Here is a 221,138-nt window from a genome sequence, read left to right on the forward strand (position 1 = left end):
TAAATTCTGTAGAAACTAAATCGTTTTCATTCATTTGGGTACCTTATTTTATGAATTGTTCCATTTGGAGCATATGTATGTTCAAAATAGAAAAGGAAATAAACGCTTATTTACTTTTTAGTCTTCTCCATGATTTGGGCGTCTCGGGTTCGAGTCCTGGTTCGGGCATGGTTGTTCTTTACCCTGTGTTCTATCTGAGAGGTGTGTGAAAGAGCCCCCTGTAGAAAAGGGTTGTGCAAGTGATTGTGTGAGTCTAAAAGATAATCTAATCTTAAAGATAATCGGAGCAGGTTAAATCTAGAAGTCATTGAGCAGTGACATTTCCTATCCATCCGTTACCCTAAATAGAAGGAACTCCTACCTAGAAACCGTAAATGACATACTATGAGCATTCCATCAAGTTCATTGCCTGAAATATGTTGAGCGTATTTTGTTACAATCATCCCTGCATTTAAATCGTCTTTCTCGTGATTTGGCTTCTCGAGTTTGAGTCCTGGTTCGGCCATGGTTGTTCTTTACCCTGTGTTCTATCTGTGAGGTGTGTGAAAGAGCCTCCCTGTAAAAAGGGGTTGTGAAAGCGAGTGTGTATGTCATACTTCATATAAGCTAGAAGTCAGACTTCTGCCCTTGGGTGCCCAAGAGTCCTTACCCTCAGAAGATACTGCATCTCTCTTTCCTCGATCTCTTAGATTTGGAATTCAATCCAAGGAGGATAAGCAACAACAATGCAACTTTCCATTTGGATGTATATGTACATTCATAATAGGTGAGGAAATAAACGCTTATTCTACTTTTTCAGGACACTATATATGTGTTTATGGAAGAAAATGCAGGAAAAAACGCGGAGACAGCGACTGATAATATATAAATAAATTAGATAGGTATTTTTGTTAACTTTGTCAATGCCACCGACAGAACTAAGGAACTCTCTCCCGGTACCATGGACAGCGCACATTGTCAGGCTTGAAACGTATGTTTGGATCAAATCATACCTTTCCAACTACATCATAGTCATTCTTGCAAGCCATGACGTCCTCTTGGAACAGTCCAACCTTGAACTCGTTGCCAGATGGAAATCGACAAAATCTACTGTCATCACGCTCTGTGAAGCCCCTACTTGTTAAAAAGAGTGGAATCTTCTACTCCGACGCCAGGAAGAAGGAGTTAGGTTTTCCAAAACTGCCTCTAAGAGAGTGACCAATAGTTTTTAAACTACCAGAGTCAAAAATTCAGCTACTACAGTTCAGCTTGATATCTCCAATAAAAATCAGTATCTCCTTCGAGGGAGCAAAGTTGTCAATATTCCATTTCTGTTGAGTAGATTATAATGTTCCATTTCGGTAAAAGAATTTTGAATTTTCAAATATCTCTTATTTCTTCCTGGGTGTGTGCGGCTCCAAGAGCAGAGAGTTGCCACAGATTAACTCGGAATTGATGAAACACTTCTACATCTCTGAAGGGGATTGTCGCCACTACAAGTGGAAGACTTCTTCCTGGTAACGAATATCATCGACATGTTGTACTCTGTCTTACAGGTTACCTTCGGTAATTTTTCATTTTCCCAACTTTTGTTAAGGAAATCATAAAGCGAGAAGTCTAAGACACTCGATAATGAATAACGGCGCTTTATTTCATTAGAAAGCTCTAAAGTAACAAAAGCAACATGTAATAAAACACAATCGAAAAATACACAAAGACAGTACTTGCTGGTAGAAAATCGCTATTTCTAAATATTAATAACGTTCAAAGTGTACAGCTAGAGAGCTCGCTCGACGCTCAATACTCCAAAGACAGATTTTATTTGACTGACCCGTTGTAGGTGTTTGACATTTATGATAAGTCTCCTTGATAAGGTATCACATATTCTCTTTGAATCACCGAATGTTGGAGAAATATTGTTAACATTCTTGGATTTTGCGGAGTCATCATCATTGTCATCAAAGTTGCCAAATTCATCACCAGGTCGTCAAAATCTTAAATAACTGACAGTATTCATTCATAATCCACGGAAGGATGTGTAAAATGTTCCTCTTTATTAGGAAACTGATTTCTTTTGCAATTTAAAAGTCTAGAAATGCAGTTCTTTTCGTATAATTTTTTTTTAAGAATAAAAAAATAATAACCATTACTAAAAAAAAAAAAATAAGTGAAATTTGCAATTTATGTATTTTTTTGTTTTTCAGTTGTATTTGTAGAAAATGTATTTAATAAAATAAATAATAGCCGAGCCATTTTTTTTTCAACTTTCTCGTATACGTAGTATAGAGAAAGTATAGTAATTGTCACAAAATTCGAACTCAAGATTTTGACGAATCGCAACGCTTTACACCTCCCTAAGTTCGAAAAACACATGTTTGGAAAATGTCCGTCCGCTTTGAGCTAGATGGATGAAAATTGGTATACGCTCTTTACATCAAATTTGCATATTTCTATCAAAATTTAAATAAAATCCATTCAAAGGAAGTCTGTCTATCCAGCTTTTCAAATATAAGTTAACACGATAAGCACAAAACAAAGAGAGCTACATGGGTGAAATTCGGTATACATATTTAGCATTTATAGCGTAGACACCTATAAAATTCTGAGTTCAATCTAACAATGGGTTGACTGTTAGTCGGTCTGTACTTTCAGAAACATGTTAATGCGATAACTCCAAAACGTAATGACTTAATTATATCAAATTTGTTTTGAGATTTTAAGAGTTTAACTCCAGTTTTGTGTCAAACCTTTGTTTCAATCGGGTGGGAAAAATATATCTAATGCTCAAAATCGAGTTTTGGATGCTATTAATGGCATGTACGGGATTAATCATCAAGAAACTAACCAAAGATGACACGATAGATTTGTGGCGGATTGATATGAGCGGGGGATAGAACCTGGGACCTTGTGGTTTGCAGCCCAGTAACATGACCACGATACAAAAGCAATTGCTCGGGTAGCGTAGCTGTTAACTGGATTATAAGCTTTCACCACAGATTCAGTAAAATTGTTAACTTCAAGCCAAAAGTTAATATATAAAGTTAAAAGTTAATAACCTATTATTCGCCACTGCCATATAAGCGTTCTCCGGCATGATAATTTTATAAGAAAATATGCAAGAAAGTTTGGGGGAGACCATTTCTGCTGTTTCTTGTTTTGAAAAAGAAAATAATCAGGGGGGACTCAGCGCTTCAATAATAAATATGTGTAAAAAAATATGAATCTAAACCATTCTAATGGCTATAATTGTTTTCGTTTCAGAAGATTTTTTAAAGATATTTAGATAGTTTTATGAAATTATTCGAAAATGGAGTAAATAATTCATTGATCGTATCTGTTATTAATTCTTCTGTCGAATTGTCATTTCGAATTAAGCTTTATATCAATTATCTGGCTCATTTTTTATAACAACAGATAAATTTGATAAAAATAATTGCTAAAAACGAAGACTCATAGATGTATTTAATAAAGAAAATGATAACAAAGACATTTATTTTTTATTGTAAAAAACATAATCATGACCAGCATGGTACTTCAGTAATAATTATGTGTGAAAAAAATATGAAACTGAACCATTCAACAAAACTTAAAAATGAGCCGAAATAAGAATATAAACTATTAAATTAATCGTAGCATTTATTGCTCCTTATATGGGCACTTAAGCACTTGAAATCCTGCGATTCGACCATCAAATGTCTTCAGCACCGAAATGCAGGACTTAATCCAAAAGTTCAGAGCAGGACCTTAAAAATCGATCATTTTTCAAACATCGGTGACCTTGAACGTTAAACCGGATCGAATTCCCGCTGTTCTCTCAGAATAGTCAACATACTTTCCGCATTTCATCGCTGGCTTATATATTTGGAAATTCAAAGGTATAAAAATGTAATATTAAAAAACCATTTATAGAAATGCCCATCTATATATAGTAAATTGATTGTTTGCTTGTGTGTTCGTTTATACATATTTACAATTTTTATCCAATTTTGATGTAATTTAGTACACGTGATCTTTGAGGGAAGTAGAAGGTCATTGTCAACATTTCAAAGTCCAGAAGTTAATTAAAGTACAAGTTAATAAAAAATTAAATAAGTTTTGAGTCTATTTCAATGACAACTTTCGAAAATATTATTCTGTAAAAATAATTTTTATACTGTTTTAAAATTAAAAAAAAAAAGAATAATTTCAAATTTTATTTTGTTCTCTAATTTTAATAATTTTTTTAAAAAATTATTAAAATTAGAGAATTTGAGAAAATATTTCTCTATATATATTTGTTATGACAAAATTCAAACTTTAACTGCATGAAAAGAATAACTTTAATCTATTCTAACAATAAAAGTGCGGAGGTGTGGAGGCATGCGGTGAGTTGGTGCTCTAGTGTCTAGAAGTATTATGATGATATGATATGATGTGCTATATATATATATATATAAGTAACCAATCTAAACTAAGAAATAGTTTGAAAACGAAACGAAAATGAAAACGAAAAAAACAGTTTCGAAATCGCAACTAAAAATTATTACCTATTCAAACTAAAACCAAAAAAGAACTTCATAGTATTTAGAGAGCGCAACTGCAGCTACTTCTAAAACACAGATGAATTGATACAAAAGTATTAGACACGATAAATATAAAATGAAAAAGGCTGGAGAGATAAATTTCGACAAACAGAATCAACATCTATAATGTAGATACCTTTCTCATTTTGAACAAATCCCACAAGGGAATGATTGTCTTTTGATCTGTACTTGCAGAAACAAGTCAATGCGATAGCTTATAAACGCGATGACTTAAATATAAAAATATATCAAATTTGTTATTTGATTTTATGACTACAATTGTAGTATTGTGTCAAATTTCATTCAGTTGAGAGGAACACGTCTAAAACACACATTCGATTTTTGGATACGATTAACCACATGCCAAGAATTAATCGCCAAATAACTCGCCAAGTATATATTCAGTAAAAATACAATATTCCCAGCAAAATTTAACAATTGTACGCCAATGCCATGCAAGGCGTTTTTTGGGATAACATCTTTATTAGAGAGTGTGCGAGAGAGTTTTGAGGAGACTACTCTTACTGGTTTCTAGTAAGACCCGGTTTTGCTCGAACTGGCCGTGGTCAGAAGGTAAATAAAAACTTAAGCCTAATTAAGAATTTATCTAATCTTAAGTATCATGATATTTTCTCCTTCTTTATTAACATTTCACAACATTCCCTGATATAGCCTCAATATTATGATTTCTTATCTGTTCTTTATAAATCTTTCCGTTTACAGAAACTGTTTAAAAAAATGCTGAAAATCTATTTACCCTTAAAAGAGACATGATGTTACCAATAGCCTTTATTATCTCTTTTCAATAGATATATTATTTTTCCGATATTTTGGGCTTACATTAGAAAGACTTCCTTGAAATATTAAAGATATCGCTGAAATTTATCATGTCTTCATGATAGTTTTTTTTGTCTTATTTCGCCATAAATACAAATAAAAAAGAACAACCAAGAAAAGTCAAAATCGATACTGAGTCTACAAGTAACAAATATTGCTGCAAATGTTTAAAAAATTCTAAGTGAAATGCGATGTTATCATTCTTGCTCCAACATTTCAGTTTAGTTACACAGTATCCATCCATTTCGAATTCGGTTGGATGGAACATCTGGTATTGGAGTAGTTCTTATTTTTTTTAACTAGGAATTTATTGAACTGTTCTTAGGGAAAAGCTAAGAATTTTGTACATTTAAAACCATAAGGTTAAAATTTCTGTCGTACATACGACTTCCCTGCATTCTTCTTTATGAAAAAAAAAATAATAATAATTTTTCCAACTTCATGCACTGGACGAGAGCGGATTGTGTGATAAAAGATCAAGTAGATGCGTATACTTAATCCGTCTATACTAATAATAAAAATGTGTGTGTGCGTGCTTGCGTGCGTGCGTGTTTATATTAATTCAACTTTAATCACTTCCACTTTAATTAAAAATTCAAATTACAGAGATACACAGTAAAATGAACAAGAAGTTTTAAGGCTTCTACATAATAGAATGATTCACACAATTACCAAAACTTGAAGCTTAAAAATATTTTGTTGAAGAAGCAAGTTATTTAGAGACAAGTTACATAAAATATTTAATTGAAAATTTTAGCGAAAATTAATCTGGGCGTACCAACTGGTCACCAAAGGTATCTAGTTGTAAATAAAAAAAAAGTAAGAAACTATGTAGATCAGATAATTTGTTTGTATATTGGGTATTTCCGTTATTTACAAAAACAAGAAGTACATTGTATGTTGAAAATAAACAGCTGAAAAATTCATGATAAATAAAGAATTATACTATCAAAAATAAATCATAAACTATAAAAACATATATAATATCTTTTCTTTTAGATAAGTGTTAATAAGAGTCCGCCCAACCGGCCGTGCAAATTTTATCCTGGCAGGCCGGTTTCTGTTTCCAACGAGGATGTGGAATGTAAAACGAATTATCACCAAGAATGACTTCTTTTTATATTTTGCACCCCTCATTCAAAATAGAAACCTCCCCTCGTGAATAGAATTGCCCTGGTTTGTCGTGTCGGATCATTAGGGAGTCCTAGCGTATTTATACAAAGTTTTGTCTTGCATGTGAAAAAAATGGTACTATGCTGTTGAATGTACACAATTTTTTACTAAAGTTTATTCATTGACTTTGTAAAAGCAAATGATACTAAGTAAGTTTATTAAGATATGAACTTTATATAAAATAATGAACAGAAATAAAAATTTTAAATATAGTTACAAAAGAACATCAGTAGAAGTGGTCTTTCCAGAGCTTTCTAACATACTCTCTTATAAAGGAATTATTAAGCAGAAAGCCTTCAATGGAATCTATCATGTGATCCTTGGCGAGTATTTTGGCGACTAACCCTTGAGCTGCGATAAATAATATCAAAAAATTAAATTTGCATGTTAGAAGCCTTTTTCTCGACAATTGAAATAACAATTTGACACAGAAAAACACTCATAAGCACAAAATCAAATAACAAATTTGATATACATAAATCAATGAAATTTTGAGTTGTCCCGTATAAATGCTTCTGAATGAACAGACCTACAGAAGTTCAACAACTTGATGGGTTTGACTCAAAATTTGGAAGGCGTTTCCAATATAGATGTTAAATCTGTATATCGCTTAGTTTTAGTTTAGTTATATTAACGTCCCGTTGCGAAGCAACACTAGGGCTATTTTGAACCACGGCCAGATGACGAGGACGACACCTGAGCTAGTACCCCTCTCTCCACACCACAGGGAGGGCGTGTGGCATGATGGATTTAATGTGCAACAGACCCCCTTACACAACGATTCTTCTCGAACCGAGCCGTACGGTCTCGGGTCTCGAACCTGAGACCGTACGGCTCATAAGTCGAGACCTTACCACCAGGCCACCGCGGCCTAATCTGTATATCGCATTTTATCAATCTAGCTCTCTTCGTTTTGTAGTTATCGTATTAGCTTATATTCGAACAGTTGGACAGACAGACTTTCTCAGAATAGATTTTGCTCAACATTTGATAGAAATCTAGAACTTTGATGTAAAGATCAGATTAAATTTCTCCCGTCTAGCTCAAAGGGGATTTGAGTATATTTGTAACAGACAGACAGATGGAAAGTCTGACGGGTAGAACAGACATTTTCGAAAATGATGATTTTCGAACACAGGGTGGCCTAAAATAGGGAGATTTATTAAAATCTCCAATACGAATTTTTTTACGATTACTATACTTTCTCTATACTACGTATACTAGAAAGTGATGATGGTGTGTCCGCGTTACCACGGAAAGGGGGTGCAGTAGCTTCTGAGGGTAAAGACCCTTGAGCTCCCGAGGGCAGAAGTCTGACTTCTAGCTCATATGAAGATAACACTCACACATTCGCTTGCACAACCCCTTTTTACAGGGGGGAGGCACATTCACACACCTCACAGATAGAACACACATGAAGAACAACCATGGCCCGCACCAGGATTTGAACCCGGGACGCTCAGATCACGGAGAAGATGCACTACCCCTAAGCCAGGACGCCGGCATGCGAGAAAATAAAAATAGATTTTGCCAAACTAAACGTCATTCACTTTTGTGTATATTAATATTTGAGTAGACATTTAAATAATAATGTGCAGATATGCTGTAATAAATAATTGATTATGAAATAATTGTGCTTCGAAACTTTACAGTAAATAATTGAATGTAATAAAATAAATAAGAATTATAGCAAATTGACAAATTATAAAATCTAATATTTTATCATTCATAGAATTTATGGCTTCTACAGCTTGTTTTATATGGCAATTTGTCTAGTATTATTCTTTTAATTGGCTTGTCTGCTATTTCTCTTATCCCAGAGGCCAAATCTGCCCAACTAGAAATCTCCACATTGCTACAGATATATTATTTTGGGTGTTAACATATGGAAAAACTTGTTTACCGCCGAATTTATGACTCCTGGCAAAATATCAAGGAGATATTTTACATTTTGAACTAAAATAGCTGATATAAACAGCCATTTAATGTAATCCATCGTGCGCTCGCTGAAATTGTGTCTCTTATAATAGGAGATAAAAAATATCCGTTATAAATGGTCATTGCAAAGAGGAAATAAAGGAGCGTCTAACAAAATAGAGTTATGGAAGCATTCCCAAATTCATGGAAGCAGCAGAACAGTCATTTTTTAAAAAATCAGCGGGTAAGCGATGAGTTAGTATCGGCATTATTTTCTTGTATATTATATTCCAGTCAAATAATTTGTAATAATTCTTATTATTTATTAAAATTTTTTCATTATTTAGTTTTATAAGGTATCCATTTAATTGGGAAATACAATTAAAGAATCCGTAATATCCTGGTTCCCAATGAACTAAAAGAACAAAATAAGGTGGTAATAATTAAAGCAATCCTTCTCAAATCTATATAAAGTCCATTCACGCTGATGACATTGAAACATAGCTTATGTGATATATGGGCCAAGGGAAAAAGAAAACTACAAAAACAAATAAATAAATAATAGTTTAAAGTTTGACTACAAGATGGCGCTTTTTATGAAATGTAGAAAGGTCGTTATGCAAATTAGGAACTGTAAAAATGCTAGTAGTCGGTACTGAAAAACCATTCTTTACCATGCATTTAGAGAAAGTCAAGCTTTACTGATCAAGTTGTTTTATCAGATTTGCAGTAATGATTTAACTTGCTTATTCAATTTAATCAATGCTTTTCTTATCAAAAAACAAGGTAAAATTAAAACATATATATATATATATAGAGAGAGAGTTAATTGAACATGTTATTAGAAATAGTTTGCTATTTTACAGTTTATCAATCATTAATTATAGTTTTGAACTTACACTCAGTTTTACCATGGTTAAATAGGGTCCAAGATGGCGTTAATGATATTGTCAGCATGAGCATAAGCCTCTAATAGTTAGTTATAAATTTTGTTTTGTATGTATGTAAAATCGCGTTTTTTCAGGCACTACACAGATAAACTTAAAAAGCACAAATAGTAAATAAAAATGCATAAGTAAAAAAAAGTAAAGCAAAATGTGCGACTAGAACCGAAGACCCGCAAAACACGCATCGTTCGTGAGGTTCTGCCCACTATAAACCACTGGCTACACTTCGAAGCCCAAGTTGAATATACTTATTCTAATAGTTATAATTTTTGTGTGTGTATGTGTGTAAAATCGCGTTTTTTCAGGAAAGACACCTATATACTTAAAAAGCAAAATTTTTATCTAGGTATAAAATTTTATCCAAATCGTTAGAGCCCTTTCCGAGATACACAAAATAAATTTATATATATTTTTACGGATTTTCTCTTCCGTCGGGGTTCTTTTAAGATTTGATGACCGATGCTGAAATAAACAGTCCTTTAGTAGAAAACAAAGACGACGTTTATTAACACAAAGGACACGAGTACACACAGGTGATGAATACACAAAGACGACAAATATATACAGCCGATGCGAAGACAGGCAACAGACAGCAGCACTACAGCAAACAGTAGCTCACAAGTCGTAAACGGTAGTAATAACAGCCACAGCACACAAAGCGGGCAGACAAAATTCAGCACGAGAGGTAATCTTCGTAGGTTCACTCTACGCTCACGTGGATCGCTCCAAGTGGCTGAAATTCTCCACTGTCTCCTCGCTTTAGCTGTATCCAGCTGCCGATACTCTACTACACGAATGGCTACTCCTCACTGGACTCGATTCCGCTTCCACAATAGACACCAGGACTCGGCACAGTTCAGTTCAGCAATCGCTTGGGTTCCACACAATGTTGGCACTTCGCCGGACCGTTCCTTCGCTATCCTCTCGACGACTCGTTACTTATTTACGAATCCAACTCCGATTCCGGTTTCAATTCAGGATTCTTCAGGATTCCAATTCCGTGCAGCTTGAGATTGCCTGCCTTTTATAGTTCACAGGTGGGGGGGAGGGGGACCGAGATGGTTTTCAGATCAATCAGGCGTATCTCAGTTCCTATCGGATAGATTGATAAAATTCTCGAAGTTTCCAGTAATTTCTATTTTGTCGCCAAGCTCTGCGATCACTGATGCGGCACCCGATTAGCACCCAACAGGGCTCACCGTTTAAAACGGTCTTTCTTACCATGGCAATATTTATGCTAGGTAACAAAATTTTAGGTTTGTAACAATATAATTACATGGATAGGTGATATTACAGATAAGTAACAATATAGTATATTTTAATTAATTTCATTTATAGCAATCTTTCTTTAATTTTCCTTTTTCCGACGCCTGATTTAACTTCGGATAGATATTAAGAAATTTTTTCGCTTTCCACATTTTACGACAGCTTTATTAGATTGCTTCCGTTTCCCCCAAAAAACGTTCAGGTGGCTTAGAAGAGGTGTTGAAAAAGAAGCCAATGAAAAGTCAGAAATTTCTTGTATCTAAAAAGAAAGATTTTTTTCACGCTTTAAAGAAAATGTCGGCTTAAAAAAATATATCAGAGGAAAAAATCAAGAATACTTTCTTAGGGGAGAAGTATTGATATTCTTCCTGGAAAGAAGCAGCAACAATTTCAGGATTCTATTTCGGGAAGTCGTCAGACGGAATAAGGCGAAAATACTTTTACACTCATGGCTTTTTCTGGGAAGCATCTTTATTATCATTTTTTTTTACATATTTCCTGATATCGACGGATTTCTGTAAGCGATATATGCTACTATATCTTGGCGAATTTCATTTTCTCACGAAACTGTTTGGAGTTAGAAAAGATCAACTATGTCATATCGCCAAATAAAAAAAAATTATGTTAGAAAATAAAAGAAAGTGTGAATAAAATAATAATGAAAAATTGAAAAATATTGTAACTACGATCAACTAATAATTCTCAAATAAATGTAAAATATCTTTAAAATATGTTTTATCAAAGTAATCACTATCAATGCCGGCGTCCTTGCATAGGTGTAACGCATCTTCCCCGTGATCTGGGCGTCTCGGGTTCGAATCCCGGTTCGGGCATGGTTGTTCTTCATCTGTGTTTTATCTGTGAGATGTGTGAATGTGCCCCCCTCTAAAAAGGCGTTGTGCAAGCGAGTGTGTGAGTTTCATCTTCATATGAGCTAGAAGTCAGACTTCTGCCCTCGGGTGCTCAGGGGTCTTTACCTCAGAAGCTACTGCACCCCCTTTCCGTGGTAACGCGGACACATCATCATCTCTATCAATTATAAAAGGCATGACTGCGCCTATGTGTGGGAATTGGTTTTCTATGGGCCCTCGTTTTGACTTACAATTTTCAAAAATGACACATATATACTTTGAAAGATGAGAATATATACCTCAGGAGTTTTTGAGCTTTTAATTAATTAAAAATTAAGCGAAATTAAGAAGTATCTCCACTAAAATATCAAAAATATTGGTTTTGCACAACATTAATATTTATACCATTTTAAAGTTTTTTAAAATGTATTTTTAATGATATCTTAATTTTACGGGTATTAAATGCTACCTGAATTTTGATAGCTTATTTAATTTTTTTGTATACATAATATAGAGGTAGTAATCCTCAAAAATTTCTGTTTTTAGATTTTGATTAATTCATTTAATCGTTTTAGACTTCCGTGAATTCGAAAAACACATTTTTGGAAAATATCCATCCGTTTGTCTGTTTTTCTGTGACAAAAATGATTCAAAAGTTCTCTTTGAGCTAGACGGTTGAAATTTGATATAGGGTCTTTACACCAAATTTGCACATTTCTCTCAAATTTTGAGTAAAATCTGTTCTAAGGAAGTCCATTTTTCCGGCTGTTCGAATATAACTTAATACGATGCCTACAAAATGAAGAGAGCTAGATAGATAAGATTCGGTACACATGTTCAGAATCTATAGTGTAGATACTTGTCAAATTTTGAGCCAAATCGCGTTGAGTGTAAGTCGGTCTTTCAGAAACATGTAAAAGAGATCCTTAAAATGCGCAATAATTTAAATATATGGAAGTTGGTACGGGATTTTATGACTTCAAGTGCAGTTTTGTGTCAAATCTTTGTTTCAATTGGTTGAGAATAATGCGTGAAATTAGATTTTCGGATGCATTAATCGCCAAAAAACTCGCCAAAGATGACATGATGGATTCAATAAAAATGCTAAATGCAATCCAGAAGTTAATATATCGTAACTATTGTAAACGAATGCAACGCAAGAAATTCTCTAGCGTGACAGGCTTATGTGCGAAAAAATTTTGGGGAGACCAATACTACTGGGTTTTATCAAATATTTATAATTAAAAATATTATTTATATCAATTAAAGATATTGAACTGAATTTTGAATCCAAATATCAAAATTTGCAATAATATTGTTAGATATTTCCTCGAGAATAATTTTTCAAAGGCGAGGTAGAAACGTCATTCTGTATTTCACACTTTTATATTATGATATCAAATTAATTAATTTAAGACTGATCAACGCTAAGTTTCATTATTTACGTTTGACAGCACTTAATATGAAAATAGTGTAAAGTTAGGTTCACATTCGGTCAGTTATAAGGCGGCCAGAAAGGCAACGCATGCGCAGAAAGGGACTGATTTATTTTTGCTACAATTTCGTAAAGCCGCGGTCCCACGACCAGAGGATCTTCACAGATGTGGTCATAAAACTGTCACCCTTCCTTCGTGGTGCCACCATCGCCTGTGGCAGCGGACCCACGACCGGAGAAATCTTCAGACGGCACGCGTTCCCCTTTCGATCGCTCAAAACCCTCAGTTTCTTTGACCCCCTCTCCCCCATAGCCTAAACAAATTTTCCGGCTCTTTGATGTTTATCCATCTACCGACATTTTGCGGGAAGCTACAGGTGTACCACGGGCGACGGGAGAGTGTGGTCCCCCAGTGGGTCGGATGTCATATTTATGACCAAATCCGTGAGGTGGCAGGTCGTTGGACCGCCACTTAAGACAGATTCAGAATTCCATGTTTGTTTATAAATTGCCGTTTCGATGTACCAGAATTTTTCTTTTTCACTGCGTATCGCATTAAAATGATGGATATTTACAAAAAGAAACTTGGTAAAATTAAAAAAAAAAAAGTAAATATATCTAAATTTGGAAAACTAGATAAAAAAGTGGCAAATAAAAGGTTAAAAAAAAGCACAACTTCGGCTCAGAAAGAACAATTAGTAAAAAATGTCGGAATTAATCCATGATAAGTTATCAATTTTTTCACACCAAAAAAATTGCCAAATTCTACAAACGAATGCGCAGTAAATAAATTATACAATACAGAGGCTGTTGTTGCCCTCTCGGGTCAAGTACTTGCCATTGACCGACAGCATTTTTCAGCCTTTCTACGCATGCGCTGCTTACTGACTGTCTTATAACTGGCCGAGGTAAACCCACCTTTATTTAAAGCTAACCGAAGTAGCAGCTTATATTAGATCGGGGTATGATTTCAGATGCTGCGCTAACTGTCTAATCTTTCATAGTACTGAGTATTCTAAGAATAATTATAGTTTTAATTAATGCTTATTACTGATAATAAATGTTTCCGGAATTAAATCCTTTAATCGTGCGTCCTATGCTCAAGTTTCATTGTGTAGAAATGAATTATCGAGAAACGGACCGATCAAAATTTCATTATAAAAACGAATTCAATGAAAATAATCTGGGAACTGAACTCTGATGTAAAAGTAAAACCACTATCATTTATAACAAACACATTATGTAGTATGTTAAAATTTACCGAAGCTTTTGAAAATTGTAAGACAACAGATAATCTAAACGAAATGGAGCCCCCCCCCCACCCCACCCCGAGTTCATTCAAATACAAATAATTATCTGTGAACATCAAAACAATAGTTAATTTTCAGAATTCACATGGAGAATAAATGTAGAAATTCCTATTTACTAAAATATTTACAAAAATGTAATTTTCATCACCACCTTTTGATGGCTATCGGATAAAACGAATCCCATCTGTGGGTAATTCTATATATGCCTAAGGTTATTTTTCATAAAGAAAGATGGAAAGACCCATTAATTGATTAGTAGTTCCCAGGTTAAGACAGGGAACCTCTTTTGTTGAATTCTAAAATGTTACATGGATTCCCTTTAGCGCAGAATAAATTTCCATTCAATTGTAAAATATTCTAATTTGGTCTTTTATTTTCTTCTTTTCGATGACATCAAAACAATGGGTGAATTTATTTATTGCCTTTCAGTTTCAAAAGCACTCGATAAATACACATTTTGTTTTATTTTCATTTACTGTGAATCGTTTGGTAATCGTTGAAGAAGATAACGCACGATCTATCTATTCTATTAATTGCATGAGATACTTTGTTGTTGAATTGTTGAAAAGTGTTTGTAAGTGCAGCACTCAATATTTTCTGTTTGATTTGTTGCATTAATTTTAGTTTAAAATATTATTATGCTGTTAATTACTGCAATATCTCAAAAAGAATTTTTTTTAATGAAAAAAGAGTATGCCAGAATATATAAAATAAACAGTTCTATATATTCTAGTTCTATATAAAAATTTATATAAAATATAAATTTTTATAATGCATGCAAAAGAAATTTATTTTAGAATGTAGAAAGTAGGAATGTAAAAGAAATTTAATTACAAGACAGATCCTCATTACATAAATTTTTATAAAACATTCAACACATTTTCTGAAGAAGATGATATTTTTAATATGTCGTTTGGAATTCTTAACATCAAATGTTTATACTTTTTAAATTATTAATAAATTTTTGATGTTTTTTTCAGTGATTTTATTTGACCTTTTTAGTTTTAATGTTTTTAAGATTGATAATTCCTTCTAAATTCATAAGACGTTTTTAATGTTTTTGAAATTGAATTTATTTAGCTTTTGCATCTCTATTACATTTTTAATGATTTTAGGGATGAAGTTTCACAACTTTTTAGTTCTATGTTAATGTTTTAATAGTTTTAGACTGAATTTAAAACAAAAATAAAATGTCTAATATGGTTTAAATGTTCTTCTGCTTCATTTATAGTTCTTATATTTTGTGATTGTTCATCAGTTTGCAATTCATTCTATAATCAGATGATTTTCAAATGGATTTTTCTGTCTACTAATAAATGACGACGAATGTGTATGTATTGGCACGCTATAGGCGAGATTATTTAACCCACAGTTAACAAATTTGGCACAAACATGGCTTGGAAGATGAGAATGTGTACCTTAGAGAGAGTGTAATGAAATTAAAATTAAGATTTTTATTAATTAAAAATTAAGCTCGATTTTGCGTTTTCCGCAATGATTTCAGGAAATATTATAGCACAAAAATGAAATTTATAATGTTTGAAAATATAAAAAAAAATTGTCTTTTTAATTGTGGAAATGTATCACAGTTGTGCGCATTTTTGTTGAATTTTGACAATTATTCAAAAATATTTTTTTTTGCCTACTTTCCAAGATAGATTATTTTGTTGATCAAAAAATCAAGTTGTTTTCACTATTTTTTCAAACATTTTACTTTGTGACTTTCTTCCATTGTTGAATGCTAAAGAAGAAAGATTCTGTTTAATACCTTGTAATTATCATAACAAATCAAAATGCGCAGTTACAATATAGCAAAATTTTTTTCTACCTTTTGTTAGAACAATATTTAACACCATTTCAACTGTAAATATTGTAAGTAATTTAAAATCAACCGAAATTTTTGATAGAGAAACAAAGCAATGAAAAAAAAAAAAAAAAAAACAGCATCACTTCGATCGTCACAGTACAACACGTGAGATTGCAGAGAAGCTTCATGTATCACGTACATGCATTGAAAATCACTTAAAACAACTTGGCTATGTTCAAAAACTCGATACATGGGTTCACGAACTGAAAGAAACGCATTTAACGCAACGCATTAACAGCTGCGATTTGCTAAAGAAATGTAATGAAAATGATCCATTTTTAAAACGACTGATAACTGGCGATGACAAATGGGTTGTTTACAACAATATCAAGCGGAAAAGATCGTGGAGCAGGCCAGGTGAACCAACTCAAACAACATCAAAAGCTGATATTCATCAAAAGAAGGTTTTGTTATCAATTTGGCGGGATTACAAAGGAATTGTCTACTTTGAAATCTTACCACCCAACCGAACGATCAATTCTGATGTCTACATTGAACAACTAAAGAAATTAAACAATGCAGTTGAAGAAAAGCGGCCCGAATTGACAAATCGAAAAAATGTTGTATTCCTTCATGACAATGCAAGGCCACACACATCTTTGGTCACTCGGCAAAAATTATTGGAGCTTGGTTGGGATATTTTGCCACATCCACCATATAGTCCTGACCTTGCACCATCTGATTACTTTTTGTTTCTATCTTTACAAAACTCCTTGAATGGTAAAAATTTCAATAATGATGATGATGTCAAATCGTACCTGATTCAGTTTTTTGCTAATAAAAACCAGAAGTTTTATGAACGTGGGATTATGATGCTGCCTGAAAGATGGCAAAAGGTCATTGATCAAAATGAGCAATACATTACAGAATAAAGTTATTTAGTTCCATGAAAAAATTGTCTTTGATTTTCTAAAAAAAATCCGCAATTACTTAGTTGCCAACCCAATATCTATTCTATATATAGAAGTCCCTTCTATATATTTTTCTATTATTGTATCTCTTTTAGATTAACCTTTTCCGGTAGGAGATGGGGAATTAATACCAATTAGATAATTAAAGATTAATTTATACACTTAAACAAGAATTTGGTTTCATATGTTTAAAATTTATATGTTAATGCGTGTTATATTCGAAAAGCTAGATAGGCGAAGATTTCATCTGATTAAATTTTACACAAAATTTGACAGAAATCTGGCGTTTTGATGTAAAGACAGTATACCAAATTTCAACCAACTATTTTAAAGTTAGTTGAGTTATCTTTGTTACAGACAGACACACAACCATTTTCCAGAAATGTGTTTTTCGAAATCTAGGAGTTTCGTGAACATAGAGTTCTGAACATAGAGTTTCGTGAACATCTTGAGTTCGAATTTCTTGACGATTACAATATTGTTACGAACCTGTGATGCGGCTTCCCAGCATAGCTGGTTCCATAGAAGGTCCCAGAGCTTGGCGACGAATTTGGCGACTTTGGCGCCAAAATAGATTATACCCGAAACATCGAGAATTATCCCGATCCGTCGAGTAGAAACGGAGATACGCCTCGAACGTTCCTGATTGGTTGAGAGGCGTCTAGCCCCGCCTCCTGAGACCTATAAGAGGAAGCAGCCGCAGCTGCCGGGCAGTCGTGACCGATCGCTCCTGACCCACCCAAACAAAGAAACCCAACAACCCCTGAAAACATGCCTTTTCAAGATCTCTTGGATTCACTAAGAGAAATCAAGTCTATGCTGGCGGAATTTAATGGCCTTCTCAATGCAACGAAAAAGATCAAAGTGGCTAAGACAAAAGAAGAAAAGAAACTCATCTTAATTAATGCTCTGTTAGAATAATCACCCAGCTCTTTTCTCTTGCACCTCCTTAACATTACGCCTCCCTTAACATCGCCGTCTCCTGATTGGTCCTGACAAGTTTCTCCCAGTATCCTGCACCTCATTGGCTCCTGGCTACTAATCTGAACCCCGAAAACCAGTGCTCCCTTCTCCTGGCCTCACTCCTGTGGTGTCATCTTAATAATTTCTCATCATCTACTAGTACCTTGAACTAATAAGAACATTTTTATTCACCCCAAAGTTTTATTTCTTGTTAGATTTACGGATAGTGGGGTCTGCGGCCCCAATGAGCCGTAATCCCTCTCAACAAGGGCAGTCGTGACCCAGGAGTGGTGAGTCGAGTCGTGAAGCGGAGCGGTGAATTGAGAAGAAGTCGGAAGCGGCAGAGCAGAGCAGAGTGGTGAACCAGTGGTGAATTGGTGGTGTGGGCCGACGGGGAATTGAGTCGTGGACCAGTGGAGTCGAAGAGTAGACGGAAGCGACGAAGAGCTGCTGTGTATACTGTTGTATGCTGCTGTGTATTCTGCACTTCTCGGCTGAAGATAATCGTCTTCTGTGCTGTATATAATTGTCGTCTTTGTGCTGTCCTGTGTGTCTTCGTGTAAATCAACGTCGTTGTTTTATTTTCTACTGTCGCCTGCTGATAGAGCGTTCTCCACACCATATAACTCCCACTATCCAAACGAACCCCGGAAATTCCGTAACAATATTTTCTTTATACTACGTATATGAGAAAATAAAAATATTGAGCTGAAATTTCGCACCATTTTATTGTTGTGTTAAAATAACACAAAAAAGGGAAAATAAGAATTAGAGAAAAAAACATTTAAATTCAGAAGAGATTTTTTGGTGTTTGAAATTGATGTATTTATTCCGCCTTATCTTGGTACTTTAAAGATATGTCATAAACAGCGATAAAATTCTTTTAAAAGTTGTTAAAGTTTTTTTTTTTTTATCTTTCACAACTTTTGATTTGAAAGTTTACTTATCTTCTAGATCAACTTGTGGAAGTATGGAAATTTCTACAATTGTTTAAGTTACACTTTATGTGAAGATATCATAAATTAGATTGAACCCTAAAACTGCTTCTTAATTTTTTATTAAGACCTTCTGCCACATAAAATGCTTTTATGCTAACAATTTTGAAATTAAAAGTAGACTGATTGTGAATTTTCTTCAATTTGTATATGAATTTTGTTCGAATAACCATCTAATCTTTCATAAGATTAAAGCAATAATTATAACATTGTCCAAATTAATTTATTAGTGAGTTATTTGGCATTGCACTGACTTCATGAAATCCTTTTACAGAAGTATGTCAATGTGATTTATCCTTTTCTGTCAGAATCCTCTATTACTAAAATAATTTTCTCAGAAATTTTCTAAGACCTCGCATCCATTTCACAAGATATTAATTAAGGCTAATGACATTAAGTGTCAATATAGCTAATGGCTCAAGAAAATTCCATGAAAATCTTGTTATGAACTTAGAGGGTCACTGAGATCATAAATAATTCAACTTTTCAGAATGTTTATTCTGAGTTATTTCAAAATATGTAATGTCTATCTTTAACTCCATCAAAGTGAGGATAACAGAACATTTCCTTTAGGTTGAAAGCAGGGAACTGATTATAAGCGCAATTAGCAACCACGCAGCTAAATTTCACTTTAATAGCGCTTCGTAAAAGGGTTTAAGTATTTACCAAGAATTCCCTCTTTGCCCAAAGTGAGTTTGGAATTCTTTGAACCTTTTGGCTACTAATTAGACATATAATCACCACTCACATTTTAAAATTAGTACCGGGATAAAAATAAATTTCAAACTTACGATAATGTGTCGCAATGATAGACCAGCTCACACTCCTAATTTATCATATAGAGGCACTTCCATTTAACATCAAAGGCCATTGTTGACAAAAGGGTTTTGTTCTGTGACTTAATTTTTATTCATTGCTAAGTATTACTTATTCTTTTTTGAAATAATAAAAAAATGAGGCACTTATCAATAGATGATATGTTTAATATACTTGCAATGTCTGAATTTTTATATATGTTGAAACAATGATATATGTATAACGATATCTCTAAATTGAGTTTAAATCCCGATTAATTTCTTATTTCTTATACCTTAAATTTGTTCATGTTACTTTACTCTAAAAGTTTCTTTTAATTTTTAATGCAAATTCCACTTTTTTTATTTCTAACACGCATTCTAAAAAATAGATGGTCATTGCAGTTCTTCTGCTATTAGCGAAGGGATAAAAATACTTAACACCCACATATTCCTTTCAAAGGTATTTGGAAATAATTAATACTTTTAATTTCTGCTAAATAAATCCCTAAAAGAATATCTTGATGAAAACACAAAGGGGAAATTTATCTCATTTTTCTCTTGTGTCGCGATGTAAACAGGTGCCTTCCATTGTTTTTCCTCGAGTATAAACCGTGCTTTGCCGTGGAAAAAAATTGAAGTTAATTCCAAAAATATCTGCTTTTCGGTTATTCGGCAAAATTATGTTTTATATATTATCTATATATAATATTCTTTTACATAAAAATAATAGTGTATGGTACTATAACAGGATAAAAATATTCGAAATGGTAAATTTGCCTTATTTGGAATGTATGGATTTAAATGGATGTAAAAATATTTTTGAAAGAATTTATTGAGTGAGAACTTAAATATTCTCTCATAAATGAGTAGATGTATATAAGGAATTATTAATTTCAAATATTGAAAAACTGAAATAAAAATTTTATGACTTTAAAAAGAGGAGCTTTTCTTTTCTGTCGTTTATTATCTTTCTGATTCCTGTTGCAGTTTGTATTTAAATTGTAAGTGGCCATGATAGCTTCAAGCCAGTAAGAATTTCCAATACATTTTGTATATAAAACAAGGATTGCTACAGTTTATTAAAGAATAGTAAAAACTATTTGATAGAAATTTCATTTTTATTCTCTTAAAATTTCAAAGAAGCACAAAAGAGAGAAAAAAGATGTTAGGCGCATCTAAAAAATAGGGAACTGATAAAAAAGAATAAAAAATGATCCTTTCCAAATATGTATTCTTATTCACCTGCAATTATTTTCAGAATTATGTTTGACCTTCAATGACATTCAACAGAATTAAGGATTTAATTTTTTACCATCACTTAATTAAGTTTTTAATGATTCAAAATATTGCTTTGGGTTTATCAGTAATTCCTGTATATCGTTAAAAAAAGAGTATACTGATACATTTTTTATGTAATGAAATTTCAGCCAATGAGAACGCTTAAAATTCCCCAAAATATCTTTAAAAATAGAATTGAGGGGGGGGGGATTCTTTTTAAGAGCTATAAATTGTTTAATTTAGAATGAACGAATATATAGACGTTCTTTTATTTTCTGCAATAACTCATTAACTTTCCTGTTATATTAAATACAAACTCCTTGCTAATATTGACTTTTAGCTGCTATTTTTGTGAAGCTACCTCTAAAATAAACCTACGATGTCTTTTATTTCAATTGCAGTTTAGTTTTTTTTTTAGTCTATTTTTGAACTTAAAAAGAAAGCTGAGATAATTTAATAATGTGTATTTTAGTACAGATTATCACAGATTTTCCTAATTTTTATGACATTTGCGTCAGAGTATTAGGTATTTACGTCAGAATTATTTCTATCTAAAACATTCTTTTTAAAGCAATTTAAAATAAACTTTAACGTAAATCGAAAACCGCTCTGACGTAAATGGTAGGAAATTGTTTTAAAAAATGCTTTTCATCATAACGATGGATTGAAAAATTCATTTTATTAATATTTAACAAAATAATTCACATTTAAATACTTGGAATGCAGGAAGTAAAAAAAAAAAAGACATGTAATGAAATAATTTAACTTCGCTTAAGTTGGCGTGTTTTACTGAAACCTTTGAAACAAACAAAGTCCAATTCAGGTCTGTTATTCAATGTTTGCCATCGAAGATTATATATTTTAAATGTTAACGAAAAATAAATTTTATCAAATTTAACTGTTATTTTAAGAAAAACTATAAAAATGTAGCTACATTTAGATCATTTGAATTTAGTGAACAAAGAAAATGTATGTTTTAAAAATATTAAAATAATTGCTTCTTTATCATCAAAGTTTGAATCAAGTATTACCATTGTTACAAAAAAAAAAAAAAAAAAAAAAAAAAAAAAAAATGAAATGCATTATAAGTTTAGGAAAAATCCATTCAGGGCTCAAAAATGATTTGCAAATAAAATATATTTATAATTACATTAAGTTAATTATTAAATTTCATGTAAATATTTGATTCAATAAATTTAATAATCAAAGAAAAAAAACCTATGCACTGAAATGATCCATTGTTGAAATTTTAATTTCAAGGCGAAATATTTTCATCTTGCTAAGCAAAATAGGCTCTAATGTAAATCCAAACCTATAGTGATGTACGTTATTATGTATTGCTTCGAAACATTCAGTAAAAAGAAATAGCATTTGCAAAAAAAAAAAAAAATTAAACATTTAAAATTTATTAAAGAAAGAAAAATACATCTACTGAAATAAGATTATTTCAGTCATTATTTGGCATGTCTATAAATCAATAATTTTTATTCTATTATCGTCATAATCATAATATAAATATCTTAAGTTGCTTTATATAGAATTGCATATTATCTCATGCTATGCTGTGGCATTAAAAAAAAAAAATTCATTTTGCGAAGTCGTAAAGTGGATTTCAATATCAAAATGCCACAGCGTGGATATAAACATTCACCATTTATTGTAAACATTTATGTAAATATAACAAAATATGATATATGATTCTTTACAAACAAATTCCATAAAAAAAAATTAAATAACAGATCCAGAGAGCAATGAAAAGCTTATGCTTTCATCATTGAAAGATTATTGAAATATTTTAAAATACGATGAACTTGTTTTCAAGTATCTTAAGTTGCTTTATATAGAATTGCATATTATCTCATACTATGCTGTGATATTAAAAAAATAAAAAATTCAATTTGCGAAGTCGTAAAGTGTATTTCAATATCAAAATGCCACAGCGTGGATATAAACATTCACCATTTATTATAAACATTTATGTAAATATAACAAAATATGATACATGATTCTTTACAAACAAATTCTATAAAAAAATTAAATAACAGATCCAGAGAGCAATGAAAAGCTTATGCTTTCATCATTGAAAGATTATTGATTATTTTCAAATTATCGTGAAATTCTTAATTCATGAAATTTTAAATGAACACTTATTTAATACGTAAATTTGTAAATATTTCATTTACAATTGATTTAGAATCATTTTCATTAAATATTTATACAAAACAAATTTTTGTAAAGAAAATAGAATAAGCATTGGATATCTTTCTTTAGGATCCATTAAATCAAAAATTCAATTAAAATACCTAATTTTTGTATAATGCTACTTAACTGAATTTAACCAACGCGATTATTATAGAATTCTAAATATCATTTATGAGGCTTGATTCTTTTTTTAAGATGTAGCAGCCACATATACTAGAATAGACATGCCGATCCATAAATAGTTTTTGTCGAAAATGTGATAGAGATATTCAATCCTGATGATAATATATTCAAAAAGTTTTCATATTCTTACCACTTAACTCTTTGAATTTTTCAATTATGTTCTTCACAAACCATGAATAGGACCAGACAGACAGACAAATTTTTTCCAAAGAGAGACTTCATCCAAAAAGTGTTTTAAAAAGTCGCAATAAATATGCAATTCGTGTAATCTATTCCGTTCTTACAGTATAAAATGCTGAAATTTATTCAAATAAGGAAGCCGATACTTTAAAAATGATTTTTATATTTTCCCTTCTCGAGTGAAAGTGGAAATTATAATATCGATGCTATAATAACTTAGATTTGTGCAGAAAAACAAAATTCTAAATCCTGAAATTCGTATTAATATTACATATTACGATACAGTTAAAGATACATTTTAAAAGAAAAAAAAAAATCAGAACCCAGCAAAATTCTGTAGTGGCTCGAATTGAATTCGAACATTAAATGCAGTATTACTTATAATATAATATCCAGAGAATTTTGGAAAGAAAAGTCGATTTAGTTTTGATAAAACTGAAAATGCAAAAAAGCAATGATAAAATATATTACAAAAGTAATAGTATATTGAAAAGTTCTCGGATAAATTCATAGCTAAAATTATCGTTTGTCCTTTTTTTTTTTTTTTTTTTTTTTTTTTACTTTTACATTTTGGTGACATTTTAAAAATCGTTTAGATTTTATCTGTGCTTGCTTACTTCTTTATGTTTATTTATTACTTTTAAATCAGTAGCTGTAAGGAAACAACAGACAACATTCGAAAAGTAGTAACTTTTCATATTAGAGGTAAATCAATTCAGTATATCGAGAAGTTGTAAATTTATTTTGTTTTCTATTGTGTAATATGTGATAACTAGCTTTAAAGAAGAAAATAAAAAAAAAAAAAAAAATAAGGAAAAGCGTTCTACTGGAACTGGAGTATATTGGAAATACTGAAGGATATTTTACTAAAACTAACTGATTGAAATATCACAATATTTAAATTAATATATATCGATTTCTTTAAAGTCTGAGATGATTCATGTGAAATAACTGCTCTGTTTCTTTTTAACAACTCATTTTTCATAACTTTCTTAAAGATTTTTGTTAATATTTAAGTAAGTTTTATTAAAAAATATTTATAGAAACATTCTCGTTTAGTTAATGACAGAACAGTATTTCATCAAAATTTATATGTCCTTGATCAATTTTTGGGAGTCACTACATGTCATTAACAAACATCAACATTCTCATGTCTTACATTCAATGAATAACCTAAAATAAATGCACGTGCGTTCAATCTATTTGAGCATTGAAATAATCCAGCAAAAAAAAAAAAAAAAAAAAAAAAAAAATTCAATACCATCTCGACGAATTCCTTCAATACAATTTAAACAAAAATCTTATGTAAATAGAAAGCCGTTATGACATAAGACTTTTTTAAAGATTTAAAAAAAATATTTAAGGTAGTTTTGTTAAGAAATATTTCTAGAAGCATTCGCATTTAGTAACGATAGAACAACATTTCATCAAAATTCATAAATGTGTGAACCTTTTTGGGAGTCATTACATGCCTTTAACAGACAGCAACATTCTCATGTTTTAAACTCAAAGAACCTAAAAATAAATGCATGTGCGTTCAATCTATTTTAGTATTGAAGTAATCCAGCAAAAAACATTTCAATACCATCTCGAAAAATTCCTTCAATGCAATTTAAAGCAAATATCTTATGTAAATAGAAAGCCGTTATAACATAAGACTTTTTTAAAGATTTAAAAAAAAATATTTAAGGTAGTTTTGTTAAGAAATATTTCTAGAAGCATTCGCATTTAGTAACGATAGAACAACATTTCATCAAAATTCATAAATGTGTGAACCTTTTTGGGAGTCATTACATGCCTTTAACAGACAGCAACATTCTCATGTTTTAAACTCAAAGAACCTAAAAATAAATGCATGTGCGTTCAATCTATTTGAGCATTGAAATAATCCAAGAAAAAAGTATTTTAATACCATCTCGAAGAATTCCTTCAATGCAATTTAAAATAAACATCTTATGTAAATAGAAAGCCGTTATGACATAATGCTTTCGGGAATTGTTCTCGCAGGTGCACGCGCTTCAGTGAATTCCCAAACTACTCGTGGTATTTTGGGAAACGACGTAGCTATAAAATAAATTCCAACCTTTGAATTTGTAAACAAACACTGTAAAATCACGGGACTGCCCAGTTGTAAAACGTTTCCTTTCTACCGACTAGATAAAACGATGACTCGTTACATCATAAAATAAAATAAAAGAACTTTTTCTTGTCAGGTGTTTTGTTTTCGGTACGCACTCAATAGCGTAAATAAAGAAAAGTAAATAAGACTGAAAGTGAATATCGCAGCGTTCAATGTTTTATATGTTATCTTTTTTTCAGAGAATAAACGTGGTCGTGTTTGTATTGCTTGTAACACGTTTTTGCAATTCCTGTACAGATTTTTGAAGAAAATATTATAACGGAAGTTTTGAATATACCGTCTGAAATCAAGATGAAAAAAGGTATGTAGGCATTTAAAATAATTTTGTTTACTATCACATTTTTATCAATAAGTTTTTAGGTGTGTCTGAAATAATATTTGGAGGTTCTAGATTATTTACTTATCCTTTTTTTCATAGCTATTTGATTGAATAACTCAAATAGTAGTATTACAAATGATGATTATAGACCTAATATCTTTTGAAGTTGAAACTTTAACGCATTTCTAAACGATTGAGTTATTTTACAATGTTTGTTTACTAGATAATTTTGTTTTATAAATTTGTGTTTTTCTCTCTTAAAATCTCCAGGAATGCTGCTCTATTTTTATATTCATTTAATTAATAACGATTAATAGAAAATTCTTTGATATTATTTATATGATTCTGACGAAAATAAAACTCGGTTCCTTATTTGAAGGAAAAATAAGTAGTTTTTGTTAGAATAGAAGAATTTCCCAGTTTCAAAATGTATTTATTTCAGCTTTACATGCATATATTTTAAATATTTAGAATGACGCAATTATAATGACATTTCTTTTCAAGTTTGCTTCTTTTTTTTTCAACTAATTACAATTGTTAATGCTGTTATTATCATTTTATTAAATGAGCAATAGATTAATAGGTTATATTTTGAAGTAATTGCCACTCTTAAAATATATTCTTGAAAAATGCACATTTATTAATTATCTTATAAATAAGAAGAATTAGTTAAAAATTTATTTTTTAAAATATATAGATAGGTACAGATTTGAGAAATTTTGAAAAGTATTTTTTTTTATTGTTCTGCTACTAAATTGTTTGCGCTTTGGATATTTTGCTCTTGTAAATATTGTAATATTTCTCGATATTTAAACGTTTTCTATTTTTTAAGACCCAAATAAAAAGATTTTTGCAGCTGTTATTGTTTTTTAAAATGGATATGAGCTATTTGAACGTGAATACTGAATAAAAAATATTTTCAGAATATTCTTAGGAAAAAATATTTAGATGTTACTTTGTTCTCTGAATATAAAGGAATATTCTGTAATATTTACAATAAACTAAGAGGCTCTTTTTATGAACAACGCTTCGGAAAATAATCATTTCAAAATTTTTGGAAAAATTATTTCTTAAAAGCAAAGCACAATCTTATTTGTTTGAAAGTACAATGAATATAAAAACTGTGCTTTAATTTTGTAGTCTCCAAAATGCTTATTAAGATACTTTATCAAACTGATTATATATTTAACAGAAATTAGATGTAGATTATTTATTCATCGTCATTTGTTCGTATTGCTTTAGTGGATTTTTAAAGTTGAAATTAAAGCAATAATTATAATTTTTATTTTCTTCCTTGTGATATCTTTTGAATCTAACTAGGAATTTTCTATGAATATTTTATTAACTAGACAGAAGGTAAATTGAATCTTCAATATTAGTTAACAGGTAAAAAATAACCGAAATAGTCAAAAGGATAACAAAGTGTTGAATTATTAGGAATGTGATTTGAATTTCTACTATACTAAAGATAAATTTTTATGCTGAGGCTTTACAATCCAAAATATTGAACATGGCAAATATATACTTCAGAAAGTGAATATGTGTACATAAATGTAAATGTTTTTAAAATTTAATTAAAATTTTAGTTAATTAAGCTGAATTTCTGTTTTTCCACTATAATTTCCGAAAATTTTATATCACAAAAATAGATTTTGTGCATTTTCAAAATGTAATTTTAAATTATTCAATTTATAAATCTCGCATTAATTATTCAATGCATTACATTTTTTGAACGCAAATTCAAGCCGTTTTCATTGCTCCATCAAATATTTAACTGCGCCAATTTTTTTTTATTATTATTGAAATCTAAAGAAGAATCATTTGTTTGATATCTGCATAATTTGCAAAATGAATAAAAAAAAGTAAAGATAAAATATCTCGAAATTTACGAGATAGATAGATCGGATATTTTCATTTTTAATAGCGCTTTAAATGAAATGATAAAATAAAATGATTTTAATGTCTGACAATTTGACAAAATTATGAATATGAAGTTTTATTGAAAAGAATTATCTGAAATTATAAACAACAACATTCTCGGCCAACAGAAGCGACTAGTAAATTAATAATGTTTAAGTGTTATGAAAATTCTCCTCAATAATGGCGACTCTCAATTGTTTCTTACATAAAATTTCAACATATACCTTATAATAAGTGCATTTAAAGTGCATTTTTATTAAGTAATAGTAATAAAAATGCACTTTGTATTGTGATTATATCAGCTGATAATCAAGGAAAAGCAAACATTGAAATAAAGTACCTAATATTAGCTATGTTTAGCATTTTATATTCCTAAATGTGTTACGAACCGAATATTTAATTGATAAATAAAAATATGAAGGTTTTGAAAATAAAGTAAATAAGGTTATTTTTAATATAAAAATTGAAAGGTTACTAAAGCTGGATGACACTAAAGCAACCTGATATTTTGTGTCTGGTACACAAAGTATCAGGACTTATACAGATCTGTAGCTGTTGCAATATCATCATACATCATTCTTCTTCTGTTTAAAAATAACTTTTCAAAAAAATGGTTTATTTGTAAACATCATTCTTTTAAGAACACACTTTTTATAATGTTGCCATACGTCGCATGCATAAAGTTGTCAAAACTAAGATTATATCATTAATAAAGTTTACACTACTTCTCTTCTAAACAACTTAATTGTGTCAGAGGAAAAGAAACAAATTGTTTATGTCACAAAAATACTTACCTTGCTATAAAATATATAAATGCCATTTACAAAAAAAATACAAAAAAGAAAATTGTATGTTTAAATCACGTCCGAATTATCAAAAGAATGTAGATATTACAATGTCATTAAAACTCAGTTTTCTTCTTTTTACAAATACAGTTATTTTTTCAAACAATATTCTTGTAAGAACACATTTATTATAATGTTGCCATTCACCGGCTACTATAAGTTGTCGGTGCAAAGATAATATCACTTGTAGAGGTTAGAAACTAAAAATTTCAGAAACTCGTTATCAGTTTTCGGATTAGCTATCGATATCAGTTGATATCGATAGTTGTTAGTAACATTGATAACAGATGATGAGCAACATTGTATCGGTCTGATACAAAGTATCAGATCGATGCTGTATCATCCGATCTTAGTTTGCCATTCTGCTTTCGCTCGCTATTAGTATGCGTTATGGTTTTTCAATTCTTTTATGTATATTAGATATTTTTTACCTTTATCTGGGATAAAAGTATTTATAATAAATTTTTTTGTCCTTGCAATATTTGTCCTTTTATTATGTGCATAAGATGGATGGGATTTTCTAGGAATAAATAAAAGTATTTTGTTTTTAAAAATAACTTTTATTCAAAACAAATCAAAAATAAAATTATTATCAGCAAAATAAAATGAATAAAAGTAAAAATGAGACATTTAACAAGAACACAAATTTCAAAATAATCATTAAACAATATAATGAAAGAGAGAAAATAGTGCTAATTTTATATTTAATTATATCTGTATGACGAAACATTAAAAACCGAAATGAAAAGTAAACTTTTGTAATCAGTCATTATCTTTTTAAATAAAATTCTTTCTTTTTGTGTCTAAAAAGCAACTATTATAGGTGTTAGCTAACTGCTATAGGTTGCAAGATCCTGATGCATAAGATATTGTATGACATACTCTGGAAGTTGTTTCAACATTTTGAATGCTGGAATTTATTGTAAAGATGTTGCATCAATAGTTATTTGGATAGAGCAGTTTTTAAAGTTAATACCCAGTAACAGATATTTTTTAAATACTAAACAATTGGAAAGAGGCGAGCTGACGTTTGCATGTCTTGAGATATAATAATTTATAGCAAGAATGTTGGTCAATATTTTGAATGTCAGACTTTATTTTGAAGATATTATAACAATAGTGTTGTGCATTTTATGCTAATTGTGGTTATTTAGAAAGAGAAAATTGTTTCTAAACATCAAATCCAGAATTTTTTAAGGCGAAATGACAGGAAAGAATTAAGCTGCTGGTTGTATCACATATAATAATTTGTGACATTTATATAATGTTGATCAATATTTTGAATGCCGGATTTTATTCTGAAGATATTGTAACAATAGTGTTGTGCATTTTATGCTAATTGTGGTTATTTAGAAAGAGATAATAGTTTCAAAACATCAAATCCAGAATTTTTTAAGGCGAAATAACCGGAAAGAATTAAGCTGTTGGTTGTATCACAAATAATAATTTGTGACATCTATAGAATGTTGATCCATATTTTGAATGCCGGATTTTATTGTGACATTGTAACAATAATGTTTTCCATTTTATGCTAATTATGGATTTTTGAATAGCGATCTATGTTTCTGAAGTTAATATTCAGTAACATACATCATTTAATACGAAATGACAGGAAATGGAGGAGCTATCTGTTGTATTACAATTTAAAAAAATAAATAATTTATGACATCTCCATAATTTATGAAAGTTGTTCAATAATTTGAATGCCGGATTTTATTGCGAAAATATTGTAATAATATTTTTGTTCCTTTTATGCTAATTGAGATTATTTGGGTAAAGTTAAGTGTTTTCATAGTTAATATCCACTAATTGATATTTTTTTAATACGAAATAACCGGAAAGGGACGAGGTACCGGTTGTATCAAATATAACAGAATAATAGTATAATATCAGTACCTGATACAGCAGGGCTGGATACGAGTATCAACTCGATCCTAAAGGTTAAATTTAATCCTTTCGCTATTGATCCCGCCAGTCAGGCCGTGAAAAGTAGAATGTAAGCCTTCTAATTCTTGACTTAGACAGATTTAATCTAAATTCAGATACAAATATATTATTTGATATAAGGATAACATGTCAATTTTTATTCATTTAGTTTGTTATTTTCCAAATTATTACGTACACATAGACATATGAACGTAATTTAATTTGCTGAACGGAAATTTTAATATGCTGAGATTCGCTTAATCTCGAGACTGAATATTTTAGCGATTGAATTATTTTCCTCGCATGCAAGAGAGTTAAAACTTTGAATAAATAGGAAAAATACTAAAAATCTTTTTGAAATTAATTAGAATTTATAATTCGTGATTGAATAGAATGAATGAATTATTCAACAACAATTATCATAAGTAAGGTATGGTTATACGAGATACAGAAAATTTGACGAAAAGTATGAAAATATTGATAACCACTGTTCAGTATCAATTACATCATAAGCAAATATTATCGGTTATTGAAACATTCTCGGATCAAAGAATCTCTGATACATTAGAAGCCAGAAGTTTCTTCTGGATTGTTTTCATACTACGAGATCGATTTTGATTGATTTTCTCTGTCAGTCACCCTCGTGTAAGCAGAAAATATCGTTTCCTGTGTCCATCAAATATGTATTTTTATCATGTATTTTCTGTTATTCGAAAATGTTTTTTGAGAGAATTGATAATTTTATATAAATATGGAAGATTCATATACACTCCCACTTATAAATGCAAAATATAAATATACTCTCAATGATAATTTATAAGTATTGTTTTATTTATTCAAAATTGATTAGTAATTTCTAATACAGTCAAACATTGTTTAACGAGCACCTTTCATAATGAATGATTCTCATAGTAAGCAAAACAAAATATAAAAAAGGACTCGTTTAAGGAGCGATGTTTTGTAGAACAAGTGGTGAAGTGACACTGTGATAACACATGATGGATTTTCTTGTATCAGTGTATATTGACAGCTTAACTGAAGATAACCCAATTATCTACATGCAAGTACTTTGGCTGGTTAGCGTTGTCGAGTGTGATTTCAAGGGATTTGAGCAAGTGCCTATGGACCTTAATCGATGGGACAATGTCTATGACCAAGATTATGGGGTTAGAGGTGGATAGCGAAAGTATCGATAAGCTGGTAGAAGAACATAACCATAACAATCAAAGAACTTATAGCGTCACATTTTGCGCCACAGCAACAATTACAAAGGAGATTTGGTTTGAAAAGAAAATAATAGACACAGCAGAACTCTAATCTTCCATAGAAATAAGAGAGATTCTAAGCATGGGAAATTTTTTACAGTTACGATTTTTCCAATTGATCGCCAACTCACAGTACCTATTAAGATCTCCCTACCGGCTATATTTCGCAGCAGACATAGAATAGCTTTACTCCGTATGATGCCATTCACTTTGTTTTTCCTAAGCGATGAAAGCAAGATATTGCCCAGAGTTATTGTTTTCTAAGCATTGCCGAAATCTTAAGTCAGATATTTTACTAAAATTAATGATGTTACGAATTTGTAATATTGCTTCCCTCGTGCATTTAGTTTCATGATAAAAAGTTTGAGGTAATTCTAAGATATTGAATGAATGCTGTATGAGTAACTCCTCGCCTTGGCGAGAAAAATGAAGAAACTAGAATATTCAAGAATCTCGATTATTCCGTTAAAACTTGTTTTCTGGTGATTATTCTAGAAGCTTCTTTGTCTTGCCACTGAAAATATAAAATATCGAAAGACAGAGTTGAAGGCATGCAGCCAATGAGTAATTGGCAGTTGAATTGAGTTCAATTGAGTAGTTGAGTGAATTCGTTCTGTCTGCTTTGTGCTTTATGATTGATTATTAACAATTTGCCACTTTTGTTCTGCGTTTTACCACAATGTTATTTTTTTGTGCGTTTTCTGTGTTTTGCTACTGTGAATTCACGGTTCCCATTGGTTTTATCCATTATTGATTCTTTTCACTATACACTCACCGAAAGGATTAGAGATATTTTTCTTAACAATAAGTATAGCTTTTGATAAATCGATATTTACTAAGTATAGCACATTGATACATTTTTATTACACTTACCAGTGTTTAGATATGTCTTTTTTAAGATAATAATGATGACTTAATTTATTCATGAACTTTTCTCAAAACCACACGTTTTTAAGATTTTACTTCAGCTTTAATTTTTTTATAAAAAATATTTCCTGTCTCGTAGCATAATAATTAAAATATATTTTTGACTTTTATTTTTATTATTTTTCACGTTTTAATTTTCAATATATTGCCTAATTTATTGTTATAAGTATTGTACATTAATGAAAATACTGATTATAAATATTAATTTCATAATTTATTATTAAAAATATTTTAAAAAGATATTTTCTCAGATTTTAAAAATTATTACCAGATGATGCCATTCATATTAAATTTAATTTACTAACTAATAACTTTCTGAAACTATTAATACATTGTTACCATCAGAGTCATAAAAATAGTACAAAAATTCCGAAAACCAACATGTCCAGAAATCAGGGAAAATTGATTAAAAAATTCCCTTTTTACCAGTATAAAGCAATTCAAATTTTTAAAAATAACGTAAAAAGAACCTACATTTAAGACAATTTGCAAAATGTCGAATGGAATGAAAATATGAGAACCAATTAATTTAAAATTACGTTTTAGCGCAAACGACTTTTATGAGTAAAAAAAAGAAAAAAAAAACTAATCATGACGAAAAATAATGCGTGTATTTTTATTCATCTACTTTCTGGCAGTTATTAAAATTTGTTTATTACTTTCCATGGTTTAAAAGTTAAAAAGTCTTTAAGATTATCAAAAGTTTTAAGCCTTTTTATTAAAATAACTATCATTATAAAAACAGCTCAGCATATTTGAGCGTTTCGACAAACTTAAGCTTTCGCTTTTAAAAGGTATTTTATTCTTAGAAGCTTTCTAAAAATATCTTATATCTTAACTATTTTTATAGCAATGCTAATATAGTTGAGCAATTATCATATTGCAAAAAAAGTTTTTAAAAATTAAAATTTCACTGATAATTTAAATAAATTATCAGTGAAAACTTGAAAATAAATCAGTGAAGACAAAACAACAGTGAAGTGAAAATAAATAAAGATCAATGAAAACAAAAGAAACGAGGCATAATATTTCATTTTTTTTAATTGTTCGAATACGTAGGATCGAGAAAGTATAATAATCATCAAAAAGTTCGAACTTTAGATTTTGACGAATCTCCACATCTTAGATCTCAATTGCAAAATCGAGTCAAAAAACTAATTTGGTTTTTGGATAATATTAACAGGGAGCTTGGGATTAATCGCCAAATAAATCGCCAAGGATGACATGATAGATTCAGTAAAAACGCTAAATTCACGCCAGGGGTGAACATTTCGTAACTATTGTACGCCTTTTAAGGGATAACACCTTTATTAGAGTGTATGCGAGAAAGTTTTGGTAAGACAACCCTTTGGTAAGTCATATAGTTTTATTATTATTGTATAATAATTCAATTTAAATAACATAAAGCGAATTTATCTCAAATTAATTTTATGAAATTTGGTTGTTTTTGATAGCAATTTGTTTAGCGGACATGATTGACGATTTATTTTTATATTGTAGCAATATTTTTAAGCCTAAAATGATTGCTAATCTTTAAGTAAGCTTTATACAAGACATCTAAAAGCAGGCATTCTGTGATATTTTTTTATTTTGATTTTGCCCTTCATCTGACTTTAGTGTCTTAACAGTAAAGAAATTCATCAGTCACCTTTCTAGGAAACTCCTCATTGTTAATAAAAATCATTAAGTTTAATAGTTTTAACTTAGTAGCCTGCCAAATCCTATTTATACAGGAAAACATCGTTACGTTTATTAAAACTACTAAATGGATTTTCCGTCTCAAACCACCATACCTTCAATTACATTATGCTTTCATCCATTCTTTAAAGTTAATTTCAGTTTCTGTGTTCACTTGATACAAAACTTTTGATTTTATTTTGAAATGTTTGCATAGAAGTATGCTGTATATCTTCAAGTCCATCATTTCCCAGATGAATTTTTGCTTCCCTTTTTCTGATTTTTCATTCAATTTGATTTAACTATAAAGGTTTTTTTTAAAGTAACGGCTTAATACTGGGTAGAAGTGCTACGCACGACTTTTGATAGGGTATAATCGTTGTTTTAAGGATATTAAATTAAATGCTTTTGTATGTTTATACCAAATCAAAGCAAAAAATATATTTTTAATTAAAAATTTAGAATGCATATAAAAGTAAAATTAACGGGGAAACAGAAAATAAATTCTAGCAATTCCTATTCCTATTCAAGATAAGCAAAATAGCAAGCAATTTATTATATAACAAGGATATATAAACACCTAAATATAATAAACAATTTAACATACAATAAATAATAATATATAATCAACAAAATAATATAATATATAAAAATACGATAATATTAGTGCAATAATAATAATATATAATATATAATAATAACTAGTAGTTTAACGAATATAATTAAAAAATAAAGTGAATTTAATAGGAAATAATTTTTAGAAAAAACTTTTATTAATGCTCTAAAAATGGACTTTTTTGAGTTTTCATTTTTTTTTTCTATTTTTTAACCTTTAATTTATAATTCATTACTTTTGGCGACCAGTTTGTTTGTAGGTATTAATAGCTCATAAAAATTTCGAATCAATATTTTGTTTAATTTAGTCTTAGGGACTTCTTCAGCAAAATGTTTTTTTAAATTTCCCTCGTTTTCTACTTACAAAGCTCTACATTTTAATATATCACAAGAAAAAGTAATAGTATTTAAAAATGGACGCATTTCGAAACTTTTTCCATTATTGCTTGATTCTAAGGTTCAAAATTAATTGTGATAACAATAAAATTTCAAAATTTTTATTAAAAACGGATCCTTTACTGAAACCAACCCAACATGGAAAAGAAAACTGATTACTCTTATTTTAATTACCATCCTACGGGTGGGCAAATGAGATTTGGAGATGAGAAGTTTCCGGAATTGTGGTTGACACTTGTCACCCAGTATGGGTACATATATAAATGATGTGGGTTTGACTATCCTCTACTGATGACAGGGCGTGTTTCCCAAGGAAGGGGTTATACCGTGGTCATCAAAGAACGTTAAGACCGTTCCCACCAACCAATGCCGTAGCGGCGATTAAGCATTCAGACCTTTCCGTTGTAGCGGATTGGAATTAAGCGAGGGTAGAACCTGGGACCTTGTGGGATTATAAGCTTTCACTGCGACTGGCTTATAAGCTTTCACTACATTGTGTGCCTTAGTAACGTTTCAGAGTAGATAATGAATGATTATCTTAATCCCAACAATGGATAAAAAGGGGAGAATAAGTAGCAACAATGAAAACTATTTCAATTTCACTTCAATAATAATATATATCGTTATAAAATATGCTTGAATTGTTTTTAAAACTATTAAAAATATTATACGGTAAAAAAAATGTCTTTTAAAAGATCATATTTTGAATTTTGAGATGATGTTAAATGTATTTTAGTGCTGTAAAGGAAATTAGTACGAAAAAGGAGAGATTTGTTTTCCCTTTTAACTAGACCCCCGAGGGGCATGAAATGCTTCCGGCATGGTGGTTGGATTTCGCCACCCTGGAGAGTACACAAATAGGGGGGGGGTATCTGACTTCTCTCATCGATGATGGGACGTACTTCCTTCGTGGAGTGTTGTACCGTGGCCGGTGATGGCCATTAGGACTCAACCACAGTTCTCGCCAGTGTTGCTGTTGCGACGGTCCGGTCATTCAGTTTTTATGGTTTAAATCCGTATGCCTTCGTGGCGGGTCGGAGAATCAGATGGCTGACTTCCCATTTAACTAATTAAAAATTTTGAAAATCAAATCCAAGAGCCCATTTTTACTTTCTAAAGAATATATATACCAAATTTGGTACCCCTAGATCATTCTGTTTGTACAGGTACACTGTATGTGTATGTGTGTTAGAGTATACGCATGCACAGGACTTAAGAAACTGTAGGTTCTGAATGTGTATGCGTTAGACTATAGAGCGTCAACACACACACATACAATGACAGAGACAAAGAGAGTGATATAGCGAAACATGAAAATTATACATTTACAAGTATTTAGTAAATGTGGAAACAAAATTGAAAAAAAAAAAGTATAAATCACTTGTTCTGAAATTCAAAACCAGATGGCATTATTGGAATGAAGTCAAAATTTAATGAAAGTAATCGTATAACTAATAATTAGATTCCGAATATGTGAAAACAATATTGTCATCAAGAATATCCAAATATACGAAATTTGAAAATTTTATATCTTCAGAAAGTGTATTTAGAAAGGTATACAAAAGAGGAAAATAGATTAAAAATGTTTAAACGTATGGTAAATTATCAGCCATACTACCAGATGCAAGTTTGCTTTTAAAATATGAGGAGTAGTATAAAGGATTATTTGAAAATAGAAACAATTTAAATAATCACAAAATTAACAAATGAATTAATAAATCTAAATTAATAATTAATGTTGTAAAATTTGCATGAAAAATTTTAACGAATCAAAATAAACATTTTTTATAAATAATATGTTCTCCGGAATGCAGCATTTAAAAGCTTAAAGAATAGCAAGTAAAATTAAATTTTAAGGCTGATGTCTAAGAGTCACATTACTAAAAACCTCAGGTTTTTCCTACATTTCAAACGTTCTTCCTTAATAAACATTCAAAAATAAAATCTAAAGCTTTAAATCACATAAAAATTATGCTCTCTAGAAATTATAAAATTTAAATTATTTTAAAGAGGGTATTTTTTAACACTCTCTTTTGAAAGCAAACAATATTATCTTTTCTTAATTGTCGAAGAAAGATGGAAAGTGGCAAAGCGCGCTTCCAAATTTTTCCAAAAATATAATCTACATATTAAAAATTCTAGAAATTTAAATCTCTTGAAAGAATTTGTTTTGAAAATCGGTGAATTCACCAAAAAATACAAATAGTCTACATATATTTTAACGAAAAGAATATCACAAAAAGGATAGGAAATATAATTTTTGCTTTTCAACACGTGTTCAAAATTCATTTTTAATATACATAATATATAAAAGAAAAAATTGCAAGAGAAGCTTCAGCTTCAAAATTAAATTTGGTTTGAATTTAATTGTTACTTTGAATTCTATTAGATGGATTTAATTACCTTAAAACTAATTCTCTGAAAACGTAAGAGAATATTGTCAGAACGAAAATCATTTTTATCTTGTTTGCAAGTAAATTTGCTTAAAAATTGATACATTTATTTAAAAAGGAAAAATACAAAACGGAGGAAAACGCCCACATTCAAGCCCCATAATAATAATAAAAGAGCAAAAGAGTAAACACACGCGTGCACACTTAATTTATACGTCATGTTAAAGCTTCTCGAATTCCTTAAACAGATAATTTTACAGAAATTTCGAAGGAAATTTTATTAATTAAAAAATTGATTAGATAACGAAATTAAATTTTCTGGTACAAGTGTATTTAATTTCGCAATTTTAATTAGGTTAAAACGAAAGTGGAGATATATTTTTCAGTAAATACTTTAATATAGTAAACAAATATTCTGATGATATCGATCATTATGGCGATAACCTTCGCAATAGGGCTGGTTCTCTTACTACCAATCACATTTCCTTCTCAATTGACGTGATAATGACGTCAGCTGTAGTTTTATGCTCCCTATGGATTTGAAATATTGTTGGAAAGTTGAATGAGCATGCTTTAAGAATAAAAAAAAAATATATTTTTTTTTGTGAAAAAATCTTTTTAAAAAAACTCTTATTCATTATAAAGGCTTTTAAAAAAATCAAATTTCTGGAAATACTTTTGCTAAGAAAGAGCAAAAATAAATATACTAGATTATTGTAAATATTTTGCTTATAATGTTCCTAGGGCATAACATTCGTTTCTGAATAGTGATCTAATGCACATATGTGTTTTGTTTATTCTTTAACGTTTACACGTCAATATTTCTATATCGGATATCGAATTAAAAAGGCAAGTGAAAATAAAATTTCATTGATAAAATTTTCAAAACGCTAATGGTTAGTTATTATTAAAAAACACTTTTTTTTGTTACAGAAATTATATTCCCAGTAGAAATTGGGCAATGTGCAGAAATTAATCAAGATTGTCTTTTTTTTTTTCATTTCAAATATGGCGCAACATAAAAATTAATTAAAATTGAAAAGTGAGAGGCATAGTTAAGAAGTCCATGTCCAAAATATATATCTATTTTATATTTTTTTTATATAAACATTGCGTTTATTTAGATAGCGAGTTATTTGATCCATGACACTTGAAGTTTGTTTTGCCAGTTTTGTTTGAAATATTTAGTGGAAGTTATTATTATAAGCATTTATATGGTGACGGTGAAATGGCATCAAAAAAGGAAAAGTAAAGCATTAATTAACACCAATTGATAGCAAATGAGTTTAAAACAATAATATTTGTTAATTCTACTTTTAGGAACACTGTGACAACACTAATGAACAGCCTTCCGATTTGTTTATCTTTTTCCAGTATCGGAAATTCCAATACTCGAAGGTTGGAAAGCGAAAGCAAGCAGGGTTCAAAGCCCCCTAGTGCATAAGATATCTCTACTACTAATAAAAAAGAATGTGTGTGTGTTGGCACTGAACAAGACAGGTTGTTTGACCTTGAGCTATCAAATTTGGTACAGATATGTTTTGGAAGAATAGAATGAGCATCTCAGATCTAATTAATTAACAATAAAGCGAAATTTTGGCGTTTTTCTGTGACTTAACTGTCAAAAATATTATTATATATATAAAATTGATTTTTGCATCATCTTAAAATTCAAATTACTTTTGGGAGTTTCAATCATTTAGTTTTTCAATTTCAGTGATTTTGCCATTAATTTTTTAACATTGTAAAATTGTTTTTTAAAAAGATTTTAAGCATATTTTGCAGCAATGCCATTCATTGGCAATTCATTGTTGAAATACAACTCAAATCCTTTTCATTGTATGCTACTGATATTTCAACGTCGCTTTTTTTCTTATTATTGATTAAAAAAATGTGTATATTCAATTTATTCTTTCCAAAGTGAGTAGTCTTTCATAAAAGATAATCTTTTTATAAAGTTTTTCAATTTTTTTGTGTTTACAGTTAGCTTCAAAAAATGATGAACATTTTCCCATGAAATGAAACATTTTTAAAGTGCGTCCGTTTTTAAACACTATTGCTGTTTCTTGTGATAAATTTAGATAGAACATAAAGGTATTATATCATAGAATGAACAGAACGGCATTTGTAATGAATTATCTTTTCAATGATACCAATTTCATTGCTGTAAAATTCTTTAGTCAGATCTAATTAACTTTTAAACATGAACCATTTAACATTTAAACATAAACCATTTTTGTGAACCAAAATTGTCTATATTTTTTCATGAAATATTTTATCGCATTATTTTCATCCATCGTTGAGAGTTAAGAAAGGATTCAGTTTAATATCTATGTAGTTTACAGATCAAATAAAACAGTAAAGTTACTATACTGCTAAATTCAATAGAATCGGACATAATAGTGCCCGTGATATCATGGAACCGATCTCCATTAGAAAAGTTCATATATATGTGGTGAATCGCAAATAAGCCAGTAACAGCGCTTCTGCCCGAACAGCTGTTTTGGCAAAATCGGTTAGTTACTGGACTGCTAACCTAAAGGTCTGAGGTTCTATCCTCACTCATCCCTTACCTCTAAATATATATATATATATATATATATATAATGAACAAGCATATGTTAAACTATTACCGTAATGTCTGACGGTTTGAAGGGATCATGGACATGAAATTTTATTTAAATGATTTAATAGAAATTAATTATAATTAATTTATTTTGTCATTTGTATGTTTCTTTCCAATTGATGTTAATGATTTTATTTTGTTTTTAATGACGTTCACCTACATCTATCTATATCAAACCTAAAAGGTACCAATTGAGTTCTAGAAGCGAAGGTGTGGTGTTAAGTGTTAAATATGTTATCGATTAATGATTAATTATTCCTTAATTTACTTAATGGTTTTAACACTTCAATATTAAAACCCGTTATTTTCCTAATCTTAATATATATAAATTACGTGTCACGTTGTTTGTCCGCGATGAACTCCTAAACTACTTAACCGATTTTAATCCAATTTGAACACCGTGTGCAGTTTAATCTAACTTAAAAGATAGGATAGCAACTTTTTTAAATTTTTAATTAGAATTTTAATTATTAATTAAAAACTAACTTTCCCGCCAAAAAATCTTTTCATTTTCCCCACCGCCAAATGAGTACGGCTTCAGTTTTTTTCCCCAACAGTCATGAAGCTAGGCTTAAGATTTTTCGGTTGATTATTTGAAACGATTCTATTCATTTTCTTAATGTTTGATGCATTTAAAATTAAACATTGTTAATGAATCTATCTTTCAGATTCATTCTTAAGTACTTTTGAATTAAAATAAAGCAAAATAAAGAAAATTAAAAATTTCTAATCTGCATAGCGTTACCCCAACTGGCGTAGAAAAACTCACGCATTTGCGTTACCGTAACTGGCGTTGAAAATTCACGCATGCGCATTGTGTTCTGATTGTTGACATGACAACCATTATTAACGGATGATTTAAATTATTTTTAGGTTAGTTGCATGTTTTTGTAATTAAATTGTATTTTTGTTAGTTATATATTTTTTGTATACGCTTATAGTTTTAAGTACACCTTTTTTTAGTTTTTTTTAACCTGTTTTCAACCGATTATTTTAAACAATTCGCTTTATTTTCTTAGTGTTTGATGTATTTAAAATTAAACATTGTTAATTAATCGTTCTGGTCATAATGAATCTGAGAATATTTTGTTGACAAATTCTTGAAATATTACATAAATTAGGAAAGATATTCTTTAGTGCCCATAAAGTTTAAACGGTCAGTGACTGTTTTCAGTAATCATATTACAAAAAATTACTTTGTTTCAGTAAAAAATATTATTATATTAATTGCAGATTAATCCTTTCCACTTTAATTTATAGTATAAATTCTACGAAACTAACAGAAAATTACAGAGATACATATTACGCTATGACTGAAGGCGTTTATGATATTATGAGAGAATTATATGACTATCAAAATTTGAAGTTTTAAAATATTTTGATGAAGAAGCTATTAAAATAGGAATTACATAAAATATTTAATTATTAAAATTTAAACGAACATTAAGATTGGCGAACCGTCTGGTCGCCAAAGGCGGCTAGTATCTTATAATTAATAGAGCTCATAATTTTTTTACAAATTAGTTTATTTGGTAATTATGCTAATAATATTTTTTAGTCGATTTGCAAGTAATCCTCCCCCCCCTCCCTCCCTCTCCCAACTTATAAGACTTAGGAACTGCTTGGTCTGCCTAGCCAGAAATCCACTTTTGCGCGCTCACAGACACGCACATATATAAAATATTCGATCGATGCGTGGTTTGTGGTTTTAAGGACCAGGGAAGTCATTTCAGTAAGTAGTATCTATACAAAATATAAAATTAAGTCTCCTGAAAGCGTCTGTATGTTTGAAAGAGAAAACTGGAGAAATACTTAACTGATATTGGAGATATTTATACTGTTTTGTAGGGCAATTATTGGGGAAGGTTTTAGTATATTGAAGTCATGTCAAAACCGAAAACGGAATTTTATAATTGCGATTTTGATTATTTTCGTACTACGTTTCGCGCATGCTTAAAACAGCAGTATCTGTGCTTTGCACTTATTATCCGTGCAAGTGCGAAAACCTCAAACTGCGCATGCGCAATTAGCAAGAGATGTGGAATGCATATGCGATACATTTCTTTGTTTACATCGGATTTTAAACAGCGATTCAAAACTCATTATGCCTCCAAAAAATGAAATCCAGCCTTGGCCAGAGAACATTAAATGCCAAAACGCTTCGTTTGTTGCGCGATAATGGAAATGTAGAGAAAAGAAACGTTCGGGTAGCGAATATCAGAGAAAGAATGTCCACACTTAGGGAAGGAGAATCTTCTGTTGAGCGAAGTAAGCGTCTCTCTTTAACCCTTTAAAGGGCCATTTTTTTCTAGTCATATTATGTTAAAATATTTTTAGGCTTGAAATTAGAATAAGAAAAGGGATTCATTTAGCTTATTAGATAAATTTAATTTGATTAATTAATTTGGTTAATTAATAATTAAGTGACAAACCCAGACACATCATTTTGTGTGAGATAAAGAAACGAAGCATCTCTGTCTTTTTATAAAAGTATGTCAGAACTTATGCCAACCTACATAATTTCTTGCAAAGATTGATAAATTTGGTGGGAAGCATACTTCCCACGGCCTTAGAAAGGGTTAAATCCCACTGCAATTGAATTACAGAGACAGAGTGAATCTCATGAGGAGCGAAGTGATCGCCCAGCCAATATAGATTACAAAGAAACATTGTGAAGCAAGCTGAATTTTATTTTCATATCAGATTTTACAGAGTTGATAAACAAGTGTGGAACAGTGGGTGCAGTGACTTATTTGTATATTTTTAAATTTTAAAACAAGCTTTTCTATAATAAATTTTGAATGCATTTTTTTTTTTTGACTAAGAACATGTCATATTTTTACTTTTTTAACAGTCTAAACATTTCTGAATGCGTGCTATAAAAATTGTTTTGTAGTTATTTATGATTATTTCTAAATATATTTTTATGTTTGATTGATGTTGCGTGACACGCCCATGTCATATCGAGTGGAGACTAGACTTAAGTTTAAAGCTAATTTTTCCTCTTGGATGTTTTGCCACGTGCAACGTTGTGCGAGTACTGCCAGCATATCTATAAAAGTAGAAAATTAAAGTAACAAAAATAAAATTTAAGGTAAAAATTGTAAGATCTTTTGGGCAAAGATTAAAAATATCATGAGAAACGTGATCGGTGCTGTTTTTAAGTAAATTTTAATAAAGCAGAAATAAGTTTCAAAAATTGAGCAATTTGAAGAAAAATCAACAGGTATTAAATAAAAAAAACCTCCAAATTATTAATCTCGCTAATGTTTCTTTTACGTATAGGAGCTTTAAAATAAACATGAATTATAGTTTTTAAAACAAAGTAGTTCAGGAAAACTGTACTCAATTTTAATTCGATGTAAGTCTCATTTTGAAACATAACGGTATTATGTTAGAATGGACATCGTAATTTAGAAGCACATTAGGTAATGAAAATGAAACTTGAGACGACAATCTCTCTCCAAATTAGCAAGTCATACGAGTGGACATATAATGCCCACGAATTTAGAAGCAATGAAGTGACATACTCGACGGATGTTTGGCGAAATTAGATCTCAAACCTACGATGATGATTACGGACTATGATACCTCCAAGTCTGATCTTAAATCTCGAATAGCATGTCATAAACATTTTGTTAATAATAAGTTGCATATTTATATATCAAAATATACTATAGGTTAATAATGATTATACAGTTTATGAGCAATTACGGTTTTAGTTCAGAACAATTCAACTGGTTGTTAATTTTTTTAAAATTATAAATGCTCTTTCTATGAAATGAAAATTTTAAATTCTTGTTTTGAGTTACCATTAATATATAATTGTTGGTGTATGTACACACATGAAACTTCTAAAATCGTTCAAAAGATCGAATATTTTTTTTATTGCTTAATAATGTTCTCTGATCCTTTAGCTTTCAAGCGATACCAAAATGTTGTGAACATTCGAAAAATTTCTCGAGTTATAATAATTTTTCTTGAGGTGCTTTCATTAAAAACTCTAGTTACGGTTTTTTTAAAACTCATTTTATGAAGAATGGTATTTTTCCACTATGTTGCTTCATTCAAACAATCATAACTCAACAAGACATGAACCAAATACAATTATTTGTATATCAAAATAATATGTATGATACAGTGGATGTTTTGTGCCTCAATCAAAGTTATATTTATAGAAATAAATTTTTAATAGCTATTTAAAAGTTAAAATTACAGAAAAAATCGTTGATGAAAAAATTGTTAAAAAAATATATAGATTTTCATACTTGATTGAGGCACACAACATGAAGACTAATATTAGGCATTATTTCCAACTAGAATTGTGTGTCTGTACAAATTAGAATTTAAGATATCAAGTTTCAAAAAATATGCTAGTTAGCTCATTAAATATTATTTAATTAATTAATAATTAGTGTAATATGATTTTTTCTCACTGAAATGAATTTAAACGTATATTAATGACCTACTGTAAAAAAACTCGATTTTTAAAGTTAAAATTAAAAAAAAAATCTTCTAGTGTGTAAATCTTCTAGTGTAAAAAAATCTTCTAGTACACCTTAAGAGCAATTTTTTGTACGCTTTTATTTAAATTGACTTGTTTCGTGTGCGTAAAGATGCCATTTTTAACCTCCAAATACATAGTGGTTTAGATCTGCATCGTATGTTGAAAATCTCATATCTCTTTAAGTAATACTCTTTGCATAGTGTTTTTTAAATTTTAATTTTACCAAAACTATTTTATCGTTTCCGAACGCAAGTAGAATCTTTAACAGTTTATTTCTTTATCTGTGAAAATTTTCATTGTTGGCGCGCTATCTGGGTGTAATTTCATTTCGGCGGGTGCTACAAATTAAGATTATTTACATAAAAAGTTATAAGAACATATAGGAGAGATTATTTTCTGATAGAAACAAGCTAAGAATAACGAATAATATATTTTTGAATACACTGATAAATTTATACAAAAAAATGCAGCTAAAAAGGCATTAGTATTCAAAATCAGTTCTATATAAGTTCACTAAATCTAGAGGATCATCTAATCCTTTGCGGCCTATGGTGTACGAAAAGAGTCACAGACCTACATTTTCATACAGACTGAGGAGTAAAATTCTATTCTGCAAGAGTACCACATAGTGGTCATGCAGCAAATGCAATGATGCTTTATTTTTAAATGCTAAAAATAAGTGTTTCATGAATTTTTATGTTTTGCAATGTAATGAGAAATAATATGTATGTTTAAAATATTATATTATTATATGCAGTACATTTGTAGAATTTAAGGAGTGATTTTTCATTATGACGTAGAAATACATCAATAGGGTTTTTTTAAATAAAAAAAATCTTATATTTTTTTATTAATTACATCTATTTCCCGACTGATTTCAAATTCTATTCATTAAAAATAAAAATTCATGCATTTAATGATTAAATCGATTTCTCACTCACTTTCTGTTATTTTGGACCCTAATTCTATAATTAATTTTTATGATCATAATAATATAATTAGCTAAACATAGCGTCATTTTTAATCAATCGCCTAATTGTGTATAATTTTGATTAATTTTTAAAAACACTATCTGGTTCAAAATTTCCAAAAACTTAAGCATAAAAATAATAAATACAATAATATAATGACAAATTTTAAGAAATTAAAAAGTAGAAAATAATAAAAAGCAAAGAAAAGCATAAACAGAAAAGAAAATTACTTAATCAAAGATTTTGAAATCAAGCGGAAAAGTATTGAAAAGCATTTGAAATCACTGAAAACATTGCAGTAAAACAATTAAGCTACAAAAAGTAACACAAAAAAATGAACATTTTTAAACATAAGCTAAAAATTAAAATACTTCATGAATATGATTAAATCTCCAATTGAATAAAAGCATTTATGAAAGTGCCTCACCTTTTTATATTTTCTTTGACCTTTAGAATTTTAATGAAAAAAAAACAATTATCCATTCATACGTTAATAATAACGACCTTTTCAAATACTTATTCTTATATTATTATTATCCTATTCTATATTATTATCCTATATTACAATCATAATAATTATAACTCCAATTTATTAAAAACATTTATGATAGTGCCTCACATTTTTATATTTTTTCAATTCCTACTATTAGCTCACACTCTCTCTATATATATATCTTGTTCAAATTTTCAATCGTCAATAAAATACTTTTTATTCATCCACTCAAGTTCAAATACATTTTTTAAAACTTGTAGTGGATGACACTTGATGTTAATACAGTTTTTTTCAAATATTAATTAAATGCGTCGCCATGTCGCCAATTGGTTGCCCAAGTTTGTCGCCAACTTCTCTTTTGCCACTCAATGTTGTAATTCTGTATGTATATACATATGTATATACATATTTATATTAATTGTAATTATTTAATAAAAAGTAACTAAAATAAAAAAAATATTGTTGACCTAAGTAAGAATTGACTTAATTTTTATATATATATATAACTTGTTTTTTTTTTTAACTTTTATAGTCTTAATGAAAAAAAAAGCAATTCTACATTCATATATTAATAAAAAACCTCTTCTTAAAATATTTGTTTTTGTTATTTATGTTATTTATATTCCAATGGTGACCATTCTTCTTATTTATGTATGAAATAAAACAAAACCAACGATCCTCAAGCTAAAGATAAAAGATACACACCAAACAGCAGACTGGAAACTACTCCCCATTCACTAACACGAAATCAATAAAAGCAACAAGTTAAATTCTGATGACTTATCGGAGTGGAAAAGACTCGGATACAAAATATGACTCCGAGTCAAAAATAATTCACCAAAAAACCTTTATTCCCGAATGTGAAGAATGGGAGAAAAAAGTTGACCAATAATATGCCATTTGTCCCCTAAAACGTCAATGCGCAAGAATCGGCGCATAGTCTTCAGATCCGGGCCAATTCGGTTGCAGTTAAGTTTTAGCTCAGGGGGTATTAACTACCATTTCGTCTCTAACTGCCGTTCGGTGCACAACCAGTTGAGAAAGGGTGAACCGATCTCAAAGTTTTCCAACTTTTTTCTCGTGGTACAGGGCGGCTTATCGGAAACGGTAAGGGATTTAAATTTTCTTTTCATTTTGTGTGGTGTTTTTTGGATTATATTATTGATTCTGGTTCATAGTTTCTGTTGTGAAAGGAGTTATTCTTTCTCACATAAATATTGTTTAAGTTTTTAGACTGTTTTTAACATTTGTTGAAAGTACGAATAAGGTCAATTTGAGGAGAATTATGATGTAAGGTTAAATATAAATCAAGAATTTGATAGACAAAATGTTGTTGTAAATGTAAAATGTCGTTTATTAAAATTTTTCTCCTGTAAAAATTACAGTTTTTGCTGGATTAGGAAATTTTGTAGATATTTAATTTTGTGATATTTCGAATGTTATTTTGAATTATATATATATATATATATATATATATATATATATATATATATATATATATATATATATATATATATATATATATATATATATATATATATATATATAATTTAAAAATCTACTTTTATTCACTTTTAAATATTTCTGCGATAATATATTAATAAAAACGGAAAGATATTTAATTAAACATTTGGATGACTTTGAAATTGATAAAATTTAATTATGTAGTTTTCCTTCTTCTAATTAGTCAATCAATTATTTCAAGTATTTGTTAAAACATTTAAATTTACTGAAAATGAATGGTAACAAGATATATTTTACAAAAATTGTATATAAAGAGAATTAGATTGTTTTTAATATTTGCCAAAAACATATAAAGGACAGTTTGAGGAGAATTGTAAGGCAAGATCAAATACAAATCAAACAGTTGAAAATATAAATCAAAATGTTATCATAAATGTAAACTGTTATTTATTCATATTTATCTCCTGTAAAAGTTACAGTTTTTGTCGGATTATGTAATTTTATGAATATTTAATTTTTGAATATTTTGAATTTTATTTTGAAGAAAATAAAATAAATATATTATTCCAAAAAAACTAATTTTATTCTCTTTTAAGTTTTACCGGAATAACATTTTAAGTACAACGATAAGAAATTTAATTATACATTTACGTGACTTTGAAATTGATAAAATTCAATTATCTAGTTTTCATTTACTTAGTTAATCAAGTAATTATTTCAAGTATTTATTTAAACATTTACATTGGATTGAAGATGAAAGGTAATAGGATATGTTCTACGAAAATTGTATATATATAAAACGAATCAATTAAAAAAATTCGCTTCGATTGGCGAAAAGATAATGAATGTTTATTTTAGCTTTTAAAATGTTAAATCGATAAAATGCTTTGAAAATAGTTTGGGTAATTTAGACTGAAGATTGAAAAGTGTGTTTATGTTTAACAATCAATATATATTAATATCATTTTTATCTATTTGTAAAAAGACTGTTTCAGGAATTTGTTATGCTTTTGTTTCAATTCATAATCTGCAGAAAACATAAGATGTTAATGGATTTTCTTGAAATGGACTGATTTTATTGATTTTATAACATCCATGAATGACTTAATTTTAATTCATGAATTTAAATGTGTGATGACATTTTTGTGATTAATTTGAAAATTTTATAACAAAGTTTGTTCATTTTCGGGTTCTTAAACTGTTATATATATATATATATATATATATATATATATATATATATATATATATATATATATATATATATATATATATATATATATATATATATATATATATATATATATATATATATATATATATATGTATGTATGTATTAGCAATAAGAATTGATGGCAAAAATGTATATAAAAGGAATTATTAATTATATTTCTTTATTTCTTAGAAGTCGTTACAACTTCTTTTATATTAACCAAGATTTGTATAATGAGATAATAACTATTTGATTCGTTTCTCTTTGATTTGGCTATTTTAATGTTTTTGTTTTTTTTTGCCTTACATAAACTTTTAAAATATCGAAGGAATTCTGGAAAATATGAGTTCTATTTTGCTTCATTCATAAATAAAAATGCGAGCAGGTTAAAATAGAATGGTTAATAATTATTCAGTTAACCTGCATAACTGAATTATAATTACAAAACTGAATTAATCGATTCAATTTTTTTTGCAATCATTATCATTTGTATTTTTAGCATAAAAGTAAATTGAACTTTATGAAATATTAAGCCTGTAGAAATTGACAAAACGACAAATTTTGTTTATATTGTTTACTGGTAACAACAATTCTTTTATCTAAAATTCTTTTAGTGAAAGTCATTTGATTTTCTTCATTTTTTGATCAATACGAGAAAGTATAAGAATAGAAGAATAAGTATATCATTATATCAGAAATAGACTTTTTGACATCTTTTTGGATTTTTAATGGATAAATTATTAAAATGCATATAATATGTTATTATTATTATTGTTTTAATTTGATCATTATTTTTTATATCATTAATAGCTTTTATTTGAAAGATGTATCACTTTTTACAATTTTTAAACACTTGATCAGGAAAATTCTAATGTATTTCGAGACAGTGATGGACAATCTTTTTATTTAAAACAATCTGTAAGAAAAATTATTTGTCTAATATTTTATAATATAATAAATAAATCTTAATTTTTTTAAATCAAATAACATATTAGAAATCCAGACGTTAGCAGAAAAAGATTATAATGGAATTCCTCTGTTTACAGGCGGGTTGGTTCGATATTGTTCTCTTAAGTGCTCTCTTCGGAATTCAAATCAGCTTCGGAATTAATTTCTGTTTCCTCTAATCAACCTGTAGATCGTTTTACTTTCCTATCCTTCCATATTAGATAGCTTAATATAATAAGGAACAAACAATCCGACACAGTGGTCGGAAGGGATCAATAAATTTTATTTCTCGATGGCATGTATCTTTCAGCTATATGTGTGGGTTTTGCGTGTATTGGAAGAGGGGGAAGGCTGGGGGAGGCTTCCTGCAGTTCTGTTTTGGAGCTGTAGATTAGCGCGTTGGAAGACCTATATACTCTGAAGGTCCGCTGTGTTTTTTGATATGGTATATATTGAGTTCAATGAAAATTTCGCGTCTGTTTACTGTAGGATGCTGGCTCAGGTGCCACTCTCTTCATCATGACAATGCTAGAAAACTGCGAAATCGATCTCAAAACTCATGCAGCTTAATAAAACTGAGCACCTTGAAAAAGCATGAGCTTAGTTGCCTGGTTGGTTGTCCAAATATATCGATTTCAAGCAATTCTATTTTCACGTAATTTTAGTATTTGGCTGAAAAAATTCAGTAGTTTCTCGTAATAAATCCAATCAGATAATTTTGATAATTTAGCATCGGTTTGAGGTTTAATCGCTTTTTCAGAAATTCGGATAAACTTCTATTTTCCATAAAAATGATCATCGATCAAAAATTTGATCATGAGATTTGTATGAATCTCCATGATCTTGATTTCTGTGAGGAAAGTATTCGTCTTGCTAGGTATTATCACCAATTTTTTATCTTGTCAAAGTAGTTTTCGGATGCTTTGTGTATGAGAGATAAAGATTTAATGTGGGAATTTGGAAATATGCAGGACACTTCTGGTACTATTCTTATCTTTTAACTACAGTTTAAAATTACGCCAAAAATGCCAAAATTGCGCCAAAAACAGCCGTTATGTTTTTTTTAAACAAAAAGTTAATAATTAAACTAAACTAAATTAAACAACGGAGAATTTCTTTGAAAGAAAATCCAGTACTTATATTAAATTTTAACTGTCTTTTCTTTAAAAATATTAATTTACTTTAAAATAAAAAGGAAAATTTAACTAAGGCAGCATTCATGACATCTTTGTGAACCATAACCAGGATCTGACAGATTTATGAATTTTGGAAACAAAGATATATATATATATTTTTTATTTTTGGATTTTAAATCCATTTCTAAACAGGAAAAAAGATTTAAAATTTAATGCTTTCATTGGCATAAAATATTAAAATAATCATATTACTAAGACATTTCCAATTGATAGTTAAAATTTTGTCGGGCAATTTCGAAAATACACAATACTGAAGAGTTGGTTTAAAAAAGAAAGCGAGACAATTAAGCAATATTTATCTGCGGTTTCAACTTAATAATTGTTTTATTAATTGATTCAAAGATTTATATAGTTAATCTTGTATATTTATATATAATGTTACCATTAAGCTCCAATGATTTATTTTATTTCAAATAAGATTGTATTAAGATGGTTTTCATGTGCCTAATGTTAGAATACTGTGGAAGTTTAGAAAGTGGAGTACCAGTTAAAAAAATTCAGGAATCAAATAATGATCGTTCAAAATTTCGAAAATATATTAAATAGACTTTCTTTTCGCTTTAAACATGGAACAAATATCACTTCAACGAATTTTTAAAAACATTAACATCAGTAAATTTAAAAAAAAATTAATCAGAAATATTGACGCAAAAAGAAATCGTGAATCTGTGATAGAATACTTTAATTTATTGGAATATTAATTACATTTAAAATGTATTTGGAATTTTAATAATTGCTTAGTAAATTTTAATTAATTAAATATATATATTAATTTTATATATACTTTAATATTTAATTTTATCTGTTAATAATTATAATTTTATATATAAGGAATATATTTAATTTTTTATGACGCTTAGTGAGAGTGTAATATTATTGTCAGTGTCTCATGCTTATATGGTTTCGCTATGGCATTTATATTTTTGATAATATTTTCTGCATTTATGATGTTAATAAAAGCTTTCTTTAAAAATTACTTTTATTTTTATACTTTTAAGTATTTTATATATTTTATAATTCATTATTATGAATTTTTAAGGAAACTTAAAATACGGTCTATCTCAAATTTACTACTTGATGTTTCATTCATATTGACTAAATATTTAAGTACAGTTAATCGATTCAAAAATAATTTAATAGTGTTTAAATTCAAAAACATTTATAGTATAGCACTCTCATAAAATTTCTGAACTAGCTATAACTATAACGGATTATAAATGTTCTAGAATACAGTTTAAAAATTTATCTATATAATTTGTAAATAAATAAATGAAATATTGTTTATAAATTTACATCGTTACAAATATAAAAAAAAGTCATATAGATGCTTGTAAAAATCATCGAACTTGGTTGCTAAGTCAACTCATTTAACCATGAAGATGGAACTGCAATTTAGTTATGAAAGAGATGATTACCCGAAATCATTATACCAATCGCAGTACTTCCACTAAATCGACCAAAACATTATCCTTATATGCCTCCTTAATAATGCGACTAGTACTTACATTTAAGTGACGTGTCATCGATTTTTCAGGCATCGTTGATCCAATAGGACAAAAATCGAAGCACTGATACTATTTTCGGGGCAGCATTATCACCATGTGATCAGCAGTGTGTATCGCTCGCGTTTGATAAATACCTGCTTGTAATACAAATAAATAATAAATACACAATCATTGAGAAAGAAGGGGCAGATTTGAAATATTTATTTCTTGTGAATGATAGTAAATAAAGATACAATACATTAATGGGCAGAGAAATACAGTTTTTTTTTTTTCTACTTTTTTGTATATGAAGTATCCAAGAGAAAGTATTGTAATTGTCAAAAAATTAAAAATCGAGATTTCGATGAATCTTCATGCTACTTTCTAAATAAAGATGTAATATATTTAAATGTCTATAAACATGGTAACTAAGAAATTCTAAAACACTTTGAACTATATAGATGAAATTTGGTATATGGTCTTTCCATTAGATATGTAGATTTCTATCAAATTTTGAACGAAATCCATTGAGAGGAAGTTTATTAGTCCGGCTTTCGAATATAAGTTATATAGAATCTAGCTAGATACTAGATATATAGAATTTGGTACATAGATTTAACACCTATTAGACCAGACAGCTTTCAGATTTTGAGAGAAATCCAGCAATTTGTTGACTGTCTGTTGGTCTGCATTTTCAGATATCAGTGAACGCAATATTCCAAAAATTCCAATAACTTAAATAAATCGAATTTGGTATGGAATTTTGTGATTACAGTGCAGCTTTGAGTCAAATTTTTGTTACAGTAAGTTGTGAAAAACGGTCTATAACACAAATTCAGTTTTTGGATAACATGAATTAATCGCCAAAACGCTCGCCAAGGATGACACGATAGATTCAGCAAAAAGGCTATAATCCTGCCAAAAGTTAATATTTTTAACTATTGTACTTCAGTGCCATGTGAGGTGCTCTCTGGCATACCAAATTATTAGAGAGTATGCAATAAAGTTTGGGGAGACCCTTCCTGCTGGTTATTGAAACGTTTTATACATCATTTCATAACGATATCCTTTTTCTAAAATATCAAATATTTTTTAAAAATAAAATATAATTTGTATATAATTAGACTTCTACAGAGCTTTTTGTGTATATATATAACTCTGCAATTTTTAACAAATCTAGCTATTTGGAAATTTAATCTTTATAAGCCTTTTTTTGTTTTCATTTCAAAATTTAAAAATAATATTCAATAAATGTTTGTTATTTCAATTTATATAACTACTACGAGGTGTGATCCAAAAAAAGATTACTAGGCAAAGGAAAAATGCTTTATCAATAATAGACACAGGACACAAATGGTAATTAAGAAACATATGTGGCGGTCACTTCACTACATAATTACCAAACCTGTTGAGACATTTATTACTCCGCTGGACCAATTTGTTTAACACGTCTTGGTAATAGCAGATCTCAGGCTATTGAGCCAGTTCTCGGCCCTTTTTGAACATCACCTCTGATATGAACCATGTTTCGGATAAGTGTTTCTTCAATGCCGGGAAAAGGAAATAATCACTGGGAGCCAAATCGGGGCCGTATGGGGGTGGCTCCAGACCTCCCACCTAAACATTTCCAGCAATCTCTCTGCCCGCTTCAAAAGAATGACACCATTTCGCCACCTGTTGGCTACTCATTGCTTCGCCCCCGAACACTTCAACGATTTGTCTGTGAATATCCAATGGGGACACATTCTTGGTCCATAGAAATCGTATCAAGGCCTCTGTGCGAGTCGACTTCTCTAGACGTCTTGCCATTACTGTCGCTGTTTCAGATCTCAGTACTAACATTATCTGCTCGAACGACCGGTTTAAGACAACTAACGCCATCTGTCTCCACTCTGGCTAACAATATTCCCATCCACAATTTCTATTTTCCAAATGCTGCTGCTTGTAAACTTTTTTGGATGGGGGATCACCCCTCGTAAAAACTTATATTATGCAAATTCTGGAATAACATTACTTCAAACACAAAGCGCTTAAATTTCTCATTATAAAGTGTTTTCATAATTATATAAATTTTATACCCATATGCGACTATAAAATGGTTCTTTCCCCTTCAGGCCAAAGCAATCTCAAAACTAAACAAATCCTTGAAACTTAGAATTAAGAAAACTCTTGAACAACTCACATTTAAGTATAATTTCAAACAGCTTCTATAATAAAAGTGGGTTTATACTCGGACAGTTAAAAAACATTTTTCTGTGAACATGGAAGTGTTTAAATACTTTGAACTAGAAGGATGAAATTTGGTATATAATATTTACGTCAAATTTATAGATTTCTATCCATTGAGAGGAAATTTATTAGTACGGCTTTTGACTATACACTCAAGAGCCAAAACATTATGACCACCCCTATATTTTGCAATGAATTCGCCTGGATGACGTGGAAGTCACGTGATCAGGTGGAAGTGGTATTTAACTGCTGCTGGAGAGTCTGAAGAATCATTCTTTCACTTACTTCTGTGTGTGATGGAAAAGACTGCGGATCTAAGCGACTTTGATAGAGGGCAGATTGTAATGACTCGAAGGCTCGGAACAAATATTTCCGAAACTGCACGACTCGTGGGTTGTGCGCGATATACAGTTGTTAGTACTTATGCAAAGTGGATGAATGACGGTGAAAGCAGCAGTAGGCGACATGGTGTTGTACGTCCACACGCTATCAAAGAAAAAGGTCGTTGGAGACTGTCTCGCATGGTGAAGCAAAACCGGAGCCAGACAGTGGCTCAGCTGACAGCCCAATACAATGCAGGGCCAAGTAGAATAGTATCGGAGCACACTGTTCAGCTTACACTGGATATGGGGCTACGCAGCAAGCGCCCCACTCCTGTGCCTTTGCTGACCGAGCGTCATCGCCAACTGCGCCTGCGCTGGGCCCTGGAATATCGTGACTGGTCCATGAATCAGTGGGAGAGAGTTGCTTGGTCAGATGAATCACGGTTTGTCATGCCTCACGCCGATGGCCGTGTCAAGATACGCCGTCTTCCAGGCGAACAGTTGCTCCCTCAATGTACAGTAGGTCATACACAGACCAGTGGTGGCGGTATTATGCTTTGGGGGACGTTCTCTTGGGCGTCTCTGGGACCCGTAGTTGTGGTAGAGCATACCATGAATGCTACAGGGTATCTGAACATCATTGCGAACCAGTTGCACTCTTACATGGCCTCTGTTTTTCCAGCTGGAAATGGAATGTTCCAACAGGACAACGCCCTGTTGGAACGCCCGTCACAAGGCTAAAATTGTGTTGGAGTGGTTCCAGGAACATGATGCTGAATTCCAGTTAATGTCCTGGCCGCCTAACTGACCGGATCTCAATACGATAGAACACTTTTGGGATGACATGGGACGGCAGCTCAGAGTTCAAAGACCACCAATTCGCAATATCTCGGATTTGCGTGATCGTTGCTTAAACATTTGGTACAATCTGTCTCCGGCCATTTACCAAGGACTTGTGGCATCCATGCCAAGGCGGGTTGAAGCTGTGTTGCGCGCCAAAGGTGGGCCAACTCGTTATTGACAGGTGGTCATAATGTTTTGGCTCTTGAGTGTAAGTTAATCAGATAACCACAAAAGGAAGGGGGCTAGATGGGTAAAGTTTTTATACAGATTGAAGGAAATGGTAAACTCTATGAGGCACTTATGCGAATTATTCACTGAGAGTTATGAAATTTTTATGCATATGTATTAAAATGTAAATACTTTAAATTTCTTTAAAAAAATTTAAACCGAAATATTATTTAAAAAATATTAAAAGATATATAATTTTTAAAAACTTTAAAATATTCCAGATGACTTAATTATTTATTTTTTGCATAATTGTTTTCTTATGCCCAATATAAATTAATTTGAAACAAAACTTATATGGTTTTGCAGTACCAATAAAATACTAATTTTTTAAAAATATTTTAATGCATGCTTAAGAATTTTGTTTTCTGGAACTAAAACTTGAGTTTTAACAACCGAAAAAAAATCGGAAACATAAAGTGAACCCAATTTTCTTTTAATGTTTAACCGAATTCCTTATTATCAATTCTATTTAATATTTACTAAAATTAAGATACCTGGAACGTTTCAAACATATTTAAATCCAATTATAGCATCATTTTGAGAAAATAAATTAAAATGTGCCTTTTTTTTTCTCTAAGACCTTCAAATATCCATTTTAATAATATCTATTGAAAAATAATTTATTTTATAATACTATTTTAGTTGAAAATAAACTTATATTTTATTAATAAAAAGCGATAAAAAATAAAATTTGGGTTTTCGTCATTTTTGCTTATTTGAAAGTCCACTGTCCCCTTAACATCTGAAATGTAGTTAAATAGATTTAACAACAAAAATAAAAATGCTTAACAAATTTGGAACCGTACTACCAAAGGGATGACTGTGTGTCGGTCTGTACTTTCACAAGCACTAAACATAATAATTCAAAAGTGCTAAGATTATAAATTTTTTTCATGGGACATTCTGACAGTATTTGGAGTTGTGTCAAATTTTGGTTTCAATTAATCGAAAAAAAAGTGACCAAAAAGTTTTCTGGTACTTGTATATTAGCCGCACCTTAGCGAATAATTGCCAAAGATCGAATGTTTATGGTACCTTTTTTCTAATTATTGTTTGTCAACGGTACAAATTCGTTTATTAGAGAATTTATGAAAAAATTGTGAGAAGATCACTTCTGCTGATTTGAAATATCTGTAAAAGCAGTGCTGATATTTGTTTGAAGAAAAGTCATTTCGCATGATCCAATCTGTAAAAAGTGAAACCATTGTTGCATGGCAGCTCGCATTTTTACTTTTTCATATTTCTAAATATAGTGAAAATATAGTAATCTTCAAAAAATTCAAACTCGAGATTTTGACGAATCTCCACTTTTAGACCTTCCTGAGTTGTGAGAAACACATTTTTGGAAAATGTCCGTCTGTCTATCTTAGACAAAGATAACTCAAATGATAACCCAGATGAAATTTGGTATGCAGGCTTAAGTCAACAATATAACTCTCCGACCCGCCCGAAGGCACACGGATTTAAACCATAAAACTGAATGACCGGACCGCCGCAACAGCAACATTGGCGGGAACTGGGGTTGTAAGGGCCGTCACCGGCCACGGTACAACCCTCCCCGAAGGAAATACGTCCCGTCATCGATGGGAGGAGCCAGATCCCCCACCTATTAGTGTACCCTCCAGGATGGCGAGATCCAACCACCATGCCGGAAGCATCTCATCCTCATTTCGAGGTGCCCCCCCCCGGGGGTATGGTATGTAGGCTTAAGTTAAATTTGTAGAATTTTAGGAAATTTTGAGCAAAATCAGTTCAGAGGAAGTCTATCTATCCGGCATTTCGAATGTAAGTTAACACAATCATAGCTAGATAAAAACAAGCTTCAATAAACAGAATTAATATCTACAGTATAGTTGCCAAATTTTGTGCCAAATTTAACACGTGGATGACCATCTAGAGGTCTGTACTTTCAGAAAAATATAAACGCGATAACTCAAAATGCAATGGGTTAGATATATTAAATTTGGTATGAGATTTTGTGTCTGCAAGTGTAGCTTTTTAAGAAATTTTTCTAAGCATCTAAACACAGATTCGATTTTTGGATACTATTAACCGCATGCAGAGATTAATCGCCAAAAAACTCGCCAAGGATGAAACGATAAATTTAGTAAAAATGCTGAATTTCGCAAATATTGTACGCCAATTCCATGCAAGGTGTTCTCTGGCATAACACTTTTGTTAGAGAGTATGCGAGAGACTTTTTTTCTAGAGTCAATAAAGAACTATTTCATCGTATATAGATTTACAATTGGTACAAGAAATGCGTAGAAAGTGGTTGCATTTGTAAAGCGAAATGCGTCGGCCATGTCAGATAAAAATAGGAAATCCACAAGTACAGGAAACATGGATATTGAAATTTTGTAATCAATATTATGGTTTCTGCCCAAAACCTATGCCTGTTGTTTTCAAGATCTGCAAACCCAAGCTGTTATAGTAGTGATTTCATTAGTCATTATGCAGTTAAGTCAAGAAATCGATATTTGTTATGTCTGGTGAAGGCAAGAGATAGAGACACATGCGATACATCACTGGATAGATGAAAGTTGAAAGTTTTATTATATGCATTCAATGTGAATTTGATTTGTTGAGCAACAAATATCGACACAACTCCAAATACAGTCGGAATGTCCCATGAAAAAACTTTATAATCCCTGCCCTTTTGAATTATCATGTTTAGTGCTTGTGAAAGTACAGACCTCTGGACAGTCATCCCTTTGATAGTACAGTTCCAAATTTGTTAAGCATTTTTATTTTTGTTGTTAAATCTGTTTAACTATATTTCAGATGTTAAAGGACAGTGGACTTTCAAATAAGCAAAAATGACGAAAACATGACATTTTAATTTTTTTATCGCTTTTTATTAATAAAATATACGTTCATTTTAAGCTAAAATAGTATAATAAAAGGAATTATGCAGTTAAGTCAAGAAATCGATATTTGTTGCTCAACAAATCGAATTCACACTGAATGCATATAATAAAACTTTGAACTTTCATCTATCCAGTGATGTATCGCATGTGTCTCTATTTCTTGCCTTCACTGGGCATATCTATTTAAAATCTGCTTCTTTTTGAATAGCCATGGTAGAGTTACAGATAGATCTATACTCTTGGTTATAATGCCGAATTAATCAGTGCGCTTAAACTGGGAGGCTAGTTTGTTAAGTGAACTTCAACCGCATTAGTCAAATTAATTAACTCGACTAACAATTTACTACTTCATATTGGCGTAAAGCGGAAGGAGCTGAAACAATGCCGGTAATGATATAACTGAATGTCAGAGATGTTAAATGATTTCCGTCGAATCTGATAGGAACACAATTCAGATGCTAAATATTACTTGAAAACTTGTAGCCCATTAAATTTGTTTAAACCGGTTTATTTTTGAAACAAATGTATGGATTGATAATATAAATAATAGTCGTGAGTTAAGTAAATTTATGATTCTATTTAATCTTTCACATTAAGCATGGCATAGACAATCATGAATACGAATTTTTTTAAGCTTTGTAATTAAATGGTAAATCCTATTGGGAACATTGATGGCTGCTTTAAGTTCTAGATTCGATATCCGAGGAATAGTCATGAAGGTGGACCAAATGAACTTTAATCCATCGGGACAAATATACTCCTGTTAATACGGTGGGAACATTTGTAGAAGACGGTGTCAGCTGAGGTATAATTCTATATAATTAGGATTAAAATAAAATTAAACCAAATTGGAACTGAACTATAGTTATTTTGTTTCAAATAAAAACATAAAGGATGCCAAATATATTTAAACAAGTTCAAATAAGTGGTGACCTGGTGGTAAGGTTTCGGCTTTGGACCCGGAGGGTTTTCGGTTCGAGACATGATTCTGTCGAAGAACAGTTGTCTCTGATTAAATCCATCTGGGCCAAAATACATCCTCCTTGCGGAAGCTTGGAGAGTGAGAGGCCAGCCCAGGTGTCGTCCTCTGACCACGATTCAAAATTACGAGGTCCGTTTCAGAATAGCCCCAGCGTTGCTTTAAAAAACGGAACTTAATACAATTAAACTAAAATAATACGATTTCTGATTTAAATTAATTTCTAATTTGCCATAATAAGATATCTAAACATCTAAAAATGTCGTGTTTTAATGAAAGAATCAGATACTTCACTAAATATCCAGAAGTTAATGATATTAGGTACAAAACTTTGTAGATTTATAATCTCAAATATAAGAAAGAAAAAAAAAAAGATAATATCAAGAATAATTTGAAATTTTGAATTTGTTTTTATTAACTGACAATCTTTACTCTAAAGCTTAAATAATTAATAATTTATTTGTCTTTTATAATTATAATTTATTTAAAGTTTTTTTTATATTTATGATATACAGTGAGTTATGAGCAGTTACTTTTACAATGCCGGCGTCCTGGCATAGGGGTAGCGCATCTTCCCCTATGATCTAGGCGTCCGGGGTTCGAGTCCCGGTTTGGGCACGGTTGTTCTTCCTGTTCTATCTGTGAGATGTGTGAATGTGCTCTCCTGTAAAAAAGGGGTTGTGCAAGCAAATGAGTGATGCGTGAGTAGTCAAGTCGTACTCTTGGCCCAAGTTGGCTCTACGATAAAAACAAGCGGCGCTCCCACTTAGTCTTAAATCGGCTGTCTTTGATCAGCGGGCTCGTTCGTGGCAAGTGCCATAAGAAACAACAACAACAGCTTATACGATATATTTCATGTTTGTAAAAAAGGGATTTTGCTATCAATTTTCCATTTATTTTTTTACAATCTAGAATTATACATTTGTATATTCCCGATGATAATGCACTATTCTAATATTTTCAGAAGTTGGTTATTAATTAATCGACAAATTTAATAAATTTTTATTCCATTCGAGGGACGATATCTTGCAGATGATTTTTAAAAAGTGACTTGTGGATTCCTTTATATTTACAATAATGATTTTAAGAATTAAAAATTTAAAAATAACTAAATTTTTAAATATTCTGCTTTTCGAGACATACAAAAAATGTTTTTGAATACTGATTTTGTATATCTTATTTATGATATTTATGGTATATTTTTAATAAACACACAAAAAAAAGCCTTTTTAAAAACCTTATATTAAAACGAAGTATGATACATACAAAAACAATGCAAATGCAACTTTGAAAAAGTCAAAAACTTTTTTCAAAAATTCTGTTAACTTCACTTTTGTTGTTTAATATTTTAAAAGTAGAATTATCTGAAAGTAGCTAAACTCTAAGTAAAATAATTATATTTAAAACCAAGGATTGGTACAATATAAGATAGTTTGTAAGAACTAATTCGCTTAAAAAATAGGAGGAATGGGGCATCATTATCATTATTGTACAAGATAATATCCAGAGATTTATAATCAAGTAATTTTCAGCAACAAACTATAATAAAGCGCCACAAATAACAAACTAAACCAAAGTTAACGTAACATTTAGATCAGAAAAAAAATGTTAAAATAAATTATTTATCCTTTCACCCATACATTAATTAGTGTACAAAATGAAAAAGCGTTAAAACAGATAGAGTTTGCTGTGATTTTTCACACAAATGACTCGAATAAAGGATGCGTTTTATTTTCTGTTCCGCTCTAAAACAGATAAAGGTGAAATGAAAGCTATTAAGTTAAATACTTCTCAGATTCTTGAGATGACATTTCAAAAGTATTCCGATTCATTTAATGCTTCGAAATGGAAAGCGTTTCTGAAGAAATGAATCGTAGATACTCTACATTTCATGATTACATTTAACGACAGTTTATTTACTCGAAGTAAATCTGTTTTCTTTTAACAGTTTTTACTCTTTCGTTAAAAGGAATCATTTACTCTTCTGGAAAAACTGACAGTAACAAATATAAAAGAAAACGCCTTAAAAAAATGTTTTTATTAATGCATTAGAAAGAAAATAAAAGTGATTTTCTAACTGAAAATTTAGAGGTTAAAACAAAAATCGTAAAAGCGTGAGACATAGACGAAAAACATTTAAGTAAATTTAAATCATGATCATATTTAAACTACATTTTAGTTTTAAAATAATGAATGTTTGGAAACGTTTCGTTTCTTCAATGCATTCATTTGAATTTATTGTGTTTTATAGACGGGGAATTTATTGTGTTTTTCAAATATATTAAAATATTTTAAAGATATTTTTAGATATTTATTATTAATATATTTTTTGTTAATAGTAGGTGATTCATTTCAATAATAGAATGGATTTTCGGTAAAAGATATATTTATTGTTTTTTGTTGATAGTTTTTATTTCCCTTGTTGCTCAATGTGGCTATAAAGAAAGGCATAGAACCCATAAGCTATATAAGGAAATAGGGTTGTATTATATATGTATATATAAATGAATAAAATTTCACTTCAAAAATTAAATAAATATTCCAAATTCCTTAAGTATTTGGCAAATTGAGAATATTTGCATCAGTTTGAAATGTCTCTCCTTTTCCCATTTTTGGATTTTATAATCTGATTTAGTCAGTTTTATTTTTTTTATACCCCGCTTTCAGTTTAATATTGATTATATTATCATTCCAAAATCATTTACAAGCTTTTCAGCTTTCGATTTTTACCTCCTCCTGTATGCAGTATAAAGAAAGTATGGTAATCGTCTGTCAACGACAAAGAGAAATCAAAACCGGTTTGAGCTAGATGGATGAAATTTGGTATACAGCTTTTATAAGAAATTTGCAGATTTCTATCAAATTTGGAGTAAAATATGCTCTGAGGAAGTCCGTCTGTCCGGGTTTTCAAATGTAAGTTAACACGATAATTGCAAAACGAACAGAGAGATAGAGACATAAAATTCAGTATTTAGATTTAACATCTATAGCGTAGCAATATCATAATTTAAAAGTACAACAATAAGATAAAACAGAGATTCATTTTTCGACCACTATTAGCCATATGCCAGGTATTAATCGCCAAAGATCTCACCATGAATGTTCAGGATAGATTGAGTAAAATTCGCCAAAGAACTCACCATGAATGTTCACGATAGATTGAGTAAAAATCGCCAAATAACTCCCCATGAATGTTCACAATAGATTGAGTAAAAATCGCCAAAGAACTCACCATGAATGTTCATGATAGATTGAGTAAAAATCGCCAAAGAACTTACCATGAAGGTTCACGATAGATTGAGTAAATATCTCTAAAGAACTCACCATGAATGTTCAGGATAGACTGAGTAAAAATCGCCAAAGAACTCACCAGGAATGTTCACGATAAATTGAGTAAAAATGCTAAATTCGCGCCAAAGGTTAATATTTCATATCTATTGCACATCAATGCATGCAATGCGTTCTCTGGGGTAACACTTTTATTAGAGAATATGCGAGAAAGTTTTGAGAGACCACTCCTGCTGAGATATTTTAATACCGTGTTCTTAGTTTTACAATCCTTCCCACATAATTTACAAACCTTTTTAACTATGGATATTTTTTAATTGATAAGGATTTGGATATATTATTTAGAAAGAAATATGGCATTTAGGCGCAATATGGCCAATGAATGGTTGTGGTGCCAATACACCCAAACAAACCTAGCCAAACCTATTACACAGTGTAATTTTTTTCTTCTGTGTATCTATAGACTTTAAAAAGAGCATTTTTCTTGAATACTGCATATTTCATTTTGTTAATCTTCATTACTTTCACGTAATTTATATCTTACAACTAGACATAATTTTAAATTATGTTGCAATTTGCACCTTGAAACTTTCACCGGAATTTTTTTTAAGAAGTAGTTTGAGGAGAACTAAATACAAAATGTTTCTAAAGCTGTTTTCTTCATCCTTTTGAAACAGTTGACCAATATTTTTTTTCTCAAAAAAGTCTTAGAAAAGTTTTCAAGGTTATAAACTTTACCGATTCAGTAAAGGAGAGAAAGTGTTGCACAATACACCTCTTTTAGCTTCAGAGGTGCTAGTGGAAAACCCCTTCCATTTCAAAAGGTGACGATGTTTCTGCTGTTTTAAAAGTTCTGTAGTTTCTTTCAAAGTTTTCAAAATGGCTATTCTCTCAACATTATCACCTCCGACATTAAATGAAATAAAAATTGCACTGAAAAATTTGAAAGCGAAAAGGAAACATGTACCTGCAATAACAAGTGATGCTCTAATTGCAACCCGTCGTCGTGATAAGTATTCAGAGCATAAAATGCCACACATGCTTTTCGCCAAAAACTACGATAATAATAAAATCTAGTACTACAACTCAAGAGGAAGGCAAAGAAAAGTTGAAAAATACTATAACACCTTTTCTGACAAAATATTTTCTAATTGTTGAATACAGCTACAGTAGTATATCAAAAGGTTAATGAAAACGCTTGTTGGTAAAATTTTGGAAGCATAAAATGGCCTTTATTACACATACCTTATTGTATCTCCACTTATAGAGAAATATGTTTTCCCAGAAATTGAAGATGTAGATGAAATAGAAAGTGAACAGATATCCAAATGCTGCATGAATCGATGTTTGATAATATAGGACATTAAATTTAAAATTTTTGCTGTTTAAATGCAAAATTAAAATTTCTATGTGAATAAATATATTTTACATAGAGCGTATTATTTATTTGCCAGTTCATCTTAATAAGATAAAAGGATTTCCACGACTTCTTTCATTTTTTCCCCACCAATGATCATTTTACCCCACAATTCAATTCAGTTATATTAACGTCCCATTTATAAAGCAACACGAGGACTGTTGCCGGCGTCCTGGCATAGGGGTTGCGTATCTTCCTCGTGATCTGGGCGTCCCGGGTTCGAATCCCGATTCGGGCATGGTTGTTCTTCATTTGTGTTCTATCTGTGAGGTGTGTGAATGTGCTCGCCTGTAAAAAGGGGTGGCGCAAGCAAATGTGTATGATTTTCATGAGCTTGCAGTCTGACTTCTGCCCTCGGGTGCTCAGGGGTCTTTACCTTCAGAAGCTACTGCACTCCCTTTCCGTGGTAACGGGGACACGACATCATCATCATCACTAGGACAATTTTGAAACGGACCTTGCAATTTTGAACCGTAGTCAGATGTCGACACCTGAGCTGGTAGCCCCTCCCTCTCCAAACTTTCACACCACACCAGCGGGAGGACGTTTGACCCCGACGAATTTAACATGCATCAAACCCGCTTACATGACGGTTCTCCGATAGAATCGAATCTCAAGCCTGGAATCATCCAGTTCCGAAGCCTCGATTCTACAACCAGGCCACCACAGCTCGCTTTACCCTACAGATATTTCATTTTATCCTATGGCATAAGATAAAATGATTATAGAAACTAGCCTAAAGAAAGTAGGTGTTACTCAGTTGGATTGTTTAAAAAAAGCGAATGAAAAATTGTAGCAATTCTCAGTAGTAAAATAGAATATCTTTCCAAAAAATAAATAAATAGTGAACATAATGTAAGGAATATCATGGCCAATTTTATGGTAATCTTAAGCCACTTTACACTATCTTTTTAATGTACATATGATATTAAAGAAAAGGATTTTTGAGAAGATGCTTTTATCATTTAAGTATTTTTTTCTAATTCTAGTAACTTGTCTTTAAATATTTTTCATGATTTCAACAACTTCGTGATGATGAAAATTGAAATTCAATATATAATAATAACTAAAAAAAAACTGAAAAAATATTTAATAAAAAATAATTTTTCAAAGCGTACTTTTATTTGTTTATTAAAAAATTAGAATTTATTACAATTATTTCTTGCAGCTTATTTTTACTGATTAGTCTTTGGTCTTACGTCTATTATTCATTTCATAAATATTTTAAAACTGGACTTTAAAATATTTTCTCCTAAATATATTAACTGAACGATGCTATTTATATAGTATGAAAAGATTATTATATTCATTAATTAACTATTTAGTTCTAACAATTCTAAAACAGTGTTAATTTCTTTATTTAAAAAAGAAATTTGAACAAAAAGTAAAGAGTTTTAGAAATCTAATACATCTGAAAGAACGAAAAATCGATTTCAAAATTTCATCTTTTCAAAAACGAAACAAATCGAATTAAATAAACACTTGCAGTAAGTATTGATAATTGATGATTGATTGCTCACTTGATAAAGTGTTTACTCATTTTTTGATGATTACATATGTAGGCAGTAAAGTCACCTTCATAAATAACATCATATTTTTATAGCTTTTAAATAGCATCTTATAGAGGAAAGTAACTGCTCTATTTAATTAAATTTCAACCTTTCTACAAAAGCAATTCTACGGAATTCATCGGAAAACAAATCAAAGAGAGAGGAAAACACAGGAAAACAAATCAAGATATATTGAAGAAAGATCAAATTTCCTCTTTTGTCGGATGGAACAAAAATAGACCATTAATTCGAAAAAATTGCGACGGTAAAATTCTTTTATAAACTGTAACATATCTCAATCGATATAATCAAAGAAGTGGATTCGCAATCGAAATTCTAAAAGAAATATCACTCGAGTTTGAAAGAAATTGCAAGGAAATAGAATAGTGTTCAACTGATATTAGATAATATTTTATTTGCAATTAAAATACAACTCACATTTTTTTTTAATTTTTTTATTAATTGCATGTTCTGCTTCCGTGGGAAATTGCAGAACCAGAGTAAAGCCGAAAGTAATAGAAAACGCTTATCTGAAAAGCTCGTCATAGAATATCTAAATTTAATTTTCAATTTGTGATTTGAGTAATTAAAAAAAGTGAAATTAGATTACAAATATTTCCAGATTTGTCAAACTAAATGAATACTTAAAATATATATTTTAAAAGTTTAATTATTTGAATTACGTTTTGGCAACCAAGTAAATATTCTTACAAGAATGTGAATGATAATAACATTTGAAAATACTAATGATACTAATAATTAACTATTCTAATTCTTAATGATACTAATACGTAATGATATTGTTTAAAAAGATTACTTAAAATGCCGCGTTTCTAACCGCGTGTCATATATTTAAATATGTACTCTCTGAAAACAAAACTGCAATTTCAAACAACTTAACTGAATTACACTAGAAACTTAACTAATGTTCTGATTCTTAATGATGCTAATACTTAAAAAGATACTTAAAATCCTATGCTTTCTATCGCGTAACATATATGAAAATATGTATTTTCTGAAAGAAAAATTGAAACTTAAAACAATCGATCGATATTATGGCTGTTAGGAATATTGCTTTCATAAATCGTTGTACGTGAAGAGGTAATAAAAATAATTACAAATAACTTACTACATAAGATTGAAAAGCAATTCAGATTTTGGTGCAATAACAGAATATAATGGAATTTATATAAAAAGGATGAAGCATATATGTATTCATTTAGACAAACCGAAATTTATTATCATTTTCCTTTCCAAAATGGAATCAAATGATATGCAGCTTAAAAGTTTAGCATTCATCTTTAGAATATGACATGAACATTGCCGGACAGAACTGCACGAAACCATTAATGATTTTAAGTAAATTTAACAGACAAAAATTCCCTGAGCCCCACTTGTTTGATGCCTTCTTCATGGCAGTATATGCTTTCATGTTTTCTTTATTACTGCATAACATTTGGAAGTCAAAACAGTAATTGTTCATCCCACACACTCCAGATCAAGCACCATGCAACTTCTTTTTTTATTTCATCAAACGTAATCCAAGAAAGGCAACATCAGTTTTAAATAAAATATCAAAAGATGATATCTGATATGTGTTCTAGAATCTAGATGATATCTATATGTGTTCTATATCATATTATATGTATGACAGAAACATTATATACAACTCGAAAGGGACTTCTTTGAAACATCTCAAATTCATTTGAATGCTGACAATGTATTTTAGGAGTAACGAATGTAGTCTCGTTATTTTTTAGTTTGAATTCGATTGTTCCAATTCTTTTTACTTTCTCGTACACGTAGTAGTATAGAGAAAGTATAGTAATTGTCAAAAAATTCGAATCCAAGATTCTGACAAATTTCCACATTTTAGACATCTCTAAGTTTGAAAAACACATTTTTAGAAAATATCCGTCTGTCTGTCTGTGACAAAGATAACTCAGAAATTCTTTGAGCCAGACGTATTAATATGGTCTTTGCACTGGATTTGAAGATTTCCATCAAATTTTGAGTAAAATCTGTTCAGTGGAAGTGCGCCTGTCCGACTGTTCGGATTCGTTAACACAATAACTACAAAACAAAGAGAGCTAGATAGATCTGATTCGGTAAAGAGATTTAACATCTATAGTGTATTCACTTGTGAAATTTTGAGACAAAACACCAACAAAAGGTTGACTGTCTGTACTTTCAGAAACATGTAAACGCGACAATTCAAAAACGCAATGATTTATATATAGTAAATTTGATATATGATTTTGTGAGTACAAGTGCAGAATTTGCAGACAGATTGTTTCAATTGATTGAAAAAAACGTGTCTTAAGCACAGAATAGATTTTTCGGGTATTATTAATCGCATGCCAGGGATTAATCACCAAATAATTCGTGAAGAATGCTTCCATAGAAGTGCTAAATTCACCCACATGCAAATATTTCGTAACTATTGTACAGCAGTGCCATGCGTGACGTTTTCTAGCATGAAGAGTTTATTATAAAATTTATGAGAAATTTTTGGAGAAATTTCTCTTCTTGGGTTTTAATAAAAAAGATTTTCCGAGGATCTTTTGGCATTTTTAATATGTAACCGCAGTAACCACACAACGTTTCCCATGTGTCAACTTATTCACTTCATTTTATCTCCTGTATTCAGTTTTCAATATATTTTTATTCTTTGTTAATATTTGTCGATTTTATGCTGATAAACTGCACGTACATTCGTTGCCTGTCTATCAAATCAGGTCTCAGATTAGTGAAGGGAACTTCCTCGGGGTTCTTTTATTAGGATTGATGTGGACAAAATGAGAATTTCGGAAAGTGACACAAGGCAAATGCTCATCTTATCCAATGTTAACCCCTTAATATTTCCTAATCTGGGTCTTTCATCTTGGGAACTCGCTCCGTCTCTGTCTGTCTGTCTCTTTTTCATTTATCGCAGGACAGTTTCAATGAGGGAAGTGTAGAAATTTCCTTCTCTTCTAAGAGTTTTTCTAGATAAAATTCATTTACAGAATGCTGTTATGAATTTAGATTTCCAAAAACAGCAGTATTTGTAACTGTTATGTTTTCTAGGTGGAAATAGCAAATTGTCTCATAGAAAAATGATTGGCCTTTATTACTTGTCAGACGGGGAAAAAAAAAGAAAAGAAAATCAAGAAATAGCTTGGTCAGGCAGGTTTTTTTTTTTTGTCAGACGTGGAAAAAAACAACAACTAGAAATAGTTTGGTTAAGCAGTTTTTTTTTTTTTTTTTTTTTTTTTTTTTTGTGTGTGTGTGTGTGTGTGTGTTCTTGTAAAATCGTGTTTTTGTGGAGGAAATGTTTTAGATATGAATCATATACTGATTACATATGAAATTTTTTTTTATCTTACCTACATATGAACTTGCTCTTTAAATAAAAATTGATGAATGCGTTAAATTTAACACGTTATTCGAATTGGCAAGTGCATTAATTGCATTGTTGATATAGCATGTGAGCTGAAAGATTCGTATTCGGATAATGTCATACAGCGCCATCTCACAAAATTTTTGTGGTACCAGTAGGTTATCACCCTATGACAACAATACAAGTACCATAAAAATTTACGATATAGCACTATATGACATTGTCAGCACGAGAGCAGATAGAAAAAAAAGGCTCTAATTGTTAATTATTAAAAAAAATGTTTTTTGCGTGTGCATAAAATTGCACATTTTCAGAAAAGATATCTATATATATAAAATTTAAAAGCAAAACCTTATCTAAATATACAATTTTATCCAAATCATTAGAGCCGTTTCCGAGATACACGAAATAAATAAATTTATAAATATACTAGAATTGCTCGTTTGAAGTTATAGGATAATGAATTTGTTCTGAAAATACAAGATTAGACTTGTTTTGCACTACTTGATCTAGCATATCCTGTTACATTTATGACTCATTGTTTTATGATAAATTGGAAATGTGATATCCTTCGTTGAACAAACGATAAAACAACGCACAAAGCAAATATGACTTATTTTTGAGAAACAAATATGACTTATCTCAATTTCCATCTCTATAAATAACAAAGATGAAAGTGTGTGTTGCCGTTCTGAAGGCCAAACTGTTTGCTCCTCAGCTTCAAATGTAATACATATATACCTAAGTGGGTGGTACACTTCTGAGCGATTTTTTTTTCAAATTGTAATTAGAATTTTAATTAATTTAAAAAAATAATCTAGATTTTAATGTTTTTTTCGTGATAACATTCGACGGTATGATTCTGTGAAAATAAATTTTATACTGTTTCAAAATTTAAAAATAAATGATGAATAAATGATATTTTTAATGATACCATTTTAAGAGTCGAGCATGTTTTTGCTCTGAATTTTGATTACTTTGCCTTGAATTGAACTTTCAAAAATGGATTACATTGTTGCCTTGCAATTCAAACAGTCTTTGCCGTTTCATTAAATATTTAATCTTGTGATTTTCATCGTGGTTAAAAGCTAAAGAAAAAGAATTCTGTTAAATACCAGTGTATTTTACAAAATAAAACCACCCAAAACTTTCTCTCATACTCTGTAATATAGGTGTTATCCCAGAAGACGTCTTGCATGAATTGGCGTACAATAATTATGAAATACTAACTTTTGGCGTGAATCTAGCATTTTTAATATATATATTCTGTATCTTTGGCGATTAATTCCTGGTATCGGTTAATAGTATTCGAAAATGGAATAGATATTTTAGTCAAGTTTCCCCTAATTGACTGAAACAAAAATGTGACATAAAGCTGCACTTGTGTCACAAATGATTTACCAAATTTCACATATTTATGTTAATGCATTTTTAGGTCATCGTGTTTATATTCTTCTGAAAGTATAGACGTGACCGCAAATGAAATCATTGGTCACATTTTTGTTTTGTTGTTGTTTCAATAAGTTGGAGGAAACGTGTAAACGTGTCTGAAACACAAATTCGATTTTCATATACTATTTACCGCATGCAGGGATTAATCGCCAAAAAACTCGCCAAGGATGAACGATAGATTGAATAAAAATGCTAAATTCACACCTTAACTAGTGTACACCAGTGGCGTTAAAGACATTCTCTGGTATGACAAGTTTATTAGAGAGTATGCTAGAAAGTTTGGGGGCGAATACTCACCCTAGTTCAAAAAATAAATGGAATGACATTATTGATAATTATTCAATTACTCATTGATTATGATTAGGTAATATCTATATATTATTCCGATTTCTCATGTAATGAATTCTTAAAGTTTCAAGACCGAGCCTAAATTTTATCTGTGCTTACCATCTTTTCCTTTTAGATTTTGCTCCTTCTTCAAAAATACTACTTAAACCGAATTAAGAGTAGCTAGTAAAGCATGAGGTAAGCAGTTTCCATTATCCGTAAGCACGTATCGGATTGCTTACGTTTTCACCTTCTTTCGATTTTGCCTGATTAAAGTCACCCTGGTATTCACCAAAGTTTGGCTCCTTTAAAAGCGCATGCTAATTTGTGATGAATTTTATGTACGGAATGATGTACTGTCTTCGATGTTGTGGATGTTTTTTTTGTGCATTATTTCTTGGCTGATTCGAAAACATAAGGGGGCTTCCATTAAAAAAATATATTTATTTAAAAGTTGGAATTAAAAAACTAGATTAAAATATTTATAAAGAAAGAGAAAGCAATAAATTTGATATTAAAAATGGTATAAAAATTTATTTTGAATATTTTACAGCCTTGCAAAGAATACGTAAATTATATATAAAAATTAAATAAGGATTTAATAATGAATTAAACTGCTTAATAAAAATTAAATAAGGATTTAATAAGAAATTAAATAGCATAATAAGAATAAAATAATGATTCAAAAAGGAATTAAATAATTTCACAGCTTTCGAAAAATATGAAATTAATAAATACAAATTAAATAATGATTTATTAATGAATTAAATAATTTCATAGTTTAGAAAAAAAAACGTAATTAATAAATAAAAATTAAATATTGACTAAAAAACAATAACTGTTTTTTTTTAAATTTTGAAACCTAAATTTTTTATATAGGTAATTTAACAGTATTTGAATGCAATAATTGTTTAATAAACCCTAAAATTAACAAAGAACTCTAAGATTTTTATAAAGGTTATTTTTTAATGAATATATTTTACAGCATTTCACCTGTTAGTAAGTGGCAGGAATTAAGGGCTCTAAAAATAATTATAAGTCTATAATTATTTTTATAATAATTATAATTATATAAATAAAATCTCAATTTCTTTTTAACTAGAAAAAGCAATTTATATTTTAAATCTATCATTTACAAACTACTGTTCTATTCCCAAATGGACCAAAAAATTTCAGTTATGAAAAATATTTTAACATTATTTTAATTGTTTGATATTTTTGCATTATGTTATGGTAGGGCCATCGAGAAATTTCCAACCGACAACTACTACGAATAACAACGTTCGAATTGGTCAAGTTTTATTATATTTTATTGTGGTGTCTTTATAATTTGCATTTCTCTTTCCCCTTTTGTGAATGATTCCCCTCTTTGCACGATTTCTGTGATTTATCTTCATTATTATTTGAAAAAAAAATGCAAATGCTGTATTGTTTTCTCTTCTGAATGTGAACGTGTTATTTTATAAATAATAATGTTTAAACTCTATGTTGATGATGTTCATGTGGTTGTGCCTGTAATTGTTGTTATTCCAATTGTTGGAAACTCTAAATGTGTTTGCTGTATACGCGAAATGAAATGAAAGGAAAAAAATGATAATTATTTCAGTTTGCAACTGAAATTCTGTCACTTGTACATCCTAAAATGATCAATGTTGTCTGGTCAGCAGCTAAAAAGTATGACTTAGCACAATTTTATTAAGGAGATTTAATGTTCTTCTATTTTAAAGAAAGATAGAATTTTCTTCTGGTAAGTAATTTTTTCTCATGAACTTTTAATAAATAATGCTGATGCATATTCAAATTGGTTAATTAGCAATCAAATGGCCTATATTATTTTAGATAACAGATAACTTTATATACCAGAAATTGTTATAACTCACTTTTGTGCTATTGCGATAGTTATTAATGTAATATAATACAAAATAATAGAAATAGTAATACAAAGCCTGTCTCTGATTACAAAAAATTATTGTAAAGTAATTATTATAATTTGGTTTTTTCGTTATATTTTAAAGACATTAGTACATTTTTAAAATAAAGCCACTTACTTCAAACAAATTTTATTTGAATATTCCTGGCATCTCGAAGAATGTCAAAGCAGTATTTCAAGTCAAGACAAGTGTTGCCAACATTTCAATTATCAGTCTAAAACACTACATCCATGATCCTAATTTAGAGTGTATCAATAGGGCTGAAAATTTCAATAAATTTCTATTTAAATATCCTTGGTATCTCGATGTATGTCAAAGCAGTAACAATTTTGTAAAATATTGTCCAACATTTCAACTATCACGATAAACACCCCATTTTTTTTTTGTCCAGATTTAGAGTGTTTCAATATGGTTGCAAATTTCAATAAATTACTATGTGAATATCCTTGGTATCTCAATGAATGTCAATTCTTGTACAGCATTGTCCAACATTTTATCTATCACTATATATACACCATTTCTTTAATCCTAATTTAAAGTGTCTCAATATTTTCAACTGGCGTTGCAAACATTCTGTTCTTTAGTTACTTTTATGTCCCTTACGTATGTTCAAAATTGATATTGAACTAGAATGGTCGATTCGAATTCAAGTAATCAAAAGCACATTAAGCTATTTCCTTCGTTGAAGCTATTTTGATGACAATAGAAAATAAAATTGCTGAACTAAAAAAATTAAGTACACAGTACAAATGCTATAGTTTATTTCCAGCGATTGTTTCGTAATACATTTTGTAACCAAGTAAGAATTTTAAAACACCCTGTATTTGTACTCCCAATAACATCTTTAACATGTTAATAACTATATATTAACCCTAATTCAATTACAGATTTATGTTCTGTTTTTTTACTATCAATATTATTCTATCTAATTCTCTGAAAAGAGTGTATGAATTACTTCTTTTAATTATAGAAATATATCTCTCAACCAATGAAAAAATTATATTTTTACCTTCTTGTCACCCTAAGCTCGTCTCATTCTCAAAATTAGAATTTTGAATTACGTCTTTGATATTTTTTGGAAAGTCATGAATATATCACAAGCATTCTCAATAAATACTGCCAAATTTTCAAACTAACTCTTTTCAACTGTAATCTTCGTTAAAACAACTTGCATAAACAACCAAAAAATGACTTATCACAGATTTTATCCGTCGGTGATTTATCTCCCTCCATTTACTATTTTCTAAATATGTTTCCCATTCTGAAAAACGGTTTATCTAAATAATGATATCTTTTCTGAAATCTAATAAAATAAGAAAAAGAAAAGAAACAAGAATGTGTCGTTACTTTATTTGAAAATTCCTTCCTTTTCGTCTGCAACCATATTTTGCAAAATATTATAAATTATTTGTTTGATCATCTTTCTTCTAAATCATTTTATTTCTTTGTTTATACGGTATGTTTTTACAAAAAGCGAATGCTTCTATGCATATAAGAATTTGTATCTTGACTCTGGGACATCAATTCTTTAAAAGAATGTCAAGTGTATAGTTTGGGTCTTTAAGGTTAAGGATTTATAATAGGTTGCATCAACGATAAACGATTCTGGAACATGAAAAAGATCAGCAATAACTTAGAAACTGTAGAATAATTCATTCAGTTAATGGTATTCCTTCCAATAAAGGTAAACCATAAAATGACTTGCTTCACTTGGGTTAAAATTCTATAGAATTATTATCCATAGTTTGTTGCTCGAAAAATGTATTTCTTTTATAAAAAATGAACAAATATTCTTTTACAGATCTGAGGGACTATCTCCAAACACAGCAGTGATAGAAGTTGAGCCCACTGCTCAACCCTCTTCTCTTTCGCCTGATCTAGACCCCCCGCCAACCAATCAAGAGCTTGAAGAAGATAATTTCTGCACCTGTGAAGAGGTGCTGAGGGCATTTTGCTGCTTCTGTTGGTGCTCTTCAAGTGAGCAAAACAATTCTGAAGCTCCCAGGAGCACACGGATGGGCAGCTCAAGAGAAAACAAGCTAGTGGTCCTAGGACCAGGAGGCGTCGGCAAAACGTCTCTTGTCGTCCAGTACTTAGAAGGGTTCTTCACTTCCACTTACAAGCCAACCGTGGAGGACTACTACCGACATACGATCAAAATGCCAGGTAAAGTTTGTTCTTGATTTTACTTCCTGCTTTTTCATATGGAATATTTTCATTTAACTTCGCTTATTTCATGTTTACGATCATCATATTCCATGAATGGAATTTTGTACTTGATTTTCCATTCACTGCCTGTTGAATTAAGAGTTAAAAAAATTGTACAAATGTAATACGACAACGATAACACGGGATTTAATTATAATTAATTCTTAAATATCACCAGGATGATTGAGTTTAACTACATAATGTTAAGGAAATATACAATGACAAATCCATCAAACTTAATAGCAGACTAAGACTTTTCATGCTACCTGTGATTCATGTGCAAAACACAGGTAGCAAAACTGTAGATGTAGATGTATAAATGAAACAGCAATTGCAACAATAAACAACATATAATCAAACAGCCAATCATTACTAAGCAATACCCTCAGGGTGCAGCTAGAAAGCTCGCTCCAGAATCAACACTTTAGAGAGAACATTCACTGAATCGCTGAGAGTTCGGTTTAAGTAATTTCCAAGACTGGGCCAAGAATCTTCTCGAAGGATTGCAAGATATCGAGACATGATAAAAATATCGCCTTTATTATTGTATTTTCAATATATATATATATATATATATATATATATATATATCCTCTCTTTTAGTATGAGGCCCACTTCACAGGGAGAAATATAAATTCGCAATTATATTCATTATGTGGTGTAAAAAGTGGCAATGAATAGAAAAATCAGAAAAAGAATTATTTACAAAGAGTGGTATTATCAACACTTGCATTGTTCAATTAAATTAAATTCTTAGATAAAATGGTTTTTTTCAATGGTTTTAAAAAACATATTGGTGCAGTCATTAAGTTTTCATGAAGTTTAATGAAGCGAAGTTCCAATTTAACTAAACATAAAGTCACAGATAATATAAAAATTTTATGCGTTACTAAATTTTTATTTTCTTGTGTAAAAAGTATAGAGAAGGTATTGTAATCGTCGAAAATTTCGAGCACGAGATTTTAAAGAATCCTCACATTTTAGACCTCCTTGAGTTCGAAAAGCACATTTTTGGGAAATATCTGTCTGTCCCTCTGTTCTGTGTGGGATAATGTTAACTCAAAAACGCTTTGAGCTTCCATCAGTTTTTTTTAATTTCTATGAAATTTTAAGGAAAATTCATTCTGAGAAGATCCGTCTGTCCTAATGATGGAGTATATGTTAAGACAACAACTACAAACCGAAGAGAGCTATATGGATGAAATTTGACACTCACATTTCACATCTATGATGTAGACATCTATCGAATTTTGAGCTAAATGAAACCAGCAGTTAAATGTCTGTCTATACCTTCAGAAGCTTGTAAACGCGATAGTTCGAAAACGCCTTGACTTTTATATCAAATTTGTTATGTCCTTTTATGACTACGGTAATATTTCAGTGCCGGTTGGAAAAAAGAAACCCAATTCGATTTCGGATACTATTAACTGCATGCCAGAGATTAATCGCCAAAAAGTCTCACCAAAGATCATATAACAGATTCAGTGAAAATGCTAAATTCGCAACAAAGGTTAAAATTTCGTAACTCTTTTACGCCAAGGCGTTTTCTGGAATAACACCTTTATCCGAAAATAGAAACCTTTATTATAAGCCTTTATAAGAAAGTATAGATTTGTATCAAATTTTTGTTTCAGCCCATTGGGAAAAACGCATCTAAAAGACAAATTCTATTTTCGGATACTATTAACCACATTTCAGAGATTAATCGCTAAAAAATTCGTCAAGGATCACACAATAAATTCAGTGAAAATGCTAAATTTATATCAAAATGAATATTTCGTAAATATTGTATTCCAATACCAAGTAAAGCATTCGCTGCCTTATCCAAGAAACGCAATTTTTTGAGAGAGATAAGGGGATAGTAACTTTATAAGAAAGTATGCTAGAAGGTTTTTAGGAGACCACTCCCCTAGGTTATCAATGCATTTTCTTTTTTTTTTTTGCCTTAAAAGAACAACCCTCGGGGGGTGGGGCACCTCGAAATGAGGATGAGATGCTTCCGGCGTGGTTGTTGGATATCGCCACCCTGGAGAGTGCACAAATAGGTGGAGGATCTGACTCCTCCCATCGATGACGGGACGTACTTCCTTCGGGGAGGGTTGTACCGTGGCCGGTGATGGCCTTTAGGACTAAACCACAGTTCCCACCAGTGTTGCTGTTGCGGCGGTCCGCTATTCAGTCTTATGGTTTAAATCCGTGTGCCTTCGTGGTGGGTTGAAGAGTCAGATGGTTGACTTGACTTACCTTAAAAGAGCTCCCATTGAGGGCACCTTAAAATGAAGATTAGAAGCTTCCGTTATGATGGTCAGATCTTGCTACCAGGGTGAGTACAGAGAGAGGGGTGTGTGGCTACCTCCCATCAATGACGTGACATACTTCCCAAGGGAAGGGTTATACCGTGGCAGGTAATGACCTTTTAGGACTAAACCACTGTTCCAGCCAGTGTGTGTGGCTGTCTCGCTGGTCCGGCCATTCAGTTTGTCCATCGGGTAATAATATTATATATATATATATATATATATATATATATATATATATATATATATATATATATATATATATATATATATATATATATATTCTGGCATGACGTTTACAACTTGTTGTCTTCAACAGCCTGATTTCACATATAGTAATTTTAATCTTTGTAGCCTGGTAATATTTCGAATATTTCTTGCATTTACGGAAGTTAAATAAGTCTTTAGTCAAATATCTTAACTTTTTTTTATCAAGTTGCTATTTATTTTTTGATGATAAAGCACACTTTTTGTGACATTTTGATCATAAACAATGCTGGTTATATCATTTGATATATTACAAATGACAATCACGTATAGAAGTTGCAGGAATGAAAAGTTAGTCCAATATGGTTAATTCCCCAGAAGCTAGTGAACGAAGCGGAACGATCTCTCTTATGTACCATTAATTAAAATCCGACATCTAAGAGAACTCATATTAAAGAATTTTCAGCAAAGCATTGAAGTATAACAAATGGAAGGCGAAATTTAATCTCAACTTAGAGGCAAATATAACCTCCAAGTTGAAATCTGCATAATAATTAGCATATCGGAAACAGAATACGGAGTAAATTTTCTCTGCACATTTAATATGGATCTTTCAGATTCGAGATAAGTAAAATTTTGTGTTTGTTAGAATAAAGAGAAAGGTTACACGGAATTTATACGATATGTGATTCACTCATATATATATATTTGTCTATATGTATATTGTTTTTTGTTCTCATTGAATATAGAATAAGTGATTTACTCACTCAGGTATACTTTTTACGACTGCATTTTTTTGTATTCCATTCAATTGAGAAAAAGGTTGCATGGAATTTATATGATATATGAATCACTCACTCAGATATTTTTCTTGCGGCTAAACGCTTTGTGTTTCTAGAGAACGGTTGCATCGAATTTATAGGATACGTGGTTTACTCACTCAGATATTTCTTGCAGCTAAATTTTTTTGTGTTTCATTGAATATTGAGATAAAGAATGATTAAATAGAATTTAATGATTAATAGAATGATTTACTCACTCAGATACTTTTTGCAGCTAATTTTTTTTTGTCTTTCATTGAATATTGAGATTAAGAATGATTAATTAGAATTTATAGGATGTCTGAGTTACTCAATGAGATATCCTTTTTGCAGTTAAATTGCTTGTGTTTCATTGAATTTAAAGAAAGGTTACATGGAATTTATAAGATACCTGATTTACTTACTCAGATATTTTCTTTTGTGGATAAATTTTTTATGTCTCATTGAATATAGAGAACGGTTACATGGAAATTATAGGATACCCTATTTACTCACTAAAATATATTTTTTGCAGTTAAATTTTTTGTTTCATTGAATAGATAGAAAGGTTACATAGGATTTATACGATATATGAATCACACACTCAGATATTTTTCTTGCGGCTAAACGCTTTGTGTTTCTAGAGAACGGTTGCATCGAATTTACGTGATTTACTCACTCAGATATTTTTTGCAGCTAAATTTTTTTTGTGTTTCATTGAATATTGAGATAAGGAATGATTAAATAGAATTTAATGATTAATAGAATGATTTACTCACTCAGATACTTTTTGCAGCTAAATTGTTTGTGTTTCATTGAATATTGAGATGAAGAATGATTAAATAGAATTTAATGATTAATATAATAATTTACTCACTCAGATATTTTTGCAGCTAAATTTTTTTGTGTCTCATTGAATATTGAGATAAAGAATGATCAAATAGAATTTATAGGATGCCTTATTTACACAATGAGATATATTTTTTGCAATTAAATTGTTTGTGTTTCATTGAATATAAAGAACGGTTACATGGAATTTATAAGATACCTGATTTACTTACTCGGATATTTTCTTTTCCGGATAAATTTTTTATGTCTCATTGAATATAGAGAACGGTTACATAGAAATTATAGGATTCGCGATTTACTCACTGAAATATATTTTTTGCAGTGAAATATTTTGTTTCATTGAATAGGTAGAAAGGTTACATAGAATTTATACGATATATGACTCACTCACTCAGCTATGTTACTTGAGGCTAAACGGTTTGTGTTTCTAGAGAGCGGTTACATGGACTTTATAGCAAACGGGATTTACTCACTCAGATATGTTTTTTGCAGCTAAATTATTTTGGGTTTCACTGAATATATAAAACGGCTAAATGGAATTTATAGGATACGTAATTTACTCACTCAGATATGTTTTTTGTGGCTAAATGTTCTGTATTCCCAGAGAATGGTTACATGGAATTTATGGACATGTGATTTTTGCAGCTAAATGTTTGTGTTTCATTAAATATTCAGAACGTTTAAATGGAATTTATAATATGCGGGATTTACTCCCTGCAACAGGTTTTTTTGCATCTTAATTTTTTGTGTTTCATTAAATTTAGAGAGTGGTTACATGAGTTATCATATACATGATTTACTCACTCAGAAATTTTTTTACGGCTCATTGTTCGCTAATCTATTCTATTATAACAAGGATTTCCCTTTCGCGAAGTAAAGCTTCCTTTCGATCACAAACTAAGATTTATTTTTCGTGAAGGAAAAATAATCTTCAATATGTCCAATTTCTTTAAATTCTTTGCGTAGATCACGTGTAGTCAAAAATTCCTATACCAAATTTGACATATTTAAGTTAATGCGTTTTTTAGTTGTTGCGAATTGTGATGCTCGAGAATAGAACCTGGGACCTTGTAGTTCGCAGCCCAGTAACATGACCACGATACAAATGAAATTGCTCCGGTAGCGTAGCTGTTAACTGGCTTATAAGCTATTCATTACAGACTCTCCCTTCAGTGAGTCGGAGGTGAGACGAACGATATGGCTGTTCAGTGGTGATATATTATCTGTTGATTCCAATGCGCCTGTACCCATTTGAGTAGCGCCAAATGTTATGGCGAGTGTGTGTGGGTGAGTGGTTGCTGTTGATGCGTCAAGTGAGTCTGACGACTTTGGTTTGCTGTGGGTAGATGGCGCCACAACAGCTGTACGAAGGTTGAAGGTTCATCGTCTGAGGTCACTAATGTGACGGTTGGAATGAGCGAGGATAGAACCTGGAACCTTGTGATTCGCAGCCCAGTAACATGCCCACGATACAAAAGCGATTGTTCGTGTAGCGTAGCTTTTAACTGGCTTATAAGCTTTCACCACAAACATGAAGATTCTTCAGTATCTCGAGCTCGAATTTTTTTGACAATTACAATGCTTCCTCTATAATCGTATACAAGTAAGTAATACTATTTTACAAAATCATTTAAGACCTTAGCACATTAAGATAAAATAATATATATATATATAATAAAAAAGTAGTTTGTTTTTAGGAAATGAATTGCAAAGTGGAAACGTTTATTTTTAAGGTGGAAATAAGTGTTATCAATATCCTTTATTCAATCAAAGCTCCTCTTTATTCCAGTACCATAACTTAAATGAAAGAAAAAATGAGATATGCCATCTCAAATTCCAAGTTATCATACGAGAACATGATATTTTAGTCACGTGGTATCAATCCAGCAGGAAAACATTATTTTCTCACATGATTTATACTTTGCAATCACCAACGTAAAGAAATGGTTTTAGACCACCTCAAAATCAATCGAGTTCTAAATTTTTTTTTCTCTCGGCTAGACACTTTTTTTAGGAAAAAAATATTTAAAACTGGTATTAAACAATCATGTGACTATCAGATTGCGCATATTTCAATTTTTAGAAAGATTTTTTTTTTCTTTGGAAATCAGGTTTAAACTGATTTCGAATAATCACATGACTAATGAATTGCTCAAACGTCAACTTCTAGAAAGGATATGTTTTTTTTAATCTCAAAATTGTTCCAGCAGCAGTATTTTTTTGAAAATTTATACACACACACACACACACACACACACACACACACACACACACACACACACATATATATATGTGTGTGTGTTTGCAACACATTTCCATTTTCTTCTTTGTGCTCTGCGCTTCTTTGGGCAATAACTTCTTATGACCCTGCCCTTTACTGGCCGGAAAGGAGAATCGATTACATGCCGGACATTTGTTATCACACAAGTTGTAATTTTTTGTTAAGGATAAGTCTCCATATGTGACAACCTTCTTAATCCCCTTTCTAATAGCCTTAAAAGCGAGAAATTGATGCCTCAAAAGCAATAAATCGCCAATGTTCTGTCATATTTTTGGCTTCAGGAACCTCAAAAAATATCTTGTTCCCACATGATAAAAATGCGTAATTTTCCTTCAAATCTCGACAGCAATTCTTTCGAACATTATCCACTACAGATTCATATCAGATATTCAAACCACAAGCGCAAACACAATATCAGTGGAAGAAGAAAGAGTTTTTCATTTTGAGACTGTCGATGGTTTTTCAAAAAATGACAAAATAATAAAGTCATTCACTCTGAAGAAGAAATGTGAAAAGAAATTTGAACTTCTTTTGTGATAGCAGGTGTTGAAAAGTTTTTCTGTTGAATAGAAAAGTAAAAAAAAAAATTCTCGAACTCTCTGTTAAGTCAAGGGAATGCTTTGAAATTGTGTATAAACAAATGACACACGTTCTTAACATATTGTTGCTTAAAATGGCAAGCATGTTTTTCCCCCAGTAAAGTGTGCAAGTTTCTTTTCTGTTTCATTTATTGTATCTTTTATTGGAATGGAGGAAAGGGAAATATTTCAGTTTCAATATCTAGTTTGCTATTTTTCTGATGCAAACATTCAAGCATTCAAACAGTATGTTAAGAATAAAATATCCAATAAAGTTCAGAACATAGTATATGTTTTTTGAAAAGGTCAAAAATAAGAACTTGACGGAAGTTGTTTCCATTTCAGTCGAGTCATTCCCTGCTTTGCTTTAGTGTGTGACTGTCGAAATACTAGAAATTTACTGAAAATTTACTGACAAAAGTAATTATCATAAATTATATTTTATGAATTATATTTTGTCCTTGAAAAGTAATAAATGTGCTTTATATAGCTAGTTTTGTATATTTTAGGCATTCTGTTCTTGGTATTAAAATGTTTACAGGGTATATTTTGGTATTAAATCGATAATTGTTCGCAATTTTGCAATAGACATTCCCTTTCTACATCGTACCATTTTCTATATAAGAATTTAAACTAGATTGTTTTACGGCAGTTGATGCTATCACCCATATCAACATGTAGTAGTACATTGTATCTTTAAATACTTAAACACCAAATTTGCGGCAATATCTTTGGCCGTTCTCAAGTTAATATGAAGAAAGTTTATTGGACACCCAATATATGTATATATATATATATATATATATATATATATATATATATATATATATATATATGTGTGTGTGTGTGTGTGTGTGTGTGTGTGTGTGTGTGTGTGTGTGTGTGTGTGTGTGAGGAAGAGAGAGAGAGAAAGAGAAAGAGAGAGAGAGAAAATGTGTACATATTCCCGTGACACTTGAGACTTATATTCAATGCTAATTCATTACGATAAACGTTTCTTTTTTCCAAAATGGTGCTAGAAATTTACTAAAAATGAACTAACACAAGCAATTAAAGTGTAAACAAAGTATTTTTTTTTTGTATCAAATCCATAATTGATGATAATTTTCAATAGACATTCCCTCTCTATTTTGTACCGTTTCCAAGGTAGGAATGCTAACACCGTTGCAATGCCAATTCGAGAAAGCTTACTAACTCCATTGTGTAACCCATTTCACAGTGAAGCACATGCTGATTTTAAACACCTATAAACTAGATTTGTAGCAATATTTATTGTCGTTCCCAAGTCAATGTAAGATAAAAAGACTTTAGTCTGTTTTTTATGTGTTTGTGGGTGTGGATTGACATTGTTACATTTCACCATATTTGATTCAGGCATTTATCATATAGGGGATCAGATTTATTCCAACGGTGCCCTCTCATCATTATGTCTGGGGCTTATAGAACCATTTCTACAGAAGCCCTTCAAGTGATAACGGGAATTTTGCCAATGGACCTCAGAGCAACGGAAATTTTCACTAAATTTCAAATAAGAACTTCTAGTAATAAAGTTAAAATAGGAAACAAATGCTTCAGCAAAAAAGATTATGAGATGTATTTTGACAAATTCGAACAACATCCTGCAGAATGGTTTATTCACAGTTTTCAAATTAAAATCCCAGATATGGATGGAATAGAAATTTTTACAGATGGTTCAAAAGATGAAAATAAAGTAGGAGCTGCAATAGTAGTATACTACTATGAGAAAGAGATCGATAAAAGTCTTGTGAAATTATCGAACCATGCCACAAGTTTCCAGGCAGAAGTGCAAGCTTTAAAGATGGCCATTGAATATTGTGAAAGGGTGGAGGACGGACAGATGTGCTCAATTTTTTCAGATTCTCTCTCCGTCCTACAAGCCATACAATCTTCTCACAATTGTAATAAGGAAATATGGACGATAAAAGAAAAGATAAAAAGTGTAAAAACTAACAAGTGGATAGAGTTGAATTGGGTTAAGGCCCATATTGGGATATATGGTAATGAAAAGGCGGATCAATATGCAAAGTTGGCGGCACAGAAAGAGGGTGTTGATATGGTTGTCCCCAAATCAAATGGTGTCTTAAAATGGGAATTAAGAGAAGAAATAAAGCTGCAATGGTTTGACAGATGGTATATGTCCAAAAACGGAAGAGTAACTTTCGATTTTATTCCTAATCCAGAAATAAAAATAAGAAGATACCATCCACTGATAATTCAAATTATATCAGGACATGGGAGATTTCCGGCATATTTCCAAAGATTTGGAAGAATGCAGGACAATAAATGCATTTGTGGAGGAATCGGTACTGTTTACCACTATTTAAAGGAATGTATTGAAATCTCGGAGTTAAGAAAAAATCTGAAAATTATAAATAATGACTTAAGTACAGTACTGATGGTACCAGGTAATCTTAAAACTCTGAAGGACATGATGTCAAAAATTGTCAGTTTTTTACCAACTATTTCAGAGTTTGTAGATTAGGAAGAAAGACAATAATTGACCACTTTGTGGTCAATTACCTCGAGGAGAATGTCCGTTTGACAAATCGGTCAATGCAAGGATGGACAATACTCAAGATAGCAGTCGGTCACAACAAATCCTGTCGATACTGCTACGTTCAGTGGTGGCGGAGTGGTCGGCTGTACGCAAGAAGAAGAAGGGGATCAGATTTATAATCTCTTTTAAAAATAACGTTATCTCCAGTAATTTGAAATGGACCTTAACATTCATTTGGAGCTTCTCATTAGATTGGATGCTTTGGCCTCGAAATCGGTTCTTCAGTTCAGGGAAGACTTTAAATTCACTCGGCTCTAAGGCACGTTCTCGGTGGAGATGAACAAGGACGTAATTTTACACCAAAAAGAAAATCTTGTTTAATAATCTGGAAGATGAGCATACCAAAATTGAGACTCTGATATCTGAATATTTATATATTCCTGCTTCATTCAATTAAATGAAAACACAAAGAATTTCCAGATTATTGAGGTGCTTCAAAGAAATGTTAAAGCTCATGTCAGATCTTCAAAGACAATGTTCTTTGAAAAGAGGATCGAAAATCTGCTCTGCCGATGTGACAAATGCCTGAATCTTCGCATCGACTATTTCGTAAAGTAACCCAAGTTTTTTCCATGACATTTGGTAATAAATTCCTATTTTTTTCTATTGGCCTATTTTTTAAATCCATCGGAGCTTGAAAAAAAATGGCCCTCATAAATTCTGAAATCCATTAAACTTTTCACTTGTATGGCAAAAGAAAGAAAGAAAGAAATAACTGTACGGCAGGCGAAGACTTAAAAATATGGTGACAAGTGCGGTTACGTTAGTCATGTGATTATGTCATTCTGTGAACTGGATACTGAGCGATCTATGTTTTCTACGAATTGAAACTTTTTTCTGTTCTTTTTCACGTTCAATATTTTTGGAAAGAATTTTAAAGAATTACAATAAAACTAGCTTTCGAAAACCGTTTAGTAAAATATGTTGCAACCTAAACACCGTTTAGTATTTTTTAGCATAACAGTGATTGACTTTTATTTTCTCATATACCTAGTATAGTAATTTTCAAAAATTTCGAACTAGAGATTTTGATGAGTCTCCAAGTTTTAGACCTCTTTGAGTTTGAAAAACACATTTCTTAAAATTTTCCTTCTGTTTTTCTATGACAAAGATAAGTCAAAAACGCTTTGAGCTAGAAATTTGGTATATTGTCTTTACCCCAAATTTTCAGATTTCTGTCAAATTTTGAGTAAAATTTATTCAGTGGAAGTAAATCAATCCAGCTATTCGAATAGACGTTAGCAAGATAACAGCAAACACGATGAGAGCTAGATAGAGAAGATTCTATCTGTAGATTTTATCTATAGAAGATTCTATCTGTAGATTCTATCTATAGAAGATTCTATCTATAGAAGATTCTATCTGTAGAAGATTCTAACTGTAGAAGATTCTATCTGTAGATTCTATCTATAGAAGATTCTATCTGTAGATTCTATCTATAGAAGATTCTATCTATAGAAGATTCTATCTGTAGAAGATTCATTCTATCTGTAGATTCTATCTATAGAAAATTCTATCTGTAGAAGATTCTATCTGTAGATTCTATCTATAGAAGATTCTATATGTAGAAGATTCTATCTGTAGATTCTATCTGTAGAAGATTCTATCTGTAGATCTGATTGTCTGCCTGTCTGTACTTTCAGGAACAAGTAAACTCGATAATTCAAAACTAATGACTTAGTAGCTATAATAAAGAGAAAAAAAATCACTTCACAAATACAATTTTTTAATAAGCTTTGAAATACCATATTGCTCTTAATTCTGTCCCACAATTTATTTTCACGCAATTTTTACAAAAATGTCAAATATATTTTTTATTAATATAATTTTATTAATATAATATATTTTTTATTAATTAATATAATATTTAATAAATATATTAAATTAGGCATGGAATTTGTGACTGCGAGTGCAGTTTTGTGTCAAAACTTTGTTCCATTCGATAGAAGAAAAATGTGTCTGTAACATAAATTCGATTTTCGGAAACTATTAATCACATACCAGGGATTCATCGCCAAATAACTCCCCAATTAATTCAGTAAAATTGCTAAATTCGTGCCAAAATTTAATAAAAAGTTTTTACAAAAATGTCAAATATATTTTTTATTAATATAATTATTATTAATATAATTTTATTAATATAATTATTATTAATATAATTTTATTAATATAATTATTATTAATATAACTTTATTAATATAATATATTTTTTATTAATTAATATAATATTTAATAAATATATTAAATTAGGCATGGAATTTGTAACTGCGAGTGCAGTTTTGTGTCAAAACTTTGTTCCATTCGATAGAAGAAAAATGTGTCTGTAACATAAATTCGATTTTCGGAAACTATTAATCAAATACCAGGGATTCATCGCCAAATAACTCCCCATTTTATTCAGTAAAATTGCTAAATTCGTGTCAAAATTTAATATTTCGTGACTATAGTGCACCAATGTCATATATGGCATTCTCTGGCACGACAAGTTTTTAAGAGAGTACGCGAGAAAATTTTGATGAGACCACTCTACCTGGTTTTCAGTGAACAATAAAGTTGCTCATCCAGCATTTTTTTTTCTTTTTTTGCGTAGTCAGCTTCAATTAAATTCATTGAAATGATGACGAAGATGAGACGCATTAAAATTGATAGAGTATTTGAAATTAAAAGTTATTCAACTCTGCAGTAGCTGTAATAAAGAAAAAAAAAAATCCCTTCTCAAATACAATTTTTTCATAAGCTTTGAAATACCATATTGCTCTTAATTCTGTCCCACAATTTATTTTCACGCAATTTTTACAAAAATGTCAAATATATTTTTTATTCAAAATTCTTGATTTCTGAATAATTTTCGCCATAAAATCGTTTGTATTTTTTTACAGCTTATTCATTGAAAAGTTGCATTAATTTTCATATTTGTATAATGCTATTGTATATTCTTAAAGGAAATTTTTCTCAAATTTTAAATTTTAATGAAATTTTTTTATGAAAAACATCACAAATTAAAATCTAAGGCAAAAAAGGCTTATTTTTGTTCAAATTAGTTGAAATATTTTTGCAATATATTCTTTAGTTCCCGAAGTAGAGAAAAAGCAATCTGTTCAATGAGAAATATTCTATAGTTTATTTAAAGCTTTATAATGAGAAAAAGAAATTCAAAATTTCATGTAATCTATCAATCGAAGTAGATTATTTAATGATCGGATGAAAAGAAAGCTGATTTTTTAGTTCAGTAATTAGGGAATATACCAATTAAGCTATCTGTAAGATTTTAAACAAATGATTTGATAAATATTTAAACTAAAATATTATTGTTTTATTTATCATTTCGACAAACACACACACACACACACACACACACACACACACACACACACACACACACACACACACACATTTCCCCCAATTTTTAAAATTATTTTGACATTTAACTGGTATATTTTGTTTCATTTAAGTTTTTTAAATATAGTTTAATCAAAAATTTCAAAATATTACAGCGATTTTTAAGAAATTCGTCCCCGAATCATAGTAGCAAACTTTAAATCATTCATATTATTTAAAGTATGTGTAACAAAAAAGAAACAAAGAAAACAATTTGAATATGAATTGTTCTTCTTATTTTCTAACGTACGAAGTACAGGGAAAGAATTGCAATCTTCCAAAATTCCGAAATCGAGATTTAGATGGATCTTCATATTTCAGATCTCCCTGATTTCGAAAAACACATTTTTAGAATTATGCCTAACAATTCGAACTATACAGATAAGAATTAATATACAGTTTTTATTCTAAGTTCATTAAGTTTCATTTCATTTTTAAAAAAATCCATTTACATGAAAACTTTTTACTTGGCTGTAAGAAAGCACGATAAAAACCATTAGGACTGCTTTCCCAAAACATTCTCGCATTATCTCTAGAAAAAGGTGTTAGTCCAGAGAATACCTTACATGATACTGGTGTACGATAGTTACGAATTGTGAATTTTTGGCGTGAATTTAACATTTTTACTGGATATATCACGTAATGTTTGGCGAATGTTTTGGTGAATAATGTTTAGCATACAATGAATAGTATCCGAAAATCGAATATATATTTTAGAATCTTATCTCCCAAAGGATTATAACAAAAAATGGACACTGAATTGGTCTTGTAATCACAAAATCACACGCCAAATTTATTATATTTCAGTCATTGCGGGTTTGAATTATCGCGTTTGCATGCTTCTGAATGTACAGATGAATAGAAATTCAACCACTCGTTGTATTTGACTCAAACTTTGATACCTGTCTCATCTATAGATGTTAAATCTGTGTACTGAATGTTTTCCATACAGCCCCCTTTGTTTTATTCTTATATTTGAACAGCCGGACAAACATACTTCTTTTGAACATATTTTGGTCAAAATTTGATGGAAATTACAAATTAGACGTAAGAACCATGTGCCAAATTTCATCTCTCTAGCTCAAAGTGTTTTTGAGTTATCTTTATCATAGACATTTTCCAACAATGTGCTTTTCGAATTTAAAGAGGTCTAAAACATGGAAATTCGAGAAAATCTCGAATTCGATTTTTTTTTTACGGTTACTTTTTTTTTCTGTAATTCGTGCGCGAGAAAGTATAAAACGAAACGATTGCAACTTTTTATGTATATAATTGCTTGGTTTTTATTTTTTTCTGTAATTATCTTATTATTTTGTTCATTTTTTTTTAACAAAATTGCATTTACAAATATATTGATAGATTCAAATAATTTTTAAATGGATGTGCCCCACAGTGTCCCTTATTTTTATTTTATTTCTATGTTCTTCTCATTTAAAAAATAATGTACTTCTGAAGCTGTTATGTAACTGACTACATAATACATGAAATTACTGAATACATAAAACATAAGATAAAAATTTGAACTTTTTCAATAGCTGTACATAAGCAACTGCCTTCGTCTCAAAGCTTTTTATTTTCGAATATATATATTCCAAAGCGATTTTAATTAAAATCTATTTTTAGAGATTACTTCATTTTCATTAAAATTTCATTATCCAGCAGCATTTCCTGAATGTTCAGTTAAATACATATTACTTAAATCTCATTAAATCAGGAACTAATTAAATGACACTTGTGTGAAGCCTTCAAACATTTCGCTGACGTTAGATCTCACCCGAGAATACTTTTAGATGAAAATTTTAATTAGTCATTTTTAAGCGTTTTTGCACCACGAATAATTGAAATTTCCGGGTTTTTTTATTTACATTTCCCTTTACCCTGTTAAGTCACTTTTTTTCTTTGTTTAAATTAATACGTATGTATTTTTTATTCGGCGAATCTTAAGAAAAAGTTTTATTGAGAAAAGACTTTTGAATGGACTAAAATATTTAATTAATTGAACATTCATTGTTTATGCTATGGTTTAAGAAATTGTTGTTAAACGTTTTGCTTCCTTGCATACGAATTATAGAAAAGGTTTCTATGGATAAAATATCCAACCTCGAGATTTTATTAACTTTTTTATGGTCTTTTATTTTAAAATGCAGTTTTATTATTAGGTCTGTCTGTCTGTGATATGATAACTTTATAAAAATGTGTATATTCTGATGAAATAGTCGTACAGTACAACAATATTTGAAATCAAATCTCGTTAAACCCGGGAAAACCAGAAACATTTTTTTTTTTTTTTGCAATCAATATTTCTAAGATAGAATCGTTTTCTGGTGTGGCAGCTTTTTTTTTACAGTTTTTGCAACTGGGTATAAAATTTTCTAGGATATCGAATCTTATCTCTTAATATCGCCATAATTCTTGCATTTTCCAACGTTTTTTTTTGTTGCCAAATCCGCGAATTATTTATCAGACATCAATGAAAAGTATTTGTAAAATCTTTTTCCTTATTAAGAGACAGGCAACGTTGTAAAGCAATATTAGTGTTTCTTAGCAGAAAGAAAAAAAGTGTATTATAAACATAATTTAAAGTGTATTATAATATAACATAAATTAATTAAGTGTGTTATTATATAAACATAAATTAAGTGTATTATAAACAAAAAAGTTTTGGAAGAATACAAAAACTACATTTGATTTCATATTTTTCATATTTTCCAGAACATTCATTTTTCTCTGCTATTCGCCAAATCCGCGAACTATTTGGCATCAATGAAAACTATCTGCAAAACTCTTTTCTTTTCTATGAGACTAACTGCGCAGGAAAACAATATTAGAGTCTGTAATAGAAAGAAAGAAAATTCTTAAGCGTATTATAAACATAAAAGTTTTGGAAGAACACAAAAATTACAATTTGATTTCATATCTTTCATATTTTCCAGAACATTCATTTTTCTCACCAAGTCACCAAATCCGTGAGTCAATGATTTCGCTTCAATGAAAACCATAACTCTCTTCCCAACTATGAGACTAACTGCGCAGGAAAATAATTTTATGCTGATTATTATGAATACTTAATGAAGTCTATTTAATGAAAGCATATTGTAAAGACGTGCGAGACTAATGTTGGCGGTTCGTGTAACTTTGAAACAAAATATTTAATTAAAAGTATATTTGAATAATTTTCCAATTAGTTTTCCTAAATAAGATTAATTTGATCACAGTTAACTAAAATTAGAACTTTTAATTTAGTTTTTTTATATTTTACTTTATTAGCTCTTTCATTTATAATCTAGGGCAAATAAAAATTCTTTGAAAATCGAATTTAGCTTCTCATTTCTGCTTCGGATATTTTACTTTAACGTTTTCTAGCCACAAATCACAGCTGTTGACTTAAACATCGATCACTTTTCTTAATATTACATCTTATTTGCAATGCAGATTTCAGTCTGCGGTCTTAAGAACTTTTTTTTTTACTTACTCACGTTTAGTTTGCTTGAATTCTTACTCTCCATTCAAAATGGTTATTAGTTATTGCTTTTTCGTTATAGATTCGAAGTAAACTATAACAAACTCGAGTAAAAATTCTCGAAGCAATTAATTTTATATATTTCCTGGTCCTATACTATTTAGTTTTCCCTTTTCTATATTTATATTTTGGATACAAGAAATTGCGGAAGAGTTTTGGCTGTTACAATATCAATATTAAATAATTTCATTTTCTGTTATACTTCCTAGATGAGGTGTTAAGATAATGATTGAACACCGGATTGTTTAATCAAAAAAGACAATTTTAAAAATGTGCATACATCTGAAGTTATGCCTCTCCTTTCCGTATGAAAGAAATAGTAGCAAAAGTTATAATTCTCAAACAAAAACAAACTTATATATTTTGCATCTTCCTAAATTGCAATTACAACTCAAAATACAGGGTTATATCAGATTATGATACTCCAAGTGATTATAACACCAGCAGATGATATCATGACACTGGATGTCTTTGACACCCAGAATAGAAGATTAATGGCATTCAGTATAAGGATTATGGAATTTCAATAATTCGTAAAGAAAATGTTGAACACATTGAAAATCTTTCAAACGTAGCCTAAAGAAATCAGGAGGTTCAAGAGGGGTTGTATATTTTTGTCACAGTTATCATTTGGTCTATCAGATTTTATAACCAAGGCTGAAGTAGTTGTAGTATTAATAATTTCAAATATACAGTTGTATGTGTGAGAACATTACTATCAGTTGATGTATGTCGTGTAACAAATAACGTTTAACGTGATAAATATTATTTTCTTTGTTGAAGAAAAAGTTTTCAAAAAACACTTTCCCCTTTAAAACATTATTATTCTAAGAACACCTTTTTTAAAAAACATTATTGCTCTAGGAACAATTTTATTCTAAGAATGTTCTTTTTAACAATGTTGCCATTCGCTGTCTGCATAAATTTATCAAAACAAATATTATATGATTTATAGAAGTTACACGGTGAGACAAATAATTTTCCTACTTAAATCTTATGGAAAAAGTTGTTTTAAATATTTTTTTTAATTTCATATGCATTTAAAAATGTTAGTCAACAATATTAAATAATTTAATATAACCCTTTAATAAGTAAACCCCTATTTTTTAAACCCCACCTCTCTGAATCCAAAACACTCCGCCATTACTTTATCATATATGAATTATAGAGAAAATATTGTAATCGTCAAAAAATTTGAACTCGAGATTTTAATATTTATGGGTGCTTAAACAATTTGTCCAAACGTAGAGCACCAAAGATATGGTGATGAGGAGTTTCCGATGTAGTGGTTGGTTCTCGCCGCCCTGTTAATATAATAGAGGTGTTTTGTTGGTTACATCTTGCTGACGATGGAGCGTGTCTTCCAGCGTACTGAGATGCATATATTGTTGTATTTATGGGTACCTGAACAACATCTCCTACTGGGAAGGGCACCTTAGATATAATAATGCGAAACTTCCAGTATGGTGATTGTTTCTCGCTACTTTCTTGGAGATTATAGAAGTGTTGAATTATCATGCCTTCTAGCGTACCCAGATGCAAAGGAAAGGCAATACATTTAAGGGTACATGAACAACTTCCTGGCTCGGGCATGGTTGCGCTTTACTCTGTGTGGGTGTTGGGTTGGCTGTTTCATGCTACGACGAAATATGCCTCTTAAGAAGGAATTGTACCGAAGGGACCTTAGGATACAACCATAGGTCCCACTAATGGTGTAGCGGCGTTCAAGATAATTCAATTATTCTGTATGTCGGAAATTTGGGCTTGAGTAGCTAATTTATGTTTGCCTGAACAACTTAATATCAGGTTGAATCATTAGATTTTAGCTTGAACTTTATGTCTGAAATGCTATCGGACTGATACAGCATGTATACTGCATGTTTCTTTGCCTTCCCGCTATGTGTTTGAAAATGATATTTAAAATTATGGATTTATATAATTTCAACCCCCGCCAGCCAAGGGATATATTTCCTATTTATAATTCGTTCCCTTTACTTTAAAATGAATCTAAACTCATATACCACCATATTATATTTTTATACTAGAGGGTTGAGGGGAGAACCTTTCCATATTAATAAATATTTACTTCAATCTAAATACTCCGATCTAAATAATTTATGAGAGAGTTAAAAAAGGATTTAAGCTCTTTAAAGCTTATAAAATGATTTTATAAGATTTTATAATTTCATAAATAATAAATATTAAGGCCCTGTGCGAAGTATAACATTCAGTCACTCTAAAATGGACACATTGATAACATTTTCTTTTTTAAAAAATATATATCAACACTGAATATACACCTGCAAACATTTTTCAAATTTTGATTGATATTTACTATAAAATTTACCGTTTTTGAAATTTATCCAAACGATTTTTCTTACTCACTTTCCGATACAAGTCAAAGACATCTGAAGCTTTTTCCTGAAAAGTAACGGAAGAAACCCGTAAGCCATCGACGCAAAAGAAGTCAAAAAAAAAAAAAAAACCTCTTTTTTTATAAAACATTTTGAGATTTCTAGATACTACAACGACCTCAAAGTCATTGACTATCAAATGAAAATCGAAAACTTTTGAGCAGTTGATGGATGAAGTCTAACCGAAAAGTTACAAAAAAAGTATTGAGACGGCAAAATATTTCTTGAAGCGTCTCAAACAGAAGGGTAAAAAAAATTCCGGAATCGGCATGAGAGAACAGTTACGGAAAGAGACGTGAATCCCACAGACAAAAATCAGTTCGCATAAATATCCATTCATTTTTTAACATCCGTCCATCCGTCTACACGAATACCAGAAGTCTTTTTTCCACTTTTTGATCGCAAAAAAGGAAATGGAATCGGAGGCAATTCTAAGAATGGTTCTGAGCGGCCAAGACTATTAGCTAGAAAATAGCATTTTGTGCTTAAATAGATTCTAGATAAATGGATATAAATGTTCTTTCCTAAATGTATGAAAAATCTAAAAATTTATTCTTTATAATTTTTTCAGGCTTATAATAATTTTGAAATGTTTTTAAATTCATTTCAAGGCCTGAAAAATAAAGATATCTTGTACGGAAAGGGATACAAAATTAGTTTTAAAGAATTAAGTTAAAGAAATATTCTTCGAATTTTCGAAACCTATTGGATTGTGAAGAGGAAAATGATAAAAAAAATCCGAGGGCAGTTGAATTTCTCTTTCATGTTATTACCGTTAAAATTCAAAAAGAGAATGTGTATTTTATGCTCAAAAAGATTTTTAAAAATGTTAGCAAAGATAATGATTTAAAGGGCAAACTTGTCAGATGCATTTAATAAAGACATATATTTGTCAGTTGATACTCACATCGAATGAATTAATTCAATTTAACTTTATGAATTAATTATTTTAACTTATGTCATTCAATATTAATAGATAAATAATTTCAAAAATAGGAATAACAAACTATGATTCACAACAAACTAGGAATAACTTTATTGATTTGCAACTAAAATATTTCAAAAATACAAACTCTTTTAATATGCGAAGATTGAAAAAATAAATAAAGAAAAATAATTCATTAAATTTCCAGTACATGTCAGATTGTATTCCAAAAAAAAAAAAAAATTGTCGAGCAAGTCATGAAGATTTAGAAGAATATAGCATTCTGCAGACGATTTAAAAAAGATAATCAAATATCCGAATATTATTTAGAATATTTTTCAGGCTATTGAACGCTGATTTCTGAGAAAAGACCAATTAGAATTCATAATCACCAATTACTTTTACTTCCATGAACACATCATCAAACAAAGTTTTCTGTTTCCATGCTGTGTGAAATGTGAAACGAAAGCTCCCGTTGTTGATGCTGTCGTGTTTGCGTTACCGCGGAAAGGGAGTGCAGTAGCTTCTGAGGGTAAAGACCCCTGAGCACCCGAGGGCAGAAGTCTGACTTCTAGCTCATATGAAGATGAAACTCACACATTCGCTTGCACAACCCCTTTTTACAGAGGGACACATTCACACACCTCACAGACAGAACACAGATGAAGAACAACCATGCCCGAACTGGGATTCGAACCCGGTACACCCGGATCACGGAGAAGACGCGCTACCCCTATGCAAGGATGCCGGAAAAGCTCTTGTTGTCCTTAATAAATACTATACTTTCCAATAGTTGATTTAAAGAAAGTATCATTGTTACTTTTGATATTGTCTTTATTTTATTGTTTCAAACGATAAGAGGAAAAAGTATAACATATATATATACTTATAACCAATCTAAAGTAAGAAAAAGTTTGAAAACGAAACTAAAATGAAAACGAAACAAAACAGTTTCGAAATGGCAACTAAAATTTATTATCTATTTAAACTAAAACCAAAAAGGAACTTCATAGTATTTAGAGAGCGCAATTGCAGCTACTTCTAAAACACAGATGAATTTATACAAAAGTATTAGAATCAAGTTAATAGGAAAAACAAAATCAAATAAAAATTAAACCAAAAAAATTATTAAAAAATATTAAAATATTAAAAATATTTTTATTTGATTTTGTTTTTCCTATTAACTTGATTCTAATACTTTTGTATAAATTCATCTGTGTTTTAGAAGTAGCTGCAATTGCGCTCTCTAAATACTATGAAGTTCCTTTTTGGTTTTAGTTTAAATAGATAATAAATTTTAGTTGCGATTTCGAAACTGTTTTGTTTCGTTTTCATTTTAGTTTCGTTTTCAAACTTTTTCTTACTTTAGATTGGTTACTCGTTCTTGCATTTGGTTGGAATTTAGCTGCAGGTGCGCTGTTCCACGAACTGCAAAATTTTTAAATAAAATATTTTTAATAGTTTTTTTTGGTGGTGGTGGGGGGTTCAATAGGTTTTTTGGTGTATTGCCTAAAAAATTTAAGAATTTTCAGATCATTTTTCCTGATTTTACTTTTTCGAGAATTCCTTGTTTTTGGCGTTTAGGAGATATATTTTCATTTTAATAAATAAATTAAACTATGCAAAAAGTTAATAACGAATTTATCATAGCGCATGGCCCGTCGCGCGCTCTACCAAGGGGCACTGTGGATAGCTTTGTGTCAGGAGCATTCACGGAGAAAAAATTACTGACACAATTGTTTTGTTTAAAAAATCTTAAAAATACAAAAAAATATAAAATTTGTGGAAACGGAAAGTGTAGGACATGTCCTTTGGCAGATAAGGAACAGATCAAAAATGAAAACTCAAAATTACAAACATTCTGTAAAAACAAAAATTTGATTTATCTCCTTAATTGTTCAGAATGTAATTTAAAATATATTGGACAAACTAGCACCGAGCTTAATTTAAGAATTAACAATCACAGATCCGATATAAAAAACTTCATAAAAAATAGGACCACTGACTTCGAACTGGAGCATTTTCAAAACCATAACTTTAACAATATTAATATCTACATTCTAGAAGACAATATTAACGAATTAAACAAAAGATTAGATCTGGAAAACATTTATATTTGCAACCTGAAAACTTTATTTCCTTATGGTCTCAATAGTAAATTAAATGGGGAAGGTTATGCAGATTTAAACAATAATTGCATTTATAACAAATTTAACATTTTAAAAATTTTCTAAATAAAGATAACTTTTCTAAAAGATTTAAAAGAGGTAAAGGGAAAGGAGGCAATTTTCAAATTATATTTGAGGAATTTCAAAATTACTGTAATCTGGAACACAATAGTGAAAACATTCACAGAATTAGGAAATACATTTTTGGTCTTAGAAATAATAAAATGAAATGGTTTTTAAATAATAAATTCGGGGAATTAGAGTTTAAAAATTCGTACACTAAATGTATTATTCTAGATCTTATTAAATGTAAACTTAACATTGGAAAAAACGATTTACTTTTTAATAATAAAAATAATGTTTACAAAGAATACTGTGTGATTAAATTCTTGGATATTTACTTCGAATATCTAAAATTACCCAAAATTATACATAATAATAATATATTTTTTCCTCTTGCAGATAAAACTAATGTATCAATAGCGTTTAGTTACACTTCAACTTTAAAGAAAAAAATTTGTAATTATAATTACTATAGCAAAAATTTAGATAAAATAAATAAAACAGATTGTTACTGTAACAAGGAAAAATATAAAGATTTTATAGATATTGATAAAGGTCATATTATTACAGGTAATTTAAGAATTATTGAATCCAACTCTTTAAGAGATTTGATGGGAAGAGGAACAAAATTTAGATTAAGAGAAAAAATAAACCATAACAAAATTTTGATTTCTATTGGTAATGATTTGGATGTTTTTATTGCCAAATTAGCTAGAAAATACCACTGGCCTGCGGAAGGTTTCGGGGAATGGAAAGTGAGAATTTTAAAGGAAATTAAAATAAAATTGAATACTGATTTTGACAGATCTAAAGAACGTGGAATTTATTTTAGTAAAACATTAAAAAATGAAATAAAAAATTTAAAAGAAAAATTTGTTATTACAGTAATAGATAAATCAGCAAATAATTTCTGTTTAATTTGTAAATATTATTATAAAGAACTTTTAATTAATGAATATAACTCTAATGCAACTTATATGTTAAAGAACACCGGAAAAAAGGAATTAGATAAAAGAATGCTAGCTTTTGCAAAAAAAACCAAAACTAAGACTTGCTCTCTTAACTATCCTTATTTATTCCCAACAGTTAAATTTCATAAAAATCCATTAAAATTCAGATTCGTAACCTGTAGCACTGGTAGTTATAATTACTATACGGGTAAACATTTCTTTAAATACTTAAAAATTATCCTGGACAAAATAAAAAATGAAGACAACTTTATTATTTCTAGTAACAAAGAAGTATTGGATTTTCTTAAAGATAACAACATTAATAAACTTAATACTTTTGATTTCGAAAATTTATACACTAATCTACCTCATGAAAAATTAATAAAGGTCTGCACTTTTATATATGACGAATATTTAAATGAAAATATCATTCCTAAAAATAACTGGCTTGAGTTATGTAATTTTAATATTACTGAAAATTACGTGTTTAATGGTATTAATTTTTATAAACAAGTCAAGGGCATTCCAATGGGGACAGCTTTCTCAAGTGCTTTAGCTAATATTTTCCTGCATTACTATGAGAAAAAAATAATTAAATATAATTTAATAAACGGGTGGAGATATATTGATGACCTACTTTTGATTAACTTCGACAATACTAATATTATTACTAATTGCTATCCAAAAGATTTAATTCTAAAAGATACAAATATAAATCAACTTGAGGCTACCTTTCTGGATTTAAAAATCGAAATTGCTAATGATAAAACAATAGTTGGTATATACGATAAAAGGGATGATTTCAACTTTAAAATAACAAAACTATGTAACTACCATTCCAATCTAAACTCTAAAATTTTCAAAAATCTAATTTTCTCACAAGTTAACAGGATCAAAAGGGTTTGCAATAATAAAAATTCTTATATTGAAGCATCAAATATCCTCCTTAAAAATTTAATTAAAAATGATTTTCCTAGAAATTACTGTAATGTCAATTTTTTAATTAAACAAGGTATGGTTTGGGATTAATCTTTTGGCTTAAATAAAAATAGAAATTTACTTGCATATTGGATCACTCAATAGATGGCGCTGGGTGCCTACCTCTGTTTACATAATTTAACCGTTAACTTTCAAAAACAGGAAATCACAATCGATTGTTTAAAGTTTCATTCACTGTTGGAAGGTATGTTCTGGCCTTTTTGTTTTTAATTTTAATTTTAATGCTGTTTTTGTTTTTATTGTTATTGTTTTCATTGTATTTTTACTTTGTGGTTTTTTTCTAATTTGTTATTTTGTATTTCCTTTCTGTTAAAATGGTATATCTCTTGAGCATAATTTCGGGGGATTTTCGGGTCACGAGGAATCATTATTAGACTTAATGTCTGTATGTCCTCACAGAAAAAATCCCTTTATTTGAATCCCTGCCTGAGGGTGACCCTTGAAAAAGTCTTCAGGCCGGATTCTTTTTTAATATTTTTTAATAATTTTTTTGGTTTAATTTTTATTTGATTTTGTTTTTCCTATTAACTTGATTCTAATACTTTTGTATATATACTTATATATATATATAACATATATAAAAGTATAACATATATATATATATTAATATACTTGCTTTTTTATATTAATATATAATTTTTATAATAATCTAATTTCAGAAAAAAAATTAATTAAATTAAAAAGAAAAACTTATCCTTTGCATTTTCGTAATAGTTACCAGAAAATCTGTGTTTTTTGTGCAATTAAAAATAATTGTTGCTGAAAAAGCGCCGAATAAGGCGAAGTATTTTATTTATTACAAATAGAATTATCTAAAAGAAGAAATTGCTACACTAAAAAAATATTCTGGTATCTATGATCGAATCTGTAACATCAAAAGTAAATCCTTATTTCTCTTTTAAATCAAACAATTTATTCCTTTTCATTTCTTTGCAGACGATATTTAAACTTGAATCCAGTATTTCCTTTAGAAATAATATTCCACAGGGAGTTCCATCTGAAAAAAATTAGAAACCGAGACTGCGTGCGTGCATTAGCCGAGCATCTATCCATTCGCTTTATTTTCTTTTTAAATACATAAATAGATTTATTTACTCCATCCCTTAATCACGCAATACGCCAGAAAATAAATTCTGACGGTGTCGTCTTGCTTTAAGAGAAATACAGTGCAACTTACCTAGGGGATTCACTTTGTTTGGATATCGTAACATGATTTGATTTTGGATAAACGACTATTTTTATAAAAAAAAAATGCTTGGGAAATACTAAAGAACTTTGATGTCTTCAAGAAAGTGATTTCACTAGAAAACGGAGAAATGCTTTCACAAATGATTCGTATAATTTGGCATTTTAATTTAACATATCTCTAATAACAATAAAAGCGAGTGTTTATATTTGTTGGCTCATTCTACAAGCATCATTTGACCTAGATTCAGTGGCGAATTTATGTGTTTTGTAGCCTGAAGTAACGCATGTTATGAGGTCCCTCCTTTTATAACTGGTCAGTTTAGCTTCAAATTTAATCGAGTTTAACTCAGTGGTAATGTGAATCATTTATTCTAATATTTATTTTAATTTAGAAATTTTATGAAAATATATATTTATTTATTGATTTTAAAATTATTAGCTTACAATTAACTAAAAATAATTGTTTGAAAATTAAATATAATTATTAGTTAGTCTTTTCCTTACTTGTAATCATAAATATTTAATTAGTACAAAAGTTTATAATAAAAAAATAAATTTGAAACAAATATAACATTAAACATTCATTATTTTACATGACCATGTAAGAATTAGAAGGAATTAAGTAAACAGTTAATAGACAATTAAAATTCTCAAATATTAATAAAAGTAATTACTTATTCTATAATTTATGATTTTATAATTTAATGCATCCCCAAATTGTAGTCTTAATTGTTATAATTTTAAAAAATTGCATTTTCTTACAAACCTATGTATTTGTAAACTAGGGAATAAAATTTTGTATTCGATCTACCTATGGCCCTTTTCAAACCAGCGGCCCTAGGTAACTGCTTAGTTACTTAGGATGATTACTTAAAGTTAACAAATTTGGCAAAATAGATCATGGCTGCAATCGGACTTTATAGAACGATTATATAGGCCTTGATTTTTTTTTGCTAAGTTTTAATTAATTAGAAATCAAACAAAACTTTCGCATTGTTCGGCGGATAACATTTGAAAATAAATTTGAGGGAAATTTTTATATCTTCTTAAAATTAAAAAAAAAATCATTATTTTAATGATACCAATTTCCCCTCTTAATTTTTTAAAATCTTAAAAACAGTTTTACAGAGCAATTTTTTAAAACAAAAACCCAAATAAATTAAAGTCACTTTTGTTGTTTATGCAAATATTTAAATTTGTGTTGAGGGTAGAAATCGAACTTTTATAAAACATCTGTTATTAGGGAATTAAACCCAGTCACACTGTCTATTGTCCGAGATTCATCTTATTAAATTTGGCATTTTTCTTCGACTCTGCTAAATAATATAAATTTAATAATAATAAAATATAAATTTATGTGTAAATATAAATTTATTTCGTGTGTCTCGGAAAGGGCTCTTACTGTTTGTATCAAATTTTATATTTAGATAAAATTGTTCATTTGAAGTTTATCTTTACAAGTGCTCTTCCTGAAAAATAACACGATTTTACACACACACACACACACAAAAACAACATTTTTTATAACTAACTATTAGAGTCTTTTTCTATCTACTCTCATGCTGACAATGTCATATTGCGTCGTCTCGGCCCCAATTTCACCATGGTAAAACTGAGTGTACGTTCAAAACTATAAATAATTGCAGATAAACTGTAAAATGAATACTGTAATATAGCAAATTGTTTCGAATAACACATTAAACTAAGCGCATTCAAGATATCTTTTTTATTTTTTATTTAAAGGATCATTTCATATATAGGTAAGATGGAAAAAGATTCATATGTAATCTGTATGTGATTCGCATCTAAATATATTAACTTGATGAAAAAACATTATTTTATTTTTAAAAAAAACTGCCTTGATCTTCCACTTATTAATTAATAATCATTCATCTTTTCGAAAAAGAGTTTAGTATTAAATTCTTCACATGCTAGAACGCTTAGTTAAATCGTTCTTTTTAATTAAGTGTTTTATCAAACAGTGCTAACATTAAAAAGTTATTTAAAATTGTAAATTTTTATTAAAATAGCTAATGAACCGACTTTTGTACTTGTATGAAAGTAAGCATTTTCCCATTATTCCAGCCTAATAAATGGTATGAAAGGATATTTTGACATTTTGTCTATCTATAATTTAAAGTTTATTGAAATTATAAAAATGGAATTAGTTTTATAGAATCTGTCTTAATTAGCAGGATGTTTGTTTTACGTAATATTTATAACAAGATCACTCATCCTCCGTGAAAATGATATAATGGTCGGAAGGCGACTCCGGAATGGATGCCTTCATCCATTTCCTTTTGTATCAGAGAGAACGATGGCGAACAGATAGCCCGGTAACTTTTTTATTGATTCTTGAATGAAAGATTTCCAACGATAAATCAGATGACATAAAAGGGATGAAATATTTTTCTTTCGGACGAAATAGATACTCCTTGAATGAATGGAAGGGTAAACAATTTATGGGTTGTGCCTCGAAAACTTTTAGGCATTCTTTTACTTTTTACTTACTACGGAATGGCAACATTTAATTGTAAAAAAATCGCCATCAAACATTTCCGACTGTTTCACTGAACCTTGTTGCTACTGATTTAAATCAATATTTTGCTTATATAATTAATCGTGTTACCAAATATTACTAGAAATGCTCGGTAAAGAACTCGCCGAAAGCTTCAATTTCAACATTTTAGATCTCCATAAGTTTAAATATTTAACGTTATATTAAATTTACATATATCGTACTTAGCATATAAATTATTCTTATTACTTACTGATGAATGGCAACAATTAAATTTAAACGAACTGTCATCAAGTAGAACAGTCAGTTTATTCGAACGTTTTCGCAGCATATATAAATTAACATTTTACTTATATAATTAGCTTATATCACTAGAAATGCTAATAATGTTGGCAAATATTATTAGAAATGCTCGGAAGAGAGCTCGCCGAAACCTTCAATTTCAGCAATTTAGACCTCCATAAGTTCAGAAGCATCTATGTATAAGTACGATAAAGTGCGTGGTATAGAAATTATTATCATTACTTATTGTCGAATGATAACTATCAAATATAAACAAACCACCATCAAACGTTTCAGACTGTTTCATTGAACGTTTATGCTACTGGTTTAATTCAACATTTTACTGATATAATAATTGGAGTTACCAATTATTACTAAAAGTGCTCAGACGAGAGCTTGCTGGAACCTTCAATTTCAGCATTTTAAATCTCCAAAAATATCGATCCATAGTGCACATTAATGTGCGTGGCATAGAAATAATTCTTTTTACTTACTGTCGAATGGCAACAGTCAAATGTAAACAAATCAGCTTACAAACATTTCAAACGGTTTCATTGAACGTTTTTGATGCTGATTTAATTCAATATTTTACTGATAAAATGAATGGCCCTGCTAAATATTACTAGATATGCTCGGAAGAGAGCTCGCTGGAATCTCCATTTAGTCAGAGGAAGAAAGATGATAAAGAGAGAAATTTAGATGATGGAAATAGACTTAAAATAATCGATTTAATAGATAGTGAAAATAAGCTAACCGTCACCAGAGAGATATCGCTATGACTTGCCAATGATTATTGATGATCAGGAGCCCAATTGTTATAATATGTCTGAAGTATGCTATTTCTCAAAACACTTTACTGGAAGCAAGAAATTCAAAGCAGCAAAAATTGAAAGATATTGCTCTTTTGATAAATATTAACTAAATTAGTATGACAGGCGACCAGTTGGTTGCCAAAGACAGCGTTTTTGAACTCCGTCAAATCTGCCTGTTTGTCAATACGAATAACCCATAGAAGCAACGAACAAGATTGATGAAATTTAATATGCTCTTCTTTACATCGAGATTGTGAATTGTATACGAAATCCGTTTACGAGCAAACTGCCTGTGTACTTTACCATCAGTACAAAATTGTGAATTTCTTTCAAATTTTGTACAAAATCTACTTGCGAACAGATTGCCTGTGTGCATGCGATTATGTTAATTCAAAAACAAAATAAGCTGGATCGATCAACTTGTCATAATGTTAATGTTTATAGAATTCTAAATAAACATTAAATCCTGCATCAAATTCCACATCAAATGCATTGTCTCCCCTTCAGTTTTTTTGTGAGTTTCTGAACGTGACAACTCAAAAACATAATATACGTCCTTCTGGTGAAACCTTGGTATGACCTTCTGGTAAGTTCTAAACGTGACCTTCTACTAAATAACCGAATTTTAATATATCACCTTCAGGTACAAACCATTGATGTGTGTCAAATTTTTGAACTAATAGTAGACTATTTTTTCATTTGTTAGTTCATGTGCTTAAAAATGTAATAATTAAAAAAAATAACTGGCCAGATAAATAAACCGCATGATAGATTTTGCTATCAACATCTAGTATGATTTATAATACAGTGCGATTCCAACTTCATGGTGCAAATGTAGAGAGAAAGTTGACAACAAGAATACAATTATATTCCATTAGAAAACCCAGGTCGCAATCTATTTCTTTAGGCATAAATATAGGATGTTTGAATTGAACTTAAACAAGATACTTTGTTTCTAGCTGAATACTAATGAAGATATTTGGATGAAATTTTCAGCAATGGTGAGTTTATTTAAAACAATCATTGATTGTGCAGGAATGCATAACGATGGGAAGAAAGACAGTGTTTAATGACGCCATTGTTGACAAGTGCAATGTTTACAAGAACTGTCCAAAACTGCTTCCACCAACAATGACTTGGGTTTTCTATCTGAATATTATTCATATCTTGGTTCTCTGCTTTCCCTCCAAAATTGTACCATGAATTTGGAATGACCCTACATAGAAAACTTCTCTTTTACTTACTTCTATAACACAAAAAGATCAATGAATGTGAAGTTTAGAATAGCCAACGCATTAGCAAATATTGTCTTTTATCAGGTACGAAACAATATCCTTTCTGGCACATGATCCAGAAGGTAGTGATTTCATCAAAAGCGTGGTCAGATGAAAGATGGCGGAAGAGAGGTTTACATTTTATTTCGCCTTTCAATATCCACTATTCGTATTCCGAATATCAATGGAATTAGGTGACGTAGAAGCCGCAAATAATACGAAAAATTGAACATGTCCTGTAAATAATAAATACACATCTCAAATTTAAATTGTACTCTTTAAAATGACAAGGAGGGAAGGTACTGAAAAGAAAAATATTTTACGGAATGATAGCCAAGGCTGAACAAAGAATTCCGAAAATGCACGTGTTAGCCCTCTATGGGGTAAAATCATCCAAAATTGATAATTAGTCTCTGATTTCTGAAACGGGCAGTACCTGTGACACTGTTAAGACATTTTTAACATTGAAACGAATAGTAACGGCCGTTGTTCCAAAGTGTTTTGATCGTGGATGCTTTCTTGAGATAAATTATTTAAATTCAAACGCAGAAGCTGTCGGAAAATAAAGGCATATTTATTATCATTTATTTAGAAGAACATATTTTCTTAAAAATAAACAATCAATTAAAATATATTTCGGAAATCCGGCAGATAGGCGTATGATATAATCACTATACGACTATTTTAACCCACCTTGAGACGAACGGAAAAATCTGAATCACCGGACTGTCCCTACACTATAGGAGGAAACGAGGGTAAGTCCTATAGGCCATCACCGGCGACTGTACAACCCTTCACGTAGGAAGTACGTTACGTCATTGGTAAGGTATAGTCATCCCACACCATTTTTTAACCCACCAGAGCGGCGAGAACCAACCTCAAATCTGGGAACTTCCCATCCCCCTATCTAAGGAACCTCCCCCCGTGGAAAGGCGTACTGTGTATGTTGTCAAGATGGAAAATAAATAGCTGTTCTTTATTTTGCTAGAAAATAGGAAACACATTCAGCAAAACATAACAGAAGCGAATACAAAAGCAGTACTTGTCGAATCAACAATAACTCATTACAAACCTACAACTTAATAGTTTACACAGACGTGCTTCTAATAGATACAATCGGCATGATTCTTGTATTTTCTAGAACCTTCTTTTTTATCTCTAAACCGTAGCGAAATGTGTCGTAGTTCTTGATCAGGAGGCCATTTAGCTTGCATTAAATGTATCTGCAAATTTCACTTCCTTGCTATAAAAATAATGTACTTAGTAGCAATATTGGAAATTTTTATCAATTATTATAGATAAAAGTATGCTTTCGCCTTCCTAAAATGAAGCTATGTTTAAATCATTCTTGCAAACTTTTTGGCAGTCTGAAAAAAAAAAGAATTACTTTTAACTTGTACTAGTTAATGTGACGCGTCAGCTGTTAGGTTATGCTTTAAAGATTGAATATTACCATAATGAGTTATACCGAATAAAAAAAACTTAAAGCAATAGTTTATCTCTAAAGCTTTTAAAGTTTATTGTCATATGAGATTGATGCATTTGATCGATTGAAACAAAGTATCTGGAATCTGTCCAAACCAGGAGAAAATATATCAACAAAGTAACCTAACAGTTTAAGTGTTAGGTTACTTTGTTGATATATTTTCTGAAGAAAATTGAGGCCAATAGATTGTTAGATTCCTTATCTAACAAGTACTTCATTCATTACGTACTTTCTTCCCAGGATAAAATTAGATTTATATTAAGTACATTGTTCAACCAATTATTTCTTAGCGTTCCTGCCCCTTTTTTTTTTTTTTTTTTTTTTTTGTCTTAACTTTTCTGCTTTGCCTGCTTTTAATTGTTTTCTCTAAAAAAAGTTTTCCATTCCAAAGAAAATAATTGTCTTTCATTTTTAATATTATTATTGGTGCAGTAATGGAAGGTCATGATTTGCATAAGAATGTCGGCCGCTTCTAATACACTAGAGCATAAGTAATTGGAATCTGACGGGACTTCAATAAAATCTAAATATAAAAATATGTACAGCAAGCGGAAAATGTTTACTGTTAACCTAAAAACTGTTGTAAAAATTTACTATTAAGAAAAAGTGCTTATTAATAAATTGTAAATAATTTGAATGAATAAAATAATAATAATTAGAATTTAGTATTAATTCAATGCTTTTGAAAGAATATATATATATATATATATATATACTGTTACGAATCTGTAATGCGGTTTTCCAGCATAGTTGGTGTGGAGAGGGGGGTGACAGCTCAGGTGTCGTCCTCGTCACCTGAAGGCGGTTCAAAATTACGAGGCCCGTCCCAAAATAGCCCTAGTGTTGCTTTAAACGGTACGTTAATATAACTAAACCCAACATAGTTGGCTCCATAGGAGGTCCCAGAGCTAGGCGACAAACTTGGCGATTTTGGCGCCAAAATAGATTATACCCGAAACATCGAGAATTTTCCCGATCCGTCCAGTAGGAACCGAGTTACGCCTCGAACGTTCCTGATTGGTTTAGAGGCTTCTAGCCCCGCCCCCTGAGACCTATAAAAGGAGGCGTGGCTGGCAGGGTCGTCGTAGTCGTTATCGACGGTAAAGAACTGGCCTTCCAGAAATAAGTGGAGCAGAGACGGAGTGAAGCTAGTGCTGAACTAAGCTGTGCGCTACTGTCTACTGTAGAGACTTGTTGTATGCTGCTGTGTATGCTGTTGTATGCTGCACGTCTCGGCTGAAGATAATCGTCTTCTGTGCTGTATATAGTTGTCGTCTTTGTGCTGTCCTGTGTGTCTTCGTGTAAATAAGCGTCGTTGTTTTATTTTCTACTGCCGCCTTGTGATTGAGCGTTCTTCACACCATATAACTTCCACTATCCAAACATCCAAACGAACCCCGGAAATTTCATAACAATATATATATATATATATATATATATATATATATATATATATATAATTCATGATTAAATCAGTGTACAACTTTTTAAATACAAAATTTTCCTTAAAAAATTAATAGCAAAATTTGAGATAAAACTCTTTTCTGAAATTACTGATAAACAAAAGTTACGAAAGTATTAACCTAACGAAACTAGAAAAAAATTAAAGGCAAATATTGAAAAGTTTTTAAGTTTATCTTCTTTTTAACTAAGTATTACAATTTTCAAAGAATTAGGTCTTAAAATTTAAATAAGGTCTCGCAATATTGATTTCCGCAAAAGCCTGTATCCTGAAAGTTATCGAATATATGTTTTATACATGATTATTAACTCTGTAAATAAATTAAATACAAATTAAAATTCGCATTCATGTCCGAATTTTTTATGTCAATTTTAATATAATTCCATCTAATAAAACCACTATTACTCGAGGTAAATATGTTTTCATGTATGATATTTGTATTGTTAAAAAATACTTCTAATCTATATAACTATATAGATTATTTTCTAAACTATATAATTCCTCTTATCGTATGATACTTCCCTTAAAATTAAAAAGAGGAAATCAGTTGATTTAGTTTATTTAAATTATATTAACATTCTATTTTTAAGCAACATCGGGAGGGACTTCTTAATTTTGAACGGAGGTCAGATGACAAGGATTTTCTGAGTTGGCACCTTTATCTCAAATCTTCACTTCGCTCCAGCGGGAGGACATTTTACTTGGCGTCCCAGAAATAGTTAAAGGGTTTTGAAAATCAATAAAAAAATAAAATAAACGAAATGAAATAGAAATGTTTTTTTTTTGCGTCCTTACTCTTCCAAAATCAGAGAATTTTATCCAACCAATTTGCATATTTAATTAACATTTGCACCGACAGATGGTGCTGCAGAATAGAAAAATTAAAGACCTGTATGAAAAGGTTGCAAGGACTGTTACAAAAAATTAAACAACGATGTTTTCAATATATCCATCATTTGTAGCAATAACGTGGCCAGTCTTAAGAAAAAAATGAGATACAGAATGGCAATCTCAAGTATTTACTTTTAATTACATCTGCTGCAGATCGTCTGCAACGCCATCTGTCGGTGGCAATCTGAACTTAGCTTGCAATTTGATGGGAAAAAATTCTCTGATTTATCAAGCGTAAGGCCGCAAATATAGTCTATCATATTCAGTCTTTATAATCTATTATATTATATAATATTATAATCTATTATAATATCTATTATAATCTATTATAATATCTATTATAATCTATTATATTATATAATATTATAATCTATTATATTATATAATATTATAATCTATTATATTATATAATTTCAGTCTCTTTTTTTAAAAATTGATTTTCAAAATTCCTCAGTTAGTTTTGGAACAACTTGCAAATTTGCTTATACCTGATTAAATGGTGGTTCTTCAGTGGAATCAAATTCTGAATCTGAGAAAATTATGATGATAGCCGAAAGCTAATTACTTTAAGCTTCATAAGTTATTGAATATTTTTAAAGAATGGCATAAAATTTAATTAAAAAAAACTAAAAGTGGCAATATAAATCAAGTAAATAGAATAAAGATTTTTTTACATTTTCGAATATTTTTTTCAAGTATTGTTTCAAGTATTTTTTCGTTAAGAATGCTAAATATTATTACATGTAAGCCATACATATGATATTGTCTATGCAAGTTAAAAACTTCTTTTTAAAATTATAGCTAAGTTCACAAAATTCCTGAATGACTTTTCAGTAGTTCTGCCGATGCCAATACTAATATGATACTATACATCGCATGCCTATGAAAATATAATTCCTTTGTTACTAAACAATTAACTATTTAATTATTTGAAAAGGAGACCTTTACTAAAATTTTAAGTGTTTCAAATTTTTAATTTTAATAAAAATTTTAATTAATATTTGTGAGGAAAATTTGAAGAAAATCTTTTCAGCAGTTCAGATTTTTATACAGTACATTTAAAAAATGTCATTTCGGTTTTATTTATATAGGTGTATTTTCAGCGTCTCAATAGTTTTCAAATTAGAGTTTATTTTACTTAGATAGAAATTAAATTCGACGTTTGGAAGACATTCATTTTCTGCCCTAAATTTCAGGAAAGGCAAGATTTTTTTCCTAAATTTTAGAAAAAACAAGCTTTTTTTTTCTTAAATTTCAGGAAAGGCAAGCTCTTTTTTTCCTAAATTTCAGGAAAAGCAAGCTCTTTATTTTCTGTATATTTCAGGAAAAAAAGATTTTTTTTTTGTCAAGCATTACTTTTTATAAAGATTTGTTTTTCAACTCTTCATAATCGAAAGATTCTAATACCATTATAAAAAATGCACCCGGATATTTAAAATTTTAATAGTGAAGGAAGAAGAATTAAGATGAATAGATTTTTTAACCATGCTTTCATATTATTAAAAGAATTGATTATGATTCCACTCAAATGTCTGTTACAATTTAAAATAGCTCGGAAAATTGGAAAATAAAGTCCAAAACAAGAGCTGAATTCCAATATTTTTCTCGTTCTATCTCAAAAGCTTAAAATAAAAAACGATACAAAAGAAAATTTTCGAATGAAAAGTCGATTCTAAAATGTCTTGGAAATGAGTGTGGGTAGATGAATTTATTTTTCTTATCGAATTTTGGAATCTCAAATAATGTTTTTTATTCCTCCGTTTGTTTTATCTTTTTACGATACAGCCAGCTCTGAAATTTGGATTGTTTAATATCAAGCAAAAAAAAAAAAAAAGGAAATGTTTTCCAACTATGGTCAATATAGATAATTTTTTCTGGAAATGTTATTTTTCTTGCTTCTCCTGTATTGAAATAGTTACTTTTGCTTTTCTAGTGCAAATTGATTTTTCCTGTAATGAATGTAAAAATTCCTTTCATGGTATCCAAAAATAAAGAAGAAAAAACACTTAACGTAAATGAATATAAATTTTTTTCTCCTGGTTTCTTTTTAAACATGTTTGCCGCCTTTGTAAAAACGAATAAAATTCTTTGATAACGTTTATTAATTTCTCAATTACAAAAATAATATTTTCTATCGAATAATAATTTCATTCGATAAGGGTTCACATTCTTTAGATATGTGTTGCTAAGCCAAAAATTGATTTTGTTTTGACATTTCCTTTTAGTTTTTTGCATTATAAAACTAAATTGTCAATACAAAAGATTCTATTTCGTGATTTTGAATAATCTAAATAATTAAGATCACCCTCTATCAAACAAAAGCTTCTGAAGTTTTATTTGTCTTTTGTACTTCCAATAATTGATATCTCAAAAATAAAAAGAGTTAAGCGGATGATGAGGATTGTTGTAAATTTGTATCGAATTTCATATGAAATCCTTCACAGGATAATGTGCATCTGTCCTTCCGTGTACATATGAACAAGTAAATACAAACCGCCAACGAATCAGTTGCATGAAATTTGATTTTTTTATTTTGACATCAGAACTCAAGATTGGTTCAAGTCAAATCTATCATCCGATTGATTATCTATTGGACTATCAATTATATGTTTGTAAATACAATAACATTCAAAAGCCCGCAAATGAAATAGTTTTTGGAATCTTCATATTTTATTTTCATTACTTTTGTCCCAAAGTTTAGACACAATTGATGAAACAGCTCATTATCGGATTTAAAAACAACTCCGCGCTTTTGCGCATGAGTCAAGAAGCATTTAATTTGACAAAAAAGGGGTGAGAGGAAAGATGAAAGGAGGGAACATTTGCATTTGAAAATAGGTTGAATTAAAAATCGCCCATCTTTCTGCATACCACCCCTCAGCGAAGTAAAATCGTCTGAAAGTGTTAGTCTTGGAATCCTGAAAAGAACAATACAGGTTTTATTTTCACTATACTTCTATGGTGATTAAAAACGTATTTTAATATGTAAGTAATCAAGAAAAATCAAAAGTTGACACCCCACCTGGTTGCTTTGTCTTCCACTTTTATCTCACTGGCGCCTAGGGTTGCATTGTAAAAATTGACGAATAATTGCGTAAAAGTATGACTTACAATCACCATTAGGTTGAATGGAAGATCGATTTAGGGAATGAATTATAGCAATGAATTCAGGTCATCTGAATTTTTTCTTATCATGCGTTTCTAAACAATCATGAGCTCAACTGCTTTTATCTAAGTTGCACCACAAACATTCAAATAAAATACACAGATATTATAATAAAAGTACATGCAATTTCAGTTTTCGACAGTATTAAGATTAACATTAATAAATGAAAATTGATGCCGAGTGTAAAAAAAAGGCATGAGAGATTTAAAAATAAAAATAAAATGCTGATTAAGATAGAAAAGTATCGTTTGCGGGTTTACATTTACATTTACATTTTATACGTCCAAATTGCAAATTTAGTTAACATTCAAAAGACAGGGAGCGCTGCAGACATTCTACAACAGCTAGTTAAAACGAAGTACTTGATATCTGGAAATTTTTATCTCAGATTGCGACACGCTGTTGCCGCAAATGAGGGTTACATTTTAAACATAGTTATTTAATTTTTAAACAATAATGAGACCAAAAGACCAAATTATTTTCCTGCAAATTTTCTTATCCAGTGCCATATAGGTTGTACTATAAATCATCAAATAAAATAAATAATAGGTATCAAATAAAATAGGCAGATATTACAATAAAAGCATACACAGTTTTAGTTTTCGGCAGCATTAGGATTAACATCAATAACTGATGCCAGGTATCCAAAAAATGACTGAAGGATTTTGAAGAATCAATAAAGAAATAGAATTTTGATAGAAATTTATCGTTTGCGGCTTTACGCTTCAGAAATCAGGGAATTTACTCCACTAAACTGCAAATTTAGTTAACACTATCAGCGATGGCGCTACAAGCGATCTGCAACAAGTTTAGTTAAAACGAAGTATTTTAAAATTGGACAGTTTTGCTTCAGCTTGGTCCACATTGTTGCTGCAAATGAGGATTAGATTAAAAACGTAGTTGTTTATTTATTTATTTGTAACAATTCTTGCAATTCTTTCACACCAGTTTTAATTTTTTTCTATTTTGCAGCGTCACTTGTCGGTGACAATATTAATTAAATTTTCAGTTTGATGGGATAAAATTGCCTGATTTCCCTAGCGTGGGGCCGCAAACGATATATATCCATCGCATTTCTTTTTATTTTTTAATTGATTTTTCAAAATTCGTTAGTCATTCTTTGAACATCCGGTAAGATACTGATTAGAAAAAGTAGTACATATGATGGTTGAACGTCCCATTTAATTTTTCAATTCTGTTCAAATCCATCAGGTAAAGGAGAAATGTAGCACTTTCCATTAGTCAAAGGGGGCTTAGAGCACATAAATAGTCAGATTTAGTTCCAATTTTTTTTGTTTGTAATTTCTCTTCCTGGAGGATTTTCATTGAACATAGTTCCCATTCAGGCTTCTTGGGGAAGAAAAACAGGAAATTTTTAAACAGCGGTCTCCTCACAGCGAACATTTTACTGTTAAAGCATTCAATCGGTCAACCAGTTTTTGAATGTTTTTGCTTAAAATACAGCTACGACGGAAGCAATAACCTTCCTGGAATTGATGTTTCTCAACCATGGCATTCCAATTCATTCAATAAATTGTCCCTTTTCTTTATTAGCCAACGGTAAAAACCAAGAGAAGTTGATAAACATAGCAAAAATTAAATTAGGCCAATATAATTTTTTAGAAAAAAAGTGTTGCTTCACAGATAAATTTGATAAAAATTTACTTCGATTATTTATCTATTTATATATAAAAAAATTCTTCCTGGAAAAGAAATGATTTAATACATTAATTGCTATAACGGCAAAAAATAAATACAATTCTAAGTAGAATGTTTCCTCAAATAAACACAAATATTCCACATTTTAAAAGGAAGAAAGAATTCTAAATCTGATGTAAAACTCAGAAACTCTTATTTGCTATAACAATTTTTATTTGCTTTAATAAGATTAAAATGTTTAATTTTGTATGTGAATGCATAAATTTTTAAAAAAAAAATTAATAATTTAAAATATGTAGGTTTTTATAATATATTTATTAGCTTCAAAAGTTTTTTAAATAGTAAAAAGTTTCCCAGAAGAAACTTTGATCATTTTTTATAATGAAAGTTTACGGAGATATAAACAGAATGTTTTCATTTCAAATTATTTTTCTGGAATATATTGTCGTGTTGCTTAGGTTTAGGCCTGTATGGGCTTAGTACTTAGATTACAAATATGCCAGAATGACCTCCGCAACTCTCTATCATCTAAGCTACTGGTCTTCAAACTTTTTATATTTAAGAAACCCTAAATTGGAATAATATGATCTTCCTGCGTAGCCTTTCCAAAGGGGCCTTTTCCAAAAGTATATGTAGTTCAGACAATTGTAGTTGAATTATGGGCGGTAGTATTATTATATATATGGAGAGAGATATAAATATATAGCTCTTAATTTGAATTATTTCTGTAATATGCATTACATGAAGAATAATTTTATAAAAATCATATTTTGCTTAAAAAACGTGTTTTTTTATTTAAATGCATTTTTAAAAATTCTTTATTTTCGAGTTTTTGTTAATTTGGTGGTCTTTTATTTGATGTATGCAGCATTACTAAGAGTATATTGTATTAAAAAAAGACAAGTATAATAGCTTTTGCTTAAGTATAAATCAAACAAAGACTATCAAAGATAATATGCTTGTCTATTGACTATGTTCGCCTATGGCATGAAATTAAGCCTAAAGATCTCCAGTTGCATTCAGTAAATACATAAGGACCGAAGTATATTTTTTTAAAAACTGATAATATATACCCTTTTAATCTAATTAATAATTATAAATAAAGTATTGGAAAGCACAAAAAATTAAATCTTAATTCAAACATTAATTAAGAAAAGCAAACGATGTCCACTTTCAATTTAATCGTCGTCAAATTCTCGAAATCGAATTTTTTGAACGCTTACTATACTTTTTTATAATTCGTGTAAAAAGTAAAAATAAGTAATAATCGATAATATTTGCCAGAAATCATGTTTTGTAAGGAAATATTATAAGTAAATATTTGTATTTATTTATAAATTAAAACTTAACTTCAGAAATATCAAAATAAGCAGTATAAAACGTTCAGTAGGTAATTAAAATAATGTAATCAAAAAACATCGAACAAAACTAAATTTATTGGAAAAATTTCGAAATGGTAATTTAAGTGATTTCCTTTCAGTTTAGTTTATAAAATGTCAATAACAGATTTTCTATGAAAGGCTAGCAATTCTTTAGAAATCCCATGAATTTTTAGCATTTTCTTTCTTGGAAATCTTCTTGGAATTTCTACACAAATACGCCCTTCCCAGATTTTCCAATTCTATATTTCTAAGAAAGTTCTTATAATATATTTTTGGCTCATAGAAAAACACTTGTTTCTACTAGCAACAAGAAAAGCAAAAAAAAAAAAAAAGTCTATAAAAACTTGTTTCCATTCAAAAACAAGGATTGAATATCAAAAACAGTTCGATTTTAGCTCTTCCCTCCTGCTTCCAGAAACCCTGGATCCACCCCTGTTTGGGTATTATTGGAAACGCTGCGAGAATACGAGAGATTAAATCACTAAATCTGATCTCCTCAAAAGACGGGGGAGATCGAGTGTTAAATCGTCAGAAGAGACGTGTAAGGCCTCAGAATGGGAAGGGATCATATCACTGACATTTGCTGTGGGTTGTTATTCTTGTAAAAGAAATTTTCTGTGTTTTTCTACACGTCCCATAAGAACGTGGTCAAGGAATACTAGAGGAAACTGGATTCGGTTGTTACTGATATGAGGAAAGTTCTAGCGAGAAAACTGGTATAGTACTTAGGCAAAATTGCAATTGTAATTTAGCAGCAAAGAAGAGTTATAGCTATATTTTCCTAATTATAATTAATAACTGAAAATGTATATTCTGGAACAGTGTTTCCCAAACTTTTGACCTATGTTACCCCTTCTATAATTTTCGTAACGTTGAGTACCCCTTGTCAAAAAAAATGGACGTATTTTAATAACAATCAAAAATATATTTATTTTTTATTTTTTTTGTCACATGCACAAAATAATAAGAAAAGAGAAATAAAATTATTCGTAATAAAATACAAATTAAAGTTATATTGTAAGTAATATTTATTTGGATCTATGAGAAGGATGAAATTATTTGTGCTGAGATGACATATCGTCATAATTTGGTTCCTTGTTTGTTAATTTTAATCTCAGATGCGGTTTCACTTCCAATAGTACGTTCCTTTTTCTCGACTTAATCTCTACAAATGCTGAAAAAGCAACTTCACATATATATGAAGGTGGAAAAGGCAAGATGTATTTCAGAACTTTTTCTGTTAAGACTGGTTACACATGTTTCATTTGTAACCAGAATGATGTTAAGGTACTCTCCCTATGTTTAATTTTCAAAAATCCGTCTGAAGCCAATTCCAACAATTGCTTTTCTTCTGCATGTATCAAATCTTCGGGTATGGATGCTATGTCAATGTTAAACGCATCTCTTATCCATTCAATATTTTTGTTTAAATCAGGGAAATAGTGTTTCAAGCCCACTTGCAAACGCTCCAAATGCTGTGTTATGCATTTCAGAGTATCAGCATCAATTTGATTCTGATACTCTTGGGGCTTGGGTTGACTTTCGCCTCAGTTGTACCCCCATCAAACTATTATTGTGCCCCTGGGGGTACGCGTATCACACTTTGTGAAACACTGTTCTAGAACATAGTATTTCATTTCTATGAAACATTTACTTTAAGTTGTGACTTTACATCCATTTTGCTTTCGTTTACGTTAAGAGAGAGAGAAAAAAAAGCGTCACAAAATTTATTTTCTGTATTTTAATGGATCTTCCATTTTTACTTTCTCGTATGAATAGCACAGAGGAAATAAAATGATCATCAAAAAATTCGAACTCGAGATTTTGGCTAATCTCCACATTTTAGACCTCTTGAATTCGAAAAACATTTTTGAAAAATTTCCGTCTGTCTGTGACAAAGATAACTCAAAAACACTTTGATCTAGATAAATGGAATGTGGTATACAGTCTTTATATCAACTTTGTAGAACAAAATTCTCTCAGAGGAAGTCTGTCTGCACAGCTGTTCAAATGTAATTTGACACGATACCTACTAAACGAAGAGAGCTAGACAGATAAAATTTGGCTCACATAATTAACATCTATACCATAGACATTTATCAAATTTTCAACCAAATCGAACAAGTGGTTGAATGTCTGTCGGTCTGTACCTTCAGAAGCTAGTAAACGGGATAACTCAAAAACGCCATGATTTAAATATGTCAATTTTGTGATTTGATTTTGTGATTTCAATAATAATTCTGTGTCGGGTGAAGAAATGTGTTTAACGTGCAATTGGATTTTGGTTACTATTATCGCAGCTATTAGACGCATCTCAAATTTTGAGGCAAATTCAAAGAGGTAATCATCGTCTGTCGTCTGTATTTTCAAAAACACGTAAACACGATAATTCAAAGATGCAATGACTTAAATAAGTCAAATTTGGTATGGTATTATATATGTTATGTGACTACAATTGTAATTTTGTACCAAGTTTTTGTTTCAATCAGTTGAGAAAATCGCATCTAAAGCACAAATTCGATTTTTGTATAGTATTAACCACTTGGTAGGAATTAATCGACAAAAAATTCGCCAAAATCCCTCGATAGATTCAACAAAAGCATTAAATTTGCGCCCAATATTGATATTTCATAACTATTGTACACCTATACCATGCTCTAGGATAACACATTTATTAGAGAATATGCGGAGAAGTTTTAGGGAAATCACTACTTCTGATTTCGATTTCCAAATCGAAAAATCCAAATAATGTCGAATAAATGTCTTGATGATAAAAATCGATTTCCAAATCGAAAAAGTCATTTTTGAATTATATATATTTTCTACTTAGGAATTATTTATATTGATTTGTGAGTCACAGTATCGGACAACTGAAATCTAATACAAGTTCGTCATACCAAAATTATACTCTGGATTGAATTTTGTTCGAAGTCAAATCTTTCCAAATGCCTATTTGTGTTTACACAGTTAGTGTGATGTGGAAGTAAGGAGAGAGGGATGCTGGCTCAGATGAGGTCTTCGTCATCTGATCGCGGTTCAAAATTACGAGGTCCGTCCCAAAATGACCCTAGTGTTGCTTTAAAACGGAACGTTAATAAAACTAAATCAAAACTAATCCGTGTTTCCGTAAAAAGGATATATCTATTTGCCTCTTTCTATGGATTTTAACAAATTACTGAAAAACTTAATACGACTGAAAAAAGAAACTTTGGTAAGAAGGCACTAAAATGTTTGCATCCAAGTCGAATTTTGGACGCAATTGCTCAAAGGTAAAAATTATAAATACTTAATTCTGTATATTATGACGATGCCAACCACTATATATATGTCATTTGATGAAAAAATACAAGAAACTTGACGAGAGAACATTTCTGATTGGTTCTCTTATAAAATGGGCAGTTAATTCCGAAATGAAACTTTGTGAGGGCATTGGATGTAATCATTAAGCAAAGCATTTTAAATTTGAGGATGTTTTTTTTTTCTTTATTAACATGAGCTTAGTTAAGAATTATATTATATCCCTAAGATAAGTACTATTACAAATTTTTCATTGTATGCAAGAGATATTTTCTAATGAATGTTGAGTAGATGCCAAGTCAATGCCCTTAGTCCTGGTGACAGGCTTGGCTACCATTTGGTAGTTAAACAAACAATTTGGCGACAAAAACAACATTTCTGAAACTACTCGAATTATGGCGATAGTTTCATTAGGACTAAGATCCGATGTTTGTTCTAGAATATTCGATGCCCTGCCACCGAAGCTATAAAATTCTACAAGTCAGCATGTTCTTTGCGAATGATACTCTTGTGAATCCTGTGACTGTGTTTGTCTACTGTATATTTGTGTGTTACCTTTACAATAAAGCATCGCCTATACAATAAAGCATTTTTCACCTTACATGTATTGGAAAGATAGATTTTTCTAAATCTAGGATTTGAGAAAATGTGCAACAAAATTGATTACGAAATTCCTTCTTTGTAAAGATGGAAGTAGTCAAGTTGGCTGAAAATGTAAAGACGTATCGTAGGATAAATATAAATTATTAAACGCGTATTATCTATAGGGAATAATCAATATCATATAGAAAAAAAATTGACACTTTTCGGTTATTGTGCACAAGAAAACGATCACCAAAAAATGTACACTTGCTACAAAAAAAAAACGGTCACCCAAAAAGAGTTTTCTCTAGTTGACGCAGGTTTGGGCGGTTTTTTCCTCCATCTTGGTGTAGGTCTAAATTATTTGGTGATTTTTCGCTTGCGCCCGGTTAACCAAAAAGTATCAAAAAATGTGTACCGTATGAAATGAAAATCTTACTGAGAGATTCCAGATTTGAAGAAAACTTTAAAAATGTAGAACAATTCATAATCAAATTGCACTTGATAGCAAAAAAAGAATTGACTGAAATTTTTAAACAAAAACAGAACTCCCAAATTGTTAAATTATGCTCAGTTTAATTTTTAAAAAATATAAATTATGTTATTTATCGAATCAAGGCAATATAACGAATGAATCATCGTAACATATTCTTCAATGTTTTTATAATACAATAATGCTGCTTTTATTAACCTACCATTTTAATAAAATTGTACTATTTTTGAGATTTTAAGGGATCCGCTATTGTTTTTGGACTTTTTAGAGATCTTTGGTTTCATGGAGGTGGTATAGCGCAGCTATACCACCTGGGAATAAAAAGAACAACAACAAACATTTTAATAAAACATGAAATTTAATATAATAAGCTATAGAGCTAGAAAAACTTCTATATTTATAAACATCAAGATACTTTTGATAAATGTTGCAATAATATGTTTGAAAGAGAAAATTTTTATTTAAAATTGAGAGAAAATAACTAACAATGAACATCTGAAGGTAAGTAACCTTTGGATGTAAATAATGAAAGTAAAATAATATATCCCTCCTTTCTAATAGTATAATCTGAAGTATTTTAAAATAAAGAAATCAATCGGATGTTATGTTTCATATGAAATATTAATTTTTACTTTAATTATTAAATGAAAAGAGAGTAGTCTTAAAATACTTTTCGAAATGAAAATGCTTGTTATTTGCTAATTTTTGATAGTAAAATCATGCATCTGATATATCGATTTCCTTAAAGGCGAAACAGTATTCAAATATTAAAGAAAACAAATTCTTTTCCTAGGGTCTATTTTGATTTAAATTTAGATATTTCAATATATTCACCATCTTTATATCATTTATTTCATGAAAATATTTTGAAATATTAAAGGAATATTTATTTTCCTTTAAAATGTAAATCATTAAAAAATTTCTCATTTTTAAAAAAATTATGTATAAAAATTGGTTTTTAATATTACTTCTAACAAAGCATAGTTTCACAGAATATAACTATTAATAGAAATATATAGCTCATTATCAAATAAACGAGGCGTAAAAATATTCCATCGTTCGAGAATGTTTCGTTAAAGTATTTGAAATATTCTTTAAAATGTTTTTATTTTAAATGTCATTTTTCTAGGAAAGTCGTATTTTTGTGTGACTAACGAAAAAAGATTTGAAATTCCAAATAAAATTTGCTACTCATCCATAAAAGATTAATTAGCATGAAAGTTAAAATTTTTCCTTAAATAGTATTTTTTTTTTATCCAAAAAACTTTCTTTATTCAGATTCCACAAATGCGGTGAATTTTAGAGAGTGAAAGTATTTTATTATCCATGTGTTAATTTTTTAACTATTAAATGTCTTGAGGGGGGTGAAGAAAAGATCACTGAACTATTAAATGTTTTTTTTTTTTTTTTTTTTTTTGAAGAACGGCATTAACAACTTTGTAATTTTCGTTTTTTTTATCATGTGAGAAAAAAGATGTTGCTTTGATTAAGGGTTTTGAAGCTCGAAATCGCGTAGGCAATGAATAAAGCATAAATAGCATAAATGAATAAAGCATAAATTTATCATCATTTTGCAAACGCATATATTTGTTTTACCTGCTTTTTCCTTGTATGTATCCAGTATTATTATTTATGCTTCTTTGAAAGCAGATGCGTTTTTAAAAGGTTGACTTGCTTTTACCAGCATTGCTTTATTATTACGTATGCTTCTTTGACAGCAAATGCGTTAAAAGTTTGACGTAGAGCTATGACATCATAGCTGTTATTTCATCTTACAATCGGTCGAGCTCCTAAACTTTGTTTGCCAGCTAGAAAAATTGAAAATGAAATTTTTTAAAAATTATATATATATATATATATATATATACAGAGAGAGAGAGAGAGAGACCGATAGAGAAGTCTCGTGAATATTTCAAACCGGTTTAAACTGGTTAATGATTTAAATTAATTAAGACAAATAATGATTTAAAAAATAATAATGTTCTCACATGATAACTTGAAATTTGCGATCATGGATTTCATTTTCATTTATTATTATTATTACTTTCGCTTATACAACCTTTCGCTTATATAGTATAGAGAAACCAAAGTAAACGTCAAAAAAAAATTCGTGCTCTTGATTTTTACGAATCTCCAAGTTTTAGACTTGCCTGAATTCGAAAAACACAGTTTTGGAAAATACCTGTCTGTCTGTGACAAAGATAAGTCAAAAAAATGTATTGAGCTAGACGGATGAAATTTGGTATATGGTCTTTACTCCAAATTTGTAGATTTTCGTCACATTTTGAGCAAAAGCTATTTAGAGGAAGTCTATCTGGCTGGTTGTTCGAACATAAACTAACCCAATAACAACAAAATTAAGTGAGCTGGAGAGACACAATTCGGTACACATATTTAACATCTCTAGTGCAGACGCCAGTCAAAGTTGGAGGCAAACCTAAGAAAGAGCTGAAAGTTTGTTGGCTTGTATCCTCAGAAATATGTAAACGCTATAATTAAAAAACGCAGTGCCTTACATATATAAAATTTGGTATGGAATGTAATTTTTGTGTCAAATTTTTGTTTCAATTAGTTGAGTAAAACTCATCTAAAGCACAAATTCGATTTTTGAAAATTATTTACCTATGCCAGGAATTAATCGCCAAATAATTCGCCAAGGATAACACGATAGAATTAGAAAGTTCTACTTTCACGCCAACAATATTGTATAATTATGGTAAGCCAATCCTCCGTAAGGCGTTCTCTGGCATGACAGTTTATTAGAATATGTGCTAGAACGTTTAGAGGGACCACTCCCGATGGTTTAATAAATGTCACCTTCAGAAGTTAAGATTCGATATTCCTTTTTATAGTCTGTTATTCATTAATAACTCGTTGAAAACATCATTCTCTTTCACACATTCTTGAATCAGTAACTTCCACTTCTATTAGATTAGGGGTGGAAATAAGATTAGGAAAAATGTTTAGGGATAAATTTTATTCTCTCTTTAATCTCCTTTATTGCTGAAAAGAGTCAGATGATTCAAGCTAGGCGAAGTATTTAATCAATATAACGAACACATTTATAGATGCCGTCCCTTAGATAATAAAAGTTCGGTGCTTTCTCCCCATATAAACATTTCGATAAACTCTTAATTTTTTATTGGTCACATTTTGTTCAAGATACTTTCCTTTCTTTCTTTAATCATAATTCAGAACCTCTAAAATTTCTTGTCAGTTAATCCTTTAAAGGGCCATCTTTTCTAGTCATATTATGTTAAAATATTTTTAGGCTTGAAATTAGAATAAGAAAAGGGATTCATTTAGCTTATTACATAAATTTAATTTGATTAATTAATTAAATTGGTTAATTAATAATTAAGTGACAAACCAAAACACATCATTTTGTGTGAGATAAAGAAATGAAGCATCTAAGTTTCTGTCTTTCTAAAAAAAAAAATTGTCAGAACTTATGCCAACATATATAATTTCATACAAAGATTGATAAATTTGATGGGAAGCATACTTCCCACGGCCTTAGAAAGGGTTAAAAGGGTACACGGAGAAATAGTTATTGATAAAAGTTTTTGTATTTACATTCATTACACAATATATCAATTGCAACAAATATTCATCACAATATACTCCGAATTCTGAATTTCTAAAATTTTCTGTCAATTAAATGGGTATGCGGGAAAAGAGTTATTGATAAAAAAAAATTTGTATTTACATTCATTACACAATAAATCAATGCAACAAATATTCATCACAATATACTCCAAATTCTGAATTTCTAAAATTTTCTGTCAATTGAATGGGTACACCAGGAAAGAGATATCGATAAAAATAATTGTATTTACATTCATTACACAATAAATCAATGCAACAAATATTCATCACAATATACTCCGAATTCTGAATTTCTAAAATTTTCTGTCAATTGAATGGGTATACGGGAAAAGAGTTATTGATAAAAAAAAATTTTATTTGCATTCATTACACAATTAATCAATCCAACAAATATTCATCACAATATACTCCAAATTCTGAATTTCTAAAATTTTCTGTCAATTAAATGGGTATGCGGGAAAAGAGTTATTGATAAAAAAAAATTTGTATTTACATTCATTACACAATAAATCAATGCAACAAATATTCATCACAATATACTCCGAATTCTGAATTTCTAAAATTTTCTGTCAATTAAATGGGTATGCGGGAAAAGAGTTATTGATAAAAAAAAATTTGTATTTACATTCATTACACAATAAATCAATGCAACAAATATTCATCACAATATACTCCAAATTCTGAATTTCTAAAATTTTCTGTCAATTGAATGGGTACACCAGGAAAGAGATATCGATAAAAATAATTGTATTTACATTCATTACACAATAAATCAATGCAACAAATATTCATCACAATATACTCCGAATTCTGAATTTCTAAAATTTTCTGTCAATTGAATGGGTATACGGGAAAAGAGTTATTGATAAAAAAAAATTTTTATTTGCATTCATTACACAATTAATCAATCCAACAAATATTCATCACAATATACTCCAAATTCTGAATTTCTAAAATTTTCTGTCAATTGAATGGGTATACGGGAAAAGAGTTATTGATAAAAAAAAATTGTATTTGCATTCATTACACAATTAATCAATCCAACAAATATTCATCACAATATACTCCAAATTCATAATTTCTAAAATTTTCTGTCAATTGAATGGGTATGCGGGAAAACAGTTATTGGAAGAAAAAAAATTAATTGCATTACACAATATATCAATACAACACATATTCAATACAAAATACAGCACCTAAGATACTATAATGTTTAATTGCTCTTGTATAAAGATTGTTGCCGGCGTCTTGGCCTAGGGGTAACGCGTCTTCCCCGTGGCGTTTAGGGTTCGAGTCCTGGTTCGTGCATGGTTGTTTTCCCTGTGAAGTGTGTGAATGAGCCCCCCTGTAAAAAGGGGTTCTGCAGGCGAGTGTGTGTGTGTGCTATCTTCATTTGAGCTAGAAGTCAGACTTCTGCCCTCAGGTGCTCAGGTGTCTTTACTCTCAGAAGCTACTGTGTAAAACTTTGGCTTAAAATAGTCACACGACAAAATAAAAAACATAAAGATTGTTCGCACATTTTAATTTTACATCTTCAGAAAAAAATCTATCTTCCTTTTCCTTCATACCCAGAATTTTTTTTAAAATTTACCTTTTTTTTTAAACCGAAAATCCGTGAGCCATCGATAAACGTTTTCCGCCACATGTTTGCTCCCTAGTCATTTTACCTGAAACATAACAGCTTGAAAAGCCGTGTCTCACAATGCAACAGAATGTGAGCCTCACCATGCGGTCCGCTACATAATGAAAGTAAAACACGTGAAACACTTTTCAAATCAATATCCGCCTCCAACTGCTGTTGATCCCCCCCCCACCCCACCATAATGGCAAACTCTCCGATCATAAAAGTTCACGCGAAGAGCGTCTTCTGGAGGGCTGTCAGGAGAATTGCTCAATCCCTGCAACTCATTTTGGTACCTGTTTGGAGTGTGATTCGTATTAAAGGAAATGTGGCGCGTTTATTTGGATTGCTGATCGCATTGATGGGATGCTTAAGATCGGGACCTCTTTGAAGTAAATGGTACATTTCGTGTTCTGTTCGTCGTGGGATGTCTAATTGGATGTCGTTAATAAAGCGAATTAGTAGAATGGTGTGTTGGAGCGATTACCAGAAAATAATTTGATTGTTAATTGATTTTTAATAATGAAGTTAACATGGTACTTATTGAGTCGATAATTATTTAATTGAATGTAGTATTATTAAAATATAATAATTGTAAACTAATGATAATTTTTGAAGTTTCAATTTGTTTTAATTATCAAGTTAAAATCGTACTTATCAAGTCTATAATTATTTAATTGACGTATTATTAAACGACATTGATTGTAATCTAGTGATAATTTCAAAGCTTAAACTTTTTTTAATTATCAAGTTAACATGTCACTTTTTGATTCGATAATTATTTAATTGACTGAAGTATTATTAAACGGTAATGATCGTAATCTAGTGATAATTTTCGAAGCTTCAAATATTTTTTTAATTATCATGTTAACATGGTAAGTCGATAATTTTTTAATTGAATGAAGTATGATTAAATGGTAATGATCGTATCTAGTGATAGTTTTGGAAGTTGCAAAAAAAAATTTTAATTATCAAGTTAACATGGTACTTATTGAGTCGATAATTATTTAATTGAAGGAAATATTATTAAACGGTGATGATTGTTATCTCGTGAGGATTTTTGAAGCTCCATTTTTTTTAATTATTAAGTTAACATGATAGTTATTGTAATAGTTTAATTGAATGAAGCATTATTAAACGGCAATGATCGTTATTTAGTGATAATTTTTGAAGTTTGAAATTATTTTTTAATTATCAAGTTAACATGGTACTTTCTAAGTCGATAATTATTTAGTTAAATGAAGTATTATTAAACATTAATTATCGTAATTAAGTAATAATTTTCGAAGTTTCAAAATCTTTTTAATTATTAAGTAACATGGTACTTATTGTGTCAATAATTATTTAATTGAATGAAGTATTATTAAACGGTAATAATTGTAATCTAGTGATAATTTTTAAAGTTTCAATTTTTTTAATTATCAAGTTAACATCGATTTATCGAGTCGATAATTATTTAATTGACGTATTATTAAACGACATTGACTGTAATCTAGTGATAATTTCGAAACATTTTTTTTTTAATTATCAAGTTAACATGTCACTTTTTGAGTCTATAATTATTTAATTGAATGAAATATTATTAAACGGTGGTGATTGTTATCTATTGAAGATTTTCGAAGCTTCATTTTTTTAATTATCAAGTTAACATGGCAGTTATTGTAATTATTTAATTTAATGAAGTATTATTAAACAGTAATGATCGTAATTTAGTGATAATTTTCGAAGGTTCAATTTTTTTTTAATTATTAAGTTTTAACATGGTACTTATAAAGTCGATAATTAATTAATTTCTCTTAATTAAATACAACTCATAGAGGAATTCTAATTTAACTAAACTGTCAATTTATTAAACATAATTCAAAATCTTGGAGGATATTTTCTCCATAGATCACCATAAATATATAGAAATAAAATATTTCGAAAAGTTGTTAGAAATAAGCAAATACACGAAAAAAATAAAATAACATTTGCAACTGGTATTCTAATGGAAGTATCCAAAGCAGTTCAGTATTGGGCATCATGAAAAGACGTTGCAGAAACTAGACATTCTATGAGGGGAAATCACATAAGGCAGGCGAAATCATTAAGTAGCATCGATATTTTGAACAGCATTTTTCCTTTTAATTGTTTTAAAGAAAATTTTAATATTCCCAATATTAACATTAAATGAGTTCGTATTTATACTTTTAAATATATTTTGAAATGATCATTCAGTTGAAATTAAAAGTTAAATGTTTTATTTCGATTTTTTTCTATTAAAAATAAAAGTAAATTTAATTGATTCGTATTTCATTAGTTTTTGCTATAAAAATTGATAGTAAAAAATTGCCTTTTTAAAGCTGTATATAACATCCTGGATTGGGAAAAAAATAAATATATATAATTAAAATTTTTTTAATCTTTTATTTATAATTATTTAATATACCTTGCTTTCCTAGGAACTTAACTACTTTTATGTACAGTATTTTTAAACTAATAATTAACTTTGTGTAAATTGTCAGAATACACTCAATCCTTTTATTATACCAGACAACTTGTTTGATTGCACTTGGGATCTAATCACTTGAAAATGAAGGGTATATCAATTCTTTCGGCATTTTTAAATACGTACTTTTAATCGATAAATTATTTTAAAAGATATGAAATAAAAATTTCAAGAAATAGTGATACTGTTACTGTTATTGTATTTCAAAATCGTTTGCGTTAAAATTTAAAAGAATTAATATAAATTGATCCATACATTATAAGAAAGGACTTTAATGGCAGCAAAAAAGGTAAAATGTTTAAATTTTTACAGTATTAAAATAACTTTCTGTAAATAACTTGTTCCAAAAATTAATACAGAGATACACAAAATTTCAGCTAATTACTAATTAATTGAATATTTAATTAAATTTTGCACTCGTTTTCTTTCTCTTGTTCTAAAGAATATTTAATTAAATTTCGCGCTCTGAACTGTTAATAGTTTTCTTTCTCTTTTTCTAAAGAAAAAGGGTATGAAATTATATTAAAATTACTCAAAGCGTTTAGAAGGAAATATGCAAAAAGCATGTATACATATATAATCATACTGAGTTTTAATTATAGTAAGACGACAAAGAAAATATTGCGCCTTATATATCTTAAAATTTATCTCTAATTATTCTTCGAAATGTTGACTCTTAACAATTAAATATCGACAAGTTTAAAGTTTTATTTTCATACTGTTATAACCCCCTGGGGGGCACCTCGAAATGAGGATGAGAAGCTTCCGGCATGATGGTTGGTTATCGCCACTGTGGTGGGCACAGGAAAAGGTGGAGGTCGGCTAACTCCTTCCGATGATGGAACGTGCTCCCCAAGGGAAGGGTTGTACCGTGGCCGGTGATAGCCCTTAGGACTCAACAACAGTTCCCACTAGTGTTGCTTTTGCAGCGGTCTGGTCATTAACATTTTTCTTAGTGCCTTCCGGCTGATCGGAGTTAAAGGTTTTCATATTATTAACATTAGGATCTATCTGTAAAAGTAGAAACATAGAATCAAATTGATTCCAGCTCTAAAATGAGTCCCCATTGAAGCATTTGGAAATTTTAGAAATATAAAAACTGAGCAAGAACAATTTTAATTTATTGAATAATTTCATATCTATTTGATATATTTATTTATTTCATAAAATTTCCTATGAAATATCATTTGCAAGCCCCAGTACAAAAAAATATATATTCATAAATTTGTTGTCACGTAGAAAATTCCTTTTTTTTTATTTCTTTAATATTTCAACCAACTTGCCAACAGAAAATTTCTGCTGATGATAGTTGCGATTCTTAATCTTTTCCTATAATTATATTTAATACACAGAGTTTGAAAAATTACCAACTGAATAAAAGATGGTAGACACACTCAGACAGTGATTAGACTACTCCTAGCTCACGGTCTGCCTAAAATAGAAATAGCTTTTCTTTGTCCTTGCTGATGCGGGGTCTAAATTGGAATGCAAACTGGAGGGTTCCATACATAATAATAATGACATTCGGAAATGATTAATCTCCTAGAGAAGGAGCTAAAGAGATAAACTAGTTGTTTCTTATTACTTATTTTTACTTTCTCGTGTACTAAGTATAGAGAAAGTATTATAATCGTTAAAAAATTCCAAACTCGAGATTTTGACGAATCTCCACATTTCAGATCTCCTTCAATTCTAAAAATATATTTTTTGAAGATGTCTGCCCATCTGTGATAAAGATAACTAAAAATTGCCTTGGGTTAGACAAATGAAATTTGGTATGTGTTCGTTACATCAAATTCATAAATTTCTATCAAATTTTGAGAAAAATCTATTTAGAGGAAGTCTGTCGGCCGAATGTTCGAATATAAGGTAACATTATAGCTACAAAATGAAGTGAGCCAGATGAATAAAATTCGGTACACAGATTTAACATCTATATTGCGGAAACTTTTTTTTTTTGCCAGATTAAATAAGTGGTTCAAAGGCTATATATTCAGAAGCATTTAAAAGAACAAGCATCAAACACTCAATAATTTAAATATATCAAATTTGGTTTGGGATTTTGTAAATTCAATTGTAAATCTGTGTCAAATTTTGGTTTCTATCGGTTGGTAAATATGCGCCTAAAGTACACACACATAACTGAAGAAGTTTCTCCGAAGTCTTGTCTTGGGAACCATTTCAATACGTAGTCTTCCTATAGGAATGTACCTAAAACAAATCATCTATAGCGACACACTTCATTGAAATGAAATTTTAAAGACGTGTAATATGCGTTCTTTCCAAAAGAGATTTTATGGACAAAAAAAATTCTCCGAAGAAAGCATTTTTATAAGTAAATGTAATAAATATTGATGCAAATGTTAACAAACCACTTTAAAATTTATATGTACATGATCTGAACTAAACGTTCATAGATAAAAAAAGTTAGTTTTTGAATAAGTGAGCTGAGGTATGAAGTACTTCTTGAAAACGTAACTTAGAGCAAAGCCGTAGATTGAAACAAGTGACACAAGGATATATCGAACACAACAAACTGGTTCTATAATAACCCCACAAAAATTGAAAGACCAGAAACGCCAGTTCAACGAAACTACGGACTCGCCCAAGTCGTCCAGATATCACTGGAAAATTTCTGTCCTTTTCGTAAATGTGTTTGACTGAATACTTATAGTGCTTGCTTTGTTCATTAGAGACGCTCTTCTTGATGGGTACCGGGAGTGAATTTTTATAAGAACCCTCAAAGAATTTTCTCAACCCCTCATCTTCCAGCTTACACCTCTTTTGCATAACAGTCCCTTTAGAACACGGTCTGTCATTTTGGTTTCTAGGTGGGGGTGAGAGGGATTTTTCTTATCTCTGAAAGAGAAACTAGAGCGTTCCAGTGTTTTGAGGTACTTGAACTGAAATGTTCTTAGGAGCGAGAGGATTAAAGTCATCCGTACATTGTACAACTGTTTTGTTTCTTCATTTCTTGGCGTTCCACGAGGATCCCTGCGTTTTTGTAATATGTGACTGATGAAGATTTTAAACTTACATTACATATCTGCAAATTATGGAAATATACATATATATTCAAAACCTTGGTGCACCAAGAATTGATACTGGTTAGTTGTTTAGTTTAGTTTAGTTATATTAACTTCCCGTTGTAAAGCAACACTAGGATTATTTTGGGACGGACCTCGTAATTTTGTACCGCGGTCAGATGACGAGAACGACACCTGAGCTGGCACCCCCCTCTCCACACCACACCAAGAATTGATACTGGATTGCAGTTCGGAATTCTTACCGTAATGCATTTGATTTTGATTTCTTTGCAATTGGATTTCTTCACTCAGTATAATGATGATCATATCAGAAATTAATTATCATATCATTATTGAAAATTATTCCATTTAAAAAGATAAGCAAAAGATTTTTTTGAATATTTCATTATTTTTATCAAAAAGAAAGGGCTCCTTAATTGATCATATGAGAAGAACAATTTATAGAACAATTATAATCAGTAAATAATGCATAAAATTTCAGAAATTTCAAAGAACGTTTAAAGCCATTTTTTTTATTGAAAATATTTAAATGAAAAATATACCTGTTTCTTTACCCCAAAAATGTCGCATTACAATTACATTTCTTTAATGACAAACTCACAAACAAATGGTAATTATAATTTCAGTTCTAATTAGGAATCACAGAATAAAATATTTCGCATCACTCAAACAGAGTACTTGAATTCACTGCTTTTTATTGTTTACCCACATTTTTATTTTAAAATAAGCAAATGACTTAACATTTTACGCTTAACATTTCATGTGATTAACGACTAAAATATTTGAATAAAGTTTTGGAAATCGGAATAGCACTGAAGTCTTAATTAAAAATGATAAATGACCGTAATGGGTTATTTAAGGAGAAGGTAAATTACCTCAATAAATACAAGATAATTAATGAAATAATTTACTAGCAAAGTAAGATTAGGACAGAAGTAATAAAGAATGGTTGTAAATTTAATTGTATTTTAAGTTTTGTGGTATTTCTTTGAAAAAGTGAAATCTACTTTGTATTTTTATCGTTTGGTTGAAATACAACATTACTTAATTGTTATTAGCTGAAAACATTGATGAATTTTGCTGAAGTATCATTCATAGCGCTTTGGTTTTTCTTTGGCCATTATTATAAGCATTTATTGTAATTAAGTTTTTTTTAATTATTCTTTCAATTTGGTTTATTTTTTTATATTTCGGTTTTTATAAATTTATTTTTATATTTTATTTGACTTCAGTAGCTAAAAATGTTTTAAAGTGAAGCTGACTTTTTTAGTTTCTAGTATACGTAGCATCGAAAAAGTCTAATAGTCGTTAAAAAATTCGAACACGAGATTTTGACGAATCTCTACGTTTTAGATCTCTCAGAGTTCGGAAAAAACATTTTTGGGAAATATTTTTCTGTCTGTGATAAAGATAGACGGTCACTGTCTGTGACTTTGAAATAGACGGTCAAAATTTGGTATATGGTTTTTCACTACATTTGCAGAGTCCTGTCAAATTTTGTGAAAAGTCTGTTCAGAGGAGGTTCGTCTGTCCTCCTATTCGAATATAAGTTAATACGATAATTATGTGTTGATGTATTTAGCTGTTGATTCTAATGTGCCTGCACCCATTTGAGTAGCACCAAGCGTTATGGCGAGCGTATGTGGGTGAGTGATTGCTGCTGCTGCTGCGTCAAGTGAGTCTGGGTTGCTGCGGCCTTTTTGTGTTGCTACGTCAAGTGAATCTGACGACTTTGGGTTGCTGCGTCAAGTGTGTCTGACGACTTTGGTTGCGGGTAGAAGGCACCACATCAGCTGCGCGAAGGTTGAGGGTTCATCGTCCAACGTCACCGATGTGGCTAATTGTGATGCGCGAGGATAGAACCTGAGAACTTGTGGTTTACAGCACAGTAACATGACCACGATACAAAAGCAATTGCTCGAGTACCGTAGCTGTTAACTGGCTTATAAGCTTTCACCACAATATGATGCCTCAAATTCGCTGCAATCTAAATATATCAAATTTGGTATGTGATTTTGTAACTATAAGTGTAGTTTTGTCACAAAATTACATACAAAGTTATTAGACTTTTATTTCGATCGATTGGGTAAAATGATTTATAAATAAAAATTCGATTTTCGGATATTATTAACCACATGCCAGGGATTAATCGCCAAATAACTCGCCAAAGATAACATGACTGATTCAGTAAAAATGCTAAGTTCACGTCAAATGTTATTACTTTGCAACTATTGTTCGCCAAAACCAAGCAAGATGTTCTCTGCGATAACACCTTTATTACAGACTATGCCAGACATTTTTGGAGTGGTCACTCCCATTGGTTTTTGTTGTTGTTATTTAGAGTCGATCCCAATTCATTCATTGCTGTTATAATCGGCGTACATTTTCAATAGACACAAATATAAATTTTGAAACATAACTTAACCTTGATATATTCCAGACAAATTCTCATGATGAATTCAACCAAATTAAATTTAATGTATTATAAGATGTCCATCAAAATGTAAGGATCTGAGCTAATTCTAATCTGTATAATAAAATATACGTCATTTTGTACAATTTCCAACTATGAGTCGTCCATCTGTCTATGACAAGTTTAGTTCCGTTGTAAAGCAACACTAGGGCTATTTTGGGACGGACCTCGTCATTCTGAGCGGCGGTCAGATGACGAGGACGACACCTGATCTGGCACCCCCTCCTCTCCACACCATACCACACCAGCGGGAGGACGTTTGGTCTGACGGATGACAACAGACCCTCTTACACGACGGTACTTCGGTGGAATCGGGTCTCGAAGCTGAAACCTAACGACTCACGAGTCGAGACCTTACCACCAGGCCACCGCGGCCCCTGTCTATGATAAAGATAACCCAAAAACGCTTTGAGTCTAGATGGTCTTTATATCAAATTTAAAGATTTCTGTCAAATTTTGTACAAAATTCATATAAAGGAAGTCTGTCTGTACGGCTGTTAGAATATAAGTTAATAAGATAACTACATAATAAAGGGAGCAAGATAGATAAAATTTACGCTATATATTTTACATCTATAGTGTACACACCTGTCAAGGTTTAAGCCAAATCGAAAAAATGGTTAATAGTCTGTCTGTCTGCACTTTTGACAACAACTAAACGTGATAGTTCAAAAACGCAATGGCTTCAATATATCAATTTTGGAAGGTGACTTTGTGCCAAATTTTTGTTTCAATCGGTTATGTAAAACACGTTTAAAACACACATTCGATTCTTGGACACTATTAACCACATGCTAGGAATTTATCTCAAAAAATCACATGATATATTCATAAAAAAATGCTAAATCCATGCCATAGGTCAATATTTCTTAGCTAATGTATGCCAATTCTATACAAGATGTTTTCTGGGATAACACCTTTATTAGAGAATAGGCGTTAAAGTTTTGGATGACCATTCCCGCTTTTTTCTGTTAAGTATTCAAAAGTCTATTCGCTCTTCAGAAATTTATTCTTTTCTTCAATTTCTAGTTTCAAGTATTATTATTCTCTTCCTGTTTGCTTTTATAAAATTAATGAGTAAATTTTGTTAACTTTGTGTTTTTATTACTATCAATTATTAAATGTACGGCAAATTTAAATTTAAGAAAAATTATGAGGAAATTCATAGTAATTGAATATAATAATGAAATTACTTTAAATACAGTTTCCCAGGCAATTTTATAGGAAATTGCTTATTGCTAAAGAAAATAATGAAAATTTTGAAGCAGCATAATGGAAAAAATTTTGGAATATTGAAAATAAAATAATACTGAAAAACTAAATTTACCCAATTTTAATTCACATATAGAGAGAAATACTAACACATATTATTTTTTTATCATAGTCTAAGAATACTTATCTAAATATCTGCATTGAATAGAAATATGGCAAAATTATAGAAACTTCAGCTACATCTAAATAAATTTGGAAGGATCTGTAAACATGTTTTGAAAAATTTATTAAGTAAAAAAAAAAAAAATTGCACGCATGCTTTTGATTAACAAAGGTTAAAGTAAATGCGGTACAATATCATTTAGATTTTCATATTTTAAAAACTTTCAAGAGACAATGCATGTCCTTAATACATTTAAAAGACGAAGAGAGGTTAGTATTTTATCCAAAGTTAAATACCATTTTAGAAAATTGTTTTCAGTAATCATGCTTGAAAAAACATTCCAAACATCGTAAATTGAAAACAAATTTTTTTAAATATTTTTTCCAGTATTGATTTTTTATTTTTGGTTATTTAAAGTAAGTCCTTTTATGAAGAAAACAACTTCGTTAATTTGTTTCGAATTTTTTTTAAAAAAAGTTTTATATACCAAAGCTTTTAATTTAAAAGGTCAGACTAAACCTAAAATTAATGATAAAGAGCTTTCTTTTTCTTTCATTAATAAGTTCACAGACTGCTTCAATAATTTTATTAATTGAATAAATTTGTCCTGCTTTTTTTTTCTTTTCATTCCTATTTGCTCACTGCTTTAAACTTCAATAATCTCTTTATAAGCGATTTAAACAAACATTATCGCGAATTTAGCAGCTCTTTTTTTTTCTTTTACCCATTTAAAAGTAAATATTCGTTAAAACTTCTAAAGTGCTCTTTGATTTAGAAATTAAAAAGAAAATATTTCTTACTAAGCTGCTTTCAAATACTGCTGCTGATCGTACATTTTTATTACTTTTACTTTGCGTTTCTGTCAATTTTGTTGGAAGCAGTTTTTTTTTATTTCATTTTATAAATATAATGTCGAGGCACGTTGCAGTTTAGGTTCCATGAAAGTAGTATTGAGTTTCCAAGTCCTTAAAATCAATAAGTTAGTCTGAAGCTAAATTTAGAAATACTCTTATTGCTTAACCGCTACGGTTTAGGTTTTATTTCGATATGTAATACATCGCCATTGTTTCCAATTAGTACCGTAGTTAGCGAGTTAATGCTCGTCTCAGACTACACTGAAACATATAAATGCCGTGATTTTCAGACATCTGCAGATAGTGATTCACTTATAATTTGCAGTGTTGCAAGATTGGATGATAACATAATCAATGTCTTCTTCATAATGTGGTATGTGAAGAAGATATCACATTATGTCTTCTTCATAGTGTGGTATCTTCTTCATAATGAGGTATAATGTGGTAATAAGTATTGATTTCTCTATCAGACAAATTTTGAAATTTTAGTTATATTGAAATCTCACTCTATATAGGGACAGATCTTTTCATTTTGTGTAGTAGTCAGATGAGAAGGACGATGTCTGAACGGTACAAATTTCCAATCCACACAACGTGAAAGGTTTCGATACTCGAATAACAGTTTTAACATGCAATCCACAAACATTATGGTTTCTTTACTATAATGTATATTTCTCAAAAAAAGGCTTCTAGACACTATTTTTATGAAATAAATTTTCCGACAATTTAATGCATTTATGGGAAAGACAAAGATTTAATATTATTTAAATATTTTATTGTCATCGCAAACCAATAAATCCATAAAATTTCAGAACTTTAATACATATATAAGTCAATCTATTTTCAAAATTTCATCCTAACAATTATAAAGCAAACCATAAGCTTTTAAAAGCCTTAATATCGAAACCAGATAATCCAGTAATTTATATTAAGAACTAATTTTATTTGTTTATCTTACTTGTTTATTTATTATTTACTGTCCACAAATTTCGAGGGAAAATAAACAATTTTCTCCAGAAATATTTAAATTTTCTAAAAATAGTTTAAATTTTCTCCATAAATATTTAAATTTTCTAAAAATAGTTTAAATTTTCTAAAAATAGTTTAAATTTTCTAAAAAGTAGTTTAAAATTTTCCGAAAATATTTTATTATTTTGCTGTGTTTTTTTCTCATAACTAATATTTTAATACGAATTTATGACATTTCTTGTAATATGATATTATTATATGACATTTTTGTAAATACGCAAAAAAAAAAAAATCCTTTAAATAATTCCGTCTAAATAAGACTTTTGAAATTTAAGGTTTTCCACAAATATAATAGATTTTTCTAAAAAATTATCAATGCTAAAAAAGTTTATTAAAATTACTTTTATTTAAGGTGTTCGGTTCGTACACACTAGAAGATTTTTTTTTAAAATTTTAACTTTAAAAATCCTTTTTTTTTCACAGTAGATCATTAATATGTGTTTAAACTCATTTCAGTGAGAAAAAACCATATTACACTCATTATTAATTAATTCAATAATATTTAATAAGCTAATTAGCCTATTTTTTGAAACATGATATCTTAAATTCTAATTTGTACAGACACAATTCTAGTTGGAAATGATGCCTAATATTAGTCTTCATGTTGTCTGCCTCAATCAAGTTATAAAAATATATAGTTTTTTTTTTAAATAATTTTTTAATCAACAATGAATAGAAAAAGCGAGATTTTTTCTGTCATTTTAACATTTAAGCAGCTATTAAAAATATATTTCTATAAATATAACTTTGACTGAGGCACAAAACATCCGCTATTTCATATAGATTATTTTGATATATAAATAATTGTATTTGGTTAATATCATGTGGAGTTACGATTGTTTGAATGAAGCAACATAGTGGGAAAATATCATTCTTCATAAAATGAGTTTTAAAAAATCCGTAACTAGAGTTTTTAATGAAAGCACCTCAAGAAAAATGATTATAACTCGAGAAATATTTCGAATATTGACAACATCTTGGTATCGTTTGAAAGCTAAAAGATCAGAGAACATTATTAAGCAATAAAAAAAATATTCGATATTTTGAACGAGTTTCGAAGTTTCAAGTGTGTACATATACCTTAATATAATTTTTACTATAATAATATAATCTTTAATATAATTTTTACTGGGGAATTAGGGTATTTTCCCAAACTTCAAAAAATTCTCCTTTCAATGTTTAAATTAAATCGAGAACGTTTTTTAAAAAAAGTATATAAAATAACACTAAAATCTAATGAAAAATGTTAACATTTTAAATTCGTAAATACATATTTTCTATGAAATCTCTTTATGAAGCAATTTGCGAAATAACATTATGGGAATTAGTAGCAATTAATAGAATATTGAAAAATAAATGCAAAATGCATTTTATTATGCTTTTTAAATTTTTTTTTGTTTATAAATACAGCAAAGAATTTTGTAAACAAGTTTTTATCAAATATACGAGGAAAGTAGAGATGTTTCTTGTATACAGAATGTGAAACAACTTATACATAGCAATAAACTATCTATATTATTTGGTATTTATTATTTATCTAATATCTATCTATATCGATAAACGTATTTTGTTTTGCATTTAATATCTGAATTCATTAACAATCTAATATTTAATGTTTTAGTCTTTTTTCCGTAATCAGGTGAATGAACCAAGACAGCTTAAAAGAATTTTCCCTGGCCGCTATTTCCCCCTTACTTCTTTTTTCCACCCCCTTTATCTATTTCCGAGTATTATGGAATGATTTTTCCTTACTCCTGTTGTTTGGAACATTCACATTTTCGAAACAATTTCTATCTTTCTTTTCTCAGAAAAAGATTTTATTGAAAAAGTCACTGCAGACGATCCAAACCAAGCAAAAAGGAAATTATATTTCAAAGGTTTCTTTTCTTTTCACTGCGGAAAATGTTTTCGTGAAATGAAACATGAAAATAAATAATAATGGAAAATAGAGATCTAATTAATGATAAATACAAAGCATTTTTATAAATAATTCTAGATAAATTTGAATGCTTTTTTTTTTCTTTTCATTCAAAATTATTTTTCTGGGAATTTTTACTTAGAAATATTGACATTGTTGAAAGATAATGGTTACAAATTTTCTACAACACTTATGTTATTTTGTTCAGTTCTATTTAAGATAATGAAGAAGTATCTCTGATTTAGAAATAAGAACACGTGTAGCTTTAAGGAGCTTAACTTCTTGTAGAAATCAAATAAGTATTTCTAGTGCCACTCGTATGTAGTGATATCCATACAGAATGAAGTGTAAAAAATTGAAGTTATCATTAGTTCATGCTAATTTAGCATGAATAAATTTATTTTCATTGAAAAGCAACGCAACACAAAAATAGGTTGATCTAATAAAAATAATCTTGTTTGTTTCATTTCAAATTCTATTGAAAGAAAATTAAAAAAAAAACTTTGCGGTATTGTAATTGCTGTAAATTTTATTTGATATAAATTTTGAGGAATCTCCAAATTATATAACTCTCGGAGTTATATAATTATAAATTATGTGTGTATAAAGCTTCTCAAATTATATGTGTATAAGTGTTTGGCACTAAGCTTCATTTGTAATCATATATTCCCTTACCAAATTTGATATATCTAAATTGACTTCAAATTTGATAACCAAATTTGATATATCTAAATTAATATCAAATTTGATAACCAAATTTGATATATCTAAATTAATATCAAATTTGATAACCAAATTTGATATATCTAAATTAATATCAAATTTGATAACCAAATTTGATATATCTAAATTAATATCAAATTTGATAACCAAATTTGATATATCTTGAATTACAAGTCCTGATAATACAGATCGACAGACAGTCAGCCGGCGGCTGTATTTGGCTCAAACTTTTACAAGTGTCTGTACTATAGATGTTAAATCTGTGTACCGAATTTTATCTATCTAGAGCTTTCCGTTTTGTAATCATAGTGTTAACTCATATTTGAACAGCTGGATAGACGGATTATCTCTGCAAAATTTTACTCAAAATTTGATAGGCATTTGCGAATTTAGTGCAAAGACCGTATACCAAATTTCATCTATCTTGCTCTAAATGTTTTTGAGTTATCTTTATCATAGATAGATAGACAGGTGGACATTTCCCAAAAATGTGTTTTTCGACTTCTGAAAGGTCTAAAACGTGGAGATTCGCCAAAATTTCGATTTCAAATTTCTTTTCATTACTATACTTTCTCTACACTACATATACGAGAAAATAAAAATCGCCAAGGTTCACACGATAAATTTAATAAACAATACATTTTTTTTTTCATTTAGCTCCATCAACTAAACAAGAGATTATTTCAAAACTATCAGCGACTATTAGTTTATTTTGTTTAAAATATCAAGTTATGTAAAGATTACTATCAAATATTTTAATTATACTGATTTTTCTAAGACTTCTATTAATTTTAATATTTTGGTATTATATTGGTTTTTGTATTAATCTTAACTTCAATTCTTTTTTAAATAATTAAATGATAAATTCAATAATGCTTTTTTTGATATACTTATAAATATTTCTGTGAATCCCCAAGACTATTCTATTGGGCCCACGCTTGTTTATTTAATACTGATATTGGTTGTTTATTTATAATTTCCTTAATATCTGTCTGATGATTTGAAATTATTTAGGTTGATAGAATTTAATTTAAATATAATCTTGCAAAAGGATTTTCTTAACTATAATAGTAGTTTTTGATCAACAAATACAGCTGTTATATATGATTATATATTAAATTTAAACTTAATTAAACTTAGATTGAAACTTAATCTTTAATCGATTCTTATAAAATTAACTACCTTGTGTTATCTCTCTCAGATTGTCACATTGCAAGCGTTATTTTTGAATGAAAATAAGTGAATTCTCTTAACATATCGATGGTGCAGTCTCAAAAGTATATAATAAATCAAGATTTCCCAAACATGAAACTAAAGACTATTCTAGTAAAAACAGTTTGAAGGTTCCATGTTTCAATATTGTTTATTCAAATATTTAAATTTTAACTCTTATTTGAGATCTATACAATAAAAATAGAAGCAAATTTATAGAGCAAATGCAAATGAAATTCATGCGTAACGTTACTTACAAAAGTTATCAGTTTTATTTTGAAAATATTTTTTCTTATCTACGAGACATTTTTGACATTAGCGATTCGAATCTTCAGATATTTGTTGTGCAATTTTTTTTAAAATTATTATTATTAAATAATCATTCATAAGTTCAGCACCTTTGACATATTCAACTGCTTTCATTTTGCTATGCTATTCAGAAAGCTTAGATATAATCTTATATTTGATGGGTTTTTCAACTTTAATCACATTGATTATTTCTCATCATATAAATGTTCATAAAATTTTTAACAAGTTTCACTAATTTAATATTTACGCCTTCATAATTCAAAACATGTTTATTATTGTTTTTAAAAGTAATTATTTGCAAATTTTGATCTTTGCATGTGGTTTTCTTTATTTAGAGTTTCTATAGTGTGCATTTCTCTTTAATCTTGTAGTTTATAATTTTTTAATAGATTCTTTTTATACTCGTGATATATTTAAATTACGAAATTCATCACTTCACCGATTATGTTACATTACTTTATCAAATAATTACTTATTTTTAGAAATCATTGGATTATATATTTAAATGGTTAAATTTAAACATATATGGTTAAAATAAACATAATGGTTAAATTTATATATATATATATATATATATATATTGATGCGTATATTTGATATCTGCAAGCATAAATAACAAAATGCCAAGCTCTGTTGTCAGTGGCATGATACCATGGCATGCATGTAGATTCAATGAAGACGTGCGATATTTCTTCATAGCTACATTATCAAGAGCAACTACATTTTCCATTATCATCACTTATGTAGCTTACATTATCTAAACATATATTAAATATACATAAATAATATCTAAATATATATTGACATATATATTTGATATCTGTGTATATAGATATCAAAATGACTAGCTCTAATGTCGAGGACATTATACTAATGTATACTTTCCGATTCAATGAAAACATGCGATATGTCTTTAGAATTGCATCACAAAAAGCAGCTAAATTTTCTATTATCATCACTTACGTAATGAACTTTTTTAATAATATTTATCTAAGTGTATATTAAACATATATATATAATATATATTTAGATAGATATTATTATATTATTAGATAGTTGTATATATATATTAAATATATACAGTAGAGCTAACCATTTTGATATCTGCATACATAGATATCAAAATAGCTAGCTCTAATGTCGGAAGCTTGATATTAAGACATGCAATCAGATTAGATGCAGAAGCGCAATATTTTTTTAATTACATTAAAAAGAGTATAGCTAAATTTTCCATTATCATCACTTATGTAGTGTACTATTTTAAAAATATCTAACGAAATATATATTAATTATATATTGACGTATTTGATATCTGCACGTGTAGATATAAAAAAGGCTCATCTAATGTCGGAGATATGTTACTAAGATATGCATGCAAATTCAAACGGGATTTGTGATATTGCTTTAAAATTACATTAAAAAGAGTAGCTAAATTTTCCTTTTTCCCTACTTATGTAACATTACTTTTTTAACAATAGCTAACTATATATCAAATACATATTGATATATATATTTGATATCTGGGTGTATAGATATCAAAATGACTTGCTCTAAGGTATGCTTTCGGATTCAATGAAAATATGAAATATTTCTGTGTATTTGCATTAAAAAAGCAATTAAAGTTTTCACGGTCATCGCTTATGTAACATATTATTTTAACAACATCTATCTAAATATAAAAGTAATATCTATTGACATATTTATTTGATATCTGCATACATAGATATCAAAATGGCGTGATCTGATATCGGAGACACGATACTAATGTATGCTTACGATATTAATGGAAACATGAAATTTTTCTTTAGAATTATATTAAAAAGAGTAACTAAATGTTCCATTATCATCATTGTATAGCATTCATTTTTTATTACATGTATCTAAATATATATTAAATATTTGTTATATATCAAAGCATATATATCAAAATTTTAGCTCTAATATCGGAGGTGTGATACTAATGCGTGTATTCCGATTCAATGGAGAAGTACTATATTTCTTTTAGAATTATAGTAAAAATAGCAACTAAATTTTTCATTATCATTACTTATGTAGCAAACTTTCTTAATAATATCTATCTAAATATATATTGATATATATATATTTACTATACAGATCTAAGTAAGGGGATATCATAATGGCTAGCTCTAATATCGGAGGTGTGATACTAAGGCATGCACGCAAATTCATTATTGAAGTGCGATATTTTTCTAGAATCACGTTAGAAAGATCAAATGAATTTTCCCTCATCACCACTAATGTAGCATACCTTTTTTAATTATATTTATCTAAATATATATTAAATTTTTTATTGAGATCTGCTAACACATATATCAAAATGATCTCAAGATATCTGCATTGCAGAAGTTAATTATCTCTAATATTGCAAGTGTGATACTAAGGCGTGCATTCTGATTCAATGAAGAAGTGCTATATTTCTTTTAGAATTACATTAAAAATTGTAGCTAAAGTTTCTAACTGGTTCCATTCATTTATTTTATCTTCATTTCTTTTTTCTTCTAGATGGTGCTTTCCACACCGTCCAGATCCTGGACACTGCTGGCTCCCTCAATTTCCCGGCCATGCGAGAGCTTAGCATTCGATCCGGAAGGGGCTTCATCCTGGTCTTCTCGGTAGACAACCTGCAGTCTTTCCACGAAGCCATACAACTCTGGGATCTCATTCAGCGAATCAGAGGTGAGCTAGAAACTTGTTTCTTGGAAACTGTGCATTCCGAAAGGGTTTCTTCGAAATCTGTAATCAAAAATCGATCGCTCAACTTTCTGGGACAATATTTACTGTACTACGTTTCTTGAAAGCACGTCAATTTATACGAATGGGGCTGGGTTAATACCTGGTTTCGTTCCATCAGGTAGACGTTGATACTGATTCTTGATTATTCCTGATGCTTTTACCTTATACTTTTGTACTTGAAGATTCTCTTTTTCGCTTCGGAATGAAGCATTATCTCTGTGGATTAGATTCTCACATTTACACCAAGATTAGATTTGAGTTTCCAGTTCTGAAGCATCAAGGGCAGATTGATATTGATTTTCAATTAAACTTGTCTTTTTTACTTGATACATTTGTATCTTATGTAGATTCTTTTTCCATCGGCAGATTGATACTGCCTCTTGATTGTACCTAACGCTTTTTCTTGATACTTTTGAACCTGATATAAATTCGTTTCCAATCGGAAATAAACCGTTTTCTCTGTGCTTCCAGTTCTCCCACTTGCGCCAAGCTTAGGTTTGAATTTCCAGTTTTGCAGCATCAGGGGTAGATTGATATTGATTCTCTGCTGCACTTGTCTTTTTTACTTGATACTTTTGTATCTTATGTAGATTCTTTTTCCATCGGAAGATTGATACTGTCTTTCGATTGTACCTGACGCTTTTGCTTGATACTTTTGTACCTGATATAGATACTTTTTCAATCGGAAGGAAACCGTTTCCTATGTGCATTCCGTTCTCACACTTGCGCCAAGATTAGTTTGAGTTTCTGGTTTTGCAGCATCAGGGGTAGATTAATACTGATTCTTGATTGTACCTGAAGCTAACTTTATACTTTTATTTTTAATACAGATTTTTCCCCATCATAAAGAAACCGTTTTCTCTGAGTGTGTGGTTCTCATACTTATGCAAAGATTAGGTTTCAGTTTCCGATTTCGCAGCATCAGGAGAAGATTGATGCTGATTTTCGATTATACCTGATGCTTTTGCTTAATACTTTTGTACCTGATATAGATTCTTGTCCCATCGAAAAGAAACCGTGTTATCTGTGAGTATGGTTCTGAAACTTTCGCCAAAATTAGGTTTGAATTTCCGGTTTTTCAGCATCAGGGCAGATTTAGCATGCAGATTTTTAGTTTTTCAGCATCAGGGCTTTTACTGATTCTTGATTGTACCTGACGCTTTTACTTGATACTTTTGTGCCTGATATAGATTATTTTCCCATCGGAATGAAGCCGTTTTCTCTGTAGCTATGGTTCTCACAATTGCGCCGAGATTAAGTTTGAGCTTTCAGATTTGCAGTATCTGGAGCAGACTGATGATTATGCCCAATTGTACTTAACGCTTTTATTTGATACCTTTGAACATGATATAGATCGGAAAGAAACTAGTTTTTTTCTCTGAGTATAGTTTTTACACTTGCGCCAAGATTAGATTTGAGTTTTTGGTTTCGCAACATCAGGAGTATTTTGATACTGATTCTTTTTTTATACCTGACGCTTTTACCTGATATTTTTGTACCTGATATAGATTCTTTTCCTATCGGAATGGAACTGTTTTCTCTGTGAGTTTGGTTCTCACACTTTCTCCAAGATTAGTTATGCATTTCCGGTTTTTCAGCATCAGGGATACATTGATTGATTCTCTATTGTACCTGACGCTGTTGCTTGGAAAGTTTATACTAATCTTGCAGCCAATATGTTTGCTGTTGATAAGCAATAAAACAGTACCTGTTAACAGACATTAGCTTTAAAGATTGTTACCTCTAGGCAAATTTGATAACGTATAACTTGGTTATTAACTTTAATTGTCTGCTTTGTTAAGTAAAACGTTATTAAAGGAAAAAGTAAGAACTTTCTAAAATTTAAAAAAAATAATGCAGCAGAAGTTTTTTTAAAGTATTTCATCGTATGTTTATCCAGAAAATATTTATATTTTATTCTTAAAAATATGTATATTTTTAAACACATTTTTCAAATCATTATATTTTGAAATTTTAATTCATGTTCAAGGCTTGATTTCTATTTGCTTTCAATTAATTTACAAATAATAATTCTGTTGAATTATTTATTTCTGTTTGTTACAATCACATCCTGATACTTTGTATTAAGGTAAAATGCATTTATTTTTTCATCGGAAATCTTATCAATTTATTACACTTAATAAACATTGAAAGAAAAGGAAATCAAATATGTCAAAAAATACTTTTTATTCCAGGTAACAGTAAGAAACTTCATATATAGTTAGAAAGTACAACACATATGTGTAAGGTCACCAAGACAATCCAATACTTTGTGTTATATTGATACTTTAATCAATATGAAACATTTTTTCATATTGATTAATATATCATCATTATTGATACATTGTATCATAAACTATTCTTATGATAAAAGTATGAGATTGATGCTTTTATGATGGTGATAGAAGTATCACCCAACTTTAGAAAATATTGGTAGGAATGATGTTTCTGATCCGGAAACTTGTTTCTTCGAGTGCTTCGTTTGCTGATGATGTGGAGGTGATTTGAGATCATCTCGAAAGTCGTGAGTGATCTTTGTTTTGACAATGATTGACGCATGGCTTAGAAGCGGAAAGAAAAGGCTTTGCTGTTGTAAATAGCATAGAAAATGGCGGGGGAGGGGCACTCTTCACTGGCATGGGCACAGTTACATGGAATAAAGAACTATTGTGATTAGGTAAAAATTTATAGTTAACATCACGCATGCTCATGCATGGCGAGGGGGGGGGGAGTCTTCACTTGTATGAGCATATATGGAATAAAGGACAATTGTGACTAGGGAAAAAATTTATAGTTAATATCACGCATGCTCATAGCGTCGCCAAGGCAGGATGATGAATTAGACTATATAGACCTAATATTTTATATCAGACTGATAGAATATTACCATTTAAAAATGAATAAGGTCGAGTATATTGCATATCGTATCCAAAAACTGATATCAAATGCCTTATGCTCTTAGTCTGTATTAATTTTATGTACTGATATTTTAGCGTAACTGACAAAAATATCCGGTAAATACCGTATCAATCAACCCTAAATTCATTCCTCACTCTTATATCCGACAAATTTTCAAACAGATTTATTTTTAATCTGAAAATTAATATCTTTCGGTCATTCATGCTTTTTATCGATGAAACTCTTTATCTCTTTCGTTCAACAAGTGTGTGAATCAGCAGTCTGTTGGCTACTAACGTTGGAAGAAAATGTGCTTAAAATCAATAAAAACACGTGAATATATATCAAACTGATTTTTTAAAATTTTAACAGAGTTTATTTATATTTATATATAAATATCAAATAATATAGGCATAAAAAATATGTAAGAAAATTTTCGAATCGTTATTTTTAACCTTACTTTCATATATTTTATTTTTGTATACTCCAAACAATTATTTTTCGAATCTTAATGCTGCGGAAAGTCTTTATATTAGAATATTGACATTCCTATTTGGCGCTTATATGGGAAAAGGCTTAATAATTTTGAATTGTGATTGGTTGACGCAAACGCCATCGACTCTGTCAATCCTTTTTAGAACTTCAGGAAGAATTACTGGGATCAATATGAGAACGTTTAGCTTTCGTTGTTGAATATAAAGAATTTTAGACCCGATGTATCTTCAGTGAAGAATAGTTTTGAATCTGGAATTCTACAGTTTTAAGATAGATATTTTACCAATAGAGGATATAAGGTTTGAATAAATAATCGCAATGAGCTACCCTATTAGAACTAAATGTTCTCTAATGTTGGAAAAATTCTCGTATCTTTCGGTATTCAGAATATAATCAACAACTGTACTACATATCATACAATATCTGTTGTTGCTGTTCCTTATTGCACTTGCCATGGACAAGCCCGCTGTTTCGGAGAAAGCCGATTTAAGCCTTAAGGTTGAGCGCCTCTTGTTTCTATAGTTCTCTTGTTTCTTGTTTCTATAGAGTAGCGCCATCTAGGGCCAAGTAAACGCCTTAGCTACACATACGTCACAACCCTTTTTACGGGGCGGACTTATTCACTCAACCACAGATCGTAATTTAAACCTGAATCAGAGAACGATCACCCCCGATTCAGCACCCCCAGTGGTATTACTCCCGACATGGAGGACTTTGTGTCCACGACAGATTTAACGCGCGTCAGCCATCAAGCACTCGGGGAATGTTCGGCCGGCGGGGTTCGAACTCGCAACCTAAGGGACACGAATCCGACGCTCTACCAACCAGGCTATACCGGCCTATGCCATATCTGGTACTAATAAAGTTGTATTATCGAGCGATACTGATTGTGCATGGTTCCAACTTGGTGTTGCTCAACAACGAGTGATTCATAGGGCAATTATTTAGAGTCATTAGTGTGGCATTATTGATTGCAATTTTCTTTTATTAGTGAATATATTTTCTTTTAATAGTGTTAATCACTACTGACAATAAGTATAAATACATTTTTTTTTCTTTTTGGAATTATGCCTATTTCAACAAGGTGACTCAAAAAAAAAAAGACTGAAGAAATTTGGAATGTTTTCTTAATAGTAAATTCGTATGAAAAATTGTGTGAAATGTGCCACTGGGGATGATTATGACATTATTATTTATTATTATAACAGTAATAAGCATAGTAACTCAAACGATATTGAACCAGAAGTTTTAATTTATCATATTGCAATGCGTTGAAACAATAAAAAATATTTTATATTATTTTGCATCTTTTAAAAACATCATCTATGTTTACTTTTAATGTTAAAACAATTAAAAATATTTTATATTGTTAACAATAAAAAATATTTTATATTATTTTGCATCTTTTAAAAACATAATCTATGTTTACTTTTAATGTTTTTCAGAAATTTTTTATACAACTGTTCTTTTGACAATAAGATACTTTTTTTAATTGTCTTCAGAATTTAATTATTAATTGATCAATTAATTCAATTTAATTTTGGATTCCATACAAATAATGCTTCTTGCTATTGAATCTGAAAAAAAACCCCTCAGGATCTCATAATATGTATAATAAGTATTTAAAAATTAAAAACATGACAGCCAGCTTCTTGGCATAGGGGTAGCGCGTCTTACCGGTGAACTGGGCCTCCCAAGTTCGAGTCCCGGTTCGGATCTGGTTGTTCTTCTTTTGTGTTCTATCTGTGAGGTGTGTGGACATGCCCCCTTGTAAAAAGGGGTTGTGCAAGCGAATGTGACGCATGAAGTAGCTAAGTCGTCCTTTTGGCCCTAGTTGGTGCGACTGAAAAAACAAGAGACGCTCACTCGGCTTAAATCGCTAATAGATAACTGTCAGCAGGCTTGTAAAGTGCCATAAGTCACAACACAATAACAAAGGCATAAGAATAAAATTATACTTTTTTGTGCACTAATAAAAGTAGGCTTTTAAAAACTGTTTACAATATTTATTATATACTGCACCTTAAAATACCTACTTAAATCATGAAAATACTACTTAGTAAGTTATTATAAGAATTTTCACTTTTCTTTATCTTTTAACAATATACCCATGTAAACCTAGAACATTAAAAATATGCCTAACAAATGCTTAATCACATAAAGAATGAATGCATTCATACGCTTTTCATTTTAATAAATCAGATGAGATATGCGTTTCATGCATGAGTGAATGCATTTAATGCTGTGCTTTCTCTACAAACATCTTCAAAACATTATCAATAAGACATTCCGTGAGCTGTTTGCCAAGTTTTGACACTGCAGTCATCTCAACACTTAGCTTTCCATCATACTTCAAGGCCCATATACAAATGTTTTATCACCCTATAACTTATCTTGAGAGTTATCTTTGTTCGACAAGTTCTCGTTCCCTGTCCAACAAAGAGTCGACTGCCGTTTGTGATTAATCTTTATTTGAAAGAGAATCTGTCTTCGCCCAGACACTTTGACGGAAAGTTTTGTCGAGTTAAAAGCAGATTTTCCTCTAAATTGCCTTTAACTACTGTGCTACATTAATTTCAAAGGAATTTCTTGACTTCATTTAGAGATATTTGAACTGCTTTTGAAATATTTTTATTCACTTTTTTGTTAGCAACTTGCCTATTTTTTAAAAAAATACAAAATAATTTAATAGCAAATAAATTTGAAATGAGTAAAAAGGATAAGATTTACAATAAGAATAAAGAAAACTTTATTGTCCTATAACTTATGAGCATTGTTTTTGAAATATATATTATTTTCATATGTGTGTGTGTGTGTGTGTGTGTGCGTGCGTATGTGTAATGCAATCATGCCAATTTTTACTTAATTTTGTCAATTATTTGAAGTATAGGTTAAGTTTAATAGGTTTTGTTTTTGCAATGAAACTCGGGCTGTTTTCATTGATTCATTCAATATTTATTGGCCTGATTTTTTTCCGATTGTAGAACGCCAAGAAGGACAGTTTCTATTTAATATCTGTGTTACTTACACGGGGAAGAAAGATTTAAATTACAGAATTTCAAAAATTATAAGACAGACAAGCCTGACAGTTATGCTTTTAATAGCAGTATGATGTCATAAGACTTAACTCCGTTAGGATGGTTCAAGTATACGATATACATCACAGACGTCAAGCTATTAAATAACACAGCCTTATCGTCCGGTATAATTTGATGCTTAAAATATTTCATTTAGGGAATCGTGAATTCAAATTAATTCATGGTAAGTAAACCACTATTTCAACGAACCCGTTGGTCGCTATCAGCAGCTATTATATAATTATCTAAAATATCTGTATATGAAATAGTTCACCTTGGACCCTATATTTGCTTTATAATTATATATAATGATTTAAATATTTACAGTTTAAATATAATCATTTTATGTTTCCAACAGAATTTGTTTTTGATATTGTAACGAAACTATTTATTTGTGTAAAAAATTATAATTAAAGCAAATTTTTTAAAAATGGCCATATTTAACCTTGCTTAATTTTATTCATGTTCAAACATGTTTGATATTATATTTCCATAATGCATTCTGCCCACATGCTTTCAAGTTTTGACAGTAATAAACATGATTTAATGCTCTTATTTCGAGATATAATCAACACAGAAGCACTCTATATTTTGCTAATCGGCTTTAGCAAATCCAGTTTGTGTGACATAGCCATTATGCTGTATAATGACTTAGTAAATACCTTTCTTGAGTATTTTCCTTAACTAGTTTTCGTCTCTTCCATTAGCACTTTTCATATAATAAATTTTTCTTTATTTGGAGATAAAATGGGATTTTAGTAAACAGCTTAATATGCTACAGATTTAATACAAACTAAACCTTTCAACCGAGAGGGAATTTTTACCAACAATCTTTGTACCAAAATCTTTTTAATCATTATTTATGCGCTACATTTGAGAATTAAGACTACACAAATTTGCTGAAAGTTCATCTTATAATCAATTCTCCAAACAATCACTACCAATAATAAGGGACAATGTGTGTGCATATGGGTGGCCGCCTGCAGACCACACTATTTGGTCTAGAATTTCCAAATTTAGCGAAGGAGGATGCACAGATGTATTTAAAAGATTACTTGGGGCGAGTTGAAATATGACTTAAAGACTAATTAAACAACGTCTTGGAGTATTTCCATGATAACTTCCAGAAACATAATTACATAGAAATGTTTCTTACATCATTCTAATTTTTTTAATTGTCTTTTTGTTTTAAAAATCTATTCATCGTGCAGCATTTCGCCGAATTTCTTTAAAATATCTTTTTAAAAAATTGTTTGAAATGCGTTTCATCCTTACCATAAAATTCAAAACAATCTTCGGAATTTATCAAATATTTTATAACGGCTTTTATTCCGTCGTTGAAATCTAAAAAAATAGGGTTTTATCCATAATCCGCGGATTTTGCATAAAATAAACGTAAGTAAAATCATTCTGCCACGAATGATAAAGTATAAATAGAAAAGAATTTATTCGAATAGTTGCGTTTTCAGTGGTAGCGTTGTGCTATTGGGCATTTCAATATGAGGGATCATTTACACATACATAAATGTGAAAGGATTGAAATGATATGGTTTAAATGCCTATTATTATTCGATGCTTTTTTTAGAAATGCACAAATCATGATTAAGAGATTTAAGTGATTTTAAAATAACCAGCGCACTCATTGAATCAGATGGTCGCCAAAGGTGGCTAGTATGGAATAATTAAATTCTTGATATTGTTCTTGAAAAAGATTTAAGACCTGACTATGGTTTCGGATAAGCCTCGAGAGTACCTCAAAAAAAGTATTTTCAAATTAGTGTTAATTGTTTTGGATTGTCAGCAATTTTACATAAGCTAGATAGTTTTTATTAAAAAGGATTAATAAATCAGTATAAAAATAATAAAAGTATCTTATAACAAGATTTAAAGAAAATATTATTTAAAGTTAATTTCTGAAGAATTCTCTTCCATAACTTTAAATACATACAGTTGACGGAATATATATAGGAAAAACATATAGATAGAAAAAAATAGCAAACTAAAGATAAGAATGTTAAAAATGATAACAAAATGTTTTTTTTTAAGAATATCTCTTCTATTTTTATATCTCTTCTGTTTTTTGTTTTTTTTTACATTTTAATAATTAATTATAGTTATTTTTTTTTACGTACTCAGATGAAGAGTTGGTTACATTAGTTAAAATTTTTAAAAAAAAATCATTCTTGAAATTTGGTCCCAATTTTCTAAAACTGAGGTAAGGCATTTTACGGTTAGTTTAATTATATTGTTTCCATATATATTTATATACATAAGTCACGATAAGTTGGACCCATCCTTTATTCAATAAAAGTCGAAAGTCAAATTTTTGAACTAACTTTCGTTAGTTTATCTTTTTTAAACGATTTATACATTGAGGACATTTAATTCAAATGTGATGTACTTAATTAATTCAGGATTCCTGGTAAAAAAAAAGTCAAATCCAGGTTATTAGATTATTTTATATCCATCGGAAAGTTCATAATTTTAAGATTAATTTTTTTATGTATTTAATTTTTAAAAAATCCATTTAATATAATTTAATATGAGTAACGTACTTATAAATGAATTCCAGTACAATCCTGAACATTTCGCTTAAATTTAGTAAAATGAAAAATATACTTTTCAACTTGAGATAAATAATCGAATTCCTAGATTTTCCAACGAATCCAAGACTGCAATTCAGGTCAATTAAGATCCTGTCACAAAATTTCTTAATACAAATAATTGACCTGATATTGAAAATTCGAGCTTAAACTAATATCTATTTTTACACGCTTTTATTTAGCTTTATTTGCTTCGTCTTTGTAAAAGCAGAATTCTGTCATTGATTTTTCATTCAGATCTTGAACAAATTCTAAAATTCTGCAAATAATTAAAATTATTGATTTTAATTAAATTTTATTTCCACGTAAGTAGCTCCATCTGGGTGTAAATTTGAGAGAAAATGTATTTTTTCAGATTTAAAAATGTATTATAAAATATATTGTTACTTGTCCGAGCTTAAAATCCAAATAATAGACTCCTAGTTAAATGAAAGAAACTGATTGGATGGTAACGAAGTCATCCCAGAACACCTTTGTGTTTTTAAAAGTTGATATTCATTTTTTATCGCTTGTTTTTAAGTGTTATTCTCTTGTGCTTTGCAACTTTATTTCGCAAAATTTATTAAAGTAAAACTATTTGAATGCATTCTGTTTATTTTTCCTGCATGTCGATATTATATAAAAAGCATGAGGCATGAAATCAGTACAATAAAGAAATTAAACCTCAATGAATCACATGTGAAAAACGTTTCTACTAATTCATAATTATTTTTTTATTAATTTAGGAATATTAATTATATTAATTAAATAGATATTTAAAATATTTTTTAAATTATATTAATTTTATTTATATATATTATATTAATTATATATATATTTATTATATTATATTAATTTTTTATTAATTTATAATGAATATTAATTATATTAATTTAGTAGATAATTAAAATATTTATTTTTTAAAAATTAAAATAAATTAAATATAACTTTAAATCACACAAAATTTATGTATATTTATTGAAAATGAAATATTTAATAAATAAGATAATATAATATTTAATTCTATCATATTTATATATATATTATATATAATATATTATATATATTAATAAATAATATAAATATTTTATAAATAAGAAATATTTAATAAATAAGAGAATTTACTAAGAGTATTCCTAGTAGTTCTTCAGACATTTTAATTTTGTTTCATCGCTTTTTACTTTTTATGAAGAAATTTTTGATTTTTACTGAAATATTTCAAAGAATTTTTTAAAAACTTTTATTTTTATTTGCGTCATTGCTTACAGAAATAAGAAAAGAAAAAAAATAGATACTTGCTTAGAAAACTCTCAAAATTTTATTCTCAAATGCAATAGCGTCACTGACATAGTTTGTCAAAAACTTGTATCCTGTACATTATCGTAAAAGGACAAAAATCTGGATCAAAACTACTTTCAAAGTTATTTTTTCTCGGGAAGGAAAAAAAGTAAATAAATGATTCTTTCTGTGAAACCTTTCAACACAGTTCTCAACAGTGTCTCGACTTTTTTTTTTCTGTATTGCATGCTTCGATGTCTCTCGGCATCTTAAATATATATGTTTGCATTTACTGAAACGGTATTCGGAGATGGTAAAAGAGTTGCCAAACTAGGAAAGTTTTAGTTTCTTATTTCTCGCTTTCCTCCACGCTTTAGCAGCTTTATTTCCCTCTTTTTTTTACTGAATGATCGGACTATTCAAGAGCGGGGCTAAAAAACAAATGAAAATTTGTCCCTGAAAGATCGCGGTTTACAACACCAGAATGGCATCATTCCAGCATGTCGGGCGACATGCCAGGGATTTCCCTATAACCGACAAGGCGGCGACATCATAAGTATCAACAAAACGAAGTGTGTTCCCCATGTCATTCGCTAAGTAGATTTGACACTGCTCATAACAGGATCTGTAAAACGGACGCTTAAGTGATCAAGTTTTTGTTCACTATGAGAGCGACTGACAGTGACAGTACAAGTTAGCAATACAATGGAAACTTCGAGGTGAATTATTATAAGCAGTTAAAGAACTGAAAATACGATCCTATCTTATTTTGATCTTACTAGTACATTTCAATAAAATTATAATATTAGTAATATGGGTACTTAAATTATACGATTTTTATTTGTTATCTTAATGACTGTTATTAATGATTCAAGTTTACAGTATAAAGGAAGCTTTGAAGTGTATCATTGCGCACGATTAAATTGTCCTAAATCTCCTAAATCCAAGTTTTGCAGTATAACAGAAGCTTTAGAGTGCATCATTACAAGCAGTTAAATAATTCTAAAGCATTATCTTGTTAAATATTTCGACAAAATTAATAATTTCATAAGCAAAACCGATAAAACTATTAAATGATGAAATCTCTGTTTTTTTCTGAACCTATTAGCCCAAAAGTTCTTCAGTATTGTCACAGAATCTTTGCGATGTTACACAGCATTAAGAATATTATAGCACCATCTTGAGAATAATGTATAATTTCTTCAGCTAATAGTAGGAGTACATCAGTGCTAGTTCAAGCTAACAAACAATAAAAGGAAGGTTTTGAAGAGTATCATTATGCACAATCTGTGATAAAATAGGATTTTCATTTCGTAACATTTCTATATGAATAAAACGTATATGCAAAAGAGAAGCTTTAATGAAAAGTTTATTTTCACTGTCGTAGATATTAATGGCAACAACAGTTTGAAATTTGATGAAAATTTCGATATGAGTTGTTGCGCTTTAATAAATATTCTTAAATATTGTGACATTTTATTAATATATTTAAACATTCGATTTAATAGTATTGAATTTAAGTTTGGAAGATCCATAATACAGTACCGGAAAAAATGTTACAAGATAAACGGAACCAAAAATTGCTTGCATTCTTGTGTTTTAATGTACATATTCGTAACAATTAGAATTTTGACATATAAACTTCACATTTTATAGCCATCTGGCATGGATCCATATCGCTGGCCATGAATTCAGAAAATATGGTAAATTAGTTGATATCTATAGTTATTCAAAGTTTCTTCAGCACTTCATCTTGATCATTAATATTGCAGTGTTGTGTCTGTTGAATTTTGCTACCCTTAAAATTCCATGAATTTTCTATCTGGCTAGGGTCAAGGGACACTTTAAAATATTATTGCTATGGTCATTGATAAAATTTCTAGCTACTTTGTCCTTGTATATAGGAGATCCATTATGTGTAAACTAATCCTACTGATAAATGACCTAAAAGTTAAAAAAAGGGTTCTTCCAAAATGTCAACTAATTTCTTACAATCGTAGTTGCATTCTTGAAAAGAAAGTACAAACCTACCCTACTCTTCTTCCACTGAAAGCGCTCCACAACATCACGCCGCCTGGGTATTTAATAGTCATAATTGTAAATTTTGTGTTATACTGAGACGATGCACAGTTTCCAAGTCTCTTTGAACCAATCTCATATTGTGTCATACTGCAAGCAGGCATACAGATGATACACAGTCTTGGAGACTCTTTGAATCAACCTCATTTTGTGGCATAATACAAACTCATACACAGATGATGCACAATCTTTGAGTCTCCTTAAATCAACCTGATTCTTCAGACTGCAAGCCGGTGCACAGACGATGCACATTCCTTGAGCCTCCTTGAGCCAGTCTCATTTTGTGTCATACTGCGAGCCAGAACACAAACAATGCGTAATCTTTTTGAACCTCCTTGAGCCCATCTCATTTTATGTTATATTGCGAGCTGATACACAGACGATGCACAATCTTTGAACCAACCTCATTTCGGTCACACTGTGAGCCGGTATACAGATGATGTACGGTCTTTGAGTCTCTTTGAACCAACCTTATTTTGTATCATACTGTGAGCCCGTACACAGACGATGCACAGTCTTTTTGAAGCAACTAGATTTTGTGTCATATTACAAGCCTCGACATAGAGATTATGCATAATTTTTGAGCTTCTTTAACCCAATCAGATTTTGTGTTATACTGCGAGCCCCTACACAGACAATGCACAGTGTTTGCGCCACTTCGAACCAATCTGAAAATGCTCTCCTAACTTACTTCCACTTTTCAGGTGCTATATCTTCAAAATTCGAACATTTTTTTCTTCATTACTGGTTTGAGTAGGAATTTATTTCTGATACATTGACTTGCTGGATTCAGTCTCTCCTACACATGGTGGCAAATAGTAGTAATTGAGACTTTCTATATGAGTTCGTGCTGCTTGTTTTTAAGCCTATTATAGAAGAATTCAGCATCGCTTTCAAGAGTTTTAGATGTTCCAGAGCCAGGTATTATTCATGTCCCTGGAGGTAATGATGTCGCCGATAACTTCATATAATTAATTGTCTCTTTCTCTCTCTCAATAAATTGTATACAGCGATCAGTACTGTTCCTCTTTCTCATAGATTCAAGGCAAGGCATTTCTCTTCTATTTTAAACTTCTTCCTATCTATAAAATGAAATGAAAGTAAATACGTTAAGAATCTAACTTTTATAAGAAGGAAAAAAACACTAATCGATCAGCAATGACGTCACAGATCACTTCAATTGATTAATTGTCTCTGGATTCAATTGATAAATTGTCTACAGCAATCAATGCGCCAAATTTTTCTAGTAGAGTCAAGGTATTAAATTTCTCTTCGATGTTAAGCTTCTTTATGTCAATTATATCCAGTGGGCGTAATATCGCACTGGAGGGGGTATCTAAGATTTGAGGATAAAAGGTTTCAGGCATGGCGATTAGTTCTCGCCACCCGGGTGGGTACAGAAATGGTGTTAGATCAACTACTTCCCTATGATGGGACGTGCTTCCGATGGGAAGGATTGTATCGTGGCCGGTGATAGCTTTTAGGACTCAATCTCAGTTCCCATCCGTAAGGTCGGGGCAGTCTGATCATTCAGATTTAGCCGTGTGTCTTCAAGGTGGGTCATTGTAGTCAATGTGTGATTCAGTGGGTATAAATACGTTAAAAAAGAAGATTTTATTAGAAGAGAAAACCTCTCATCGATCACATCATCGTAAAAATGCTTTTGGCGTAACGAGAATCGACAGGGTGGAAAAGGATCGCCAATGGGGTGCAAATGTCACCTGATAAAAATAAGTGCCACCCACACTATTATAACAAGGATGACAAGGGAATTAATGATTTTATATATAAAGCTTTTACTTATCGCACGAGTGGGGTTTTTTTAAATTTACTTCCAAACTTTTATGTCTATTTTTTCACAAACATTGTAAACTTCAAAGTATTCATTAACATTGTACATAAAATGTTCCTAATGCTAGCTAATGTAAATTAAATCCTGCCAATTTGAATTTTTAAAAATGTCTGTTTATGAACTTTTAGGTATAATTATTTGCCATTAAGCAGATTATATTATTGATGAAAGGGAGTACTGGAAATGAATGATTTCTCTTTAAACCTCCCAAGAAAGTATTTGTTTGGCTCGCTCCATTAAAGAATTAACAAGACATAAAGGGAATTATGGAAATGCTAGGAAATATTTTAAAGGCTAGGGCTCGCTTCACTATTTTTAGCCTTATTGATTAGGTCTTTATTGACTGGTTAGCTCCCTCGTCGAGGTTTGAGTATACGTCAAAGACTTAAGCATCCATTTACCTTTAGGGATTAAACTATGAGAATAATAGTTCTCCATTTTTAAATTATAATTCATTTCAATTTTTATTAAATGTTTGAAGTATCGTTCATTACGAAGAAATCCTATTTCTTGATGCAAATACAAAATTTAAAAAAATGCAGGATTATATTGGTGTTCTAAAAATAAGTTCTATTCAAAAGTAAGGAGCTCAAAGCAAAATATTTAAAACGTGAAGCTGCGATAAAAAATACACTAAATCGAAATTTGAATCCCTCTAATATATTTAAAACTAGCCGCCTTTGGCAACCAGTTGACTCTCCAGGATTAAAGATTGCTACAAATTTCAGTTAGATATTTTCTACAACTTTATCTTAATACTTTTAGACAAATTTCATTTATATTTCAAATTTGATCGGCATAAAACTTATACAATTTTGGAATCCTGGTATCACTTTCTTCAATGGATTATGCATTCCTCTAATTTTCGGCTCATAATCTGTAGTTTATAATTATCACCCCAGAGTGCGTCAAAATTGAGTATGCGAAGCTTCCGACATGGTGATTATTAGTTCTCGTCGCCCTTTCGGTTGCTGAAATGGTGTGGAGTTGAAGATGTTGGGACATATCTAATATAGGAAAGGTTGAACCATGGCCGGTAATGAATCTTAGGATAAATCATAGTTCCTGCCAAATCTGTCGCGCTATTCCAATGATTCAGATCTAAAAATATTTCTTATTTTTGTTTTCTACTTTTTACTCTTTAATTTACGATTCATTATCTCTAACATTTTCAATTAATATTTATTATCATTTAATTTATCCGAATTCCAGATGAAAGAGCAGAATAATTTAAATAGCATTCTTTAATTTATTAAAATAAAATTTTTCTGAGTTAAATTTGTTGTAATAGTTAACTTATATTTTAATTTGAGCTTTTACCAATATGATGGCAATACATTGATAAGAGCTAATTTTTTTTCATTCGCACATAACGTTCTCGTTCAGTTTAAATTCTACTTTTATTCTGTGAGAAATAAATAGAAAATATGGTTAAAATATTTTTTAATTCATTAAAAATAAAAAAAATTATACTGAAAAATATCAATATCAATGGGCAGATAATATTTTGAACTCCAAGAGGATGTAAAAACCACTCTGGGTTGTAATATTTTCAGAAAATATCGCGAAAAAACACAAAAATTCTGAAAATATTTAATTAATTAAAATTCTAATAAAAAAATTAAAAAAATTGCTCCGAGGTACACATTTCCAAGGTATCCATGTGCTAAATTCGATAGACTTAAATCAAATGGTCTGACCTCTAAAGCGCCAACACACACACACACACACACACACACACACACACACATACATTCATCTGTTCTCTAAGTAGATTTTGTTTAACGTATAAACATCTTTTTTTTATAATAAAATATTGTTTGGATATGTTGGACTATGGGAAAAATATTTACTATCCATTTGAGCACGAGAAACTTATATGAATAATACGGCAAGAACAAATGCATTACCAGTGACATACATTTGCTTCAGTAGTGATTAACATGTTGATTTTTTTTTGCCTTGCTTTCCAAATTTTTATAAAAAAATGTATTTTATTTTTTAGTTTGGTAATTAAAGTGACCTTTTCAAACTTCTTTCTTTCTATTTTATTATTTATTCTTTCTTTTTATTATTTATTTTCCATTTATTTTTTATTTTTATTTTTGTTCTTTTCTATTTCTAGTCTTTTTTATTTCTTTCGAAATTCACTTAATTTCCAGTCACTTTTTTAAAATCCATTATTAATCGGTTCTTTTATGGAATAAGAATTTTATGAAAAATAATTGGCTAACTTTGAATTTATAAATAACATGCAATTATATAAAATATCAGAATTCCCCTTAATCACGAATTCAATAATTACAAAATCCCCCATTTAACATTCAAGATAAAACCAGATAAAATATCCTGATAAAACATTTTGAAACAAGCTGATAAGTATATGGTATTTTTATTGTAGCAAAAACTGAAATAGTTTTGAAGAATTCACTTTTTCAGTCTGAGTATTTTCAAAAATAGATTGATAATTTGCAATTAAAATAAATATTTACAATTGACTTTTAGTGAAATATGGTCAGAAACTCAAATATTAAAAAAAAAAAAATTGCATCAGATAAAATATTCTGATAAAGGAAAAGAACATTTCGAATATGGTATTATTATTGTAGCAAAAACTGAAAAAAGTTTTGAAGAATTTCCTTTTTCAGCATCAGAATTTCCAATTACAAAATGGTAATTTACAATTAAAATAGATATTTATAACTGACTTTAACTGAGATGTAGTCAGGAATTCTACAAATACGAAAATAAATTAGGAATTTTTGCAATTCAAAGTGGTTTTTTACAGAACTATAATGACGTTAATTTCGCCGTGTTTAGTTGAATTATCCCTATTTATAGACGGCATCATATTTATACTAATTGAAAAATGCCTGATGCTTATCATATCGTCAACAAATCCATCTAGAAATTACGTTTACATTGAAAATTGTAGCTAAATTGCACTCTGTATTATTTTCAACTTAATGATGCTTATTAACTATTACTAACTAACGTTCTATAACTGTTATTATCCATAAATTATGTCATTCGACAGACATAATGCAATAATTTGGAATGGAGTTACTTGTTTGATCGTAAACATTTGCAGAGAAAGTTTTTTTTCCAAATTATGGTTAGATATTTATTTAAGTTATGTGACTACGTTAGGAAAGATGTTTTTGAACAACGTTTAAAAATAGCTATTTTTTGAATATTTGCATAAAAAAACATTTAAAAATCATATATGAAATCATATATGAAGCTGAATCTGTGCACCAAATTTTTAGGACAGGGAATTCTGAAAAGTGGAGATTTGATATAATCTAGCGTTCATTTTTTTTTTTTTTGTTCTTGTTGTTTTTGTTGTTGAGGATTGCAATACTTCCTCTATACTCCGTAAAGATGAAGTATGAATTTTAATGTTTTCCTTTAATAACACCGAAGTATATTAGAATGTAAAAATTATTTTAAAAATAAAAATATATAAACATTTTCTTACTAATATTAATTTTAATTCTCTAGTTTTTTTTCCTAAAATTTTCACAAATTTTTCAAAATATTTTTAAATATGTTTGACAGCAATATTTTTTTCCCTTTACATTACATTTATTTTTGTATTAATTTTTTACACATATTTCTTTTTGTATTATTTTTTTTACCTCTAGCTCTATTTATATGAATTTTATCTTTGCTGTAATTAAAAGAACAAATTTTAAAATAATAAAAATATAAAAGAATCTCGCTTAAATTATAATCATGCTATGGTATTTCAGGCTAAAAACTAGTTATTTTTTCCCTCAATTTTTTCTAGGATTCCAATATTTACATTTCTATAACTCCATTACACTTGATACTTAATATATATATATATATATATAAAACTTTATTTATAACTTAATCAAACTCACTATATTTTATTTTCCTCATATTATCAATATTTGCAAATTTATTGCTCCGTCAGATCTCGCTCAGTAAATATTTAAATTGTGCATTTTATTGTGAATTCTACAATCTTTAAAAATGGGAAGAAGAATAGAAAATAACGAAACGCTGCAAAAATAACGTTATTTCTCATAAAATTAAGGATCACAATTCATTTATAGCGTCTGTAATATAGCATGCAATGAATGGAACCGTCCATTCAAATTTATTCATGGGACTGAAACGATGAACAGTGCACATATACATCTGACCAAAGATCTGACGATAAGGAACTCGAAAATTCTGCTCAAATTGTAAACAAAGGAATAAGAAGTCAATGATAGAAACATCTGTATTCAATTATTTTAATGAATGTTAAGTGTTTCGAGGAGTTAAAATGTCAAGTATTTTTGGCATATCTTTTAGCAATACTCGTCAGAACACACACGCAAGAAGCTATCAAAAGAATTTTAAATATAAAAGTTTTTATATGAATGAACTGAAAAATTCTCCCTTCTCCTCTCTTTCTCAGTAAAAAAATTTCAATAGAATTTTTATTCTACTGAAACTTGATTTCAATGATTTCGAATAGTCAGATCCTGCTGTCTAAAAATGGACATTTTTCTGCCATTTCTGAGAAAGAACGCTTTTATGTTACTTTCAATGTTTTTAATGTCTTTCTTCATCAACAGATGTCACTAAAGTTGTTTTGCTTTAAAAAAATATAGTAAAAGAAATGCAGTTCCAAAATCGCTTATTCTGAAAGAAAAAAGTATTTATTATTTTAAAAGTTCGCTGCTTTTTCCGGGAAAAAACATGAATATCTATGTATATATATATAAAAAAGATGGAAGATTATTATTTCTATAGAATAAAAATTCATGTGGAAACACTATTTAGTTTCCTTTAGAAAAACTATCAGGCTTTTGCTCAAAAAAAAAAAAAAGATTGCATTTATTTTTTAAATATTTCCTAGAACAGGCTTCCTAATTTTTTTTTCATTACTATACAACATAGAATATTTCCAAGAATGCTTCGTCTGCTTTAGCATTTATTCTGAAAAGAGAACCCAAACTGCAAATAGCGTGATATATTTCATAAATAATTTTTAAAACAAAAAAAAATGTATAAATATTTTTAATTACATTAGCAGGAAATTATTTTAAAATTAACACCTTATTGAATTTGTATTTTTTTTTTATTCATTCACTAGCTGCCTTTGGTGACTAGCTAATTCAATGAGTGTTAATTTTAATTAAATCTCTTATATATATAAATTGATGCTCATGGTCTTTTTAAATAATAATTAAATAGCTAATTTAAAGTAATTAAATCTATCTTACTAGCACATAATGGTCAAAAACATCGCACTTTATTAACAATAGATTTTTTACGATATCTCTATAATATATTCCAATTTTCTGAAAGCGAAATAAAATCGTGACTCTGTTAGCACCAAATGCTTAACAACATTCGAATGATATATTCAAGATATTGGCCGGTATATGGAACATCGAACAGTATCGTGGATATATCATATATAATCTTATGCTAATAGAGAAAGATATCGTAATAACAATATTATTGGGGATTTTGTTCCAAAATTGTGCTTTACAAAATATTGTTTTAATGATATTTAGAAGACACAAACAACATTCTGATGATACTGCTGAATATCTTGCGCTTATTGTTAAAAATTATGCAAAAAAAAAATTAAAATTTGGTAAAAAATTAGTATTATTTAAAAAAGCAATTATTAAATTTTTAAATGCTGTAAAACTCAGTTTCGTGCAATAGTACTTTCGAGAATTATCGATAATAAATACCAAAATCTTGACTACTTTTTAATTAACTAAAATTTTAAGAAAATCCTTCCATGTGTTCCTTTACACACCGCAAAGTATATCTGTGCAAAATTCGGAAACTTTAGCTCAAACAGTCCCTCCTATAAAGCTGTATAGACACGCACATTTTTCTTTCTTGTTAGAATTGATAAATCTAAATGAGTAGTAATAAATGTTTTTCATATTTTATGCAAAAGTTGCCATACTCTGCGTAGGGGCTAAAGATGCTACTGTTCTTATAAATAATAAAATTATCAACTCAGACATCTATGATTTTTATCTTTACTTTCGTCGAATAATAAATATGGCAATACTCGATGTTGATATTTCTAAAAAGCTGTATGGCAATGCTCTGATCAACCGGGACTTAGATGATGTATTCATGATACTCGTTATGATATATTCATTGGGTATATATATATATATATATATATATATATATATATATATATATATATATATATATATATATATATATATATATATATATAACATAAACAAAATCAGTTTTTTATACAGAAATAAAATAAAAAAATACATTAAATATAAAATTGTAAATATTTCAAACGATTTTATACGATACATAAACTTTTGAAGTCTATTATTGGTTTGATAGTTAATCTTTTATGAAATTTATTAACTGTTGTTCTTAGATTTTTGAAAAAACTAATATTTTTCATTGTTTTTTAAATATATTTTGATATTTATAATTAATTTTAAATGAACATTTAAATTTTTGAAAAATTGGTATGCGATATTACACTATAAAAGCTTTTGGAGATGCAGCATTTAAGCCTGTAGGATTTATATTGCACTGATGGATTCAACTGTGAATTTGGTTGTATTATGATGTTAAATCTATAGATAAGACAAATATTTTGTACTAATGATTGTATTGAATTAGATCGTGTGATTTTGTAAATTATATCAACATATCTATTACACAGAATTACTCTTAAAGAAGATATAACTCCAAATTGAATGTTCCTTTCTTAGGTTATCATTAACTGTAAGTCCATAACTAGTTACAATTTTTAAAAAAATAGAAAATCAATATATCATATATAAATCAAAACGTCAACTAAAAATGGGTTAACAATTTAAGGATAATTGAGGAATCAAATGGTCTTATAAAGATGTGTATGGGCACTTATGTCCTGACAAAGCTATTAAAAAAAGAGTATGTATTGATCCCCAATATAGAAAATTTCTTAACAAAATTAAATAATAAATCAGTTATTCCACATTTGGCCTCAAAATTGTTTATTCTTTTTTCTAAATACTCCAAAAATTAGTGATTTTTTGAGCAAACAATTTTGATGTTATAAATTTCTTAGACTTCCCAAAGGAATTTTATGACCAATTAAAATATTCAGAAATTAACTGAATTTTTGTGATGTTGATCTTATAATACATCTTTGACCAAATTTTTTTTATTGATTTCATTTATAAATTCAAACTCCTGTTACGAAAGGTAGACCTTAAGTCTGCTTTGTTTTGGATTTATTGATATTATATAAGACCAACATTTCCAATTTTACCATTTTCAGTTAATTTAAAAAACCAACCCTTATGTGATGAGAAAGAATTTAACATATTATTGTACCTTAGATCTGAAGACTGTAAATTTGAATTTATGTTTGTTTTCAAAGTTTGAAAAAACATGCACATCAAATAAACAGTGATTTGTCCACCAAAATTCAGATTTTTTTATACGCAAAAACAAGTTATTTACCTTTTATTATTATTTGTTAAAAATATTCTAATATCTAACGGATTCATTAATTAATGAAGCACTGTTTTTATATTTAAAAATGTTATTTACATATTATTATTTTCTGTAAAAAATTATTCTAATATCTTACAGATTCATGCAATGCAGTGTAAACATTAAACATTAAATGTTAGTTGTAAAAGCATTAAATGAAAACATTAAAAGAAATTACGTTTTCATTTAATTAAATCATAAAATCATTTATTAAAACCATCACCATGATTTTAGTTGAAGAGTGCAAGTGTATGAAATATCGATTTTTTTTAGTGCACTCATTTGAGATAATGATTATCATTATCATCGCATGAATGACAATCTTGTTAGTTTAAACTGTAATACATGTGGTCACTATGCCCCAAATCATCATCATAATAATAATTATACAAATTCAAATCCATTGTATATAACGCGTGGTCGTTCAAACATGAGTATGCCCTTCCGATATGCTAACTATTTTTTGTGATATATATATATATATATTCTTATTGTTTAGCATGATATCCTTGAAATTGTAATATAGTTAACAACTTCTTTCATTATTATAATTGTTTCGTACGCTAAAAAGAAAAAATTTAAATCATAACTCAACATTTGGTACCATATTTGTAAAAAAAAAAAAAAAAAATGCGGCTGTACTAGATTCTAACAGTACTCTAATAGCTACTCTTTGCAGTAGCGCCATCTTTTGACCACAGTGGCTGATGCTTTGTTCTTTGCAAGCCTCAAAATATTTACAGTTTTTGTTATTGAAGCTTCATAATACGTACTTGGACTTTCATGGCTCCGATAAAATCTATCAAATCTTATATCACACTATATATCAAAGTATATGATGAACACTTGTAAATTTTATGACAGCTGTTCTGGGATTGATAGCTGTCATGATCACTAGATAGCAGTATCATGAGACTGTATGGTAAATGCTTGTAAATTATATGACAATTGTTAAGGAACTTATATCTTAACTCTTATGGTCATAGACGTCAGTGTCATGAGACTGTAAGGTAAATGCTTGTAAATTTTATGGCAGCTGTTGAGGGACTGATTGCTCTCATGATCCCAGACGGCAGTGTCATGAGACTATGTGGTAAACGTTTGTAAATTTTATTAAAGCTGTTGTGGAATTGATATATTTAACTCTCATGGTATTAGACGGCAGTGTCATAAGAATGTATGGTAAATACTTGTAAATTTTATGACAGCTGTTGAGGAACTGTCAGCATTCATGGTATTAGACGGTAGTGTCATGAGAATGTATGGTAAACGCTTGTAAATTTTATGACTGCTATTGAGGGACTGATAACTCTCATGATCCTAGATGGCAGTGTCACGAAATTGTATGATAAGCACTTGTAAATTTTATGATAGCTATTGAGGGACTGATAACTCTCATGGTCCTAGATGGCAGTGTCATGAGATTGTATATTAAGCGCTTGTAAATTTTATGATAGTTGTTGAGGGACTGATAATTCTCATGGTCCTAGATGGCAGTGTCATGAGATTGTATATTAAGCGCTTGTAAATTTTATGATAACTATTGAGGGACTGATAACTCTCATGGTCCTAGATGGCAGTGTCATGAGATTGTATATTAAGCGCTTGTAAATTTTATGATAGTTGTGGAGGGACTGATAATTCTCATGGTCCTAGATGGCAGTATCATGATATTGTATATTAAGCGCTTGTAAATTTTATAATAGCTATTGAGGGACTGATAAATCTCATGGTCCTAGATGGCAGTGTCATGAGATTGTATATTAAGCGCTTGTAAATTTTATGATAACTATTGAGGGACTGATAACTCTCATGGTCCTAGATGGCAGTGTCATGAGATTGTATATTAAGCGCTTGTAAATTTTATGATAACTATTGAGGGACTGATAACTCTCATGGTCCTAGATGGCAGTGTCATGAGATTGTATATTAAGTGCTTGTAAATTTTATGATAGTTGTGGAGGGACTGATAATTCTCATGGTCCTAGATGGCAGTATCATGATATTGTATATTAAGCGCTTGTAAATTTTATGATAGCTATTGAGGGACTGATAACTCTCATGGTCCTAGATGGCAGTGTCATGAGATTGTATATTAAGAGCTTGTAAATTTTATGATAGTTGTGGAGGGACTGATAATTCTCATGGTCCTAGATGGCAGTGTCATGATATTGTATATTAAGCGCTTGTAAATTTTATGATAGCTGTTGAGGGACTGATAACTCTCATGGTCCTAGATGGCAATGTCATGAGATTGTATGGTAAGTACTTGTAAATTTTATGACAGCTATTGCAGAACTTACATCTTAATTCTCATAGTCATAGACGGCAGTCTCATTAGGCACAATGTTATATGGCAGATGTGAAGCGCTTCAAATACTTTTATAGATGGTCGTGTTAGAATTATTTAGAGCATTATTCGTCCGTCCATCTGTATCTGTAGTTATAAAATTTGGAACAAAATTAGGGATAGTTTTGAAGAACGGTATCTAATTTAGCGGTGAATCTCTAAATTTAGAGCAAAGTTCGTTTATCTAACTTATATATGTTATAGAACACTTTTAGTCATTAGATGCCGAAGCATACTTTTTTTCTTTAACAAGTAATTCTTCATTTCAGCTGTTTAGCTCTATATATCCATCATTTTCCTTTTCTCTTACTAGGAGAAAATGTTCCTGTAGTCCTCGTCGGAAACAAGACCGACCTCGCCAGTGATAGGGTCGTCACCCAAGAAATGGTTGCGGAGGTGACAAAAGATCCCTCCAGAATCTGCAGGTACATAGAAACCAGCGCAAAATCCAATGACAACGTCTCCACACTCTTCCAGGAACTGCTGCTGCATGCTCAAGAACTGGAACAACCACCCCCACAACCTCACTCCTCCAGGCGTCTCAGCAGACGACTCAGTTCTCTGGGCAGCATCAACTTCGTGGTTCGAAGAAAATCGTCGGTGCCGAGGGAAGGAGAACCGAAGGAAAAACCGGATTCCAAATCCTGCGTCATCGTTTAGAACATTTGAACAGAGATCTGAAATGCTCTCACCAGACTTTGTTGGACATTGTGTTGTCTCATTTTTTTTTGATAAAGGAAAGTCCTTTATTTTGTTTCCTGAACAAAAACATTCATCAAAGAGAAGAGGTAACTCTATAATTTATCAGAGTTATTAATAAGTTATTAATTTATTGACTTTTGAAAAGTAATGACTCAGATATGAGTTTGTTGTAAGTAATTTCTACTAATTCAGTGTAGTTTCTTTTAGTAGCTGTAACTTAATTGTCAACATATCTCCATTTAGATATTACTCATTAACAAATTTTTATTTTGAAAAACATTTTTTTTTGTTTGTTTATGATAAGTCAAAATTTACAGTACTTTCCATTCTCAAAACCCTATTAATAATCAAAAGAATATTACTAATAAATTTAAAAAAATGAAATCTGCTATCGCAAATTTCAAGTTATCATGTGAGAACATTATTTTTTAAGTCACGTGACGTGGTATCAACCCGACAGAAAAATATCATGCTGTCGCCTGACTCAATTTGCAATCACCAACATTTAGACAAGTGATGATTTTTGATCATCTCAATATCAATAGTTCTAATTTTTTTTTTCTAGAGGCCAGATTTTTTTTTCATGAAACCAGTTTTAACCCGTTTGAAATAATCATGGAACCATCAGAATACACATGCGTCAATATTTGGAAAGCGTGAGTTCCCCCCCACCCACCCATCTCAAAATTGTTTGAGCTCCATATATATATATATATTACTTTCGATGCATCCCCTCTCTGTTTCCCGTTGATGTCCACTCTCTTTTTTGTGTTTCTTCGGGCGGTAACTTCTTATGACCTTGACATTTATTTTTTGCACGTGCATTTTGAAGCTTCAAAAAACCCAAACCAAAACATCATCATGTTCTTACATGATAACAAAAAAATACTTTATTCATCAGCAAGTAAAAGGAAAATTCAATTTAGCAAAATTTCTCTGAGTAATGTTCTCTTCGTTTTCTTTCAGAATGATGAAATCTCTGAGAGTAAACTCACTATGACCATATCATAAGGGTTTGATATCAACAGATTAAAATGATAAACTGTCAATAAAATTTAATTTTTAGCATGTAAGTTATAAGTTTTAAGTTAGCTCTTTCACGATAGTTAAATTCATTAGACATTAAAATAATAAAAACAAAGAAGACCCAATAAAGTTAAACATTTAGATCACCATCAAAAATTTCAGATTCAGGGATTTAGGTCATGTTCACTAGTTCATATTTCAGTTCAGGTTGACAAAATCATAATTACGGGGTGGTGCTGTTCTTGCTCGTAGTGTACTGGTGCTGTACTTACTGTTTGTATGAGACGTTGTATTTATACCACAAACATATATGAATTGTCTATATGCTTACCAGTATTCGTAAATGTGAATTTCCCTTGCTAAAACAAGTTTTCCAGTGGAACCCTATATATACATCCAATGAGTACTTTTTGCAAAAAATATTCAATATTTTTGGGGTAGATGTAGGGAAGTGCATTGGGAAAATCTTACTGTTCAAGGTTCTAACAGAATATTCCATACTTTATTCGAAAAATACCTTTAAAAAACCGCACCAATTGATATAAATCATTATTTACCAAGCATTGTTTTCATTTATAAAGATATTTTAAAGATATACATTTCTTATGCATGTTAATGTATTATGCTCGTAGTTAATGTATGTTTCTAATGGAAAAAGATTTTCAAAATATAATTGTAAAAATAAGTAATACTTTTAAATGATGTGGTATAAAAAATTACAGGTATCTGTTATTGCATTGGGCCCATTTTGCTCAAGAAAAATACAATTTTATTTATAATAATTTAACTGAACTAAATAAAGAGCGTACCACACATTTGCAATGCTAATCTTATTCTAAATAATAGTTATATAAAAATATGAAATAATATTAATAAAATTGCCTCAAAACAATAAAAACAATGCTATCTTAATTTTTCTGCAGCAAACATTTTTGTATTCTTCAAAAAAGCGAGCTTTCACTCTTTCAGAAAATTTATAAATTTTTTAGATTATAAAAATGCATTAGAAAAAAGATGCTACTAAAAGAAATGATCAGCTGATAAGTAGATAGTCACTTATGTGAAAAATTATTTTGTACTGTTTATTTAAATAATTTTGTACAGTTTTGTTGGTTATGTGTTTCCAGATTTTTTATTTTAATTTTATTTTGGATGTTAATTTATTTGCATTTTTTGTGTGGGTCTTTAACACTTATTTATAATAATTCAATTAATAAAGTAATTAATTCATTCCATAATTACGTATTAATTAACTATTAAGAATGTTAACAAAAGCTTCATAAGTGTATGCATTACTGATAATAAGTTAATCCCCTTTTATTTATGTTATATTAAAAATATGATCTTTATTTTCTTCATTTGCTTTTTTAAATCATTTTATTCTAGACAACTTAAGCTGATAGCGCATGGGAATTTATAGAAGAATTTTTTATTATTATAATTTTTATTAATTCAGAAAAACTCATAAAATTAAGGATTTCATTTTAAATATAGAGTTTAAATTCAACATTTATCGGCCGAGGTTATTAAAATTCAGTTCTATTTAATTATATCAATTATTTACAAATACATTTCATTCATACTAGGAACTATTTAACGGAGCGCAATGATACACTGCTAACCTTCCCAGGTGCTCTCATCTTAAACTGCGACTTTGCCCGTATTTGTATTGTGAAATTTCATTTTTAATTCAAAAATTACTAATATTTTTATAAAAATTATTATTTATTAACATTTCTGATTATTTTATTAACTGTCAAAAAATTAAAAAAAATAACTTTATTTTATACGTTTTAAAATTTTAACGCTGTGAACGAGCTTTCTGAATATTTTTTACACATTTTCCTTTTCAAGAATTTAGAGGTTAGCGTCGCATGTTTTAGGAAGTCATTTTTCTTTTTGAGATATTTTAATTCATCAGCAATTATAAAACGTAGCCGTATTCTTCCTTCCCTTAGTGATGTGAATATAGAATAAGACATCAACTGTGTGTTTTTAAGTAGATGTATAAACATTAGAAACATTTTTAATGTTGTTGTGTATAACAGGAGCTTTTATTATTAAAAAAACTCCAAATGTCTATGGATTGAATATGAAAATAATATGATGTTTGTAACATAGTATAGAACATTATTTGTCATAGAAAGTCCCGAATGGTTGAATCTGCTTCAAAAATTATTTCCCATGATTAAAGAATATTTTTAAAAATAATTAAATTGTTACTTCGTGGCTTTTAAGTAAAACTTTTTCAAACGATAAGTAAAATTGTTGCCATAGAAAATAAACTTGTTTTGAATAAATGTTATTAAGTCTTTATAAAGATTAAATAATTTTCGAATTTCATTATTTTTGTCATTCTGTTTTTAATTTACTTTTAAGAAAGCAATTTTAGTTTTTAGATGTTAAAAATGTAATATAACTGCGCAAAATATAAAACTGCAAATATATTTTATCACACATTTTTTGTTTAATTCTAATTTTAAGTTTTTAATATTTTAAATCTTAAACATGATTTATTAATCGAAAACACAACTGTGTAATTAATTTTTTTTATTTATTCCTTTATTTTGATTTAAAATATAAATTCAGTAATAAGCTCATATGCATTAAGTAAAATACGAAATATTATTTTAATAATTTTATGATTTAAATATAATAAAATTAATAGTAACGTCATAATTGTACTTATTGTTTTCTATATATTAAATGAATAGAATTGTTAATTAAATTTTTTTCAATATATTAAATGAACTGAATTGTTAATTAAATTGTTTTTTTATATATTAAATGATCTGAATTGTTAATTAAATGGCTTTCTATATATTAAATGAACTGAATTGTTAATTAGATGGTTTTTTTATATATTGAAAGAACTGAATTGTTAATTAAAGGGTTTTCTACATATTAAATGAGCTGAATTGTTAATTAAATTGTTTTCTATATGTTAAATGGACTGAATTGTTAATTAAAAATTGTTAGCTAAAATTGTAAATAAACTGAAATTATTTAATTAAAAAGATCAGAAAATATATTTACAAAAGGATATTTTACGAAACTGAAATTCAGTATATTTTATGAACCCATCTTATTAATTACTGCTATTATATTACGCCATGTTCGGTCATTGATTCAAAGTATAAAATTTAGAAATTTAGATTATATTACATTATGCTTTCTGTAGCTTGAGCCAATAGAACAAGCCAAAACAATTCAAAACATTTTTATAACTCTTTATTTTTAAATAAAATGCTGAGGTCAGTAAATCCTCTTGAAAGTAGGTCATCTTGACCTTTATCTGATAACCTAGGTATTTTGAGCAAAGATAGAAGTTTAGCAGTATTTTATGTAGTAAAAGAGCAGTATTGAAAGAGAATTGCAGCAAGTGAGTCTCACTTAATACCAAATGTTTTATTTAGTTCAGTCCTGAACGAATTGAGTTTTCATTTGGAATGGAAACCAGCACAGATTAATCCATTTCAGGAGATTATCTGTTTTACATTGTAAAACAGATAATAAAACATTGTTACATTACTTCATTTTCACGACTAAAATTACAAGGATTTATCAATCTTGAAAAATGCCCAATACCGACCTGTAATTCAGTGCTTTAGAAAAAACAAATAAGAAAAAGGCCAATTTCCTTATGAAAAGTGCAAAAGCAAATTTAGGGTGAAGTGTGTTGATCTTTATAAAGTAATTGCAATTTTGACACTCATAACGCTGGCGTCCTGGCCTAGGGATAGCGCGTCTTCCCCGTGGTCTGGGCATCACGGATTCGAGTCTTCGTTCGGGCATGGTTGTTCTTCCTCCTGTATTTTATCTGTGAGGTGAGTGAAAGAGCCCCGCTGTAAAAAGGGGTTTTGCAAGTGCTTGTCAACTTCATATGAGCTAGAAGTCAGACTTCTACCCTCGATTGTTCAGGCGCCTTTACTACAGCACAAAACTCGTCTTAAAATAGCTGACTTCGTCAGCGAGCTTGTCTATGAAAAGTACCATCAGTAACAACATCAACTTGTTCGAATACGAAACATAATAGAAAGGAAATATAGTTATCGTCAAAAAATACGAGTTCGAAATCGGCAGTAGATCAATATCCGCATTATTTTCAATATATAAGTAGATACCGTTTTTAGAATTCTGCAGTTTTCATTGGAAACATTATAACTTCAAAGTTCCAGAAGAAAGATATCTTTTAACACCAAAATTGAAAAAAGTCAGTCTTATGCAAGGAAAATGATAATGAATATTGAGAATTTGTGTTTAATTTGGCTTTAAATAGGTTAAAATACGAATATAATATTCCATTATTAATGTAAAGCGAAGTTAGCTAATTAACTTCTCTCTATATTGATAATGCATGCTTTGAAAGTATAATTTAATACAACTAAACTGTGATTACGTAATATCTTTATTTATTAAAGCTCTGGTTTCCCAAGCGTTGACTCAATTCGTAAAAGGTAGATATTTATAATTAAATTGTATGTATCGTTAAATAAGACTTATGCGAATTAATAAATGCATGTTTAATAGGATTTCGTTGTTTCATTCAAAGTACATTATAGGAATTTGATATATATATATATATATATATATATATATATATATATATATATATATATATATATATATATATATATATATGCAAGACTAGAATTAAATATATAATTTTATATTTAGAAAGTGCTGAAAAGATAATCTAATGTACTGATGATGCTCTTCATGCAATGCCTAACATACAGATTTTGATAAATATTTTGATGGTAAGAAGAATGCTTAAGACTCAAGATAGTTGGTTGTGAAAATGGATGGAGTAATCTTATCTTTTTTTTTTTTGGAATTATAGAAATGATTAAAAAATGATAGCGGGAACATCGAATTCCCCCCTTTTCAAGAAAAAAAATAAGATTATTTGGGGACGGATTAGCCACGACCAGATGACGAGGACTCCCTTCGCCAAGCCTTTTTGCCATACCTGCGGATGTGCATTTGGTTTAAAATGGATATAACGTGCATCGGGTAAACTTACTTGCTGGTTCTTAGGAGTTTGAAGTTAGAACCACCTGATCCCGACTTATAAACCGTTGAGGGCCTTTTAAAACGAAACATCCATCGTAGTGAAATAAAAAATGTCATTTTATAAAAACTCAAAAAAAGGAAAAAGAAAATGACGATCTTGGCTTAATCTGAAAATTCCCAAGTAAGTCCGGGGGCCATAAAAATAAGCATGCATCTTAGTCTGAATAAGATAGTTTGGTTCTATTCTTGGAGTTGTATGGAAAAAAAATGCCACGACTGTTTTAAATTGCCATAATTATCACTAATAGTAATATCATTTATTTTGATGGCGTTAACACAGAAAATCTTTTTAAAATAGAAACTTAACCCATTTAATTGTAATATGATAAGAAGAAGAATAATATCAAGAATTCGTTGTTTTAACTGACAGAATGAAAAACAAAAACCTTCATAACTATATAACATTTTTTATTACATTGATGATGAAATAATATAGCTCGATATATCAGTTGTTGCTTCGTACTTGGTCCTTTTATAGCAAAAAATTTATTAAGACTCGGTGAAGAGCTTCGGACCGAAAGGTATAAAACTTTAAATGTAGATATTTTTACATGTAAAAGATTCCATTTTATTTTAGCCTATTGCAGCTCTTCCATTCCCAGAAAAGAAAATTTTTCCTTCTTATAGAAAAATATGCTTATTTAAGGATTGATATCTTCAGAACTATCATAATTAGTATCTTTAATTTTAGCATATATTTTATGAAACAGCATATCTTGTTATCAAATTGTTATATTTGATAACAATTTATATAATCAAATTGTTATATTTGATCTGACTCTCCTTGTAGCTGCTAATTGACGAAATTTGTTATTAACCTTAAGATATTATTTTTATATTAAGAAAATATTATTAATATAAATTATCAAGCTTAAGATATTATATAATGCTGTTGGGCAATATCGTAAGGAAATTGTGGAATATCTCATGCTGCTTGAGTTAGAGAATTTCTTTTCTGCTATCTTTCTTATAGTTTTGATTTGTATTAAACCTTAAAATATTTTTAATTTTGTATTTAAAATAAGCAAAAATAAAGAATAATCAGGAATCATGCACATGATTGGAAAATATTTCTTCTACACTTCCCTTTTTCAAGTTTTGAACGAATGTACTCTTTCAATCAAAACTCCTTCATTTTGAATAGAATAATTGTTGTATTTAGAACATAGTAAGCAAAGCATTCGTTAAAAATCCAAATCGGTTTCTTATGTATACATTCAATTTAAGGAAATAAAAATAATAAAATTTTTTGACAACAGCTAATTCTCTCTTTCCATTTAAATCAAAAATTTATTTTTGTATTTGATTTTGTACGTTATCAACATACACAGACAAAAACAATGTAAATTATTTATCATCCAAAATTCTGCTTACCTTTAGAAGAACTAAATGCACAAATATATATTCAAATTATTTACATGAAAGTTATAAAATGAAAGAAACTTTTTTTGAGCAGATACGCTCATATACTGAAAGCATATTGTGTATAGGCGTTGTTATGACTTTATAAAGAGAATTAAAATAACAAAACATGACTGTTCTCTATATTTTAGAAAAAAAATAAAACAAAGCATGTTTAAAGTTTCAATAATGAAAAGAATATAAGAATGTGGCTTTGAAAATTGAGAGTTAAAGAGTAGACAAGATGTATATATCACAGTGTGTTATTTATAGATATAAATCATTCATTCCAAATTCATTTAAAATTTTTTCATTTGTCGAAGTCTTGATCATCTTCTAAAATCATATGAGCAGTTTCGTTTCACACCATTCTTATGAAGTTTATCATTATTTGATTTTTCTTAAGCATTATATGATATTTGTAAGAGACTTAATATTGTTAAGAATTATTTTGTTCTTTAGCGACAATTATATCACTGACTCACTTCCATGTGCAATTAATGAATAAATTTTCAACAACCAAAAGCTTTGTAATCCTTAAAATGGTAACATTCGCACTATATTAAATTAATATACAAATTTTTATTGTCACTATAAATCTTATCTTTTACAATATAAAATTAAAGTGTGTGTGTGTGTGTTTCGTATTTTCTATTGTTTTTGAGAGTAATTTTAAAAACAAATTTATTTTCTATTGGATTTAAAATTATTGTTAAAACCAACAAAAAGTGTGTTGTTTAAAATGAATAATATTTAATAATAATATTTTAATATTATTTCATTATTTTTATTTAAAATTTTAAAATATTTTACTATTGCTAACATATTATTAAGTTCTGATTGAAAAATCATCGTTTTCTGCGTATCATTTTTATGCACATTTTAATTGTGAAGTATATACTTGTGATATAAGGTAAACAGTTAGGTATTAGGTATTTTTAACTAATTCATGTTTACCTTAAAAGGAATCTGCCATACCAAATCATTTGGTAAAATGAAATGATTAAAAGCTTCTGTTGAGTCAGGAGTTTTTGTGCATCCTTTTGTGTGTTATTTGATGACAATTCATTATTCTTATTTTGTTGCTGTTTTTATGATATTTATTAGATTTATTGTAATTAGTGTATCCAAGCTGTGTATTATCTACCAAAGAACATCGCTTATCGTCTTTGTGTATGATGTTCCATTATTCATTTACAAGGTCTTCTGAAAACATGTGTTATTGTTTGATGTTGTAAAAGTCTTTCTGCACTAAATATGCGAAATACTGTTTTCAGTTTAATAAAAATATATCATTGTAATGTCTCAACACTATTACTGATCGTTTGATGTTTTAAAAAAATGTAACCCTGAGTATTAATTCCACGAAATCTGATATATGTATTTTCGTGTGAAAATAAACTATGTGTTTGTGTATTTTGTGCGTTTTACTTTATTTTATGATATATTTCATTTTAGAAAACTAAATTCACATGTCCATACATTCAAGGATATAATATTTTATAGAATATACAAGAATTAGGGTTACTCTACACTTACTGAATATATAGACCATATGAAACTACATATGGACTATAGCTATAACTGTAGACTACATACGGACTACAAAAGGTTGCTCGTCTGTCTTTCTGTATTTTTAGAAACAAGTAAACACAATATCTCGAAAACAGTGTGACTAAAATATATCAAATTGTGTTATTGATGTTAATGGCATTGCGTGACTGCAAGTGTATTTCTGTGTCAAATTTTTGTTTCAATCGGTTGGTATAAACGCACGTTCGAAACACAAATTCGATTTTCAAATAATACTAATCGCATGCCAGTGATTAATTGCTAAAGAAAACTAGCTAAGTATCACACGATAGATTCATTAAAAAGGTTAAATTCTCGCCAAAAGTTAATATTTCGTGAATATTTTGCGTCAATACCATGGAGGCATTCTCTGAGATAACACCATTATTAGAGAGTATGCAAGAAAGTTTTGGAGGGACGCTTTCAGCTAATTTCTGGTTTGAGAAATAAACAAAAAGAACGTATTATGACCATCATAAAATCGGACTAAATATTTGATGAAGTTATAAATTTTGGAGTATTCTTGAGTCTAAAGAAATTTAGTATACGATTTTAACATATAAGTTCTAAGTTCCTACCTTAAGAAGAAATTGCTTAAAGAGTCTGTCCAGCTTTCTTTAGACATGAATGTTAGTACAAAAACTCAAAATGTAATAACATAATCTAATAAGAAATAATAAAGCAATTCTGTTAAAAGCAGATCAAGCTTTTTAAAAACGCATCTGCTTTCAAAGAAGCATTCATAATTATAATGCAATACTGGTAAAAGCAGGTAAAAAAATATATGCGATTAAAAGATGATGATGAAAATTTCCGTGTATGCTTTATTCATTGCCCACGCGATTTCGAGCTTCAATATTCATTGCCTACATGATTTCGAGCTTCAAAACTCCTTAACCAAAACAATATCATATTCTCACATGATAAAATTGTGTATATGAAGAAAATAATTATATTTTATGTAATTTCAGGTAATAATTGTTCTGATGAATTACAGAATTCCTGTTTTTTATATAGACTGTCGATAATATTATAATACTCTTAAACTAGAATAAAAAAAACACTCTTAAAAATACTCTAAACTAGATACAAAGTACTCGTATTAAAAATACTCGATATAAAATACTCTTAAACTAGAATAAAAAAAAAGTTTAACTCTTTACCACAAAAGTTGATCTGAGTTAGCTGAGTTAAGCTGATCACTATTTTATGAAAACGCTAAATTTTAACCACTGATTCTGATCGGCTTGAGGAAGATACGCCAATCAAATCCCCCTTACCTCTATTGGCTTAAAATAAAGAAATTGTTGATTTTCATAAAATAATGATATTTCTCATAATTCGATCAGATTTGGTCGCATAAGATATAAACGTTATATTTATTTATTTATCATTTAAAAGTTTCAAGAATATTTTACTCAATATGGTTTTATTAAAACCAAAGAATCGTATAAAATTCAACTTTTATAATTTTATCATAAATATATTTATTGAATAAAACAAAATAAATTATTATTATTTGCATTCATTTAAGTCTCTGAAAGTAGAATTGAAAACTGAATTTTAAGATGACTCGGAGAAATTTACGATTCTTGTACAGAAATCGCATATCTTGTAAAAACTGCATGAATTAAAAAAAAAATATTCTGTAGTAAGTAGAATATTTCAGATGTGTGCGATATTATTTTTTGCACTCAAAATTTAAAAATAAAAGCAGCAGCAGGTTGAATTTTAGTCACTTCCGTTTCAATCTTTTTAAGTTCATATTTTAGGGCAGATAACAAAAAATAAGGAAATGAACACAATGGAATAAAGTTTCTAAAATAATAGTATGAGTTATATGACTATCAAAATTTGAAGCTTAACAATATTTTGTTGAATAAACTATAAATACCAAACTTTTAATTGAAAATTTAAGCCATCTTTAATCCCGGTGAATCAACCGGTCACCAAAGGCGACTAGTATGATACAAAAATGAGTGAAATCAGACCCGTTGTGTGGACATTAGGAATGGTTCTTTGATTTTCTTATTTAACCCTTTAAAGGGCCATTTTTCATAGTCATGATATGTTAAAATATTTTTAGGCATGACATAAGAATAAGAAAAGGGATTCATTTAGCTTATTAGATAAATTTAATTTGATTAATTATTTAATTTGGTTAATTAATAATTAAGTAACAAATCAAGACACGCCATTTTGTGTAAAATAAATAACTGAAGCATCTAAGTTTCTGTTTTTCTAAAAAAATTTGTCAGAACTTATGCCAACCTACGTAAATTCATACAAAGATTGATAAATTTGGTGGGAAGCATACTTCCCAAGGCCCTAGAAAGGGTTAACTATATAGGGCTTTCAAAAAAAGTAGGTCGGGGGATTTATTTCATTAAAATAAGGAATTAATTGTTTATTTCCCTAATTAAATGCTTTGATTCACTTTTACGTCTGAAGTATCTGCATGTTGCTTCTAAGCATGTAATTTAGACTTGAAAATTTGTATGCTTCTATATGAATGATAAAGAAAGGTTTAGTTTACTTTTTTCGCTATGGATAATATTTTACGATGGTGGCAGTATACACTTTATTTATTTATTTTATTTTTTTTTGAATAAACTAATAAATGTATTGAATTAAAGATTTTCTCACAGTCCAGAACTATTTTATTTTAACTATTTTTACAAATCTTTTATTTATTACTAGCCGCCTTTGGCGACCAGCCGGTTCGCCAATCTTAATGCTCGTATAAATTTTAATAATTAACTATTTTATGTAATTCCTACTTTAATAGCTTCTTCATTAAAATATTTTAAAACTTCAAATTTCAATTCAGAATATTATAAAGGCATTCAGCCATAACGTAATCTGTATCTCTCCAATTTTCTGTTAGCTCCCGTAGAATTTATGCTTTAAATTAAAGTGTAAATGATTAATCTGCAATTAATATCATAATATTTTTTTCTGAAACGAAGCATTTTTTTTAATAATATGATTACTGATAATAGAGTCACTGAGCATTTAAACCTTATGGGCATTAAAGAATATCTTTCTTAATTTATGTAATATCTCAAGAATTTGTCAACAAATTTTTTTCAGATTCATCTTGAGCAGGTATATTAATTAACAATGTTTAATTTTAAATGCATCATACACTAAGAAGATAAACAGAATCATTTAAAATAATCGGTCGAAAACAGGTTAAAAAAATTACTTAAAAAACGATGAACTTAAACTAACATAAATACAATTTAATTACAGAAGCATGCAACTAACCTAAAAATAATTAAAATCGAGTCCGCTTCCGTTGAAATGTAAATAATCAGAATATAATGCGCATGCGTGAATTTTCAACGCCAGTTACGGTAACGCAAATGCGTGAATTTTTCTACGCCAGTTGGGGTAACGCTATGTAGATTCGAAATTTTTAATTTCCTTTAATCTGTTTTATTTTAATTCAAAAGTACTTCAGAATGAATCTGAAAGATCCATTAATTAACAATATTTAATTTTAAATGCATCAAACATTAAGAAAATAAACAGAATCGTTTGAAATAATAGGCGGAAAAATGTTAGCCCTAGCCTCATTGCTGTTGGGAAAAAACAAACAAAAACTGAAGCCTTACTCATTTGGCGGTGGCGAAATGAAAGTATTTTTTGGCGGGAAAGTTAGTTTTTAATTAATAATTACAATTCTAATTAAAATTTCAAAAAAGGGAACCCAGGTGCACATTCCCGACCTCCAAGATATACACGTACCAAATTTGGTAGCTGTAGGTCAAATGGTCGTTTCTGTAGAGCGCCAACACACACACGCACATTGAGCTTTATATATTAGATTTAGTATTTATGTTACTAATTTATTATAACTATTTTAATATCATTTATTGTTTATACATAGTCCTTTCATTCATTCTTTAGCATTCATTTCTTAAATAGTACGTTTCATTTATGATGTTAAAAATTGCCTAATGACACAAAATGTTTGCAACGGTAACAATAAGCAAGGATCATGTGAATTGCATTGTTTGGGTTCAATTTAGGAAAAATCAATCAGAGGCGAGTCATATGTAGTTAGAAATGAAAAATGTAGGACATTTAGAAAGAAATAAACAATTCTTTCACTCCAATCAGTCTTCTGTTAAATTAATGATCAACTTTAATTTTGTGCCATCAAGTTACAAAATATATTCCTACCGAAATTTCTAATTTTATTTTGACCTGCGTCAAAAGGCCATTTGTCATTTTAGTCGAATAATTAACCATTTGTCTTGATTTCAAAAATCGTCCGTTTTTTTTTAATTGTTCCGATTAACTCTTTTCGATGTAACTGCATTTCTTTTGCATTATTATTTGACTCGCTACATAAATCATAGTTTCCATTAATCTTGTCTGAGCCAGGCAAAACTAATTTTTGAAATCGTCCTGTTGTTGTGTTCTGAAGATTTATTACCATGTGACAAATGTTAGAATGATTTTAAAAAAGTAATTCTATATATAGATCGAGTATTTACAAAGAGATGCATGCCAAAAATTAAGGTTTTTGGCAAATTACTCAAAAATACAAATACGCTTAACGAAAAATAAATCTATAACAAATAATTTTCCTAAAATTTATACATATAAGAAGAAAACTGTAGTTTAAACACACTAATACATCTCTTGCGAATATATGATATTGTTTTCTCATTCAATTGGTCTCGTAACAAAGAAAAGAGAATTCAGATATTATCAATGATGCCAGGGTCAGCGACTCATGGTTTGCTGACAAATTTAGTAACTATTTACAAATTTCTTGACGAATTTGGTAAAAAAAAGGTTCTAGAAAATACAAGAATTTCAATGTTATCTTCACAATGAGCCAAGATCCAAGATCTTTCTAGAAAAATCTATACCTTAACATGGAGGCTATATATGCAGCCTTACACAATCAAATCAATTCTGTTTGGGATATGTTGATCGTAGAAGGTGTTCTTCAGATTTGTTATCAGTAATATTGCTGCAATATACTGTAGCAATACTGCTGCTTTCTATTCAGCGATTCTCAGTCTGCTTGTGTTGTCAGTTTCTACAAAAATTATTATTTGTGTAAGCCTTACATGTGTTTTGCTACCTGTTTCATATTTTCTGGCAGAATACAGCATACATTTCCATTACTTAGCATTTTGGGCTATTTGACCATAAATCCACTTGACTATTTTTGTAACTTACCACATAAATCAGTATTCATTTACCAGTATGTTTCGGAATCAAAATAGTACATTGTATTATGTTATATCATAAAATTTGAAGGAAAAAACAAAGACTGAGTAATATTGTTTTTCAACATTGAAATGATGTAAAATACGAGACTCTTACTATATTGTTCCTTATTGAATTCCGATATTTTACAATATAGTAACCATAATTCAACAATATAGTTTCTTGACACAGTACAACGAAGTTCACAATATTATAATTATTCCCAAGTTTAAACCTCATGACCTTCATAGCAATAAAGAAAAAGAAATGCTTTGTTTGTTTGTTTTTTAATTGGCAACTGTAACGCTCCCACTAATTAATTATTGACACCACCTATGATAGATTCTAACCCAAGACCTTCTGGTTAATAGCTTATAACCCATTCGGATGGCTTACTATTGATTGGCGAGGATGGATTATGAGAGCAGTTATTTTCTTAAGGAGTCCGATCCGATCTGGTATGAGACTATATGCTCTTCCACGTATAATTTTGAATACCCCTTATATATAAATTTATTTTTTGATACTTCGCTTTAAAAATGTAATTTTAAGTCAACGAAAGAGCTAGTTTCGTTCTTAGATGAAATTTGGTATTGAAATAAATTATGGAAATAAGGTCTAAAAGTAATTTCTCTACAAAAATACGAAATATTAAGAGAATTGTTATTTCTTAACAACCATTTACAATCCTTTACATTTGAATCAGTTTATAACTGCGAATTAAATTTAAAAAAAAGATGAAATGGAACTAGAAAATAGATATTTTCTGGAAAGTTACTTTCAAAATTGCATTACGTCATGAGACTTGACTGTATTAGGATGGTTCAAGCACATCACGAACAGAACATATACACGGATATTACAATAACACGGTTTTGATGATCTAAGCGATATAATTTGATGTTTAATATCTATTGCAATTTCCGGAATAATCGTGGACATCAAGTCATACATTAGAAAACAGGAAGTTATACCGAAACGATATTTTAGGCCAGCCAGCTGGTCTTGAAGGCGGCTGGTAAGTAATACAAAAATCATAACCTCTTTAATAATTAGCTTAAATACAAACTACTTTCCTTTCATTTTCCAAATGTGTTTAGTAGATCATTCGAAGTTTCAGGAATTTTTTTTAAAAAAACTATGGTATATATAAATTAGAGAAATGTAGTAATAACATGTATGCTGGAGCCTATTTTTTGCAGTCGCATTCTTTTTTGAATGAAATTAAATTTCAAAAATCTCCAGTACTCAAGATGCAAGAAATTAAAATTTAAGATAAAATACGTAACGTATGAAATAGAAATATATTCCGCGAAAGTTTTTAATTAACATTTTAATTTCACTGTTTCATGAGTTCCATTTCAACTCCCATGGTAGGCAAGAAGCCAAGTTTGAATAAAACATCAACAATAACAAAAAAAAAAAAAAAAAAAAATACAAAACAAGATTTAGAGAAATATTGTTTTCTGTAGAAAGAAAATATGAAATTTTCTGTAAAAACAAAATAGAAAATGTATAACTTTCATTCATTTCATGAATATGAAAAAAATTATATCAACTTTATATTATCAATTTTATGTGTCATGAAATATGTAAGAAATAAATTGTTTATAAATATGTTTTTAACTTTGAAATTTTTATTTTTCAAAGATTTTTAATGCGGCGATATTTTCCCTTTATTCTTTTTACTCTTTTCCATTAGTCATGATGAAAGCAAATTTAATTCTCTCACTATTGAAGCACTTTAAAATCAAGTTATTATAAATTCTTCTGAATATTTTTAGAAGACATTAATAACTGTCTCTTTTTAAAAATCAGGAACATTCGCACAAATTTTAAAATTCTGAATAAAAAAAATCAAAACACTACTTTGCGAATATTGAATAAGCTCTTTATTAATATAACCAAGCAGGAGGGATTTACTATTCCATTAAAATATTTAATTTTTCATTATTTGAGAAAAATGGTAGAAGAAATAAATAGCTAATTGTACACATGATTAAAGGATACAGTTTTCATTAGAGATAATATTAAACTAGCAAAAGAGTTTCTATTATATTTATGTAATATGATACAATTTGAGCTTCGGAATATATTGAAACATTCACTTAAGATATATTTTTTATTTTTTATTTTTTGTGTATCGTGCAAAAGTTTAGTCAATACTTGAATACGAATACTGGTAGAAGGAATAAAAAGATATCTATTAGGAACACATAATTAAGGTGTTCGTACACACTAGAAGTTTTTTTTTTAATTTTAAGTTTAAAAATACAGTTTTTTCACAGTAGGTCATTAATATATGTTAAAACTCATTTCAGTGATAAAAAAACATATTACACTCATTATTAATTAATTAATTAATATTTAATGAGCTAATTAGCCTATTTTTTGAAACATGATATCTTAAAATCTAATTTGTACAGACACAATTTTAGTTGGAAATGATGCCAAATATTAGTCTTCATGTTGTCTGCCTCCATCAAGTTATAAAAATATATAGTTTTTTTTAACAATATTTTCATTAACGATGAATAGAAAAAGCGAGATTTTTTCTGTCATTTTAACTTTTAAATAGCTATTAAAAATTTATTTCTGTAAATATAGCTTTGATTGAAGTACTAAACATCCGCTATTTCATACAGATTATTTTGATATATAAGTAATTGTATTTGGTTCATTTCTTGCTGATTTATGATTGTTTGAATGAAGCCACATAGTAGAAAAATATCATTCTTCATAAAATGAGTTTTTAAAAAACCGTAACTAGAGTTTTTAATGAAAGTACCTCAAGAAAAATTATTATAACTCGAGAAGTATTTCGAATATTGACAATATCTTTGTACCGTTTGAAAGCTAAAGGATCAGAAAACATTATTAAGCAATAAAAAAATATTCTATATTTTGAACAATTTTCGAAGTTTCAAGTGTGTGCATACACCTTAAAGGACGCTGTTTTCTTTAAGAGGCGTAAGTATTCTATCATGGGCTTTTTAGCAAATTTATGTAAAATAATGCCTTTTGAGCATCGTGATATATTGAAAATTTTCATTTCATTTACATTGTTGAATTTAGAACAATTTATTATTTCCTCAAAGAAAAAAATTGCAGATATCTGGTTGCTAGTTAACGGTTGAGACTTTGAATGATTTTACTTTTATTTCTTTATATTTCTCGCATATTTTTTTATATTTTGTTTATAATCAGAAAATTTGTCATTTAAACAGAAAATCATTAAAGGCGCAAAATGATGACTTCAGAAGAATACAATGGAAATGTGTAGTTAATCCCACAAATGACGAGTATTGTTGGTCATTTTGGTATTTGGTCAGGTTGGTATTTTTCATGCCATATGATGAGCGGTACTCGTCATGCGACTAAAGTTACTGTTGAATATGGTTATAAATTCCGTTAAAAATTTCTAGTGTACTGAATCCGGCAGTACTTACTTTTGTTGATACTGCCGCATCGACTCTCCATGGCCGAATGGTAATAGCACTGATCTCATAATCAAGGGCTTGTGAGTTCGAATCCCGCGGGTCACAGTTTGTGTAAATATTTAGTTAATTGATTTTATGTTTCTCTTTATTTCATGTCCCAGAAGATTCTGGACTTTTCTTTAGTTTAATAGACAAGTGTTCTGCACTTTTCTTACTGTCTCCAGAAAAGTATTCTGGAACTTTCCCTGCTAGTATAAAAGCAAATTTATGAGTCACTGTGTTCAGAGTTCAGTTAATAAATTGATTTAGCTCTACCTCTCGTGTGTGTGATTGAGTTCTATACTATACTATAGTATTTACGTGACAATATAATAGATCGCAATCATATATTGTTTACCATTACAATTTCTTGGAACAAGTTGCAGTCAAATTGTTGTTAGTCAATGGATTAAATTCTTATAAACATTGAGTATGAACATCCGTCATACTAAAGGAAAAACAAGTTATGAAATAAACATCATAAGTGTAGACTATGAGTAGAGTAGTGTAGACTATGGAGATTAAGGTTATTAGAGGCATTCAGAAAAATTAGAAGAAATAAGTATACATTTACCTGATACTAATAACGAAACTAATGACAGTGAAATATTACCAAGAAGATAAAAACGTGCTGAGAAATTAATAAGTGATTTCAGTGAATGCTCTGGAGTCGTAGACACATCATCAGAATGAATTTGATGATGTGCCTGAAATAAAATAAAAAAAATTACTGGAGTGTCTGGCATGAACGCGAAAACTAGGGGCCAATCCGAAATCATTAGAGATTTTTGAAGAAGTTTGAATATGAAATTAGGAATTACAATTATATCCATATCAATAATTTAATTTTAATTAAAAATATGTCAGAATTATAGAATAAATTGAGTTTTCATAAATAAATATTAAAAGGTTATTTCATGCACAATTTTTCATTATTAAATCTTACTGGAAGGGGTTAAAATAAGAGATTTGTTTGTTGCAACTCATGTGCAGTTATGAGTGCTGACACTCCCATTCAGATGATGATGGGCCTCATCCCTTCACAAGATGTTCCATGGCCGACTTTGTTAACAAGATTATTATTCGCAAATGGTGATTTTTTTTTTTTAGGAAAATAAAATCTTATTTTTTTGTAATAGACGTGCTAATAGTTTGCCCATTAGTTTTCAATTTATGACCATTTCAAAATAAAACTTTAATCATAAAAACTATGTATGACTCAACGTGCTGATAATTTGATGAAATGTAATACACGTGCTCCTTTCTGAATTTTTAAAAATTCCTAAGAGAAAGCCAACTCCAATCTTCCCTTTTCTGAATAAGGTAAAAATAAGTCTTTAAAATAAATTTATCACATTGTTCGATTGCTATAAATTTTGATTTTCTTATTTCAATTTGTCAGACTAATAATATGTCTATATGGTGATTAAATTTTCTCCAGATTGTCCCAAAATTCCTGCCATCTAAATAGGGTTGAACTGAGTAGCTTAGACTCACATCGCAAATATGCCCAGTGAAATTAAATTTGATCTCCGTTGTTGCAACCTTTCCAATTAAAAATAAAATGAAATTATTTTTTTCTATTGAACACCTTAAGATAATAATTAAACTTAAGTTTTAAAGGGATAGCTATTGAGAATACTAAAAACAATTTTGTGGATATTTAATAAACTTTTTTTCATCAATTAGCTAAAAATATTGAAAATGCAAAAACTCATTTAACTCATCTCTATCAATTGAATGTGGCTAGATCACAGAAGTCTTTAGTAAATGAACGAACGAGTCAGCATGAGAATTTTATGCTTAAGTCTTTGAAAACAAAAATGGTCTAACAGGAGTTTAATAATGCTATAAATATATAATATATATTGTATCATCAAATGAAATGAAATTATTAATCTTACAGTTTGTGAATTGTTTTATTATAATTAAAGCAATATTCCATCTATGTAATAAAATGTATTAATTTTTAATATAAAATTGTTTTGTTGGCTCTTACTTATTAGATTTAATGAAAAAAAGGCTGAATAAGATTAGATTTTGCCAGTATTTTCTAAAAATAAAGCAATTTAAAACCGATAATTTAAATAGTATTAATGAAATGTAACTCAATCACCAAACGATTATTAACATTCATGTGCCAAAAATTCTTATTCTCATTTTGTTTACCATAATAAAAAAATGGTTTGAATAATTTTCCAGTTTGGTAAAATTACAGAAAATTTAAAGTGATTTTATTTTATCGAAAGACTAGAAAGAAGAGCTCTCTTCTTATAAAGGGAAGGAAAAAAAGATGAATTTTTCGGGAAACCTTTATTATTTTCATTCCGTGAAGAAGAAATATTTTATCCTACTGAATTTAACTTATACCTTTCCAGTTCTTGAAATGGCAAATAATGTCTTCGAACATGAATAAAAAGAAATAATTTGTTCCGCTTTTCTGGGAACCGGAGTAATTATAATTATTCCAATTAATCGTTAAAATGCTTTCGAAAAACATTTCTTAAATTGAAAACGATTTCAGTGATTTGAAAATAACTTTTTTCGTCTTTTCATTAGAAGTAAATATAAATAATTGAATGCTCATAAAATAAGGAAAACCTAAATCGAAAATTTTTTAAGAAGTTTAAGAAACTGACGAAGTTTCCAAGAACCACAGTTTTCCAAGAAACGAATCTTGTTGAAGAAGGGTTTAAAGGGCATACCACCCATTAATAAGAAACAAACTCTGAAATCTTATCCTCACTCAAACTATTTTCTCGCTCTTTTGCAGATAATCTTGTTATATCCCACGCAGCGCCGAATAATTCTTTTTTGTATTCATTTTGTCCAGGAAGAAAGTAACAAGAACTTCCTTAGCGATAAAATTATTCGCTTTCCTATAGGAGTGTGCTGACTTATTTTTTCCTGCGATGTATTTCACCTTTGAATAACTTTTTAGATTTGTTCAATAATATTTTATTGCTCTGAATAATTCTAGTATAATTCCTGATCAGAATATAATGTTTTTCTCTTTTGCCTATTTCCAGCAAAAATACCTTGAGTCAATTTCATTAGCAACTTTTTATTATGATATCTTTAAATAAAAATAATGTCTTTTGAGCATTAATAGTAGAATTAGGTTATTTCGGATCAGAGAATAATTTTAATTACAGAAATGTTTAATATGTTTCAATATGTATTAATTCTTTTGTATTTTTTATAAATTATCGAATAATTATCTTGAAATCATGGTGTTAGATTAACAAACATTACATCCGTATATATCTCAGATATTTAAATACAAGTTTGTTACAAAGAATTAATACATATTGAACATATTTTTTGACAGCCTATTATTAAAACGCATCTTTCAAAAGAAATAAGAAAAATAATATTAACATAGTATGAAGGTTTCATCCAATGAGAAATGATAATTGTTATTTTTAAATGAATAATGAATCATTAAATAATAAATTATTAAGCATAACATTTATTTTCCCTAAGTTGCCCAAATTCTTATTATATTCTTAATAACTGGGAGTCATTTTTTTTCAATTATATATATATATTTTTTTGGATTTTTCAATCTAACCTACTTATGAACTGGTTATTTAAATAAAAAAATCATGAATGCACTTTGTTTAACACATTATTCGAACTGATTAACACGATAATTGCAGTGTTGCCATTGGGTGTGATCCGAACGCATTATATTCGGATAATGTTATATATCACCACCTCACAAAATTTTGTGGCATCATTATCATGATATGACAACAATGCAAGTACACCAAAATTTACTTGGTGGCGCAATTTGACATTGTCAACATTAAAACAGATAGAAAAAGTATTTAATAATTAGTTATAAAAAATGTGTGTGTGTGTGTATAATTGTGTGTGTGTAATTGTGTGTGTGTGTGTGTGTGTGTGTAATTGTGTGTGCGTGTGTATAATTGTGTGTGTGTAATTGTGTGTGTGTGTAATTGTGTGTGTGTGTGTAATTGTGTGTGTGTGTGTAATTGTGTGTGTGTGTAATTGTGTGTGTGTATAATTGTGTGTGTGTGTGTATAATTGTGTGTGTGTGTAATTGTGTGTGTGTGTGTGTATAATTGTGTGTGTGTGTGTGTGTATAATTGTGTGTGTGTGTGTGTATAATTGTGTGTGTGTGTGTGTGTGTAATTGTGTGTGTGTGTAATTGTGTGTGTGTAATTGTGTGTGTATAATTGTGTGTGTGTGTAATTGTGTGTGTGTGTGTGTGTATCTGTAAAATGGCATTTTTTCAGGAAAGACACATATTTAGATTTTTAAAAAAACTTATATGAATATAAAATTTGATCCATATCGTTAGAGATGTTTCCGAGATACATGGAATAAATTTATATACATACAAGAATTGCTCCTTTAAAGTTATACGATATTGAAGTCAGTTTCTAATCAGCATGAGCAGAATCCCTCTAAATGCTTCCCTTGTTCATAGAATGTCATTTCTGCATCTACGCCAAAAGCTTACATTGATTTATCTCAAATCCACTTGTTCAGTAACTGAATGTGACGATTATTATTATTAATATTTTATATAGTAATGAAATGATTTAATAACTGATTACGGGAGAGAGTTTTTTGTTGGTGATGATTTGAGATCTGAATTCAGAGCAGCAGAAGGAATTAGACGAAGAGGGAACATAAACGGTCTGTACAAAAAACATCGATTTTCACCGATTATGAGTATTTTCATCTCAAAACCATCTGCGCGCATCAAGAGGTTGAATAGCAGCTGCCTAAGATATTCAGTTGAATGATATTTCTTTCCTGGAACGAATTATGAGATCTAATTAAAACAAGTTAAAAATAAGATATAATAAGATTAAAGAGAATATCTTCAGCCGGCGAATATAATAACATAAAAGAAAAGTAAATTGTTCATGCATTATTGTTTTGTACTCTAAGTTGTTGTGAAAACTGAAAATTAGTTGTTGAAAATTCCAATTCTTTTGAATAAAGGCAAACAGTTTTATTGAACTTTGTTTAATTCCTATTTCACTTCTGATTATACTCGATTAGTTCTGTTTTTGAATATTTTTTTAGCTAGATTAGTTTGATAGTTAGGTTGAGACAAAGAATGTTATAATTATATTTAGAAATAAAAATTGTGTTTAAAAGTTTATATGTCAATCGATGCGCATCATCTTGCAATAAATGTTGCATTGTAAGTTAAAATAAACTAGTCGCCTTTGGCGATTAACTGTACTCTGTTTGATATATTCTTTGACCTTTAAATATTAATATGAATTTTTAATTTCACCGTTACTTGATAAGACTAAAACACATTATTTTATTTGAATAAGTCAAGATAAATTATAGTGCGTGCGTTCTAAAAAGCGTATATAATATAAAATGGAAGCTGGAGTAAAACTCCTACATAGGAATGAAATTGCAAAGAATGCATTTTTGCTTTAGCCATAATTTTAACATTGGCAAAAACACACGATTGAATGCTTTTTTGGATGATTTTGAATTTCATAATATTAAAAACTGCTACAAATTGAGAATTACATCTAAAAAAATGATCAAAAATAAAGAAAACACAATATATAGTAATAAAAATGATATCATTTAAAAAATATTTTCGGTTCTAAGATGATAACAAAGATCATTTTTGTGTAATTAATAATGAATAATAGTTTTGAAAGATATCTCCAACAATTTTTCATAGGTAATTCATAACGATTTCCCATCTGGAAATGGTTATGTTGATTTTCGAGCCCAATTAAATTTTGTTTGAATCTATTTCTTAATTTCTTTTGTATTTTCTTTCTTATGAGTGAACAAAATTTTTGGTGAGCCATATTCAAAGCATATCTAATACTATTTTTTTTCTGTTTCATTAATTAGCAAAGTATTGAATTAAATATAGTTATAACGAAGTTCAGCGAAATAGCCTGAAATATACATATCATAATAATATGGATATTTCAGGTTGTGACGATATAATGTTTTAATTTTTTAGTTGCCATTCGGCAATAATATCTATTTCTGTGACACCTACGTTAATGTTTATATAGATAGATAGATTATGAGAGTTGTTTCTGATTCTCTAATTCAGCAAATAAATATTTATTATCATTTATTCAAGCTATAAGTATAAGGAAGAATATAATATATACAAGAAATGGAAATTCTTTTAATCAGCATAAGGCTAAATTTTGGGTTCATTGATCTTTCTAAAAAAATGCGATATTGCTGTGATATTCTTCATGTGATATTGCTAGTTGCCCCATTAGTATTTTTCAAATCAATACAGGTTAACTCGTGTATTCAGAAAAATGTTAAACGAGAAATTAAAAATTTCGTTTACTCGAAAAAGATAAATGAACAGGAAAGCTATTCATTCGCATTGGCTCAAACGATGTGTCTAAAAGTAGAATTAACAAGCAATATTGTTTTAAAGTCATTTGCTGCCAATTTGATGTTAATTTAAATGCTACTTTTTCTGTTTTGTCGACATTTTAAACAGTTTAAAACAATAGTCAAATGTAATATAAATACTTACTACTATTTAATGATAATTTTCATTAAATATCAAACAATACTGGCAAAACAAACCCCAAATGTCATGGGTCAAGTGACTCGCTATTTATCAATCACAAAGCGAATAAAGCGCAATATATACATAATATTTTTAGAGAGGCATGGCACAAAACTAAATTTGAAGTCATTGACATTTGAAAAGAGGAAAAAGAATGTGACGTCACTGCAAAGTAAAAGGTAACATGGATTTAAGCTTTATAAAACTTGCGTCATTTCGTTTGTCCTATTATTAAGTGAATTATTTCAAAAGGTTGCCTCAAATTACTTTATTACGTTCCAGTTCAAGTTGAATTCGGTTTGCACTCTGAGAGCACTTTGGAAAAAGTCATATTTGAGCAAATCAATTTAGATAGATTAATAACTATGATTTTTGTGCATTTTGAAGCATGCACATCGAAATAATTGCAACAATTTATTTGTGGTTTATGTCAGCATTTAGTACATAACGATATCAACAAATCGAAGGAAATCTATAATATTTGATGTTTTCTTTTATAATTTATTTCTTAAGTTTGTTGAAAGAGTTGGTTTAGAAGTAACATCTAATGTTATTATTTCACGTTTCATACAATTTATGTAATTTATTGCTTAATAACTATAGGTTTTTATACGATTGTTAAAATGAAATGATTGAACATAGAAAAATACAAAACATATGAACGTCATGAGTTGGAACTTCAATTGAGACACATAAAAAATATTGGAAGGACGAAATATGCAAATTCATGCCCTTATCTGTTTGAAATTAATTAACAAAAATAATTAAATAATCTTTAAGTAAACAAAAAGGCAACAATAACTCAAAAGGCGGGAGAAGTTTCTTTAAAATTTTCTTGCATTCTTTCTAATAAAATTGTCATTGTCTTCACCTTAAGATAAAAACTATGCGACTTTGAACAAGATCACGAACGATACAAGTGCTCACATTTTATTTTCAAGATCCTTTATTTGAGTTTTATGTGCTTCGTATTATAGTGAAGAAATGTAAATAATTATTAAAAGAAAGATGAATATGCAATTTGTACGATTTTATTTCCCACCTGATTTGACACATAATTACAATTTTTAACAAGAATTTATCTATTTTTTTTAACAAATCTGATTATCTACTTTACAATTTGATTACCTAGTTTACAATTTGATTATCTAGTTTTCAGTTTGATTACCTAATTCACAATTTGATTATCTAGTTTTCAATTTGATTACCTAATTCACAATTTGATTATCTAGTTTACAATTTGATTACCTAATTCACAATTTGATTACCTAGTTTACAATTTGATTATCTACTTTACAATTTGATTACCTAAATTACAATTTGATTATCTACTTTACAATTTGATTACCTAGTTTACAATTTGATTATCTAGTTTTCAATTTGATTACCTAATTCACAATTTGATTATCTAGTTTTCAATTTGATTACCTAATTCACAATTTGATTATCTAGTTTACAATTTGATTACCTAATTCGCAATTTGATTATCTAGTTTACAATTTGATTACCTAATTCACAATTTGATTATCTAGTTTACAATTTGATTACCTAGTTCACAATTTGATTACCTAGTTCACAATTAGATTATCTAGTTTACAATTTGATTATCTAGTTCACAATTTGATTATCTATTTTACAAATTTATCTAGTTTACAATTTTTAACAAATTTGATTTATCTATTTTTTTAAATTATGGCATTTACATGCATGTGAATGCAAAAATCAGGATGATTAAACCTTTGACAGCTTTGATTAAAATATCTGACTGGATTATAAAGGTGATTTTCTCAGAAAAAAAAAGATTTTTATGATCTAGAATTAAAGTTAGAACTTTGTAGAATCTAAAGCAGGTTTTGATTTTAAATTAAGTAAGACGCAGCTTGCATATAGATTCTTTATATTGCGTATTGGATAAAAATGATACCAGAACTAGCGATGTTTCCAACAGAAATTGAACTATTTATTTTGTTTATACCGTAATAATCTCCGAAAATAATATTTATAATGTTTATTTTAGAGATCTGCCTGCCCATGCAGAATTTTCGTATTTCAGGCAATTCTGTTTTAAAATAGCAGCAAAACGGCTCTTAGCTTCCAGAATGTCTTGATGAACTAATATCAAAGTAGATTTCCAAACGCATTTTCAAAGGATGAATATTTCACAATCACTAGTTCTCGGGAAAAATGATATTTCTAAAGCAATTTAATGGAATATTAGGAAATTGGATATGCGCGTGTCAAACACCTGAGACGGTGTGACAGACAATGAAATTTTCAGATAGCTTGATTTAGTCATGTTTTATAGACACTTTCAATTAAAAAAATAGTGAAATTTTACCAAAAGGCATTATATATATATATATATATATATATATATATATATATATATATATATATATATAAGTAAACAATCTAAAGTAAGAAATATTTTGAAAACGAAACGAAATAGTTTCGGAATCGCAACTAAAAATTATTTTTTATTCAAACTAAAACCAAAAAAGGAACAGGAAAAGCATCATAGTATTTAGAGAGCGCAAATGCAGCTACTTCTAAAACATAGATGAATTGAGACAAAAGTATTAAAATCAAGTTAATAGGAAAATCAAATTAAACCAAATAAAAATTAAACCAAAAATTAAAAGAATCCGGCCTGAAGACTTTTTCAAGAGTCACCCTCAGGCAGGGATTCAAAGAAATGAATTTTTTTTCTGTGAAAGAATGCAGACTAGACAGTCTAATAATGATTCCTCATGACCCTAAAATCCCCTGAAGGCCCAAGAGATATACCATTTTAACAGAAAAGAAAATACAAAACAATAAATTAGAAGAAAATGTCAACTAATAAGCAAAAATACAATAACAAAAATAGCAATAAAAACAAAATTACTATATAACACTCAAACCAGTAATGTAAACAAAAAGAAAAGACATACCAGACACAGGCAAAGAAATTTTAAGCTATCAATTGTGATTCCCGCTTTTTTAACACCTCCAAACTAACGTATTTAAGATAAAAACAATTGTAGGGCGTGCCCCAGCGCCATCTATTGAGTGATCTAATAAGCAATAAATTTTATAACATAACCACTGTGTCAGTAATTTTTTCTCCTTGAATGCTCCTGACACAAAGCTATCCACAGTGCGCGCGACGGGCCATGCGCTATGATAAATTTCTTACTAGCTTCTTGCATAATTTTATTTATTCATTTATTAAAATGAAGATATATCTCCCTAGCGCCAAAAAGCATAGAATTCTCAAAAAAGTATTCTCGAATATATATATATATATATATATATATATATATATATATATATATATATATATATATATATATTGTTACGGGGTATATATATATACTTCCGGGGTTCTTTTGCGATTTTTTTGGTCAATGAAGAAACACAATCAGTAGGCCTCAATAGAAAACAACGACGACGTTTATTAAAAAGAATCCTGAATCATTTTAAAATTATTTTTTTTAATATTCCACAATTTGCGATTAAAGAATAATTAGTTAAATCAAATTTAGAACTTTTATTTGCAATAAAAATATTGTATTCTTATGGAACAAAAATTCCTTCTGTTTAACAATAGGTTAAGTCAGCCTTATATTCTAGAATGATATTCCTGTTTTAAATAAATGCCTCGCTAGCTATCTTAGTAATAAAATTAAATCAGTTGTTACCAGGTATATTAAACTCGAATATGTTCCCAAGGTGAAATTGAGCGAGCAGCTTTGAGCTTCAGCTGCTCTGCATTCTGAAAATAGATCGGCCTTCCTTTATAATGTGTTTACCTGTAACAATTCCGGGCTCAACTTAGCTAATTGCTAAACTAATGCAAGCGGATAGCGGAATCCGTAGTTAGATTACTCTAATCATAGCTATTAAATAAATCTTCGTCGTACAATAAATCTTTCTTTATTGCTTTACTGGTTCGAAACTTCGGAAAGATCGTTTGGTTTCCCGTCGTTTGTCACGTAACCTCCTTGAAACTATTTCTCGGTCGCATATTTGCAAACGATTAGTTTGAAGTTGCGGGAGCGGAAAATGAAGTGATTTCATTTTTTGTTCAGCGTCTTGTTTGATTTTTAATTTTCTGAATTCAATCAAAATGTTAATAATGAGGTTAATTTCTAAATGGTGATAAAATAAATTGATTGTGGAAAAATTCAGTGAGAAATATAATTATTGATTTAGAATCATTGGAAAAATAATATTAAGAATTGAAAAAGCATTTAAACCAGTTATGTCTCCTCAATGAAATCATTTGATAATGTAATATGATTAATTACTAAGTTTGTACCAACCAGTTAATCCAACAAATAACATCAGTATTTTGAATAACAAAAACTTATCTAATTATTCGTACAAATAAATTCTATATATATCCTAAAGGTAAAATTATTCAAAAATGCGAATTTCGTTATGCAAATATAAATTTGTTTAGAAATAAATGAGAATTATTCGAAAGTATTTTATACGAATTTTTTTGCTGAATAAAAGTTTAAAAATAAAATAGCGGGACCCAATTTCAAACTAGTGGGGGGTCTCCCCAAAACCTTCTCGCATACACTTTAATAAAGATGTAACCCCGGAGAATGCCTTGCGTGTCATTTGCGTACAATAGTTATGAAATATTAATTCTTGGCGTCAAGTTAGCATTTTTACTGAATCTATTCAGTCATTCTTGAAGAGTTTTTTTCTCGATTAATCGCTGGTTTCAGTTAATAATAACCGAAATTTGAATTTGTGCGTTAGAGACGTTGTTCCCAACCAATTGAAACAACGATTTGACAAAAAACTTCACTTGTGGTCACATAATCCCATACCAAATTTGATATATTTAAGTCACTGCGTTTTTGAATTATCGCGTTTACATGCTTCTGAGCAGGCGTCCTGGCATAGGGGTAGCGCGTCTTCCCAGGTGTCCTGGGTTCGAGTCCCGGCTCGGACATGGTTGTTCTTCATCTGTTCTATCTGTGAGAAGTGTGAATGTTCCCTCCTGTAAAAAGGGGTTGTGCAAGCGAATGTGATGCGTGAGTAGCTAAGACGTACTCTAGGTGGCATCCCTAGGTGGCTCTATTAAATCAAGAGACGCTTCCTTGGCTTAAAATCGCTGACTTCTTCAGCGAGCTTGTCCATGGCAAGTGCCATTAGAAACAAAAACATCAACATGCTTCTGAAAGTACAAACTCAGAGACAATTGATCCGTTGTTGGATTTGGTTCGAAATTTGTCAGGTGTCTACACAATCGATGTTAAATCTGTGTACCAAATCTTATCTATCTAGCTGTCATCGTTTTGTAGTTGTCGTGTTAACTTATATTCGAACAGACGGACTTCTTAAATTAAAATTCGCCAATATTTCGAGTTCGAATGTACTATACTTTCTCTATACAACGTATAATGAGAAAGTAAAAATTGTACTCAAAGAATAAAGAGTAAATTTCGGAAATAAGACATAATGAGATTAATAAAGCTTAAAACATTGACAATATTTCATATTAGAAACTCAAATCTTCGAGAATTTTTCGGAGAAAAATATGATGTAAGAACAATCGCAGATAAGAACTGTTGCTATACGCAACGGAAAAAAGCCGTAATTTTCATGAAATTTGAAATCTTTTTTCAAAAAAAAATTTGCTTTCGAGGAAACATAATATTTTGGAAAAACATACTTACATATTAAAAAAAACCCAAATGATATTTATTCAAAGACATGACAAAAATCACTATTTAAAATTTATTTTTAAAAAGCGTACCTAGAATTTGTTATAATTAAATCGGACAAAAATTAGTTCAAAACAGTCATTTTAATCAATGATTCCACCGAGCGGTAACTAGCCATTCTCAATTAAAAAAGCAATTTCTTCCTTCTCAAGTATTAATAACATTTTGAGAGCGCTATCTGCAACATAATGAAGATAATAGAAAATGAAGCAGCCTTTAACATCACAGACGTATCCATTGTCTTGACGGAAAGCGAACAGTTTTATGCGTTTCAACGGATGATAGTCATATTGTACAAAATCGTAAACTATAAATTGTTTGTACTATAAATATTGTACTATAATATAATATATAACTATAACGTATATAAATATATAACTATAAATATTGTACTATAATATAATATATAACTATAACGTATATAAATATATAACTATAAATATTGTACTATAATATAATATATAACTATAACGTACATAAATATATAACTATAAATATTGTACTATAATATAATATATAACTATAACGTATATAAATATATAACTATAAATATTGTACTATAATATAATATATAACTATAACGTATATAAATATATAACTATAAATATTGTACAAAAACTATTATTGGCACTATAATCGAAACACAATGGGCATGATTATGCATCTAACACCAAAAATACATGCATTTTTAAAAACATTCTAGAGTGAAATGGGGTTACTCATTGTTACATTAGAGTTATGCAAGCCCCAAAGCTTTTTTTGAAAGCTCATATGAGGCCTTTAAACATTTCGAGAAAAATTGCAGCTTTTGTAATATTTTTTGCAGATAAAAATCGTATTATTTCACGAACTTCTGCATTGTTCATGATTTTTTATTTTTGTTTTCATTTTTAATTGATTAAATGGACAATTTAATTATTAATAACTTTCCGATTCCTATTAACAGTGATTAAAATACACGTGCACACTACTCAACAGGTGTGACTTAGTTATCCACTTCTATTTCAAGAAGAACTTAATTTCCGTATCACCCTCGACTTTTAATCAATCCATATATCTTGGTTTCTTTTTTTCACAATTTTGTGAAACATTTGTTGATTTTGAATTTCTTTTATAACTTTGAGAATTCCTAATCTGTTTTATGGAGCAAAACAATTATCAAATGTTTTTTTTCCTTACATATTATGATCCCTATTGTACGAGTTTTGCCTTTAAAAGTATTTATTTTAATTGTAATTTGTTCAATTATTTTCAATTGTTATCAATGATTCCCCGAGTTTTAGAGATAATTCTTTTGTTTAGTAGAAATTATTTTAAGCGTTTTAAAGTCCATCGCTTTAAAAAGGACTAAGCTATTAAGCCTTTTGGAGCAGCTTTTTTTTTTTTTTTTTTTTTTTTTTTTTTTTTTTTTTAATTTTCTACCTTGTGTACAAGAGTTTCATATAATTGTTTTCCCCAGATGGCAATGTAATATTTTTAGATTTTGAAAGTTTACTTGTCAATTAATCTACTAGTTTTCGCTAAATTTCATGTAGGTGGGAAAACCTAGAAATGAATTTGATTAAAAAGTAATTTACATCTTTTATAATATTTGTATCATTGATTCTGTTGATTGCCGGAAATGAGGGTTTAGTTTAGTTTAGTTATATTAAAGTCCCGTTTTAAAGCAACACTAGGGCTGTTTTGGGACGGACCTAGTAATTTTGAACCAAGGTCAGATGACGAGGACGACACCTGAGTTGAATTTCATTTAGATGGAGAATGATAACTGAATTGCGGGTATATTCACTTTTGGTCAACTGGAAGATATGCTCACCGAGTTAGGCTGTTGTTTCGCTAACAGTATCCTAGATCTAATTATCACAAATTAAATAATGTAAATTATAATAAAAAATATCATACACTTTGGCAGAATGTTTAAAAAATATTATTTCAAGAGAGCTTTAGATGTAAATAAGCAAAAACATTCGAAGTTTTGTTTCTTTGTAATGGGATTTTCTTTATCCATAATGTTCTTGAATACTTTAAAAAAAGCTAATCTCCAAAACGGATTGAAAAAATAGTGATTCATTGACAGAAACAAATGATGATGTCGTGTCCGCGTTACGACGGAAAGGGGGTGCAGTAGCTTCTGAGGGTAAAGATCCCTGAGCACCCGAGGGCAGAAGTCTGACTTCTAGCTCATGGAACACACACACATTCGCTTGCATAACCCCTTTTTACAGGGGGGCACATTCACACACCTCACAGAGAGAACACAGATGAAGAATAGCCATGCCCGAAATAGGATTCGGACACGGGACGCCCAGAAAACGAGGAAGATGCGCTACCCCTATGCCAGGACGCCGGCGACAGAAACAAATACAACACCGAAAGCAATATATGGATAATTGCTCGTGTTTGAAATGTATAAGATTCCACACTTCTTAATAAATTTAAACCATATTTGTCTCGGAGTGTTTCTTAGTATTATGAAGGATTAGCTGTTTTATGAAAAAGTTGCTAAGCTTTGCGAAATAGGAACAAAAAAATGTAAGATTATAGTAACGAAAACTATTCCTACATCCTACGAAACATCGTATGAAAACTATTTTTACACCAACGTAAATTTCAAAGTATTTTCTTTATGCTGATGTGTCTTTCCTTTCTTAGTAGATACTTCTCTAATTTTTGGTAAATTTTGTAAAATTAATTAAAACACTATTTATATCAATTCTGCCGGCGTTCTGACATAGGGGTAGCGCGTGGGGGGGGGGGTCGAGTCTCCGCTCGGGCATGGTTGTTCTTCATCTGTTTTATCTGTGAGATGTGTGAGTGTACCCCCTCCACCCCCACCCTGTCAATAAGGGTTGCGCAAGCTAATGTGATGCGTGAGTAGCTAAGACGTACTCTTGGCCCTAGTTGGCTCTACTAAAACAAGAGCCGCTCCCTTGACTTAGAATCGCTGACTTCTTCAGCAAACTTGTCCATGGCAGCGCCATTAGAAACAACAACAACATCAGTTCTCTTTTTTAACTTTCTCGTGTATGAAGTATATAAAGAAAAGTTTTTGTAATCGTGAAAAATTCGAGAGCGAGAATATGTAAATTTCCACGTTTCACGTTTTCCTCTCTAAGTTCGGAAAATACATTTAAGACATTTTTTTTTAAATATGTCTGTTTTTCTATGAATACAACAACTCAAAAACGCTTTCAGCTAGGCAGATGCAATTTGGAATACTATATTTGGTCTCTACTACAGATTTAAAGATTTCTAATCAATCTGAAGAATTCTAAATCAATCTATTTAAGAAAGCTTTAATAATCCTTTCTGGGGAATCTGGGAAGATTTCCCAAACCCTATTATTGGCAATTTGCATTGTTTGACCGTAAACGATTTTCGCTCAAATTGAGTTTAGGAATATTTGATTGCATTTATAACTATTAGCACAAGATAATATTTGATGTTCCCACGATGTTAATCGATGTTCTGAATGCCGGCCAATGTCGGGAAGATATTATAACAATGTTGTTTGGCATTTTGAGCTATTAGTAACCAAAAAAGATCACCTGTGTTGTAATTTTGATCACGAAGCAATTTTACATCTAACAAAGCAGTTGCAGGTCAATATGTTGATCACATCCCCTAGTTGATTGAGAATTTGTGTGTGTGAGAGAGAGATTTCTAAACATAAATTGGTACTTACGTATTAACGCAACCAGGCCAAAATTCGCATAAATCGCCAAATTTGGCGACCCTACTTACGGCATTAAAATAAGCATACGGCATTAAAATTCGCAGTTTAATAGATAGATTATTTTAAAACAAAATAATATAAAAAACTGTATTAAAAATTATCTGTAATTAATAAATGTACATTTTCTTTCTATTCATACTTTCTTACTCAAACTTACAAATCAGTCATTATCAACGCTTTGTTGTAGATTTCTGACGGGAATTTCAAGTCCATATAAGAAAAATAGTTTAAAATCGAAATACAAAACAATTAAAAACTGAATATATATATATATATATATATATATATATATATATATATATATATATATATATATATATATATATATATATATATATATATATATATATATATATATAATGAACAATACGGTAACCTTATTAGCACAAAATATTTCATGATAACTGCATGATTGATGAACTGACTGATACGATTCAAATTGTCGGGCAACATCGTGGAGATATCCTAAGAATGTTGTTGGGAAATTTATACTAATATAGAAATGACACGTCTCAACTCCAACTGTTACACGAACGTTAAACGAAATAATTAAAGCAAAATGGAAATAAATAGAAATCTATGCAAATTCAAATGAACAATGCAATCAGAAATATTAAAATGGAATAGTAAAATTGAAAATTTGGAAATAGTAAATGGATTGTAAATGAATGGAATCGTAAACATTTAGAATGGCATTTGTTGCTTTCTTGTCCAACAGATGGCGCTGTTTTCTAAAAAATACCTCTTTTTACTTGTCACAAGTGTGACAGCTATATAAAGGTATATGAAATGAGTCCCAAATATTGGACAAATTTTATTTATAATATTGGTCTAATTTTATTTATAAATTTCGGCTAATTTTATTTTAAATGTTGCAATATTCTGTCAAAATTTCAAAGCAATCAGCGAAGAACATTCGGATGTTGTACAACAAATATTTACATTTTTATTTATATAGATATTTCCTTTTATACTTTGAAAACGAATATAAAAAGCGAATTTAGAATGAAAAAGCCATGCAATTAGCAAAAAATTACTATTTTATTGATTACAGAATAGCTGTTCAAAATTATCATTGATATTGTTTAATTTATCGTTAAAAAAACCGAATCAATCGTGTTTGCAAAGCAAATAACTGCAGTCTTTAAAAATTGATTACCTGATGGAAATTTTTTAAATAATATTTCTAGAAAATAGCGGTTTGAAAAAGTCATTTTGGATTTAATTCCACGTAGATTCATTTCATCCGACTTATCTTTGCAAAAAAATGTCCGATTTAAATAAAATGAAGAAAACAAAACCTATTCATTCTACAGTCAGTCATTTCAAACTCAGTCACTCAATTTATTCTTTTAGTCTATACATTGAAAAATGCTTTGCTTTTAATAATGCGTTAAGTTAAGCTTTCATTAACATTGAAAGGAAGATTTATTCTATCCTTAAATAAAAATCTAAATATATTTCTGCAATAACCATATATATAACCAAATAATAACTATATATATATATATATATATATGGAATAAAATTAAAATACCAGTTTAATAGAAACTTTATTAATATTCAAAAAAAATTACTTATTTTATGAAAGATAATTTTCATTCGTATTACTTATTCACTGCCTTTAGCGGCTAGTATGTAATAAGAATTATTTATGTACATTAGCATTTTATATGTTATTTCATGTATGGCTTATATTTCACTATATGTCAGTTGTTAAATCAGCAAAAAAATAATTAATAAGAAGTTATAGAATGAAATAAATCAATGAATCCTTTGCTTTTAATACAATAGAAAGCTATGCAATAAAATTATATCCATAAATGATCTTTGTAACAATGTGTTTTTATAAATATTTAAAGTTTTTGAATCTAGTTTTTGCTCTCTAAGTGCGAGAAGAGAACAACTCAAATGCATAACTGAGAAATTGCACTAGAAAATATCCAGAAAATATACATTTCAGTTGTCGTTCGTTTTTGATCATATCGTTGTTTCAAAATAACTTCAGACAGATACATTGTAATTACTTGTATCACGTTATAAGCATGCGTGGTTCATCAATTTCAACTTTCCACATGGCCTAACCGGTCAGGTTTTTATCATGTTTCGCTGTCGACCAGATTCGGCCTTACTTTCATGTGACGTAATTGCCATTTGGCGCGAACAGCGTTTTATTTTTACTTCCCATCTGCTGATTCCTCACCTTTCCCTAGAAATTATCGTCTGAGAACATTCTCATTCGTAACGGTTTTCGAATCAGTTCGTCTGCTACGGGTTGAACCATTTGAACGGAGGGGTCGCATTCCTGTAATCACATGGCTTTCGTGTCACAAGGAAGGTTCTATCTTTGCGTAATAACTACTTGCTTCATAGCAGGTGGTTGTACACGGGTAATCGCTGTCGTGCAAAACAGAGGTGATTTGTCTGTAACCATGACCTGCGTTCATAGAATATCGAGACGAAGTCCCATTGCGTGAAAAATTACTTAAGAAATCTCAAGATAGATTTTTAAATGGATTGAATCGAAGCATAACTGTAATGAGGTTGACAACAAACGAGATTCATTTCCTGTGTTCGTGAGAAAGCTTTCTTGTTTCACTGGTTTCAGTTTGCTGCTGCCAAATTGAAAGTTTGAATTATTTGGAATAAATAGAATGGACTCCGCGTGATGCATTTAGTGGAACTGCGTTTTCAACTAATCGCTTGATTTATCTATTATACTATGATCATTCAATTATTGTAAGGAAATGTTTCTTTTCACTGCAACTGTTTTAAAATGATAGACTCAATTATAAGAAAATAATAAATAAGTCGTTTAGGAAAAAATGATTTATTTATTATTTTATTATTATTGAGAAATTTTTATTATTATTTGATCGAAAATAAATCGTTTGGAATTATAAGTTAATTGAAAAGTTGGTTTTTATATTTGAATAAATGCATTAACAATATATTTTATTTTCAAAATTAGAGATAGATATTTTAAGATCAGCTTTCTTCCACTTTAATATCTTTTAAATAAAATGATAATCAATAGAGGTATCTTTCATATGATTTATTAATTTTTATATATCAGATTTAGTACATATAAGGTACCAATATGGCTAAAACGATAATGGGCATTACTTCAAATTCAGATTGGCCTATCTTATCAATATTACAAACTATGATGTGCTCTATTAGCACAAGATATTGTGCGATATATCCGCGATGTTCTTCGATATTCTGAATGCCGGTCAACATCGTGAAGATGTCATAACAACGTTGTGCTAATAGGGAGTGAATTATTTTTATTCGTGAAAAAATATACTACTATATTTAAAAAATTTCGGAACTTTTTAAAGTTTTCAAATATGATTTAATGTGAGTATCACGTAACTTAACCAATCTAAAGTAAGAAATAGTTTGAAAACGAAACTAAAAGGAAAACGAAACAAAACAGTTTCGAAATCGCAACTAAAAATTATTACCTATTGAAACTAAAACAAAAAAAAGGAAAAGGAAAGAACCTTCATAGTATTTAGAGAGCGCAACTGCAGCTACTTCTAAACATAGATGAATTGATACAAAAGTATTAAAATCAAGTTAATAGAAAAATGAAAAAAACCAAATAAAAATCAAACCAAAAAAAAATATATAAGAAAGAATCCGGCCTGAAGACTTTCTCAAGGGTCACCCTTAGGCAGGAATTCAAAGAAAGGGATTTTTTCTGTGAAGGAAATGCAGACATTAGTCTAATAATGATTCCTCGTGACCCTAAAATCCCCTGAAATTAGGCCCAAGAAATATACCATTTTAACAGAAAGGAAAATACAGAACAACAAATTAGAAGAAAATAACCACTACTAAGTAAAAATACAATAACAAAAATAACAATAAAAACAAAAATACCATAAAATAGCACTAAAGGAAAAACGAAAAGGCAAGAACTTACCATCAGCAGTCAAGAAAATTTTAAGCTATCGATTGTGATTCCTGCTTTTTAAAAACACTAACGGTAAATTAGGTAAAAAATTGTAGGATTGTTTGGATTGTAGGATTCTTTTTTTATATATTTTTTTATGTATTTTTATTTTGTTTTTTTTTTATTTTCCTATTAACTTGATTTTAATACTTTTGTATGTAATAGACTTATCTGCACAGATTTTATAACACTCATAGGACAATGCATGTTTGAATACAAACATTCAAAGCCTATAGATTAAATCTCGTGCTCTACATCATGAATATGGTAATGGTTATAGATCCTGGCTAGATGTCAAAGCGTCTCATTACGGTATTACCACAGCAAGCTAATCTACCTAATGTCACCTCATGTGCCGTTTTTACCGGATGAAGAATTTGCTTCAAAGACGACAATTCTCATGTTCCGAATAAGTACAAAGACAAAAATATTGGAGGAAACGGAAAAAAGAGACATATATCAAAGTTTACATCTTCTTATAATAGATGTCAAATATGTAGTAGTATAGAGTATTTATTTTGGTGGAAATACAGAAAAGCAGGTTCTATCTATATTGACTTTATAGTAATAAATTAAATTCCAGAATTTTTAAAAATAGTAAAATATTGCTTCCTTTTGCTATTTTCCCAACCAATCCAGATGCATACCTGAAAAAAAAAGAAAATATGCGGAATTTATTCACTTTGGATTCATCTGTTATTACATTTTCCTTAAAAAAAATCTTGACATAGAATTTAATCTATTATTATTTTGTTTGAATTCAAGCCTTCTTAATGTTTTAACAAATTAAAAATCTATGTATATAAAATAATTGCCTAATCCATTTGAGCATTTAAGTAAATTTCAGCTCTATACGAATGTAAGGTTGCACACAAATTATTCATATCTGTGGGTTTCACACTGTCATTTGTTAGTGTACCTTACTTTTTCTGAACAGGAAATCATAAGTATGTGACTTGTGGTTTTGTATTCTTTCATATATCTGAAATAGACTATTAAAATTTTTCTTTTTTTTATATCTGAAAATAAATGTAATTAAAAAATAAGAATTACTTTTGAAAACCTCCAAAACAGCTACAAGCCACAATGAAATCACCCTACTTAGCGATTCAAACTAAAAATCTTTTAATACTTATCAAAAAAATATCAGAATTAGCAATCAAATCATCCATACCAAAAAGGCATTAATATATTTTGGATAATTATCTTAACAATCATAAAAATAAAACAGTGCTTTAAAATCTATAAATATCTAAGCATTGGTCAATAAATATTTGAATATTTCCAATAATTTCCCAATAAAAATTTGGATAAATAACCTAAAAACCTTGGGAAAAAAGCAAAACAACACTTTTAATGATCCTTGAAATCCAAATAGAATGACGTAAATTTAAAAATGTCCATATATTTGAAATCTTTTGCTTTCCGTCCAGTTTGGGCGCTCTTTGTGCACGGAACAGAAACTCTTTACAAACTACTACTGTATTGTATTTTTTTATTCCATTTGGTCAAGGAGAGAGAGTCTCTATTAAACTTTTCATGACAAAAATATTTCGAAGTCCTTCCTTGTAAACTTTAAATATGTATGAATCGTATGTTTCTACGTTAGAATGAGATTTATGACGCTATTCAGCCAGGAGAGAGAGCGTATTCTAGAACTATACCCCTATTATTCCTGGTTCTTTCATGATATTCAAATTTATGTCTAGAACTGATGCAATTTTGTTTTACCATTGAAATTCTTCAGTAAGGAAATGAGCAGTGACGCAAGTCTTTTACCCTACTGTTCTCCGCTTTATGAAGCAGTAGAACTTGGTAAAATCGAATGATTTTAATTTTAATTTTTTCTCTGGTCTTTCGAATTTCCGAATAAAGTAATTTTAATAGTTTGGTTTTGTGGGCTTTTTTGACACAAGAGCCACTTTTTGACTATGTTGCGCTTGATTAAAAAGTAATTTTCATTTATAATCTATAGCTCCAATCCATTTTGTTAATTAATTTCAGTTAATTAAACTTTTTTAAAAAGTGAATTCCTGAATTGTATTTTACATAATCTATATCTTATACCCATCACATCTATTTTATTTTGCATTGAAATGTGATCACTAAAAATATAATAAGAATCGTTTCCTCCTTTTAAAATATCGAGTAAGATAATATTTGAAATGCATTATTAATTTTAAAGTATGTATTCATAGTATATATATAGATTATTTATTTAATTATTTATTTTTTTCAGATTATATATATATATATATATATATATATATATATATATATATATATATATATATATATATATATATATATATATATATATATATATATAATTTAACTTTTTATTACTATTATTTATTTAGCTATTTATTTATGTTTTTTTATTTAAATATAATTTACCTTTTTATTTAATATTTCACTATTATATTATTATTATTTATCGATTATTTATTTAACTACATATTTATTAAAATTATTAATTTTTACCATAATTATTATCACCGTTTTCGCTAAAATTAATTTATTATTTTTTATTCTTAAATCTGATTAATTAAGACTGCATCAGTGATAAAGCTTTTCAGCTTTCAAAAAAAAAGATGCATTTTCATTTTTAGCATAAACATTGATGCTTCATCTTCTCGTACTTATTTTTAAATCCAGTTCTTTTTATTCGAATTTTTATTATAATTATTATATTTTTTATTATAATTTTATAATTTTTATTTTTATTTCATTCATTTCTAATTTATTCCGATGTTAAAAGAAGTTGCTAATAAAAAATTCAAATCTGCCATGTTTTATGACTTTTTTTTAATGGATAAGTAAATACGTTTCCAGTATATTGGAAACATATATATATATATATATATATATATATATATATATATATATATATATATATATATATATATATATATATATATATAATTTAACTATGTATTCATATAAATTTTATTTAATGTATTATTATTTTCTTTATTTATTATAGATTATTTATTTAACTATATATATATTAAAATTATTAATTTTTACCATAATTATTATCATATATATATATATAAGTAGTATATAGTATATATACGTTTTATATATACTATACTATACTGGTAGAAGATATATATAAAACTTCGTTTTATATATATCTTCTCCACTCGTTTTATATATATCTTCTACCAGTGTGTAGAAACATTAAGCCTTAGAAACATGACTTTAAATCACAAAAGTCCACATATTTAACATGTCGCATATTCTCAAATACGGCTAGCTGATTTTCTGAAGAATAAGAATCTTAAAGATTTTAATTATATTAGTCTCTATAGTTAGCTCTAACAAGAATTTTCAGCCTGGTGCAATTAGCAAACACATTACAATAAAAATATATATCCTATATATCCTATCCTCCTATATTCTCTATGTAAATATAACATGTTTCAAATAGCGGTTATATACATTTAAATTTTTAAAAATGTTTTTTAACTTTTAAGATAGGTGTCTATACTATAGTTGTTAAATCTGTGTACTGTAATGTCTTGATCTAGACTGATCAAATAACGAAGTGGAATTTCCAGACAATTCTTTATTTTACAGCCCTATATATACAAAAGAACAACTTGTTCTAATCTTGGTTAAATAAATAGTTATTTACACCTGTAGTAGGAGACACAATAGTCGAAGTCGAAGGTTTATCTTGAAACTCAGTTATCCATCAATACGGAGAAACACCACCACAGGGCACTAACAGGTTGTTAGTCAACACGACCACTCCAGGGGTTGTTCTCGGACTCCGAACGCGTGGGCGTAGTCTAACAGTCTACCTCTCATTCATTTTTTTCTCCTCTTGAAAAAAAAAAAAAATCTCCACCCTTTATTTCGGCGGCAATCTCCACCTCTTAATTTACATTGGTCATTTGAGCTCTCTTACGGTCAATCGGGGTTCAGCAATACGCTCCCTCAGTGGCGCCAGTCGGTCGTGGGAAGGTCCTTTTAGTTATGCACCTTTCATAACTGACTATTCTGAAACACGGAGTTATCATAGTCCTTTCACAATGAGAAACATTTAGCATCCAGATGTTTGGACACCCCTTTCTCTTTGAAGGTACTAAAAATATCTCTTGGACGAGGAATTCCCACATGTGGTCTTTCACTGTAATCGCTAATGAACAGATGCGGAACCACCCAGGTGAAAAGATCTAGACTAGGCTATCTCGAGGAGTTTAGTAATTAACAGCGACGACACAGCTGGCTGTAAATGTCTTATCAGTACTGGGAAATGGGTAATGTAACAGTACCGAATTTTATCTGCCTTTCTCATTTCGTTTTGTGATTTTCGTGTTAAATTATATACTAACAGTTGGACAGACAAATTTCCTCTGAACGAATTTGGCTCAAAATTAGATTGAAATCTACGAATTCGGTATAAAGACCGTATACCAAATTTCATCCGTCTAGCTCAAAGCATTTTTTGAGTTATTTTGTCACCGACAGATGGACGAATATTTTTTTTATGCATTTTTCGAATTTAGAGTTCTGAATCTTGACTTCGAATTTCCTGATTGCGATATTTTCTCTATACTACATATTCTAGAAAGTAAAAATCTGTTTTTCTAACTCGGAAGGTCTTAACTGTACAGATTCATGGAAAATCAAATTTTTATGACAATTGCAATGCTTACTCTTCGTATACTTTGCAAATGAGAAAGTGAAAATCCTATGTAGTACAAAATAAAAATTATTTGAAAAAAAATCAAACCAATTAAGCCTTTAATTCCATTCATCCATTCATTGTACATAAGTCTAATGTCATGCCTTATGCATTTTTAAATATATCCCTCTCTTTTTAAAACTAATCTTTCTGGATAAAATCAAAGCCTTCCGAAGTCAATATTAGGGATGAAACGCATCCGTTTCTTCTTTCTGAAGATCAAAAGCAAAATATAAATTCTTCCTGTGATCCGATATTAATTAAACAAACAATATAATTCGTTTTCTCCCGTCAAGTGTAAAATTTCCGCTTCGCACCAACTCTTTGAAAAGTTAACAAGGAATTTTCTTCTGAAACCCAAAGATGGCATTTCGCAGAAATTCGATTAGCTGCTATATTTCATCGATTGACTTTTAACGCAATGCTGGGCGCGAACGAGTTTTCGCTCTCTCTTTTTTAATATGTCACTTTCGAGAAATTGCTTTCACAAAATTAATCATTTTCATTAAATCTTGAATTTACTCAACGGTGGGGGGTGGGGGTGGAACAGATTTCAACTGTTTCCGGAATTAAAGAAAGGAAAACAAACTGCAATATATCTCAATTCACTTGATGTAAGTCCGGATATATAGAGATATATTTGAATTTGGAAACTTGCAATTAATAGAGATTTGCATAAAATCTAAAATTAATACATTGATTGACAAATCTATAGCATATTTTATTAACAATCATGAAAAAAGAAATTCAGTTTTGAAAATATGGCCTTGTGTATGTGTGTAAGTGCGTGATTGTAAGTGTGTGTTGTATGTGTGTGTAAGTATGTGTATATAAGTGTGTGATTGTAAGTGTGAATGTGTGTGTGTGTAAGTGTGTATGTGTAAGTGCGTGATTGTAAGTGTGTGTGTGTAAGTGCATGATTGTAAGCGTGTGTGTGTGTAAGTGTGTGTGTGTAAGTGCGTGATTGTAAGTGTATGTGGGTGTAAGTGCATGATTGTAGGTGTGTGTGTGTAAGTGTGTGTGTGAAAATGCGTGATTGTAAGTGTGTGTGTGTAAGTGCGTGATTGTAAGTGTGTGTGTGTGTAAGTGTGTGTGTGTGTAAGCGTGTATGTGTGTAAGTGTGTGTGTGTAAGTGCGTGATTGTAAGTATGTGTGTGTGTAAATGCGTGATTGTGTGTGTGTGTAAGTGCATGATTGTAAGCGTGTGTGTGTGTAAGTGTGTGTGTGTAAATGCGTGATTGTAAGCGTGTGTGTGTGTAAGTGTGTGTGTGTAAGTGCATGATTGTAAGTGTGTGTGTGTAAGTGCGTGATTGTAAGTGTGTGTGTGTGTAAGTGCATGATTGTAAGTGTGTGTGTGTAAGTGCGTGATTGTAAGTGTGTGTGTGTGTAAGTGTGTATGTGTAAGTGTGTGTGTGTAAGTGCGTGATTGGAAGTCTGTGTATGTGCGTGTATGTAAGTGTGTGCGTGTGTGCTATTATACTATAATTATATATATATTATATCGTACTATTGATTCAGACACTGTTAACATAATTTAAGTAAATTTAAATTAAAAACTAAATACAGTCATAAATATTTTAATAATTTAAAAATATAGCATTAAAAATATTGCTAAAAATTTACCTAATTTCATTCTTCAAATTAGTTTTGAAAACTTCAACCATATTTCCTTGCTGAAGGATTTATTATATCATGTTTTGCTACTTCCATTAAAACGAAATAAAAAATACAAGTATTTAATTAAAATATTTGATAGATGACATCTAAATGTAAGTGCTAACAGCTTATCTGTAAACATAACTCACATTTGCATTGTTGTAAAAGAATTGACCTATTTCAATCTAGATTCCCGCCCAAACTCTGTATCTCTCTTCTATATGTGTGAGTGTGTGAATGTATGCAAATTAAGAACACAAATAATGGAACTATGAGAAATGGTGATTGAATTTTCTAAATTAATTAAAATCTCATTAAGAGAACTCGTCTGTAGAGTATATGATACAAGTAGCCGTACAAGTTTCTTAACGAGATTGGGACTCTTTATTCCACAAGAAAACAAAAAAACACATCAGCAAAACGCAACGAAAACGTACATAAAGACAGTACTTGCAAAAATCAGCCAACAGACAGAAGTAACAGAAAATCTCAAATAAACTACAAATACAACTAGAACAAAAGAGAATTTATTTGATTGACCGCTTGAGCCCCTCTTGGTTATCTAAATTTTCTAAAATGACATAGAATTTTCTAGATTTTAGCTATATTAACGTCCTGTTTTAAAGCAACACTAGGGCTCATTTGGGACGGACCTCGCAATCTTGAACTGCGGACAGATGACAAGGACGACACCTGAACTGGCACCCCCTTCTCCACACCAAGCCACTCCAGCGGGAGGACATTCGGCCCGGTCGTTTAACATACACCAGACACGCTTACACGACAGTTTTTCGGCGGGATTGGGTCTCAATTCTGAAACCCACCAGGCCATCGAGACCCTTAGAATTTTCTAGAAGAATCTCAGAATCTCTGCTTTTGATGGAGATATCGCAATAGTACTTGTATTTTTTAGAATCTTGATTGATTCATTTTTGTCGCCAAAGTTGCCATAATGGTTGCCAAGTTTGTCACGATAGTTGGGGTTCGTTGACTGGCATCCATTTAACATCCTTTGAGAATATTTGTAAACCTCTGTTCCTTATAATAAAACTGATTGTGTAAAAAAACTATGTTCCAAACTCTTAACTATATAAAACTGACTGATTATTCAATTCAATATTAATAAGTTGTCCGTCCAATTCTATAATCTTGATTCCTTTTAATCTTTATTTTATTTTTCTATAACTTTTATTTTATTGACATAATTTAAATATTCTTTTCTTCGGTGTAAATTTTGCTTTCATTTATACCAAATTTAGTTTACTATAAAACTGAAAAGTAATTTACTCTTTTTCTTGGATATTTTTAAGTCTGCAATTAATTTTAAATAACTGCATTTTGTTTTGTTTTTTTATTACCCCTATAAACTGTTTATTATATGATTTTAAAGCTACTCTTAGCAAAGAATTTAGAAAAGGAAACCAATATTTAACATTGAAGTGAAAGTTGGGCAACAAAGTGGCGATATGATTTTCATGATATTCTTCGAATATTAAAGACTGTAAAAGTATCTTTGGGAATCATATTAATTGTGAATGCACTCAATTCAGTCAATTTCTTGTACATGAGAAATTTCAGGTAACTTGATTTGAGGTATTTCTGGTAATTTACAAGTTAAATAGATAAAATTTCTTTTTTGCGCATAATTTACCTGCTATTATATCTAATTCTGCATAATTTTTATAAATATAATGTAACCATCAGATATTTCTACCCTCTATTATACATTCTGAATAGTTTTATTTAAGGAAGAAGCAACAAATTTCATTCGATCGATAAAAGGTATCACGAGTGGGAAAACTCTGTAATGCCCTTCACAGCGAAATAACATGCTTCTGTAAGATATAAGCATTTAAAGGGATTTCTATACGAAGAAACAAGAATTTAATTTTAGCGAGAACGTACATTTACGCTCCACTCTCTCGCTAAAGCTGACAAGAAAAAGATCCAAGAACGTGATTAAAAACCAAATCAAAAAGCTTCGAGTTACATGGAGCGCTTTTACATAGAAAATAAAAATATTAAAAAGAGCATGTAGTTGTATACAGTTTTTGGTAAAGCAACCTCAGCGTGTCGGAGCTCTTTGGTTCTTGCCTTCATTCACGTTTAAACAGTCATCGGACAAAATGGATTTTTTTTAAATCAAGCCATGAGATTGATAAAGGAGCGTGCAGTTAATTTCACCAAATGAAGTGTTCGATTGATAAGTCGAGAAAATAATGATCATATAGCATTATCCTGACTTGAATTTGATAATACTAAAAAAGAATGTATTTATCATTTAGTATTCTATGAAATTCAGCTTAATTTTCAACAGATATGCAACTTATTTCAACTCAGTTTATTTTAACAAGTAGGTAATGCATTCATTGTACAAGATGTATCAAAAATTCGGAATAATTTTCAGAATAAATAATCAATTATTAGCAATATAGGTATTAAGATACCATACTTCCAGAAAAAAATAGAAAGAATATGTAAGTCAGTGTTTCTGTGTGTGTGTCTTAATTTAATTTAAAGCCTAATTAGTGTCCTAATTTTTTGTCGTAATTTCGGTCATGTTAACTTCATTCTAAAATATGTTCTTATTTCCTGATCTAATTCTCACTTTTTTTATTTAAGTATTTCTAACACGTGCTTAATAAAATGATTGACTCCGTCGTTCCTACGCAAGAGACGAAGGAATAAATATTCTTACAACCTGCACATATTTTTAACAATTTAATAAGTAAATTCTAATAAAAATTAACAATTTCTAGGATTCCCTTGCCTAAATCGAAACGTGGCAAAAAAATCCCTATCAGAGTCTCATAGTAAAATCACTGAAGGGAAAATGTGTTCTTTAACTATCACTATTAGACATGTACTTGAAATTGCAAAGTTTCATCAAATGAGATATCCAAATTTATGAAACTTTACTTTGGTTCTTGTAGAGGGTGATGATTAAAAGTTATACGATCTCCTTAGCGAAAAAAATATCAGCGAGTAAAATGCTTTTTTTACATTCACCTATAACAGCACAAAGTATCATATTTCTATCCGTAAAACTTTCTGAAATAGTAGAAAGTAAATTTATTGACATTTTTCCATACCTCTTACCGATGTTTGAACGAACCTTTCATTGCTATTTTCTGGGCTAATATACATATCACTAAAGATTTTAAAAGAGCAGAATCAATAAATAACAACGCATTCTTCGAGATCTATATAAAATCATGTTTTTCAAAGTATTTATATATATGCCATTCAACTCATCACTTTATAACGATAGATAATAACATAGTGGCATAACGATAGATTTTTTCGAATTTGTCAGCTAAGTTCTACGGAGTAAAACTGCTTCAAGAAATTCACGCCATTATTCAAATATAATGTCAATGAAAACTAACTGAATATATTGGTAACCACACAATATACAGGACTTTTATTACTAAATTTCCCATACTTATAAATAGGGCTTTCTGTGGGCCCTGAATGGCATAATAATTCACGGTCATGAACTTGGATAGATAGCAGAACTTGGATTGGAAGCAGATATTCTTCTGAGCTTGGAACATAAAAATTGCTGAAAAAGTTAAGAAGGAGTATTAGTTCCAGCTACTTTTAATTCCCTCTGGTTAAATAAAGATTTCTTTTTCATTTCTTAATTGTGTCACCTTACCATCATCTTGATGGGGGAGATAACTGCATAGTCAGATCAGACTAACTGTTTCAAGTTATTAAATGTCAGAGTTTTTAATCCACAGAAATTGATCTTTTTTTTTTCTGTTTTATAGAAAAACCAACGGATTTTGTGGGTATAGTCGGTTTTTGAAACCCATTTCGTGGTGGAAACTCCTAAAAATTTGCTTTATGGCAAACAAGGATATATTTTGTGAAGGTTTAAATGTTATTAAACTGTTAATTTCTGCCTCGCAACTTACAGTGTTTGTTAGTCATCTAGTTTCAACTTTCAATAGCAAGAGATTTCAGCCCATAGTTTTCTTATTTCAAAAGGTTTTTTTTCTTTGATAATTCTAATTCTTCGAATATTGGATCATCTGTTCTATGAGAAAAATCAAAAAGATAATGGTTTCGGAACTATCTGGAACCAGATCCTTTGATAAATATAATCATGAAATGTCCAATTAACACCAGTGCCTTGTATCGTCATAGGCGGGCAATTCTTTACTTTTACCGGAATTTCTGACTAGAATGTTTAAACAAGGATTCCTATTTGTAATGTCAGCATATGTCCTGCAGAGATAAATCGAAGTTTGATCAAATGTCCTAATATATTAGTCGCTCAGTTTCAATATCGACGTCAGCCATGTCTGGCTTTTGCGCCATTAAAATCCAATCAATCATCAATCAATATCGACGTGTAAAGGTGTTGCACTAGGTCCTACTCCTGAGTGTTTAAAAGAATACACAAAATAATTTCAAATTGTAATCGAATATCATTTAAGTTTCAAAATATTTTTCTTAGGAGGATTTGTCTTAGCTATTTTAAATTTGCTTGAAGACAATATTTGTCTGCGAAAATACTTTTAAACAGTAAACAGCATTTCTAACAGTAAAAAAAAAGAAAGAAAGAAAGAATCTAGTGAAGCAAGAACCAGAAAAGCGAGAGTGACTCTCATAGTTTTTTTTTTTTTTTTTGTATAAGACATATTAAAAGTGACATCTCTCCTCCCATCAAAATGGAGGGCCTTGGGCATGGTCAGTGCCGACTGAGAGGATCGTAGAAACTCAAAACAAAAAGACAAGTCAAGTTTTTATTGTCGTCGGAATCGAAGATTGGTGCAAGGCAGAACACTGCATGGAGAGTCCTTCCCTTCTACTCCTTTAGACTTACGAATAAATTGTCATAACATGACTTGTTTCGTACTTCGTAGAATATAAAAGAAAACCACGCATAACTTTCCGGAGGATCTTTTCGAACCATTTAAACTAAAATATCATGTAGATCTGCAGTTTTGGGCACAAGATCATGCATCAAACTTCTTTTATTTAGATCATTAAGTATTTTATTAATATATTCATCGACAGCTTTCCAAACATTTGGACGAATTGAGTTCAAAAAGTGGTACGAATTGACAATTGTAACAGTTATAAGAATAATGCAGTTATAGCAATTATAACAATAATGCAGTTATAACAATTATAACAATAATGCAGTTATAACAATTATAACAATAATGCAGTTATAACAATTATAACAATAATGCAGTTATAAAGATGATGATTAAACTCATTCGTTTTTTTTTTACTTATTATGACTAAATAAACTAATTTCTCTTGAGTGATTTTCGACCAAATTTGATAGAAATTATAAAATTGTGTAAATTAAAAATTGTACAAAGACCATCAGTATTCGACCAAATTCGTGTAAATTAAAAATTGCACAAAGAGTGCTTGCTATTCGACCAAATTTGATTGAAATTATAAAATTGTGTAAATTAAATATTGTACAAAGACCATCGGTATTCGACCAAATTCGTGTAAATTAAAAATTGTACAAGAAGTGGTATTCGACCAAATTTGATAGAAAATATAAAATTGTTAATATTAAAAATTGTACAAAGACCATCGGTATTCCACCAAATTCGTGTAAATTAAAAATTGTACAAAGAGTGAAATTTGACCAAATTTGATAGAAATTATAAAATTGTGTAAATTAAAAATTGTAGAAAGACCATTTACTAAATTTCATACGGCTAATACGATGCCTTTTTGAGTTATCTCTGTGAAAATATGTGAGAACGTCATGTGGAAACATGATGTGATTTTGGTATGAGGTTTTCGAAGCCACAAAATGCAGAGACAGAAAATTGGCAATTTACCCTTTTGATGCATCTTTTTTTTTTTTGCTTTTAGGGTTATTAGAAAATTATAAAAAAAGGTTGTCACATTAGGCGACTTATTTCCAGCAAAAAGTCACAACTTGGCGCGAATGTCCGCCAATTATATTATTATATATACTTATAATATTTTTTTTTAATTTTTCTAGTTAGCAAAAAGAAGAAGAAAAAAAAGCTTGAACGATTTTGATATTTAAAAAAAAAAATCGAAGGGATTCGAAAGCGTTTTTCGAAGGAAAAAAATCCCTTTACATAAAGCTTTGGAGCTTAAAAAATTTTGAGATAAAAAAAAGCATGCCTGATCTGGTAGTCACGTGATTCAAATCAGTTTAAACTGGCTAATGACTTACATGAAATGAAAACATGAAATTTGCAATAGCAGATTTATTTAAAATTATCTTATTTTTTAAGTTAGTCTTAAAACAGCTTTGATTAATTTAAATAATGGACTACTTTCTCATGGGTGGTTTTTGACAAAATTATCAAACTTCGTATGACCTTTTACTAAATTTCAAACGCTATTAGTTTAACTGAGGGCATTTTTTAATTAATTTTTAGATATTTTAAGTTTTTTTTTAAGTTACTCTTAAAACAACTCTGATTGACTGAACTAATATAACTAGCTTCTATTAAATCGTTAAAATCACAAAAAAATAGTTAAAAAAATAACAAAAGAAAACAAAACATATTTTTTAGTACAGAAATAAGTGTTGTTAAAAAATATTTTTTTTTAATTACAAATAAATAACAGTTTTGTAAAATACGAATTATCTAAATTATTTGTAATTTTCTTAAGTGGATCAATCACTCGATATATAAAAATAGATTGTATTAGATTTTCTATTGCATAAGAATGGACATTATTGTTATCGTCCATATATTAACCACAAGAGAAATTGCAGCAAGCGAAAATACAGAGTCCTTCAAGATCCCAAGAATATTTGTTTTTTTTTTATAATATTCATATCTATGAAAGTACTAATTCGTTAAAATGTAACATTATGTTCATATAATCAAGGTTTATTTTACAGTCAAAACTCAGCTTGATTTAAGCTTGATAAGTTCTTCAGGCTGCTTCCCAGAAGACACAGAAAATAGAGATGATAAAAATCCTTTCTGTGTTCTCTTGAGTGATTAGATTTCAGCCTTATTTGACAGCTAAACTTTTTGTGAGCTCTTACATTTGCATTTACATCAGAGAGAAGCGAAGTTCTATACAAAACAATTGCTGCATTCATTGGAGAAAACCAGCGGGAGTGATCTTGAAATTTTCTTGAAACTCTTGGTAATTTTGTATTCTTCATTCCCCCCCCCCCTTCTATTCCCCAAGACTTTTTAATAAATGTTAATGGCGTGTTATTAATTGTATACAATTGATAAAAATAGTTACAAAAGGGCCTAATAGCGTGCGAATTGTGACGATTAATCGCTAGTATGGCTTGGTATGTAAATATCAGGAAACCTAATGTGTATTTTGAACCCGTTTTTTTTCCGAATGTATAGAAGTAAATGTGGTGGATTGTAATGAGCGAGCACAGAACCTGGGACCTTGTGGTTTGCAGACCAGTAACATGATCACAATACAAAAGCAATTGCTCTGGTAGCTTAGCTGTTCACTGGCTTATAAGCTTTCATCATAGACTCACCCTCCAGTGAGTCGATCGATATGGCTGCTGAGTGGTGATGTATTAGCTTTTGATTCTAATGCGCCTGTACCCATTTGAGAAGCGCCAAGCGGTATGGCGAGCGCGTGTGGTTGAGTGGTTGCTGATGCTGTTGCGCCAAGTGAGTCTGGTGACTTTTGGTTGCTGCGTCAAGTGAGTCTGACGCCTTTGGTTGCGGGTAGATGGCGCCATAACAGCTGTATGAAGGTTGAAGGTTCATCGTTCGAGGTCACCAATGTACGAATTGTGATGTGCGAGGATGGAGCCTGGGATCTTTTGGTTCGCAGCCCAGTAATATGACCAGAATACAAAAGCAATTGCTCGTGTAGAGTGACTGTTAACCGGCTTATAAGCTTTTCACCACACAAAATTTGACATAGAACTGCAATCGAAGTAACAAGATGACATGCCAAATCTCATTTATTGATCTCTTTCTTTTTTATTTAAGGCGTTTACATGCTTATGAAAGCGCAGACCGACAGACAATCATATTTTTTTACAAATGTGGCGCAAAATTTCAAAAAGATCTACTCTTAGATGCTGTAGCTGTGATCTAATTTTCATTCCAAAATAACTATCACGTTTATGAGAATGCAAAAGAGCATAAAATAGATTCCATATTTGGATTAATAGCCATTTAAAAATGAAATTTAAGTCACTAAAAACTAAAAAGTTGGTGTAGAAATATTTATTTCTGTAATGATTTTTTCAGAAGTTGCATCTAAAAAGCATAAAACTTTTCAATC

The 221,138-nt window shown here is 29.6% G+C and overlaps 1 protein-coding gene across 2 annotated transcripts; it reads left to right on the forward strand.

The window, feature by feature from the left end:
- The first annotated feature begins 25,977 nt into the window (after window positions 1–25,977).
- LOC129961732 (ras-related protein Rap-2a-like) lies at window positions 25,978–168,932 on the forward strand. 2 transcript variants are annotated; one of them, XM_056075281.1, is made up of 5 exons: window positions 25,978–26,094; window positions 72,003–72,064; window positions 75,599–75,963; window positions 143,686–143,859; window positions 168,356–168,932. In XM_056075281.1, exons 2-5 carry the CDS (start codon window positions 72,060–72,062, stop codon window positions 168,700–168,702), a joined length of 891 nt encoding a protein of 296 aa, XP_055931256.1. In that variant the 5' UTR covers window positions 25,978–26,094; window positions 72,003–72,059; the 3' UTR covers window positions 168,703–168,932. The 2 variants fall into 2 exon arrangements, with proteins under 2 accessions (XP_055931256.1, XP_055931257.1); XM_056075282.1 differs by lacking the exons at window positions 25,978–26,094; window positions 72,003–72,064 and adding an exon at window positions 47,723–47,780.
- Window positions 168,933–221,138: the final 52,206 nt, after the last annotated feature.

The sequence above is a fragment of the Argiope bruennichi genome, chromosome 2 (genome assembly GCF_947563725.1).
Source record: "Argiope bruennichi chromosome 2, qqArgBrue1.1, whole genome shotgun sequence".
NCBI lineage: Eukaryota > Metazoa > Arthropoda > Arachnida > Araneae > Araneidae > Argiope > Argiope bruennichi.

What these genes read in the sequence shown, in the direction of transcription:
- LOC129961732 (XM_056075281.1), top strand. An exon ending in ACATACGATCAAAATGCCAG is followed by an intron (nt 75,964 to 143,685) that starts GTAAAGTTTGTT and finishes TTTTTCTTCTAG; the next exon opens with ATGGTGCTTTCCACACCGTC. An exon ending in TCTCATTCAGCGAATCAGAG is followed by an intron (nt 143,860 to 168,355) that starts GTGAGCTAGAAA and finishes TTCTCTTACTAG; the next exon opens with GAGAAAATGTTCCTGTAGTC.